At 42.3% G+C, this 210328-nt stretch overlaps 1 protein-coding gene and 2 long non-coding RNA genes across 3 annotated transcripts; 1 reads left to right on the forward strand and 2 right to left on the reverse strand.

Annotated features, from left to right (window-relative positions):
• Positions 1 to 26338: 26338 nt before the first annotated feature.
• Positions 26339 to 157115, reverse strand: MICU1 (mitochondrial calcium uptake 1). Its single transcript, XM_083503116.1, has 12 exons — positions 156929 to 157115; positions 136414 to 136575; positions 120064 to 120250; positions 113837 to 113999; positions 105947 to 105990; positions 89841 to 89955; positions 75077 to 75159; positions 72412 to 72609; positions 58021 to 58158; positions 50773 to 50881; positions 33885 to 33974; positions 26339 to 27557 (listed from the first exon to the last, which is right to left on the reverse strand). The coding sequence occupies exons 2-12, from the start codon at positions 136572 to 136574 to the stop codon at positions 27397 to 27399; spliced, it is 1449 nt and encodes a 482-aa protein (XP_083359242.1). The 5' UTR covers position 136575; positions 156929 to 157115; the 3' UTR covers positions 26339 to 27396.
• Positions 42151 to 44995, reverse strand: LOC310706901. The gene is made up of 2 exons (XR_014526237.1): positions 42704 to 44995; positions 42151 to 42608 (listed from the first exon to the last, which is right to left on the reverse strand). It is a non-coding gene; the product is annotated as an uncharacterized lncRNA (long non-coding RNA).
• LOC310706887 lies at positions 89955 to 98264 on the forward strand. Its single transcript, XR_014526222.1, has 3 exons — positions 89955 to 90315; positions 90487 to 96131; positions 96185 to 98264. It is a non-coding gene; the product is annotated as an uncharacterized lncRNA (long non-coding RNA).
• Positions 157116 to 210328: the final 53213 nt, after the last annotated feature.

Here is a 210328-nt window from a genome sequence, read left to right on the forward strand (position 1 = left end):
CTGGTTCCATTATTTGTCAACATGCTGCATGTCCATTATTAAATTTATAACATATTCAAATCACTATTATCCATTCATTGTAAAATTACAAGTACTTTTAAAACCCTGCTAATGTGTACAATGCTTCTGTATACATACTGTGTACAATGCTTCTGTGTACATGCAATAAACATCTTCCATTCTTCCTTAAATTCATTGTTGTCTCTGCTTCTTAATTTCATTGTCACAAAGCCATCCCATTCCCAGCACAAACACCCTTGACAAAATTGACAACTACACCACCAAGCAGTTGTAGTTAATTTCCACCCCAACAGAAACAAATGGGATTGATCTTGTTTTTATTTTTCCAACGGGGCTTTGGAAGTAGTTCTTCCTCTACCACGGACTCCGTCTCCTCTCCAATGGCTGTAGGATTGCTCTGTTAGTTGCCTGGAAACTAGGTTTGTTGCACACCTACAACCATTTACTTTTAAAAGCCTGCCTTTTATCTAAAATTAAGGCCCAGTTCTGATGGTCAGGGTCAAGCCTTATTAAGTGTGCCTGTGGTGAAAGGGGAAAAGAAGCGGAAAGAAGAGGCAGACAACATAAGGGAGGTCTGCCAAATGTTCTATGCACATTCATCGCTGAGTTTACAACAGTGGCGAAACATGATGACCCACTCCAGCCCTACACATTGCAGAACTCAGCAGATGGCGTCCGACTGATTTAGTGTTTGCATATGAACTCAGGCCTGTGAGGAGCTCCAAATGCATGTGCTCAAGAATGTGTGTATTCTAGGCAAATATGGTAATAAATATTTCAAAAATCATATTATTTGCCAATATTGGCCCAGATTATATTGGGGCGGAGTAGAGTTCAGATTCTGTGCCCTGCTGCAGTTTTGCAACTCTGCGTCCTTTTGCTTATTTTGAATAATGTATTCCATTTCTGGTCATCATGGAAAGAGTGCTACTGTATAAGTTACACTCTATGCATTGGCAGCTAAGAAGGTCAGGAGGAAAGAACTTAATAAAATAGCAGTCAACTGCAAAGGGGATTCGGATATTTAATTTGGCACATTTTACTAGAGAACCTTCTGCTATTCTATTTTATGCAACAAGCAATCTTAGTAGTTGTGACCGTGTTTTATATTGTATGTGTGGTGCCCGATGATTTTTATGGTTATTGCTGTTTTTCCTTTTGTTATTTTTCTGAATGATGCCATGGCTTATGGCTAGCGCAATAAAAGTCTATGATGATGATGATGGAAAGAGGCAAGGAGATATGCAGATTACTGCATATCATCCATTTCTTACTGGATTCTGCCTTGTATTTTATTGTATTGGTTTTATATTTTTAGTGATGTAAATCAATAAGCTGTGAAGGGGTGGTCTATAACTGATAACCAAATAAATTCAAATTAATCCATATAAAGATTACATTTACGAAGTGGGAAATGTTACACTAGCAAATAAATAAAAAGTATTTACCGTAAGCTCCCAACTCCTTGCATTTATTTTGTTCCCATGATGCAACAGATAATATTGGCTCAGCCTGTCTAATATGCCAAAAATAGTAATACCCAGTTTTGTTTTCCAAAACCTAAGAAGGGTGTGGGTTTCAATTTGTCCCTTCTTGCTGAGTGGAGGTTTGTTTACTTCAGGCATAGGCAAACTCGGCCTTCCAGATGTTTTGGGACTACAATTCCCATCATCCCTGACCACTGGTTCTGTTAGCTAGGGATCATGGGAGTTGTAGTCCCAAAACATCTGGAGGGCCAACTTTGCCTATGCCTGGTTTACTTCTGTCCATAAGCTTGAACAGCCTTTGAAAGGGGAGATCACCTGAATCTATCTGGCCTGCCAAGCAGATGGGGCGGTATGTGAGAGTCACTCACTCTCATCAGGTTTAGGTTTTTTGGGTTTTCCCCTCTGCTGAAAGGTCACCCATTAGACATGCTGAATCAACTGCCCAAGACATTCCTGTTTGCAACAGGCCAAAATTTAATTATGCACCTGCATTCTGTAGCTATTGTATCAGAGAGGTTAATTAATTCCAAAGCTGACGAAGCTTGGAACCTATTAGACTGAATTCAATAGAGGCCAAATGGCAAATGAGAAGGGAGAGAGTGTGAGGCCCTTGTGTCCTAGAGATTAATTAGGACTTGGCCACTCTTAATGCAATGAGGCAATAAGCTGGATTTTTGCCGGCTCATCTTGTAGCCAGGATAACACAAGGTTGTTGCCCCAGAACAACTCACAAGAGTTTCCAGAGGGGCAAGAGATCTGTAAAAGAAATTATTATTTGAACCAGGAGCGGGGGAAATCCACCCATGAATGTTTCCAAGGCAAATTGCAGAAGTCTAGAACACTAGATCTCAAGGTCACCCAACAAAATATATTGGTAACTGATTCAGGACAGGCACAACATGATAGTTTATATAACACACCATTAGCTTGTGAAACTTATAGCCCCAAGACGTGGTGATGGGCACTAGTTTAAGTGGCTTTAAATATAATTAAACAAGTTCATGATGAACAGGTTTATCAGGGCTATTAACCATGATAGCTAAAATTGGAAATATGCCTCTGAGGAAATATGCCTCTGAGGAAATATGCCTCTGAGGACCGGTTGTGGAACGCAAACTGGGGGAGATTTTGCAGTCAAGCCTAACAATGTATATCTATGCTGGTTAGTAAATGGAGGGGTTAAGGATCACAGAGCTATAAATTGCTAGAGAAGTCTCGGCTAGGTCATGCCTCACTTGAGGGAGGGAGGACGTAAGTTTCCTGTTCCCTTCTCTCTCTCTCTCTCTCTCTCTCTCTCTCTCTCTCTCTCTCTCTCTCTCGTCTTTGAACCATGTAACTAACCAGACATCTGAGGCTGGGACTCGGGACTCAGACTACATGTCTGAGACTAACATCTGTATTTTGTAACCAAGACTACCTTGCCTGTATTGTTTCTCCTATAGCATTTAATGATGTATGAATGAGACATCCAGTTACTGTAAGTAAAGCATTTAAACTTACTTAAGAGTGTGTTCTATTCAATCCGAGAGGGGTAGGGTAGGGGTGCGCAATTGCGAACCCTTAATACCAGGACATTTAAAGGACTAACAACACATATTTCCCATGCTTTGCAAACATTGCATGTATTTCTGTTTTAAACTCTACCAGGGCCTCTTTTGACTAGAAAGTGAGTCAAGCCCCGGGCTTTTTGATTTTCTTCTGTAGTTTCACACACACACACAGAACTTCAGGATTAATTGTTATCAGGGCTATTTTTCTAGAAAAAAAAATGTGCCAGAACTAACCATGAACGCCTCCCTTGTTCTCTTAGAATGGCAATGGCGCCCACCAGAGAGGTTATGGAACTGAGTTCTGGCGAGTTCCTGCTGAAAGAAAACTCTGATTGGTATTCCCCAGTTATTTCCCAACACAAACAATAACAGAACACTATTGCTTGTATGTCCTTTTCAGGCTGGCCTGTCAGATAGAGCATCACCAAAATGGATTATAGGGATTGCAGTAATTTAGAAACATTAAAAAAAGAAACAAGAAACATGGAGATGGGAGTTTAGAGATGACCTCTGGAGAATTGTGTGTGGAGCCTGACTGGCTGAAGAAGCTTGAGCAGAAACTACAGTGGTGCCTCGGGTTACATACACTTCAGGTTACAGACGCTTCTGGTTACAGACTCCGCTAACCCAGAAATAGTACCTCAGGTTAAGAACTTTGCTTCAGGATGAGAACAGAAATCGCGCGGTGGCAGCAGTGGGATGCCCCATTAGCTAAAGTGGTGCTTCAGGTTAAGAACAGTTTCAGGTTAATAACGGACCTCCGGAACGAATTAAGTACGTAAGCAGAGGTACCACTGTAATTGCTGCAGTGCTTAATGTTTTTAAATTGTTGGAAGTCGCCCAGAGTGGCTGGGGCAACCCATATACAACATATACAACAACAACAACAATTACTACTATTACTACTACTGCTAATTAATATAACCACTATGTTAACTCTCGTGTGAATACAGTGGTACCTTGGTTCTCAAACAACTTGGAACCCAAACACTGCAAACCTGGAAGTAATATTCCAGTTTGTGAACTTTTTTTGGAAGCTGAACATGCTCCATTTTGAGTGTTACGCTTCCATTTTGAGTGCCACACTTCCGTTTTGAGTGTTACGCTGGCGACTTGAGTGCCACACTGAGGTCTGTCTGTTTTTGCTATTTATTTTGCGTTTTTGTTTTTGCATCTGTTTTTGTTTTTGCGACTGTGTGGAACCCAGTTCAGCTACTGATTGATTGATTGATTGTGTGACTGCAGTACATTGTTTATTGCTTTCATTTTTATGGATCAATGGTCTCATTAGATAGTAAAATTCATGTTTAAATTGCTGTTTTAGGGGTTTGCTTTTAAAAGTCTGGAACGGATTAATCCATTTTGCATTACTTTCTATGGGAAAGTGTGCCTTGGTTTTGGAACACTTTGGTTTTGGAATGGACTTCTGTAACGGATTAAGTTTGAGAACCAAGGTACCATATTGAACCCAAACTTATTACATGGATGTATTTTTCCAATAAAGCCCCATCATGCTGATTGAGGAGGATCACAAGAACTGGTGTGGCCAAGCAGATAACTTATAGTCCAACCAGAACAGGTCACTTCCAAGAACAGAGGAAAGAGAACAGTTTGTTAATGGCACTACAAGCACTTAGCAGCAGATTTTTCAAGCTTTGATGGATTTGTTAGCTTTATCATCTGTAATAAGGAAATAATCAGCTGCCCCACCACCTTGCCAGCACAGACCTTGCCCTGAAGTGCTGATTACCAAACGCCTCTGACAAGACACACAGCTCTGATGAGCCTATCTGGAGTCATGTCTGAGTGAGAGCCACTTAAAAAGCCATCAAGGATACAGAGTGGGCATGCCATATTAATAATAGACAAAGCCCAAAAGGAAATTAATGTTGGAAATTATTAAGACGGGAATTAAATAATAATATGTAACATCTGTATAGCGGTTTCAAGTGTTCAAAGCACTTCACATGCATTTTTCAGCTGTAACACTTTCTACACTCTTGTAAGGCAGGGTTAGCCAAGGTGGAAAATGTTCTTGGACTCCCAACTCCCAGCCAGCATGGTCATTGGTCAGGGAGGATACTCCAACATCTGTGGGGAATCACATTGCCCTTAAGTCAGCATTATTATCTTCCATACTGCAGGTGGGCAAGTATATGAGGACATTGTTCTAAACCTGTCAGAAGACTGTACATTTCTCAGATGGTGCCGTCCCAAAAAGGATATTGGTGGGAAATGAAAACGATTCAAAGAGTTGGAGCATCCATCATATGAGAAATGTTCAGAGCTTTATAGTTTGAGGGGGAAAGATGACTAAGGGAGGCCATGAAAGAGATTTATAACATTATCAACTATGTGGAGAGAGGAAGAGAGAGAAATTGATTTTCAAGTAGTTGTGGGACTAACAAAAAAAGAAAGTACATCTTCACACAAGTTATGGAGTCAGTTACAGAATTCACAAATATATTGTTGCATATATTGGCATCCGTCTGTCTCATGAGACAATGGTGGAGAGCACCTTTGGGGGTGAAGTCAAACTGTTGGAAGGTTACAGTGCCTGCTGCGGCTGTGAAGACAGATACAGGAGAGACATGTTTTGTTGCAGCTGGGGCAGATGAAGGCTGTAGTGCTCCAAAAGGGGAAAGCTCCTGTCTCATAACATCTTTCTATGTGAATCTTGGAAGACATTTTTCCCTCCTACTGTAAAACTGCAACCCTACACAGAGTTATCAGGAAACGCACCTCACTCAACACAGTGGATTTATTTTCAAATAAACATGGATAGGATTGTGCTGCATTTAACCTTACTGGTAGGATTCTTCTTCCCATTGCTCACCTCTTCTTTTCTACTTCCTTTCAGCATCACTTTGGGTTGGAGAGGCAGGTCTCTCTAATACAGGGGTTGCCAATGGGGCAGCCATGGGAAATTAGGCTTGACATAAGCATTACGTTGTAGCCCATAAAATACTTGGTTGTGGGGTGTATGGAGTGCTCACAACAGTTTCTCTGGTTTGCAAATGTGCCCCAAAAAAGGTTGGCAAGCCCTGCTTTAAAGATATTGGGGAGAGGGGGCAAATCTCTGAAAGATGTGCCATGGTTCACAGGATGCTCCTAAAGTGAAAAAAGGATATCCTTTCTAGACTAAAGTCTAGATTAAAGTCTAGAAACCACCTATATGCTGGGGTATGGGGTATGAGGTAAAGAGAACAAAATATAGCAGCCGTGAGATCACACACAAAGCTGTTTAGTGTTTTTTTAAGATGGTCAGTGTCCTGGTCAAATCATGACAAAGAGTGATTTTATGGAGAAAATGGCAGACTTGTCGTTGTCAGAGTTTCTCTTCATTGCCATTATTGTGGAGGAAATATGGAAGCATGGCTATTTTAGTGTTTTCCACAGTGGAAGAAATTAACAATTTGTTTTGGAATTCCCTGCCGGGCCATCTCTGCTAATGAACACATGTGATAGCAGTGATGAGTGCCGTGACAGAACACTGATAAGATGAGGCAATTTCACACAGTAATGAGATAAGCTCTTAAAGTCACCTTATAGTTACTATGGCTTTTTTTTATTATCCAGCATTCTGTGGAGGAAATAGGAAATTTCCAAAGCAGTTAATTTGTGTAAGAATTCAGCTGCAGGGCTTGGTGCCAGGGGCTGAAGTATGGGTTTTCATAAGCCACTTAAATAATTTCAGGGTGAAGTGAAGCTCTTAAGTCTGCGAGAGACCAACACTGTTGGAGGAATATACTTAACAGAAGTGTGAGGCGAATGCTGAGAAGAAGAAAGGAGGGAGGGGCAAAACAGGGATAATCTGTATTCAAGCATGCCAGCTTATTCTAAAAAAAGTGTGCTTTGCAACACAATGTTGAGAGATAACACTTTGTGAAAGGAACTGTTACCCTCAACACCGCTTCTGACATGAAAGACAACATGGGGAAAATATGTCAGTCAGAGGGAACAAACTATAGACATTGTCTTCCTGCAAAAGCCAAATGAACTTTTTGTTCCAATTTTACCTCAGGTTTGCCACTTCATACACTTGCATGCCTCTCCCTGCAAGATTCCTGGGAACTGTAGTTTGTTAAGAATGCTGGGATTGCTGCTATATGGAGGATAAATGACAGTTTCCAGGGTTCTTTGGGGGAGAGGTTGTGCTGTAAATGTATGGTGTATATGCTCAACCTAAATTTTCAATTGGGAGGGGAAAACAAAATGGTTTGCATCCAGCAAAGTTGTCCTGTCAGTGCAAGGACTTCTCCCTGCACAATAGGACTTTATCTTTTCACTTTGTCCTCCCAACCCAATCTGCTCCAGAGGGTTAGAGGAAAACCCATTACAGTTTGGGGAGAACACAGGGGACAGGAAGTCCTGTTGTTCAGGTGAAAGTCCTTTGTGTCAACAGGACAACTTATCTGGATCCAACCCAATAGGGCCCCAAGTCAATGACCTCCAAGAAGTCACTCTTGCAGTTCCTTTTCCCACACCACAAACCCACCTATTAAAAAATAACAATAACATAGGAGAGAAAAATAACTTCTGTTCTCTGTTAAAAAGCTTCCCGATTCTGCAAGTGACTGCTGTTTATCGGATATGTACAGAAGCACATTGTCCTCCTGACTCTCAGTCGTTCCTTATCAGGCACAAAACTGTTTGACAGCTTAAAATATCAAGTTACATTTGCATTTGGACAGAGAATGTACAAAAAACTGAGACAGCGAGGCACTGAATTGCCTCATTTAGATTACCCTTGAAATCATCCAGGCACCTTCAATCGGATGCTTTTTTTGGTCTACATAACTATTGACCATATATAATAAGGAGTAACTGAGCGATGTGGAGCTCAGTGGAGTGTAAACAGCTTCTCCTGCTCATTGCTGGAGCTATGGGGAAAGTTACACTCATCATCTCCATGATGTATGTGGGGTTGCTACCCTATTTACCCAGTCGTCAGCTCTGAATGTTCAAAATGCTCGAGGCATTTTCTGTGTTGACATTCATACCTACTGTACACATGGATTTATGCCTCAGAAAATGCTTGTGCCTTCTGCGTTGGGAAAAAAAACATGAGCTCTGTCACATGCTAGATTCTGTAAATGAGTCCTTATATCAAATGTCATAGCATTTATTGTAAGAAAACTGGTTTTCCCAGCATGAAGCCTTGGCTTGAATTCATCCTCTGCTCCAGTTATTCAGTCTACCATAACTAACACGGCAGAATTGGACTCCCCACTCTCTTATCTCCTTGGTCAAAATCCTGGTCCATACTCTGATTGACCTCTGTGGCCTTGGCAAATGCAGTTGCCGTTTCTCGCTGCTTTCTCCCTTATACCCAAACACTCCACTGCCAAAATCATGTGCCTTTATTCCTGCCCCTTCTCAAACCCATAAACTGGCTCTCCTTCCCTTCCCCTAACACTAACACATTCTCTCTCTCTCTCTCTCTCTCTCTCTCTCTCTCTCTCTCTCACACACACACACACACACACACACACTGCTCTTTGTGACTCTCTCCAGCTTGCTGCTTTTCTTCTCAGTCACACCACTGCCATGCCCTACTCAAAATTCTAGCTTTGTCTTCTAACCAGCCATGAGGTGGGGCCCATTTTCCATCTCACACAGAAGCTCCTGTCCTTTGTTTCCCTTAATGGCCCGTCGCCCAGGCTATTACCTCAACACAGGAAGCTAGACTAGCTTATATTTCAACACTTGCTGGATCCAAGGGTTAGAAGGGTCTCTTATACAGCCAACTTCCTCCCCTCCAACTCATAAACAATATAATAATAATAATAATAATAATAATAATAATAATAATAATAATAATAATTTATTATTTATACCCCGCCCATCTGGCTGGGTTTCCCCAGCCACTCTGGGCGGCTTCCAACTGAATATTAAAAACAGTACAGCATCAAACATTAAAAACTTCCCTAAAGAGGGCTGCCTTCAGATGACTTTTAAAAGTAAAATAGTTGTTTATTGCTTTGACATCTGCTGGGAGGGCGTTTCACAGGGCAGGTGCCACTACCGAGAAGGCCCTCTGCCTGGTTCCCTGTAACCTTACTTCTCGCAATGAGGGAACCGCCAGAAGGCCCTCGGTGCTGGATCTCAGTGTCCGGGCTGAACGATGGGGATGGAGACGCTCCTTCAGGTATACTGGACCGAGGCCATTTAGGGCTTTAAAGGTCAGCACCAACACTTTGAATTGTGCTCGGAAATTAATCCAGAATGCGGCAGCTAGACTGGTGACTGGGAGCCAATGCAGATCTCTCAGAACCGGTGTTATGTGGTCCCGGCGGCCACTCCCAGTCACCAGTCTAGCTGCCGCATTCTGGATTAATTGCAGTTTCCGGGTCACCTTCTAAGGTAGCCCCATGTAGAGCGCGTTGCAGAAGTCCAAGCGGGAGATAACTAGAGCATGCACCACTCTGGCAAGACAGTCCTTGCCACCTTCAGCTACCAGAATGATCAACCTCCCTCAGATTACTGCCCCCCTTTTACTACACCGTCCCCTTATTCCTGGGAACTTTTCCCCAAAAGTCCTTCATTTTGTTACTGCCAATCTTCCTTCACGTGGCTCCTCAAAATCTGCAAACCTTTACGTCATAAGCACTTTGGCCTACTCTTTAGTCCTGATGTCCAATTAAAATGAAGTCTAAATACATGTAAAATGTAAATCTGGATGGCTAACCTTTTGGGCTCCAACTCCCATGAGCCTCAGCTGTTGCTTGCTCTCTATACCTCCTCAAACTGCAGTCCTCTTAGGTGAGGTTCTTTAAATAGCATCAAGACAAAGGGAGCTTTTGTGTCTACAATCCATGGTTCTGACAATGGCATCTGAGCTCAGCCAGGCCCTTTCAGAGGTGTAGGTCACTTCCAGCTTTTGACACACAAAAACAAGGTAAGGCACCAAAAAAGAAAAAAGTGAGTGATTTATTTCTATAATAAGCTGATCTGAGTTCATCAAGATCTACAGGTATACCTGTATACCTGAAGGTCCTGTATACCTGAAAGAGCATCTCCACCCTCATCGTTCAGCCTGGACACTGAGATCCAGCACTGAGGGCCTTCTGGAGGTTCCCTCATTGCAAAAAGTGAGGCTACAGGGAACCAGACAGAGGGCCTTCTCGGTAGTGGCGCCCGCCCTGTGGAACACCCTCCCATCAGATGTCAAAGAGATAAACAACTACCTGACATTCAGAAGACATCTTAAGGGAAGTTTTTAATATTTAACGCTGTACTGTTTTTAACACTTGATTGGGAGTGGCCCAGAGTGGCTGGGGAAACTCAGCCAGATGGGCGGGGTATAAATAATAAATTATTATTATTATTATTATTATTATTATTATTATTATTATTATTATTATTCCATCAGAACTGGCATTTTTAAAATTAATATTTATAAATATTTTTAACCATTAAAAATGATAAAATGCATATCAGTTAACGGGGGGGGGGGGGTATTTTACCAAAACACATTTCTCAGTTTTGCAGCTCTAAGCTGAGAGTGTGTGCATGTCACATTTTGGTCTGATGCACATAAAACCAGTTGCGAGACTTATCAAGTGCCACAATAAAAATGATCAAGTGTCTAAATCAGACACCATTTGAGCCTGAGGCTCAGGTCACATGGCCTTCCTGGCCCCACCTCTGACCCCCCCCCCACAAGGAAAGGTGCTTGCACCTCCCAGCAAAGCAAGCGGTATGATGAGCCCTGTAGAAATGCGTCCCAGGGACTCAGCCGCTGCCTCATTACAATTACACCTATATCACCTTCACACACAGCCATACATCAGCCTGCTTGTCAAGAGCTCCCTTCTCTGTAGGAAATAAAGCCCTTCATTGGAATGATGAATTACCATATATTTCCCATCATCCAAGCTTTATCTGTACAGGTCCCATTACTATGATGCACGTCACAGAGGCACTGGTATTATGGAAGCAAAATTGGTTTCCTTTCTTTGGGATTTGGATAACCTTTATATCCTGATAACGAGGGAGCAGCAGCCCATTAACCTGCAATATGCCACTGAAATCATAACCCTTCCCCTGGCTTTTGTCTCTGCTGCTATCAGATGCCTGTCATTTGTGGATAATACGGCATTCTCTTAAAACCTGGGGGCTTGGTATGCAGAGGAGGTTTCCAGACATTTGGAAGGGGGACATACCATCAGACTGTTTAGCCCTGTCTTGTCTACTCGGACTGGAAGCAGCTCCTCAGGGTCTCAAGCCAATCTTTCTCCTTACCTGCCACCATGAGGTACCAAGAGCTTGAATCTGGGACCTTCTTCATACCTGTGCTCTGCCACAGCCCCTCCTTAGAGGCCTCTGCTGACAGAATGGGAACATGATGTGCTGACATCCGTATTGCTTTATTTCTTTATCTGAAATATTACTAAGCCACTCTTCACCCAGCAGTTTTGTTTTAATTCCTTTCCTAGGTGGCGCTGTGGGTTAAACCACAGAGGCTACGACTTGCCGATCAGAAGGTCGGCGGTTCGAATCCCCGCGACGGGGTGAGCTCCTGTTGCTCGGTCCCTGCTCCTGCCAACCTAGCAGTTCGAAAGCACAGCAAAGTACAAGTAGATAAATAGGTACCACTCCGGTGGGAAGGTAAACGGCGTCTCTGTGTGCTGCTCTGGTTCTCCAGAAGCGGCTTAGTCATGCTGGCCACATGACCCAGAAGCTGTATGCCGGCTTCCTCAGCCAATAAAGCGAGATGAGCGCTGCAACCTCAAGAGTCGATCACGACTGGACCTAATGGTCAGGGGTCCCTTTACAGACCCCTAGCAGGGAATCTTGTTTTTCCACAGCTGCCACACCCTGGGTCGGCATCTTCATTGATCTATTATGAACCCAAGGTCTTGTTCCTGGTCTGTCACCGCCAGGGCTTTTTTTCCAGCCGGAACTTGCCGGAACTCAGTTCCGTCCCCTCTCAGGTGGGCACCATTGCCATCTAAGAACAAGAAAAGAGAACATTCTAAGAGATTCTAGAAAAATAGCACCGGTCACTGACAGTTCAGAGAACTGGCCCCACGCTGACATGAGCCCAGTATAATCCAGCCATGCTCCCATCTAGGCACCAATCAGGCCAAGGTGGCTGCAGCATGTGCATTCTTTTATGTTCACACCGTGTTCCTTGTGCCTGAGTGACAAAGAGTCTTGGATCTCCAAAGCAGGCTTTTTGTTTTAGATATTCTTTCAGCTTGCAGCACTACTGGCTCTCTTTTGACCCATTTACCTGCCCAGATATTTTTTATTTCCACAATGCCTGACCTATAAAGCTATAAAGCTGTATACCTCTTCCCATATTCACACCCCTGTGCCCTAAGATCCTTAATGGAGGCTCTTCTCTGAGTGCCACCTCAGTATGAAGGCTATAAAGGAAGAGGCCTCTCATGGGGATTATCTGGCACCCACATTAATAACCTTATTGTGTCAGGTAAAATGTCTTCTATTCTCCCAGGCCATTGAACATCACTGAATATCATTTTAACATTAGTCTCTGCTGATTGATGGTGGTTGGCTGGCTTTAGCTCCTATAAAAGGTGGCATTTAGCTCTTTTCTGATGTGTTAAACATTTCTGTTGCTGTGGCTGGCCTTTGTTCTATTCTTTTCATTCTGGGCTTAGATTCACTGCTGAACTGACTGCACTTCTGTTGCGTTCTGTTTTCGATCTGATGCATTGTATGTCGCTTAGAGGAAATTGTTTTATGAGGTAATTAATAAATAGAATAGAATAGAATAGAATATGAATAGAATAGAAATATGAATAGATAAATGGATGATGATGTAGGAGGTACAGGAAGGGGCCTGCAGCACCCACCATTTTAAAAATACTGAGCTCCTTTCTCATTGGACTCAAACCTTATTTTAAACTGCCACACAGTTCTATCTCACACCCTGCTCACTACTCACACCTCTGCCATGGCTCAAATTCACACTTTTCTCATTTCCTTTATCCAAGCCTCTGCCTTATTCTAACCTCTAAAAGGTAAAGGTAAAGGACCCCTGACAGTTAAGTCTAGTCGCGAACGACTCTGGGGTTGCAGCGCTCATCTCACTTTACTGGCCGAGGGAGCCAACATTTGTCCGCAGACAGTTTTTCCAGGTCATATAGCCAGCATGACTAAGCCACTTCTGGCGAAACCAGAGCAGCACACGGAAACACCGTTTACCTTCCCACCAGAGCGGTACCTATTTATCTACTTGCACTTTGATGTGCTTTCAAACTGCTAGGTTGGGAGGAGCAGGGACTGAGTAACGGGAGCTCACCCCATTGCAGGGATTCGAACTGCCGACCTTCTGATCGGCAAGCCCTAGGCTCAGTGGTTTAGACCACAGCGCCACCCATGTCCCATTCTAACCTCTGCTGTTGTCTTAAACCGCCATTCAAGAGCCAGCCTTCTGCGTTGCTCTCTTCCCTGACCTGACTTCATGCAAATCCTGCAACCAAGTGTGTGTGATGACAGCCTTACATGTTTATGTCTATAGGATATGTATATGTCCTATATTTAGCAGCTGGCTTAGGTTTTATGGAAAGTTATCCTAAGTTCCAAAGGTTTGTGAAGCTCTGGGCTCCTCCACACTTCTGCTCGTCCCACTGTTTTACCCCAGGGAAAATCTGCTCTTTGCCGCTGAATCGGGCTCTCCCTAAATTAATATTTGCTCTGATTCAGTAGTAAAGAGTATGTTTTCCTGGGGAAAGCAGTGAGGCAAACAGAAAACTGCTTGGACCCATGCCTTAGAAATCACAGGGCAAGCAGAAATCCCATCAGACCTGTGCTTTCTAGGCACAGGACTAGCAGAAGTGTGGATGAGCCCTCTCATTCTACAATGCATTCTGGTTTTGCCAGAGCTATCCCTTCTGGGGCTTTCTCTTCAGCAACACCAGTGTAATTACTAAATACATGAGCATGCAACAGATTAAGCTGAGGTGGTGGTGGGAGGAAGAGAAGTAGGCAAGACTGGGGCGAGAGACAAGTTTACATCTTGAGGCACCTTACACCTGCTTCAGCTCATTCCAATTTATTGGCAATATCCTCTTTTTCAGAGCTAACTGTGTTTAATCAACAATCTTAAATTGCCTTTTCACATCCAAGGGAGACTTTGGGGAGCACTGCTTGTAAAAACAATAACATGCGAAGAATGTTGGATGAAGAAAAAGGCCCGTGTCTGTTTACGGATGTAGGCCAGAATCCTGCTTTGAAGAGAGCCTAGGGAAGCAAGCAAGTTACAGAACTGAATCCGTGTGAGGGAGATTTATGCCCTGCTATACAGTCTAGAGTATTTCACAATTACCTAAACAATCAAGTTCTGGCCTCCAGTATTTCAGAAGTACAGCACATTAGATGAGCCTGCAGCCAGCCTGGATGGTTTTCCATGTAGATGCAGTGTAATTTCTTGCAGTCTTCCGGGCCTGATTCTGTACCTCAGCACTTTGCTACTGGAGAATGAATGGGACAAATATTTCAACATCCATATTCTGAACTAGGGATGTGAATAGTACCCTGGCCCAGGAGCCTGGCTCCTACTATCAGTTTTGCTGTGCCACTGTGTCCCCACCCCAAAACATAGCACCTGGTCTGTGGTAGATGCCATTTACTGTTGCCAGAAAAGCAAAGAGTAAACCCAGTTCCCCCTCCTCCCTCCATTGGTTCTCTTTAAAACAAATAAATTTAATTGTTTCATATCCTGCCCTTCTTCCCAAAGGAGTCCAGGGCAGCAAACCACAAGTGATAAAACAACAGAACCATCATAAGAGCAATTCCAATGCAGATGCAGACTAGGAAAGGTCTCAGCTTAAAAGGCTTGTTGAACAAGGAAGGAGTGCTGAAAAGACAGCAGAGATGGTGCCTGACTAATTATTCAAGGGGAAGGGATTCCAAAGGGTAGGTGCTTCCGTACTAAAGCCCCAATTCCTACATTGTGCAGAAAAAAGCTCCTGGTAAGAGGGCATTCTTGGTAGTGGCAACTCCCTCCCATCAGATGTCAAGGAAATGAATAACTATCTTTTAGAAGACACCTGAAGGCAACTCTGTATGGGGAAATTTCTAATGTCTAATGTTTTACCATTTTTTATGTTATGTAAGCTCCTCAGAGTGGCTGGGGAACCCAGCCAGATGGACGGGGTATAAATAAAACTACAACTACAACTACAACTACAACTACAACTACAACTACAACTACAACTACAACTACAACTACAACTACAACTACAACTACAACAATAAATGCTGGCTATCTTTGCCTGCAAAGCCCACAGGTCAACTGGGTATATAAGGGGTGAGATGATATTTCAGGTATACTGGTCCCAAACTGCATGGGGCTATAGAAACCAAACCAAAACCAGCACAGCACCAGATTTGGGGAGGGGAGGGCCAAGCCAAGGAGGCTAAAATTCAGAAGATCCCTTTGAGGGTGCCAAATTTCGGCCTTGCTTGGGGCGCCATATTACCAAAGATGACCAACGTCTGCCCCGACCAGCACCTCAAACTTAGCCCAGTAACTAAAGATTTACATATTATATTGATAAATAAACCTTCTGTGCTGGTTCTGCCCAGCCACTAGATTTTTCAAGAGTTGACAAGTCAAGCTTCACAACAAAACAAGGTTATTAGCTTCATGAAAGCCATTACAAATCCATGTGTGGATTTCTGTAAAAATAAAGGGAAAGTGGGGGGAGGAGGAGGGAGTTCCTTGACTGAAGGCTGCTGTGTTAGAGCTCTGAGTGTTTGTGAGGTATCAGTTTAGTTGTGGAAGCAAGCATTCAAGGGAAGTAATAGTGCCACTGTATTCTGCTCTGGTCAGACCTCACCTGGAGTACTGTGTCCAGTTCTGGGCACCACAATTCAAGAAGGACACTGACAAACTGGAACGTGTCCAGAGGAGGGCACCCAAAATGGTCAAAGGCCTGGAAACGATGCCTTATGAGGAACGGCTAAGGGAGCTGGGCATGTTTAGCCTGGAGAAGAGGAGGTTAAGGGGTGATATGATAGCCATGTTCAAATATATAAAAGGATGTCATATAGAGGAGGGAGAAAGGTTGTTTTCTGCTGCTCCAGAGAAGCGGACACGGAGCAATGGATCCAAACTACAAGAAAGAAGATTCCACCTAAACATTAGGAAGAACTTCCTGACAGTAAGAGCTGTTCGACAGTGTAATTTGCTACCAAGGAGTGTGGTGGAGTCTCCTTCTTTGGAGGTCTTTAAGCAGAGGCTTGACAACCATATGTCAGGAGTGCTCTGATGGTGTTTCCTGCTTGGCAGGGGGTTGGACTCGATGGCCCTTGTGGTCTATTCCAACTCTATGATTCTATGATTCTATGATTTGTGTTGCCATAGCTAAGACCGATGAGGTTCTGATGTCGTTGGGCTTTAACTTCCACGAACTTGATCCCTGACCATGTTGCTGCAGCCGGTAGGAGTTTGAGATTCTCTTAACATCTAGAGGGCACCACCTGGCTTAAATTTGGATCAGATCACTCGCCTTTAAATAGCAATGTGTAGATTTCAAAATAAAAATGGTGGACTATCTGAAACATATCTATATAGTTTGTTCCAGATAGAACACACTTGCTCCAGAAGGATCTTGTGCTACCTTCATGGTGACTTGAGGGATTTTTCCTTCTCTTACTGTATGGGCCATAGACCCTGGCATAGAGGGCCCAGCTTTTGGATCTCAGCAAAGCTATAATTTATACCTGTATGACATTTCCACTGCTAAATATGAATGTATTGACAATTTAAAAATCGCTTGAGGCCTTCTTCTTCAGTTCAGTGTTAAAGCGTTGCTTCTGCTTTGGGAGTAGTGGCATTAAACAGTTGCCAAGTTGCCTGCAACTTCTTTTCCCCCCTCACATTGTCTCATAGCGTGACTCCATTCCAACAGCCACAAATTCCCATCCTCTCAGAAATCTCAGAAATGAGCTGCAAGCTCATTTGGCCGGCAGATGGCAGAGTTGTTCCTTCAGCTTGGAGAGCTTTGATCATTCCAGCCGCTGTATTGTCCTGGCAGCCTCAGGGAGGAAGAAGGTCTTTAGCTGCAGTGCAGGCAACTCCACTATGAAAATATCCTTCTTATTTATTTGTTGTTCGGACTTTGTCTTCTTATGTAATGCGCTCCTGGCACTGCACACACCATTTGTCACAGCAGCTGGGGCTTATGGTCAAGGAAGTGTGTTGACGTAAAGTGAAGCTGCTCAGTCTGCAAAATGTGCAGGTGTCTAGAGGGAATCACATATACATGCTACATGGGGGCACACGGCAGAAGACAAATTTGCATACAAAAATTTGCTGCAATCAGCAGGGCAGCAAAACACTGCAGTGTGGAGTGCTTCTGTTTAACATCCTAGTCATTCCACCCCATCCTTAAAACCTGTTTTCCAGTTGCTCTCGTGCTGTCAGTGTTCCATTACCACTGAGCATGCCTTTTAAAAAATAGTAATTTTTTATTAATTTTCCAATATTTACCCAGTATTCCCACAGTTTTGCCAATTATACAGATTCCAATTAACAACAAAATAATTCCAATTATTTCCAATTTTATACAATTTAATCAAAGCGGTTTCCTGTGCTCCTTGATCATTGTTTTTTGTCCAGTTCTTATATTGCTGTGGGTCATATTTTTTATTAACATCTAATTACATTTCAGTTGGTATATTAATCATTAAGATAACAGCTGCATTTTTAGCAATTACTATTCATGTTAATACCTTATCTAACTCTCCATAGGATTTCAAATGAGGTGCTCTAATTATTTTCCTTTTCTCTGCATGTGTCAGTCAGGGAGCAGGTGGCGCTGTGGTCTAAACCACCGAGCCTCTTCAGCTTGCTGATTAGAAGGTTGGCGGTTATGGAGTGAGCTCCCATTGCTCTGTCCCAGCTTCTGCCAACCTAGCAGTTCGAAAGCATGCCAGTGCAAGAAGATAAACAGGTAAATGGTGTTTTCATGTGCTCGTTTCCGTCACGGTGTTCTGTTGTGCCAGAAGTGGTTTAGTCATGCTGGCCACATGACCCGGAAAGCTGTATGTGGACAAACACCTGTGGAGGAGCCTGTTGAGGTCTTCTTGGGTTTGGGTGATGCTTTTTGGGGTTCCCTAAGCCATAGCACTCAACAGTCTTAGTATGAGTAACAGAGGGAATGATAATGTATTTTTAATCTCTGTTGGAAGCTGCCCAGAGTGGCTTGGGAAACCCAGCCAGATGGGTAGGGTACAAATAATAAATGATGATGATGATGAAAAGGAACCCCCAAGACCCTTGGAAACTCTCTCTTCAAACTTGTTTGAAAACTATTTTGTTGGCTGCAACCTCTCTCTCAAGGAAAGCAATCAGCCTTGGACCAGCGCTGAACACCATTAAGTTTCAGCTCACTTATTCTGAGCAGTTGCTCTTTCATGCCAAATAACGGTTTCAGGACAAATCTATATATACAGATAATCATGCAGTTGCCAGCTCCTAGGAATGTATCATTTTAGATGGCAGGTGCGGGAACCAAATGTTCATGTTCCCTCGCCTCAAAATCTCTCTGCTCTTCCTCCTTATCAAATGCTATTTTTCCATCACAAATAGTGTCTTCTTGTCTTAAGGTGGGGAGACTTTAAACATATGATGCCCAGTCTTCTGGAACCTAATGAGACTGGCTCTTGTCAAGTTCATTCACAGTTCTTGACATTACTGCAGGGGTGATTTAGCAGAATTGAACCTTTTCCTTTTTATCTTTAACCAACAGAATTCCAACAGTCCAGTGATGCGTTGAATCTATAAAGGAAGAGTGTTTTTGTGGGTTTGGAAAACACATTTGAGATTTCCCCAATTTTGCATATAGTTTCACTGTGTTTGTAGAATTAAAGATTGCTTCTCTGTTTAGGGCATCATATTCTGAATGCTATATCTGTTCCTTTTGGGGTAATGAAAAGTAGTATTCCTGATACTTGTAAGTTGGGGCTAAGGAAGAGCATATCCTTGCCCCTCCCCCTTAACCCAATTTTCATAACCATCTATAACTATCTCTGAATATAAAAGGAGCTAACTATATTTCATTGCTTTGACTGGGGGAAAAGAAATTGTCAATTTTATAATGGGATGGCATTTTTTTGCTAAATGTTTTCATATCCACAGATGGGCCTGTAACAGCCACTTCCCTAAGCAGTTAATGTCTGCAGATCCAAACAGCTCTGTGCTCATTACAATGAAACTAATGAGGGTGTATTTTTCACAGAAAAACATCTATTCACATCTGGCATATTTCATGGTGATATTGTTGAACAGGTCCAATCATAGTTATCTTTGGGCAATTTTTTCAACACAGGGCAGCTGGGAAAGAACACTTTAGCTTTTAGGCTGAAAGATGAGTAATTTGTCCAGAATATTATCTGATTTTGGAGATGCAGCCGATGAAATGTGTGCTTTCTATCAGTGAAACCCAAATTATATTCTTGAATACAATATGGGGCCCCATCTGCACCACACATTTAAAGCATGTGTGTCATTTTAGACACCATGGCTCCCCTCACTAAACCCTTGGAGCTGTGAGAACTCAGCTCCTCTCACAAAGCTACAATTCCCAGATCTCTCTGGTAAGAGGGATTAAGGCACTCTGGGAATTGTAGTTCTGTGAGGCGTCTCCACACCTCTCTCAGCACCCTTAACAAACTACAGTCCCCATGATTCCTTGGAGGAAGCCATGACTGTTCAAAGTGGCATGATAATGCTTTAAATGTCTAGCGCAGTTAGGGGCCTGGGTCTTAAATATGGGGAGCACAACAGCACTTGTAATCTGGAATTCAAAACCTAGTACAGAAAACTGTTTTGGATCATCTGAAAGTACTTCCCTGCCAACCTATGCTGGAAGTAGTAACACAAGCACATTTGCATACTTTAAATTCCTGCCTCATGATCCAGGCTATCAGGGAGGATATATTGCCCAAGTTGTGCATTAACGAACATATTTCAGATGTGGTAGTGAAAAGGAGGGTCACAAAATAGAACAGAGGAAGGCAAAAGTAACATGAGTTGCGTGTTTCTGAGTTTACTACCTTGATGGAACAGACCAGGGCTTCCCAAACTTGGGTCTTCAGCTGTTTTGGGAACTACAATTCCCATCAACCCTGACCACTGGTCCTGCTAGCTTGGGATGATGGGAGTTGTAGTCCAAAAACAGCTGGAGACCCAAGTTTGGGAAGCCCTGGATCAGACCAAGGATACACAATTTCACTTCAGCACTGAGTCACCCGTATATCACAAGCTCTAATATACTCAAAACAAAAGTTGCTTTGGCAGAAGTTTGGGGTGGAAAGCATCCGTGAAAGAGAGAGGACGTAGCTGGATACCTAGCCTCATTACTGGCATGCAGTGTTTTTGTATGACAATTCAAGCAGAGCAACTGTCACCAGTCCTAGCTGAATCCCAGCCCATCGGGGGCTGCACAGCAAGAAACAGAATTATTCCTAGGAGAGTAAGCTGTCTTTGCAACAGTGACAATCAAGACTTGCAAGGAATGTTACTTGCTCATGATAAAAACGTTGTTTCTTGCAGAGGGGGCATTAACTATAATTCTGCTGTGATGTTTTCATATTGCAGATTTCCCCCTGCACCCGAAACACTGTTGTTTCAGTCACCAATGGCTGAAATGATAGAATGTATCAGTTTGTGGATTGTCGCAAACTGTAGAAGTGAGAATTCCCCATGGAGGCACAAACTGTTGCTAGAGAAAGCTGGTTCCGTGCATAAGCGTTGTTTGGTACTTTGTTTTTCTATATAAGAAAATAACTTCACATTTATGAAAATGTAATAAAGAAGTACAGTTCCCAATACAAAAGCAGGATCAACCATATCAAAAACTTAAAATGATTCAATTTAGTAAGAATTCATAAGTTGTACCCTAGCAGAAGACAAGCAATCTGCAAGAGTGCTCTGCAAACTTTTAAGTCTTCAGCAAACTCTTTCCACAGTTAATTTGTCGGCCAAGCCAGTACTATGTAGCAGTCCTTGAAACCCTGGGCACTGCAGATTCTTGGAAGAGGAATGGTCTTGGGCACACACTTAATTCACAAGAAGGGTGACGTCTCTTGTGCCTCATTGTCTTTATATGTATACTGAAATTGTGCCCCATAGCAGGGGTGTGCAAAAGGTAGATCTGGATCTTTGGGAGATCTGTGGGGACTTCACAGTATATCAGCCAAGGATTCCGACATCCAATTGCATAACAAAAGCTGCAAAAAAAATGACCCTCCCCATAAATTGTACTATTGAAATGGAAAACCATGGGGCCACCAGGAATTCTATTTCATGTGGAAGGACTGTGTGAGCTCCCTGCTCTGGAACACAGTTCGCCAATCTCCTAGGGCTGCACTTGGCAGAAGATGGGTGCTGGTGAACAAGCCATCTTTCATCTCAGATGCTGGCTTGCCATTTCTAATCTTCTAAGACTGAGAGCCTTCTCTCGTGTTTGACCACTGTTCCTTTGTTTTGCTTGCAGTATCTTCCAATGGAACCATGTCCCATCCTTGGAAGTTGAACGGAATCCGTTCTGGAAGTCCGTTCAGCTTGCAAAACGTTCAAAAACCAGTGTGGCTTGTGATTGGCTGCAGGAAGCTACGGAAGCCCTGCGAGATGTTTGGCTTCCAAAAAATGGTTCAAAAATTGGAACACCCACTTCCGGGTTTCAATCATTCAGGAGCCAATTTGTTCAGGATCCAAGGCATTCGAGATCCAAGGTACAACTGTATATAATTGCTAGAATGACACTCCCCTGTTGCACCTTCTCCCGTTTTTTTCCCCTAAGGAGTTAACACACACAGTTAATACACCAGCCTCCACAATCCTGTGGCAAGCCTCTCCAGCTCAGAAGAAATGGAATCAATTAGCTGTATAAGGATCTCATTAGAGACGAGCTTTTTTGAAACAGGGACACAAAAGCTACGGTCTGTGTCAACTGTAGTAAGACTGCCATCAAAGCACAGACAAAACAAGCGTTATCAAAAGAGTTTCAGCACCCTGTTGGCTCAAAGAGACATTTGGCTGCAGAATATCTGTCTGCTTTTCCAGAGGGTTTGGCTGCAAAGGTCAGCTCTGCTGGGTGGATAGCTGCCAACAATTTGCTGTAGGCAAATCAACTCACCTTGCAGGAATGCGTGGGCCATCTTTGTAACCACGGAGAAAATTAAAAAAACACGCACCATGTTTAAAGACACACAGCAGTTTATTTCTTGCATCTGCTCCAAGTTTCTATCTTGGGGTGGAAATACTGCCAGAGGAAGAATGCTTAGATGTCTCACTGACCTGATTCACTAAAGGCTGTTGCCATGTTCCAATGCAGTGGCAACTCCAGCAGCTGATAAGGTTACACCTGCGTGATTGGAGTCTCCTATCTTTCTCAGCCAGTGTGAGATTTCAATGCATACCAAAAGGGAAGCCTGAAAACCAGAGATACTCTGACCTGCGGAAGCAGGATTACTGCTAGCACATATGGAGCTATTTAGAAACAAGTCGGTCTAAAAGATCATTGTTGAGAAGTAAGCAAATTAAAATGCAACCCTCTGCATGAGGGATGGGGGACATTTTCCAGCACAAGGTCTAATGCATTTCCTTCTAGGCAGCCTTTCAGGAGCCACAACTTTGTGGAGCAACTCATATAAATGCTACTTTCGCACAGCAGGCTTGTTTCTATATGCAAAGGCACACTTCCATCTCGAGCTTCTAGCCACCCGGGGAAGCAGGAGGCATTAGCAGACCTCAAGGACACGTTTCAGCCAAGGAAAAACATTCGAGGAGGGTGTGAAGCCAGGAGGGAGTATGGTTGGGGAGTCCCAGGGGCTTGGAGTATCACATCCAGACCCCCCCAACCTGAGGTTCTCCACCCTGCCTCCACAGTAGCACGACCCACTGCTTTGGACTGAAGCCTGAATCCATTAATTTGAAGGTCCATTTGCACCGGAATGAAATAAGCCAGCAAAAGTATATCCAGGATTATTATGAGCCCGGCTTCGGCTGGGGAGGGCGGGATATAAATAAAATTTATTATTATTATTTATTAAATTTGTATATGGCCCTATACCCGCAGGTCTCAGGGCAGTTCATGGCATAAAACCACAACATAAAAACTCATAGCTGAATGTGCTCCAGACACCAGAGGCAGTCAGCGGAGATGGACTCTCCACCTCAAAGGATCCTGTGGTAGACCCAAACCAAGATGTAGCCTAAGGAAGAATTATTTGCAGACCACCCAAATAAATGGTGCAAGAGACTCCGATTTTTGAGAGTGACCTGGGCAAAGGGCCCTTTTGGTGGTGCCAGTGGGCCTGGCTGAACATACCTGCCAAGGGTGGTAGCACTCTGAGCAGTGCTAGGTGGCTGGGTCTAGTCACTCCTCCACATTTCCAACAATCCTCAGGAGTAATGCCAGATTGGGGCATTGTGGGATATTAAAATGGTGGCTAGATCTGGCAGTCTGTCACTGCTTAGAATTCTGGGCCAGAAAAAACAACAGGGAAGTCCTAGACATGGGTCATCAGCAGTGGTCCCTGCAGATGTCTGATGCTGACGCCAGCCTTTGAAACCTGGCTGTTTCTCTGAGGTTGGGAGTTTCAATGAGGAACCAGAATCCATAGCGTCATCATATCTCCAATCATCCAAGTCTCTTCAGTCCTATGTCAGTTCTCAGCAGAAGAGGCAAAGGAGCAGGTGGGGGCTAATCAGTGATGCTACAGTTCCAGACAGAGTGTTGCCTCTTCAAATTCTTGGATTTGTGACATGAAAAGCCCCAATACTGTGGCAAAGTCTCCTGGACAGGGAGAGCTACATCTGTATACCAACATGGTGGATATCCTTCCAAAACAGCTCAACCAAACAACTGCTTGTTGACCTACCTGGGTAGCCGCTGCTGGACTTGTGCTATAGATCAGCCTCTTCCACTTTGCAAAGTCACTTTGCTGCAACAGGAGAGGGTGGAGGGATCCTGCTACAGAACCATCACCCAACGGCTAGGGGATTTCTCTTGGTTACTGCCATCCTCTCGGCATGTTAGTGACGTCACCACTGCCTTAGTTACAAACGAATAAGTGTGCCTGAGGAGGATGTGTGCATGAGAGAGAACGTGAGGACAGAAACAGACAGAATCTCTCTGAATTCTAGAGTTGTAAGCCCAGACCCATGGCATCTGTTTTGTTTTGTTTTGCAATGGGATACAGAACAGTTTTCCACCTTTTACCTTCTTTTATCTCTCCCGCCCTCCGCCTTTCTCACCCTATCACAGCAGATGCGGCAAACAGCTTCTTCTGTTTCCATGGGGCTTCCCAATGCAATTCGTGGAAAAGCACACGTCCTGAATATAGGGAGTTACCTTTGTAGGAGACCCATTGCAGGTCCTCTGCTCAAACCAGAAACCTCTGAAGTGTTGGTGATGGCAGCAGTCCAACTTGTGCAGAAGAGGTTCAGAGGGTGGTTCCTTAAGCTTGGCCTCCATGGAGCCAGCTGCCAACACAGCCACTCTGTGCTAAAATTGAGCAGCAGTCAGCTTGAGTGGCGGGGCTACTATAGGTCATGTAAGCAGAGAAGACATGCCCCTCCCAAGCCTTGTCCCACTTCCCTTAAACTGTAAGTGGCCTTTTACTCTCACAGTTTATATGATCTAATGTGGAGAGATGAGATCATGGAGGGACGTGTGTCTGAGGAGGCACATACTCAGGGAGACTCATCCCATCCCTGCTTGAAACTGAAGGAAAGCAGGCAGCAGATCTGAAGTTTCCTTCCTTCCAGCCTAATTCTCAAGCCCAGCTGGTGAAGGAGTTCGGAGATGCACAGTTCCCTAGTCTCTGCTGCCAACATCCAGAGGCAAGAAGCACACACAACCCTCATTCCCCATCATATTTCATTTGCGGGGAGAGGTGTTTATATTTTGGGGCTTTAAAAAAAAGTATTTTGAGTTCTCTCTCTCTGCACCCTGTCTCCATGCCTGCGACACACTCAATTTTCAGAATGCAGTGAACGATGGAGAACACTGAAGCAGGGGAAGCAAGGATTTCCCAACACCAATCTAAGCCACGGAGGATGTTGAGAGCAGCCGTGCCAGATTAAGAAACAGGCGCCACCGGCCTGTCAGCTTGCTCAGCTGAACTGGAAATCAGGCCACTATAGAGCATTGCACGGCAGGTTTCCTCCCTCAGTCATGGACTGTGCAGCGTGTGGTAAGGGTCAGATCCAAATGGCTGTGCATCTGCTTTGCATGCAGAAGCTCCTGGGTTCAATCCTTGGCATCTCCAGGGAGGGCTGAGAGAGAGCTATGTCTGAAAGCCTGATGACTTAAGTTTTACCACTAGCCCCATTGAAATCTATGAGCATGACTAAGTGAGGTCCATTCCTTTCAGTTGCTCTGTCCTGAGTGCCACCCTACTGTATGTTCTCGCTGACTATGTGCTACTATGAGTGACACAGCTAGGGGGCTGGCTTTACTCTTGAGATATCTCTACAATCAACAAGGGTGTCCGAATTTAAACAAACAGCAAAAATAATACAGGCAATTTCCTCCAGTAATGAAACTGAAGACCCCACCTGCCCGGCTTTTAGACAAATGGGCTATTTTCTCAAGGACAGCTTTCATGCAGCACTTACCAGTGCCCTGGCAATGGGGTCCAAGAGCTTCTTAGCAAAGCTTGATAGCAACGTGTGAGTTTATACAGGCTGAAACACATTTTTTCACACAGCTAAAGAGGCAATCATGGAGCAGGCCTTTGAGCCTTGCCAGCCTTTCAAATAAGTGGAAGAGTGACAGACAAGTTAATACAGTGGGCAGGAAGGCGTAGATCACAAAGACGAATGAAAGCCTTGAGATCACCGACTGGTATTCAATGTTAAATTGATAGTATGAACTGCTGCTTTAAATTAAGGAGACAAGTTGTGCCTATAAAGGAAGAAACCAACTCAGAAACGGCTTCTGAGCTTTTAAGGCCATTCCACTAGCAATTCTGGCTGGATCTTCAGTTTTGCAAATTTTTGATGAGTGGCGATACAAAGGCTAAATGCGGAAACAGGAGGCAAGGCTTTTAGTATTCCAGGGTTCCTCACATAGGAAAGCTCATCATCTTCCATCTTGCTCATGAAAATAGGGCTGTTGGCTGATGAGCCCAGAGAGCCGCCAGCTGCCTTAAATAGCCCGCCTCTCTTTTTGCATCTGGCAGCAAAGCAACTGTATTTTATAGATTGGCTGCTGATGGAAAGTCAAACCCGGTTAAATTCACAAAGCTTCCCGGAAAGAGAAAGATGACACAGGAAAGCCTGGCTGTTTGTTGGGAACCATTATAATTAAAGTAATATTTTACAAGCGCTCGAGAACTCTGTAAAAAAGCAGCTTTAAAACTATAGGGGGGGGGGACAACAATTCACGATGAGCAAACACTCTCATTTAAAGGGGGGGGCAGATTATAAAGTGGGGCATATACATTGGAGTGCATAAACAAGTCTGGACGAAAGGATTGTGCAGAAAAGCCATAAATGCTTAGCCAAGCCTTTGAGCATTTAAAAGAAAATTAAACAAGGGCTGTCCTACTCTTGAGCTTCCATACTCTTCTCCTGTAGAGGATGCTGACAAAAGGCAAATATGGATGCAGAAACAGGCCTACCGTAGCAATCCCTCCCCTTCTCCACCCTTCCCTGGGCATATTTTGCCTTGGAACTCATGGGCACCAAAAAGAATAGTACCAGCTTTGACATTTATCATATATGTCAGGTTATAGTCCCCTTCCTCCACGTTCTCTTTAATAAAAAGCCCCACAATTTCAAAACAGCTTCAGGATCAGGACAAGATGAAGTGTCGAGTCAATCTGATGGGCATTTCTTGCCCCAGCAGTACTTAAAATTCTAGCCGCTGCTGATGCAAGCAGTATTGTTGCTGCTGCTTTGAAGCATCCTTGCTAAGCTGTTTTGCTGGAATGCAGGAGTTTGTTTGGGAGAGAGAGAAAGAAGCTGCAGTATCCAAAGCTAATTTTTCCGGTGGTCTGCTTAGTTTCCGTCCTGAGAGATTAAAACGAAAAGGAAAATATGGAAACTGTGCGGATGCATGGCGGGAGAGGGGGCAAAGCGGTCGAGATAAACGCTGAAGGCAGAGTGCGCTCGCATTTCTGCTTCGGTCTTTTTAAAGGAAAAGTTGCCGTTGTTAACAGTCTTTGCCAGAGTTTGTTTTTCAGTGCAGCAACGGAAGGAATGCTGTCATTCCATGGGAGGAGGCCTTTGTCCACAGAACACCGAATGTGACGACGCCACTTATCCGGCAGAGGCAGCACAGCAGCATTCGTGATCCTCACATCTGTGTTGCGTCTGGACCATTTCTCCTGGCCCGTGGCTACTGCTTGGGCATGGCGAAATCCCACGCCGTCTCCTGAGCACATTTCCACATGGCCCTCATGAGACGTGTAAACCCCATGTCTTTGGGCTTCTCCAAGCCCCTCATAAGTCTCTGCTTCATAATGGCAACAAACTCCTTGTTGCTTAGCTCTCCGTTCCCTGTTAGAAGAGGGGTGGGGAAAATCAGTTAAGACAATTTTAGAAAATGCTCCAAAAACCTCAGAAGGCATCAGGCAAAGAGCTCTGAGAGTAGAATTACTTTACGGCTCACCTACATTGGTTGGCTCCAGACTGTGAGAGGGATTCAAGCACACATACTGGAAAATTTAGGTTTGCAGAACTGAAGTGGATTAAAGCGCTCTCTCACCTTAGTGCAATAAATCCACTTTAAGAATAACAACAACATGAATTTATTTATTTGTTTGTTTATTTATTTTGGAGTTAGGAAAGCGAGAGGCAAATGCATGATTAGCAGGAGAAGTATAAACACAGCACAAACAAATGAGGACAAATGGTCATATGGTCTCCCTGCAACTGAATCAGAATGAATACTCTTGTTGGATTCAACTGTGATGCAACTCAGCTTGCTTTATGGCTGATGGGGTTTGCATGGAGAAAAGGTAGACGGAGAGAGGGGAACCTCCAAGCTTCCTAGACTCTCTTTGACCTAACCTGTGATGAACTTCCTTCTGATGTTGATGCCTCTTAGGTTTGCTGACCTCACTTCCTGCTCCTCTCCTCTCCTTCTTCTTCATCCCACCATGAGAAAGGAGACACCTTGTGTCTCTCTGCTGAGATCAATGACCAAGCACGGTTGCTTTGCACCTCCAACTTAGTTAAACAGAACTAGGAACTCTTTTACTTGTATATCCCGTAATTAACTTAGCTTTCCTATTTTCCATGCTAAAAGTCTCAATGTGATTGTTTTGAAAGGTTAAGCATGCTCCTCCAAGGCATTCCAGATTTCTGCTGATGCATATAGTGTATGTTTTCAGGTTTTAGGCCCAGGGTGTAAGCAGCTTCCCTAAGCATTGCACAAACGAGATGAGGATAGGAAAAGATAAGAAAGGCAGAACAAGTGCTTGACAGAGAATGGACATGATATTCTCTGTGTGTGCTTTGTTTAAGGAAATCAGGATGAATGCTCAATAAAGAGGTTGTCTGAAGGAGCCCGCTGACACTCATTAGTACCAGCCATTTATCACACTTTAACATGAATTTAATTGCACATCTTATTTGTGATGTTTGAACAAGCCACAGGGTGGGTGTAGCCCGTTCAAGCCTTCCTGGATTACAATGGAGGTTAAATGTGCACTGAAAGATTTGAACACTAGCAGAAATTTCATTTTGACTCAGGAAAGCTGCCTGTGCTGTCTTCACCTTGTTGCCTTGACCTTCTGGGCTAAAAAGATGGATTTTCCTGTTAGTTTGTGTCTTTATTCTCTTATGAAGATGACACTTTTTGGCTGTTGTGCAAATGTGCTGTTCTTGTAAACCACAGGCGAAAGAGAGAGAAAAAGGAGGGAATGTCTATTTAGAAGAGCGACAGAAGAAAACTCCAATTCTCTTATCTCAAGCCGTAGCCCAGAGACCATGATATAGGTAGACGTATGAGATACAGGTGTCACAAGGTGATTCAAGGAGACTCCAACCCTTTAAAAACTACAAAGAATTCAGATTTCACAGGCACTTTAATCAAGGCAATTCCCTATAGACATGGAAAAGATGTTATTCCACACAGCAGTTAAGGTGGAGCGAAGTTTTTGAAAGCTTATATAGCTCACTGCCCCTACTGCAGGTAATTAAGCAGGTAATTACTGCATCAGAAGCCATGGCCAATTTACTCCCCTCTTCCTCATTTTCTAACTCCATTCAGAAGTGAAGATGCCATTTCTGACTAGGCTGAACTTGCCAGTAACTTAACTCACCTATGTCTCCATCTTAACTCTCCACAGAGCAAGGGATTACCCCCAAACACACACAACATAAGCCTTTTTCACGTATTATGAAAATGAGTTGCCACATGAAAGGTGCGGGGAAATGGGAATGAGTTTGTGCTAGCTCTGTGCTCCTCCCTCTGTGTGTCCAATAACAAGTTTGAAAATAACTTCTACTCTTGTACGAGTATGATTCAGTTTATGGCTTTTCAAAAGACAGCATGCTGGGCCACACATTGGCACATCTATTGTAGCATTTACTGCCCACCAGAAGTTAACAGTTTCTGCAGCCTTTTTGGACAAGTCCAGTTATTTGTTTTTACGGACAGACCTGGTTCACTGAGCCTGTAACTTAGTGCTGCTCTGCTATCTTAGCCAGATATAAACTCTGTTAGCAGTGCAGATCAATGTATATCCTCAGGTAAGCATCTTTCCATTGCCAGTCTGATGCTTATGTCCTTTTAAATGTGTTTGTGGAAGGTTTGTTATTGTTTTTATTATATATTGCGTATTCTCATTTTGTATTTTTTTGTTGAGAGCTGCCCTGTGATCTTTGGATGCATTTAATAAATAATAATAAAGTAACAATGATAATTTCAGCAGAATGAATCAGTAAACCAAATCCCACACACCTTGATTGGAGGGTTTGGCAGACCTGCTATCGAGACCATTGGGCCATGCTCTGACAGTTTCCCCAAGACGTGTGTACTCACAGTACAAAGGAAAAAGTACACCTTATTTCGGGTGCAGCATGGGAGCAGAAAAACTTTTCCTATGGTTATTATGGCCAAGGTGGGTTTCTACACAGCCAGTGTCAGGCAAGTTTTTATATCTGAAATTCCTTTTCTGTAAGCAGGTGGCACTGTGGTCTAAATCACAGAGCCTAGGGCTTACAGATCAGGAGGTCGGCGGTTTGAATCCCTGTGACGGGGTGAGCTTCCGTTGCTCGGTCCCTGCTCCTGCCAACCTAGCAGTTCGAAAGCACAAAGTGCAAGTAGATAAATAGGTACCGCTCCGGCAGGAAGGTAAACTGTGTTTCCATGTGCTGCTCTGGTTTGCCAGAAGCGGCTTAGTCATGCTGGCCCCATGACCCGGAAGCTGTATGCCGTCTCCCTCGGCCAATAAAGCGAGATGAGCGCTGCAACCCCAGAGTTGGTCACGACTGGACCTAATGGTCAGGGGTGCCTTTACCTTTCAGTTCTTCGTAGGCTTTTATTTGAACACTGGAATGGCTGGAAATAACGTTCTTCCACCTTAAGACCAAAATGTGACTGGGAAGGCAGTCTAAAATTAAGTTAAGGGATGTTATTTCCAAAGCTTGGGGAAGAGGAGAGAAAGATGAAAGAAGAGTGAGAGAAGATGATCTTTGAGTTCTTTAGCCTTCCAAACATTGCAAGCAGAAATACAGAAAAGGATGCTAAGCCAAGGAAAGGTGTTGGAGGTGATTAAACCAGGCACAGTAATACGAGGAAGCATCATCTTGCATGTATATTACATTACACTTGACCTGTTTGAACAAGGCTAGAATTCTTGTCTTGGACAGAGTTCCACAGATTGTTAATGCCTTGTTTGTAAGTTGATTGCCTGCTTAGATCTAGGCAGCATTTCCCTAGTCCTCAACCACAATGGGAACGCTGCCTGCTTCAGAACAGGGCAAGGCTAATATACAAGGGTATTTTGGGAGGGAATGATAATTCTTAACATACAAAACAGGTATCCCTATTGCCATTCCTTTCTGAAAATCCCTGCCTCTATAGAACTCCTTAAAGCTGAACTTTCTAAACAAAAATAATTCTTTAGTTCAGTGCAAGCAGTCCTTTTCATAACTGAGATAAAACCTTTAAAAAGCAATTACTGGGAGTTGGGATTAAAGGCAACACACACACAATGAAACCATGGGCTCTTTATGAAATTGTAATTTTCTTCTTCCTACAGCACCTATGTAAATGCATGCTATGCAGCGCTGCCTCTTGGACATGCAAGAACAAACAAGTTGAAAACAGGAGTCTGCAGGAGAGCTTTCAAATGAAAAGTGCCAACACAACAATGGTGACAGTTTATTAAAATGGAAGATGGGAAAGTGCAGAAGCTTTAGCAGGAGGGATACAACGGGCAGCATGTGTTAATTTCAGTCATCTCCAGGGCTGGGAATTTAAGGTTTACTTGCTGAAGATTGTAATGGGGAAGAGTCAATATTTCTCATTCTGAGAAGGGAATGTCACCAACAAGACAAGACACATTATGCATTGCCTTTGACTGCTCCACTGCCTTTGAAATCCCACTCCAATTTCCTATCACTTTTGCAGGCATGTTTGCTTCCCCCAGATCTCTTGACAAGGAAAGAAGAGACAATTTGTGCCAGCTCTAATCCTGGTGCCTTTTGCTTATCACCTGGAGTCTCACCTAAGAGAGTTTCTGTCTCTTCCAAATTATTTCTTAGCAGCAAACGGTCCCCTTGCTCACTCTGCACATAAGTCAAGGAAGGCATGATGGAAAGGAGCATTTCGGAGACCATTCGAAGAAGCTCAGCCCTTTAGAATCAACTTTCAAATCACCTTCTGCAGCATCTCTTAAAACCTTTACTGCTCACTCAGTCCTCCTCTCAAGGTAGCTTCAACATAATCCGTTTATTCTATTTGTACTGGGAATCCCAGACCTTTCTTGAAGATTTCAGCTTCTGTCACAGGGAAGCTAAGGCTACATCTCTCTTTCAAAGGATGATCCTCTCAAAAGGATCTTCCACCCCCTTGCCCTCAGCATACCTTCTCCGGCTTACAAACAGAAGTAAGAAATAGCTCCGGATTCAGAAGCCAAAGAAAAATATAAAAACTGTCATTGCTGGATCAGGTTAAAGGTCAGACGAGTGATCCCTGGCAAACTCTCAAACTAAGCAGGATGGCTGCAGCCACCTCATTTGTCCCGGTCCATAGTATACTACCTTTTGGCATTGTCAACTATTATGCCTAATGGACACTGATGGACCTACGCAAACATATGTCCCAACTTCTAATAAGCTATAGGAAATTGCCCAGAACCTCCTGGATATCTTCCTGGAAGGTCCCATAAGCCTCCTTTTTAGTAATGGCTAGTGCATACAGGGACTGATGGAGAAGGCAGAGGGACCAACAGTAGCCAGCTCCTTCTAGTTTTGCTCCCATTCTCCTCCCTGCTGAGTTTTACAAGGATGTCAGGGACTGGCAGGACATTGATGAGTGCGCACCGGGGGAAGGGAGTCTGGAGTCTGACTTGGGAGAGGGGGCCAGTGATTTGTGGGGAACTGTACCAGCCAGGAGGCAAGAGTCGGAGGCAGGGGAAGCTTCAAAGCTGGAGGAAGAGGCAAGCCACGGAAGTGAAGGCCAGATGCTTCCCCGTTCTCCCATGCACCACTGTCTTCCTGAAGTAGGAAGAACAGAGGCAAGCTTCCATGCAGCTGCAGCTTCCAGCTACGTGTGCGCAGCCTGTTGGGGGAAGGTACATAAACTGGTGGAGGGGGAGTGGCCCCCAGCTGCTGCAGCTGCTCCATAGAGAGTGCACTGGGAAGAGCTGCCTAGATGCTAGATTAGTGAGTGTAGGTCTCCAGAGCTGTAGAAACAGACTGTGTTATTTTGGACAATAGAGAGTTAGCTCCCTGCTGTGTGCATTCCTTGGAAGGAAAGCACCCCTGACAAAGGGCAACATGGAGACTGAGAAACCTGACAGCCAGTGTCACCCTCTGGACTAATTGTAAGGAAGGAAGGAAGGAAGGAAGGAAGGAAGGAAGGAAGGAAGGAAGGAAGCAGGCAGGTGGGGGTTGGCTGAGGGCAGGATAAGGTTGGTGGGGCAGAGTCCCATTCGCCCTAATGAAGAAGCCTCTATGGCTCCTTTGTGAGTGAGCATCCATTGCTTAAGAATGCACATACTGTAGGAGTGAAACACCTGGTGGGACCTGGGGCACCACTCAGCCACGAAGTTTACTGGGTGACCTTGGACCAGTCACAGCAACTCAGCCTAACCTGCCTCACAGGGATGCTGTGAGGACAAAATGGGAGGGGGGGGGAGTGCGGATGTCACCTTGAGCTCCTTGGAGGTAAGGTAGGATATAAACATGATAAATAAATAAATATTAAGTGAATAAAGAGTAAAACTTAGTCTTGCCTGTTAATTTTTATAGGTCAACTATGAGCAAATCATAGAGTTGGAAGGGACTCCAAGAGGCCAACACCCTGCAATGAAGGAATTTCAACCAAAGCATCCATGACTGCCCCCTGTGTTTTTACAATTGAAAACAAAAGCTACCAAAATATTACTATTTATTATAATTCTATCCCATCTTTCCCCTCAGGGAGCTCAAGGCAGCATACATGGCTCTCTCCTGTCACACCCATTTTCTCTTCCCGACCTCCTTGTGACACCTTTCAGAAGAGGGTGAAAGATGACGACTGCCCTTAAGCCACCTGCCTGTGAGCTTTATGGCTGAGCTTGGGTCTTAGACCAAGAGGACTCACTGCTAGCCCCCAACGTGAAAGAAAGAGAAGGGGAAGGGCTGCGTTTAAAAGGCAAAAGCACTCACCGTCACAGTCAAAGAGGGCAAACACCACATCGCACACGTGGTCTGACAGCTCCACTTTCGCCACAGTCTTGGCTACCTGCTGCATAGTGTCTGAAAGATTAATGAGAACAAAATGAAAATCAGATGGCAATAAGGCAGAGGCGATGGGAGGAACGCCACCTGACCCTATTGATGTCTCTAGTTGTCTTACTGCTAATGACAGCGGACAGGATTTTCTGTCCCCCAACCCCGACTTTGCCCAGAAGGGACGAGTCCTCTTCATACCCAATACAATTGGTAGTTGGAAAATGTGCTGAAACCAGCATGTAATTTCTCATCTAACTGCAGTGCTGAAGTCAATCACAGCAGATGCAGCCTGCCTGTCCTGCTGATGGGCATTTCATTACAATCCATTGGACACGGCAGTGGAGAAATCAGAAGAGCGCTAGGAGGGTCCAGCAAAGGCAATGCATAGAGCTTCGAAATCTCAGAAATATGCAGGCAATCCACTCCCCGGCCGCCAACATGTTCAGCAGAGCATTGACAGCTTGCTCCCAGAAGCACAAAGCTCGCTGGGAATCTTTGCCCTGTCAGGTAGCCTAACTGAATGGGTGGGAATGGTCCCCAAACAGCTCCCACTTGTCAGAATGGGGGCTGCACAAGAGGAAATCTTGGTGGGCTGCACCCTGTGTTAACACATTCACAGCCCAGACCCTGCCCCTAACAACTTTTTAAACATGTAGCGACCATAGGTAAAGGTAAAGGGACCCCTGACCATTAGGTCCAGTCGTGACCAACTCTGGGGTTGCGGCGCTCATTTCGCTTTATTGGCCGAGGGAGCCAGCGTACAGCTTCCAGGTCATGTGGCCAGCAGGACTAAGCCGCTTCTGGCGAACCAGAGCAGCGCACGGAAATGCCGTTTACCTTCCTGCCAGAGCGGTACCTATTTATCTACTTGCACTTTGATGTGCTTTCGAACTGCTAGGTTGGCAGGAGCAGGGACCAAGCAACGGGAGCTCACCCCATCGCGGGGATTCGAACTGCCGACCTTCTGATCGACAAGTCCTAGGTTCAGTGGTTTAACCCACAGCGCCACCCGTGCCCGTAGTGACCATAGATTAAGCAATATACCATAATCAAGACAAGCTAGATGAAACTATGGGTCAAGGAGAGGGAGAAAATGAAAAATCCTAATTAATGATCAGTGAATATATGCCTCTCCAAGGGTTTTGTCCAATGTTACTTCTACTCAGAGTAGACCTACTGAAATCACATTCATTTCAACAGGCTTGAGTTGAACTTAGTCGTACTCTAGTATTTATTGTTCACACACACACACAAACCCATCTGAAGTTGGGTTGCCTGGCTTCCTTTTTTGAAATTCTAGCAGAGAGAATTCTGCCCCAAAACTTCCATGGGATGTTAAAGAAAACGAGAAATGAGAAGTGAAGCCCACTCAGTTCTTACTGGACCCCATTCAGGGAAAACAGAAGTGATCCCCAAGGAAATGAGAGCACGCAACAAACAGGTTTCATAATGTTTGCTATGTGAAGCATTAGTGATAACTGGAGAGCCAAGATGCCCAAAGACATGTTGACAAACAAATTTGCCCGCAATAAATGGAATGCATTTATGACAAATATTGAGATTCATTAAAGATTTCACATGTCACTGATTAAAAACAGGCATCCAAAAAAGCAAGATAGCATATCTAGGATGAAACTTGCATCTTCAACCACTCCGGCAGCTACTTGTTATCCACACTGCTGTCATCTATATGGCCCTATTCAGGCATTATTCTCTCATATGATTAATATCAAGTGAGGAGCCTGCAGCTGTTGGCCCCAGCCCTGCTGTCACATCTCTTTACCCTTGTTGCCCAGGGGAAGGAATGGAGAGGGGAGACTGAGCCAGGCATATTTAAAATCCTGGGCAGTGATGACTGATGAAGATTGGGACTGGTAAGGCAGAAAAAGCAGGGAGACCTGCAGTAGGCACAGCCAGAACTAATGAAAGGCAGAGCCAACTAAGTATATTTTTGTTCCCGTCCTCATCCCTGTTGATTTCTACAAGGAGGCCATGGAGAGGGAGGAGGAGGAGGAGGAAGTGCCACGCCATGGACTGGCTGTATATGGGGCAGCTCAGTTGGAAAGCTCAACCCCAAGTTGATTTCAGAAACTAAAACTAGTTTCTTATAACAATGGAAAAGATCCACTGTCACATAATCTCTAGGACAATCTCTTCAGAAATGCCAATTCTCTCCCTTTGCCCTTTTCTACCCACCTTCTCCTTTTGCTCTCCTATCTATGATTGCTCTCATTAGTTTCCTTCGACCCACACCTGTGCTAAGGAGGACGTGAGGCCAACAGCAGAAATGCTGTTTCTCAGCAGATTTCATCACGACGAAAAGGAAAAACCCTGCAGTGCCAGCCATGACCTAGCCCCCTTTGGTTTCTTCATCTTCAGTGGAGGAAAGCAGGCCAATTTCTTCCATGAGCTTAATAACCTTAAGAAGGGCTCCCTTGGTTGGCAACTTGCTGATTAGCATAATGGAAACTCCAGAGCTGCCAAGAGCATCAATACTCATGCTTAAAAGCACAGCCGCCGAAGAAAAATAACCAGTCTCACAGGCACATTGGTGGTTTTATCTGTGTCCCGTTTTCAGGGTCAATGAGCTACAGTAATTCATTTGCAATTCCTCTCCTGCTGCGTCCTCCAGGTAAGCCACTCAGCATCGCAGGGTTTCTAACTTTTATTGCAGGGTTGGGAAATCTGTGGTCCTCCAAATGTTCGTAGGACTACAACTCCCATGACCACTGGCCATGCTGAATGGGGATGATGGGAGTTGTAGTCCACCAGTATCTGGAGCCCCAAAGGTTAGCCATTCCTGCTTGTTTGTTTACATCTGGTCTAGATTCACATTCACTGGAATCATATACATAGCGAGACCAGACATGTACCATTGACAAAATTATACAACCATTGCCAACTGAAGATATAGAGTCTGGTCTCATCTACATATAGACGAACCCTCACTCAAATTGCAACAAAACATGCAGAGTGAGCGTACTGAATTGCAACTTCCTTTTAAAATGTTTAATAGCATTTTTACCTTTCTCAACAAAAGCAATTAAAACACAGACACATGAAAAAACTGAACATCATGCTTTACCACCACAGCCACCCAACCCTTTGGTCCGTTTCAAAACCAAGGCAGTTGCATAACCAGTGTGTGTGACCCTGGTGGTCTGTGCCCCTCTTTTACACCCACAAATGTACCACCATTACATCACAGCCTTGTTTAAAGGCAAAACAAGATGCAACCTCTATGGCACACCTTTTCTACTTTGTACAGGAAAGAGATGGAGGGACACAAAACTCTGGAGGTTGCAGCTTCTTCTTCAACATGTGCTGCACACTTAACACACTACTTTCTCAAACATCTTTAGGCGCAGTAACTGCTGGGCACGTGTCTGCGTATTTCAAAGACAAGGCAAGATGCAGTCCTGATTAAAAAAACAACTTTACACGATCCTCTGAACATTGACGTGACTCAGAAAATGGCAAGCCAGGTGGCACTTCTGTTGGGAGCAATGAAAGGAAAAACAACTTGGTGGCAGATCACACCCTTTGTGTAATAAAGGTCTCAGGTTCAAGCCCTGTTATCCTCTAGCTGTGAAAAGGCCTGTGCATCAAATGATGGGAAAGACTTCTGCCACTCCTAATGGGAAAATTAGACTAGATGCGTTGCCGCCTGCCTGGGCATGGCCCACAGCCAATGCCCAGTCAGGCGGCAAGGTACTGCCCCTGCAGTGGGGCCTCTGATTGGTCCATTTAATTTTGACTTTCTGGTGGGGAATCCCACCCCATATTTCTGCTCCCCAAATGGCTGGCAAACATGTAGGCTTTTGCTGGTGAGGACGGTGGAGAGGGCCAAGGTCAGCAACCGGGGCTCACCTGAGAAGGGTGAGCGGCCATTCTGGGATAAAAACAGCTTCCTATGGTTTTTATTCCCTACATAAAAAGCAATAAAACCCAAGAGGCATTCATAACTGTGCTTTACTTGCTGCACTGTGATCTGTTTGTTTTTGACCTTCAGAGAAATAAGAGTGTTCCTGCTTTAAATCTTCCACCCCTTAGGCCCCTTTATGTACAATTGCAGACGAATAGGAAACTCCATTGGGTGCTTCTTGCATTTTACAGGCTCTGTAGCATGCACTGATGTATTTGTGAATGCTCAGGAGTGGGCAGGGTGTATGACAAAACATATTCTGTGAAGGAGGAAGGGGGGGGGGAAGCTTAATTTCCAAGCAATTTCTGCAGAAATTCTAGCTCAATTGGGCCAAACAATTCTGAATCAGTCTTTTGCCAAGTGAACAGCAGGGAAACCTCATTATGTGTAACCAACGCTCACATGGAGACACATGGTAAATTATGCTGCATCACTCGAGCTTTCAAGGCAAAAACAAGTATAGATACGTCAAGAGGAAACGCCAAGTCCATTTACAGCTTGCCAGTGTTTTAAGCTATTAAAAATTATAAAGCATGCACACTTGACCTATCTGAAAACATGTCTTTCATTCCAATGCTCCCTTAGGCACAAACCACACTTGGGTAGATGCAAGGCATTTGACTTTATAATGAACTGTAATTCAAGCTAATGGATGCACCGGATGAAGGCAATTCAGCCCTAGAAAGAGGGCTCCGCAATTGCCTATTGTGACACAGAACATTTGTACGCACCTTAAACACCCATGAATCATAATTAAATTAGGGCAGCCAAGTTGGTTTCTCCTCCCTATATTTATAAGGTAGTCAGAGCAGATTAATCCCAGGGTTTTTGCATATATTGCCTCATAGTCCTGAGTGTTAGTCAGGTTTCACCTTCCCATTTAAGTTGATAAGGACATGCCAACAACAGACAGAAACAGTGAAGGTGTTGGTGTTCTTTATGCTCCGATCCTCCTTTCCAAAGTGCCTCTGGAGTAATGAACAAAAGCAGCTTGTTACTGTCCTGAAGCCTAATGAATCTGAGACCCAAGATGACACAAAACAGATGGGGCAAGCACACCTCTGCATAATGTTGTTGATGATCCTCTATTCACAGATACCGTATTTTTTGCACCATAACACTCACTTTTTTCCTCCTAAAAAGTAAGGGGAAATGTCTGTGCGTGTTATGGAGGGAATGCCTATGGGTGGCATGCCTACGGATTTTCCTCCTCTAAAAACTACGTGCGTGTTATGGTCGGGTGCGTGTTATAGAGCGAAAAATACGGTAATCACTTTGCCAGAGACTTGTGACCACTCCTCTTGGGATGGCTTTCAAACTCCACATTTTGCAAGTATCCTCTGTACCAGCTAGCGATGTCTAGGACATGCATTTTGGGTTACTGATGTGTTATTTAAAGCAGCCCATATGCATACCAGTCAATTTGTGATCTAGCGTCAGGAAGCAATAAATTAACTGGTACATTTTGGCCATGATCTAAAGAGCGATGGGCTTTTACTGCCATATAGGACTGACCTTTTTCTTTGAGCAGCTGACTTCGATGTCACGAAAACAAAGATCACCACAGCCAATCACAAACAAACAACCACACTCTAGGCCAGCCCCAACCTCTCTCACCACCAAAGGAACACAAGTGAACAGCACAAGCAACGCTGACACCAAACCCTACATAAATGAAGCATAATAGAAACATCGCCACCCAACCCCACTCCCCCCCAACTTCCCTCCCTCCCCCCTTTTCTTCTTCTTCTTCTCCCCCTAATGTCTCAACTAATGAAACGGATTTGTAAAAATGTTACATGGAAAAAATACGAGGCATTACACTTACTTCTGTAAAACAAGAAAATCTTTAATAAAAATTTAAAAAACCAAACTGTACTCAAAACTCCTCAGTTTTGAAGCGGTTTGTCATGTAGCATAAATAAGGCAGAAAAACAAGCCTGAACCCTGCTGGGCTCATAGAATGAAACTCGTGGTTTTGGGGATCCTATCAAATCTACAATATAGCTCAATCTATAAAATGCAATGTGCATTTATACCCATGTACACAACAGTGCTAGTGCGGTGTAGTAGCTAAGAGTGCCAGACTAGGGGCAGGAAGAAGATCAAGGTTCAAATTCCACTTAGCCATGAGGCTCACTAGGTGACCCTGGACCAGCCCCTCACTCTCAGCCTACTCCACAAGGTAGTTGCTAGCCTAAAATCGATGAAGGGCAACTGGCGATTACACTGCCTTTACCTCCTTAAAGGAAAGGTAGGATATAAATGGAGTAAATAAACAAGTAGGCCTTACCCATCACCTAAAGCACTTCACAATCCTTCCTCAGCTATTGTAAACTTTTCCTTTGAAACTAGGGCTGGGCGATATCTGGTTTTCAACATTGTGATATATCAGTAGCTAAATACAGCAATATGCTGCTATATCACAACTTCTGACTCTGGAATGTATCTTGGCTGCTGCTTATTTCCCCCCTTAGGGGAGGAAGAAGCATCACCCAACCCTACAAACCCAATACACACAAGCCGGAGGGACACTGGGGCGTCGTTCAACTGCTCAGCTGGGGGTGGGGGGTGGGAAACCTTCTGCCCCTCATCTGAGCAAGCTCCCATACCCTTCTGGCTCATTCAAGCTGGAGGAGCATGGGGCTTCCTCAAAGGTGCAGGCAGGCATCTGAAGGCAATTTGAGCTTGTGCAATTTATAGCCAGCTAAAATGGTCTGAAACCGGTATCACAATCTGAACGTCATACTGGTTTCAGATATTTTATCAATATATCGCCCAGTTCTATTTAGCACAGCATTTGGTTCTGTCTGCATAACTACAAACAAAAAGCAGCAGAAGTGGGCTTTTCCTCTTGGCCTGGGAGGTCAGCCTTGCTCCTGCTGATCCTTCCTTCCTCGTCCTTTCCCACACTCTTCCAAAGTGATTTAAATTCACACTCCTGCGGAGTTACAACCAGGTCAGCAGCAAATGGAAAAACCGTATGTGCTCTGGCTACTGCAGATTTTGCAGAAGGTTAATAAAAATTACGAGAGAGTCCTGCAAACTGGGTCACTGTGTTCGCTGAACGCTCTTGCTAGGCTGCCCTGGGAAGAGCTATTAAGCTTTTGTTCACATGAAGGCTTTTATAATTAATTAAAAGCTAACATGTTTTCAACTAACCCATGCTAATGAGCTTTCTTCGAGATGTTCAAACAGAAGCCAGCATTCCAGGTGAGCCAATCTGGGACACGTCCTCAAAGGCATTAACAAGCATGGAGCTTGCTGTTCGCTAGGCCAAGTGTTCGCAGTTTACAGCTTTCCTTTGCTTGTGGCAAAGGCAGCATCAGCATTGATATGGCTACAGTAACTGCAGAACGTTTTCAGATCTGCCGACTGCAAAACGCCAAAGCAGGAGACTTGGGGCTAAATTGGGCACATGCAATTTTGCCTACAAAGAGATTCTGGTACCATCTATCACACAATGATCTAAGGACCTCACTGCCCTGGCTACACTGACCATATTTCATGTAGACATCAATTTTGCCTGGATACCTACAGTGGTGCCTCGCAAGACGAAAATAATTCGTTCCGCGAGTCTTTTCGTCTTGCGATGTTTTTCGTCTTGCGAAGCACGGTCCGTCGCAACTGCGCCTCTTCAAGCGGCTTTAAGAAAAAAGCGCAAGACGTTCTCGTCTTGCGAAGCAAGCCCATAGGGAAATTCGTCTAGCGAAGCAACGCAAAACCGAAAAACCCTTTCGTCTAGCGAGTTTTTCGTCTTGCGAGGCATTCGTCTTGCGGGGCACCACTGTATTTGGACATTTGGAGGGCTTATATGAACATATGCTTAACTTAAGATATATGGATGGTTACTGCATCCTTAACGTGAGCTGGTGGCAGTAACTTCTGATCTATCTAGGTATTTCTTGCGGAGCTTGTAAAAAAAGAAAAGATGGCCAGGATCTGTTGGAAAGGATATAGATATCTGTGGGAAAATTCAGAACCAAGCTTAGGTTTAGCAAAATTATCCTAGCTGCAAATGAACACAGGCGTTGCAAGGGTTGCAGAGGACCTATACTGATATATTATATTACCAGACCCTCAAAGTGTCCCTCTTTTCCATGGACGTCCCTGATTTAGAGAAGCCATCCCGGTTTCTGATTTGATATTGGAATGTCCCATTTTTCCTTATAATGTCCCCATTTTCATTGCAAAAACATTGGAGGGTATGGAGTCATCCAACCCCCGAGCCATCTGAAGGCAATCCTGTATAAGGAAGTTGTTTTTTTTAAAAAAAAAGTTTGATGTTTTAATATATGTTGGAAGCTGCCCAGAGTGGCTGGGGCATCCCAGAAAGATGTGTGGGGTATCCAATCCTTTGCCAATTAAGTGTGTTCCATTATGAGGGTGGGGAGGTGTGGTGGAGAGAGATGGAAATGAGAAACCATCTGCAAAAGCACCCAGGGCCTGAGGAATTATGAAGGATGTTTTAGTAGGCCCAGTTTTCCGCTGGTCAAAAAACAAACACATTCTAAGGTCTCTAGTGGACAAACAAAACCAGCAATGAAATTTAATGTTGAAATAAAGAGTGGAGGCAGCAGCCCTTGGAGCATTTCCATGTTATTGCTTTTGAAGCAAAACCTTTTCTAGTTATGTCAAGGGTGATATATTCTGGACCGTTTTTCTTTACAGACAGACACACACCCAAAGGGAGGAGGTGTGTGTTGAAACTGATTGAAATAACTCCAAAAAGCCTTAGTTGGTCTTTAAGGTGCTACTGGAAGGAATTTTTTTATTTTGACTATGGCAGACCTACACGGCTACCTATCTGTAACTGGATCCAAAAAGCCTGAATGATGATTTCAGCCTACTCTAAAAAGAGGTTAATGAATCTCCTGGCCACAAAAAGCTATTTGGGTGGTTAAAAGGGACATTTGTATAACAGAAAACAATCAGTTACCCAATGCATTTCGTGCAGTTCTGTATAACATTTCTGAATGCTTGAACAGAATTTCATATCCTCTCCCCCGTCCCCTGAGACTGCTCACTTTATTCAAACATTTTACGAAGCATGACTTACATACAGAGGGAAGAGATTAGCCCAGATATTCTGGGTGCAAACATCTTTAATCAAATATTCTGTCTGAACTCTTATTATCAAGTAAGATACAAAACAAAGCTCAACTAAGCAAGTGGCGGTGGGACATATCAGTGCCTACAATACCTGAGAAAGGCCTCAACAAAAGTATGTTCAGACTTCATTCAGAAACAGATTATACTTCAAACAACCCAAAGATCAACAGAGTGAAAATTCAGATGTTAAACTGTATACTTCTGTCAACATATGTGATATAATATACCACATTAAAATCACTTTTGGATAACTTTAGGTCAGGAGTTAGGTAAATTGTGGGCCTTCAGATGTTGTTGGATTCCCATGAGCCCCAGCCAGCCTTAGCTAATGGTGAGGGATGGTGGGAGTTGTAGGCCAACAACATTTGGAGGAGTACAGCTTTCCCACTGCCACTTTAGCTCTTCTCCATCACCAGACGCAGGATGGTTCATAAAACTTAGGAGTCAACCACCTCAGCTCAGCAGGACTTCAGCCCAAGAAGTCCTGGAGGACAGAACAATGGCTCTTGCTATATAATATACGTTTTCCTTTGACCCATCGCTTGCTGCTTATTCCCCAGTGTAGTTGCCTGAGTTAAGACACCAACTTAGTGAAAAGCAAGTGCAAACTTATCTCTAATTTGGTCGTCCTTCATAGCCTCTCCCCCATTAATATGACCGGCTCCGTCCTCTGCCTGAGGAGCCAAGCCTGTGTTGCTGAGCTGGAGCATCAGCATTAGGGCTGCTCTGCCAATATTCAGGGAGTACAATTATACAGGACAAGAGTTTTTGAAGGGCACAGAGGGAGAACCCAATGGGCCACATCCTAAGACATCAAAGTGCCACGGCTGCCTCAGTGCTCGTGCAATGCTGAGACAGCAAAACACTTCTATTCAGAGGTCAGGAGAACTTTTAGGACTCTCAACCATTCTTTCCCAATTCCCAAGGACAGAAGGTCACTTGGGCTACCATGACTTGCCCACATTTGTGCCATGCAATGTTAAGTTAACTCAACACCGTACAATCAAGCTGTACATTATTTGGTATAGAAGAATGAAAGCATAAAATTTCAGTAATTATTACCCACACTTGTTCTGCTGCGGTTTCATTTTCCCTCCTCAAATGTTGTATATGCTGCCTGATTTATCCTTGCCTTTAGCCAATGTGAGCCTATTTGCTTTTCACGGTCATAGTTTTTATAGCTTTAATTAGAACTCTTACCTTAGTCAATTATAACTGCCTGTCTTCCTAATCCAACAACAGAGTATTACCTTTGCTTGCTTTTGATATTTATTAATTGATGCACTTCTCGGCTTAGCTCTAAGGCTCATATAAATCCTTCCAGCCTTTCCCAAGTTTCATTCAAATGCAGATATATATATTTTTTGCCCATTTTCTTACCCAGTCTATTTATGCTCTTCTGAAAGATTTGTTATTTTATTTTTTCCTGAACAGCAATAATGAATCCCTCAGCAATTTGATTCTTCTCTTTGTGCATGCTCACTAAATCATGCAACGTTCTTGATGGCAAAGATAACATTCAAGGGAGACAGACAGCTGGGCTTTCAGGATTTATGAAACAAAATCAAGTTTCTCTAGAGGAGGTTCCCTCATAAAACAAACATGTTCACATTCAAGGTTTCCTAAGTACAGCATCGATCTTTTCATATCAAAGCCAGCTTGAATCTTAAGCTATTTCTAAAGCCTGTATTTTTAGAACTTACCTTCCATCACTGACTACAACATTTGTCAACATGTGTAGCAGCTTATTTTACATCAGCAAGCGCTGAGAACCGACACACACTGCCTTCAAATTCTTATTGTCTCTTTGAAGCTAGTGCTTCAAATCCACTGTATGCACAATTCTCCACATATCAAAGGGCCCTAGAAGATTCTAGTTAGATCTTATGCTTTTATCATCAAAAACTGCAAAATGTAAAAGCTGCTGATCACAATAAGGCTTTATCGCTCAGGGTCAGGGAGTAGTAGTGCAATGCCCTGGGAATGAATTGGCAATGCTATTACTTTCTCTAGCCCAGTAACATATAGTCATCCTTCCTGTGTGACATTTTCAGATCTAAGTGTGGCTTACAGTACCATTCCCACCAGTGAGGCTTGCTTGTCACCTTGCAAGCAGAGAGACTAAGGAGGCAGAGAAACTGCTTTAGCCATGATTTGCAAACCTGCTCCAAACTATGGGTTAACATTCTGGTTTGCAACCCATCCCTGACAATGGTTTAGGAATTCAAAATATTGCATAAAAAACCCTATTGTTAAGTAATGCATCTATATAGGTCCTAGACAGCCTTGGGCAAATAATACCTTCTTACACTAACAAAGATATTTGTTATGAGGATAAAAAGTCATCGAGTCGGATTTATGTTCAATTTTGTGCAATTTCCATATCAAATGCTGCTTTTTTTGATAAGGCAGGACTGAAAATATTATCTGCCAAAAAGAAGCAAAAAACCAGGAACACCTTACTTTCACCCTATGCCAAAAGTGGTTCCAGTAGTTTTGGCTGAGCCATAGCATGTGATTGTGCAAAGTTAACATAAATGTATTCCGCCCTGTGGAATACCCTCCCATCAGATGTCAAGGTAATAATCAACTATCTGACTTTTAGAAGACATCTGAAGATAGCACTGTTTCAGGAAGTTTTTAATGTTTGATGTTTTGTTGCATTATTATTATTATTATTTTGGGAGCCACCCAGAGTGGCTGGGAAAACCCAACCAGATGGGCAGGGTATAAATAAATTATTATTATTATTATTATTATTATTATTATTATTATTATTATTAAGTTACAGCTGATCTTTTTTCAAAAGACCTGAGGTAAATATAGCTTTGTCCTCCTCTTTTTCAACCATGGCAATTGACTCCAGGGTGGGGAACAAAATGAGGAATTCTTACCAGCAGAGATAATTTTCAGTTTCCGAAGAAAAAAATTAATTAGCAAGAAGCTCCTTCAAGGTCACTGATTAGTATGTTAAACGCATTACTGACAAGTAATCAATCTCTCCATATCGCCAGCATTCCTTGATTTCCCCCCGAAGCTTCAATCCAAACCTTACATTTTCCTCTCTAAAAGAACTGTGAGAACATGAGTTATGACTAGAATTGCATTAATGTTTTCCAGCAGACTTGTTAAATTGTCCTGTCAGCTCTTGATGGGTCATGACTATAATTCTATGTTCACTAGAGCTAAAGACAAAAGAGATCTCACCATGCGCTGCCTGTATCCTGCAATTGTGGCAAAAATATTCCTCCACAGGGTGCCGCCAGCCTCCCCCCAAGAAGAAAAGCATCAATCAATGCCAATTATGAGAAGGGCTTCTCAAAAGAGCTAAGCACAACAAGATAGATGGCAACAATAATTGGTCTCCACTGAGCGCTGCATTTATGAACAGAGACAACAGTGGGCTATGTTCTAGAATACATTTGTGCACACCGTGTGCAGTCGTGGACTTGGAGGAACCCTAATTTCAGTTACCGCCCCCCCCCAATTCTGGTCAAGAGGGACAGAAACAGCAGGACTGTGACATTGAACCCAGGGTGCTTCTCCTTGTGGCTTGGAGTATAATGGCTGCACAGAGCCCAAAGAGCTCCGTAACTGACTGAACACTTAATTAGATATTGTGCTTCTGAATGCAGCCGTCTTCCCAAGAGTCAAAGCTCTGCAGTGCTTTGGCCAGCTGGTTCTCATCACATATTTCTCTTCCTCAGACTTTGCTTACTGTTGGGTCAAATGGCTGCTGGAGACTATTGCAGGGTCTGCTGGAAACTAAAGGACCTTCAAGGCTTCTCCTGACATATCCATGCAGATCAACAATCCCACAAAGAACAGAGACATCTCCATTTAAAGGTCCTGGAGCTGGATTAGAAAAGGCTAAGAAAGGAGACTTCCGAGAGCTACTGCTAGTTCTGGATTAGATGGGTCTAGTCCAGAGATGGGGAACAGCCACTACAACCCTATCCCTTCTGCCCAGAGGCCATGATGGCTGGGGCTGATGGGGATTGGAGTACCACAACACCCAGAGGGCTGCAGGTCCCACACCTCCACCCTAACCTGATTCAATACAATGCACTTTCATATAATTTGCCAGGGACAAAAAAACAGCAGCAGTGAACGTTACGATTTCCAGGTTCCCCTTCCCTTGCTGAGTTCATTCCTAATAGCCCTTCCTTGAAATAGCAGCCTTCCCAGTTGGAACTATTTCTCAACTTCCACATAGGAGGCTGCACTTTAGCACAACGGAATCAAATCTCAGTGGGTCTTGGGTGCAATGAATCAATGCAGCATCATTAAAAACGCAAAGCATAATACCGACACAGAATGGGAAACTGGCTGGATACCTGCTTTCCTCAGACTTGTGCACCATAGCATTTGTTTTCAAAACACAGAGACAGGAAATAGGGCAGAGTCACAATTTCCCATCACATCCACGTTGGTTCATCATGCAATATATTTTTTTGGGGGGGGGATTGCTTACTAACAATGCTCATATTACAATTCTAACGCACAAAACATTTTTTTAAAGGGCTAAATCAAGCTAGAGGAGTAGATCCCAGCAACCAACACTTTAAAAAAACAATTCTGAGGATCGTTCATCCAGCTTGTTGGGTGTTCTCTCAAATAAAGTGGGGTGGATAGCTTAATGTAAGAAAAAGAGAAATAGATTGCAAGGCATAATTGAAATTTTTTTTTAATGTGCATATATTTTACATAAAAATGGGTTGCATTTAAGATGGGCCCTCCCATAAAGCATATCATAGCAAAAAGAAAAAGAAAAAAGAAAAAAAGGCTACAGGCAAGCAGCAGCATTTGAATTTTGCTGGGAAGCTCAGCACCTGAGTTTCATTCTGGACAGCTGCTTCCATAGAAACCCCATGCTGCTTCTTAAACAAAAAACAAAAACAGGGAAAATCTGTTCTGTATGGGTAGTTAGAGGGGAGGAAAAAAAGCATATATGTTGGCAGCCTTCCCCCTTTATACAAACCCGTGCTTTTGCTGAAAGGAGGTGGGTGGTAGAATTTAACAAGCAGTTTGGTGGTTTTGCAATAGGAAAGAATCTCTCAAAATAATTTAGGTATGTTTCACCCTTCAACATGTGACCCTTCTATTCAGAACTGTAGGTCTTGGAAGAAAAGGTCGTTTCATAGATTTAGTACTGTACTTGCCAAACCCCATGGATTACCAAAAGTATTTTGATGGATGAAGCTTTCTGAATGGTTGCTATTCCGCTGATAGAAATTATACCTTGAAGGTTTAAAAAACTAGACTCACACATCATCCCATTCCTACAGTCTCCCCCCCCCCCAATGGTGGTGGCAAATGTCAGTTATGGTTCAAGGACGGAAATGGGGAGCAGGCATTAGCACTTTATACTACTCACTTCCCACCCACGCATTTCGATTTATAACATTTCTACATCATTACAGAGTATGCTACCTTAGGGGCTGGGTGGGAGAATGATTTATATGACACACATAGATTGTGTTTAATGATAACATAAAAGGTACTGTTTCAATAATCAGAAAATCTATTTCTAATTGAGCACATTACTGGGGGGTGGGATATTAGCTCCTTTTGTTATTTAGGTATTTGTGCAAGAAACAGCAAGCATAGCCGTTCCTTAATTTAATGGAACTGCTGACTTGTTTGGGAGATCCCATTTACAACCTTAGGTAAATGTACCATGTCATCAAACTGAGAAGATCTTGCCTGTATAATGATATTATTAATCACCATCAGAGGTTAACTGTCCCGAATCCTGAATATCAAACATTAATATTGCCTTTGCAAAATTGCACCCAAATCCAACTTCCTTCTTCACAAGCTTCAGTTTTTCTCTGTTACACCCACATCCACTGACAATATGGAACACTCACACAGAATTGGGACAGTGTAAAATATTGATGTTTTACATCAGCATGAAGTATGCAAATACTGTTGTTTTTTTATATTATTTATATCCACTCCGTTTCTAGTTCTCTCTCTCTCACAGTCTGAAAATCTTGTAGCAACTTTTGGAAAGTTTAGGACAATCCGCTGCAGCATAATTTAGCGCAGAGAACAAAATTGTGCAGTGAAATTTAAGTTGATCTGCTGCAAATGAAATCACTTATTCATGAACTCCGTTGCAGACATTGTCTGTATTTGCTATGCTAATATGTTCTGGATGGGAAATCGGGACGCTCTACGTTTTGTAACCAGTGCTGCAACAAAAATGGCACCTCCTCTGCAAATGGGAATCCAGCAAATCCAAGTGATGACCACACAGAGCACTGGGAGAGAAGCATGTGAGCAAGGGACTCCCCAAGTCATAACATGCTCATAACCTCCAGGTATAGGGTGGTATATAAGCTAGTCACAAATATTTAAAAGGTAAAGGTACCCCTGCCCGTATGGGCCAGTCGTGTCCGACTCTAGGGTTGTGTGCCCATCTCACTTAAGAGGCCGGGGGCCAGCGCTGTCTGGAGACACTTCCGGGTCACGTGGCCAGCGTAACGAAGCTGCTCTGGTGAGCCAGCACCAGCGCAGCACACGGAAACGCCGTTTACCTTCCCGCTAGAAAGCGGTACCTATTTATCTACTTGCACTTAAGGGTGTTTTCGAACTGCTAGGTGGGCAGGAGCTGGGACCGAAGACGGGAGCTCACCCCACCGCGGGGATTCGAACCGCCGACCATGCGATCGACAAGCCCTAGGCGCTGAGGTTTTACCCACAGCGCCACCCGCGTCCCTTACAAATATTTAAGAGGTTACAAATTACGGTGAGTGTCAACATGCTTTGTCAAAACATCCCTAACTTGGACTGCAATATAACAAACTGTGCAAACATGCAGCTCACTACACAATTCATGTGGTACAGACCTTCCTAGAGTGTACCACTTTCGACTGCAGTGGCTGTCTCCAACATCCTCTGTCCATGAACAAAGCTTAGAGAGGGGAGTTTCAATTAATGCTGCACAACAGAGGAATCCAATACAGTCACACCTTGGATCTCGAATGACTTGCAAGACTTTTTGGGTCCCAAACGCTGCAAACCCAGAAGTGATTGTTCTGGTTTGTGAACGTTCTTTGGAACCCGAATGTCCGTTGTGACTTCCGGAGCTTCCAATTGGCTGCAGGAGCTTCCTGCAGCCAATCGGAAGTTGCGCCTTGGTTTCCGAACCGTTTTGGAAATCAAACAGGCTTCTGGAACAGATTCCATTCGACTTCCAAGGTACCACTATTCTGCCGTTGTGCTAGTTGAATCTCATTGTGCAACACACTCTTGCACAGCAACATCCTGCTGGTACAAAACATTATGTCAGCAGAATAAGTAACTTTAGTGCTACACTGGATGCAACCCAATCCGGGAAAACCTTTTTAAAAATCAGCATTTTGTACTGGTACAATAAAATACCTTGAATTCCAAAAGAAGAGCTCATTTTTCACCCCAATTCTTCTTTGAATGTTACCCTGCCTAAAAGAGAGCTCCTGGCATGTACAAACTAGCACAGCAACAAGATGGTTTGCATATAAACTCTTTACCTGATGTGAGGTTTTTCTACAAGCAAGGAACATCAGTGCTATGTCACCTCCAGTTGGCAGAGCTGGTAGATCAGATTAGGTGGCCTGCAAGGGCTAATGTTCCGCCAGCCCTTGAAAAATATGTATCTAATAATGATTTCATGAGTTTTCCGTACACTAAATATCCCAAACATTGTAATTTAAGGAAGGTGCGGTGATGTGAACATGCATACCTGGCCTACCTCTTAAAGAAAATACAACATCAGGGGCCTAAAATGTTCCATACCTTTATCAAGAGATGCTCCAGCCATGTGATAAAAGCTTAAAGCTGTATCCACATCATTTATGTTTTTCAGGAAAGTGAAGAAGCTCTCGACCTCCTCAAACGTCAGGCCCTGCAATGGGAATGAATTTGCTTTCAGTCTAGGACTTGAACAAAGAGGAAAAGGATAGTGAAAATGCAAGGTGTTTTAATTATCACCATACCCCCTCTTTTTTTGGGGGGGCCCAGGGGCCTGTGAGAACCTTGAGAAAACATGGAGGCTCAATGCAATGCGTACTTACTTGTAAATCAGTCCTGCTTCCTTTAATGGCTTGTACCTTAAAAATTGCAGATCGGAAGATGGGACTTGTGAACACCAAAAGCAGCAGAAATATGAGATGATTGGACCCTTACTGAACTCGAAGCATCGGAACCCCCAACAAAAATTTAAAATTTGGCAAAATATCTGGACTTAATGATATGTATTGGTATAATTTGGAATAATTAATATGATATGATTGGATTGTTAAATGGAAAATGTAATAAAAAATATTTTTTTAAAAAAATTGCAGCCTTAAATATGCGTGGAATGATGATTCCTGTGGAAAATTTCATCACAACCAGCACAAAACAACCAGGCTAAATGCCGTGTTTAGGCTCCCCCCAAACCTTGCCTGCTCCAAAGGAGGAAAAAATAAGGCATTCTCTAGCAGCACAAAATGAAAACAACTTTGATTACTTTTGCTTCTCTTAAGATGAAGTGTTGCTGTAACCTTCCTCATGTGGAAAGCAAGGCTTCCCTGACAGAGGTACGTAGGCTTATAGCTCCACAAGAACTCAATGGGATACTTCTATTGCCCTTTTGACAAAGTGTGGCCTCAATTGCACAGGCTCCCTCTGCGAGGGCAGTGAAGAGGATGGTTTTCTCTTAGCATTTGATGGCGGGGAAGACTAGATGGGTCCTTCCAGCTCCACGATTCTAGCAGGCGTAACTGAATTAGAGGGAATAAATGGCTTGGATGACAGGAGGTGCGACCATAAAAATAAATCTAGTGAGCCGTGGAAGGGAGAGGATGAACTTCCAACATTTCTCCCAAAATGTTCTCACTGTCACTTTCTCTCGCAGGTAACACAAAATTCAGTCACATCAATTGGCTGGAATATACGAGGTGAGATGGATGAGTGGTTTTGGCAGCGTTTCCTGGGACCCAGGAGATCAACAGAAGGGAGGGCTGGCCCATCTTTGCTGCTTTAAACTGTAACACTGGGTCTTGAATCAAGTTTAGAAAGGCAGCTTTTTTATTCTCTCCTTCAAACGTGTTCAGATACAGAGCAAGAACAGGATGCTACAGGGCAAGTTTAGGGAACCAATGAGGAGAGAAAAGGCTTTTGCCAGGAACTTTACTCCTGCCTCCATGCCTGATACCAAAGCGTGAAGCCTGAAAAGCAGCATAATGCTGCTAAGGGATCATAAATAGAACTCGGCCAACTGATGAACTTGTCTGAAATGCTATTTAACTGAATAGAATGCCAATGAGAATTGTAAAGGACACCACAGGTTTAAATGTGTTTTCCTAGTAAAACCTTTTTACTGTAAGGTATCATGCACCTTCTACTTTTGAACTCTTCAATATTGATTTTAGCAGTGTCAATTGCTTCGCCCATTTATGACATTTAATTTTTGTTTTTACTTCGTTGTAAAGAGCTTTGATAGGGGTGATAAATAATTTCGTAATTTCCTAGACGTGGGCCTCAGAAACAGAAGCAATAAATGCTTTTTTCAAGCTGGTCCCACCGCTACCATATTACTTCAGAAGAGTGAATTTGATGGTCTAAAACAGCAAACACAAAAAACATAATTAAGATACAAACTGGTAGGAGGAGGAAAGGCTTCCAACCACAACTGGCCTAAGGAGAACTAAATAAAAAACAGATGCTTAATAGTAAAGTGGCTTTCTCAACAGGACTTCCCATGGGAACCAAAATCTGCTCAGGAGGTTTCCCCAACCATTTCAAGCAATTTTGAAGGTTGGGGGTAGCAGGGGAAAGGAGAAGAGTGGAGGAATTATGGTGCATGAGTGGAGCTACAACATGGGATACAACTAGTATCAGAAATTTATGTTTGCCACCAACTGTCTAGTTCTGTCCATGGGTAGCTTTCAGGACTGAAACAACACAGCCCCAGCCAATGGAGTGTATTCTGCCTGTACCTTTTAGTACCTCAACAACACAGTGGAGAAATCTTCTTGCACAAAATAATAAAAAAGCCACAATTCCCAATCATCTGATGGATGTACCGGCTTCCATGCTGGTAAACAAACTCTCCAATTCATGGCACCAATGTGCCTGGCGTCCATGGCTGCCATTTTATGCTGATGACACATCACTGTGCAATTGCTCTTGTGAGATAAAAGAAAGGTAAAGCGGTCTTTATTGACATTTTTTTTCTTAAATGAAGGATCTGAACCAAAGATGACTTATCCTGGCTACAAACAAGATTTTGTACACACGGACATCCAAGGCAGGCAGATAACAAAAGTAATTTTTTGCAAGGGCAACCAAATCCAGACAATGAGCTGGAAAGACAAGAACTGAATGTGAGCAAGCACTATCTGTGATGGATGGCAGCTCTAATTTAATTAGTTACTGCATAACTCTGCAAAAAAGCTGTCAAAAGTTTGCTGTGTGGTGGTAAACACAACTGGCTACACTTGCAACTCCTGTATCCGCTCTAAAGTCCTTCCTAAAGAACAATTTGCTCCAGGGGTTACTAATAAAGTGGCCTTCCAAGGTACAGCTTTGAGCATTTAATATCTGTTCTTCAGTCTCAGATGCTATGCAATTTATAAAGAGCTTTATTGTTAAAACAGCACATTTTGATCATTGCACAACCGACGCTTGGGGACAACAAAGAAGTTGTGGTGGACCTGTGCATTAAGATCAATTGTGCTAAACGCATGGATAGCGCGGCCATCTCTCCGGTGCCAAGTGAAAAAAAATGTTTTTCTTCTTCTTAAAGTCATGTTGCTTTTCTCGCTCCTTTAATGAGAAAAGGGACTTGACCACTTACCAGAGGTCATACACTTACTTCCCCAGCCCCACACCTTCACCTGTCAATTCCACCTATTCCTCACATACACAATACAGTGTTACCGTACTTTTCCGTCTATAAGACGCTCCCTATTTTGGGGGGCTCAAACTTAAGAAAATGGGGGAGGGCTGCCCAGAGTTGTTGAGCAATTTTTGGGGGGGAATGCCAAACAAAATATCACTCACCCAACTTGCAAATGCTAACCATCGCAAGCGATGCAAGCCAAAATACCAAAGCGGCAGCCAATCCCAAACAGCCCTTGCCGCATCCACTAATAACCCACCCATTTCACAAAGCAGCGGCCAATGCAAAGCAGCCCTTGCAGCAGACACCATTCACCCACCCAATTGCTAGATCCTGCTCGTGAATGGAACCAATCACCCGTCCCCCCCCTGCACTACCCATGTATAAGACGACCCCCCCTTACTTTATTTTGGAGTAAAAACCCCTCGTCTAATTCACGAGAAAGTACGGTATATCAACATTAATCAAACATACCTTGAAACCCAGGGACACGGAAAGCAAGCCATGGTTAACATCAGTCAGATGTCAATACCTAACCATCATAAAGAGGTAGAAGAAATGTAGATTCAAGAAGGGAGAGGTCCTCTTAGCTAGGGTTGGAAAACCTGTGGTCCTCCAAATATTATCCCGGGCTATTGATCATGCCAGCTGGGGCTCTTGGGCATCCTTACTCTTAATGGCCAAAGTAGCATCATGACTGCAATGGTCCTGCAGGCACTAACATAGTCACATATGTTACAAATATTTCCCATAAGAAAGAAGCAGGGGGGAAACTAAAAAATGGGAAGAAAGTGAGAAATGTATTTCCAACTTTGCAAACTAGGCACGCAATTGCCCCAATGACTGAAGCATTATTTAGGGAGAAGAAGAGTTATATACAAAGAGAGGAGAGCATTTCCTGACACAAAGCAAGCAAAGGAAAAGACACGTAAAGTGACTTTAAGGCTCTGGCTAATCCAGAGAGGGAAACATTAATAGCAGGGATGACTTCCAGATATTAGCTGATAATGAATGAAATGACACATGCCTTCATTGTTAAAAGCAGATGGGACCTCTTGACAGTCCTGAAAAAAACATGCAATAGTTGCTCAAAAGGACACAGTCCTTCCTACAAACTATTAATGAACCACTGTTCCAGACAAGTGCCCGGAATTGGAGTATTACTGGAGCAATATTTTATTGACGCTATAAAGCTAAATGGACCTTCTGAAGAACTGAAGTCATCACTGACACTGAGACTCTACCAAACAGTCAGGATGGTTAGCCCCAGTTTAGAGAGGCACATTTTGTCTTGGAGGCTCCCTTGCAAAAACCATTCAGGCTTAGAGATGCTGGGAAGAATATATTTCAGGCATCATTAGCCTCCACTAGTTTTACAGGATGATCCCCAGGCGACTTTGCTAGTATCTGACTCAGTTTAGTAAAATGCAGCTTGCACTGGCAGAATCTTTTAGGCAACAGAGTCATGGCCCAAGTTATTTTAACGAGGCCCCAATAAAAGCCTCTTTTGCAAAAGGCTTTGGCATGCTTGCTTATGTCATGTTTTCCCACAAACAACTTTGATGTGAAACTCTGTATGTAGTGATTAGAAGATGTAGGTTAATCTACAGGGGAGTGCATTAATGTGCAGAGTAGGTGTGCCTTTGTGTGCAGTTAGCTAACACATGTCCTGCTGAACAGCCAGGGGTTTCCAATCTGTGATCCAGAGGTCCCACACTGCAGGAGGAGGAGACTTTGCAATGCTAGAATAGCTTCCCTGAAAAGTCTTGCCTAACATTGCAGGGGAGACTTGGGTATATTCTGAGTTCTCTCAGTGGATGATAATAAGACCCAATACAGTGGACGCTTGGGTTGTGAACGTAATCCATACGGGAGGCACGTTCGCAACCCGCAGCTTTCGCAACCCACAGCGCTGCGTCTGCGCATGCGCGGGTTGCGATTCAGCACTTCTGCACATGCACAAAGTGCGATTTAGCACTTCTGTGCATGTGCGAGCACCGAAAACCGGAAGTAACCCTTTCCGGTACTTCTGGGTTTGGCGCGGTGCGCAACCCGAAAACGCACAATCTGAAGCGTCTGTAACCCAAGGTATGACTATATAAACTTGAGTTGGTATCTTAGACTTAGACTATACCCCGATTCCTTTGCAGCATGCAAAAATTCCTTGGAATAAACTCTGGGTATCCTCAGCAGACATGCTGATGTAGAAAGGATAGCCTGGAGCAAAGAAGTTCAAAAACCTTTGTCTTGGACTAAATCCCAACCTTCTGTTTCTCTTATAGGCTGCAGGTTTTTTTGCTTTTTTTCTGGGAGTGAGCCCCACTGAAAACAGGGTTATTTACTCTTGAATGAACGGGAATAGATTTGCTCTGTTAACAAATTAAGTATTTATGTCGATGACTTCATTGACTCAGCTGCTTTCGAGCTTCTCTCCCTGATCTCTTTGGTTTGAAACCTGTACCTAGTCTCTCGCTCCCTGCCGTGGTTATTCTCTTCATCTTGTCTCCAGGAACTGCTCAGACTTTCCACTAAAGAAATTCCTCTTATTGGCCATTAGTTTGTCACTTTCAGTACTGCACACTCTCCGTCTTCCCCTCACACCAACTCTACCTTTTGCTCCTTCTATGACCTGCAGTCTATCATTGCAATGGCTTTCTTTGAAACACTGTTCCTTTTCTAATGGCCATTTTCAACTATGTATTCTCAACACTGATTTGTTTGCCCCACAGTCCCATGCAACTGTTTGCTCCATAATCTCCAGCCCCAGCTTCCCTCTGAACTCACTATCTCTGTTCACACTCTTGAGTTGCTGAGCCCCTTCGGAGGAAGTAAACATATCAGTGAAACTTCATTCCATTTAAAAAGTCCATTATCTCTTCTCCTCTGGCCAAGCACCATCACTATACCTCCTCCTAGGCCAACCCATTCATTCCAATAATCCTCAGAGCCTTTTCTCTACCTTTTATACCCTACCAAAGCCTATTCCTTCCACTCCCACATCCTTGGACCAAGACCTCATCACTCCTCCAATTCAAAAAAATGAAAGCTCTCCATATTTCTCTTGCCTCTGCCACAATTTTTTGAGGTGCCTTAGGGTAAACCTACTATTGCCAGGCCTCAAACCTGACCCCTTGAATCTTCAACATGGGAATAATTTTGATTTGATTTGAAGGCACACTAAGCCAAACCATGGCATGTTGTTGCCATGCCAGGTTTAACTACTCTAGGATTGTCAGTCATCCAAATCCAGTCTCATGGTTCAACTCTCTCCAGACTACTCATGAGATGTAAATAAGGTTTGTTCTTCGTTTATGGGTTGCGGTTTGTTTGGGAGAAGCTAAGCTAGGTTCAAACGAGGAGACCTCAGTGTGGCACAGCAGAAAAACCACTGGGGAGCAGCGCAGCAGCTACAATCTGCTCCCTCGGGGGGATGGTTGCACTGGCCAGCTCTGGACCCCACCATCTTGATATATTCTCTACTTGGAATTGGATTACAGCAATGGAAAAACAAGAAATGGCTTTTCAATGCAGAAACAGAGGTTCTTAATCAGTTCTCATTTTGGTTTAATTGTTACGTGCAGATAATAGTTAATCAGAAAAGGAGCGCTACAGGTCTCCTAAGGAACTGTCAAGCTATTCTTGTGCTGCCATAACTGAGTACTTTCATTAGCAGATTAAAATATGTCCTTTCACTTTTAAGTGTTTTTATTCAAGGTCTCTCAGCGTGCATTTAACTTCCGCAACAGCTCCAACCTCGTTCCCCCCTCAAAATTATGAGCCTACTTTCCATAATTTATTTTCCCCACATAAGTTCATAATATATAAATGACAAATTACCCAGTCAAAATGGATAATTAATTCAAGGTCATGCCAGTGGTTATGCATCTTTCCCCAGTTAACTCGGGGGGGGGGGGAGAACACAGGGGCCTAGTGCTATGCAGAAGTGTGAGCTTTGAAAGCCAACATGTTTGTAACCCCTCCGTATATTCCCCCCCTCAACTGTATGGCCACATTTTCTTCTTGCCATGTATGACCAAACGGTGGTGATCCATATGATTATCCCTGTCAGACATGCCAGCCCACAATCCAGCCAAACATTATTTGCGTTCACAGTAAGTCGCAGCCTATCTCCTTTCCACTGCCCAAAGGCTACTCACTTCTCCATCCTGGAATTGCTTCTTGAGTTGTTTCAGCATGAGAGTGAGCTTCTTCGATTGCACTCCGCTATAAGCCAGAAGCATGCTGCCAAACTGGCGCTCCGTGATCCGGCCATTTACTGGATCGTGCCTTTCAAACTGGAACAGAAAAGGAACAACACCGATTTGCCAGTTTCATGCATCAATAAACCACAACTTTTTGTGTCCTTTCATGATTAAAAAAAAGGCATTAATTTTTGCTGCAGCAGTAGCGGGGATAAATCTTGGCCTTTCACTACATTTCTCAATTATCCCTGGAAAGGAATAATTCCCTTCACAATTCCCAGTAGCCATGTTAAAATGCTGATTTCCATTTTATAGCCAGGTTTTCCTAACGGGGGGGTCCTCCATTAGGTCTCGATTAGCCTGGCATATACAAGTAATTGTTTTCTTCTAGCGTCTTGTATTTTTCAGGACGTAAGGCATTATCTTATTAGATACCACCACAATGGTCTTCAAAGACGGTTTGCTTGCCTTCTAATGGATATACATGGTTTTATAATAGGTTTTCGTTTCTAAATGAATCCAATATTTTCATTCATGCTAAAAATGTGAAGAGTATTTTTCCTTCGCCATTAAATACATTATGCATAACAAGCCTGAAAAACATGGCATTCTACACATTGATGTGTACGGGGTAGTCAGACTGCTTTGAACTAGAAGTGCTAGGATAAAGAGATGGCAGTTCCTTCAAGGCATCTTTCTTCAGAAGGAATAAGTCAGAATTTCTGACGAAGACTTGGTCACATTTTTCAGATGTCACAGCCAAACATGCTGTGAGCTCCTCGGTATTCCATTCTGAGTATTCAACCAGCACACTGATTCCCTTTTTGACTTCCTAGCCTGTGGCAAGCATAGTTTGCTGTGAGATCTGAAGCAGGTAAACAATGGGTGTTATTAACCACAATTTCTTTCCAAACCGGAATTTTGGGGGTGTGTTCTTTTTTGTATATTCTGTTGTTGTAAATCACCTTGTGTATAGTAATATAGAAAGGCGGTATACATAGTAAAAGTGAAATGAAATGAAGACTCTAAAACCTATTTAAAACTGGCTTCCCAAGTATTGTTAATATAGTATAATATGGTATAGTTTGCCTGATCTGGATGTCCTATTTGCTGCAGCTCAGGAAGTGGAGAAGGGAACGTGCACTTGTTCAATGCTTCCAATATTCAAATATTTTGGCTATGACACCTGAACATGAACCTCAGGATAAATAGAGGCATTTACTTCTAAACACTCTATTGCAGGGACAAGTGTTTCACATTGATTCAAATAAGTGCAATGATAGGTGCATGTTTTTGTGGGAATGCTGGAGGAAGAATGCAAGGAATGTATAGAGGACAAAGCTCCCATCTGTTCAAGCTGTTTTCTACCACATGCATCAGGTGAATGAGCCCCAGGCTCACATGTATTCTCAATCCCAGGCTAATAAATTTGTATTTACTTGGACAGCTCACTGAACACACATACTTCGACTGAAAGTGGAATACAGAAAGCAGACCTTGGGAAATCCTAAGTACAGGTGAACTGGGCACTGTGTGATTTCCAGTCATATGGAGACAGACACGTAAGAATTCCTATTAGGCCAAGACTTGTTTCCCTCCAAAGCTGGGTCAGGGCTAGTGCAAGTGCAAGACATTTTGCTGCCTGAGGCAGAACAGCAAATCCCCAGGTCAGGCTGCATAGTACAGTACTCATGGCTGCCCAGATTATTTCGGCACTTGAAACAGAAAAGTCCTCAGGTGCCTCTCCATGGGAGCTAAAATAGAACTACAGTGGTGCCCTGCAAGACGAATGCCTCGCAAGATGGAAAACTCGCTAGACGAAAGGGTTTTCCGTTTTGGAGGTGCTTCGCAAAACGAATTTCCTATGGGCTTGCTTCGCAAGACGACAATGACTTGCGAGTTCCTGCGGGTTTTTTCCCCTCCCCCCTTTTTCTAAGCCGCTAAGCCGCTTATCAGCTGATCCGATCAGCAGGCAAGCCGCTAAAAGTCGCTAAAAGCGCTAATAGCGCTAATCCGTCAATGGGCTTGCTTCGCAAGACGAAAAAACCGCTAGACGAAGAGAATCACAGAACGGATTCTTTTCGTCTTGCGAGGCACCACTGTATCATAAATTAAGGAACTTGTTAAGAAATAATTTGTTGCCCTTTTTATGACATCCTAAATCAACTGCCTCACTCTGTTAAATGGTAGGAAGGCAGAAACAGGAGTGGGTACAGTCTCCTTGCACTGTAATGTCTAGAGTTACCCTAGATATTTCTCTAATCCATTGTCATTAAGGAACAAATATATACAATGAGTGGCTGTGTGGTATGTTAGGGTTGCCATATTTCAAAATGTGAAAATCTGGACACAAAAGTCATTAAGCTTCCTTTTTTTGCAAAGTTGTTGCTGTTATTATTAACCAAAAAAGAAGAAGTTTTTGAGCTTTTTTTAAAAGGAAAATTACCAAAATCTACACTTCTGACATTGGTTGCCATATATCCGGATTTTCCCAGACTTTTCAGCCATTTCTGCCCGGACACTGTTTCTGACGACCAAATCCCGGCTATGTCTAGGAAACTCTGGATGTATGGCAACCCTATTGTATGTTGACATTTTCACACAAATTATGAAATAACCTGTTACTATCCAGCACCTTTCCCCAATAACAAGAGCACCTTGCTCAGAGGTTACCTGTTTTCATGTACTTGACACAGAAACTCATTCTGTCTTAAGTATCCAGTGCCATTCATTTTAAAGTGCAGCTCTTGAATGCTATACAGATGAAAGATTAAGAGATACTCGAGGACTGCTTCCTCCCATGCCATCCTGCCCGCTCTCTAAGATTAGGAGAAGAAGCCCTTCTGAAAAGGATGCTTGACAATGGTAACAAGAGATAGGGCCTTCTCAGTGGTTGTGCATCAATACTATGAAATATCTTGCCTCTCAAAGTGACCATGGCACTCTCTCTGGCTGTCCCCCCCCCCCCCCGGCTGCCTGGTAAAGACACTTTTATTCCAGAAGGCTTATCTGTGAAGATTATTACTATCTGTAGTCTCTGCCACTGTTGCTCTGAAATGCATTTTTAATGTGCATTTTCTGTACCCTTGTTCACACACTTTTTTGTTTTCTTAAATCATATTTGTTGTATGCTACCCTGAGTGCATGCATGGGCGCTAGAAGGGTGGAATAGAAATTTTTACATAAATATTTTCAAAGCAATCTGTTGGGGCCACTCACCCTCCCCAATTTACAATATGAACAGACCTAGTGCATATCCGCTTATTCCCCTTAACATTGAGGCAGCAAAACATCTATCAGAACTCATAAATTTACACAAAGTAACACAGCCTTTTAAATCATTTTCATAGGTGTATTTAAACACAAACACCAAGCGTTGGTTTATTACGTTTAAATCACACAGCCACATGGGAGCAATTAAACAAAAACTGCTCCCAGAGTTGTTGTTTTTTAAAAAATAACTTTTTAAAAAAGAGAGAAGGACATCCATCACAACCATCTGCAGTCACAATAAGCTGCAAGATAATGTGACCATTAGTGCCTGAAGAGCAATAACTGTGTCCTAGACTAGCCTATAAAAGAAGTCACAATAACTCTAAGTAAGTCTTAAAGTAAACTATAAAACGAAATAATATAATCCAAAGCATAAAGTTTTCGCCATTGGTATTCACACAGTCCCTTCAGAAACTCGCCAATGGAGACACAAGCCACCGAAATATAACAAGCCCAGTGCTAACCTGACAAACTGCTCTTCAAAAAGATCCCTGCCTTCATGCTGTTACAACCTCTCTGGAATACTGCTGTATCATTTAGACAGAACTGCGTAATAACCCAAACTCGCTCAAGCAGATGCCATTTGTCACTCGAATCTGACAGCATTTAAGGTTTTCCCAGTTTCACAGAGGTTCAAGTGCCCGCTGTGCTCATCAAAACAGAAGAAGGCTGCAGTAAGCATGCTACATTTATGGCTTACGTAACCGGCAACCCCAATGCACTCTGTTTTGGCATAAAAATACATCAACTGTTCCCTATACTTGACAGGAGAAAGCCAGAAAATCCCTTGGCGGTCGCCATGGATCGGAATTCTCTGGATGTGTAAAAAGATGGCTCTTTTTTTTACACATGCCTACAGCTTGATAGGGCAGGTTAAGTATTGATGTTTCAAGAGAGAAATCTGGGATTTAAGAGCTCACCTGAGCCTTCTTGTGCTGCTGCATGAAGAAAGGAAATGCTCTGGAGTTACCCCCAAGTGAATAAAGAGGCCTGACTTCTAAAATAAATAAATAAAACAGTATTCCCCAGCACTCCTAACTGAGCTCTGTTGCAGGGGCAAAAGAACCGCCTCAGGCTGTGTCTGCCTGAACTCTCCACTCCTGCCATTCTGCTCCAGCACAGAGAGGTCCTTCAGAAGATGTGTTTATTCAACATCCATCCAGATCTGCTTGCACAAAGCTTACAAAGCACTGCCTATGTAGAATGTTGTTCAGAACAGTTTATACTGCAATAAGCCTGCATTCTGATTTGCTAGCAGTTGTGTTCACACATCTTCCCATTAATCATTTGTTCATCCCACACTTTTCAACGTAGTTCCCCATCACTTCCCAAGCCTCAAAATGCCTGATTTTTTTAAGTGCTAGGGCAAAATAGCAATTAAATTTGATTTATTTATAAAAGTATCTCTATGCCATCATAACATAAAATATCAGAGTAGTGGCGTACAACCAATACATACATACATACATATATATATATATATATATATATAATCTATATATATATACTGTATATATATATATCCCCATTAATCCACTTTAAATCTTCAAACTTAAAAGTTTTTTTGGGGGTTTAATCCCTTCTGCAAAATACTGAGTCTTAGATTCACACTGTGTGAGGCATGACTCTGGTGTGAAGCGGTCCCTAAGGTTGCAATCTTAAGCTTACTAGGGATGGAGATCTATTGGACTCAGCGGAGGGGATCTACTTCTGAGAAAATAGGCTTAGGATCATGGTGCAAACAGACCACTAGAAATTTGCGCCAAGGAGAAGCCATGAAACAAAGAGGAGCAGCCCATAACCGGTTTCACACACATAAACATTTTTAAAATACAGATTGAAAGGAGAGCTATTTGAAGTTCAAAATTAATCTAGCAGAACACAATGCTTCAATACGCTGAATGCAAATACTTCATAAAAGCACTTAAATATGTAATAAAAATGGCTAGTTATATAGTTTCCCCAAGGAAAGCACTCCTCTGTGAATAATCAAACCCAATTTATTTTCTGAGGTAGTATTTCTTTTTTCAGTTATCTTCTTTCTTTTTAGAAGTGCCCTTGTAGGCAGTTAAAACACACACATACTTGCCCTGAGATCAAACCTCCATTGAGACTTTAAAGAATAAAATGTAGAGACCAGGGACAATCTCTTTTCACTAAAAGTCTCCCCACCACTACTGAATAAGAAACATTAAGGAGCTTTCCAATTTTGCACAAGATAATGGTGATGAGCCAAGGCTACATATAGTAAAACAATATCGTAATAAAATAATGATTTTTCAATGTAGCTTTTGTCCTTTTCTCAAATGCTTATCAGCCAATGGGCAAGGACACTTAAGAAAAGAGGTGGGAAATGACAAGCTGGAACTCAATGTCTCCTCTTTTTATACACCAACATACTTTCTCTCAAACTTCTGATTAGTGAGGAAACTTTCCCTGAATTAAATCTGAAAGCACACTGAACTGTAAGAGTCATTGCTTAGACTGGAAGGAGGCAACCCCACAGAATCAACTCATGCACAGACACAACAGGCAGCTTTCTCCAAAGACAGGACATTCCATTTTAATCACTCCTGGTGAAGAAATGTGTGACCCAACCATACCCAACACAGGGGTGCAATGGAATGTCACAACCTCAACAGGAAGCTGATTGCAAGGAGGCAAGGTCGGAAGAATGAATCAATTAAGTAGGCATGGCTTGCAAGAGATATAAAATGGCGGCTCCATCACCTACTGCACTCCATGAACCATACTGCTGGAGATGACCTGCATATACACAAGTACAAACATGCCTCAAAGTTACTATAGGTCAGAGATTCTGGTTGCCTAAATGTGTGTGTATGTGTGGCTTTTTGCTGTTGCTTTAGTTGAACAACTGGGAATCCCTTGCAGATTTACCAGAATACACTGTTCAACACAACCTTGAAAATATTAGATCTGAGGGTATGTGATGGTTTATTTTTTATTTTTATTTTTTTTTTAAAAAAAACCTGTATTACTTTGTTGTTTGACACATTAGGATCCCTTGGGAGGGCAAAATAGATATCAAACAACACTGAAAACCACTCACCAATCTGTCTTCTGCCCCCCACCTGCTGAAAAGGTACAGCAAGTTGCCCGGGAGCCAGCAATTATTTAAATTTCTTGCAACATTCTTCCAATGCCAGCACCTATCTGGGGAATGGCTGAACCAGGCCTGCAAAACCCCACAAAGACTGTCATCAAACCCAAGAAAAAAGATTTATTATTTGTCCTTTGCTCCTGTCGTCTATCTCCAAGGAACTGAGACTGGCATCCATTTAGAGCCCCGCTTGCAAACACATGTTGCTTAAGAAAACATAAGCTATTTCACTGTAAAGACATGTTCAAAATAATAATCCTGGAAGCTTGCTGGTGTCAGAGGAAGTGGGCCTTGAAGAGGTGGAAAAACATTACAGGCAAAAACACTGAGGATGATGGATTCGATTTAGATGTACGGGCATCAGCATTTCTGAACATCTCCTGCCTGCTCTAATCATTATAAAACAGCAAAATCAGGGAAAGCTCTTCATAGCTGGGACCAGAACTACCCTATAAAGCAAAACAGTTCTGCCCCAATAGCTCCTGTTTCAATTGAGAACAACAGAATTTCCAGGAGACTGGCTGCAGTGAGAAGATGAAACCCAGCATAGCACTGTGGGAATGACATTTAATTTACTTTATACTCCATAATGTCAATAAAAAGCAAGGGGGAGAAGTGGGGGTGGGCAAGACACCATCTTGAGCAAAGCAACACAGCCTGGAAAGGCATTAAGCTGGCAGTTGCAATTCTGGGCTTTGCAGAGTTCAAAAAGCAGATGAAAATTCTGGAGCCAGGCAATGCAAAGCAACAAGATGTCCCAAGGGTACTCGTGGCAGGCATTGCAAAGCAATCAGTTTGCCCCTTCTTACGCTGTGCTACGGTGGCAGAAGGGGAAAGCCTCAAAGCGATTGTCTAAGACAGACAGGTGAAAAAAATGTTTTCATTATTTCTAGCTGGACAGTGATGCCAGAGAGCAAAGATTAAGAAAGAATTTCCTGATAAAGCCACCGCTTGGTATTTCACAGGCATTCATGGCTATAGGAAAAGGTTGCATTGGACGTGACAGGAGATGGGAACAATAAATCAATGTTTGTTGCATGAAGACAAAGAGCCGGAAATGCAAAAGGTTGCATCCAACCAACTTTTCCTGTTTGTGCTTCTGCAATGGAACTTCCCCTCCCTCCCCTGGGTGTCCTCTTAACCCTCTGGAGCAGATTTGCTGCTGGGGTGAGGGGAGAGGAGAGGAGAGGGGAATCAGTTGTGCAAGCCCTTGCACACATGGAACATCTTGGTTGGGTGGAACGCAAACAGGTTTGCAGCTTTTCATCTGGGGAAGTGATAATATGAGTGTGATGTGAACCCCTTGAGAGGGACTGTTGTGGCCCAGAACGGAAGCATAGCATTACTTAACTAAATATAAAACAAAAGTTCCACTATGCTCCCTATGTGCTATTTTGTACACCTCTCCCACTTCCCCATACTCCAAGAACCTTTCACAGCATAGGCAAATTCATTGCCACCCATCCCTCTCTCCCTCTCAAACCAATGTCATTGGCCTGAAGCATGAGATGCCGGGATCCGTAGTGCCTTCGAACAGTGCAGCCACCTGCCCCCCAGCCCCACTTTCCGATCAGGAAGTTGCAGAAGCCCCCAAATGAACATAGGAACTTTCCCTATCTAAACCCAGTCACAACATTGCTCTATTTTAGTCCTGTTTCCTCTGATTGACAGCAACTCAAGCCTTGTGAAAAGGTATGTTCATGCCCTGCTACCCAAGATTCTTTAACGGAACACTGCAGAATGAACAAGGGGTGTTGAGTTCTTGTGCTGAGGGCAGGCTTCCAGTGGCAAACTGGGTGCTGAACCAATTGGACCCTTGGTCTGATCCAGCAAGGCTCTTAACATGGGACGTTATGCCTACAAAGCATGCAGTTTACCACTAAGCTACAGCACCTGGCCAACATTTTCTAACTTGCAGACCTGCTGTGCTCAACTCCTGCTGCTGCCAATTGCATGTGCTTTTGGACAGCTCCCAGTTTTGATTGCATCGGAAGGGGAATGGCTTTTGACAGTAGAAGACTGTTTAGATGCTTTCGAAAAGTAAAAGATGTCAGTGCAAAGCATTAACAAATCTGCGTAGAGACACAGATTTCTCTTTTTAAAGAAGCTAATATTTACGTTTATTCAATAAACATATACAGTGGTACCTCGGGTTACATACGCTTCAGGTTACATACGCTTCAGGTTACAGACTCAGAAATAGTACCTCATGTTAAAAACTTTGCTTCAGGATGAGAACAGAAATCGTGCTCCGGCGACGCAGCGGCAGCAGGAGGCTCCATTAGCTAAAGTGTTGCTTCAGGTTAAGAACAGTTTCAGGTTAAGAACGGACCTCCGGAACGAATTAAGTACTTAACCCGAGGTACCACTGTAATTATTTAAAATTTAATTTAAATATTTTTATTTTAGTAAAATTTAAATAAAAATAAAAATAGTTATTTAACATCCATTTTGCTTCAATCATGTGCAATTTACCATACAGAACATCTACAAGGTGTAAAAACAGAACTATGAGCTGAATGAGAAGCAGTGAGGACAAGAAAAGAGAGCTAACTTGGTAGCAAAGGTGGTGAAGCTGGGTGGAGATCCAGTGAAGGGTTTGCTCAAAAAGAAAAGAAAAAAAGTTTTGAAGAGGGCAAGGGAAATAACTTGTCATAAATCCTTGGGCTACCGCCAACGTTTCCATCTCTTTTCCTAACTCCTAAAGACCCCTTTAAAAATAATAGTGGGCAGTAATAGGGTTAGAAAGTATGTCTCCTGAAGATAGCAAGATCTTCATGGATGCCAGGTGTTTGAGGGATATTTCTGACCTGCTACTGACCTTGCAAATATGCTGCAGTCTGGAACGGAATGATAGAATTAATAGCAGCCTCTGGCAGTTTCTAGCACCTTAATGAGCAATTAAAAAGGTTATGTAAAGAAGCACTGCACCTTTAGCTTTCAAGTCATGCATGAAAGTAACTTAGTCTGCAAGAAGTAATCTGGGGCCGCCACCCCCCTTTTTTATCTGCAGGCTTCTTCTCCTGCAACCCTGGTTAGAGAAGGAGGGCAAGAGGTTTATGGGAATGGGAAGTAGCAGTAAGTGAAGATTATAAAGAAAGATGAGACAGAAAACAGAGTACTTCTGAAACTGCAATTCATAAACTTAGCAGCACATATGAGACCATCAGAAACAAGATCTAGAAGTGATTCATGACTTAACCTTACTTTCTATTACTGCTACACAGGGATAAGTGACCAGAAGCCTTATAGGTATTCCTTCAGCTGCCCAATTGGATATAAGAAAAGTTTGTTAAGGGAATTGTGGCTGTGGCAACTGTTGGTTTTGGAGATGGGTTTAAGCTGTGATCATCCAAATTGAACAAATGTATCTCTGCTTATTAAGCCAAGATATGAAAGGGTATTTTGCTCAAATACACAGCTTCTTCATTCCTTCTTTAGTGGCACAAGCAATCAAACCAGGAAGTCTCTAATCAACCATAGTTTCCTGTGTCCTCCGAACCAGGAAGTGATGGTTACCAGTTTCAGACCAGGTAAGGATACTAAACCAATTTAAAACTGTGGATTAATATGCTGTCTTTTTCTGAAACTGGTAACCATGGTTTTCTGTTTCAGGGAAAACTATGACATGCCAGCTTAACTGCTTGTGCTACAAAAGGAGTGAAAGGGCTATGTACATGAGCAAAAGACTCTTTCATATATTGGCTTAATAAGTAAAGAATCAGGCCAATGTATCTTAATTCTTTCTCCCCATCACACATTATTCATTGCCAAAAAATATGCCAATATACACCAAATTGATGGTTTTAAGAAATGCATCTACAGAAGGAAAATGTCACATGGGAACAGACTGCATCTTTGTTTCTTAGAATATATGTGTCTGGTAAAACCAGAGAGGATGCTCAGAACACCTGTCTGCTGTGATCTACTGTGAAATGACCATCAAAAATGGAAATCGGCTACTTAGCTCTACTTGTCTACATAAATTTCTGCTTTTTTTAACCTACAGAACAACTGTAAAATGCAACATGGTCATTATTATTTAAATTTGTATCCTTCCTTTCATCCTAAGATCCTAGGGCCGTTCACAACAGAAATATTCACAACTGCCTGGCAGTTCAAGTGATCAATAAAAGTTGTTGGCTCTACATGAATCCACTTGGACAGCTAGCATGATGGAGGCACACTGAGAAACAATCACCATCCAGCCTAAACCCACCTTGGGTTTAGACTTTTCCATTTTGCAGAGCAGAAAGATGTATGTTGGCTCAACAAAAAAAGAAAAGAAAAGAAAAGAATCAATGAATCTGCATGCATCATATCACTGCAGGTACATTCCTCCGTTATCTTTTCTTTCAGTTGCAAACACTAAGCTCTTTTGTGAGGATAGAAATTGAATGAATAAATAAAAAAAATAAAAAATGGCATCCAAGGTCAGTTTTCTAACATATTCACTGAATTGTTATTCACTGAAACAAAGCCACACACACATTAAATGCTGTTCATGTGTATAGTAACTTGAGATTTATTGTGGCTTTCATTGCAACACTTGGTCCATTTCACTATTCTCTCATTTCTCTTGTGATGGCGGACACGGTCAAGATTTATACGCTTTAATTATTGATGCATCCAGGCATCTCATCCAACAACAAGTTCAACTTTCCAGGCTCAAAGCTTGCATAGTTCAATTATGATTTGCTCAAACATCAATCCATACTAATTGATAATGACACATAAACAGAGGGCAGCTCCAGTTTCATGCAGCCCAAGACTTCCTAGAGTGAAATAAAACATAAATTCACCTGGCAGAGAGAGATAAAGACTTTGGTCAACAGGTGTGTCTGTATTTATACCTATGGGGAGAATGCAAACAAACCAATGCAGCTTTAAAGCCAATCTAAATCACTTAGAGGAGACCGAATTAGTTGACACAAACACTTTCAAATGGACTGGGCTTAGTCAGCAATCTGCTTGCCTGCAGTGGGGACCGACACACCCTATGCAACCAAATGGCATTCTGGCATACTGACCTAAAGTTTGAGGAATGCTAAGTTTCAGTTTCCTGGTCTGCATCTTGTAACTTGGTTATCAGAAAGTTGCATTCGCTAGATTGTTGCTATGCTTTACTCAGACTTTATACCCTGTTTTAGATTTGGAAAACCTGTACCTTCTCTTAAAAAAAACTCCCCCAAACCTGTACCTTCTCTTAAAAAAACCTCCCCCAAACACATCCCTTCCTGACTTGCTTGGTTGGGTCTACATTTTTAAAAGCCTTGTGCCCCAAATATGGATGGGGGGCTCTTAAAATGAAGAGAAAGATACACTGAGGGTGACTGGATTATCCATATTTCTTACACAGGCCGTTACTCACACATTCTCCTCCTCATCCCCAGTTGTGGCCTCTTTGCGAGACTCCTGATACCATTCCAGCCACAACTGGGTTTTTTAAAAATTTCTCCACGAGAAGCAAAACCTGAACACAGGGCTCCAATGAAAACCCACTAAGGACAGCATAATTACTCCATCAAACCATTTGGATAACTTCTGGTAGCATATGGGTACAATGTATGGCAACATAATCTTCTTTACACATCATCTAGAGCTGAGCTAGTATATACTTGATTACATTTCTCGAAGAAGCAGGATTAATTTCAGACAATTATGAGCTAAGTTGTTCATGAAAACGCATTCTAATTAACAAATGTAGTACTAAATCACAACGATCATATATAGCTCGAAATCTGATTAGCATATGCTTTTTTGGCCCTGTGAGACTTATGTGAATATTGATTTAGACATAAACCAGACACCACACATAATATAGATTTCTGTAAAAACCCGCTCAGCCACGTTCAACTTGATACATCCCTTTCTTCATAACACCGAGCAAAAGAAATCCATGCAGCTTTTGAGATCACAAGCAAAAAAAAAAAAAAAAAAAGAACTATTGTCAGACACCACTGAGATTGGGGGTCAGGTGGGGCAACTAAAAAAAAACCAAGACAATCCAGAACAAGACCTCATTAATACAAATACAATATTCATATCTTATGATGCAACTCCACCCTACTTTGTTTGAATTCATCCCATGCCATCACCCCCCCCCCCCAAATCTACGGCCTTGGTCCAGTATATCTGAAGGAGCGTCTCCACCCCCATCGCTCTACCCGGACACTGAGGTCCAGCACCGAGGGCCTTCTGGAGGTTCCCTCACTGCGAGAAGCCAAGTTACAGGGAACCAGGCAGAGGGCCTTCTCGGTAGTGGCGCCTTCCCTGTGGAACACCCTCCCACCAGATGTCAAAGAGAACAACAACTACCAGGCTTTTAGAAGACATCTGAAGGCAGCCCTGTTTCGGGAAGCTTTTAATGTTTGATGTATTATAGTATTTTAATATTCTTTTGGAAGCCGCCCAGAGTGGCTGGGGAGGCCCAGCCAGATGGGTGCGGTATAAATAATAAATTATTATTATTATTATTATTATTATTATTATTATTATTATTATTATTACCACTCAAACTATAGGCATTTCCAACACTTGGCCCATAACAGAATGGGTGGAGGGAAAAAGAGGAAATATATGAAAGATATGCAAAAGCTAACTTGTCAGGCATTTAAAAATGAAACAGATGGCGGGGAATGCTAGGAATGCACCTGTCACTGATGTCACGAACGCTACCCAATAGGTGCTGACTGGCTAGATCCAATCCCCCCTCAGCTCTGCTCTACAGCCTGTTTAGAAGGTGCTGTCCAGAAAGAAACTCTGAGTACAACATAATAGAATATTGTTGTAATACATGCAAAATAAGCACATGCAAAACATTGCCCCATTCCATCTAAGCACTTATGTCACTATGTCATAATACAAAGAAAGAGGTGAGCTTATTAATCCATTAAACTGATGGCTTTAACGAAAGTAAGCTTTGTGTATGTGGGGAGCAGGAGAGTTAGTGTTCACAGATTGTGTTTCAAGTTGAAGCCAGAGCTCAGAGCTAGTTTGACCAATGCAAGGCTTTGGCCGTGGGACATGTGCAGTAATAATAATGTCTGTGCATGTGCACAATATCCCTCCTTAGTGAATAAATCAGTCAGCTACACACATTGTTGCTTTTTTGTTTTGTTTTTAAATTTATATCCCGCCCATCAGGCTGGGTTTCCCCAGCCACCCTGGGTCGCTTACATATAAAAAAGCAACAAAACATCAAACATTAAAAAACAAAATATCCTATAATAGGATATCCTATAATAGCAACAAATAAACCAATAAATCAATAGAAATCAATAATAACTAAAATGACAACAATAATAAACAGTTTAGAGTTATACCCAAATTAAAATAGCTGCCAGCTCCAACTAAACATTTAACCAACACCAACCCAACAAAAACAAAATAGAGGAACCAAAATGAGAACCATTTAAAACATTTTAGCCTGTTGCCGCAAACTAAGAGTTGTTCCAGCAATGTCCCAGTGGCCTCCCAGGAGCCTCTTTTAGCTGTTCAGGGTGAGTCTGGGCTCCATCCCCTAAGCCAGGTGGAAATGGGCCTTGTAGCAGGGAGCGGTCTTCCTCTTGGCAGAAGCAATGTCCCACATGTGGGACTGAGGTTTCCTGATTATAGGGCATGATTAAACAGGGCTGGTGCCAGTAGTTTACCTGGTGGTAGCCACAGTTTCAGAGTTTTGAAGCCACCATTTTTCTTTCTCCACATAGCCCCTGATGTAGCATCACTCTGGGGAATTATGGGAAATGTAAATGGCAACTCCAGGACTCTGTCACTTTTTGAAAAGGGGACACCATTGATGTGCTCTGCTGGGGTACTGGGGACATTGCAGCTGCCTGAAGATGACGTGTGCTGACACTGGCCAGCAACTAAAGAACTATAGCTTCTTTTCCAAAGCAAACTCTAACAGTATAGTAAGTGAACAGAATTATGTGTGCAGATCAGACACTAACCTCAAGCTTCAGAATGTCATGCTGAAGTTTGCGCTGGAAGTCCAAGAAGTGAGAGATGGTCAGTTTCCCCTTCAAATCAGCCCCAAAGAAGTAGGTGGTCAATGCAGAGTTGAAGCCCGTCTTCAAGGTGTTCCCTGTAGTTGAGCGGTCTCTATGACGCATGCCCATGCTAGTTTGGGAGCGAATGATGCTCTGAACCTAAGGGGTTTCCAAAGTTAAACACACAGCTATAACAAGGCAGGCTGCATCACATTTCCCTAAAATCTAGGTCTTCCACAGATACACACCTTTGAATTCCATACAACAATATGTGTAGTTACATTATTAAACACATGGTAGTTTTCAAAACCCAGAAGTTTTCAGAAGTATGGAGTATCCCCCATTATGCTTCCGAGCACAATTCAAAGTGTTGGTGCTGACCTTTAAAGCCCTAAATGGCCTCGGCCCAGTATACCTGAAGGGGCGTCTCCACCACCATCGTTCTGCCCGGACACTGAGGTCCACCTCTGAGGGCCTTCTGACAGTTCCTTCACAGGGAGAAGCCAAGTTACAGCAAACCAGGCAGAGGTCCTTCTCAGTAGTGGCGCCCGCCCTGTGGATCGCCCTCCCACCAGATGTCAAAGAGAAGAACAACTACCAGACTTTTAGAAGACATCTGAAGGCAGCCCTGTTTAGGGAAGTTTTTAATGTTTAACAGACCACTGTATTTTAATATTTTGTTGGAAGCCACCCAGAGTGGCTGGGGAAACCCAGCCAGATGGGCGGGGTATAAATAATAAATAATCATCATCATCACCTACAATTTGAAAGCATTGTGAGTGAGATGGTGGGCCATACTTTTTACTATGCCTTCATTAAAATTTGGAAGGGTTAGTAAGGGCCAGATGGCCACCCGCTGCTCCAATGCTGGAGGGCTGAAAATTTATCCCAGGAACCCCACCTCAAAGGGGGAAACCTGTCCAGAGTTAAAGATGACAAAGTAAAAATAGTTCAACACTCAAACCTGTCTGCTGTGTGACCTGAGCAGATTTCAGAAGGACAAAAAAGGACGGAAATGCACAAGATCACACCAGTGTGCAATATGCCTTCATGAGGAAGGGCCGTGGAGAACCTAAAACCTTGTTAAAATACACACACACAAAATGAAGCATGTCCCTCTGGCTCAGAGCAGTGGTTAACACATAGTGGGCTCAAGGACTATTCAAGGCATATAGAAAACCTGGACAGGCAAACTGGAGTTTGAAAAGGAAGGGTTCCTTTCTCCCACAGCAAGTGTGTGCAGCTTCCTTAAGAGCTCTCTTATAAGGAAATCAGAGCATATAGGAATATAAAATCACACACAGAAGCAATGGCTAAGAGAGTGCATAGAATTCTATGATTGTCAGCAACACAAAGGCAGGGAAATGAGCAAGCAAATGCTTAAAATTATTCTTCTCCTCGGATTGCAGATTTCAAAACAGATAATAGGTCCAAGAAGACATGAATTGCCAGTTCACTGTCAATCTTTAGATTACTTTCAGACAACCAAAAAGCTAGAGTCAAATCCTGGCATCTGGAAAACTGTAGACTCTTTTGACACCAGCAGCAATAATGTTCAATCCTCAGGATTAGGAAATGCAGCCTGACAACAGCAAGCCTCTGTGCCTCCACATATGCAGTGACTGGTTATTCGGCACTTCAGATGTAGAGAAAAGGGGGATAAACAGGTGGGCTGAAAATCAACCAAAGTAATCAACACAAAGACATAGCAGAGATAAGGCAGCAGAGTTCTGGTAGCATTCCTGGCCAGGTTTATTAAGGGATTCAATGGTGAATTATTTTTGTGATGTGCTGCATCTTTATTCTGTGACACACAAATGCTACCTACCCTGTAGCAAAAAGGAAAGGCTACAACTCCAAGATAGAAACATATCTGCTGCTGCACTGACTGCTGTCTCGGTGCACCAGGGAGAAGACAACTTTCCATACCGATCAGAGGTCCATCAATTTTTAAATGCTCAAATGCCATGGAGATCATAGGTAGCTGCAGTATGCTACATTTCCCCCGTGAGGCAGGCAGGAGAGATGATGCACCTCTGAAGGGCATATTGTTACAGCTAATGTCACTAAATCATCTGAGTAGGAGGACTGGGATAATGTGCAGAAGATGGGGCCAATAAAAGCACAGGCCTGCCTCCTGGTTTTCAGACACAAGCTGCCTTATTTGCATTTTTCATCTCTTTTTTAAAAAATCACCTCTAGAAAGGACAGCTGAACTTCTCCCCACTCAAGGGCAGAAATTAAGAATGAATTAAACACATGCACACATGCAAACCATACTGACATCATCAACAAGATAAGCCCCATCTACAACTGTACAGCTGTGAAACAGCTGTGCATTAGAGAATGGAGGAAGTCTTGTTTTTCAGGCAAATTATGAACAAAGGCTGCATCAAAAAGGACAAGTATAAGAGTGAGCAGCACACAAGTCCCCAGCTATAGGACACCTCACCAAAGTGTGAGGCATGCGTCTTGAGGACACTTTGCAGAGAGTCCATGGTTTTGCAGGTGATATATGTGCTCTTAGAGAACGAAAGAGAGCCACACATACCAACAGAAGAGGAGAAAGTGAGATTATTTGCATAATAATTTACATAGTAATGTTTTGGAGGTGGAGAGAACTTGCCTGTTCGAATTCTTCCATATCCACTTCCCCGTCACCGTTCAGATCAAACATCTTGAAGGCAATTTCAAAGTTCCTTTGAGGAGCTGGGGGGTGGGGAGAAATACATTATATTTCAAGTGTTATAAAGAAACAAGGCTGCAGGGAAAAAAATGATGTAAGAGTTGTATGTGTTCTAACAGTACATCCCAGGAACAATCTTCCCAAACACGCTTCCCCTCTGAAATTATGATCTCTCTCTCTCTCTCTCTCTCTCTCTCTCTCTCTATATATATATATATATATTCTCCTCCTAAACTGAAGTCTTTTTGCATTTGCACAACTACTTATTTATCCATGCACAAAACATTTGATGCAATCTCCTCCCAATAAGGAAGCAGATAAAGGGGGGGGGGAGAGATGTGACGAAGCTTCTGTACCTGAACAAAATGAATTGAATGGGAGAATGATCAAAAATTGCAAATGGGCAACAGGCACAATGACATATATATATATATAAAAGGAGGATTTTTAAATATGATACAAGCTCACAGGTTAAAAAACAACAACCAACAGCTTAAATCTAGAAATAAATACTTTATTGTCAGTGCACCACTTGTTTACAGTGAGATTAAACGAGCCCCCCTAACCCCACAATCTCTCAGTCCTTGTTACACTCTGTGTGCTGTTCTACGATCACCAACACTGAATGTCAGCTGCAATGTTGCTGTCTTCCATTTAGCAGCCTCACGGCCCAGGGGTAGAAACTGTTCTTTAACCTGTTGGTGTGGCTTATCATGCTTCTATAGCTCCTGCATGAGGGCAGGAGATTAAAAAGGTGCTGGCCAGGGTGTGAATCATCCCTGAGAATGTTCCTCGCTCTTCTGAGTCAATGGTCTCCTGTGATGACATCTAGCGGATTCAGGGGACAGCCCATGATATCGTGTGCTGTCTTCACCACCCTCTGTAGGGACTTTCTGTCCATGGCTGTCAAACCAGCGTACCACACCGTAATACAGTATGAGAGAACACTTTCTATCGTGGACCGATAGAAGGAAATCATCGAGTGCTGTCTAACATTGTTCTTTTGCAAGACCCTAAGGAAATGAAGTCTCTCTTGGGCCTTCCTAACCACCTGGGCTGTACTGACCTTCCAAATAAGGTCTTCACTAAATGGACTCCCAGGAATTTAAAGGAAGAGACTCTCTCCACACAGCCCTCCCTGATACACAATGGGGCTAGCTCCCCTCTCTTCCTCCGAAAGTCCAACACCATCTCCTTTGTCTTGCCAATGTTTAGGTGCAGATTGTTCTCTGAACACCATGTGGATACCTTTTGAACCTCCCCCCTGTACACAGATTTGTCTCTGCCTGTAATTAAACCCATTATGGTGGTGTCATCAGCAAACTTAATAATTGCAGTAGATGGGTCAGATGAAATGCAATCATATGTATACAACGAATACAGGTATGGACTTAGCACGCATCCCTGTGAAGTGCCAGTGCTGAGCTTCAGGGAGGTAGATGTAACAGGCCCAATCCTCACTATTTGTGTCTAATCTCTCAGCAAGTCTTTAATCCAATCACAGATGTTAGAAGAAAGGTCCAGGTCCCTTAACTTTCCGATGACAATGTCTGGAAGGATGGTATTGAAAGCCGAGCTATAATCCATAAACAGCATTCTGACATAATTCCCTGGTCTCTCCAGATGACTCGCTGCAAGGTGAAAAGCTGTAGCAATGGCATCATCTGTTGACCTATTTCTCCTATAGGCAAACTGGTGTTTATCAAAGTCCGGTGGAAAACATGTTCTAAGATGTTGAAGGACCAATCTCTCGAAGCATTTCATCACTACAGATGTTAATGCAATGGGTTTATAGTCACTTAGGCAGTTAATTGCTGTATTCTTTGGGACTGAGATAATGGTGGCCGCTTTCAAACATGATGGAACACAAGTGGTTTGCAGAGAGACGTTAAAAATCCTCGTCAAAATCCCTGCTAATTGATTGGTGCAATTTTTTACCACTATTCCCAGCACCCCATCTGGACCAGCAGCTTTGCTGGGATTCACTGCGCGCAATGTAGCTTTCACTTGATGGTCATATAGAACAAGTGGCTGTGAGTTTGTAGGCGGGCAGACAGGAGCCAAGATATCTGCTCTTTTTGCCTCATAGTGGGCAAAGTAGAGGTTCAGCTCCTCTGCCAACATATCATTGGCCGTGACCATGTTTGCCATATTGCCTTTATAGTTGGTTAGGTGCTGCAATCCTTGCCACACTTGTTTCGTATTGTTCTCAGCTAAGCAGTTCTCAACCTTGAGCTCATATTGTTGCTTTGCTGCCTTGATGCCTTTCCTAAGCTTTATTCTTGCCTCTCTATATGTCTTCATGCTCCCTGCCTTAAAGGCAGTATCCCGGGCTTTCAAGAGTGACCTAAATTCAGCAGTCATCCTGGGTTTGCTGTTCGCATCTAAGTACTGAAAGTTAAGTCCTACTGAGTACACTGGGACTTACCCACAGCTAAGTACTGTAAGGCTGATCACCGAAGAATTGATGCTTTCGAATTATGGTGCTGGAGGAGACTCTTGAGAGTCCCATGGACTGCAAGAAGATCAAACCTATCCATTCTTAAGGAAATCAGCCCTGAGTGCTCACTGGAAGGACAGATACTGAAGCTGAGGCTCCAATACTTTGGCCACCTCATGAGAAGAGAAGACTCCCTAGAAAAGACCCTGATGTTGGGAAAGATGGAGGGCACAAGGAGAAGCGGACGACAGAGGACAAGATGGTTGGACAGTGTTCTCGAAGCCACCAGCATGAGTTTGACCAAAGTGCAGGAGGCAGTGGAAGACAGAAGTGCCTGGCGTGCTCTGGTCCATGGGGTCACAAAGAGTCGGACACGACTAAATGACTAAATAACAACAACAAGTACTGTAACTTACGACACCACTGAAAAGTGACAAATGAGATGCAGCACAGACTAGGTCACTCCTTCCACTCACATCTTTAGTGTACCAACAAAAACCCTGCCAGTTTTGTACCTACAAGAACATAAAGGCCCTTTCTCAAGTTGTCTATATATCTATGCAACACTCCAAAGGAGGAAAATATGGGGAATTCCCTGAAGTGACAAGTCCATTATAGAAGGCTGCTACATTATTATTATTATTATTATTATTATTAGTAGTAGTAGTAGTAGTAGTAGTATTTTATGGAGGCAAAGTCTCCCTACCACCTGCACCATGATTCTCCTTGGCAATGAATTTCTTGGAGGAAGAAGTGATGCCCACTAACATTCTGCTGACTGAAAAATCTTGCAGAGATGCTGTTATTTGTAATCCTACACTGATCATATTTCACAGTCCCAGAGAAGAATCTTTGCCTTAGGGTTACCATCTGGATGCTTTCGAACCAGCTCAATGTGGGAGTTTCTCAGTTCCCACTCTTGTTTATAACCAGGCATTTTTTGAGCCTGTTCAAGTCTGTCCACCCACCGCTTCTAGAAAAAATGGCAAGCCTAGTTTGCCTCCAGCACCATCGGCTTTGCTGGAGAAAGTAATTCATGTTGTTCATTTGCCAAGCGAGAATTCCTGATCCTGTCAGTTGGTCTCTCTCAAACAAATCACACATTATTGAATTACAGTAATATAGAGTTATGCAATCAAATACAGCTTATAAGCACTGAAACACACATACACTAAAAAGCCCATGTGGTCTGTCTACCACTTTATTTTCTATTTCCCTTGTTCAACTTGGCAGTTTTAAGCAACAGTACTTCCAAGTCCCCTGTGCAGTGTTAAAATTTATTCCTACTTTTAAATGAAACGTGAAAGCAGCCAAAAGAGCAAGTATAATACACTTCTGAAGTCAACAACCATCCGTGACTATTAGCAATAGCAATATTGTGTTATTTCCCCCTTTGAGATTAAATGCCCTCCGTTTCAGCAAGTACTTCAAATTCTCTGCATTATGAGAACTGTCTAGATGGTAGAGTCTAGACACATTGCCCCTGAGCCACATTACATTTTCCAATGTTAATTGGAAAAAGGCTAAGCAGAATTTGATCAAGTATGCACAGTTCTGAAATGGAGAATTAAAGGAATGTTGATTCTTCAGTTTAAATGGCTTCATAGACATCACAACAACATTCTCCTGTGCAATACAGAAAAAACTCATTCAGAATGCCAAATCCTAACGGAGAGTGAAAGGGGATGTTTTGCTTAAATATTCTGCACTATACTATTAAGGCTGGTATTTTTTTGGCAGGCAGCTTCCAACAAAAATAGTCATTTAATTATTTGGAAACCCAAGCAACCTATCTCAGCTAAATTTTTTTGCACTCCAAGTTACACTACTAAGTTCCCACAATGGAAATACAAAGTACATGTGCAGATCTGAAATCCAATAGAAGGTAAAATAGAAGTTACTGCACATCTTGGCGTTTCCTTCCTCATGGCTATGAAACAGCAGGATATATGCCAGCCTCAGAATCAAACTGCTTCTTATAAATAAGATACAGCAGAGTGTTCTTTCACACACAGTGGGAGGAAATAAGCGAGATACAGAAACTGTACTTGTCTTCTGTGCGACTCTGTCTATAAAACCATGCTAGATGTCTCTGTTATATAAACTTACACCAGTGTTTGTAACGACCATGGATTCCCCCGAAGAATCCTGGGAATTGCAGTGTGAGACCTCGCTGCAAATTCTCTGAGAACTCTACTGCTCACAAAACTAGTTTCCAGGGTTTGGTTGGGCAGCCAACCAAGTTGAGAGGTGTGAACAGGACCCAAGAGAGAAGTACCGTATTTTTTTGTGTATAAGACAATCCCCCCCCAAGAACTAATAGGCAGAAATTGTGGGTCGCCTTATACACAGAAAGCAGAGGGGTGACCGGCGATTGGTGGCAGCAGGAGATTGGCAGTGGCGATTTGGCATGTGTTTGGTTGGATGTGCAATCTGCTGTGGTTGCATCGAATGGGCAGGTGGGCTTTTGGTGACCATGGTGATGTGTTCAGTTTTTAGTTGTGGGCAGCCTGTAGAGCACTTGGAAAGCTCAACAACTCTGGGCAATCTCCCCCCCCCCCAGCTAAAAAAACAGGGGTCGTTTTATACATGGGGGCATGTTATACACGGAAAAGTATGGTACTCTTGGTTGCCTAAAACCCAAACTGTCTCCCCCTTCCCCCCTTCTTTCCGGCCTGCATGAAAACACCCCCACCAGAAAAGTGGTTTTCCTGTTCTGTAAGACTATATAAATCAAAGAACATAACCCATTAGAAGTGAATAGTTTTGACAATACAGGTTACTGTATGTCTATATACTGTATGTTAAGAGACTCTTAAGAGGGGTTGTGTATAGAAGAAACAGAAGACACTTACAATTGGTGTTACCACCTGCTTATTTAGACATCTGATATCGAGGAAGAGGCTGAACAACAAAATACAATGGAATCTGAGTTGTTTCACATGCTTTACAGTAACACCAAAATGGCTGAACATGATGCATGAAATACCTATTTAAAAAGGTAGCTTGAGATATAATAGTAATGTTTTTGAAACCTGAGCTGGGTGAAAAAAGGGGAGATGCGATGATATAGGTTACTGTAACTCTGGACTTCTCAGTTCCAACTTGCAACCCTAGGTTCACAAAATGATTCCATAATTACTATTTATCTTATATTTTTAATAATATTAATAACCTTCACAGTGTGCCTGTTCTAGAAATCCTGTGAAATGCATCACTGTCATTCTTCTGTTAAAGATGGGAAGCTGATGTTCAAAAAGTTCAGAATATAGTCTGGAACCTGTTTATGGTAGCCACTGGGAGAAGTAAAGTACTATGCAGGGAAGCAAAACCAAACCTTCTGTCCAATAAGAAACCTATTTGGGGACTGGTGGTGGGTTGTTGTTAATTAACTTGTCTAAAAACATTTTAGAGTTGGGGAACCATTATTATTTGTTCTAGGGACACAAAATAAGTCCATTACAGAGACAGAACCTGATCCAACAATCCATCAATTGGATTGTTGGTATTGGAGGTCAATATTAACACTTACCTGCAGAGCAGGTAGTACATTATCATTCCAGTGTTCAAGGGAAATCTATATTATTTGAGATTTATGCAACAGGCAGCTGCAGGAAAGTATGTTCTCAAAGGGAGTTAACAAGTTACCTTAGAATAAAGCAGAGGTGTATTCTGTGCCCTTTCAACAACTGAAGAACAGTAAACAGCTGCTCTTCCATCTGGTGATACTACTAACAGGCTAATGGTATTTCCACTACAAAACAAAGGACACAGCCATGATCAAAGCCACCAGCAAGCATCTCAGGAAGAAGCAGGACATCAGAACAAGAAATATCCAAAGAGGATTTCGTTCCAAGCAGAGTTAATATTATTCTACAACACTCCTCATAGTGAAGGTAAAGGGACGGTTTTCTTATTATGCCAGTACAATATTAAGCCATGAAATTTCTTGCTTGAACAGGATTAGCTGCATACCTTTATGGCAGAGCTAGGTTAATGCTCAAAAGAATGCATTCATTTTCAGTGGAAATTCATAGTGCTGAAGATTTATCCTTTCCTCAAATGTTTGCATAACATGAAGATTAGCTGAATAAATGTGTGAATATTTCTCCCCTGGGACCTCCACAAGGACACATCTAAAATGTATGCTACTAAAAGGGAAAAGGTGGCTTGACATCTTGCCAACAGGGTGAACCACGCATCCAATATTCCATCTTGTAATTTGGCCATGTGTTAGGAACCTAGTTGGATTTTAAAGACAGCATAATAGCATTTCCAACACCAACTAAGAAGGCAGGTTAAAGATCATCTCACAGAGAACATATAATCACCCAGATAATATGTTATTTGGCAATTAATAAATAAAATATAAATCTACAAATAAGGCGGCATTCATACAGAAAACCTGCCTCTAAGGGGGTAAGCGGGGTAATATGTACACTGCCACTGGTTCAGTGCAAGTGCTTATTGTAAGCAATTACAAGGGCTGGGAAAAACAAACGGGGAAAATAATCAAAAACCCATGGTGCCTCTAGAGTTTGCAGTGAAGACAAGAGAAGTTTACAGTTTGTCTGAAGCAGAGGGGCTGTACTCCAAGCTTTACGTATTTGGTGCCATTTACACACCTTAGCTGTTTTTACAACAGACTTGTAAATTGGCTTGGGATAAAAGCAGGAGGAGATTCATAAAACAACAGCACCATTGCAGGGGCATGGTTGCCACTCCCTGGTGGGTTGAGTGAACTGGGTTGGAAATGCGTAAGAAGAGGTCATCACAATGTGGGTTGCCTGGTCAAGTGGGCAATTCTCAACCCAGCCCTTCCCCTCTATCAGGGCTGCTACAATTTCTGTGGGAAGAACTGCCTTCTCAGTGGGGAACCCCAAACAGCGTGGAAAAAAGTCAGGGCTGATGGGAGCCATGGTACATGGTGCAACACATTCTAGAAGGCCACAGCTTCCAAGCTTTGCTATAAATCTTCAAAATGAATATATTTGACGGGGTAATTAATTTCCAAATATTTAATGTCCAAATATGCAGATTATGTGTGGATTTTATGTTATTCAAAATGATACTGATCTTTGGGAGAATGAGATTCAGATAAGACTATAAAGTCCTAGATGCCTGCATGCTATTCCTTGCTCCTTCTAAAATTTAACAGAGGGTAGCAATACGTTACTAGTGAACATTACTACTGGATTTACAAAGCAATCCTGTCCATGTTTACTCAGAAGCAAGTCCCATCAAATTTGAGGAGGGAGACTCTCCACCACTAAGTGTGTTTAGGACTGCAATCTAAGTCAAGATTTTCCAGCAGAGGCTCAGCACTTCAACAAAACATTAACTCCAGTCAGCAAAATTAAATCAACACTCGGCTGGCACTAAAAATCGGAAGACTACAAACAATTTATACCCGTGCATAATGTTGCATTGTAATTTAAGCAGACAAAAAGGGGAAAAGGGAAAGGACAAAATTGTTTCTTTACAACTCATCTTTACAACTTAATGAGATGGAAAAATTCCATTAAAATGAACTTTAAACATATTATACTCCCCATCTCCGTATTCAGAAAATAAAATGTCATATCCTAGCTAATATGAATTGAATGGTATTATCCGTCTGATTTGGGTTTATATGAAAAATGTCCTTTATGGGAAAGGGAAGAACAAAGCACCTTGAATTATCACACTGAAATTTGAGAAGAGAATATGGCTTAACTTGGTAGTAGCAAGGGGGGAGGGGAACACTGCTAGGACTCTTTATAGTCCAAGGCACAGGCATGTGCCACAGTTTGCAAAAATTATATAGTGCCCACTGTCGGTGCACATGCATTCAATGTGCCTCATTTGTTTTGCCTTAAGTTTGCAAAAATGCTGGATTTTCTAACATGGTAAGCAGATGCCAGGAGCTGCCCTGACGGTCTAATAAATTCACCCAAAAACCCAGACTATGTGAGAAATTCTGCTTTAGAACTGAATGCAGTTTGGCCTATAATCCACTGAAGCATTTATGGTTAGCTGAAGTGGACTCCTCGATCCAAACTAGATCCAAACTAGGTCCAAACTAGATCCAATGCCATTCATGCAACTGGAACAAGTGGGAGATTTAGATCAGGTCCACAGTGTGAGGCAAAGTGCAAAATCCCCCCTAGCCTGCACATCAAAGCCTCTGTCCATATCAGGGTGCCCACAACTGCAATTTATTTTCTAGAAAGCCACTGCTAATTGCATGAATAACGTCATATACCTGGTAAAGTCCTCAGAAGAATCTCCAGTGGCTACCAGCCAGCTATGGGGTTGCCATCTCCTGGCAACCATGTTGGCCATTTCACACTTGACCAAAGCCAAAACTCTATATGGACGCAACATAAAACACACATTTAGTGGCAAATGACTTTCTTTTAAGGCTTCTTTTAGGGTTGTTTTTTTTAAAAAGTTTTAGTATACAAATATATTAAATAAATTGCAATATGTGATTTTTTTAAAGCACCAATGATGAATACAGTTTAACTTATCTCTCCTTTGCAGTTTGAAGAGATAAGACACAATGTTTAGATGAGAGTACAAGCCTTATCTTTCAGCAACATTACATCAGTTATTGGCTGACCTTCAAAGGACAAAAACAAATGCAAAGACAAAGCCTTCCATAGTAAATTCATGCCCAAGTCCTGGCCCAATGCTATATAAATGGCTATTCTAAACCTGCCTTGCTAGGAGGCTAGAATCCATCAGGTTGGCATGATGAAAATTGCATTATAAAGGGTTCACCTTATATAGAATCATTGCCACTAACCCACAATTACTTTCTGTCCTGGATCTACAACTACCATTGCCAGTGATCTGGGAGACCACAACTTCTGCAGCACAAAGCATTCCGCTCATTGGTGGTAACCAGCATATGGACCAAAATTCTCAACAGGGATGTCTTTGAGATATTGAAATAGTGAGAGTGAGCGTCCAATTTAGCAAAAGCTACTGTTCCCCTTAGAAGAACGAATACAACATTTTAGTGTTTTCTTTTTCGTTCTCCACTGCAGAGTCCTCTAAGGCAGGGTGCTGGGGGAGTGCAGGTTAACCCTTTCCTTCTGCAGTACAAATCCCCAAAGCTGCTATTTGTTTCAATATAGAGCTCTGTATGTCTCCTTACAGAATTAAAAATTGGGGTTGGAAAATTGGCTTTGATGGGTCACATATCCAACAAGTGCGCTCTCCCTTGCAGCTACTCCAAGAAACTCCAGCAGATTACCAGTGAATCAGGTTAAAACTTACAAGTTGTTTTTTTTTTTTTTTTTCATTTCTCTGGTTACAAATAGAAGTTGTAGCTATAGGGCCAGAATCCTAAATATCCTTCCTTATGAGCTATTTTGAATTAGATAAGTGGGATTTACATCTGTGCAAATATAGCCTATTAAAAAATTGTTTATTAAAAATACAGTTATTTCACATGGGAGCTCACAACATTTTAACATAATTCAAAACCATTAGGATTGGGCTGAAAAAGCACTAGACTTTTCTCCTGCTGGTCTTGTTATCTTTTATCTATCTTTTCTCCTGCTGGTCTTGTTAGCGTCACATTTTCATTATCATTGTCCTATAACTGCTGTACCAGAAAGTACATCCACCAGTCCAAATGTCTTTTCACCCAATTCAGTTCTAAAGAAGATAAAAAGGAAGTTCCACCTCTTTTTGTGTAAGCAGAGACATCACCTTGCCAACAAAGGTCTGTATAGTAAAAGCTATGGTTTTCCCAGTAGTGATGTATGCAAGTGAGAGTTGGACCATAAAGAAGGCTGATCGCCGAAGAATTGATGCTTTTGAATTATGGTGCTGGAGGAGACTCTTGAGAGTCCTATGGACTGCAAGAAGATCAAACCTATCCATTCTTAAGGAAATCAGCCCTGAGTGCTCACTGGAAGGACAGATCCTGAAGCTGAGGCTCCAATACTTTGGCCACCTCATGAGAAGAGAAGACTCCCTGGAAAAGACCCTGATGCTGGGAAAGATGGAGGGCACAAGGAGAAGGGGACGACAGAGGACAAGATGGTTGGACAGTGTTCTGGAAGCTACCAACATGAGTTTGACCAAACTGCGGGAGGCAGCGGAAGACAGGAGTGCCTGGCGTGCTCTGGTCCATGGGGACACGAAGAGTCGGACACAACTAAACGACTAAACAACAACAACAAGTATCTCATAACTAAGGAAATTTGAACGGTGCTAATAAAAATTAAAACTGGAGAGTAGCTAAAGCAATGAAACTGGTGCAGTATCCTCCATGCTTTTTTTTTTTTTGCTATAGCATTCATTTAACAGAAGACCAGAAGTTATCAGCACATTTCTAAATGTTATTTTATTATCTTTTGGGGGAATGGGGGGGGGGGATCATACAGCAGACTAGGAAACAGACTGCATGAGAGCAGTAAATTACTTATAAATAAAATATGGTGACAGACTTCATCTTCTATGCAGTAGGAAAACAGCTCTCTGCTTGTAAAATGCAAATGAGTTGTATTTAAGGTCTGGCCAGCTGATGAGCACTGCGGTAAGAAAAAAACCAACCCCCAAAATGAGACCCATTTTCTAGGGCTTAATGGATTAATGCTTCCTAACTTTATTCATTGGATTGCTAGGGATATCCACTTAAGAGAGGACCCATATGATTTTTGTAAAAAGTCATCACAATGGGTCGACAAAAGAAGGAGATCGACTAATATTTTGAAACAGAAAGGAGGGTAACTGGCAGAATAAAAACTGCAGATACCATCAAATCTCTTAATTTTGGCATTTAATTTTCCCTGCTTGTAATTAGGCTTTCAAAGGCTAGCACAGATGCGCTGAGTGGTGCCAAAATCAATGCCACATCGCTGATTAAATCTGAATTAAAATAAACCCGAGATAAGCCCAATTTTTCACACCATCTATGTAGAAGTTTATGATGCTGTTCCACTAGTTAGGATTACATATATTATCACTCTACAGAGGTTTCTATTAGATAACTTCAAATAAGCCATTTATGGTGCAAGCTTATTCATGTTTACTCAAAAGAAAGCTTCACTGACCTAAGTGGATCTTACTCCCAGGTAAGTGCACAAAGAATTACAGCCATCTTCCAAGCATATTCTTTTCTATCTTACCTTAAAACATTTATAGGCCACCTTTAAGAGTAAAACCTCTCCCAAGGCTGCTTCCACCATAAAATATTAAATACAATCAACATTATCACGCACTAATAAAACCAGCAGAAAAGCAAATACATCTCACCCAGAACACAGCTGAAGCCAAAGTCAATCATAGCTACAGCCAGAGACTATTTGTTTTTGAACTAATTTGTGCTCTTTAAGAACAACGAAGCATCCTGCAATTATAATTACACATAAGTAGTTTGTTAACATTCTGTTACTTAATAATGTATTAACATTCCGTTTTCCTCCTTCTTAATGGTTTGTTTTATTTACACGCATTAACTAATTATTTTATTAGAGGCGTAAACTAATTAGGTTTAAAACAAATTAAAAGGAGCTATGGAACAAAGGGAATGGCTCGATTCGGAATCAAGGCAAACCACAGTGAAGGAAGCTTAAGGAATCAGTCATGATTGCGCCAGCCCCAGATCAAGAGCCAAACATGTTAAATGCAACAGGGTGACTTAGCGTTGCTGAAGCAATCACCACAGATGACAGCGACATGAAAGGGCAGACCAAAGCTGAATGCAGAAAGGGCAGTAAAAGGATACGAAGTTCCTCAAGTTTAGAAGGTAATTCAGTAGCATCACAGAACTCAAATCAGGATGAGAACGACATCTGAGTTAATGGAAAATAAAACTTCCTGGGTTGGATCTAACTAACACAGAAACTAAAAAAAACGAACAGGGTATGGACAGTGCAAATTACACCCAATAAAGAAGAATGGATTAAGCAAAGTGATGGAATATGCTGAATCAGCAAAGTTAACAGCTAAAATAAGATAACTTAATGACGATTGCTTTATTGAAGAATGGAAGCCTTTTCCGGATTACGTAAAGAAATATTATAACGTGATGAAACCGTGAGCAGGATTTGAACTATAAACAACAGAGAGAATTAGGGATTACTGTGTTAGGGTGCAGCAAAGGGATAGAAAAGAAGAACATCATGGGAAATGGGATGGGAAGTTGATAATATGAAAGGAAAATTCATTATGTATTGGAACTTTATGTGCAATATGTGGAAATTTAAAAAAGAAACAAATTAAACCCTTGACTTGAACAGAAGAAAACATGTTCTCTTGCAGTTCCATCTGCCCTGACTGGGGTATCTTAAGGTTAGAAGCCGAGGGTGCCGCCAATAACAGTATTTCTCCTTAGGTGCAATTTAGAGAGACTGGTTGCCTTAGGTCACTTCTATGTACTGTTTATTCACATTATTTTGTACGTTTGAGTTACATCCAAGAGATCACGGAGGGCAACTGAAACATCTGGTGGATCATCATGGAGCATCAAAAAAAGTATCCAGGGGGAAAAAACACAATATGAAAAAGATAAAATAGCCCTTCCTAGGGTATAAAGCAGCTATATATAAAAGAAATGTGTGTGTTGTAATCCAAAAACTCATTTTCATTGAATTTTGCAGGAAGTCCTTGCTCATTTCGCTGGACAAACAACATTTTTTCCTCTCTGCACTTTTCTGGGCAAGAATAAAGCTAATGTGGAGTTGCTATTTTGATGCCTCAGCACTTCTCAGTGCTACTCTGAAAGTACGAACGACTAATATATGTGCACAATGCGCACCAGAGAACAGGAACAAATATTCATATTTATGATTTGGCTTTTTCTTGCCAACAGGCTGTAAGCTTGGTTGCTTTGAAACGAGAGAAATTTCCTAACACACATTATTAGTGCAAACTGTATTTGTGTGCAGGTGGGGAGATTCAGGCAAACCTCTGCCAACTACTTATGCATTGCTCTTCTACTGTGAACATCCCAGTGGAAAGTGGAAAGGCAAGCATATAGGTAAGCATTTTCATAAGAACCTCTATAGCACAGTGAAAGCCAGGTGCTGGTGTCCCATAGCTCTGTGGCAGAGCACATGTCTGTAGGTAGGCAGTCCTGTGTTCCATCCTTGCTATCTCTAGATAAAACTCAGAAAGAGTCCTGTCTGAAACTTTGTAGTCACTGCCAGCAAGTGTTGTTGCAGGAAACAACCCCCCCAATCATTCAGTTTGTACAAACACGACACATACACACTCACACACGACATATGCGACGCTTCATTTAATGAAACGTCCCTGAACGTACCAACACACCAACACGTCCGCAGTGAGCCCTACCCAGTTGGCATGCCAACCTTGATGGTCCTAGACAGAAGATCATTACACTCACAAAGGACCTGCATATGGAAGTGGATTCAATATGGACTGAAACAAAGGACAGTGACCAGCCCTTCCCTCTGGGGGCAGGAAACAGTGAACTCCTCTTTATCTTCGGGAATGTAATCATGGGGAGGGGAGAAGGAGGAACCCGACAGATGACAAGACGCTCAGGTTACCACCACAACTCCTCCCCGAACCCTTTCTCTTTGTGATGTGTCCATGATGTAGTCATGATGTAGTCTTAGGGATGTAGCATGGGGGATTAGTAGCTAATAAAAGTTGGGGTCTTCTTTTGTTCAGGGCTTCCATCTTGTTTCACCTGGTGGCAGGTGGGAGTCCTGTCGCGACAGTCTTCAATAAAGACCAAGCCTACTGGCTGCTGTTTTGCTCTGGTATTCCTGGCTGGTGTTCTTGTTTTTTGTCCAAGGGAGCCCTCAGATTTCTCCGTTAACAGTGTAAACACTACTGATCTAGATGTTCCAATGGTCTGACTAGGTATACGACAACTATGGTAATTACATTCCTAGAAGGGCTCTAAAGATGCTTTGCTATCTCTACTGTAGAACCATAGAGTTGGAAGGGACCACAAGGGTCACCTAGTTCAACCCCTTGCAATGCAGGAATCTTTTTGCCCAACGTGGGGCTCAAACTCATGACTCTTGAGATTAAGAGTCACATGCTCTACTGGCTGAGCTATCCTGCAGGGCTTGGTAGAGTATAGAGCTGCTCTTTTAATATAAAGAAACTTACTAAAATGCCCTTATCAAATAGTTTTGATGCAAAATAAGCTAAGCACCTCTAGTTTAAAGATAGGCAAACTGTAAGGAAAAAAACACCCCATATTGCCATCATTTAAGGATTTATTATTATTTTTTTAAACACCCTCAGTGTTAATAAAATGATAAGGACAAAACATGTACTTACTGGAAAGAACCGTAGTGAGGAAGATATAGTCGGAAAAGGAGATCAAACCGCATTCTCCAAGTGCATAAAAGATGCTGTCTTCATCTGCAAACTTTTCACGTTCCTGGGAGATTCTCTGTTTTAAGCAATCAAAAGCACGGTGTTCCCAAGAGAAGAAAAATAAACTCAGTTTAAAAAGCCAGGAGTTAAAACAAGACCACATCTTTTACACTTTTAATATTGTTGCCTCTACCCATCCCTTTCCCTCAATAAACCCCCTCCTATTGTCATTCTAGATAACTTTTCCAGCCTTTAAATTTGTCAGTTGTTTCTTGAAGATTAAGATAAGAATCAAGCTTTATTCTCTATCTTACAACACACATTTCAACCCAGAAGAGTCAACTCAAAAGGCGCCTCACTGTTCCCTCCCACCAGCCTAATTGTTTGCAAAATGCCAAGGTATTCTATGGGCTCTTTATTGCCATTTTTATATACCGTATTTTCCACCCTATAGGACGCACCCGACCATAGGACGCACCTTGTTTTAGAGGGGGAGAACAACAAGAAGAAAAAAAATCTCCCCCTCTCTGCTCATAGGACGCACACACATTTCCCCTTAATTTTTGGAGGGGGAAAAGTACATCCTATAGAACGAAAAATACGGTAGTAGGCACAAGGAGTTTCACTGTCAGTTTCATGTTTCTGTTTGTTTGTTTTTTAAAGTAACATATTAGTACTTGGGATTGAGGGTCCCTGCTTTGAATAAGCAAAACAACAACCCTTTCAGCAAAGTTTCTTACAGCAACTACTTCAGTTGCAGTGCAGGTCTGATACAGACCCAAGGATGCCCCTCTCTGAACCATGGTAATGAAATTGGGAGCAGGCTACAGGAGTTATGGTAAACAATGGTTTGGGGTACATGTACACTGATGCAAGCCATGGTTAATGCTAACCATGGTTCCCCTGAAACTAGAAATTGTAACGATGGCTTGAAGTAGGTTTGCAGAACATAGCTTCATGAGTTAGTCTCAACTGTTGTTTGCATCATTGCACATTCAATGCAAAACCCTTGTTAACCCTAGAAATGGAAAGGAGAGGAAAAGTTGCTACAAGGAGAGAAAGAAGTAGGATACACCTATGCTTCACTCCTGATCTCCGCACCATGGTTAAGATATCAACAACATCACATCTGAACTGCACTTTGGTGAAATAAAGCACACTTATGGTCATTGTACTGCAGACCACACAAGTGTTCTCCCTTTGCCCTACCACACACACAAGATAAATTGCTGAAGTCAAGAGCGCTAAACCATTTTGACAACTGAAGATTTAAAGGCTGAAAAGTATGCACAAAGTGGGTTAGAGGTTGGGTTCTAAATTTACTAGTTCAGAAGTATTAAAAGACATCTCATACACACACACACACACACACACACGCACGCACAGAGAGAGAGGAAAGAAAAATATTAAAGGACGGAGTGGAGTTGTGGTTAATGTGTATGAAAACATGCAGGCACAGAAGCACCGAAATAGCAAGCTTAAGTTTAGGAACAATACTAGGGAACAAAGAGAGACACCACCAACAGCACACCAGGGGGCAGTTATACAACTGTCCCTTATCTGTTACCTCTGTCTAGCGAGGATCCCATCATATACAAGATAAAGGAAAGACAATTTGTTAAGCAATGACACTTAAAGCACATCGAAAGCACATCAAAAACATTGCAGCATCTTTTGATCTGTTACTTTTGAAGACCTAAGGAAAATTTGGAGCAATTAACCAGTCCTGGTTACTGTATGTTCTTAATTAAGAAATGTAGACAAGAGCCCCAAGAGACACCGTCTCTTGAGGTTCAGATGCCTATGAAGGTTTTCATCCCAGTTCTGTCTTGCAAAGCTCATTGTATTTAAATTGGAAACAGTCCATTGAATTTAGATAAAAGTTAGGCATTATCTGGTCCGCAAAGTTACAGCGGAAAACAGTAATCACACTGATTAAAAACTGCAAGTTCTAATTAAAGCCAAAATCTACTAAGCTTACACAAATGTGCACACAGTTCTTATTTTGTCAATGAGAGACTGCAAAAATGTCAAATGAGAAATCATTAACAATAATCTGAAACATTTAACAGTGCAAACACTTTTGGGGAATATCAGAATGCATCCTAATGCTAAGGGTACATTTTCAATAAACAAATGGTTTTTGCCTTACCAATACCATTTTGATACTGCTTTGAAAACAAGTAACATTGCGGAAAAAGTTTTACACGGGCTCATACTTAATTTATTAATTATGTTAATACTGTATATTTACCTCTTTACCTGAGATAGTTTGCAGATTTTGCATCTTTTATAGCATGTATTTAAGTAACCAATGCAGTATTTATGATCCAAGTAACTCCCTTTTTAACACCAAACGTTAGATGAAGACTATGTGCTATCAATGATATATGGGAATATAATCACAGTACCACACATTTGGACTACGAGAATTTCAGGACCCTGATGTTTATTTTAAGATTAAAGTTCTGGATACATGCATTTATGAACAAATTCCATAGTTCTATTTTTTTGGGGGGGGGGGTCTGGGATCTATTTAGATAAACACAAATGCATGGGCATATCAAGAAATCGCTGACGTCCCCCCCCCCCCGGATGGCAGACCCCGTGCCATTTCACAAATGCAGAATGGAAGGCTGAAATTCAAGAAACTCTTGTAAGGCCCCTTGGACACATGGAACTAGTCCCAAGGTTCCTAGGATCCAAGCCAATAATTTGACCCATCTATATTGATTAGCCATTGCTACTGCAATTCACTTTAAAGAAGGATCACGGCTGTGATTGGTTGGACCTCACATTCTTAGATGAGGCTCTGGGCAGATTTCCCACAATGCAATTAGCTTAGCATTCCTCCTCTATTTTATTATGTATCTTAAAGACTTAAGGATTTAGACAGTTATGATCCTAAATAGACTTGACTTACCAGTCTCCTTACCAAAAGGATTTTCCCATAAAGTGTATTTGCTGATTTAGCAATACCATTGTGTTGTTATTGTTTTTAAAGGGGGTGTAGCTTGAAAATTAAAGCATTCGAAACACTTTCAACTTCCATGTTGCACTTCTAGAAAGTTTACATGTGAATGAAACTTAAGGGGAAACCACCTCAATAATTATACTACACTTTCCTGTTCTGGATAACTTTTAAAATATACATAGTGAATGGGGGGGGGCTTGGTTACAATGGGTTAAATCTATTTTACGAAACCATTAAGACTAGGAAAGGAACCATATTAACCCAAAACTATTGAGAATTTTTTTAATGTCAGACTTCCACTGGAATTCATTATAGAATTTTCCCCTGTACTGAGAGCAATAGCTATTGATAGATAATTAGTATTTAAACATGGTCAGAATGAAAGATGCACATTTGTGTTATAGTCCTGAATACCACGGAGTGAGCTTCCTATTCCCTCTGCAATTCTGTATATTAATTCTACAGGCATAAAATCAATCGCTCAAGCGCACTCCATTAAAATGCATTTTCTCTTGTGTATAAAACTGAGTTCTATGAAGCTCAACACCGTCCTCCCCCAATGATATTTGCTGCTGCTCTTTCTTGCTGCACAATGCGTTATTACATTTGAAGGAATCCAATGCAAGGTATTTAAAAAGCAAACTCAACATGCAAATGGAGATAGGGGGAAAAGCAGTAAGTGGTATCTTGTTAGTGTTAATATACCAGCCTCCTCTCCTTATCACCAGTATGAATAATATTAAAATAACTTCAGCACAACCCTCACATTGCATGCCCTTTTTGCAACTGGATGCTAAATTAATTTCCAGCATCCAAAGCTAATTTAGTTTATTTGTCAAAATTAAGAAAGGAGTAAACACTTTATTATATGAAGCTCCCACTTGCTTTGGATATATTGCTCCAAAAGACCCTGGGCTAGGAAAGGCAGTTTAGCCTACTGAAAAATGATGAATTAATCAAATCAATAGGGCTTGTTCAGAGTGTTGATCGAAGTTCACAACACAGATAAGGTGGGGAAAATGCACAATTCATTAGGACAGAGATTATTTACAATAACATTTCTGGAGTTGAGACATCCTGTTAGCCACAAGCATACAAGGCAAACATACAGACTTAGGCATACTTCAGTTAAATATATATATATCACCACAAGCAAGAATATGCATATACAGAAGAAGTGAACAATTCAGTTTCCACCAAATAGATTTAGACCATCGGCTAAGTGAACAATCAAAGCAATGCTTCTTGCAGATGTTGCTGTACATGAACCATGCAGGAGAAGTGAATAACTATGACAAAACAGAACAGCCCATCTGTCAAAAGGACAGCAAGGAAGATTGTGAATACCCATTTTGCCCAATGGGTTGAATCATGGAAGGCAATACTTCTACGTATTTATCTTCCGGAGTACTATGATAATGTTGCATCTAATAAAACAGAAAAGAAATCCACATGTAGGCTATTGAATTCATTTCAGAAAGTCATGATATGAGGGGAAATGTTGCTAGGACTGGCCCTCTTTGAGAAATGAGGTAGGACAAATGTTTTTCTTTCCATCCCTAAGAACTTGGAAGTACAGGAGTTCCTCTAGCTTCCTGCTGATGTTGGAAGAAAGAAATAGCAAATGCATTGTCACAATAGCAGAAACCTGAGGGTAGTTCTACACTGGGCATATTTCACAATCATAGGATCAGGCTTACTGTCTGGACCAGGGGTAGGCAAACTAAGGCCCGGGGGCCAGATGTGGCCCAATCGCCTTCTCAATCCGGCCCGCGGATGGTCCAGTAATCAGTGTGTTTTTACATGAGTAGAAAGTGTCCTTTTATTTAAAATGCATCTCTGGGTTATTTGTGGGGCATAGGAATTCATTCATTCCCCCCCCCCCAAAAAAATATAGTCCAGCCCACCACATGGTCTGAGGGATGGTGGACTGGCCCCCACTGAAAAAGTTTGCTGACCCCTGGTCTGGCCCATTCAAGTCAAAAGGAGTTAAGGTGTTTACAGAAGGGGAAATGGATCCACCCACTCACGTACTGTATATTTGGGATATTCTGTTTTACTTCCTGTATCCCTATAAATAGGATTAAGGGGCATTAGACCATGTCAAACCATGAGTCCATCTTGCCCTGTCTTGTCTAGCGATACAGACTAGCAGGGGCAACCCAGGGTTTCACTACTTATATATTCACTGGCCAAACAGGAGTTGGTAGAGATGCTTTATTGTTCTATTCATGTGGCTGTTGAAAGGCAAGACAGATAGATGTATTCACTTGAACAAAGAAATATTTGCAGAGACAGTGTCCTCTGTATTGAGGAAGAAAATGCCTGACCTAGTTTAAAGTAGGATTGCCACTTTTAACTCAACCAAATAAATGACAGCCGGGTCCACCACCACATGAATGGAGCAACATGAGGACGACACCTGAAGGCCTTATTGTAAAGCACAGTCAGGTGGTTTGACTTCTTAGGATTACTGAACACCGGCTAAAAAACAACAGCCCACCAATGTCTTAATGGGATCTTCCTACCCAGCAATTTCAATTGTCAGAACAGATATAACATGGTGTTATGGGCTGGATTCAACTAAACAGTGGTGCTAGTGAGAGCAAGTGCAAGTCCTGTTAGTGCAACAGGGCTTCACCCCCACACTGTGCGCCCCCCAATCAGCTTGACAAGGGCTGTGGGGGGTGGGGTGGGGGATACCTCCAGAAATTGTTCCTTCTGAAAAGCAAAAAATGTTTGCACTGATAGAACACATGAATCTCCACAGCACTGTCCAATCAATAATGTACTCTGATTTATTAGTTTGTTTTTAACACATACTTGGCAGAACACGTATTTGAAGTGGAAGGCAAGACAGGCAATAGTTCTGGGGTGGGGATATTTGGCCTTCTGAGAAAACGTGAGTCAAACTCTGCCCTTAATATGCTTTCAACTCATAGTTCCCCAACTATGAACACACTAAAATTATGAGCAGGTGGCAATCTTAGTTCAAAAGTCACTAGCATGAATTTCAAAGAGCTTGGCTAAACCCAGAATAGTACTTTGCTCAGTAGCATTTGTGCACCCCAGTTAGACAATTATTTCTCTGTTAAGTCATGTAAAACTGACCATTGGTATTGCGACATGAAAGAAGGGGGTGAATGTTCAGTGATGCTATCCATGCCACTAATGCTTATGCTTCAATACCATTTTTCTGTGTGTGAAAATATGTGATAATCTTAAGCAATCATTGCATAGCTTCCTTCTCCAAATTTAAACAATATATGCTACATATAGTTAAGAGGTACAATTATATGCTGGTGTTTCGATTAATTTAATAGAACAGAAGTTTCCCCTCAGTCCTTAATAATTTGGATCTTATTGTGCATTCTTTCAGATTAAAGAAGCTGTATAATTCCCCCCCCCCCCGGGAGATGAATGCTTAAGATTCTGTGTGTTTTGAGTTTGCTGTAATGCCATTCTCTTTCAGTCCCCGTTGACCACATCCAGTTTTGCTACACAATACTACAGAATTCGATGTTCTTTCCATTTCATTGGCAGCTCAGGCAGCTAAGCACATATTTGGGAATAGTTTGCATTAAACTTAATGTGAATTGTTCCTGAGTAAATATGCATAGGAGTAGTCTGAAAAGATCTGGGAGAAAATAACGTATTTTAAAACCTTAGGTCTTCACTAGTTCAGTTCAGCGAAGACTTGCCAGGAAAGAAGGACCCCAAGTTTCCATAAGCGTGTTTAAGAAGAGACTGCATCTTTACCTGTAACGTCTTAATAAAGTGTGAACATCCATTTCTGCTTGCTACTTGACTAAACACTAAATCCAGGCAAGGAAAGCAGTTATCCTTTCCCAAGAAGATGCATAACACCTTTTCAATTAATACCCTGTATCATTTAGTAATTCATACAGAGAGACACCTTAAATGTTCCTCTGGCTCCTTAGTTCTGTGATGTGATGTTTTAATGGGTGTTAATTAAAATGTGTTAGCTAAATATTTTTTTAAAAAATATCACCTTTTTTTGGACTAGACTTTGCCTGTGCAAGTACACTTCATGGCCACAATAACTATGTTTATTGTGAAAGGAATGAGTCCAAGCCCCCCAGTGTGGCCAAAGGGACACGACTGGAAAACTTTGTTTCCAGTTTCATTTAATCATGGTTTAGTGCATATGCTTTGAGCCTCCATTTCCACCAGCCAGCATGGCCAATGTTCAGGAAAGATAGGAGATGTAGTCCAAAACATCTGAAAGACATTATATCTTATTGATCTTATTGCAAAAAAACAAAAAAAAAAAACAAAACAAAAAAACACAACCAAGTTTCAAAACCCAGTTTGGACCTGGTTTGTTTGGACCTAGGTTTGTCCTTATCACAGTTTGCAGCCATTACATATCATGGTCTGCTTGGGTGGTTTTAACTCTTTTAATTTAAATTAAAGAGTTTTTAATTAATTTAACTCATTTAATTAGACAAACTTATGTTTAGACAATGGTATGTTAAGATAATCATATCAGTTTAACAAGTCAAGATGCAAGCAAACATTTTTGCCCATGTGGCACAAACAATCGCAACCAACAAGAATAATAATAATAATAATTCATTATTTGTACCCCTCCCATTTGACTGGGTTTCCCCAGCCACTCTGGGCAGCTTCCAGCATATGTAAAAACACAGCAAAACATTAAACCTTCAAAAGCTTCTCTATACAGGGCTGCCCTAAATGTTATATAATGACTCATCTCCTTAACATCTGATGGGAGGGCGTTCCACAGGGCAGGTGCCACTACTGAGATGGCCCTCTGCCTGGCTCCCTGTAGCTTCACGTCTCGCAGTGAGGGAACCCCCAGAAGGCCCTCAGTGCTTGCTCTCAGTGTTCAATTTATCTCCTTCTCATTTTGTCAGAAACAGGAAACTACAGTTCAGAACAAGTCAGGCAATTAAGGCAACTTAATCTGAACAGGGAAATTCTCTATTCATAGTCATCTATGTGTATTTAAAGTTGTTTCAAATGTGTTAAAAACAGCTGGAGGGACAAGCAGGCCCCAGGGTTATTTTAAGAAGTTACTTAAGGAGCTTGTTGGTTTTTCAAAAATGCAAGCAGACACTGCATATTCTGGTAGCATTTGGGTTTAGCTTAATGTATACATGCTTCTTTTGTAGAAGTTTTTAATTCTAAAAGAGAACTTGTATCAGATTGTTGCTGTTATTTTTCTAAGATTGCATTTGCTGTTTTATGGTGTAATTTTGAGGTTTTAATTAGTGAACTCAGCCTTGATGTTTTTTGGACAAGCAGGATTAAAAAAGTAGACCAAATAAGTAAATTCACACTCATTTTAAAATACTACTCAGATATAGGACAGCTCTTACTAAAAGCAGCTCTTAAGGAATTCCTATGTAATTACACAACATTTTTTTTAAAAGAAAGAATTCCAATGATCCGTGACCAAGATATTTAATTTGGAGAGATCCACAGCAGACTCACCACATCAGGCAATGAATCCTTGCATCTAATTTTAAGAAATAAGAAATCCCAAGGCAGAGTCTCTGCTGCTAAATACAGCTAGAGGAGCATGAGGCAGTAACTGAATCTCTAGTGAATCTCAGATGCCAAGGTCAGATGACATCTTCCCTATCCCAAATTTCTACCCATAGCAACAATAAGTCCAAACTAAAAAAATATTGAGCAGGGTGGGAGCACATGGTATTTGGATCAAGTTGTGCTTTACTTTAGCTGTAAAATTATTTAGGAGAGACAAACCTTCATATGAAGTATCACAGCTTTTGAAGCCCTTTCTTCACTGATAAAAATTACTAGTAAAGCAACGGCCCAGTGCAAGTCAAAAAACTGGAACAATCCCCCCAAAATGTGAATATTGATCATTTTAAGCCAGAGGGATTTGCTTATCCCACTGGAACAACAAAACTATTTCTAAAGGTATCAGAACCCTAATCTACCTTTCCCTTTAACAATTGAGTTCATTAAAGGGTTAAAGCAGAACTTTAACTGGTGGTCTTCAGAGGCTAGAAAGAGAAATGGACATGTACCCACCCTTACAGCAACAGAATAAATATCCATCACCATTATTCTTATTTTTTAAAAAGCTGCACCTGAAATGCAAGACTAGCATTCTACAGTCAAGAGGAAAAACAAAACAAGACACCAATGTCCCAAGACCCCTTTCACAGGCAGCAGGAACCGAGCATGCAAGGGCAGAACCCTTGCAAAGAAAGCGAGAAGAGCCTCTTTAAAAAGGACAGAATCTATTTTGCATTCCCCATTACCGGTCTCTCTGAGCATTCGCAAATGGTTCTTGCACTTCCGTTCAAACAAACTATTTCTCACACCATCATATAGTTCATTCTTTCATAATATATCTGCTCACAATGCTGGATACAGTTGTAAATCTAAAGTGCTTGTAAAACAAAAATCCATGCGGAAAAAAGACATTTGGTTTCTTAATGTATTTTTACGTGTCAGAGACTGGAAGGTGAATGGCAGAATTGTCACTGAGCTTTGAGCATTCTCAGCAAAATTATAATTTAATCAATACAGTAATACCTTGGTAAGTGCGTGTCCTGGTTTGCAGCCTTTTTTTGGATTACAACCCTTCTTCTTCTTCTTCTTCTTTTTTTTTTTTGGATTACGAAAAAAAAAATTTTGAGGCCCCATTGACAAAAGCGCGCCTTGGGTTACAACCTGTTTTGGTTTACAAACGGACCTCCGGAATGGATTATGGTTGTAAACCAAGGTACCACTGAATAGGTAAGCAAACTAGCCGCCTTCAGTGCTTCATTCCAACGTGGAAGATAGCCCTGTACCATTTCACTGGAGAGGCTACCAAATTTATCATGCCAGGCTGCCACAGCTGCTGTGCTTTGGTGTGCATTCTCTATTTGCCTAGGGGGCCATGGGTGGACCAGATCGCCAGCAAACTGAGTGCAGTGTGATAGAACTCACCCTTGCAGAAGTCAAACTGGTTCTACTTCAACAAGACTTGTTCTTCTAGACACTTGGTACTCCACTCTTTAATAATGTTTTTCCTAAACTTCCCTGGTACAGATGCTACGCTAACCAGCCTGTAATCTCCTGGGTGCCTATTTAAAAATCGATATTACATTGACTAGTTTACAGTCTTCAGGGACTGATCTTAGGGGGATGTGACATAGTTTTGTTAGAGGACTGGCCATTTCACACTTGAAGAACTCTTTTAAGAACTCTTGAGTAGAATCCACTCAGACCCAGATTTGCCAGCTTTTTATTTTGTCAGTAAGGCAAGCTTAGTTCCTTGTCATCACTATTTGCCTCAGTTCCTCAGAAGCCCTTCCTGGGGAAGTTAGTTTAGACACAGAGATATGCCTTATATCTTCCACTGTGAAGAAAGATGCAGATAATTCATTCAGCTTCTCTGCTATCTCCTCATCTTCCTTTAGCACACCTTTGACTCCCTTATCATCCAAACACCCAATTACCTTCTTAGCTGGTCTCCTGCTAATAACGCATATTAAAATAAATGTTGTTGGCCTTTATGTTTTTAGCAAGGTGCATAGCCTTACAGCCTTTCTGTCAAAGTTTGCGTTCCTTTTTGTTCTCATTTGGACAAAACTTTCACTTTCTGATTGCATTTCTAATTGCAATTCAGCGCTTGTCAGTACAGATGTTCAGATGTCAGTGAGCGAAAGAGCCTCTCATAACAGACTTCCAAAAGTCTTCAAGTGCTGCGGAGGTAATGCCCTATTTGCTTAGAGCATAATCCTTCATATTAAAGAAAGAAGTTCCTCAGGGGAATGTTCTGTCACAGCTTCCTCAAGAATACACATGCTTGTCAAGAGAGGCAACTCAACACAGTTCTGCTTCAATTTGAATCTGTGCAGCCTTATTTAAGAGAATTCATCAGCATGCCGGACACTTCTCACTTGAAAAATCCCCCAAGGCATTAGAAGTGCATTCCAGGCATAAACATCAGCAAATGTAAGAGTTGGAAAGCTTTATAAAATGATCACTGCATTTAACTAGAAGCATATTTTTGTCATTATCCTGCTTTTTCCTCAGTTCCCTCAGTACCTTTCAGTTAAAATCATGAGGTGAGAAGCACAGGGAATGCATTTTAATAAGCTGAAGTATTAACTGCAGTCAGACAGGCTTTAACACTCTATTTACCTAAGGGAGACCCGTCCTTGAAAAGTTTCTACACTATTGATTACACGGAATAAGTTATACAAAATAGGTAAATCAATATATCTGATTAGCTCACTCCTCATTCATGCAGTGCGCTACCTTTCAGAATGCACATAGCTCAGTCTCTCTTGATCACCACCTACCCAGGTGGGAAAGGGCCCCACTATCAGCCTCATCCATGTGATTCCACGGCTGCTAACGTTAGAGAAATTGTGTGGATGTGACTCCTGAGATGATGTGGGAACACAGGACTTTGGGATCCTACCATGGGATAAGAGAAGAGCAAATTTAGGGTTATACTGAATGCATCCTTGCATTTATTTGCAGGTGTTTTTTTAAAAAATGCAACATTGTATAAATTGGGAGGGCTGGTTGTTTTTGAGATCACAGGCAAACAGAATTTATCTGCAATGGGAGAAAGTCCCCCATTGGCACTAGTTCAATACCAGCTTCAGAAGGGATTTTCTGCAGGACCACAGCAGAGGAAGAAAGCATGAAATTCCCCTTCCCAATTGCTCTGCATTATGACACACATAATTTTGTGGTTTTTTTAAACAAAAAACTGCCCATTAAATTTCTAAGATGTATTTGACACTTTTGCATGTAACATTGACCACAAATTAGCCTTCCTCAAACATCAATTTTGGACTATCATTAGCCCCAGCTAATGACCATGCTGACTGGGGTGGATGGTAGTTGTAATCCTACACAACCGGAGAGCACTAGATTGGTAAAGCCTGGTATAAACCAATATGCAATATGTGGGTTTGCGAGAAATGTGAATCCCTTCCCTGCCCTAGGAGGAGAGGAACAAAATGGGAGAGTGCTTGAACTGTGTACTTCTCATACAGAAGCTAATTTTCCTAATCATAGTTATGGCTACTGATGCATGCTAACAAAGTGATTATCATGTCTAGCTCAGCCCAAACACACCTCGTTTTGGAAGGCATGGTTGACTCTTTCGTGACACAAATCAGAGGTAGCTATCTCAAGGAAACTGATAATGTAAGCTGATTCTCTATAACTCAGTTATGTTGAAAGGAATTCAGCCACCTGTTCCATCTTCAAGTAGTTTGTGGCAGATAGATTAAGATAGCTTCAAAGTACAGGGATATGTAGTGAGAATTAGTTTACGCATAAAATTTAGAATTTTAATGTAAATATGCCCATAGGCCAATAGCTCCCATTCACACAAAATATAAATTAAGTATTTGTGGAAAAACAGATTTGCCTCACTCTCTTATGAATAGAAAGATAATTGTTTGATTTTATTAAACCAAAATGGAAAAATCAACCATTGCTGCTCAGTAAAAAATGATCACAAAAAGGAGAAGAAATTTAATGAAGCATCTAGTTGGTTTAACAAACGTTAAGTAATTCTGCGTTGAAATGACTTAATACTGAACTCTTGCGACAACTTTTTTGTTGGGAAAAGTTAAGTCTCCACATTTAAAAAAACAAAGCCTTTTTAGATTTCAAATTATGAAAGCCAAGAGTCTTTTTAAGGTAATGGGGGAAATAAGAAATATATACTGTCCCTTTTAAAAGGAGGTGCACATATGAGATCTGAAGCACAAATTGGTTGAAGCACATGCTGACAAGTCAGTACCTGCCAAAAATCCTGATGAGAGGGGGAAAGGTTAGGAAGAAAGGGAAGAAAATGAGCAAAGGTTTGGTTACAGAAACAAAAACAAAAAACAAAAACAAAATAATTACAAACTGTACATCGTTAGAGGAACCACAGAATAAAACAAATAAAGAAAAAAACCCAATTCATGTCTCAGGAACAAGATACTGCTGCACACCTTAGAACCAAGAAATAAAAGGAGGCACAAAAGGTCAGTGAGATTTAGGAGTTACCTGCCAAAACATAATAAAAATTAAAATTAGTAGTTACTAAAATAAAGGGAAAGAGAAAGAAGGACTTCCATAATTCCATCAGTTTATGCCAACAAAAGTAATATGCCACAAAGCTTTGACAAGAGCTGGGAAGTGGTAGAAGGGAGGCTGCTCACAGATATAAAACAATGTTTGGAAGAGCCCACAGCATCCTCATATTGCAAGCACAAACCCTTAACAATATATTTTCTTATGCTTAAAAAGAGATGAGTCTTCCCTGATGGGTAACATCTGTATTAGGCCGGAGGCACAAACCAATTAACCGCTGCAGTTAAAAATTAATGGCTAACCCCAGGTTAAAATCTGAGATCCAAATATATCACAGGCAGCTGTCCAAGTCCTCCTGTAGGAATGAGCGCTAACAGCTGAACTTGAAGTGGACTGTAAAGGGCACAGGCACATTTTTTGTCAATCGATACTTCTTCCTGGAAGATAGAATGGCCTAGTTCACATATAAGCCAAACCATGAGCGTGCAGGGTTCCCGGACAGATTGCAGGCGCTTTGCTCCTCCTCAATCCTGGCGCTCCACTGAAGTGAGCTAAGCCATGGTGTGCCTCAGTGTGTTGTCCATGCTTGAGGTTCATCTCCTTCTAAACAAGCCACCAACTGTAAGCACGGTTTATTCTTGGGTTACAGCTGGTGCCTTGTTTGGAGTAAGGCAAACCATAAGTCTGGGTTTAGGAGACATGCTGAAGTCAAACCATGCCTTAGCTCACAAAAGCAGCAGCAAGAACTGAGAAGGAATGAAGTGCCCACGATCTCCTCTCTAAGAGCCAGCACACTCATGCTCAGCGTTTCATGTACACTGAGCTATGGAAGCAGTATGTTGACTGCTGGTCCTTTTCAAGCTGCTGTATATTGTAAAGGCAAAAGCAGCAGTTTCGTACATATTGACATGCACGGCTCACAACTAATGCATTCCGGATTTGGGTTTTCCATGCCCAAGAAGCCACCCTAAATCAATCAGGACAATTTGCTGAAGCAAACAGCAAACAAAGACGTCTGGAACTTGACTTAGAGAGGGAGAGCAAATGCCCACTGTATATTCCAATATGGAAAAATATGTTCTTTTAAGCAGCCCAATGGAATTTCTCACAGGTTACGTCCTTAACAGTTCAAATTTTCTGTCAACGGTGTGGTAAATAAATATGCAAAGAACCACCTGACAGAGCACACCTGTCACAAAAAAGGTCATCAAAAAGAGCTGAAACAATTACGCAGCACAAATTCAGATTATCTGGATAGATTCAGTAGGATTGGCGGCATTATATATATGCACATAAATAAAAACAGATCTGTAGCAAGATCTGAAATTTCAGAACAGCCAGTCCACAGGGGCAAGAAAATATGCTTAGTGTATATTATTGCAATGTCAATTAGCCAACTTGCCTTCAGGCATATCCTTGTCCGCAACACTATAAGCAGCAGGGTAGACTATTGCATTCAAGATTATATTCAAAACAGTCATAAACAAAGTCTTGATCACATTCCAGGACAACCAAGAAATAGAAGGCTATACAAATTAAGGTGTGTGGCCATGCAGAGAGGATTAATGCCCTATTCTCCAGGCCCACCCATATTCCTGCCATCACTGCTGTGCCCGACAGCAGCTTAAACTGAGAGCAGCTCAGTCCAAGCCACAGTTACTATTGCCAAGTCAAAAAGAGTCCATCCTCCCCTTCAGCTGGCCAGGAGCAGAGGCAGATGGTGACACCATCCCATGTGTGCAATGAGCAGAGTGGGACAGGAAGGAAGAGACCAGTTCCACACCCTACGGCTGCACAGCTTGGCAGAGAAAGATGGTTCCCCTCCCCTCCTGAGGCAGGCTGGTGGGAATGGCACTCCACCTCCAGACTGAGCAGAGCGGCCCTGCCTCCGAAGAAAGGAGGGGGGGGAGCAGCCAAAGCTGTATTCTGGATGTCAGCTCTTATAAGCACAGCAGCAACTGTGCACTTCATTATAGGTCAGCCCAGGAATGAGACAAAGCAGGAAAGCAGTAAGCAAATTTGTTTTTGCCCGAGAGTGCTGCTCAATGAAATAAAGGGCAGGAGGAACAAGGAGGCAAATGCAGCTTTGGAATTCTGCATCTCTTTCTTATATATACAGTGAAAGAAGTTAAAAAGAACTCGGGGAGGGGAATTCCACCTTCCCATTGATGGTATTTGGAGTTTAAAAGTTCAATTTAACACGGAATCACTGTGGGAGGAACATGTTTTACCCTAGATATAACATTGCGAACAAAGCTATGTTTCCTGCAGGAAATACATGATTTGAGAGGAAAGATCCTAGTTCTAACGAAGATGGAGAATGCAACAAGCTGTGCTTGCTCTTGTGTGTCAGCAGTGGAGACACAAAGGATGTCTGCTCTCCCAAGGTGAGGAGGAAGGGGGAAATGAGGTCAGCAACTGCAAGAGTATCCGTCTAGCCTGAAGGAAGGGCAGCACAGGTAAAAGGGAGGTCTAAGAAGCTGGGAGGTTCCTTTCTCTTTCCCCATGTAGATGCATCAACCTCCAGCGCAAGCTGACTTGCACCCAACACCCATTTTGATTTTTATGAGACATAAGGATTTCACACACTGAATTTCTATCACAGGTGAAAAGAACACCACTCAGGTGAAATTATCCCGAATGAGAAAGGAAAGGCCACAACTATACTTTGGAAGCTGCAGCTAAGTATTAAAATTAACCGTGCTAAATCAGATCAAAGATCCACCTAGACCAGCGTTTTGTTCCCACAGCAGCCAGCTAGATGCTTATGGGAAGAGCTCTGTTTTTTATTATTAGATATGGTTCTGCATTCTTGGTGCTGCGCAAGCCGGGCCAAGAGAGGCTGTTTAGAATCTCAAATTTAGTCCCCTTCTCCATGGTGGCCCATAAAAATTCCCTGCTATAATCACCTCCAAAATCAACACAGCTTTGCTTACTGCTAGACAGTTTCACAGGCAGAGAGGAGAAAACAAACATTTCCTTAGTAGCTAAAATGGTAATTAGCATGCACCCACAGGTTTAAGAATCTCACCTTCCCATCATAGCGTTTCACCACATACTGATCAAGTCCGAGGTCTAAAAGAAACAAGAGAAAAGCAAAGGTTTTATGTAGCGTGGATTGAATGTTATGAAATATATTCACATGGTTCAAACATATTAAGCTCTAACCCAGTGTTTCCCAACCACTGTTCCGCGGCACACTAGTGTTCCGCGAGATGTTGCCTAGTGTGCCGCGGGAAAAATTTAAAAATTCGAAAGATTTTTTTTTTTTAAAGTCAAATTTTCGATTGGGGCGCCGTCACTAGATGACCCCTGGGGTTCCCTCCCTCCCTCCCACTCTGCGCCTCCCTCCTCCTCCGGGGAGGCCCTTCCTGGCTCTCGGCCAAGGCTTGGCGGCTGCCACTCACTCGCTCGCTCGCCCACCCGTCCCTCCATCCCTGCACCCGGCCTCTCCCCCTCCGTCCCTGGCGCGGGGGCTGCCGGGATCCGTAGTCCCCTCGCCCTTGGGCTCCGTGCCCGCGCGGGGTGCGCGAACTACGTTTCCCAGCGTGGCCTGGCGGGCCGGGCGTTTTGTTTGAAGCGCTCTTCTCCCGGCCATGGAATGAGCGCAGTGGCGGCGGGCGGGCGGGCAGGGGCTCTTCCGCGCAGACCCCGCGCAGCCTGCCTGCGCCCCCGCGGAGATCGGGCGGCAGGATGGAGCCCGGGGATCCCCGCGGAGGCGGAGCGGCGGAGGCTGCCCCCCAGGTAGGGCTGCATCGGGGGGGGTTTATTTTTGCAATGCTGCATCCGCGCCGGAGGGGACGCATCGGACCGCGGGGAGACCCCTTGGCGGGCGTGCAAGGCAATGCATGCGTGCAGGCGTTGCATGGAGTGCAGTGCAATGCAATGGCAACGCGGCGCCCTGCATGCATGCATGCAACTTCCACCGGCGCTCCGGACTTGGCAGGTGAGGGGGGTCCCCAGTGGGCGGCAGAGAGAGCCGGGAGGGCGAAGGGGAGCCGGGGGGAGCAGTGTTGCTCCCCGAGCCAAGCCCGGGGGGAAACTTCGGCGTCGTTGCGCTGGGTGTTGGAAGCGGAGGCTGGCGGGGGCCCCTCACCTGCAAAACCTGGTCGCCTCTCATATATTTCGTGCATTGCATTCATCGCCCGCTTTCTCCTCCAAGGAGCTCCCGGGGGCGCGCGTGGTTCTCCCCGTGTTATCCTCGCAACAACAGCCCTGCGAGGTGGGTCAGGCGAGTGGCCCAAGGGAGCACCCAGGGATTGTCCTGGCCAGGTGGGGTGATTTGAACCCTGCTCTCTGCCCGGTCTTCGTCCTCATTTAGCCCCCACATGTGCATGACTGTGCATGACTGAGGTTTGCCCCCCTCGTCTTGGCTATGGTGTGAGTCTGTGCTGTTAATTAATGGGGTTCTGCCTTCGGAGAAGATGAGCCAGCCCTCAAGGAGGTGATTATGTAATTTGCTAGCAATTCATGTCCCTCCCGGCGTGACGCTGCGCGCTGATGTCACGGGGCTGTAATGGTGGTGTGCCTCGAGATTTTTTTCATGAAACAAGTGTGCCTTTGCCCAAAAAAGGTTGGGAAACACTGCTCTAACCAACCAAAACATAGAAAGTACAGGAAAGCTCAGCTTAATAGTAGCTTCATTTTATATCTTATGAAATGTGTACAGATCTGGGGAATAGTAGCTATAGCTATATCAAGACATAATGGTGGTGCCACACCTTGCTTCTCTTAGAACAGAATACACAAGTTATTTCTCTACCCTTCCCTACGACCTTATACATTAACCTCTGTCCTTCAATATTTATACTGCCTTAAGCAACAGATGCCATTAACAGATTTCAAAATTGCCATCAAACTTTAAGTAACATTCATTTCATACAAGCTGAAAGCAAACGATGGTCTATGAGCTCCAAACTAAGTGGGTAGAAAAGGTAAATTTGAAAGATGCTGAAGGGAGAAGACAGTAATCAATAGTTAATCTTACAGAAGGAGATGAAACTAAGGAGCAGGTGCAGCAGTAGATAAAGGTACTAGAAATGTTGCAGTAACCTGCCATTTGCCTCCATGAAATACAGCGCACACAAAATGGTGTGCTGTGGGGGCGCAAGACCAAATGGGTTATAGTCACCATTTGCAGCTTTGAAGCTTCCAGCACGGACTCAATCCATTATACCAGCGTTCTACTTGCGGTAGCTAAATTGAGGAAGAAGCCAGGCACGCCATTTCCTCCATCACTGCAATCAAGATGCAATGAACTGGAACCTCAAAACCAGGAAGACAAATAGCAGCCGGAACTATTCTGTAAATGCTGGCAAAAGAGCTTTTGCATGTGTTTAAACAGTGCTGTAATATGTAGGTAATATAAGCCACACTCGTGCTTTTGCTTGAAGCTGTTCTGCTTGTGCAAGAGGGTCCACATCATCTTAGGATGTAATTTTACCTTTTCCAATCAACAGTCGAGCGTCAGATGTAAAAGAGCCTTCCATAAGCAGAGTAAACTCTGCAATGGATTGTCAGTGGTTCCAGGTGTTTTGTTACGCAAAAGGGTGGGCAAATGACTTTATCCGTCAGATTTAAGGGTGAAAAACTTGCTTAAACACATACAAAATTCAGCTGAATCCCAGAATGAATCAATTGTTTCTATTACGGTTCAACCCTAATTAAAGCTAGAAGCCAGGACAGAAAGCTTTGAACAACAAAATATGATGAGGTATACTAGAAAATCACAGGTACAGTGGTGCCCCGCAAGACGAAATTAATTCGTTCCACAACTTTTGCCGTCTAGCGAATTTTTCTTCTTGCGAAGCACGGTTTAAATGGTTTAACAAAGTCGCAAGACGTTTTCGTCTTGCGAAGCAAGACCATAGGGGAATTCGTCTTGCGAGGCAAATCGCGAATGAAAAAACCTTTCGTCTAGCGAGTTTTTTGTCTTGCGAGGCATTCGTCTTGCGGGGCACCACTGTAGTTATTAACATTGAATTATGAACCAGTAATCAGAGGAAGAGAGATGAAAGACTTTAAATGATTGGAAAGTTTGACATTGCCTTTGTTTGTTTGTTTGTTTGTTTGTTTGTTTGTTTGTTGAAATTTATACACTGCTTGATTGGGGGAAAATGCCTCAAAGCAGTTTACAAAAAGATAAAACTATACAAAAGTTAAAATATTAAAATAGATTAAAATTATTTCAACTTTCTAAGCATCTGCGTAGGCTTGTCTAAACAAAAATGTTTTTAGCAGGTGCTGAAAAGAATACAGTGAAGGCACCTGCTGGATCTCAATAGGCAGGGAGTTCCAAAGTGCACAGAGCACTGTTAAGAAACTGACGGCTCCTAAATTGCTGTTCCTCTTTACTATATTACATCGTGTTTAGTACAACCTTAAATGTTAGCAGATTTTGTATGGGAGGAAGAAGCAGCAAGGATTGATTCTGAGATACTGTGGAAGAAGTAGTTTATGAATAAGTTATATTACTATAAACTTAACTCACATAAATAGTTATTGACTGATTTAAGACTTGATATGGTATAAACAGCATGGGACCTCTGCAACATTGGAAACTTTAATAAGGTCCAGGAAGGGAAGACAGAAAACAATTCAGTGAGGATAAACTAATCCACTGAGCAAATACACTCCAACTGAGAAAAACAGAATGTAGAACCAGCTATGTTTGAGACAAAAATGCATGTTAAGAATTTCAGTTTAAACCAACAACCTGGTCTGTTTGTTATGTGGGAAGAATATGATCTGTATACTTAGAATAATTTGATTCACAGCATATGAGAAGATAGATTACCACCCTGCATATTTTGTTCTGTGTTATCACCATTGCCTACAAAATCAGACATTTCATTATTCATAGCTAAGAGAGAAGATAGGACTCATATGGAACAGCCATATTTGGGAAGATGCTTGCTAATGCCCAATTAAGCACTAAAATGTCTAAAATGCAATCTACTACACTATTAGAAAGACAAGGGATGCCAATTAAGTTTTTTGATGGCCAACTTTTACACATTTAAACACAAAAATGGGAATATATTCTTGAAATATAAAATGATTTTCATGAAGTTTAAATTCAAACACATGGCAGTATAAGATGATTAATCATAGCCATTAAATCATAAAAAAGACCTCAGAATGATACCTACAGAATGGCTATGGAGGACTCTTACATTCTTGGTGGATATGTCTTCCAGTTGAAAGATCTTGGTAGATGTTTTAGAAATAATACACCAGATCTTAAGGCAGCAGAACCCAGTGGTAGTTTTGCTGAAATGGTTGAACCCAAATAACGGCTGGGGGAAACCCAGCCAGGTGGGTGGGGTATAATTATTATTATTATTATTATTATGCTCCACCACCATGCATGAGCCATGTGTGTATGCAGCACCAATTCGGTGCTAACTCAATCATTTCTCCATTACGTGTTTAGCTTCCAAACTGGCATATTATGGTAACATTTAGGGCTGCAATCTTAACACCTGGGAGTAAGCACTATTGGATTCAATTGGACTACTTTTGAATAGACATGGTGAGGATTACCACCCAAGCCAGAACTGGTAACCAACCACAGGCATGCATATTCAGTCTATTTGTATTTTATTTCTTTTATTTCTATATACACATATACAAAAAGAATTCCAGATGAAATTTTAAATAATGACATTGTCACCTTATTACTCAAGACTGGCAAGATGTGGGGAACAGGGAGAGAAGGGGAAACCAGCAGCCGTTGATCAGCAAGGCAGATATATATCACTGCCACATGTTTATGAGTAAACATGATAAAATGCTTCCCATATATTCTGAAGTTCATGATGGTCATAGTGCAGGAAACAGAGTTATTAATCAACTCAGAAGATCTCTGAGACTCTCCTAAGCCAAGGCAATAAAATCTCCACTGTCATCAGCTTCATAAGCTGAGGAAAAAAGTTATAAGACTGTCAAGCAGTGCATTCGATTTGTGGATGCTGTGCTGAAGAACGATCCCAAAGCACATGCTTTTAATGGTAATTTAAGTTGAATGGGAGAGTTAAGCACCTGCTTGAATCTCTCCCACTGAAATCAATGGGTTCTGGCTTGATAGGGTCTAAAGAATTTGTGCTAGGTTTATTGCTATTTTATACAATGCCCTCTATGCATTTTGCAAAGAAGAACAAGTTTCTATCCCAAGCAGCTTATAATTAAAAAACCCCAGACAAAATGGAGACAAAAGAAGGAGAGGGAAACTGAGAAGAATTTGTGGTTATTTCAGTCACACATGCTTAGGCTTAGTAGGATATTGGAATTTGGGGTTTGTTCCAAAAGCATCATGGAAAATAAGGTTTGTTTGATGATGCTCTTGTGAGCACATGAGTCACCGATAAACTAGGCCCACGTAGTCCTGAATTTTGTTTTAACAGTGGTCCACCTCACGTGGTACTCACGTGGTATGGCAAAAGACTTTCCCAGATGTCATGTTCCCAGCATCTGGTATTCATAAATATATTCCCTCTGTACAGCAAAATGCCATTTACCTATTATGAATAATTGCTGCTGATAGTCCTGCCCTACCACTAGATTTGTCTAAATCTTTTAACAGAAAAACAAATTTTAATATGGAATGCTTTTTATAGCACATGAGGGACAAAAAGTGCCCTCTTGTCATTTTAAGCAGCAATGCCATTTCTTAAAATCCTTAGCTTGGCTTCATGTATGTGCCCGGAACCTACATGAACTTCTTCTCCTTACCTTCAACCCCTTCCATGGCCTCATAACTCACCACCTAGGGACCAAGACACCCCTAAATTTGACTTTTGCTTGTCCAGTCCACATTTGTGCAAAGGTCTCTTGCGCCCTCAAATGATTTATCTGCCGCTTTTAAAATTATATTTATATCCCAGTTTCTTTGAGGTGGTACACATGGTTCACCCCATGTTCTATTTTAACTTTCCAACAACTCTGTCAGGTAGGTTTGGCTGAGAGACGGTAACTTGCCCAAGGTCACCCCAGTCAGCTGCAATACCGAGTAGGATTTGAACCTTGGTCTCCCAGGTTCAACACTCTAGCCGCTATACCAAACTGGCTTCATATCTACGTGGGACTGCCTCTGCACAAGGCCACGGGTCTTGCTTTACTCATGAAACCCACCTTTACAGCACAATCCTACACATATCTACATGGAAGACAGATCCATTATGTCTCATAAGCCTTCCTTCCAGGTAAGAGTGGATAGCACTGCAGCCTAAATGCATTTGTTTGGATATTGTAGGGTCTTTGATATGACACTTAACCAACAGGGTAATTAGAAGGATGAATAACTGAGTATCATAAAATACTTCATATACCTAGTACCACGGAAATTAAATGTCTGTATTCTGCCATCAAACAAGTTCTAAAGAATGTTTATTTTTAAAACAGCTACTTCTGCCCAAGATATATAGTCTTTAGGGAATGTGCATAGCTCACATAAAGCATACTAAACAAAACTACTGTAGTCTAAAGTGAATCAAAATGCATTACTAACACACTGCACTTTCATAAGCTTAAAAAAATATGACAGCAGTTGGGTCAGATATTTCAATTTACTGGCTTCTCCTTAGAAATGCTTAAGTAGAGATCAAGAGGTATACAGGAGGTTTCAGAGAAACTACTTGGCAATGATCCTTTCACAAGAGTTATTCAAAATCCATCAGACAGTAACCCCAGGTCACTAACAACCTGTGTTTTACATAGTAAAGAGCCCCTCTCAGATCTTAATTACTTCCCGTAAGCATCCCTTCCCTCCTAATACCTGCTCCCTCACATTTTCTCTCAGTAAAGCCTGTCGTTATTCTGTAATAACTTAACTCTAACCATATGTCTGGAGCAATTGCACTGTCTCGAGACAAAACGGCTAATGTCTGTACGTTTCAATATGGGTTGCACCAGCAAAGTATTTCAAGGACCAATTAGCTCCACACAAGCAAAGCCAAGAATCTCACAAACCTCATTTAACCATCCTGATTTGGGAGAGAGAGAGAACTTCTCAGCTGAGAGAAATTGTCAGCACTTGAAGTCTGAGCAAAATGTAGACGGGGGGAAGTTATCCATGTGGAGCAGATATAATGTAGTGGCTAAGGGACTTGAACTATACTGTATAGAAGTTCCTGAGTGCAACCTCCAGTTGGTCTTATGTAAGTCCACCCCTTTCAGCCTCTGCTCTCTACCCATCTGCCATTTGAGGATAACATTCCTGGCCTAGCTTACAGGGATGCTGGTATGTGTTTTAAAACCCCCCCGATAAAATATGTGAAGCTCTTTGAAGCTTTGCATCTTTTAGGTCTACATAAATCTGTATGAAGAGTCTCAAAATACTTTTCTCTTTGCAACACGAACTTGTTCTATAATAGCCACTGTTTCTGGAAGGGCATATTCTAATATGTTTTTGTCACCTGAGCAGCCTAGAGATTAGTGATGTGCCACAGTTTTCATAAATTTAGATTCCCCCCTCCCAACAACTTCCTCTATGACAGGGAAGCATCCACTTATATTTCATGGTAGCCTTAAGCTAAAAGCAAAATTATGAGTTGAAAGGCTGCATAATTAGCTTCTATTTCCATCTACTCCAAGCTCTGTCTTCAGGGGAGAAATTTGTTTCTGCTACTGCAACTTTTCAGTATTCCCTGCAATTAAGTTGCCCCCTCAACGGCCCCCAACACTGGGGGGAGGCCCTACAGTACCTAAGAGGCAACCAAAGAAGTTGAAAATTAAATCATCATCCCTGAGCCTCATTTCAGGAAGAAATAGCCAGAGCCAATATCTCTACATAGGAATTTATAGCTATTGATAGTTGACAAATTAAATAAGCCAATCAACCTTTTAAACAGATTACAATAACAAAGAATTCACTTCTGCATAATCACATATACTTGCTATCATAATATACAAGGTCACTTACTTTCTGGTTGCTTTTCATTTGGAGTTATAGATCTCACAAAATCTTGTGGGGTCATAAATACTTCTGATTCTCCATGTTCACTTATTACTTTCAAGGTTGCAAAATATCGAAAGATTTTATCTGGAGTTGAGTACGCTCGGATCCTGTTTTCATACTCCATTACCTAAAAATATCGAGAAAGAGAACATCAGATCCCCCCCATTCAAACAGCACAAATATTTGCTTTGACAAGTGTAGGTAATTCCATGTACAACCCCTGCAAAATGCTAACTAATAAAACAACTTACTGTGCTACATATAGAAAAGGGAATGATTTCGTGATGGGCAGAGTTATTGTTAAATATCGACCCAACCAAACACTTTGGTTCTTCACTTTTCTTTGGGTCCTTTATCACTATAGTCTATTCTAAGCCCTCAAGCATGATAATTTCAACAAGTCTTTATTAGTCCGTGACCAAAATCATTCATTCAACAAGTCCATATAGTGTACATCAGTAAAAAGTATTTGCAGCCGTTCCAGTAGTGTGGCATTTAATAATAACTAGCAAAACTGCCATTGTGACAGGCAGGGGGTGTTGAGAAGGCTGTGCATGTCTAAATAATGGGGACACATGGCACATATACATGATATGGAAATCATCCACTTATATGGGAAACATATTGGGGGCTAAACTTGCTCCCTCTTCCTGATGACCACAATGTCTAGGACAGGTTGCAGGTTCACACCCATGCTAGAGTGTGACTGAACGGTCAGAACTAGTTATTAAAATGTTGCATTTCGAACAGTAAATGTTGTGGTCCTTGCACACACACACCCTTTATAACTCATTTAATTCCATTTATGAATGGCTTCCCAGCAAATATTCTGAATCAATATAATAATAAAAATCACCAGCAATATAAGAAACAATGTCAAATATTTTTTAAAAAATCAAATCCAATTCAGGTACACAGCCTGGGATAAAAACTTTATTTATAACTATTGTTGGAAAAAAATTTAAAAGGTGACTGTGTCTGATATATAACAGAACAGATTTTGTTACCCAGTTCCTATACTGAGTCAAACAGCTTTCCCTAAGGCCATTTATCAAATTCATGGCATATGTGAAAGGGGTACATCCCCCACGCAGACACATGATTACTTTGCCACATTAGGCCTTTAATCAACCAAATGGCCATTTTTCAAAATGCTCTCACTTTCAAATGTCCACCTCCACCAGGATTTGCGCATTAGCTTTAAGAACTCTGGTTAGGAGCAGAGTGAAAGTGCTTGACTGTTTCATAGAAAGTGGGGAGGAGGGGAGTGACTATGCAAACAGGTCATCAGAAAACTACCTTCAATCAATACTCTACAGTATATTTTAAAGAAATTCAATTCAAGGCACATAGCAGCAGAGCAAAACCACCTGAAGTTCAGCTTACATCAGCTTCCCATCTTTTGCATTCTTAATAAACTGCAGCTTAAGGTCAGACAAATCAACTGAAAAAGGAAGCAAGTGCTAACAACTCTTCCAGCTGTTTATCTTAATTTAGCATGGATCTAAGCCTGGCTAAATTTTGAAAAATAGGACAGGGAAAAGCTGACACAGCAATTTCATGACCAATTGCAGTATCTGAAGTCCTCTGTAGCCTGGTTGTGCTTTCTCACTGCTGTTAAAATCCAAATCATTCCACGTTACGGACATAGCTGTCAACTTGCAGATTTGAAAATAAGGGACCAGCAGCCAAAATAAGGGACCTGCAGCCTCACCTGTTCCGGGCACTCCAGTCTTCCTGTCCTTCTGCAGTCTGGTCAAACTCATGCTGGTAGCTTCGAGAACACTGTCCAACCAACTTTGTAACCAGAGGTTCAACTGAATAGAATCTGAATCACATGCACCACAAGCCCTATGCAGCCTCAACTTAAGATGGCTCCCCGGCCTGGCTTTGCACTGCAAAGTTTGCAGCAGCACGTGCAACAAAATGGTGTCCAGCATTCAAAAAACCCCTCAGCTTGCATTAACTAGCCACACACAAGGCATGCAAGCTCCACCCCCCAGTCGTTCTTAGACTTCTTATTGGGTGAGCAACACAGCCAAGCAACACAGTTGGAGCCTCCCTCCTCCCTGGCTGGCAGGGAGGGAGGGAGAAGAGCTGCTTCCTTTGAAATTTAAGGGACATAATTTAAGGGACATCTATCAATAAGGGACAGCAGCGGGACATGGCGCTGGAATAAGGGACTGTCCCTTCAAATAAGGGACACTTGACAGCTATGCGTTGCGGATTGTACACACCTTATGCAACAATTTGATTCAAAACTTTGCAGGAACATGAGTAAGAATCTGTCTGCTGTTGTCAGTTACTGCAGTCATACCCTACCTCTCCTTCAAATAACTCAGGACACTGTACATGGGACATTCTCTATTTTCTGCTCACAACACCCAGTGAGGTAGAGTTAGGCAGAGAGGTCTTGGCTGGTGCAAGGTCATCCTGTGAACATCGTGGCAGAGCAAGACCTTCATCCCAGATCCTTGCAGTCTAAGTGTGACACACTATTGTCTACAATGGCTTCTTGTATACCTGAAGGAGTGTCTCCACCTCCATCGTTCAGCCTGGACACTGAGATCCAGCTCCAAGGGCCTTCTGGTGGTTTCCTCACAGCAAGAAGTGAAGCTACAGGGAACCAGGCAGAGGGCCTTCTTGGTAGTGGCACCTACCCTGTGGAACACACTCCCATCAGATGTCAAGGAGATTATATAACCTTTAGAAGACACCTGAAGGCAGCCCTGTATAGAGATGCTTCCTATTTTTTTATTGGTTTAATGTTTTATTATGTTTTTATATACAGTGGTACCTCGGGTTACATATGCTTCAGGTTACATACGCTTCAGGTTACAGACTCTGCTAACCCAGAAATATTACCTTGGGTTAAGAACTTTGCTTCAGGATGAAAACAGAAATTGTGCTCTGGTGGCACGGCAGCAGCAGGAGGCCCCATTAGCTAAAGTGGTGCTTCAGGTTAAGAACAGTTTCAGGTTAAGAACGGACCTCCAGAACGAATTAGGTTCTTAACCTGAGGTACCACTGTATGTTGGAGGCTGCCCAGAGTGGCAGTCAGAAGGGTGGGGTACAAGCAATAAATTATAATAATCATCATAAATATGAAAAATACCGAGCGCTAAGAGGACAGAAGAAACCCATCCACTGTGTTTCCTGAATATTACTTAACTGATATCTTTGTCAGTTACCTAAATGAGAAGGAAAGCAATGAGTATGCAGCATACATTTTACTGGAAAAGCAACCATAGATGTTGCTGAACTAAAACTCCCGTCAGTTCTAGCAAGCATGGCCAGGGATGATGAAAGTCATAGTTTACCAATATCTAGAGAACCAACGGTTCGCCACATCTGCCTTACTGCAACTGTGTGCCCTAGAATCCACTGGAGTTCCATAGCAGACCATGCAGAAAAGGCTTCTGAAAGGCTGAGGAGCTTGAAGAGAAAAATGGCTGCTAACTTAAAACCCACACAGCTTGTCCCATTTAAAAATGTTTCATTTGGCTCACAGAATCTTTAGGAAGACAATGCGCAAAGCCAAGAGAGGGGTGCCAGCAATCTGAAGTTCCATGCTGCACGGTAATGGCAGAGATAAGTTGACATTTATTTTCATTTGGCAGCTTCCTGCAGCGCTCTAATGGGTAACGGGGTTAAAGAAAGATGCTCTAACATCTCACCTTTTGGCAGTGCTCTGAGAGCACAACTGTTACTTCAAAATAAAGGGACCGTGGGCTACTCCGCTGGACCACGGAGGGCAACAGAAGGGGCACAATGCACAGCCACCATCTGTTGTGCTATTTTAACACTTGAAAAATAAACCTGAAACAAGATCAAACTCATAAGGGATATTTCAGCCTACAAAAAGGGACAGAAACTTGGCTTTGGGTATTTGTACCTTCCGCATCTGCAGCTCTTTCAGACAATCCAAAAAGGTTAACGTACAATCAGTTGCTTAATCAACAGAAGCCACCAGAGGCACAAGCAGACCTTGTAAAAATATATTCATGCTACAATTTTAATATCAAAACAAGAGTAACAGTTTATCACAGGATCAGAGAGAAGGAATGGTAGCTTAAAAAATAAGCACGATCAAGAGAAAAACATGACAGACTATAGACTCCTTGACTTCCAACATCAATGGAACAGTTAGATCAGCACCATTTGTACCACCCAGACCAGAAATATTCCTCATTTTCAGACTCAAGGCTTACTTTAATCCTAACTTACAACACTGGAACCATTTTATTTATTTGACTGTATATACTGCTCTTTCTCTGACTGTCAGTTGATACTGGTAAAATGAATATTATGCGATGTACTGCTCCCATTTAGTATATATAATGGATCAAGACAGCTGTCTGCATTTTTGAGCTCTCCTTTTGTTGTGGCTACGGATTATTTGGGGGTGTTCCCTATAAGACTGCCATGATGAACTCCTCCACTTCAAAATTTACTACAGCCTCACCAGCTACAAGTTTATTAGTTCCTTTTACCATATTAATGATTTTAGTAATATGTTGTAGACAGCTCCATGGTCATTCAGGGCAGTCCAACTAAAGAAAAACTTTATCCCTCCCTACTACAGTTTTATTGACTTTATCCTGGGAATTGTGGAGAGAGAGGGAGAAAGAGAGATATGTTTAACATATCAAACCAATTTGGTATAGTTTCTTGAGATTTCCTTTCTTCATGCAGAATTTTTAACCAAAATGCAGTCATTCCAAAAAATCAGGTATCAACAATTCACCTCCAAAATTTATTAAGAGAGAAGACTCCCCCAGCTAATTCTAGCTACTCAGATTTAGTGGCTAGGAAGGTTGCTCTTCTGGCAAATAAAAACAGAGAAACATGGATGTTTCAAAAGTGTTTTTGATTTTTAAGTATTTGTAAAAACCCAGCCATTTCTGATCACTGCATTTCAGCAAAATGGAAATCAAAAGTCCAGCAACTGTCAAAACAGAATAAAATAAAGGATTCCTCAGAGACAAATTCCCTTAACTAAAAAAGAGAAGTCTCATCATATTAACACCCATAGGGCAGTAACACTTGGAGGAGCTAATAACTTTTCCCAGACATTACAGAAAAGTCCTACTGCTGTATAGAACTATTTCCCCCCAAATGAATTACTACCTCTCACACCATTCATATTTCTTTTTACTGGTCATTAACCCTCAGTCACATCTGCACCTTTCCCTTCTCCTGGTGTTCCGAAGACTCAAAAAACGTGGTTCACAACAAGTTGTCAGTCCCTGAGTTATTCGTACATGAGCAAGTCGCAAGGATTTATTAGACAAAAGAACTATTATATTCTCACTTCCTTCACTACCGAGTCGCACTCCAACATGCCTTGCGTGTCAGCCTTGATTTACTCAGCCATTTTTAATTGCCTTCTTTAATGGTATCAAGACAGAAATGTTTCCAAGTCCTAAAGCTTAAAACAGATTTCATCTCCCCGCAACCCTCCTTTTTAGGTATATCACAATCATAAAACAGTTTGCTGTCGATTGCGCCACATATAAATTCATTAGCCTACCAAGAATGCCAGGACACCCGAGAAGCTCTTCTGCATAGATAAAAGCACACATCCAAAGCACACATTCTCCCCTAGGATGAAATGAAAGAGCAAAGAGCCTTTGGATGTGTCTCTCAAACAGCAACACACCACACAGTACCCAACTGCAGTTTATTTGCAATTGGGCAGAAGTACGTTCCGTTCAAAGACAAACACATCCATTAGTTCTTGGCCAATGGAACACCAGCTCACACCCGAGCTAAACTAATTAGAATTACACCCAAACAAGGTCCGAAAGAAGCTCTTTGAATCCCAGTCATCATTTTCTATTGATCCAGAATTGTATAAACCACCAACAAATTGGTAGTGAGACAAATGGGACATAAAGCTTTCTATTAATGACTGCCTAAGAATGTCGCAAGAAGAGACATGCAGAACAGATGGAGACCCGTGTCATTCCAGATGTGGTTGGTTTCTAACCTGCAATCAGTCCCAGCCAGTATGACCAGCGTGAAATGAGCTGTGGTGTACCCTATCTGTAGGGCCACAGATCTCCTATCCCTGCTTTACATTTCTACACACACCTCAGCAACTGAAGGCCACAACAATTTCACACCTCTTGATGGTATAACTGACTGCAGTTTAATGCAGAATATTCCAGTGCAACAAGAATACATACCTTACGGTCCCGAAATCCAGACCTCTGCTTCTTCTTCTTCTCTTCGACTGGAGCATCTTCATCGCTTGACTCAACAGCTTTCCCATCATCACTTCCTTCATTCACTACTTCTTCTCTGTTCTTCATCTTCTCACCAGGCTCTGCCCTTATGTCATGTTTCACAGATGATGGTGCTTCTGCATGGGCTCTGAGAGAAAACAAGAAGGAAATGTGAAGCAGGAACGTCTGATCTTTTAAAATGCCTGTCAGATTGTATTTTTGAAAAGCTACAAATTCAACATGAACTTTGCAATTAGATCCTTCTGCAGAGAAAACCTTGTTCTAGGTACCCAACAAACATCTTCTGCATTTAAGGATTATTAGCCCGACATGCAACCCTTAAATAGGATTTCTTAGTGCAAGGTGGACCTAAAAGATCATAACCTGATCAGTGCCAGTACTAAAGGAGAAGATGTTGATTGCATTCAGACAATAGTCTATGGCTTCAAAAACCATGATTTTTAAAGCTAAAGCTAAGTATTACAGCTATGCGCTCCTCAGACCTCCACTCTTCCCATGCCAGCTTTGGCCTAGATCTCCATGCCAAAGTAGGTACACGGTGGGAGAACGGAGAAGCATGGCATTCAACTAAGGCTTTACAAATCATGGCTTATGAAGCAGTGGCTCAGCATCCAATGTAGTGACTGAACAAAATCACTGCTTCTTAACGAGCAACCTAATGATTTCCCCCCAAAACAACAGCACCCAATGCCAAGATTTTACACCCAATATCCACTCACCACGTATACCTTAAATGGCAGATACAAAACTTCCAAGGTCAGAAGCAATAAATAAACCTCACTATAGGTTTAAAACTCCCTGGCACGATGATTGAAAAAACACAATTCTACTGACCCCAGTGAATGGGGACTACTATACTGGTGCATAATCTCAACAGCATCCAACAGTCTCACTGAATGTCTTCAAAAGTGGTGGAGTAAGTTTCAGAGCAGTTCTTTCATTCAACTGAAACAATATTTTATAACTGCCTACACAATGGGCATTTTCCGGACTGTGACTTCCATGGGAATGATGGAATTAGGTTGCTAGATGTAATAAACTTTCTCTTGCCTCCTTTTCTTGGAGTTTCCAAATACCATACCCTTTGCTAGGGGAAAAGCAGACAGTGTATATTGTACAATAAATAGATGAATGCTGTATATTGTACAAGTCAAGATTTTTAAAAAAAACATTTTTTAAAGGGAAATGCAGCGCAGTGTCTCTCTTTCTCGACTCCACCGAACCCAAGTAACTAAACTGTACTAAAATTACTTTATTCTGTTTTTTCCAGAATATTGACAGAGTCCACATTGTTAAGTGAATTTCATACTTCCTCATCTGCTCTACTATATGATGAAAGGGAGAGGGCACTAGTGCTTTCTCCCCAGAAAAATATTGATCAGAAAATGCTTCTCACACAAGCCCGAAAATTCTTTTAACTTCTCTGCCCCAAAATAAACAAGCAGTTAAAGCAATAAAGGAAGGATCATAAAAATTGGTTTTGCCTTCAGAACTGCAGCGTTCACAACAAACAACCTGCTCAGCCTCCGCTCTGTTGATTTATTTTTGATCCCCAACAAGTGATGAACTGGGCTGCATTCCTTTCCTTTATGAAGCTGCAGAACTTGTAGTGCAAAGGATTGATCATAATGGTAACTGAAGCTCCTTGGCCATAAGCTATGAGACTGGAACCCAGATGCATGGCACAGGGAGTCTCTGCTTTGCAAACGCAGTTCCTGATACCATCAGGAGGAGGAAAGTTAAGTGCTCAAAGTTATTTCGCAGCACAACCCTATGGATGTCTATGCTGAAGAGTTTGCCTGTGAAACTCCAACTTTCTATATTTTGGGGGAGCAAACAAGGACATTTATTACATTAAATAAACATGGCACTTTGTAGAGTAAGATGAGCAAGAAAGAAGGTCCCTGTCCAGAAGCGCTTGCAATCTAAATTTCAACAGAAAGTAGGATGGGGCGGAGAAGAGGAGAAGAAAAAATAAAGGAGCAAAAATTTGTGAATTCAAGTTTAGTTTTGGGGAGAGGGGGCTTAAAGCCTTAAAGCCAAACCTTCATGGGAAGAGCGAGTCTTTTGGTACCACACTGGTGTTCTCGAAGGAAGCTCTATAGACAACCAATAGCAAGGGAATACAGTCATACCTCGGGTTAAAGTAGCTTTGGGTTGAGCGTTTTCGGGTTGCGCTCCGCAGCGACCCAGAAGTAACGGAACATGTTACTTCCGGGTTTCATAGCTCGCGCATGTGTAGACGCTCAAAATGACGTCATGTGCATGCGCAGATGCGGCGAATTGCAACCCGTGAAAGTGCAGACGCGGGTTGCGTTCGCTTCAGGATGCGAACGGGGCTCCGGAACGGATCCCGTTCACATCCAGAGGCACCACTGTATGGGTAGAGTCATTTATGGGTGCAGAATACAGGGCTAGGTAAGAAATGGGCATAGGGATTTTAAATAGGAGAGGCATTCCTCAATATACTGTGCTATTTTCACAAATATTTGCGAGTTGCTAGATTTTCAAGTCTGACCTAGAATCAACTCCGATTTTTAGGGTATAGATGTACACATATCCACACACACACACAGTTTCCATTAAAATGCAACAGAGGGATCATGCGCTCTCAGTCTGAGAAATCACAAGGAAGCCATGAAGAACAAGACTGTCTCCCAGGAGTGATGGCCTCTCAAGTCCAGCTCTTCACACATATTTCCTCATTGCAAATATATGAATTTTAAACAGATTTAAGACTGGGGGGAAACTAGGACATCTGCTTCAGGAGAGGAAAAACCCATACACTCATTTCTCTTCATGCTAGCTGCTGATCAACCTCTGACACGTAGTGTATGTGACAGACTTGAAAGCACTAATAAATTAAAGCACTCTGCAGAACACTAGGGAAGTATTAAATCGTAGAGAAATGCTGCCAGCGTCCTTTAAACAAAGTCACCATTATGAATGCAAATTAACATACGCCTAGGTTATAATGATAAAACAGCAAAGCATCTACAATAATGTAAATCATAAAAATTTATGAAGCTTCTGCTGAGAAGTAGTGTTATTGGCTCATAAGGTGCTGGGCAAAGCGATATAGGAAAACCAGATTTACAGTGAAATCCTATTCATATCTCCTTGGAAGTACATTCCAACATGTTCCGAATGTGCAGCCTAAGTCTGCAATCCCATACCCAGTTTCCTGGGAGTAAGACCTACTGAATAGGACCTCAGTGCAAACATATGCAGCATAATGCAGTCAATCGCCTGCATGAATTTGTCCACACATCTGTTAGTACCAAAAAGAGAGAACCTTTATTTTAAGAAAATTAATTATTTAGGAATCTAGGCAATCATATGAGTGTCGGGGATGGGGAGGGAAGCTTATCTGAATGAGTTTGTTAAAAGAGTAATTCCACATATGTGGCTATCTCTACATTTTTAATACTCTTATAAAACCAACAAACTTGTAATTGAAAACATTGGGAACATTATGCAGTTAATAATCAATCTTCGATCTGCTTTACAATACATCTCACATTATTGACTACCTACAAAATATGATTTATGCAGCCATATTGTCACTTCAGCAAACATGACCCAGAGCACTTGTTCTGGACTCCAACTTCACTACTGGGCATCGTTAAGAATGACATGAAGACTTGCTATTGAACAGTTTTGGTCAGGGTATTCCAGAGTTTGGCTCGTTATCACATCAGCAGAAACACAGAGAGACTCTATAATAGTACTTTCTACAGTCTCTATTTTTATCAGTCTTTTCCACTGGTGACAATAATAATGGAAGGTAAAGTACTGCAACCAGATCATAAAGCTTATGCATCAGAAATTATGGCAATTATTGTCCCTGTATTGAAGTGGGAGGCCAAGAGATATTTGCTTATCTAAGGACAATTTCACTCAGGCTCAGGCAGAGGTGAGATGCAAATGGGGGCCTATCTGGTTCGCAACCAACTCTCTTAACCACATCTTCCTATCAGCCGCAAGGTAAGTTCATTAATAGGTATCCCCATAAAACGGGACAAGAACAATGAGCATTCAATCACCAGCCAGGCCTCTGTACTCTTTTTTAATGAGGCTTTAATTTAATTTAATTTTCAAAAAGATCTACAGAAAAGGGTGAAGTGATCATGGAGGCTCATAGGAACCGTGCCAGGAGTTTTAAATAGGAATACGGTGCAGTTTCTGACTGATAGAGGATGTAAATTCTTCCTTGCACCAAAGTGATAAAAGCCCATTAGTGCATTAAAACATGAAAACTCTGTGTCCAAGAGGAAAGTGCTCATTCTTCAAATCCAAACAGAGCTGCACTTGCCAGGACAGTTTCAAAAAGCCGCACAAGGGGCCCAATTGCCTTGCAAATAGGCAAAACACAAGGGAAACTCACTGCTTGTCAATTGGGCTCATAAAAAGGACAAGTTGCTATTCAATTGTGTTTTGTCTTCTGCAGAATGCTGTACTCAGGCTGGCATGGAGGAAAAAAATCTATATGTATTCTTGGGAGATATTCCACATGTCAAATCCACAACTGGGCAATATCTGTTTTAGCACTAAAGTGTCACAGTATTGTGAGAATCTACAATTCGCTCTGAGAAATGAGAGCTGGCTGTGTAGCTCCTCTGGAGAACATTTACCACCACTGGGGAATGCTTTAAAATACAAATAGTATATAGTGTGCACCATGATTTCCTCTCCAGGCTTACTCTGTAGGACAACTTTTTCCACCCAGTGATATGTGTTTTTAGTTTAGCTCCTAAGTCCAATAGGAGAATGAGAAAACAGTATTTTGAATCTGGAAATTGAAAAAGAGGGCAACCCACTACCACAATCTGTTTTCCTATCTTTTATTGCCTTTGAAAATAGTTGGATCAGCCATCAGCAAGCCCTCTGCATACTGACTTCTCTGATGATGTACAAATCTAGGAACCTCTGAATATCAGCTTGATGGGAAAGAACAGTTGCTGGGCTATTGTGCTCTTGAGGTTCCCAGAGGCATCTGGCTGGTCACTGCAGGAAACAGAATCTGGACTACACAAACCTTTGTTCTAATCTAGCAGATCTCTGATGTTCTTGTACGACAGAAACCCTGCAAGATGCCATATATGCAAGGGCATATCAGAATTTCTATGCACATACAATCTCACCTAGTTCATTTGGGACACTGTGGGGCTCCTATTTGATCTTTCTCTTGCCCCACAATAACTAAAAGGGAAGTTCAAACCATTACTACAATCATTTTGGGGATCTAATTTGGTCCAGATCCACTCATTGCTTCATACTCTGCCTGAGGTTCTACTATTCTACTTCTCTCAGTATGTTGCTTTGCGAGGATTTGGTCCCGAAAAGAGATCAATAAGAAACAGGAATGAATTGATCTCCTTACTGATGCTTCCAAGAGACCACAGAGTTTCCCTGAACACAAAAGTCTACAGTATTAAATAAGACCCTTGAATTCTGAAACTCTCTTCCCAAGAGCACTTTCCAAATAGAGACCACAGGCATTCCTTAGCATTCATCTTTCCACCACCAGTCCCTTGTCCAGGCCCACTCACTGGTGTCAAGAGATTCGGAGGACATCTCTGAGTAGCCCCCACCTGCTCCTCACTGGGATTGCCCATTCACTTGAGGTGGGAACTGGAATATATTTCTAATCTACTCCTAGTAGAGACAACTATGTAGGGGATAGGGATGAAGTAATTGAATTCCTGCCTGTGTGCATAGAAGATGACTGAAACATGATTTATATGAAATGGGGATGGCAAGGCCACTTTGCCAAGTATGCTGGATTTTCAGAGATATATGCTCAGACTAAGGCATTTCCCAAAAGATTAGTATCTGTATCATATTACTGTACACTGTACCATATAAAACGGTCAAATGTGCAGTAGCCCTTCTGCTCATTAGGCATTTTTAAACTGTTTCCTGCTGACGAAGACATGCTAATACAGAGCTAGCTGATGATGGGTCTAAAGTACATATACCAGGAAGTTAAAAGCTTAGCTAGTTAATTTGAGCAATAAAATCATCCTTTACTCACTTTGAACCACAATATTATCCCCAGAAAACAGTCATTATGCTATTACCTCTGCTCTGCTGTCCCCAGTTTGCAAACATACATTTTTCAAAGCTCATCAGCTACCATTGGTATTGACTTTTTATGAGGTACACGTTTGGACCATGAGCACTAACATAGCATTACAGAATTATATAGAACAGATTTCATTAGCAATTGTGGAATTAGAATTGCAAACTAGTGTGCCACCTAGTAACTTTAAAACCTGTACTTTGAGGGTGAAGATGAGAACCACCTATTCTCCATTAATATTTTTATGTTGTTTTTAGTTTGTGGATTTAAGTTCTTATACAGCAACTAACTACTTTAAATTATGAGTTTCAGTCCCTAATTTCTTCTGTGAGGTACCAAAAACTTGCTGTGCAAATTTTTCCATCCAAGGGATATCACAGCGTACCTTCCTATGAGATCTGGAGCTGATAGAGAATTCTATTATAAGGACTCTTTTCCATGCGCAAAGCAAACAAGTGGAAATTGGGGCAGTATTCTTGCTCCATCAGCACAAGGACTTATGCTTGTACAAGAAAACTCCCCCCTCCTCCCCTCTGCACCCCCTAAACATGTTCTAGGGTTCCAACAACCCTCCAGAGCAGTTTTAGGAAGAGCTCAGGCCCGCACAGCGAGAGGAGGAAAAGAAAAGTTCTGTTGTGCAAGTGGAAATCCTTGTGGTGACAGAACAGGTTAGCTGGTTAAGTCCTGTCCTTCTAAGCAACTTTAACCTATGTTGCCCAGAATCAAAACTTATCATACAGGATTAAAACATGTTCTGAACCTGAAAACCTGTCTTACCCACCTGCCTGTATAACTGGGTTGGTACACATACATGGCAAACCAAGGTTTACTCTTACCTGAGTAAGCCTTTGGCTTGTATGCTCTGTTGTTCCCTAAATGCTGCACCTATCCTGCTCAAGCCAAAAGGTGACACTACATCTGGCAAAATCTGGTTTGCTCTTGTCCACCCAAAACAGAATAGGAAACCACATTCAAATCATGGTTTCCAAGTCTGGCTCGGAAGGCAAGTGCAAGCCATTGTTTGCTCACTAAGATGTAGCACAAACAAACAAAAATAAAAGAATAAGAGCACAGGAGGAATGGGACCACATGCGCCCAAGGTCCACACAAGTAACACCAAATTCACAGTGAACCAGTTATATATATGTGGCAGCTCTGACCAGTGAATCAATCTGCAGGATTTCAAAGCAAAGGAGTTAAAACTTAGGACAGTAAACAAGAAGAGGAAGAGTGTGCCTTGCCTATAGGAACACACTTCCTAAAGTAAGGCAGAAACAGCAGAACCCCAGTTGACTTTCAAGTACTATAGCAGGATTTTCTGTTTCTTCCCAATCTAGATTCATCTCCTACTTGCAAATGTACAACAGTGCCACACAGCTCATTAGTCACCACCTGGATGCACAAAAACAACCTTGCTTTTAACACGGCATGTTAAATTATGCAATTATGCCACTGCCTTAAATGCCTCTGCAGTTGCACTGAAGAGCCTTGCTCACACACCTACACAATAATTAGTGATGTCAGAGCAAGACCGTAAACAAATTTGCCCAAGTCTGCTTGACTGAAAGCCACAGGCAGCCTAGGGATTTCCTCCTTGCCTCTCTCAAAGTACATTCGGATTTTCAAGGGGAGAGCCTAGGTCACAAGAGTACCCAACAGTGTGTTGGGAAAGACACACACATTTTTCTGTAATGGGCCACATTCCCCTAAGGGTAATCTGTTGGGAACCCCATGTTTCTTTCTATCACTTCCTTCTCTCCCTCCTTCCCTCCTTCTCTCTTCCTTCTCACCCAGTTGCAGGAGAGGTGGCTCAGTATGAACTGATCCCTGTTGAAATTAGGCAGAGGGTTGCATATGTGCCTAGGGCCATATTTTGCCCAACTCTACAATAGTGGGATTAATGCAATGTAACAGTGTGATTACTATAATGAAGGTGTGGGGAACTTTTTCCTGCCCGAGGTCTTCACTCTCTTGCGGGCAACTTTCCAGGAGCTGTGTGTCAGTGATGGGCAGGGCTCTAATGAGCAAAACAACTGCTGGGACTCCTACCTTTGTATGCTTAGCTACATTCCAGTCGCACCAAAGCCGGAGGCCACACACACCAGGCACACCCTCTTCTATCCAGGAAAGTAAGACACATGTCAGGCAGGCAAAACATGTGAGGAGGGTGAAGAAAAATATATATATAAAGGGCTAAACAGGAAGGCTTGGAAAGCTGCATTTCACCTCTGGAGCAGTGGTTCCTCATCAGTCCACTTTCTGTATATAAAAGAGAGTAAGTCCTAGCTAAGATGGAGATTCTGAAACACAGAACAATATCTAATAATAATAAAAAGATCTGAGCTTGTGGGGTGAAGGAGAAAGAATAGCAGAGTTCATCACCTGGTCGTAAGAGGAACAACAGATCAGTAGTAGAGCAATTATGTGCAGGCAGAAGATTTCAGGTTCAATCCATGACATTGCCAATGAAAAGGATCCCTGGTAGCAAGGCAGGGTAAGACTTCCACTGATATCTTATAAAACTTCTACCAGTTGGAATATACAGTACTCCATCCACAAGGAAGGGCTAAATTTCAGTAACAGAGCATCTGCTTTTGATACAGCCTTCTGGGTCAATAACCAGCAACTCCAGGTATGACTGGGTGGAAATCCTGTATGAAATCTGGGAGAGCTGCTGCCAGACAATACTCAGTTTGGACCACTAGACAGACCCAGGGTCTCAAGTAATCATGCAACAACTTCACAGAATGCCATGCAAAATTTATATAAATATTAGCCAAGCATTTCAACATGCACACAAAACTGCCATCCTGTAAGAACTCTATAAAAGTGAAAATTTGGGGGAGCAAATTTTCACAAATCCTGGAGAACTGAAGTATGTAAACTACCCAAGTATAATAATAATAATAATAATAATAATAATAATAATAATAAAAAATTGTATTTATATCCCGCCCTCCCCAGCCGAAGCCGGGCTCAGGGCGGCTAACAACAATAAAACAGTACAACAGTACAACACAACACAACACTCTAAAATCATTCATTATAAAATTAATTCAAATCAAACCAATGGCAATGGCAACCATTGGGCCAGCATAACAACATATTTACTTTGACAAAGACAGAAAGAGGAACAGTCCTGCAATGAATGGTAAGCAAAGCATTATCTAATATCATGTTATTCAAATCAGCAGCTTCTCCCAGCAATAGTAAATGGTAGAGAATTGTAGGAACTGCTTGCTCACCCCTCACACTCACTCAAATTGTGACATATACCAACACAGAAGGACTGGATTTAAACATCTACACTATGCAAATCATAAGACTTTAAAATATGATGGTGACGGAACCTTTCCCTGCCTCCCAAACAGGAAAAAAATGCAAGAAATATTGTGGGGAGGAAAACCCATCTGCCATAAATCTGGCATAAACTGATGGGCTCTTTGTAGCAGAAACTGAGATGGAAAATGCCTCAGTTAAAGAGGAAGGACAGTGGTATTTTCTAGGAGGAGGAATGGAGGTGGAGAAGAGTCAGATTTTCCAAACAGAGAGAATATTTACTAAACCTTCTGCTCTACTATGAAAATCATTCAGACCAAGACCCAGTCAGATGTAACAGTCACCATCTCTTAACCAGAACCAGGAGAGAGTTCCTTTCTTTCCTCCAACAGATAGATTATCTTCTTCTTTTACTCCCCTCAACATAGGAATTTTCTTCCTGTCTCCCTTTTGACACTAAATCATAGTATATATGTACTGATGTTAATTCTACTCATAGGAAACCACAGTTTGAAGGAGGTTTTCACATTTTGGTTAGTGCAGGTGCCCCCTTAAAACCAAAAACAAAAAAGGAGGGGAGAAGAGGGGGAGAATCTCATAATCCCCTGTTCTCCTAGCTACACAGTTCAAAGAGCAGGTGCATTGCACCCACACCAAACCAATGTCATTGATAACTTTTCACTACAGGTTTATCACTGGCCTCACTGTACATTATCCTCACACACAGCCAGGCAAGGAAAGTGTCTGCAAAAGCTGTGCAGTTACTCATGATATAGTTATAGGTTATTTCCTGGATTATTCTGGACAAATACAATTAACCTCACATGGCCAGATACACAAGCCACAGGACAACACAATTAAATGCAGGCAGCGGTAGATAGCCAATTGTTTTGGAAAAACAGATGCTACTGATGCCCGCTAGTGGACCAGATGTAAATCATGCTATGCTTGCGCATGTGTTGCAAGCAGACGTTATAATTTTAAGAACTGGACAGATAAGAGCAATATAGGGATCCTTACTTTGAAAAAGCCTATAAATTCAACTCCCCAGTTGCGTAATAAAAATCTAATAAAGCCACCAAAGAAACAAATTAGCCAGTTTCCTGGAGGCTGCATGCAGATGTTCGGAGGCAACGCAGCTGAGATAGATGCCAGCCATCTGCAGAATGCACAACGATTGGATGCCAATGCTAAAATGAGTTGCAAATACTCAAGATTTACTGAAATCAATGCATCGTAGGGGTGTGCAACTGTTTGATTGCAGCTCTCGCATATTTGTTATGCTTTGATCAATCTGGAGTTTTTGTTTACGAGCCTTTCAATCACTCTGCTTCCAGCTTCCCTTGGCAACTGGCAGCAGCATACTGTTTACTTTTAATAGGCAGAAGTATTTGCCACACAGGCTTCAAAGGGACACAGTGCCAGCCGATTCATAGTGGAATGTCTTTAGCAAGCCAAGATCATAAGCATATTTTCTGACAGGTCAGAGTGCAACAAGCTTGATTTTATCCTCACAATTCACAACAGCAAAAGCAGCAGGCTGAATTGAGGCAAGAGGAAAACTCCTCTGGTTTGGAAGATACAGGTAAGGAAGGAGGTCAAAAAGGAAAATAGGGATTAATTGATTTCATGAGCAAATCTTCAGGTTTGATGCATTATGTAGCATTAAGCCTTCTGGAGGGATCAGCATTTAGTACCACTGAGTTTCTTAGCATGATTGTGGTTCCCTAAACAGGATTTACCAACAGCCACCAGTTTAGAAGTTGTTTCCCATGTTATCCACCAGAGGGTGCCCATGCTGCTCTAGAAAAACCAACCGACAGAATTAAAAACGATGTTTAAGTTCCTGAGTTTGTAGTTCAAAGAAAATTCATTTGCCACTAATACATGGGGCATGGACATTTTCATCTTAGAATTACTTGCAGCAGTTTCCTTGCTTCAGGTGAAGAAACTGGCGTGGCACAATTACTACACCTCAAAGCATACTTCATTCTAATAATAAAACACCAATTATGCTACTGATATCCGAATGAGTCATTAAAGCATGCACAGCCATAAATATTCAAATGTGCCTAATAAAATCCCTCCGCCTGACAAGCAATTCCTATCTGTTGAGTCGGATGTAATTGTGCCACACGGTGAGAGGACTTTTTATTTTCCTGTGGCAATGTATGAGTCTTGCCCTCAGCTATTCAACAGAAATAAGGGAAGCTAAGTTACTAACATGACTTTAGGACTTTAGACTTTAGGATGTTCTCCAATCCTCTTTGAACCCAGAGCTCCAGGAAGAACCTATACACCAACACTTGAACCACCTATACAGATTCTTTAGTCTTATCAGCTTTCTATTTAATTTGGGGGAAGAGAAAGAATATTTACTCAAAGTTTACACTTGCAGCAACTCTGAGGAAGCTCCACATTACTAGCTCAGGGCAAGTAAATTGGACAGGATTCTGCAGGCGCAGAATAATATTACTAAACTAGGGAAAACCATCAACTGTATCTGGAAAATAACCATACGAGGGACCAGCTCACACACATCAGCTTTTGAAGGGAAGATAAGTGCCTATGACCCAGGCTTGCAAATAGCCACTGGCCTGGGTCACTTGTGATGAGCAGGACTCACTTCCAGGGTGCTCTCAGGTCATCTACACACCCCAAGTGTACACATGGCTGGGAAAGTCAGAAGTGTTTGTGGGCTATTGAAAATGGCTTTAAAAGGCTGCTAATAAAGTGTATGGTGGACATATTCTGAGCAGTAACGATCAACTACAACATCCAACTATATGTCCACCAAATGCCTCCCTATGCCTCCCCCATGCTGTTCACTAAGAAGAACACAACTGTCAGGCAGATGCCTACCAGGCATGCAACATATGCATTAATATATCAAAACAAGGCTTGGAGGAGTGAATGAGTGTGTTACAGAAAATCTAGCCCAGAGAGAACAGAGAACAAGCCTTCCTTAGTCACTGCTTGAAAATCTCAAGAAGCCCTAACAATGAAGCCTTCTTCCAGCCCAGTAGTATTGGAGATGGGGAGAGGCTAGGGAATTGAAGAAAAACTGCAGCCGTAGACATGGAACTGGGGCAAGGATAAATGCCTTCTAGCAATGAACAAGCTAGATGCAAGATTAGTATGCCTGTCAATGTTCAAGAGCCTTAATTTCCATTTATAGAAAAAATTGCCCTCCACTGTAAAGTTTAACTGCTCTCACCTCAGCCTCATATAGCAGAGATAATAACCAGCTTTCATTCTTATAAAAGTAGATCTCTCAATATCCATGTTCCTAGGTTACCTCTATTGCCATTATGAAACCTTAAGGGTGGGTGGGGGGAGTCCGCTCTGAAACTGCATCATGTAACCTCTACAGATGTATTTCCATTCGTGAAAGACAACTCGCATTTCAGCCAACCAGAATGCTAGAAATGTTTTCCCTAGATGGGTTAAGAACTGCAAGTGTCATTTTGTCAGCAACTTCTATTGCCCATCAACAGACTCTGTATTTGCAGCTAGTAATGACTGGGCACCTTTACCACAGATATGACAATTGTCTAGGCAGAAAGCTGTCTGGGAAGAACTTCTAAAAGCATCACATCTTAACTTTAACCTTGCCAAGCTCCTGTCCCACAGCTTCCCCTCCTAGAAAACCTTGTTAAACTACAACTGGGAAAACATTATTGTTTAGCCTGGTGCAGAAAAGACTTTTGACTCAAGCACTGCATAGAAAACCATGCCCAATCTTTCTATGCCAGGGGAGAGGAATGTTTTTCAGCCGCAGGGCTACATTTCTTTCTGGGCAACCTTCCAAGGGCCACATGCCAGGAGTGGGTGAGGCTAAAAGCAAAAATGGGGCAACAATTGTAAGTTTTACCTTTGTATAGTAGGCTTGTTTTAATGTGTGTGCGCGCGTGTGTGCGCGCGCACACACACACACACACACATACACAGAGCTTTCCACCCTCCAACCAGACAAAAAAAGGCATTATCTGACTCCAAGGACACAGTCCACCCAGGAGAAAGCATTCACTGTGTGAAGCAGGGCCAATGAAGGATGCAGCCTAGGAAGAGTTCTAGGAAGATAGACAGAGAGGCATTCGACCCCCAGGCCTGAAGTTCCCCATCACTGCTCTGTGTGATCTGGACACAGAGTCAGGGGCTGCAGAGGCCCCAGGTGGGGAGCTGGGTCTGGGTCAGAGCAAAGAGCTGACTGTGGAAGATAGCGGGACCATTGCACCTGAGGCAGTTGGATAGGAACCTACCAGACCACCTGGGCTCATAGGGCCAGAACCTGGATTCTCACAGGTCAGAAGGGCCAGATAACTCCCAAAACGCACCACCACTCTGGCAGCACTGGAAGCTGTGGAAAAAAGGAGGAGTGCCCATCTTCAGGGCCAGAGGGCTGGCCCTTTGAGGCTCTGAAGTTCTCTCAACGGGAAGCAGGCTGGAGACAGAGGTATAAAAGGCCTCAGCCCGTCTCAACCTTTGTTGCAGCCAGCTGCTCACTCGGAGCTGTCCGTGGTCCAGCACCCTTCCTGCTTTCTCCTATGGGTTCCAGCACAGGACCAGAATCCAACATTGCCTTTGGTCTTCCAGCTGGAAGATCACGGCCTGATCTAAGGTGAATTGCAACAGTAACACTACAACCAGCATACAGTAGCAAAGAGACTGTGTTCCACCTTGGAGAAAGTCCCTGGCTCAAGTCTCACTTGTGCTATGTGCTTACGGAAGACCACTGCACTCTAAGCCTCAGCCTGCGTGCCCCACCATAAGAACACAGAGCTCATAATAGTGGCCTGCCTTATAAGGTAGCAGTAAAGACTATTGAGAATGATTGGGTAGCATGTTGAGGATTTGGGGGAAAGGACTAGATGTAGTATTTCTTGAGCTGCCATGCAGTCAGCTCATGCAGATTTTAAAAGCTGAATCCATGTATCTTTAGAGCAGATCCATGGCACAGTTAATTTGCAAAAGGGTGTTTGGCAACAAGTTTTGAAATCACAAAGTCAGGCACCTATACTGTGCTTTATCCTCGGGATTAGTTAGAGAGCACAAATGTTGATGCGTGAGGATGCCCATGCAGCTGAAGTTAATTTCTATTGTGAACACACTTTCTGATCCAGATTCACAAGCAATACTAATCCCTGGGAAACCAAGAGGAAGGAAGAAATACACACCACACCAAGGTAGTTAAAAGAAGTGTTTTCCCCAAGAAGCCATTAGAGTTGCTGTAGAAAAGCCCACAGAGCCAATTCATCTTTAGGCACAAACGGAGGGCCCCCCTGCAGTGGACAAGGATTACTATAATGGGCCTTCTCATTGGACTCTTGATTAAGTGCCACAGCTCTAGAAATAGACTACTCAAGGTTAACTGGAATATTGGAAGCCACACACTCCTTATTAGTGTCACATATCATCACAGTCTGTGCAATGCAAGGGATGTTTTGGGGGGGAAAGAAGCAAAACTACTATCCTCCCACCCCTGAGGAGGTTGCAGTTTTGCAGCACAGCAAGGATTCATATACCAATGAAAGCATATTTGCTTAACTAATTGAAGGAAAACAAGCACTGTGTTATATTGCCTCTGCAGCGGGTGAACCTCCCTGATAGAATATTTATACAAAGCCTCACTTTGAATTAGTTACTGTTCCCAATTAGAAGGATCCCCCTCCGGAAGTTTACATAACCTTGAGAGGCTTCTGACTTTACCTTCAGGTGTTTAAACAAGTGCTTGAGAATTCCTTTTCTTTATTCCCATTTCTATTAGATCTGCCTCTGTCCTATCATGACCCCTAACATAGACAAGGAAGGTCCTCTTAATGTTAACATGAATCAGGACCACAAGAGATTTCGTATAGGCTGCTCAACTGTGGAATTCCCTTCCCTTAGAGTCAAAATCCAAGGTCCCTGAGGCTGCAATCCTAAGCATAGTTAGGAAATCCCAGTGAACCGAGCAAAGCTTGCTTCTGTGTATACAGTAGTACCTCGGGTTACAGACGCTTCAGGTTACAAACTCCGCTAACCCAGAAATAGTACCTTGGGTTAAGAACTTTGCTTCAGGATGAGAACAGAAATTGTGCAGCGGTGGCAAAGTGGCAGCGGGAGGCCCCATTAGCTAAAGTGGTATCTCAGGTTAAGAACAGTTTCAGGTTAAGAACGGACCTCCAGAACGAATTAAGTTCTTAACCAGAGGTACCACTGTACGTGCTTAGGATTGAACCCAGAGTCTTCCAAAAGAATGAAATGAAACTGGCTTTTTTGACCAGGGTAAGAGGTGTGTTTAAATATGATAAATATGATAAATTCCAAGTGGATTACAGCAAAGAGAAAGTGAGGGGCAGTGAAAAAGCACCTTAGTCCTTTCCAAACCTCAAATAAAGGGCCGCATCTTCCCCTACCACTGCCAGAAACATCATTTTCTCCACAACTCTTCTCTAAGTTGGAAACTGGGACTAGGTAGCATCTCTGCAGGCAGGGAAGCATATTTGGCTTGAAGATGTCTCTGTGGCATTAACAATAAGCAAATTGTTTCCCAGTCAAGTTGCAGAAGGAGCTATTTCCAAGAAAAACCAGCAACTGTACTTAGTCACTATGCAGGTCAGAGCCAACATGCTGCTTCAAGTGGTTTCAGAATACTATACAACAGGATAAGAAAATGCCCTTAAAACCATTCAAGCATATTTGACGAGAGCTTCCTTTGGCTTGCCCAACTCATTGACGAAAATACACTGGACATAAAGAAGTGGTTGAAAGATTAGCACTTCAGGTATGTAGCCCGTATTATCAGTGCCGTTCTGCACATGGGACAAGATTTGTTCAAAATCAGCTTAATGGCCACTACAAACAGTAATTTGTTATCAAAGCAACAGCCTGAAGTTTAGTTTTGAAAGTCAAAGAGAGCTGCAATGGCAGTTCAAAGCACTTACCTTTTCCAAAGAAGTCCAGCGCTTGCCGTTACAGCTGTTGTCCCTACAAAAGCCACCATCATGAGCCTACGCCGGCCATGGAGGGAATGCGCTGTTCCATAGTGACGTCTAGAAATGGCAGCTAAACCTGCTGCAGCAGGGAGAAGGCGGAAGCGCAACATCCTGGGGAGAAAAGCAAAGAGTGCGATGAGGAGGGCACCACGGTGAGAGCGGAATATTTGCATTATAACTGTCCAATCGGGTGTCCTTCAGGGGACAGGGAACCACATGCACGTGCAGCCACTAAGTTCAGGAGTGGGTAACCTGTAATCCTCTAGATATTTCTTCGTTTCAACTTCCATCAGCCCAGCCAGCATGGCCAAATGTCAGGGATGATGGGTGTTGTAGTCCAACAGCATGTGGCGGGCCACCACCTGCACTAGGTTGTAAACAGGCCAAAATGTGGAAGCTGAACTGCAAGTCATAACAGCAGGGTTGGATGGAAAACTGGGGGAGATCCAGAAGAGGAGGGAATCCTGCAGCAAAACCAGTCAGAGACTGAGGTCTGGGACACAGACCCCATCTAAAAGATGGGGGCTCGATTGAGGATGTAGGCAATGCTGCTCCAAAGGATAATGCTGACAAGCAAGGAGAGGAAGAGTAGGAAGGTAGACTGACAAGCATCTCTACATGGGGCAAGGCCAAGAAGCCACAGAAAGGCTAGATCCTACTAACACAGAACCTGGACCTGGAAGCATGAATGGGCAGGCAGGACAGCACGGCTTCTATAGCCTCTATAGCCTCAGAGAGGGGAAGCCAGTGGTTCACAGCCTAAGAGGATCCCAGCTTGAATCCTAGCATTATGAATTCTTAGCCTACATTGCACAGGTGCTGGCTGCAGCCTCTGCTATTTAGTCAGAAAGTCTGACCCTAATCTAGTGGCACACATTTCTGTCTAGCACTCGTGTCAGGACCTTGCTATTACAATGGTGAATCATCAAGCACTTCACAAGGCAGGCAGAGGTACTATTCAAACAGTTCTATCTCCCAAGATGGAGAGACAAGACCCCAGTGTGCAATTATCAAGTCTTTGTTAAGCCTCCAGGCCTCAGGAGCTCACAGCCTCAACAAATGATGACTTTTGAAAATTCCACGGTGGATGTTTTGACTCTCAAAGCACACTTATTTTCATTTTGCGTATTACATCTTTTCAAAGCATAAAAGCAGATCATTTTGCCTAAGTTTCAGTTCTAGGTAAGGTGTGTGGGGGAGAGAACAGCAGTTCAGTTGAGGCGGCCTGTCTAAAGAGTGTAAAAAACTAAATTTGGCTACTACTCTCTATTGGGATTCAACTGTAATTAAGACTTTCCTTTTAGAAAAGCTCATCTTTTATAACCAACAAAAATTAACCCAATGGCCAGATGCACTGGAAAGCTGGCTATTGACCTAAGTGGTATTTAAACATGAAATCTTTAAAGTGGAAACATCGTGTCCAAGCACAATCAACAATCTATTTAAGAGGCACCTGTGGGAACTGCAAAAATGGAAACAGTTGAAATAATAATGACTCCGGTATGTAAGTACCTTTACTATGAGGCATGGTGTTTCCATCTTGCTGAATACCCATAGGTGCCAGACTTTTAAATAGCAAAGCCACCATCCTAATGGACATGGTTTACTGAAATTCTTTATGTGGGAAATACACAAGTGAATTTGCTGCCTTTTCCGAAATACGCCTCTTTTTACTGAACAGAAACTTTGCCAATATTTCCAATATAAAAAGGAAGCCACTGTCACACCCTCAGGCCCAAGGTACACAAAAAGTTTACTAGCATCTTAACCATGGTTAGGACTGTAACTGTGAGTGTGCAACAAAGCACTGCCTTCTTGTCCAAATTCCCTCCTCTCTCCTGGAGAGCCAGTGTGCTGTTGTGGTTAAAAGCGGTAGACTCGTAATCTGGTGAATGGGGTTCGCATCCCTGCTCCTCCACATGCAGCTGCTGGGTGACCTTCGGCTAGTCACACTTCTCTGAAGTCTCTCAGCCTCATTCACCTCACAGAGTGTTTGTTGTGGGGGAGGAAGGGAAAGGAGATTGTTAGCCACTTTGAGACTCCTTTGATAAAGCGGGATATCAAATCCAAACTCTTCTTCTTCTTCTTTTCATCATCACTAACCATAATGAGTATTAGCATCACCAGCATCAAAGTCAACACTGCCTTCATCCCAATTTCACAGGCCAGTTTACAATATAAAAACACAAAAATACGTATCATAATGACGAACATAAACAATAGCCCCACAGGCAGTTGAAAGGCCATAGACTTAATTAGCCAAAAGCTTGGTTAAAGAAGAAGGTTTTTGCCTGGTGATTAAAGATATATAATGAAAGCATCTAGTGAACCTTCCTGGAAAGAGCATTCTACAAATGGAGAACCACTGCAGAAAAGGCCTGTTCCCCTGTTGCCACCCTCTGGACCTCTCACAGAGAAAGCACACAATTAAGGGCCTTGGATCGGTGTACTTTGTGTCTGTGACATGCAGAACTAAAAGACTATTATCCAGTAGTTAAACAGATTACTTCAATTGCATCTGTCCTGAAAGCACTGGTGCAAACTAGACGGACCACTTTAACTATGTCTCCACTACTCAACCACCTATGGAGAAAGTCAAGGAAGAGTTATGATCAAGGAAATTACCCGACTAAAATGGAGACATACAGCTGTCTCCCATCATAAAAGGCCTTGAGAATGAGAGAAATTGTGAGAGCTACGCGAAGGTACTTCAAGCAAAGGGAAAAGCCACACAATTCCACAAGCTAAATGGACACCTGGCAGAAGAAAACAAGTTGCTAGATGAGAGAAAAGAGGAGGCGAAAGTGAAAAAACACAGCTGCTCACAGCTCTCAAATTGTTCATGTTTCCATCTGGAACATGAAACGTCCCCTTTATTCACCAAATGTCTCCTTCATTCTGTCCCCTCAAACCTCAATGTTTGCTCCTAACATGTGTGTTTCAAGGGACTGCAAAGTACTGGAGGAGACCTACATTGTTGAACTCCCATCAGCCCCAGCCAGCATGGCCAATGGCCAGGAATGAGCAAGATTCAGAGGGTCACGGGTTCCCTCTTCCTGCAGCAGACCCTTGAAGATCAAGCTCTTGTGTTGAATGAAACCTATGCCAGATGAATTTTAATTATGATATGAAGGAAACAGAATTTAAAAGGCTCCACCGTTTTGCGAGGGATATATATATATATATTTTTTAAGGCAAGCGTCTTAATCAGACAGTGAGCTGAGTCAGTAGCATGCTATTTTTAAAATCAGTTTTATGCACAAAATTTTATTCACATGCAGCATTTTTCAGTAGGCTTCTGTCTCTCTCTAATTTGTTCATTCTTCATCATAGGCCTGACAATATATTATGCACTCTTGGCCTCTTTAGCACAGCTACTTGGCAGGCAGATCTGCACTTTATAAGATTACTTTTTAAGACTTACAATGATACCAAAGCCCCTATTGCCTTTGAAGTCAACACTGGCAAGCTAAGTTAACACAAGACCATTGCCCACGTCTGCTTTTTATCTGACAGCTGCAGACTCGATTTCCCTTCTTTAAAAATATGCTTGTAATATGCTTGTATACGCTTGTGCTCATGCATGTACGCAAGGGAGTAATAAGGTAAGCATTGCTGACAATTGTCCAAAATGTTCATAGTACATAATGTCTGGGGAGTGTTAGCAGTCTTCCCCAACCTGGTGCTCTCCAGATTTCTTTTCAAACCACTCCCTTCATCCCTCACCACTGGCTACCACTCGATCACAGCGCTAAAAACTCAGATATATAAGCTAGGCGCCATAGGGCTCCTTAAACCAGGGTTACAGTCGCCAAAATAGAATGTCTAGTTGCCATTTTCGGGCCAGAGAGCTCGAAAGCTGTATTTTTCAGTGTGACTTTTGGGTGCCTGAAATTCATTCTGATTGTGCAGATAAAATACAACAGAAAGAATTTTACAGGCTGTGTTGCTAGTGTGTGAAAACAGTCAAGATCCAAGGATCCCTAGACACACACCTCCAGATGGTGAAGATATCACACGCCATCCTGGGACCTGAGCATCTTCACTTGGTTGCAAGTGGCCAATAGCCAAGTGCAAAATGTGCTGGGCGCCTGGCAAATTTTGAATGCTTATGGGTCACAAGATGTAGCCAGCTCGCCAAAGCTATGGTGGATCTGGGTCTAGTCAGTGCCTGGATGGGAAATGACACAGGAATTCTATGTCTGCCACCTTGAATTCCATGCTGGAAGAAAAGAGGGATGCAAATGTCCTAAACATAGCAATAAAAAATCTTGCCAATCTGCTTAGCCAGGGTGAAAAAGCAGAAGCAGAAGCCGGCTGCAGGATTGCTTGATCCTTCTCCCCCTTTGGCAGAACTCATTTACTCTTGCAGAGTCTGACCATGCTTAGATAGAGCTGGGTTCTCTCTTAAGCTAGCACCTGAAACCAACCGTGGTGTCAGATCATCGGATAAGCAGAACTCTGGTTAATTAACTACAGTTCACACCGATGTCATGTAACAGCTAGTCAGTAATGGCCTGAAGGGGGAATTTGCACTCCAGATGATGTAAGGAAGGAGCATGTTATCTTGCAGCCTGCACCCAATTACCGGTACTTAACCATGATTAAGCAATTGGGCAGCATTACATCTGAACTGGCCCAGACAGTTTATTGCCAGAGATACAGATACCCTAGGAAGTCATAACGAACACCCACCACAAGTAAAATGATAAGTAGACCATGAAAAAACTGAACAAGCTTAGCGCAAGTGATCTTCCCCATGCAGGAAGGCAGGAAAGAAAGAACACAGCAGCAGAAAGGGCTAACTGTGGGGAAAGTCAAGAATTTGTGAATGGAACAGCCCCCAGAGATGCTGCGTTAGGCCCATTACTAAACTAGGTCCTTTGAATCGAAAAATGCAAGAGCCCCTGAGCAGCAGCTGGCACGCTGTTTTCTAAAGAGGCAAAGCTCGTCCCTGCCCATAGAGAAGCTGTTGCATTCTTTTCTAGCAAGGCTCATGCCCCTGCACTGCAGTTTTTGCAGGCAGCCTTGTTTGGTCAGCATCAGAGATCAGAATCGAAAAACGCATTACAGCGGAGCAAATCAAAGCAGCTTCTCTGAAGGGAGGGAAGGGCAGGTACAAAATAAAGGGGGATAGCATTCTCGTCTTCAGCAGCCTCCTCAAACCTGGTGTGTACAGGGTGCCTTCAGGAGCAGCTTCCAATGGAAAAGAGGTGGGGACAACTACAGAAAGGATGTAACTTTTGCATGGGGCTTAATTCTTGAAGAAGTAGAGACGCAGGACTCAGGACATACCTGCTGACCAACTGGGAGGGGGTATCTTTCTCTGGGACCATTGTAGCAAGGTATACCCACAGAAACCCTATAAAGTAGATAATGCAGAAATGGAATGTCAACCAGTGAGTTTAGTGTCTGAATGAGGACCTGAACTCACGTCTCTCCAGTCCAAGCACAACACTCCATTTATTTACTGCTATTCAAATTTTTATATCCCTTCTTTCTAATGTGTTTGTATTAGTGTAACTTATAAGCATCAAAATGCTAAAATCCAAAGCACACACAAACACAATATAACAACCAAACCACATTAAAACCAAGCTTAGCAAATTAAAAGCCCTGAACAAGGTTCACCACATAAAACTGACCAGCATGCCAAAAGCTGGTTGACCAAGAACATTTCCAGCAAACAGTGGAAAGTGGTGAGGAAAAAGTTAAGTATCCTCTAAACTGTACATTTCTAAGTACTAGGAACACAGCAGTGATGGTGGATAGCAGCAGAGAGAAACCAACAAGGCTGGTTAAGAATCAATATAAAGAGCCAATTTTAAAAAGTCAAGGAATACTTGTGCTTTCCAAGCAGTATTTAGCCTCAGTGTATAAACTGGCTGAGATCAATAGTCAACTTCTAGGCAGCTCAAAACAGGTCAAGAGAGGCATGCCCTTCGTTCTTTCTTCCACCTGTGCTTCACCCCTGCTGAGATTTGGGGATTTGCAGAGCAGGGAGAAGAAGTTAGTTTTAGTCAGAATAACTGGGCTAAAAAATCCAGGTTTTTAAGAACAGAAACAAAAATTAAAATCAAACTTGTCCTCTTCTAGGATTTCAAGAAATGGTAGCATTTGAATGGCTTCTGCTTGTAAAAGAAAGAGCAGGTGGTTTAGAGAAGGCTCTAAGCATGCAAGCCTACATGCAGTGGGGGATAGAATCACATTCAACACACCCGCTCTTCCTTGCCCCATCTCTGGACCCACTAGATGTCCAATGCATTATTTATTTTTATAAATATTTATTGGCTTTTCACAAATTTTAACAAACACACAAAATACACAATACACAAATACACACACAAAGACAAACATGCATAATTTCAAAACCTTTTTTTCTTAAAACTTACTTCTCCGACTTCCCCATACCTCCCCTTTCTGCATCCCAATTCACAAATTTATTTCAGCAAATCCTCCCCCTTAATTTTAGCTACTTTTTCCTCATTCTTTTCTTTTACATAATATTTTACTTCTATAATCCCCTATTCTCTATATCCACAACATTTTAGCATTCATTAATTTTGCAATATTTCTTAAGATAGATTTTAAATTTCCTCCAATCTTCTTCCGCTGTCTCTTTCCCCTAGTCCCGGATTCTGCCAGTCATTTCGGCCAGTCCCATATAGTCTATTACTTTCGTCTGCCATTCTTCCATGGTGGGTAGATCTTGTGTCTTCCAATACTTTGCGATGAGTATTCTTGCAGCTGTTGTCGCATACATAAAAAAAGTTCTGTCTTTCTTTGACACCAATTGGCCGACTATGCCCAGGAGAAAAGCCTCTGGTTTCTTAGGGAAGGTACATTTAAGTACCTTTTTCATTTCATTATATATCATCTCCCAGAAGGCCTTAATCTTTGGGCACGTCCACCAAAGGTGAAAAAATGTACCTTCAGTTTCTTTACATTTCCAACATTTATTATCGGGCAGGTGATAAATTTTTGCAAGCTTGACTGGGGTCATGTACCACCTGTATATCATTTTCATAATATTCTCTCTTAAGGCATTACATGCCGTGAATTTTATCCCGGTGGTCCACAACCGTTCCCAGTCAGCAAACATAATATTATGACCAATGTCTTGTGCCCATTTTATCATAGCTGATTTCACTGTTTCATCTTGTGTGTTCCATTTCAGCAGCAAGTTATACATTCTTGATAAATTCTTAGTATTAGATTCTAACAGTTCTGTTTCTAATTTTGATTTCTCCACCTGGAAGCCAAATTTCCTGTCGATGTCCAATGCATTAGATAAAATATTTGCATAGGACCTATGCAACAGATTGTTCCTTGGGAATTATTTTCATTAATGACCACATAATCCAGTATCTTAACAATTTCATCCAAGTCCAGATCCACCTCCACAGCCTGGAGCTGCAAGTGGGAGGATGACCACAGCACCACTCCCAAATGTTTTTGAATTAAGTGTGTGATTTGGCTATGTGGTCCATCACTCTGTTCTGGTTCCAGGGGGTGGGATGTAACAGAGATGCCTTGGTACCATACTCCCTAGGTGCCCCAAGTAGCCAACAAACACAAAACCAAGGCAAACCCAGCTTTCCCTTCCTGCTTCTGAGCTTGGAGTTGTAGATGGCAGCAGGGAAATGTCACTGACATCACATTGTGTTTCACAGGTGCACCGTCAAGGAGAGCATGTCCACTGCTTGGTGGTCCACAAAGTTTGGCTTGCTCTTCACTTTTAATTTCACTCTTAATCACTCTTGATAATACTATACTATACTTTGTTGTTGTTTAGTCGTGTCCGACTCTTCGTGACCCCATGGACCAGAGCACGCCAGGCACTTCTGTCTTCCACTGCCTCCCGCAGTTTGGTCAGACTCATGTTTGTAGCTTCGAAGACACTATCCAACCATCTCGTCCTCTGTCGTCCCCTTCTCCTTGTGCCCTCCATCTTTCCCAACATCAGGGTCTTTTCCAGGGAGTCTTCTCTTCTCATGAGGTAGCCAAAGTATTGGAGCCTATACTATACTATACTATACTATACTAATCTATCAACTATGAAAAATGTTGGATTGAAGTGAAAAAGGATTTAGAAGTATGGACATATTTGAAGTTATCATTGTTAGGCCGAATTGCTGTAATAAAAATGAATGTGTTGCCAAGGATGCTGTTTTTGTTTCAAACATTGCAAATTTTGGATAAGATGGATTGTTTCAAGAAGTGGCAGAAAGATATTTCCAGATTTGTTTGGCAGGGCAAAAAGCCTCGAATAAAATTTAAGATATTAACTGATGCCAAAGAAAGAGGTGGATTTGCCCTGTCAGACCTTAAACTTTACTATGAATCAGCTGCTTTTTGCTGGCTGAGAGAATGGCTGCTTCTTGAAAACACTGAAGTGTTGGATCTAGAAGGCTTTAATAATGCATTTGGTTGGCATGCATATTTGTGGTATGATAAGGTAAAAGCACATAAAGCGTTTAAAAATCATATTGTTAGAAAAGCATTGTTTAATGTTTGGATAAGATATAAGGATTTGTTAGAAAAGAAAACCCCAAGATGGTTGTCACCAATGGAAGCGAAGGCACAGAAAAAACTCAATATGGAGGCCAAATGGCCGAAATATTGGGAAATTCTGGAACAAGATGGAGACAGAATAAAATTGCAGAGCTTTGAAAAATTGAAAAACAAAGTGCGAGATTGGCTCCATTATTACCAAATAATGGAGGCATACAATTTGGACAAAAAAGTTGGCTTCCAGGTGGAAAAATCAAAATTGGAAACAGAATTGTTAGACCCAAAAATCAAGAATTTGTCAAGAATGTATAACGTGCTGTTGAAATGGAACACTCAGGATGAAACGGTGAAATCAGCTATGATTAAATGGGCACAAGATGTTGGACATAACATAATGATGGCTGAGTGGGAACAGTTATGGACCACAGGTATGAAATTCACGGCATGTAATGCCCTAAGAGAAAATTTAATGAAAATGATTTATAGGTGGTACATGACACCAGTCAAGCTTGAAAAAATTTACCATTTGCCCGACAACAAATGTTGGAAATGTAATGAGACTGAAGATACATTCTTTCACCTTTGGTGGACATGCCCAAGGATTAAGACATTCTGGGAGATGATTTATAATGAAATGAAAAAGGTATATAAATATACCTTCTTGAAGAAACCAGAGGCCTTTCTCCTGGGCATGGTCGGCCAATTGGTGTTAAAGAAGGATAGAACTTTCTTTATGTATGCAACAACAGCAGCAAGAATACTCATTGCGAAGTATTGGAAGACACAAGATTTACCCACCCGGGAAGAATGGCAGATGAAGTTGATGGACTATATGGAACTGGCGGAAATGACTGGCAGAATCCGAGACCAGGGAGAAGAGTCGGTGGAAGAAGACTGGAAAAGGTTTAAAGATTATTTACTGAAATACTGTAAAATTAATGAATGTTAGAAGAATGTTGGAATGAAGTTACATGGCTTTAGTAGAAATGCTATAAGGAATTAAGTATAAACAGATTAATAGAATATTAAAGGAAAAAATAAGGTTAGAATGTGTCAAGATAATTATAGGATAGAAAACAGAGGAAGATGGAAAGGAATTGCTGAAACAATTAACAGAAGTGGAATACAAAAAGGGAGGTGTGAGGAAGTCGTTGAAATAAGTGAATGAAAGATAAGATATTGAAATTGTTTGATGTGTTTTAAACTGTTTTTGTTTTGTTTTGTTAGTTTAATGTGTTAGTGTTATGTAGTGTTTTTATATTGTATTGTATTGTATTGTTCTTTTTTCCCCTTTCTTCTTTTGTTCTTTTTTGTAGTGTTTAAATTGTTGGAAAAGTAATAAATATTATTTAAAAAAAATACTATACTATACTATACTATACTATACTATACTATACTATACACATGGATATTCAAGTTGCAAAATATAGGTGGCTATTGTGAAGTTTGGGGAAAGACAAATAGAGAGGAATGAACTTGCTCAGTGTCCCACAAAAAGCTCAATATTTTTTGTCCTGGTATTGCACGGCACCAACAGTCCATCTAGCCCAGTATTATCAGGCACAGGTTTTCCCCATCCCTACTTCCAGGGATCTCAACACTACATCTCTCTTTTAATCTATTCAAAATTCAGAAGAGCATTGCCCGCTAGCTTTAATAAAGCATTAAATATTCTCCTCATTTTAAAGCTCATAACCAGTGACAGATCAGAGAAGATGATCATTGTACGATAGGTGCCCCCAGGGAGCTAATCAGCAATACTAGACACTGTGTGGAATATACACTTTCGGAAAACCACATTCTCATCCCAGTTAGAATTCACAAGCCAATTAGTGTCAGCAGGGAGAAAAAGCAAAATGCATGCAATGCTGTTAAAAAGAATGTTAACGCCATTAAAAAACAACAACCCAAATACTGCATTTAACAAAATGTTCTGTGTTTCTCACCAATTTTAATTGCTTTGCAGTCATATGCAAGTTTCCTTCTGAAATGCAAGCTTACAAAGTTTCTAGCCCTCACAGCTAGGGAAAACTGGGCAAGCGCGACGGCGGTCTGAAAAAGTAATCAGAGGATAAGAAGAAGATCTATACTGTATAGTTTAAGTTCCAGTCAGGTCTCTTCGTTAGACCTCACATGCATCTTTGAGGCCTTAGGCAAGAGCTTTCTAAACTTTTCATGTTGGTGACACTTTTTAGACATGCATCATTTTGCAACACAGTAATTCAGTTTAACTAGCAAACCGGAGGTTAAACTAACCCCTTTCCAGCCATGGGAGGAGTGTGGTGATCATCCGTGTGACACATTTACACTCTGCAGCTGGCAACACTAACAGGTCGTGACAGACAGTTTGGAAAGCTCTGCCTTGTGCACTTCCAGACTGTTATTTTGTGGACAGAATTTAGCTGCATACCAGCAAATGCAAGCTGTGCATTTAAAGTGCATTTGATGATCTTGCCCAAGAAACTTGCTTCCAAAAACAGCCTCTGGACTTTTTGAGATAAGGAAAGTGATGGGAAAATGTGCTGGAAACTGTGGGGTAACAATGCAATGTCTTTAAACATCTCCGCAAATCAGGATGAACGCTCAATAAACAGGTAATCTGGAAGCGACCTTCATACGGCAGGATATGCACAATTTATTTTATTGTGAGTGCTGAAAATAGTGTGTTTGTGTCTTCCCAGGTTTCTGGTTCTAACCTTGTGTAGAGGTTCTAATCTCTACCTATTTCTGCCAGGCAAAATAGCCTGTCCCCAAACAATACAAGGGTGGAATAGTTGAAAAAGAGCACAACTTTGTGGATTCTTCTGCCCTGCTCTTATGCCAGTTGCACAATCTACCATTCTGCCTGCTAGAAAGACACAACTCCACCAACCCCAAAGCAAATGGGGTAGGATCAGGGTAGGAAAATCCATGGTTGTGTTAACTTTCATAGCTGACCTAGATGGCACAAAGCTGGAGTAGCTGCAAATGAGACAACATGACTCTCAAACAAAGGAAACAGAACCTGTGACCCAACTGAAGACAGGTGATCATGCACAGGTGCATAGCCTTTTGATTTATGGTGGAGTATTTTCAAAGAAAAGGCAGGGGAGGGGGAAAGCAGGATAACAGGCAAGGAAAGCAAACAACACAGCATCTGCTGTATCCTGTTCAACCACCACAATGGTCAAGCCTTTCAAGATTTACATGTGGCGTTTCCGTGAAGCAATCCAAGTTTTAATATTTTTTCAGTATTGGTCAGTTTCAAGTGGAGCAAGTCAGGTACCACAAATGAGAATTAACTGCACATTCACATGAAATGGGGCAGCAGCATAGAGGCGCTGATATAATGTATTTGTAGAAGGCAGCAGCAACAACAGAAACCAACTGCAGGAGAGCTAATTTAGCTATGATGTGGACATCCAGCACTTGCAACTCACAGATCTCAACCTTCAGCACAGCAATTCATGTGTCTGAGTGGGCAGCAGTGGGCAAGACAGATTGTCGCTGCTGGTTAAGTTGCCCAGAGCTGTCTTTCCCAGGACTGCTTCACTGCCGCCTTCACTCACCTTGACATTCTTTTCCAGCATCACTAGGTAAAAGATTGCCCACAGTGCTTGCATTATTAATCTGAATTACATTTCTGAAGATGATGAAATTTTGTACCAGCATAATTTCTTTGATGGTGCTCAAGCTAATATTTCATCATACTAATTCCAACCAAGGGGGAAAGCCTGAAAGACGTCACTCCATCTAAGTCACTGCCTGATCCCCATCAGAAACCCACGCTGCTACCACCCCACAACTGATTCCCCCCCCCCAGCTATTATATGCATAGCCTTGCCTCCTGTCATCAGCCTCTGCCCCAGGCATGAGATCTAAAATGACAGGTGCCAAGATTTTATTCATCCTTTCACCTAGGACAACTTATTATCTCCTTGGGTCCAGCAGATTCTGCTATGGCCTTGAGGGGACACCTTTCCTAGAGAACACCTGCTCTGAAAACCAGCAGCTCCAAATGCATAATGCAATTAAACCTAAAATTACATAAGAAGACAAACAGGCTCAAGATCCCTAGTGCTATTTCCATCTCTCTCAGTTAAGCATTGCATCAGTCAGCCAACAAAACTCGGATTGATTGACATAAGTGAGAACACAAGTATGCTACCCACTTTTTTTGGGCTAAAACGTATTAAGGATCAGGTTATCTAAACTCAAGTCACATGGATGTAGCACCAATTAGAAAGGCAAGACCTTCAAGGCACTATGTAATTAACATTGCTGATAACCATTCAAATCAAAGTAGTATGCAGCTACTTCTTACAATGCCCACCTGAAATTTATTAGATGTAATTAGGGATGCTAGAGGATTCTGACAAAAACAAAAACAGAAGCGAAAATTGCTGGCATTTGCTAATTCATCCTATGCCTGAAATGGAAATTGATCAAGCAAATACCAAATGGAAATTGCTGTTGTTTTCAGTCCACAAACAATATGTAATTCATGACTCCCCATCTCCATTTGAATCATGTTTCCTTTGCATTGAAAAGAATGCTATGGAAACAATTGCATCATTAATATCTTTAAATTTTAACTTACATAAATAATAACAAGGTACATTAAATAGAGGACAGTGAGACAAAAAATGTAGCATTTGGGGGGAAACGAACTGCAGCAGAACAGAAACAGCACTGATTTTGACAAAGACCAGTCAGATTGGAAACTGTTGCATTCTTACACCCACAGCTTATTTCCCACAGTCCACCACTCTATTTAAAACACAGTCACAGAGACCATTACTGCCAATAAGGTTGCAGCCACATTGGTGTACTCTAAGTTAAGTCCATCATTGCCTACTCAAACAGTCCACTCTTCAAATGCTCCCCAATATGGGGGATAATAAATGTTGCTGATCTGGCCAGGTTGCTAGGGATTACAACTAGACAATGCATGTGAACTGAACACTTGAAAGCACTATACTAATGTTAAGTAGCATTGCATTATTATGATGATTAAGATTAATCACAGAGCTAAATCCAACTCTCAATAAAAATAAAAATGCATTTCCATGTACCTGCCTTACAGCTCAACCTTCCTTTTCCATGTTAAAGAACAGAGGCGCAGAAGAAGAGTAAATGTGTTCCATGTTTAAAAACAAGTTTGAGTTCCACAACTGCTTCAGTATTTACCAGTATTACTGTTAATCAGGATATGACAATGGGCCAAGTCTTCACTGCAAGCCCCAACTCTGTTCACTGCCTCAGAACCCTGTTGAACCCAAGTGTCATTTCCATGCAGCACTTTAAGCTGAGGTTGTTCATCCTTGCTGGAGGTGCAATTCAAGCATACAACAGTTTTCCAGCATAGCTAAAATCACTTCCAAATTAAACAGCCTAATCTCATACACATTTCTACTGAGAAGCAGAGTCATACTGAGTTTTATGGGACTTATTCCCAAGTTTAGAGGCTACAGGATTGCAGCCTAAACCTCAATTTCTTTCATTTTGCAGAGCCAGGCATAAGACAGGATTAGTTTTGTATTATACCTTGTGATCCTTTGCTTCTGTGAGAAAAGCTAAGTCAACAAGAGATGTCTGCCTTACCACTAACTTTTTTTTTGTATTTAAGGAGTGTCCCCAGAGAGATTGCGGGGCTGGCAACGGGGAGAAGCGATCTTCTCCCCGCCGCTCCTTGCTTCAAAAGAGGTCCGGGGTGCAGGGGCAAGCTTCGTTTTGCAAAGCAAGCCCATAGGGAAATTCATCTTGCGAAGCAACTCGAAAACGAAAAAACCTTTCGTCTTGCGAGTTTTTCATCTCGCGAGGCGTTCGTCTTGCAGGGCACCACTGTATGTTTAATGTATGTAGAGTTTGGTGTCAGTGTTGCTTGTGTTGTTCACTTGTGTTCCTTTGGTGGTGAGAGAGGTTGGGGTTGGCCTAGGGTGTGATTGTTTGCTTGTGATTGGCTGCGGTGATCTTTGTTTTCGTGTATGGGTGAGGTGGGTGGGTGTTTCGGATCAGGTTAGCCATATTGATTTGTATGCTGTTGGTGGATTATTGTCACTGTCCTGTTGGGCTGTGTATGTGATAAAGGGGAGCCATACCGGGGTGAAGGCGTCTTCTTCTGTTTGTCCCCGTGTCAGTTTCAGTTTATTAGTTAATTTTTCTAGTAGGGCTGTTTCCCATACTATTTGGCACCACTGGTCCATGCTTACTCCTGACAGGTCTCTCCAAGGTCTGGTTATGGTGTTTCTGGCTGCTGAGAGCAGGTGGGTTATGAGTTCTTTGTGGTGTAAATGGGCATTGTTGTCTTGGAAGATGTTTAGTAGGGCCAATTCTGGGGTGATGTCTATTACTTGCTTAGTTATTTTACATATTTCTTGTATGGCTGTTGTCCAGAATAGTTGGATTTTGGGGCACTCCCACCACATGTGGAGATATGTGCCTGTGGAGGTGCACCCTCTCCAGCATTTTGGTGAGGTTCCTGGGTGTATTAGCGCTAGTTTCCTTGGTGTTAGGTACCACCTGTAGGTGAGTTTCAGTGTGAGTTCTTTTCTTTTCATTGATATGGATTTAAAGGGGGGTTTAGACCACATTCTGGTCCATTGAGTGGGGTTAATCTCATAGCCTATGTCATTCTCCCATTGTTTTTTTATTGCGTCTAGGGGATTTGCGGGATTTTGGAGTAGTATTTTGTATATTGCGGATACCGTCCCTTTACCGTTTCCCTTTGTTGTTAGGAGGAGGTTTTCGAAGGTTGTCAGGGGCCTAGTTGCTGCTGATTTTACTGTTGTGTGCAAATTCTACTATTGAAGGAGCTAATTTACTATTAAACTGAGCCATGTGGCACCAAGACAATTAGCAGGACTATAGAGTGGCAATGCTATATTAAAGACAAAACAGTAAAGAATATCTGAATAAACCTTTGCATATGCTTTCTTCCATAAGTAACAGGTGTTTTATTATTTCTAATTAAACCTTTTACGCTTATACGATTTTTAAAATGATGAATTTTTACACATGACTCATTCTTCTAATCCAAACAGCTAAGCACTTATTTATAATTTCTTGAAGACAAACCCAGCCAACATGATGAAAATCAAATTATCGATCAAGAAAAAAAGTAATTAATGTACAAAATCTATATCCCATTTTCTGACTAAGCCTCGCAAATAATGGATTCAAGCTCACTCAGTAAATCTTATCCACAAAGCAATTTTCAACCCAGAGCAAGCAAGGTTTCCTCTGCAATCCTAAGCACAGACCAAAAAGCAGGCAATGTCCAATGATCTCTACCTCTGTAAAATGATGCCGAATTGAATTGGAAGCTGGAATCGTGCAAAAAAACCCCAAAAACCTTCATTAGCAATGCAACCACTTCAGACACTCTTGTGAACAATGGGCATGCTGTTAAGAGTTAAATACAGATCAAAGAAGCAGAATTTATGTCTTTAAATTGCTGTCTTGAGTAGGCTTGAAAAGTTGCTGTAGCTAGCAAGTGCTATGAGTGTATGTCTGAGTTGGAAAGAAAGAGAAGAGGAAAAATGAAAGACGTTTAATATACCATTGATTTCATGAAGAGTGAATGTATTGATGGTGCTGTGAATAGATGTGTGTCGATCTGAACTTTTTCTATGATTTATTACTGTAGGTCATGGCATGAGTAAAAAGGTTGGCATAACTTAATATGACAAGAGAACCTTCGTTATTAACTTTATTGACCCTGGTACTACCAGTCTGACCTCAAAACGTGTCCTGGAAGGCATTCAGAAGACAATCATCATATGTAAAGATCATCATATGTAAACCTAGCTCCCATTAAAACCTACTTAACATCTGAATGGATGTCATTATTCTTATTTATTAAATTAATATACCACCCTTTATCTGCAGATCTCAAGATAATGTCAGGACCTAATTCTGGGTAAATTAGGACAGCAACTACCACTACTGTATTTCTCTTATTATTAATGGCAGCAATATTTTCTTTAATCAAAACAAAACAGCTCCAGCAGGCCTCCTGTGTCCCAGCATGCCAGATAATGGGCAATCTACAAAAGCGTGCCATCATAAGGCTTACATTTGCTTGACACATGAAGGAGACTGAGGTGATAGTCTCCTGGACCATACTACTTCAGACTGCAAGTGGGGGTGAATGATTTCTGAAAGTCCTTCACATGCAACCATTTTCCTGCAAGGAGCAACTCAGAACCTGCCTGGCCCACTTCCTTCTCTGCTAGTTCTCCATTTCTAGCAATGTGATGTTTGTCTTTTAAACGTAGGGAGATATTTATAGAAAATTATTGTGGTGCTTGTACTCTGAAGCAGGACACCCCAGAACTCCATTATAGTCTCACGACTTGGTCGCCTCATTTCACATGTATAGCCCAGGCCTTAATGCTTGCTTCAAAGACAGAGCTGCACTGTGTCACGTCTTAATGATGGAGAGCTACGCCAAGCACAAATCTGTTACAGTGGTACCTCGGGTTAAGAACTTAATTCGTTCTGGAGGTCTGTTCTTAACCTGAAACTGTTCTTAACCTGAGGTACCACTTTAGCTAACGGGGCCTCCTGCTGCTACCGCGCCACAATTTCTGTTCTCATCCTGAAGCAAAGTTCTTAACCCGAGGTACTATTTCTGGGTTAGCGGAGTCTGAAACATGAAGAGTCTGTAACCCGAGGTACCACTGTTTTTTTCATTTTAAAATATCTAAGGATCCTCCCCTGTAAAAATTTAGCCAATCCATCCCAAAATAACCCTTACAAGTTCACTGCTATTGATGCCCCCCATAAAATTCTCTCTCTCTCTCTCTCTCTGCAAATCACAGAAGGAAGAAGCAGGAGCTGCAGGAAAGCCACAAGGGACTTTCTTACTAAACCTGGCAAATAATACATTCCATTTTTTTAATCTTTGGTCAGGAAGAAGGAGGACCTTCATTCTCTCTACAAAATATTGATAGCGATGGATTCTGGTCTGGGGAAGAATCTGCCCACTTGTCTCCCCAAGGAGCTGAAGAAGAAATGTATTAGTCTACATTTATTTATTTCTCTGAGTCACTTACTACAAAAGGCCTGGAAGCAACTATTGTTTTAATATTGTGTTACCTACCTTGCATTTATTTATTTTATTTCTATAGCGCCCTTCATAAGGATCACGAGGTGGTTTACAATATAAAAACCACAAAAATATGTAACATAGTAACAAACAAAAACAATACAGTTTAAAAGGTCGTAAACTGTTTAATTAGCCAAAGGCCTGAGAGAAGAAGAATGTTTTTGCCTGGCGCCTAAATATATGTAAATGTTTAATAAAAAGTTACAGATGTTAACTATTTATAGTAGTTAAAAGTTAACTATAAAATATTAAAATAAGTAATAGCATATGGCCTTCTTGCTAAATTGAAGGGCCTTCTTGATTTAAGGTGGTTCTAACAACACACACACACACACACACACACACACACACAGAGTTTTCTAATAGAACAGAGCAGCCAGTCTGAGTGGGTACCACATGTGGCTGAGGGCAATGACTTTGGCATCAGGCTCATGCACTGCCCTGTGCAGATGTACCAGCCGTAAGTTCTCTTTCAAAGGGCTGTGGAATCGCCTCCTAACCAGATGCGCTACTTGTATTAAGCCAGCATTGGCGTCAGGAGCAAGGTGGGAGAGAGTGGTTGCCACTGAGGAAGGGGCAGTGCTGCTGCCCGTGGAAGCTGACCACTGTAGAAGAGGAGGAGGAGAGAGCCTGGGGTTTCTTTTTCAGAAAAAATGGTGTCGGTACTGCACATACCGCCAGAATAAAGCCCTGGTTAAAAGTGAGAGTGCATGAGTGCAGAGACCTACATTCAAACCCACACATAGCCAGGAAACTCCCTAGATTACCTTGGGCTATTCACTATCTCTTTAATTTGCTACATGGCATTGTAAGTACTGTATAAAAGTAAGAAATGATGCACACCACCCTGAGCTACTTGGAGAAAAAGTGGAACCTGAACATGATGTAAGGTGATAGTTGCTTGTATGCTACTATTAACCTGGTCTATCAAGGGTTAAGATAACAACAACAACAACAACAACAACAACAACAACAACAACAACAACAACTTATTTATTTATTTATACCCTGCCCATCTGGCTGGGCTTCCCCAGCCACTCTGGGCGGCTTCCAAAAAAAATTAAAATACTGTAATACATCAAACATTAAAAGCTTCCCTAAACAGGGCTGCCTTCAGATGTCTTCTAAAAATCTGGTAGTTGTTGTTCTCTTTGACATCTGGTGGGAGGGCGTTCCACAGGGAGGGTGCCACTACCAAGAAGGCCCTCTGCCTGGTTCCCTGTCTTCTCAGTCCATTTTCATTTACCTATGGAAACTCATCCCACTATGGTCCATACCTCCCTTGCTGTTACAAACTGTTCAATCTCCCTTGCATATTTTATAGAAAGATGGGGTATAAAGATCGAAGACTGTGGAGTGTGGAACTAGGGGAAACCTGAGTTCAAATCCCCATTCACTTACAAGGCTTACTGGGTGATCTTGGTCTAATAGCCAGCTCCGCACGTAAACACACAAGGGTTTTTGTGAGGATAAAGTGCAGATGTAGGTTACTGTAAAATCCTTGGGGAAAGTGAGGTATAAAAAATAAATGTGAAATAAAATAAATACTGTGGCATTTGCAATCCTGATTTAATATACAATATTACAGGAGCATAAGCTGGAAAGCATTGTCTCTTAGCAGCAGGCTTCCCAAACCAGGTGCCTTCTAGACGTTCTGCAATACATTTCCCATCATCTCCAGCCAGCATGGCCAATGGTCAGGGATTATGGGAGTTGTGGTTTAAAAAAACTGGAGGGCACCAGGTCAGGGAAGGCTCACTGGAGCTCATCTGAAGTAAACACAAATGGAACCAGGCAGTAAGCATTTTTCTTTAAGCCATAAGAACAGATGATTGGTTTAAATGGGCTTTCTAGGATGCAGGGGGGTGTGGCGACTTCACCACACTAAAGTAGTTCTGGGTCAATTGAGAATAGATCATTCAGTCTCTTTCTGAGGAAGCAAGAATATACAGTTTCTAGGCAGAGTTGCATTGCTAAGTTAAACGTGCACAGCCACTACGAAATAACCCCAACTTTTAAATATGTTGTAATACAACCAAAGGGGAGGGGGATAATATGAATAAAGAAACCACCTTCTGCTTATGTGATTCTTGTTTTCCTCATGTCACTTAAACCCACTTACATAATATACAACAGATGATATAGATCCAGGAAGCAGGATAAGGGACACTATGCTACCAGGCAGGTAATTTCATGGATGCACCACATAAAACATGTTCCTGCATCATACTCATAGCTCAGTACTTCTATAGAACCCAGAGTGCAAGTTGCTTTACGGAGCTGTTCTTTTTATTCCGAATTAGGCACTTATCACCTACCATAGGTTCCACACACACAGGCATCAGCAGCCGTCCATAAAATATGTCAAACAACAAGGGGGTGGGGTCAGGGTACCAAAATCACGAAAAAAGGGGTTTCTTAACCAAAAGAACCTCCCCTCCGCCCGCCACTTCTCTCCTTATAAATGTGATATAAAGAGAAAGCTTGAGGGGAAATCCCTTAATACATTAGAAGATGAAAAAACCTAGCCTGTCCCTGAATATGCAGCGGGGAGGGACAGCGCCAGGGGGAGCAAACATGGTTGTTCAAGGCTTGACAAGCTTGGGATTGAAACCACTTCCCGTGCTAGGACGCAAACAAGGCAGAGAAATCTTCCTGAGCATGTGCAGAGTGGCTTGCGTTTCTCAACACCGAACAGCTCCTAAACACCCGGGGGGCGGGGCTTCCAGACGAGACTTCCAGCCCCGTTTGAGACTCGCCGCCAGCATCTGCTGCCGTGAATACGGTGCCAGCCCGGAGCTCCCTCCCTCCCTCCCTCCCGCCGCTGTCTCCATCGGTTTCTTGCCGCCCGAGCCTTACCTGGGCAGCAGCAGCAGCCTCTGGGCTGAGGGGTCGCGGCTAAGGCGACTCCGCGTCGAGCGCGACCAAGACACACAGGCAGCAGCGGAGCAATAAGAGGCCAGCTCCGCTCTGCCAGGCAAGGATGGGAAGCCAGGCCAAGGCGACCTCGACCACGCCCCCGTCTCCAGGCCCCGCCTCCGACCCCGCCTTTTTGCCAGCGGGCGCGGCGCGATGGCATCACCAAGGCCCGCCCCGCCCGCGCGCTTTGCCCCGCCCACTCCCTCCCTCCCTCTGGAAGGGTTTCTTCTTGTCGTGTTGGCGACGCTGCGGCGTCTCGATTGTTCTGCGTCGCCTTAAAGGCTGCTCAATATGTTGTGGGCATGAGGTCTCATGGGCTTCATTGCAATGGGAGTAAGCCCCATTGAATCCAAGAGGGCTAACTTCTGAGTAGACATGGCTAGGCTTGCGCTGTTAGCCATTATTTATGTATTTGTGTTATTTATTTATTTCATGGAATTTGTATGTCACTTGATTGTAGGGGTGAAAAAACCTCAAAGCTGATTACAAATATATATACACACACCCACGTACTGTATATATAAACAATAAAATCATCACTAATGACAACCATGAATTAAAACGTACAGACAGTTAAAAGCACAATAAAGGTAAAGGTACCCCTGACCATTAGGTCCAGTTGCGGACAGCTCTGGGGTTGTGGCACTCATCTCACTTTACTGGCCAAGGGAGCTGGCGTTTGTCTGCAGACAGCTTCCAGGTCATGGGACCAGCATGACTAAGCCGCTTCTGGCGAACCAGAGCAGCGCACAGAAACGCCGTTTACCTTCCTGCCGGAGCAGTACCTATTTATCTACTTGCACTTTGACGTGCTTTTGAACTGCTAGGTGGGCAGGAGCAGGGACCGAGCAATGGGAGCTCACCCCGTCACGGGGATTCGAACCGCCAACCTTCTGATTGGCAAGTCCTAGGCTCTGTGATTTAACCCACAGCGCCACCCACGTCCCTAAAAGTATGCATACTTTTCAGCAAATTTTTTTTGTTTCTGCTGAAATAAATAGAAATCAAACTAAAACAATAAAACAAAATTAATTAGGGGAGGTGTTAAGTATTATCCTAAGGTGACAGGTAGGTAGATGATACATCCATATATATGGATATATATGCACCTGCCAACTTATCCAGGCACCTGATGAAATAGATGGTTAGGCCACAAAAGGTTATGCCATAACAGATGTGATAGTGTTCAAGATTTATTGGTTTTGTCCTAAGGTATTTTGTAAATGCCCGCCTTGTAGCCTTTGTGTATTGTAGTCTAAAGCGCAAGATGATGTACAGGTTGTTTAGTTTTTTCATAGGCTGAAGCTGCAGTTTTAAAGAAACATTCTGAGGAAGAAGGAATGCCTTTCAAATCAACAGATCCAGTCAAAGCCGTAATAACAAGACCTGGATTTAACAAAGAAACCAAGCCCTTTCCTTTTCCTTTTCTTTTATAACACTCGGCAATCAGTTGTTTTCACAAGAGATATCGTGAGATTGCTCTCAGCCGAGATTGTGTATCTTTGCTCTAAATAAAGTGCAACCATGGAATGTTTTCCCATGTGCATGTGATTGCAGTATGGTTTTTTTAAATAACCTTCCTCCCCATGATCTTCACTGTGGGACAGAAAGTATAAGAGCAACTTCAAAGTCAGATTTTAGCTTATTGGTATTCAATTAATTTAATGGGTAGCCTCAATGGTTTCAGAACCTTATATGCAGTGGCTGCATTAATGTCCAGTTTTGGAGAGATTAAAAAGAGGGGAGGAGAAAGCTGAGGGAAAACTAGAGAGGGTGACACAAGAGGAGAGAGAAAGAGACGAAAGAGTAGATACATTTTAAAGTGGATTCCACTTTTGGAACCTGGGGTAAAAGGTGGTTCAGTTCAGGTATGGAAATGATGAAGGGCCCTGTTATTGTCTGTCTAGGTTTGCCTTCACATTTCAGACTCTGTCAATGCAAACAGAGCTTTTTGAGCAATGTGAACATATCCTTCCTGTTTAGCAATCTCCACAGTCAAACCTCAACATACGGTACTTAATGGTTGCTAGCACCCCCCTCACGCACGCACACACAGAGCTAACTTCTGAAACATTCCCATTACCGCCTCTTTTATCAGTGATTGAATCATCAGCAATTGGCAGAGGATAACAACCTCACCTGCTGATTTCTATAGACCAGTCCTCTCTTAAAAGCACAGAAGCTGGCCAGTTTGGTGATGATTTTCCTGGTCAGTGGACAACCCAGAATTGAACTGTTCTTAAAATATAGTAATTGTTCTGTCTCATTTTAATATTATTAGTTGCCTTGGAGGACTTTTGACACATTGGGGGGAAATAAAAAATAAAAGTCCTAGCCTTGGCAGAACTCCTTTGCCTTAAACTGCTTATCAGCCAGAAACTGTACATTAAACTTTTCCATTACTGCTATACCCATGCCAAAAAACAGCAACTGGTTTTATGTCTGGCATACAGGTGTTTTATATTTTTGTAAACCGCTTAGATGGTTTCTTACAACAGGTGGTATATACTTTTTGATAGATAAGAACAGAAGAACCAAAAAAGTACCCCAAAATTTGGCACAAAATACTCTTGAAATGTTAATTTTTTGGGTGCAGTGAAAATTTTATGCTATAACTTTAACATCTCCATGTAGTGAGTAAACAGATATATTTTCAGCACTGCCACAAATTAATAATCCCCATGACACCTAGGAGATGGAAAGCCATGACAGTGAGATAGATTTCAAACTTGTACTGTATATCATTATAATATGCATGTGCTTTTAATGTTCCTACCTAAAAAAGTATTAAATTGAGCTTTAGAATGTTTTCAAATCTTTCACATAATGTGGTGTTTCAGTTTTGAACTCTTCACAATAATTTGATCCAAAACACACTTAACTAAAGGAAATAAAGGTCACATTGATATAACTGGAAATTATAAATAAACTAAGAATCATGGCCAAAATCTGCCTAACCCAAAATGTTTCTCTCTTCTACATAGCAGGCTGCTCAGTCCATACCAGTCCAAAGTCCCCATTTTCTAGATAGGAATGCTATTTGTTAAAACAAAATGAATCAATTATTTTAAGCAGATATTGAATCATGATGGCAGCCTTCAAAATGCCATTATAAATAGTATAGATTGTGGACTAATCTCTCCAGGGAAATCCAGAATCCTCCTCTGCTTACAGTTTCATGCAGCTAAGAACTTTCTGTTCCAGCAGACTTTTCATTTCTGATGTCTGCTCTGTCATATTTGTATTGCTTGTGTGATCTGTTTATATTTTGCTTTTATAGTTTTAATGCTCTATTTTTATTGATTTAAATCTGTTAATAACTTGGTATATAACATAGAAAGCTGTGCTATAAATACAGAAAACTGGAATTATTGTTAAAAGGATAGACCTTGAATACATCACATTGAAAAAGGAAATGGGAATTTTAATGAAGTTAACAAAGTCTTTAATCCAGTGTACATGGAATCACATATAACCAGACAGACAAGGCAAAAAAAATATTAATGGGGTGAGAATTCTATCATTTGTTTTCCACCGGAGCATGAAATTAACATTGCTTACCTTTCATTGTTGTTGTTTATAGAAAGACTAATGATCACCATACAAAGACTTTTGTAACCAAATGGTTCATTTAGAAAGCAAGCAACAAGAAAATATAAGGGAAATGAATTTGCGTAGATATTTAGAATATTGCTTTATATGTCATTTGAAAAATATGTTGAAGGAATGACATGAGGATACTTGAAGAAAAAAATAAGGTAGCATTAGTTAAAGTGCATTTTGCTTCAACCCAGTTAAAATGACCCCATCCACTATTTCTCCCCTCTTCCAAAAAGCAAATCTGCTCTAAAAATCCACAAAAGAACATTTTACTGAAAGTCATATTTGGAGAAGCTCAATGAAGGTTATTTTCTTCTTTTATTTTTTAGCCATAGCCAACAGCTGGTGTTTCTGCTACAATGCCATTTTATCTAAGAATTAGTATACTAGCTCGTTCTTCCACATATTTGGGAATGGGAGGCGAGATGGGCAAAAAGGTGAGTTGGTTTGTTTGTTGTTGCATTTTTTAATAAAAGCATCTAAGATTATAAACCCAGGTAGGAGATCTGGTTTACTTTACGGCAAAAATGTTTGTACTGTCACCACATTTTATAATTAGGTTATATAAGGTTATGTTATATTAGGTTATGTAAAAGTCTTTTCATAGCAACTATTCGGAGATAAAATGATATAACACAGTCACTGAAAGCTATCCCACTAGTCAGCTTTGAAAGCGAAGTGTAAACTTCATTGTGCAGGGCCAACCCCTACACTGGATCAGAGGACATTTGGCAGTGGGGGCTGTTAAAATAGACTTCTAATGAAAATCCCTCCCTTCCTTCAGCAACTATCCTTGTATGCTTTAGCTATGAAGCATTCTACTCTGCAGCAGAATACATGAGGTAATAAATTATACATAAACACAGCTTCTTCCTGGTACATATGGCTCAGAGAGACCACCTGTCCCTGTGTGTTACTGCAAAAAGCACAGGTGCTGGAGCTTATAATAACAGGAAGCTAAAAATAGTGCATTTTCCCCACCCTAATTTTTGTCTATAATAAGCCTAACTTTCTCTCTTACTAGCTAGGGCATAAAACCAGATTAAGGGTTTGATGAAGTAGACTTCTTCTTTGGAGTAAATGGTTTGCTTTCAAGTACGCGTTTCATGACTTTGCAATTGCAAAGTATTAATTTTTCTTAAGCACTTTACTCTTCAGTTCACTGTAACATGAAATAAGGTACAATTTACATATTTCACCAGTTTTAGTGTAAATAGATGCAGGGGGTTTGCCTTCATCAGGGTGAGAAACCTCAAGCCCTAAGGGGCTAAATGCAACCCTGAAGACCTTTCTGTGTGATCCTAGCCAAACTCAGGCCATAGCTAGCTCTGCTTCAGATCATCCCACGGTACTTTTGCCTGGCAAAAATGGGTCCTTGAACTATGATCTTGCCTCCTCTTTACCTGGATGTGGGGTGGAGGAATGTGGGTAGAGGATGGAGAAACCTTTCCCTTAGGTAAGACTCTTAGGCTATAATTTCCTAAGCACTATGGGTAGAGTTTTTACAGTTCAATCACCCCACTGCTATCAGTCCACTTCCAGTATACCCAGTGGGCTTACTCCTCAGGAAGTGGGTGTTTGACTCCATCCTCAGGTTGTGATTTTAAAGACTGTGACTTAAAAGTCCCAATGATTTTTAAGTGGATCTCCCAGCATTCCAATAGACCTTCTAGGCAATAGTTCTTAGAACTGGGATGTTAGTAAACCACCCAAACCCATGGATTCAAGTTACAAGAAAGGAGATTTCTTGGAGGTTTTTGAGCAGAGGTTGGATGGTCATCTGCCATGGATGCTTTAGTTGAGATTCCTGCTTTGCAGGGGGTTGAACTAGATCCCTTGCGGTCTCTTCCGGCTCCTCAATTCTATTATTGATGGCCCAAGTCATTTCAAGTCTGATCAGCGTTCCTCTGGCGAGCCCCTGTTCCTTTAGCAGGGATTTGATATGTAAATATAAGCAGTTGAAGCTTTTCATGACATCAGGTCTATAACATGAATAAGGAACATGTGACCCTCCATATGTTGTTGGACTATAACTCCTATCAGCCCCAAGCCAGCATGGCCAGGGATGATGGGAGTTGTAGTCCAACAACTTCTGGAAGGTCACAGATTCCCCATACCTTATTTTCACAGGACTGCAGTGTGAGTTATTATGAGAGCAAGAGCACAGACCTGCACATGTGTGCTCAGATGTAAATACCACTAAGTTCAATGTGACTTACACTGAGGTAAGCAGCTAAAGGATCACAGCTTGATAGTGCAATCAGATGCATGCTTACTCATAAGTAAGGCCTGTTGAGCTTAATGGTACTTTTGTTATTTAGTCGTTTAGTCGTGTCCGACTCTTCATGACCCCATGGACCAGAGCACGCCAGGCACTCCTGTCTTCCACTGCCTCCCACAGTTTGGTCAAACTCATGCTGGTAGCTTTGAGAACACTATCCAACCATCTCGTACTCTGTTGTCCCCAACTCCCGTGTAAATGTGCATATAATTTAATGTGGTGGCTGGTGCCTTCTTTCACCAAATAAGTGGGAAGCACATTTCCTCTACATGTGACTGAAAGGAATCTGGGATACAGGTAGAAGCAGCTACAGAAGCAGATGCAATGGCAGCAAAGGTAAACAGGTGAGACTGTGGTGTCCCTGTGGCATCAGCAGCAAGAGCAAGCAAAGGATGTCTTTTGTGCACCAACTTTATGCCTGGAGCTTGGGACAGTTGTTTCGTATGCCCAAGGGCAGAGAACCCCTACCAGCACTGCTGTATTATTTTCAAAACCATGAAACATAATTAGCCCAAGATGCTGTGTTAGTTCTTGTTTTTTTTATTTTAATGGTTGTTTCCTTTTGTTTGAGACAATAAGACTATTATTTTATGCTCTGGGATACATTTTGATACAGCCTTTCAGTATTGAGTATACATACTACTCCCTTGGATACAATTGTCGCACAAAAGCCGCTCTTTAAAAGTCCTTTGAACTGTTGTATGAATTTATGAATTTAGAACAAAGGTAATGGTACCTAAGAAGAATTTCAAAAGAATATTGAGTGACTAAAGAACTGTAGGACAAATCTGACTATACTGCCTCCCAGGGAGTGATTCAGATGTAGAAGAAAACAAATAGGGCAAACTGACATGCTTCCTTGTGCTAAATATTTAGGTAACACTGTGGGCCTATTGCAGGCATAGCCAACGTGGTGCCCTCTATATGTGTTTGGACTACAGCTTCCATCAGTCCTAAACCATCACATCCAACTATCATGGATGATGGTAGCTGCAGTTTAGCAACATCTGGCAGGCACAGTGTTGTCTATCCCAGGCCTACACCTTCATTTATTTCAACAATTTATAATTCTCACAGTATGGTGAATTACCTTGGAGGCAAGATTTGGAATTGATTTTTCTCACCTTGTACAACTATACAGCTGAGACACATTCCTGAGAATATTTATGTAACCACTAAAGTTCTGCTAGATTCCGTTCCTAAATAGTATCACACATATATCATCCCAATTTTGATTGCACTTTTTGAGTAGGTCCAAGCCACATTTTATTGTTAGCCTGTGCTGCTGTCTGAAATCCGGATAGGTGTAATCATAGGACCAATTTAGGGAGGGGACTTTTGCTTGCTTGGATGGAAATCCTATCTGCCGGTCTGGAAGTCCTTTTCCCTAATTCCAAGTTTTTGGTAGGTGGGGTATAGTCAGTTCAGTAACAGGCTTCGCTCTTTTCCTTATTGGTTCACATATTCATACCTGGGCTGGTGCTCCCATTAGGCAAAGTGAGAAGGGCCACTTCAGGAAGCAAGCTGTGATCATCATAAAAGAACAGATTATTGCTATATACCAAATGAAATCATATCTTTCCCTGCAGCCCAGGACCTGCTGTCTTTTTGGGAGTCTGCTGTGGTGTTCAGAAGCTGATGCCATGATTTGCTAGCAGTTCTAGCAAGTTGATCCAACCCAGATTTTATTTAGTACTCAAGCTCTCTCTTTATTTAGTACTCAAACTTTCTCTCTCCTCCCACCCTCCTGCTTCAGCTTCTGCCTCGGATTCTGGACTTCTCTCTGCCACAGACTCTCCCAGCTCACTAAGCCCTGTTACCCTTCAGCTTCTGACACCTCCCTCCTCTTCTCCCTCTGACAGCGCACCACCAATCTCTGGGCCCTGAGCCTTCTTCCCTTGGGGTTTCCCCAGCTGGTCCCCCCCCCACCATTCCTCTGCATCCAGCCAGTCCATAGACATCTTTGGGCTAAACATATCCCTCAGCAGCAATGAGTGGGAATGGTCTGTATCCTCTAAGGAAGTGTCCTAACAAAGCGATGCTAACAAGGGCATCTGGCAAGTTTAACTGGATATTTATCTAAGAAAGGCTCAGAAGCCCCATATTTCAGCCCACCTGTGGGATGCAGCCTACGGAGGCTTGGTCATCATTGCCTTTCGTGAGATAAAGATTGATGCATGTAACCATGTTTAAGAGCCTGAAAGGCATGGAGCGGCTGGGAGCATTGTGACACTTTTGTTTGCCTGTGTAGATATTATGCGGCTCATCAGTTTATATGGTGAACAACTGTTTACGGTCTCGTTTTATGCATGGCATGCATTATTTTACTTTTCAACATCCCTGGCCTCATAAACAAGGCCTGCTCTTTCCTCTCTCCGAAGTCTTACCTATTTGACTGATCAGTTATCAACAATCCTCTATCAGCCTTCCCTTGATTTTTAGCTCAATATTTGATGTACCCTGTCATTTCTGGGGGGTTTTAAATTCTTTTCTCCCTTGGATTTCTGTATTATTCTCCATTTTAAGGCTCTATTTCTGAACATTGGAACTCTCTGCAATCAACTCTGTTCACTGTACTCTGTTTGGTGCCTGCTAAAAACATTCTTGTTTAGACAAGCCTACTCAGATGCTTAGAAAGCTGAGGTAATTTCAATCTGCTTTAGTATGTTAACTTTAGTACGTTTTAAAGTAGGGTCGATTGCTTTTCTTGCTTTTCTCATTTTATCTTTGTGTAAACCGTTTTTGAGGTTTCTTTTGCAATAAAACAGTGCATAAATTTTATGAAATAAATAAAACAAAGTCATCCTGGAGTGATGACTTCCTGGGGATACTTATCCGCCCCCCCCCCCCGAGGTTTCCTCTGGTCTGGACAGGGGTGGGGGAGTTTGAAGCCAGAAGACATTCTAGCCTTCGTTTCCAAGCACAATTCAAAGTGTTGTCCTAAACCCTAAATGGCCTTGGCCCAGTATACCTGAAGGAGCGTCTCCATCCCTATCATTCAACCCGGACACTGAGGTCCAGCTCCCAGGGCCTTCTGGCAGTTCTCTCACTTTGAAAAGCGAAGTTACAAGGAACCAGGCAGAGGGCCTTTTCGGTAGTGGCGCCCGCCCTGTAAAACAACCTCCCATCAGATGTCAATGAGATAAACAACTACCTGACTTTTAGAAGACATCTGAAGGCAGCCCTGTTTAGGGAAGTTTTTAATGACTGATGTTTTAATGTATTTTTAATCTTTTGTTGGAAGCCACCCAGAGTGGCTGGGGAAACCCAGCCAGATGGGCAGGGTAGAAATAAATAATTATTTATTAAATTAAATTATTTATTATTTATTATATTTATAAAATTATAAATAAAATATTATAATTTTTTTATAAAATATTATAAAATTATTTATTAAATTAAATTATTAAATAAATAATTATTATTTAAAAGGAGCCTAACAAGTGTCTTGCCAAATGCAAGGTGGTTCTTTTAATGAGATTCAGAAGCAATACAAACACGAGTGAGTGAGATTAAAGATTTTATTCTAAACAGCAAGGACTTCGATTTGCCACTGGGAAGCCCTCAAGAAGCAGTGAAGTGACACCCCCAGGCAGTCTTCATATTTTGCACGACCTTCTGGCCATCAGTTTGTGCATGAGCTTCTACGAACTATACCACCAAAACCATCTGATTTATAGATAGCTAACTTGTATGGTTTGCCTGACTGCCTGCGTGCTACTAGCTACATAGAGATTATTCATTAGCCACTCTGTTCTACACCAAAGAAGGTGAGAAGGTACCCATCACTATCGCTTCTTCCTTCCACCAGGTTATACATTAAAGGCTGCTCTCAGTCATCAAAGCACTTTAACAAGAGAGAGAGATGGGAAGTAAACAGAGGCAGGATGAGGGCAACTGAGTGAGATCACTAAACTCCTCGAAATACAAGTATCTTCTGGATAGATTGCCCATACAACAAGCCAGAGCTTGAAGAACCAAAGCCAGGACCTGCTGCAAGGAATTTCTCCTAAGGAACTGAGTGCCTCTCACACTACCATGCCTGCCCAGTGCTTCAGGGAGCATGCCAGGCAGAAAATAGGAAGCATGTGTTTGCAAACCAGGGGATGGACCAGTGGCGTAGCGTGGGGGGTGCAGGGGGGGCCGGCCGCACCGGGCGCAACATCTGGGGGTTAGGGTTAGGGGGCGCAAATCCACGGGTTAGGGGGCTCTAATTACTTGCCTTGCCCCGGGTGCTGACAACCCACTCTATGCCCCTGGGATGGACCATTAAGAATTTCCGTCCTTTAAGCAAGGGGGCAGAGGCTCAAAAGTCCACTATTTAAGGTCAGTCTTTATCTAAGGAGGTTGCTCACTAGGAGATGACTTATGGGTACCAGACAGATCGGTACAGCAGGTTCCCGGCAATGATCATCCTTGGTTCTCAGTGCTGCTGATGCAGCAGTTCCATAGAATGCCACCAGGGAGACTCAGGTTCAAATTCCTTTTCAACCATGTGATCTTGGACTAGTTACTCTCAGACCAAAACTACCTTATATGGTTTATTTATTTTTATTTATTTCATAATTTTTATATAACGCTTGCTTGTAGATTGAGGGTTCAAAGCAGTTATTTTGAGCACCACCTGATAGGGTGTTCTGCATTTACTCAGGAGTAATCCCCGCTAAATTCAGTGAACGTCCCTTCCTAATGCTTGTTTTTCGTATGTTGCCTCACTTAAGCTAAAATCCTACCCAAACTTGCTTGGGAGTAACTGCTATTGAACTCAGTGGGATTTACTTCTGAGCAAATGCGCATACAATAAGGTTGTCACAGTGATTTTCAATTTCTTTCCCCCTCTGTTTTTTTTTAATTTCACTCCCGCCAGTTTCATTTAATTTTCTTGATCTATATTTAGGAAGGGAATTTGAGATTACAAAAGACTTTTCATCTGAGCTCCTTTTCCGTAATAAAATCTGATTGGAAGTGCTTTTGATAATGCTGAATAAGGCTTTTAAAAATATATAATCTTCAAAACCATGGAATAAATGCTTTGTAGTTGAGCCCAAAACCCAGTTATGATATAATGCTTGTGTTAAAGCCAATTTAATTTTCATGACTCCAGTGTCACTAAATAGGTTTAAATTTAAGCTTTCGTTGAGAACAGATCTTTCCAAATTGTGCAGTGCACCAAAAATGATGATTATGATGATAATAATTATAATAATATAACAAAATGTTAAAAGGTTTAAACATAATGTTAATGCCAACTAGAGTGAGTTTAGATTGGTACAATATTTCCATTTAAATCCTCCACAAGTTATTTTACCCCACAGGGCAAAGCATACAAATACGACATGATTACCTGTATATTTTGCACTATAGAGCACAAAGCCTTAGGAGATATTCCCACAAATGTTTATTTGTATTTTCGAAAGTAGGAAACAATAAAACTGAATGTTACAAGGTGAAATAAAGCAAGGTTAGGCACAACATAGAGAATTCCCCCCTTGAGAGGTAGTGGCCTTTCCTGAAGGTGAATAAGAAGGTCCTGACATATTGCCATCATCATAGAAACACAAGTCTTTATACCAACTTAGAATCATAGAGTTGGAAGGGGACCCTCAGGGTCATCTAGTCCACCCCCTGCAATGCAGGAATCTCAACTAAAAGCATCAATGAATGGTGGTCATCCAACCTCTGCTTTAAAACCTCCAACAAAGGATAGTTCACCACCTCTCGTGGGAGTCTGTTTCACTGTTGAATAGCTCTTACTGTCAGAAAGTCCCCCCCCCCCCATATGTTTAGTCAAAATCTCCTTTCTTGTAACTTGAAGCCATTGGTTCGAGTCCTACCCTCCAGAGCTGGGTATCCTTCTATATCCTTCCAAGATGAGTCCTGCTGTGTAGCAGGACAAATGCCCTGCACAGCCATGTTTACAAAAGATATGAATGGGAACCAAACAGAGTCAAATGCATCAGGATTGGCTTTGTCCTCAGTATATACAGTGGTACCTCGGGTTACAGACGCTTCAGGTTACATACGCTTCAGGTTACAGACTCCGCTAACCCAGAAATAGTGCTTTAGGTTAAAAACTTTGCTTCAGGATGAGAACAGAAATCATGCTCCAGCGGTGTGGCGGCAGCAGGAGGCCCCATTAGCTAAAGTGGTGCTTCAGGTTAAGAACAGTTTCAGGTTAAGAACGGACCTCCGGAACGAATTAAGTACTTAACCTGAGGTACCACTGTATATATATTATGTGTTAGTTTTCCAGCCAATGTAATGCACCATACTTGAGAATAGCAGCTGGAAATCTCCATTCTGAATGGGGAATTACTGTATAAATTCCTTGTACAGTTTCCCCTCCCAACACATCTGAAAATATAGATGCCAGTAAAGGTTTTTTTAGCTTGACCCATGATCATTGCTATTCCCCCCTCAAAAAAAACTTGATTCCAGAACCCCGCAACCAAAGGACAGAACCAAAAGTGTATGTCACAAGCCACAGCACCTCCAGCAGGTAGAATTCAATGTGTTGTGTATACCACTCAATTTGACAGGTGTCATATGCCACCAATATGCTAACGTGCATGCACAATTCTTTATGGAAACAAGCAGCATTCACCCCCATATTCTCTCCCGCTCTGAATCATCTATCGCAACACCTAGACCCACCTCCCAGGCTGCTTTCATTCCTTGACAGGTGCCATGGTACATTTCAATTTCGGTGCTGCAAATCAGTCCTTCAGTCGGCTTGCTGTAGGCATTCAGGCTCAGAAAGCAAGAGAAACACAAATTCCAGATATGCCGTGCAGAGCCCCTGACAGACTTTGAACTTGAAGCACCTGGTTCCAATTTACTCTATGCAGTAAAGGGTAGCTATCTTTTCATCTGTGAGTGGCTTGCTTATTCTTCAAACTCCCATCTTCTTCCCATTCCCTCAATTTTACAAAGTCCTTTCCCCCTTCAAATTCTTGGTCATCCAGGAAAGGACCATCACCTCCTGCTGAGCATCGTATGAAATGAAGATCCAAAAGACAAAGTCCCAGGTGAGATTAAACCCCATCTCCTAATGCCACATTACTGATCTACCTGTTACCACCACCTCTCCATACAACTGCTATTAACCCTGGGAAGCTGCATTATACTGAGTCAGACCAGCTAGCTCATGAGCTGAACCTGTGTCTTCTGAATGCAGGCAACATGCCCAACGACTGAGCTACAGCCTTTCTTCTAAGCTACAACACACAAGAAGTCCCACTCACCCATATCTCATGTCATGTTGACTTTGCTCCTTAGATGCTCTTGTAAACACTGATATCTGACGCAACAAGATTAGGAACATTGTGACACGAAACAGCAATAAAATCAAATATTTATTTGAAAAAAGAGCCTGACCCCAGGATATTATTTCACAGCAGGCGTTCAGCCCAAGAACATATATGACATAATACCAACAAAAGCAATCTGTGTGCAGAATAATATCCTTCTCCACTAAAGAATGCTGCTTCTTCTTCTTTATTAAATTTATAACCCACCCCCCTTCACCTGAAGATCACAGGATGGTTTACAGTGGCAGAAGAATTTGGACATTTAGAGTTCAAATAATTGTCCAGTCACTAATCTTTTCAGTGGAAGTAGATCTCATGAACACCTTGACCCAAAACTCTGTGAAATCGAACAATGGGATATTTCCCACCAGCTTGGGCAGTTTTAAAAGGGGTTAGACAAATCCATGGATGAGAACACTATCAATGGCTGCTAGTCATTCAGGATCAAAGGCAATATGGCCTCTGAACACCAGCTACCGGGGAGGCAACTGTTGCACTCATGCCCTGTTTATGAGTTCCCCATGGGCATTTGGTTAGCCACAGTGATGACAGGATGCTGGATTAGATGGGCCTTTGGCCTGATCCAGCAGGACTCCTCTTATGTTCCCAGAATGCTCCTTAATTTATGCAGAACATTTTATGTCACTGGAATGATGGGGGGGTGGAATCTTCTTGAATCTGGAGTTCTATGTGCACTCTGCACATTTACAGTTGCAAGATCTATGTCAAACATTTTTATCTGGGCCATACTTTCAGAATAAAAATTGGCCAGATATTTTATTGATAAGAAATGCATTGGAAAACAAAAAGAAACAACTCCCATATGATCCTGGGATATCAAGAAAGTTTAAAACAATGCAGCTACATTATAACATGAATCGTTCCCACAATATAATTATAAACAAGCCTCTTACATACATCCTTTAAGTATATATACAAACTCAATGAGAGGGGTGAGCTTGCTTTTGCCGGGTAATCTCATTTATATTAGGTCAAATTTGAGACAAACAAACTTTCATGTCCTCATCAACACAAAGAAACCTTTCTCTTTTCTGACCTTCCATATTTCTGAAAAGAGTTGAAAATCCCTGTTCATCACACAATACTGTATGTTATGGAAAATGGTAGAAGAGTAATCAATGCTCTTGGAGATTATTTTGGTACTCAATGTGGCTTAATGATCAATCCCTCTTCCCAGGGAACTCTGGAAATGGTAGCTCTGGGAGGCGAATAGAGATTTCCTAACACCTCTCAGCATCCTTAATAAACCACAGTCCTTTAAAATATAGCGCAGGTGGGACCATTTGCTGAGGCCATCAAAATATTTTTTTAAAACAACCTGTATAACTATTAGTACAGCATCCATTAATTGGGAGGTGTTGGGTGAACCTTTTTTTCATGGTTAGCAACTGTTTTTCTGATTGTTTCGTGATTGTGATTTGTGATTGAAATATTCCACAGTACGCTGTTAAAAAAGCATTTGTTTCAAAACAAAGTGCAGTATATGTTTTATTGCTGTAGAAAAAGAGGGTGAGCAGCCTTCAAGAAAGTATCATAAGTAGAATACACACACAACATTCCACTTCCAAAGCTGCTATACCTTATTTTGTCTCTCTGCTACCTACTTTCTCTCCAGCCTCATTTCCCTTTTGATACATTTTTAAAAATTGCAAGCCTGTGGAAGGACGTAGAATTTTTTGATTTATTCAGTTTTTTAAAAAAATCTTTAGTGCACCTGATACATATTAGGCGTTTTATAATTGTGATAAATATTGTACATTAAGAAAAGATCAGTGGGGAGTCAGCTAGGGTGAAAGCAATTTGAAGCAGGGAAATGGCAGGCAGCAAAGGGTTAACCACCCTCCCTTACTTCTCTGCACCAGGTTGCCGCTTCCGAAGCTGCTTTTCCCTGTGAAAAGCAGCCTTTTGGAGCATCTGCATGCAATGTGTTGTTCCGCACTCTCATTGATCTCTGTTGAGTGTGTATAATTACGCACTGGATTGTGGCCAATGTCTTGTCAATCTTCCTGCAAATGGCAGTGCCAATTAACAACTGTAACTCTATGATCCTGAAGCAATAAATCAAAAGCTGCAACAATCCATTGAGGTGTTTTGCTGTTAAGTCATCCCACCCCCGCCCCCACCCCCGGCAGGAAAGCTAAAGTAAAGGAAGTGTTTGTGTCTTGGCTGAGGTCACATAAGAAGGCAGAGATGGGGAATGGAGTGAAATGTAGGACTTCTTAGATGCCAGGCATCTGCTCTAACCATAAGTCAAGCACAAGACCTGGGCACTGAAAGCAGGCAGCCGCTGGAATAGAAAGAATGCTTATTAAAGGAGGCAGCGCACACATTTTCTGCTCCAGTGCTGCTTTGACAGCCCATCTCTCATTACAGTTATCACAGGCCTTCTCTCAATTTCTCCCCCTCCTCTTAAAGTCCCTGAATATGCTCCAGTTAAAAAGGAGAGCAGTCTAGAGGTGGAGAAATCAGTTGATTTCAAGAGCTCTTATATGCACTACCAGAATCATGATCCGTATACGCTCAGAGTCGTTCCTGTGCAGTGAGCTCAATAGAATAATTAGCAGAGTTCTCTGCAGTTTCACTGACAGCCTGGGACACTCATAAGGCAAGAAGGCTATGGCGTTAAAATGGTAGCATTTTAATTCCGCCTGGCATGTTTAATCCTCACACAAGGTGCATCTGCAAGATTTTAGGGAGTTTCAACTGAGTGCAACAAGTAGGCACACAGACAGGAGTGGGACAGATACCACTTCAGCAAAGCAGGGCTGAGCAGCCTGCAGCCTAACTGAGGAGTGAGGAATCTGTGGCCCTCTTGATGCTGCAAGATACACAATCCCAGACCATTACATACCCACCAACTGCTCCGTTTTAAGTGGAAGAAGAAGAAGAAGAAGAAGAAGAAGAAGAAGAAGAAGAAGAAGAAGAGGAGGAGGAGGAGGAGGAGGAGGAGGAGGAGGAGGAGGAGGAGGAGGAGGAGGAGGAGGAGGAGGAGGAGTTTGGATTTGATATCCAGCTTTATCACTACCTGAAGGAGTCTCAAAGCGGCTAAAATTCTCCTTTCCCTTCCTCCCCCACAACAAACACTCTGTGTGGTGAGTGAGGCTGAGAGACTTCAGAGAAGTGTGACTGGCCCAAGGTCACCCAGCAGCTGCATGTGGAGGAGCGGAGACATGAACCCGGTTCACCAGATTACGAGTCTACCGCTCTTAACCACTACACCACACTGGCTCTCACAATCCCAGCTTCTATTTAATTCCCAGGTGGCCTGTTTTTTGGTCTGGCACTCTGGCACGACCCTCTGACTAGCCAAACATGCAAGTGCCATGCTCTCTCGCCCCTGCTCTTGCCACGCTTTGGGGGAGAAGAGAGCGCCACAGACAAGTGACTTGCCTAAGAGTGACACATGTCCCAATTTCAGGTTAGAAAAAGTTGGATGGTATGCCATTAATCATTCAAACTGGGGCTGATGAGATATTTTGAGTCCCCACCCCAAAATAGGGCCTAATTTCTAGGGACAGCCTAAGACATTTGGGCACCTGACGCAAACCTTCTTCTTTCCCTTGGTATTAAAAAAAGGATGCAGCTAGAGACTTTTTAACTTCAACTCTCCATGTAAGTAATGGTCAGGCGTCCTATCAAAGCCATCCAGGAGAAAGGAAGACCAAGGTGAGAAATGGGGTTCCTATAGTTCACAGGATCTCAGGTAGTTCCTAGGCCTGTTTTCACATTTTACACTCAACACTATCACTTTGGCTGCATATACACCTGACATTTAAAGCACCTTCCCACCCAAAGAATCCCGAGAACTGTACTTTTTAAAAGGTGTTGGGAATTCTAGCTCTTTGAGGAGTGAACTACAGTTCCCACCTGCCTTTGGGGTAAAGCCATGTTGTTGGACCTGTTCCATATCTGCTATTTGGTCCCCGGAGCACAGATTCACACAAAGTGGCAAACGTCCTTGCAGGTTATAACAGGGTTTATTTGAAATGCATATGCAAAGCAAAGTTGCAGCACAATAAGCTTGCAATCTGTACACCCAATTCTGAGCGTGCCAGCTTTTTATACATTTGCAGAATACAATACCACCTGATTTCTTCTAAGCCACCTGATTTCTGGGAAATCGAAAGTTATAGTAAGTTTCTATGGGCATACCCCTGTAATGGCCCCACCACACCACAGCAGCGTGTATTCCTGAGTCTGCTTATCTCTTTACAACCTTGAATAATAAACATTTGAGAAGCCCATCAATGCCAGCCTTGTTCTCCTGACGGACCTCTCAAAAAAGGCCGGGGTGTTTTTTTTTTGGGTGGGGTGCTTATGGCCCTACAATGTGCATTAATGTATGGTGTGCATTCAATGAGCTTGAAAGGCAGCCTTTTCACAATGAGACTTTCACCCAAAGCAGAGCCTCAAAATGGCTAGCTTCCTAGTCTGTAGCTTGCACAATGTGCTTTATTAATATAGTTCTTGGTTTGCTAGTAATACTTCCACATCATTGGTTTATCTATACATATTTTTACCATATGGTTATCTAGTAATACTTGCCTCAGTTGTTGTTTTTTTAAATCTGCAAACTGTAGTTTCTTCTACTACCTAACAGCTTGATAGAGACACTCCTGAGGGGAAAGTGTGATTTATATGTACACAACCCCCGATAGATTGAAAAGTGTTTCCAGAACATGTGTGGAAATATCAAAATTATAAACAATACAATTGTCTGCTAAATGAAGGAGACACCTGAGTTTAAATATTGCCAAAGAGCAGTGCTGAGGCTCTTTAGAGAATCAAGGCCTCACTAATAAAATGTTATTTTCAATGTAGTGAGATTAATGGAGTTGGCATTTTTAGACAATTTGAAACATAATAACTTGTCATGAAATCTAGACTTTGTATCTATAAAATTACAAGTGGTTAAATATCTCTCTGTTTGCTTCAGCAGTTATTGGATTACTGCACTAATATGCTTGACTTTGCAATAAAAGTTTTATATACCCAGCAACCAGTGCAATCCTAATGTTGAAGTGGTGGAAGCAGAATGCACGTCCGATCTGCATGCATTAGGAAAGCCCTTCAACATGCAACTTAATATGTCTTGGACCAGCAGCCATAGGTAACGCAGGCTGTTCTTTCCAAGTACACTTTAGAAGGCCACATAGGGACAATTATCCAGCAGGCCTCTTTCTTCACCCCACATTCTCTCACACAAAACAACTATGTGTAAGGGATAGAAATGTACCGGGTCCCATAGCCAACATAGGCCCAGATGGTCAGCTTTCATTAAAAAAAGAGACAAGTCTATAGTACTCCAAGAAAGAAAGTTACAAAGTAAAATGTGAGGCCCCCCCCCCCGAATTTTTTGTGAGATGAATCAACCCAGCTGTTCCCTCCTTTCAGTGTTTTAGCCAATGAGTGAAGTCAGAGCTGGGATGAATGAGTGAGTCCCCTCCAGTACACTTTGCTTTTCTGGCTCATGGTTCCTGCTCCTTGCAATCTCTGTTTCAGTTATTTTCCGCGTATTCTACTACATAGCAAGGTAGGCTGGGTGTTAAAGACTCTCATGGTATACTTGTCTATTCACAAGTAAGCCTCTTTGTGTTCAGTGGACATCTGAAGGCAGCCCTGTTTAGGGAAGCTTTTAATGTTTGATGTATTAGAGTATTTTAATATTTTTCTTTGGAAGCCACCCAGAGTGGCTGGGGAAGCCCAGCCAGGTGGGCGGGGTACAAATAATAAATTATTATTATTATTATTATTTCTCCCAGGGTAAATGGGCACAGGATTGAACCAGAGGTGTTCTTGTGAGGAAGTGTTCACGGTGAAGAGAGGCCATTGTACACTTGGTAGTAAGTTGACTAGAATACCACTGGCACCTAATTGCACAATAATCATACCAGATGAAGATTGGTTGAAGCCTTGGAGGTGTACTAATTTGGGTTTCCTGAGACAGAGCACAAAACATGCCCCTTTACAAACACTTGGGTTAATGGAAGCAAAATCTCCTGCTTATAATACAAGCAATAAGTCCTCTTCTGCAGCCATTTTATCCCTCTTTCTGTATCTTCACAATAGCTGTGTGAGGTAGGTTCAGGTGACATTTTGTCACTTGCCCAAGGCAGGAAGTAAGCGAAATATTGATGAGTTATGTGAGTTCAAAATGTGAAAAGCGTACATTTTCAGAGTACCTCTTTGTATAAAGGTTGGCAAACTGGTTTTTGTTTGCTATAACAAATGGAATGCAGCAATTATAGGATGGAGGATGGGGAGGTGGAAATGTCTGCTTTCCTGGCTGTCTTATTTCTAGTGTCTTACCACCTCTTTCTGCTAATATAGATTATACTATATGTATTAATTTTTTAATATATATCAAGTTGCCCATTGTTGCTGCTCTTTTTATGGCATGGAGTAGTGGAATGGTGGACTGGAGAGGAAAATTCATTCTGTGCTTCAAAACTGGAGTGTTGCTTCTTTGAATGTTGTCCCCTCCCCTAATAATAATAATAATAATAATAATAATAATAATAATAATAATTTATTTACATCCCGCACTCCCCAGCCAAAGCCGGGCTCAGAGCGGCTAACAACAATAAAAATAGAACAGTTTACATAAAATCACAGTCAATTAATTGAGTGTGAAATACAGTGAAATACAGCAGTGGTTGGGTGGTTCATTGTAGCAGCAATATTCAGAGAGGGGTGATTTGTTGCTTTCCCAGCCATGGGGGGAATGTGGGGTTATTTGGGGTGGGATGTTGCTGCTGGTGTAAACATTTAAATGGGTTGTTGTTATTTAAAGACCTCAAAGTGGAGTACAAGGGTCTCTCCCCATTTCCATTTCATCCTCACAACAGGCTGGTGAGTGATGTAGCTTAGGCTAAGACACAGAGACTGGCCTAAGGTCATCAAGCCAGCTTCAGGGCTGAAGGGGAATTTAAAACCTTTTTTTTCTCAATAATGGAAAAAAAAGCTGAGGTTATTAAAGTATTAATAAATAACAAATCAATACAGTGCTTGCATCTTAATTATTAAAATCTTGAATTTATCCAAGCCTGGGCATCTGAACAGAACTGCTGTAAGTCTGTCCAAAATACTGCACGTGTCCAAAACAAAATACTGAATTAGGGCCGCCATGTTTCTAGAATTAAAATTCAGGACACAAAAGTTGTTGAGCTTTTTCTGAGGAAATTAAACACTTAGTTGTTTAGCTTTAGGACATGAAACTCAAAGCTTTTTTTAGGCAATCAACATCAATTTTTCGAACCCCCCCCCCCCGGCACTATTTTTGCCGGATAAATCCAGGACATATCCAGGAAATCCTGTTGACACCCCATAGGCTGCTGCAGAATTGCTCAGAGACTATTATTTGACCGGGTCAACCAGAAAAACAGGCAGCCAATGTTTTCAAGCCTGAAAAAGTAGTAAATGCTCAAAGTTAGCTAGGGTCACTGTATCCCGAATGTGCAACAGGTTCTGCTTCTGACCTTCCATGGCTTTCTCTTCAGGAGAAACAGGCAGCGGTGCAGCTAGAAACAGCACCTTCTTTGTATGCACATAGTCCCACAGCATCTCCAGGTGGAGCTGGGAATATCCCTTGTCTGAAATGTTGGGGAGCTACCACCAGTGTCTATGGTCCTGTGCTAGATAGTCTGAAGGAAGACTGAAGGAAGACTTACAAGGAGCCTCCTTTAGATATGTGTATCAATTGAGTTGTGAAGCACACAAATGAAGTATCTATTCTCCCCACTCACGCTTTATATGTAACTGCACCTCCATTCCTGACATGTTAGAACAAACAAACCAAAAACAGCTTACCAACCTAACTAAACTAAACTAACTATATACATTTATGTTCACACCAAAATTATAAAGGAGAAAGGTAAGGATTTGGCTGTTTCTTCAGAGCAGAGGCAGCGAACTCTTACAAGCAGTAGGAACTATGCTAATTGTTGTGAATAAAGCCCCCAATTTGAAGGTTCCTGGATTTCCAACACCTGAAGGCATTTCAGTATTTTGTTGCTCCTTTTTAGGAATAGAGGGGCTTTTAAGGTTTACCTTAGCTTTGTTGCTCTTCCTGTATTTTAAAGCAAAATGTTTTCCCGTACTTTGGTTTTGTGGGTAGAGGTCAAGGAAATCTCTCTTGCAGTTTGGACAGCTAAGCAACCAGGAAGAAAAAAACACCAGCTTGGCTAATTTATTTGCTTTTGAGTTAGCTGCCAGAAAACCAGAGGGTGAGGCTTTTCATTTACCCTTGGCTGTATTTTTTTTATCTGTGTACATTAAATGAATACATGGCTTTGTGTTGACTTCCACACCCAGCTCTGACCAGACTGGGTTGCTGGGTTGGGGTTTCTGGCACTGCCATTCTAGCCCCAGAAGTCCCTCCCCACCAGCTGCCAAGGTTTTTTTTTACATCTTCAGTTGGAAACACTATTGGCTCCTGGTCTGACAAAGCCTGAATTTCTTTTGGAAGGACTATACACTCTACAAAATATCAGTCACAATAATCAAACCCAAAAGCTACCAATAGCTTTTTAATATAAGCCCTATTTGTATGTTCAAGAGAATATGGAGTAGGGCTTAAATTGTGTTGTGCATAAGGGGAATGGATATGTAAGTATTACCCTGAATATTCCCATCCCTGTCCAATCCAGTTCTGACCTTCCTATACTGAGTTAGTAGATTTGAAGGAGGCTTCTAAATTAAGATTGCCAGATTTTTTTCAATAAATCCAGGGAACCCTTTTCAACTTCAATGGATTTTGTATGGGGACTGATTTGTAAATCTAGGGACTGTCCCTGGGAAACGGGGATGTCTGGTAACCTTATTCTAAGTGGATTCAACTAAAGAAGCCTCCTTGTGGATTGGGACTTTAAAGCGCACTCAACCTCACGAAGAGAGATTCATGATTAATCCCCACTATTGCTGCTTTTGAGAAGCTTTGTTTGAAATCTGAGCCAGAGAAGAATTTGGGGAGTAATGGAACTCAAACAGTAATGCAACTGAGAATAATGACTTTGACATATTCACGATCCAAGCCAGTCAAGAAAATAATTTTAGTAATAAATTGTGCATTAAAATACAATGAATGCATACTGAGTTATCTTGAATATGTATTTTTGAAGGTCCCCAAAACTATTGTGTGTTAATTTTTGTGTGTCTCCCCAAACGACAGTATTGCCTCTTTGCTGACCACGTTTAGGCTTTAATGTCCCCTATTACTTTCAGTAAAATATCAGAATCCACAATGGGTTGAGGATAAGAGGAAAATGCTTCATCAACAGAAACTGTCTAAATCCGAATGATGGGGTTATCTGGTGGCAAGCTCACAGTATTATGTATTTATAATGCACCGTTTAGTTTTTAGACACCTTGGAATCGGGATGGGGGGATAGTTAAATATTCATTAAACAATGAATTCTGAAATCCTATTACTGAGTGAAGCTTGTGTGCCTATTTTCAGATTTAACACCACACTCTTACCTCCATCTCAATTGACTTTTGTGTGGGCTGCCTACGAAGAAAGGGCATGCAGTGTTAAAGCAGATAAAATGGGAACATCGTGGAAGAGTTTGCAGATAAACCAGTCCCTTTGAGAATAAATCCAAAGCACATACCCACAGCTCGTAACACCACTAGAATAATATTTATATTTAATTTTATTTCTTGTTTGCTCTTCAGCAGATTCCTCTCCCCTTTGACTCATGTGAATTTTAGCCTACATTTCTAAAAGCTGTTATTTAGGTTGTTGTTGGCAATGGAGGAGTGCACCTTTGGGGGTGAAGTCCAGCTGCTAGAAGGTTGCAGAGCCTATTGTGGCTGCAGACTGATGCGGAAGAGATGGGTTTTGTTGCAGCCGGGGCAGATGAAGGTGTCTGGTTGTGCTGCTGCAGATGCACCACAGTGTTTCTTCTCTTTGCACTCCTCCCAGTGGTCTTGCACCTTATTTAGGTACAAGAAATCATTCATTCATTTTATTCATAAATTTAAAAATTCAAGAATATGCGGCCGTTTAGAAAATGAGCATGTGTACAGGCTTTCATACGACACTTGCATATGTATACAGACATCCCTTATGAGTGTTCAGTGTAACACATGAATAGCCCCTTTATGAAATAGTAAGATACTCAATACTTTTCCATTCCCCCCCGGTTCACTGATTTCCTTAAATCAGCTAACAGATGTTTGATTTAATCAGAAATGAGCCCAGCTGGGTTCAATGGCATTTTCTCAGAAATAAGTTATCTTAGAGCAGGTATCCCCAAACTCGGCCCTCCAGCTGTTTTGGGACTACAACTCCCATGATCCCTAGCTAACAGGACCAGTTGTCAGGGATGATGCGAATTGTAGTCCCAAAACAGCTGGAGGGCCAAGTTTAGGGATGCCTGTCTTAGAGCAAGAGTTTTAGTTCAGTTAGTGATTGTCTGAAATCCCATACCACGTACCTGGGAGTAGGCCCTGCTAAACTCAGTGGACCTTACTTTCAAGCAGGCATGTCTATGAAGCACTTTTCAGTCCAGTCATGTGTATGCTTACTTGGGGCCAAACTAGAGGACGGAACACGTTGAAATGTATGAATACATTTCCCATATGTGGTTTGTTTTAAAAAGGTGGGAAGGGGTGTGCAGAACATGTGGAGAGGGATTTAACTCCCCCCCCAAAAAAAACACACCCATAGCGCTGTCCTGATGAAAATGCCCCCTCCAGTACCCAAAGCTCTATTATCCCAGGAAAGAAGCTGCCATTGGTACTAATAATTAATTGTTTCCTAAATATGAATAATAAAACGAGGAACAACAAATATAATCTTTCTCTTCAGAATGACAGTGTCTCTAAAGGTCAATCAGCTGGTGCTTCTTTTGTTCCCTTAATAAACCTTTTTTTCTGAACTGACACTATAGAATAGGGATTATCTAACTAAGCATTTCAAACTCCATTAAAATCACCTCCAAGGACAATTTCACCCTGACAAAACAATCCTATGCATGTCCTCTCGGAAGGAAGCCCCACTGAGTTCAATGGGTGTTATTCCCAGGTAAATGTGTATAGATTGCAGCTAAGTGTAACAATTCCGCCCCCCCCCAGCAAAGACTTCAGGTTTCCTGTGTCCTTGACCCTATTGTTTTACTTTACTATTTAAAAGTAAGTTATTCGTAAGAAAAAGTAGTAGTTCAAATTATTTATGAATTGGAACATAATATGGCAGAGATATTACAAAATGTCCAGGAGTGGGGTTTTTAGGTGTGGTAGTGGGGTATTCATATAGGGCGATAGCCAAAGTTAGTCATACGCTGAAATCAGTGTGCTTAAGTAACAAGTTCATTCACTTTAGCAGGTATACTCTGATTATGAATTACTTGGGTAACACCTATAGATAAGACTGCTTCCATGCATTAAGGTCAATTGTTTTAAGTAATTAGTCATTGGTAGCAGATATATGTGGCAAAGTTTTAACTTTAGGCAACTTTTTATACAGGCAAGTCCACTTGTACTGGCATCTGTTGTCCCAGGGCCACCAGGACTCACCAGTCTTTTGCTGGCACCCGGTCCTTTTGAGAAGCCTTAACCCACACCAGGAGGCTCCAATCAGGCTGGCCTCAGATGCTTTCAAGGGGAACGCAAGACTGATAAGAGGTTGCCTGCAGAGTTCTGTTTCATGCAACAGATGGACCACATGAGGGTACAAATTCCTGAAATCAAGTAGATGGGGGAGCTATGAGTAGCTGTCCTTGGCTCAATTCTTTGGGCACGTGCAGTGGGCCTGTTGTATTGTTCTTCAGTGGTGAAGGAAAAGAACATGTTACCAAGAAGGGTCAATAAGTCACCAAGAAGTGAAGATACCATGGTGACAGCTTTGGCATAAAAATCAAAATAGAACAGAACAGCATGTCCTTGGAAAAGCATCCCTGGTGATAATTAGAAGATATGCTGGGGAAAGATTTGGGTTCATTGCGCTGCCCTCTGCTGCGAAATCCTAGGTGGGAAATATCTACCAGATCTGCAATATCAAGGGTATTTTTAGTACCGTGTGAATGTTTGAGCAAACAGGGTCTTTAGTACAAAACTGTGAGGAGAGCTGAGACCGTCCATCAAATGGGAACATAAGCTCAGCATTTGAGTCTAAGCATGCACATTTCTAAATGTTACCAAGTGACTTAGCTGGGGGAAAAACAAGGTGGGGGAGTGGAACTGGAAAATATAGCTTGAAATGCTCAACAAGTAACAATTTTGTCTGGCTGCATGGAACATAACACAGCCTGAAAAGATAGGGCTTTCCGAGAGAACAAGGGAGTGTTTGTATTTTTCAATAATAGCTGCAATAGATCGAAGAGGCAACATGCAAGAGATGTTTATAAAATTAAGCAAAACATGGAAAAAGTGGGTGGAGAAAAGGTTTTCTCCCTCTCTTATAGCACTAGAACTCATGGACTTTCAATGAAGCTGAATGTTGGAAGATTCAGGCCAGGTAGAAGAAAACATTTCTTCGCAGAATTCACTCCCACAGGATGCAGGCAACTTGGGTGTCTTTCAAAGACGATTGGACAAATTCATGGAGGAGAGGGCTGTTGATGGCTACTAACCATGATGCCTATGCTGGGCCTACATAGTAATGCTTTTGATTACTAGCTACTGGAAGCCACAGGATGGGAGAGTGCTCTTGAGCTTGGGGGTTTCCCGCGGTGATCTGGTTAGTCACTGTAGGAACGGGATTCTGGACCAGATGGACCAACAGACTCTTCTTATGTTCTTAAACTTAGAGAACCAAAACCAATAGTTTTCCACTCCTAGTGCCTGCACACAGAAAAGCAGAGCAACAAGGACTTTCTGGCTTATGGGGTACCTTGATGACTCAGTGTTTATCAGCATTGCACTTTGGCTGGGAGAGGGAGGAGAGACCTCAAAATCACCCTGATTTACCTCTTTATTTGGCCCACACGCAGAGCTGATACATGCCTCCAATACACACTGACGTTTTTGAATCCACATTAAGGATAGGGTATATTCTGGCTCTCCTATGATCTACCTCCATAGTCAGCAAGGATGTTGGACTAGATGGGCTATTGGCCAGACCCAGCATTTCTCATCTTATGTTCGTTCCTATAAAAAAGAGGAAAATAAAATAAAAGCTAAATTGGCCTTGCCAAGGACAGTGCAGATAGTTCTGCAGTTGCAAGAAATGGCGGTTGGTGGTGAAAAGTGAAGAACGCCTTGGATTCTGGCAGCACAGGAGGAAACATGACATTCACTGACAAAAAGACACATTTTAAAAAAAATCTTTTTAGCTTCCAACTGAACTTCCAGAATTTGGAAAATGATAGAATGGATGGTTCAATATGCTTGGAAGCACTGTGCTCAGTCATTATTAATTAGGGTCCTAATTGCTGAGCTGTTGGTGTCTTTCACACAATTGGAGTCATCTATCTTTTCACAGCAGTCAGAAGGCAGATTAAAGCTGATGCCCTGATTTACTATTATTATTATGGTTTTTTAGAAAGAAAAGACAAGAAAAGAAAATCCTTGTAAAGTTGTAAGTGCTTTGTGTGGGAGGGAACCTAATGGTAGTTCTATAATCTGTGCTGTGATATATTACTCTTACAATATTTAGGGCATGTAAAGACATGGATATTATGAAAAGAAGTTTCTGGGAGGCAGGGGAAATAAGATTTTGTGGGGTTTTTTGGATGGGGTTGGGAAAACGAAAGACATCTATAATGTCATGACATATCTGTTGGAATACACAGATACCCATACATACATTCCTCTTCATTTTTGGAGGGGGAAAAGTGCGTCCTATAGAGCGAAAAATACGGTACATACATACACTGCAGCAGAGTGCAGAAATACATTGTCTGTCAAACAGAAGCCATTGGCGAGTACATGCTTACATGGGGGACACGCAGGGGTACGCATACCCCTAGACATTTTGTGAATCTTTGTACTTTTGTCCATTTGCTGTATTTATTTTTCCCAGTTTGAACTATAAAATGGTGGTTTTCTTGAGTCAAAATGAGATTACCCCTAAACATATTTTTTTTTTTAGAAAAAAAGCACTGGATATAAATATCTAGTATCCCTTCAAATATCATATATCCCCCACCCAGTACTTTTACTAACGCCTGTTACTATAGAAATCTGCTCTGAAGTTATTTTAACTGCCTAGGAAACAGGCACCATTGAAGCCTCTGAGAAGAGCAATCCAGCTGCTTCATTTAGCAGTAGCCCTCCTCTTTTCACTGTGCATGTGTCTTGTTGCCATGCATGAGATGCTTGAATTAGAGGTTTTTAGCCCCCTGCCATTTCCTCTCTTAGCGCCTTTGGTGGGGTTTTTTTGCATTGGAAACGGGTGGTGAGCACGAGGAAGGATTAGAGCTCTAAGTAATCTCTGGCGGCTTGTGCTTTATGTCCTTACATAGTTCCTGCTAGTTGCCATTGTAATTCATTTTTCCACAGAATTTTAATGAAAAGATAACGATCCTATAAGCAGCTGGCTTTCCCGCCTTCCTCCCGAGTCATTTTTTTGCACACTGTGTTGAATACAAACCCTCCCACGGATACTCTTCTGTTGCTATTCGGGTTGCTAATAAACACTGGTCTGTTCCTTCTCTTCAAGCCTGGCCATTCTTGGGCGGGAGCAACAATTCTCTCACTGTCGTTTCAAAATGGCAGCAGCGGTGTCACTTACGACCTGCCGAAGTTAAAAGCAGCTCCTGGCTCAGTGAATCAGCAGGAGCTGCCTCCTGCACTAGCAGGTTTTTGATACCTGTTTACAGGGTGTGTGTTTAAAAGGAGTAGAAAGAATGGAGCAAAAACATCCGGCGTGTTCTCCACAGGCCAGAAAGGATAAACTGGTTTAACTAGAAGACTACATTCACTGTCAAACTATTTGGTTTGGTAGGGCAGTAAAGTAATTGGAACTCCTCTCAAATAAAAGTCTATAAGAGAGGTGAGGAATCCATGACCTTTCTGATGTTGCCAGGCTACAGATTCTATCATCCTTGGCAATTAGTCATGCTGGCTGAGGAGAGCTGGTATTCAACATTGTCTGGAGGGCCACAGTCTCTCCACCTCTTCTGTAAGCCCTTGGCAGGTGTTCCATGCTTGTACACAGATATGGTCACTTCCGACATCAAAATGAACGTGATTTGGAGAGGGTTGAGTCCCATTGTACTAGTGGAATACAGCACAAGGCTTCCCACTGGTATGAGACTCTCCTCACACACCCTCCCCAGATCTGTCTGGAGGGTTGAGAGAACGCCCCAAACAGCACACGGAGCAGGTTGGGGAGATTGTTCCATTTGGACATCAGCATTTCAGCTGGCCTGATGAAACAGTCTCTTTTAGCGCTACCACGAATAAGTTGTCAACTGAGCAGAGGAGGAAATTACCTGTCCTGTTTTTCATAATCCGTACTAGTAGCTGCCAGGACTTTTGTAAAGTTGCTTCCAGACAACCTTGCTATTTATTGAGCGTTCATCGTGATTTGTTTGCGAGATTAGGCAACCTAGGCCATGGGTAGGCAAACTAAGGCCTAGGGGCCGGATCCAGCCCAATCGCCTTCTCAATCCGGCCCATGGATGGTCTGGGAATCAGCGTGTTTTTACATGAGTAGAATGTATGCTTTTATTTCAAATGCATCTCTGGGTTATTTGTGGGGCATAGGAATTCATTCATTTCCCCCCCAAAATATAGTCTGCCTCCCCAAGGTCTGAGGGACAGTAGACCGGCCCCCTCCTGAAAATGTTTGCTGACCCCTGACCTAGGCTATTTATTGGGCATTCATTTTGATTTGTTTGCCAGGAGTTTAGATGATACATCAAGCAAATGTTACCCCGTATTTTCCAGTGCACTTCCTACCAGCATTTGTGAAACCAAGAGGGAACAATCCTGCAAGTCTGTGTGATATGCATAAGGAAAAAAACCACTTGCTTTACAAAGAATATTGTGAAAAGAGGGTCAAGCATGACTTTGAGCAGGAAATAGTCTAGAAATGTATGGGCCCCAGGATAAGATGTGTTACAGTCCATTCTCTTGACCATTACATCCATTTATGTGCTGCAATTAATTTTTTTTTACACAGAAGCATTAAATACAGACTCTTTCTCATTGCAGTGACTCTTGGCTGCACTCCAGGAACACAGATATAAACGGCTTCTTGACAAATGTTTGCTTCAGGTTTACAACCATGTTTTCCCTAGTAACGTCCACGCAACAGAACAGAAGGGTGTGATTCCACTTTGTGTGAACACACCCACCTCCCTGTTTAGACAGTTGCTGTGGAAAGAGAGAAAGGGCTGTGTGCTGCTTTGGGCCTGAGCTACCAAGGTTGCTGCTCACTTTTGTAGTTGGCAGCTGCTGTTTTGCAGAGACAGACAGAGGAACTAGCCTTATACGGAGTCAGTCCATTGGTCAATCTAGCTAACTATCATCTACACTGACTGGCAGCACTCTCCAGGGTTTCAGGCAGGGAACAGTCCCGGCTCTTCCTGAAAATGCCAAAAGTGGAACCTGTGTCCTTCTACTACCACGGCTTCTCTGAGTAGAAAGGACCAATATGCTATTGAAAAGAGAAGAAGTCTCATTTCTGTGCCAGGTTTATAAGGGTAATTTGAAGCCTGTTGGCAACAATGAATATAAAGGCCACAGAAAAGCCTAGCCAGGAAGTAAATTTGGTGTGATTGACCAGGTATAAGGGAGAGAAGGAGGTGGCCAGGCAAGGACAGACCCTCCAAGTGTCCGTATTTTCCAGGGATGTCCCTCATTTGGAGAAGCCATCCTGGTTTCTGATTTCATCCTGGAATGTCCTACTTTTCCTTAAAGGTAAAGGGACCCCTGACCATTAGGTCCAGTCGTGGCCCACTCTGGGGTTGCGGCGCTCGTCTCACTTTATTGGCCAAGGGAGCCGGCGTACAGCTTCCAGGTCATGTGGCCAGCATGACTAAGCCACTTCTGGAGAACCAGAGGAGCGCACGGAAACGCCGTTTACCTTCCCACCGGAGCAGTACCTATTTCCTCCAACCTGCCCTACCAACTGGTCTCCCACCCTCATAAAGGTTCCTAGTGGCAACAGAAACATTAGCCTGGAAACTTTATGTGGGGCAAAAGTGGTTGTTTGGGTTGGAGTGAGGTGGATGAGGAAAGCAGTGGGCCCAGAAAAGATGACGGGTCTTCCAGCGATCACCTCTAATCATGTCTCCCTGGCCACCCATTGCTAAGGAGGAATAATAATCATATAATAATCATGGCTCTGAAAACACGCCGTGAAGCAGAGTTGCTTTCTGCCCTGGGCAGCTTGTAAGGATTATGCAAAGGTTTGGGTGGAATATCATATTACACACTAGAGTCACGAGCCGATCTGCATCTGTGATCCAGACTGATAATTCGTGGCTGATAAGTCTAATTTTAGCTTCGCTCTCCATAACAAAATCGCTGTAAGACATTCTTTGTGCTTGCTTCAGTCTCTTTCCCCACCCCAAGACATGATTAAATTATGTGTTGACAATTTCACCACTTGAAACCAAAGTTTGATGTGACTGCTTCTTTTTAAAAGAAGCGGCTGTCACATTCTTTTGATACAATTTGCTTAAAAGACTTATGAAGACATGGTTCGCTTCCTAGGGTCCCAGGCCTTAAACATACAGAACTTAAGTTTGTACTGTCCTTATGACAAACCCGACGTGCAGAGATGGTTAATAAAAGGCAGGTAACACCCAGAAACATCTGGGGATATGCCCATGAATTCGTAATAGATGTTAAGGAATGATTTTGTGCAGAAATGCCCACCCCGTTGAGATCCAGTTTTTAGATACTTTTGAGAGTAACCCAGACGTAGAACTAAGTGTGTGACTACAGGGCATTCTTCCCCATTTTATCTATAGGGAATTTCAGATTTCCTTCTGCAGCTACTTGCAGAACTCGGAGAATGAGGTGGCATGTAACAATATGTTAATTTAAATTTCTTTCAGTTTCTCATTTTTCTACTCTTAAGTTCTGTTCTCCTCATTTCCACATCTATTTGCAATTTTTTGGAAGGTGGGGGGGTCAACATTTTTAGTGTGTATGTTTGTATGCAATTCTGCCTTGTACACACATTTCACAAAGCAATTTCCCGTAATATAGTGCACTTGTGCGTCACTAACATATGCATTTACCATAGTAGTGTACTTTTCTGTGTATAAGACTAGGTTTTTTTACTTTAAAATAGGCATCTTATACACGGATAGTGCATATACCCAGTTTCTAAATTTGGTGTCCCCAAAAGTAGGGGGCGACTTATACATGGGGGCATCTTATACATTGAAAAATACGGTATTTTGCACACATTACTTTGCAAGAGAACTGCATTCCAAAATTTGCAGAAGTGCAACTTTCGAAAGACGACTGTGTTTCAGTTCACATTTTGTTTCTGAAAGTGCAAATTAGGTAGCAAAGTGCAAAGTTCATAGAAATTCTCCTCCCCAACCTTATCCTTGGGCTGAGCCTGCACTGGTTAGAGTGATTGTTCCATTGACATAGCTGTGACATGTCACCAGCTGCAGTGCAATGTGAGGATAAGATTACTCTGCCCAGAAGTTGTTTTAAACAATGGTAGAAATTCTATCCTAACAGAGACATGAAGTCTGAGATAGATAAATACTGAGATCACCATAGGTCGCAGTCACGCATCTGAAAAGCTCCCAGTGGGTCTTTGTCTTTCCCTTACGAATTACGAATGTGTAGAGAGGGCCCAATTATCCACAGATCACACCACTCATACTTGCTCATGCATATGAATGTCTCCATAGAGGCAGGATACTGAAAGTATCTGTCAGTACTCGGAGATCAGCTTCAAAACTCACTCACACAGCATGAGCCCTTAGTCCTCAGCAAACAGAGGTCAGCTATTAACTCCAGCCCTCACTTCCATTTGAAAGCTCTGCACTCTCAGTTCCTTCCTTCAGATAGAACTTCAGACAAACCCAGGATAGCACAATGGCAGATTTCAGGGCCCGGAAGTTTATCTATTTAATTTTTTTAAAAAAATTCCTACTAGTCTACCTAATCAGGCATCCAAGGCAGCTGACACTGAGACCTAATAAACATAAGGCTATTGCTAAAAAGCATAGGTGACTTTTGAAGGTTTGAGGGGCAGGGTGGTAGTTGAAAATGTCTGCTCCTCTCCCTCTCCCTCAGGCTTTAGATGCTGCTGCTGCGGTTTCAGTGCCTAGCCTTTGTAACTTGAAAATGTTTGCCCTAGAGTGGGCAAATGCCAAAGGGAAAAGGCCTTCTGTACCTTTAATAGTTGTGTAGAAGAGGAAATTTTAGCAGGTGCAGTTTGAGGGATAGTCAGTGCCGGATTTACAACTAAACAAGCTAAAACAACGGGTGGCACTGTGGTCTAAACCACTGAGCCTCTTGGGCTTGCCGATTAGAAGGTCGGTGGTTCAAATCCCCGTGATGGGGTGAGCTCCCGTTGCTCGGTCCCTGCTCCTGTCAACCTAGCAGTTCAAAAGCACGTCAAAGTGCAAGTAGATAAATAGGTACCGCTCTGGCGGAAAGGTAAACGGTGTTTCTATGCGCTGCTCTGGTTCGCCAGAAATGGCTTAGTCATGCTGGCCACATGACCTAGAAGCTGTATGCTGGCTCCCTCAGCCAGTAAAGTGAGATGAGCGCCGCAACCCCAGAGTTGTCCGTGACTGGACCTAACAGTCAGGGATCCCTTTATCTTTACCTTTACCATTACTTGAATAATAACTTATATTATCTGCTTTGTACTATGAGAACAAACAGTGCTATTGGATAATTAAAGAGTTTTGTTTCACTGCTGATTGCCACAAATAGTGAAGTAAATGGCTTGTCGTCCGTACCCCCGCCACCAAATGAACTGCATACTTAAGAACTCTGTTCTGGAAGGCAATACTTTGATTTATTTGTCCCATCGTAGCACATGTTGAATGGGAGGCGTAGATGTGAATGCAAAGAGCACGGAAACAGCAGAAAGGTGTATGTCAATGAAAAAGGAAACCTCCTTAGGTGTGGGATGAGGAGAGAGAAAGGGGGATGGGGAAGGAAAAAGGAAAGAAAATGAGATTCTCCAACCAAGCCTGCAATGTCTTCTTTGTAGGAGTGGGCATTTGGAGAGGATCCCTAACTGGACCTAGAGAGAGTAAGCATGCGGTTGTGTGTGTGTTTGTGTTTGTGTGTGTGTGTTGCACATTGTGCGGGAAGCAGAAGCAGCAAAGGATGACAGCATACCCTCCAACATTTCTCCAATGAAAATAGGGACGTCCTATTCCATATTGAAATATACTCGGAGTCGAGAGTGGATTTCATGCTCTTTATTCAGCTCATAGTGGTGAGGAGGAATGGAAGTTCCCCCACAATATCTGCTTTATATACATTATTTACAAAATGGGCTGCATGTGATTGGCTAATTCCGGGATTCTCCTGTAGGCCAATCAGGTTGTGGATTCACTTCCACCTGGAGCTGGATTGGGTGGCTCCTGCGGACCAATCATACTGCTGCATTGTTCTAGGACCAATCAGACTGCTGCATTCTGAATCCTATTGTTCTAGGACCAATCAGACTGCTGCATTTTGGATCCTATAATAATAATAATAATAATAATAATAATAATAATAATAATAATAATTTATTATTTATACCCCGCCCATCTGGCTGAGTTTCCCCAGCCACTCTGGGCGGCTCCCAATCAGTGTTAAAAACAGTACAGCATTACAGTTCCTATTCAACTCAGTACATAACACATGTCCACCAACCTTTCTCCAGAGAAAATAGGGACATCCTAAGGAAAAGCAGGACATTCCGGGATCAAGTCAGAAACCAGGACGGCTTCCGTAAATCTGGGACTGTCCCGGGAAAATAGAGACACTTGGAGGGTCTGTGACAGAAAAGGGGGAAAGGTAAAAAAAAGCACAGCAAAACTTCACTAATCTGCCCGGCAGCTGCACTCTCTATTCCTCTCTCTTTCCCACCCTACTGAAAGCCAGGAAGACCTCCCTTGCTTTCTCCCTCTCTCTTCCCTTTCCTGCCTGGAGTCCTGCCTGCATCCAGCAACTCCCAACTCCGTATTAAATCTATATTGCAAACATGGCTCCAACAAAGAGCAGGTCCCCCTGTCCTCCTGCCAATAACCCAAGGGTTCTTTCAGGGGTAATGATGCATATCTAAAGCCATGCTATGCTCAAATGGCCCATGTTTCTTTTAGAAAAATCCTTTAGGGGATGCTGCATCTAGATGGCTGCGGCCAATGGAGCAAACACGGAGCTTGCATTGTTGCTGTCGAGGCAATAAGGGAAGGCGGCAGAGCGGGGTGGTGAACAGTATGTTGAGGTAGTGAAAAGTGTGTTATTAAATAGATAGATAGATAGACAAACAAACAAATACCGTATTGGCCTGAATATAAGCCGCACCCTAATATAAGCTGCACCTTTAAAATTGGAGGGGGGGAGAGAAAAAAAGAAAAAATACCCGAATATAAGCCGCTCCCTTCCTCGCTGCTTCTGGCTGCATACTGGGGGGGGGGGGGCATGCTGCGTTGCCTGCGGCTTTTCCCATTCCTCGCTCTCTCCCTTCCCGGCCTTGGGAGAGAGGATGGGAAGCTGCCCAGAGTGGCTGGGGAAGCCCAGCCAGATGGGCGGGGTATAAATAATAAATTATTATTATTATTATTATACACACGTGGTGGGCAACACTTTGCCATGCTCCTGCCGCTGTTTGCCCTGTGCCCCTGGCTGCATACCACAAGGTCGCGAATATAAGCCACACTTTAACTTTTCACAGTTGGAATTTGGGGGGAAAGTGAGGCCTTATGTTCAGGCCAATACGGTATCTTGTTTGAATCAGGCCAGAGAACAGATTTGGACTGCATCCCAAGTATCAACAACTTGTTACAATATCAACTTGGTGACCATAGATACATTTTGTGACAATATATCATTGACTTGTGTTGAAAGATAAGGTTGTGTTATCTTGCAGGATACAGTGAAATAATCCCTGTTCGATGGAGATTGATGTTTGTGGGGATGTGGAAGGAACTTGATTAGGATTAGAACCTTCCAAAATACCATTAGAACTTGAACTTGTTGAGTGATTTGTTGCCAATAATATTTGTTGCAAATTATGTCAATTTTTTACTGTCCTAATGATCTGCAAATACGCTTTCCCCTAGGATTCTGCCAGCTCTAATTATAACTACATTGGTTAAGACTCATTAGGTACATGACTGTTATTTTTATTAAGTGTTTTAAAAATATATATATAGACATTTCTGTAGTCTCTGGGAATGGGATTCTTGCAGATGTTTTGCATTTGAATCCTCCCTTCAGTGTACTGATAGTTAGATTTCAAATGCATCCATGTATTTTATGGTGCATCTGCTATTTCCTCATTATTCTTTTTTCCTGAGCAATCATTGCAGAGCCACAAACAAACAACTCTACACTTTGGCAGAGGGGTATTTGCAGAACAATAAAAGCAGAAAGGGATAACACCATCTGTTTCTGTAGAGATGTATGAGCATTTATACTTTGAGAGAGGAAAAGCAAATTGTGGCATCATTTATGTGCTTTGATTTATTCCACAAGAGAAGGACAAAAGTGTTAAGGTTGGTCCATTAAGAGATGGGGGTGGGCAGAACACTCATTTGTATGCACCCCAAAAGCACTGAATCAAATTTTTCAATGAAATTATTTTATACATTTTTTTGATAGCATCATATGAATTTTTTATATCTTGTGTGTCTGTATATAGATATAATGTAAGAATGTCGTCACCCAGTCCCCCCTGGAGGATTTGTAGTGCTTCATCACAATCCTGGGTTTGCATGGTTGGGGCAAAAGTGAAGACAGGTTGCATAGCAGCAGAGGCTATGGCATGGGAATGAGAAGTGGGGGGGGGGGGAGTTGTGGTTTGAAACAATGCCATAAGTTTGAATACAGCAATGATGGAGGAAACTGACATGAGTTTTAAATGACAGCAGAGCTTTGATTAAAGCAAGAATGTAGGCATAATGAAAGGAAAAAGTGGCAATTTAAAACAATGGGACAGGTTTGGAAAGGCTCTGTTGTGTTAGCTTTTTGGTGTTACCTTATTTATTGTACCCATCTCTGCTATTTCTGCTTGTTAAAATGGTGATATTTTTTTTAAAAAACAACAACAACAACAACAACCCAGCAACGCCTCAGTGTTTCTCCACTTACTCAAACCTCTGCTATTGTTTAAAAACCACATTTTCCCTCTCAGCATCACAGTATTACTCCACGCCCATTTTATTGAAACTTCTAAGGTACCCCTGACTGTTAGGTGCAGTCGCAGACGACTCTGGGGTTGCAGCGCTCATCTCACTCTATAGGCCGAGGGAGCTGGCGTACAGCTTCCGGGTCATGTGGCTGTTAGATTTCTGTTGTGCCACTGTACAGTTTTTGGAGTCACAAGACTCTGTTGATGTTCCAGACTGCTGGAAGTCTCACGGGAGACGGATGTTGATGTTACTGGTTTCCAGTTGTTCCAGTTGTTCACTGACTCTCACAGAGAGCAGATGCATATTCATTTCTGTCCCTCATAGTTAGCAATAAACGGAGCAATGTAGCACACATTTCTCAGCTTCTTCTGCTGTTTGGATACTCTGCGGAATGGGGAAACGTGCCTAAAGCCTCATCAAAGGCTTAGGTCATTAATCACCGTTGAGAGCCTGATGGATTCCAAAGATATGATGGGGAGGAGAGCTATTTCAGCTCGGTCGTACGGAACCTCCAACAGTGGCCAGCATGACTAAGCCACTTCTGGCGAACCAGAGCAGTGCACAGAAATGCCATTTACCTTCCCGGAGGAGCGGTACCTATTTATCTACTTGCACTTTGACGTGCTTTCGAACTGCTAGGTTGGCAGGAGCAGGGACTGAGCAATGCGGGGATTCGAACCACTGACCTTCTGAGCGGCAAGCCCTAGGCTCTGTGGTTTAGACCACAGCGCCACCCGCGTCAACACCAGCCATTGACACAGCAACCAATAACACACCCAATAGCTGCTGACAGCCGCGGCAGCAACCAATCAAACGTCCACCTTATGCACTATCTCTGTATAAGATGACCCCCACTTTTTAGAATTATTTTTGAAGAAAAAAACCTACTCTTATACACGGAAAAGTATGGTAGATCCCTTAAGCCGGCCTATAGTTGCTCTAGGGGTTTTTTGCAAGAAAGTGAGGGAACAGAAATGGGGAAAGTGATGTTGCACTCATGTGATGGCTTTGCATAGGCATCTGGGTGGCCACCACGAGAGAAGAACAGTGGACCAGATAGGCATTTTGCCTGATCCTGAAAGGCTCTTCTTATATGGTCTCATGATCTTGGGAAGCCAGTGTAACAGCTCATCTGAATGGTAAGGATGATTGGCTTTGAGGTCAGAGTTTGACATCAAGGACTACGGCTGCCAGAGCTTTTTCCTGCTCCCCTGCTCTGGCTCTCTGCTTGCAAGCCTTTAACAGCAGACCGACGCATACGAGGCTTGTCCAACCGCTTATCAACACACCGGGGGGAAATGTCACTTGCTAATCTTCTGTATGTCAGGCACGTTGTTTAAGGCATTGAAACTGGGTCATAAGAGAAAGGACGGTCGCTGGCTATTCTCATTCAGACCAGAAGCAGCTCAAGACATTTGCTGGCTGAGGTGGAGATATCTTCACCACCTGCCCCTCATTCCATGTAGAAAAGTGAACTAGACCAGAAGCTTACTCCAACACTGGCAATGGGAGAGACTCCATGACACCTGGTGCATGTCAGTGTGTCCTCTAGCTAGGGGAGGGGAAGGTTTTTGACTGAGTTTGCATTTAAAGGTGAACCTACCTAATTCACATGGGACGCGGGTGGCACTGTGGGTTAAACCACAGAGCCTAGGACTTGCCGATCAGAAGGTTGGTGGTTCGAATCCCCGCAATGGGGTGAGCTCCCGTTGCTCGGTCCCTGCTCCTGCCAACCTAGCAGTTCAAAAACACATCAAAGTCCAAGTAGATAAATAGGTACCGCTCCGGCAGGAAGGTAAACGGTGTTTCTGTGCGCTGCTCTGGTTTGCCAGAAGTGGCTTTGTCATGCTGGCCACATGACCCAGAAGCTGTACACCAGTTCCCTTGGCCAATAAAGCGAGATGAGCGCCGCAACTCCAGAGTCGGCCATGACTGGACCTAATGGTCAGGGGTCCCTTTACCTTTTACCTAATTCACATTTTCCAAAATGATGTGCAAACCAAAAACCAGCTGCCATTTGAAATTTGCACTTCTCTTAATTTTGCAGTGCAGTTCTCCAGCCAATAAATGTGTACAAAATGCCTATGCTAGGGTAAATTGTGCATTAAAAATGCACTTACGGGTGTAAATGACATAGAAAAATGCATCATATTAGGCAAAAATGAATACAAAAATGTATACACTAGGAGAAAGACAAACTAAAATGTTGATGAATATTCATGATGACATTTTTTTAAAATGAAAAACTGATGTTGGAAATAAGACTGGAAAAAATGAGAAACTAAGAGGAACCAAAATGGACAGATTTGCCCAAATCCTACTTCCAGTACCTTGCCATTACTCCCTGCTGCTTCCACCAGTCCACCAACACACACTACCAGAGGTAGAAGCCTGAGGTAGCAGTTTGGGGAATGAGGGACCTTCAAACTTTCATCTTCTTGGCCTTATTTTTTATAATCTGAAGTCATTCTTTGGGGCTAAGGGTCATAGCATGATTACCCTAGAAACATGAAATCATAGCAATACAAGGCAGTACTTCTTTTGTGGTTCTAAAACTTGGTTTGAGACTGCTGTATATGTTGTCTCTAAGCCTGAAAGCAGGGAAGCCAGAAGTCTGACTGATGGATTTAGAGAAGGCAAAAAAGATCGTGGTGGTGGTATATGACTCATCAAATTGGCCTCGTTCTTATCCCCTTTCTCCAGCAGGGAGCCATAGAACAGATGGCAAAGGCAGAGGAAGTGAATAAAAGCAGATAGTGATTAAGCTTTTTTAAAAATGCAATAAATAAATACTTTCCATATTAACAGCAGCTAAATGTGTCACAAACTCTTCCTGCAACTGGGGGGCAATCTGGGGCCATGAACATCCATGGGATGTAGCTCCTTTCTTCTGTTGTTTTTGCAAGTACAAATGTGGCATTAAACATTTCTTGAAACAGTACATAATCACATTTGGACGGAGGTGATGGTTGTGTACATCCATTAGGGAAAGAGTAGGCTTTTACAGCTAATGACAGCAATCCACCACACCTCTCATGATGAACATGCCCATTCATGTTTCTTCCTGACCTTTCCATGAATGACTCTTAAGGTGTCTCACCATAACATGTGAAACAGTCGGCGAGTTGGAAATAAATAAAAAGCGTGGAATAGTCAGCATAAGAACAAACTCATCAGCGACCAAAAAACCTTGACAAAATACAATTAAGTCATCCCAAAGCCAAGTTCTGGCCATGCACCAGAAAGAGGAGGGGTCGGCAAACCTTTTCGGCAGGGGGCCAGTCCACTGTCCCTCAAACCTTATGGGGGGCCAGACAATATTTTGAAGAAAAAAATGAATGAATTCCTATGCCCCACAAATAACCCAGAGATACATTTTAAATAAAAGGACACATTCTACACGCTGATTCCCGGACCATCTGTGGGCCAGATTTAGAAGGCGATTGGGCCGCATCCGGCCCCCAGCCCTTAGTTTGCCTACCCATGAGAAAGAGCATGTGACACAATTTGCGCTTTTATGCAATCTCACTTTATTTCTTTTTAAATATCATTTTTATTTATTTTTCCTTCCTTGTTTCATAACCAAGAAAAATACAGTGGTACCTCGGGTTAAGTACTTAATTCGTTCCGGAGGTCTGTACTTAACCTGAAACTGTTCTTAACCTGAAGCATCACTTTAGCTAATGGGGCCTCCTGCCGCACCGGCGGAGCACAATTTCTGTTCTCATCCTGAAGCAAAGTTCTTAACCTGAAGCACTATTTCTGGGTTAGCGGAGTCTGTAACCTGAAGCATATGTAACCTGAAGCGTATGTAACCCGAGGTACCACTGTAATACAAAAAACAATACCTGAAAAGGTACAACTTAAGAGGGGAAGGAAAAAGAAAAAGAAATAAAGCTTACACAATCTGTTATTAAGATAAAAAGTATGACATAAATTTGTGATTGCAATTTCATGTTACAATAAAAATAAAAACTCATTATTTTTTATACCCGACCTCCCATTTATTCCTTAATTCTTTTTACATATCTTTACTGCCATAGCAAAATACTATTTCTTTGTGTTAATATTTTCACAATTTATAAATATTTATGTTTATATAAGCAATTGCTAAAAACTGCTGGGATCACTCAAAACCTCACCTCACTTTCAATACTATTTGTGCTAGCACATACTGCTTCCTTACCATTTGGTGCATGTCCTGTAACTTCCTCATGGAATCCTGCAACTTTTTATGCAACAGGTATTCCAGGTGTTGTTGGTTTTTTTTAAACAACAACAACCTTATTTCGTTGAGCTGTGGTGCAGCACTTCCCCTCCAGCCAGTGCTAACACCGAGGAAGCATTTGCAGAACACCTAATCCCTGCGACGGGGTGAGCTCCCGTTGCTCGGTCCCAGCTCCTGCCAACCTAGCAGTTCGAAAGCACGTCAAAGTGCAAGTAGATAAATAGGTACTGCTCCGGCGGGAAGGCAAACGGCGTTTCCGTGCGCTGCTCTGGCTTGCCAGAAGTGGCTTAGTCATGCTGGCCACATGACCCGGAAGCTGTACACCGGCTCCCTCGGCCAATAAAGCGAGATGAGCACCGCAACCCCAGAGTCGTCCGCGACTGGACCTAATGGTCAGGGGTCCCTTTACCTTTTAATAAATAGGAAGGATGTGTGGACAGCCCAGTATGAATCTACCACCAATGCACTATTATTGCATTAGGGACATGGTGCGGAATACACCTCCACCTGTCTGGAGACAGAGGGGTGAGGAACTGATAAATCAAAAGGATTTTCCTTGTTGAACCAAGTTCACCTGCATTCCAAATTCAAATGCAGTGCTGAAAGTGGGAGTATTGAATGAACGGGATGGTTTGGTTGGGAGAACGAAGGGTGCAGGAAAGTTTACTTCCAGCTAGGCCAAACAACACCTGTTGAAAGAATTCAGGTTGCTTTAGGCCTGCCTGAAAAGAAGTGGGGTGGCTTTCAGCACAGTTCAGCTGACGGGCATGCACACATCCTGACCCCATTTGCTATGTAATGTCTCCTTAGAACCATCACAAAAGACAGATTCAGACTACAGCTGACCTTGTGATCCCAAGCCTTGTATTCCATCGACAGGGTTCCAGATCATTCACCACTCCATTGTTACCCTAATAAACCTTTCAGCCCCCACTGCTGTATTAGAAAATCTCCCTTAATGGAACGTGTTACTGGTGTCAGTTTTGGCAGCTTAATTTCCCATGATGTGCTCACGCAGTTGTCCTAATGCATTGAGTACAGTCGTAAAGAAACGGTTCGGCTCTTTATTCACGTCGTACTTTTCCCGCATGGGACTCTACGGATGTATATTTGTCTCCCAGTTCTGTTGCTGCTGTCAAATCCATCCTTCTGGGTGCTCTTCTGAGCCCTGGATTCCCTAACAATTGGTGAATCAGCTTACATTTTGTTGTGAGGAAAATAAGACATCATTTAAAGTTTTGGTTTTCTGTGAATTTGGCTGCGCCCTGCAGGAACTGATACCACAGGAGTCCACAGACGGAGCTGGAGGCAAAATAACCAGTTCCTGCACCACAGGGCTCTGCTTTTGAGTGACTCTAACAAGGTATTAGGAAGCAGAACTAAACTCCAGTTTGCAGATGCTTTTGGTTTTGTTTTAAACTGAAGCAAGTATTGTAATAATAATAATAGTAATAATAATAATAATAATAATAATAATAATAATAATAATAATAATGTGAAAGTATGTGCTGAGAAGATAACATGTTTTGTAAGCTACACACAAGTAGGCTTGCTATTCTGAGGCTGTCTTTGTGATAATGTTTCCCATCAGGGGTTCCAACTTGAATAAATTAGGGGGGGCAGGTAAGCCCTGCCCCACATCATTGATTACATGATGGGGTGCACCCACACTATTTTAATAGCAATCACTTGGTCCCCTCAAATATTTTATTTCAAGGCAACAGCCCCTAGGAGTTGACTCCTATGTCTCCCATTGTGAAAAGTGTGCCCACTGAGCTTGATTTTACCATGGAAAAGGGATCAGTGGCAATCCTGTCTATGGATAAAGAAATTCAATAAAAAAAAACCTTTCTATGCTGCAAAAGTGTTAACGACACTGCTGAGAGTGCCCTGCTCTGCTCCTTCTAGATGATCGCTGCACTTCAAATGGAGTGGGAATGGAGATATCCAGCAAGGCGCGAGACTTAATTATTGAAGCGAAGCCTCAATGTCACTGGCACTTCAAAACGAGAAGAGAGAGAAAAAAAATACTGGTAGGAAGAGACTTCTAAATATTCCGCAAACCACAACAGACTTTAAATACTGTGTGGGGTGCGAGAGTTTCAAATGAATTGCTGAATCTCTGTTTAACCTTTGTCTTTCTCCGCTGAGGCAAAGATGAAAGGGAATCAGCAATTTTTGCCTTCACTTAAAATAATGCTGCAAATCATTTTAATTCTGATCTTCACTTTACCACCTTTCCGTTCACCTGGATGCCTACTGAGAATAGGATTTTAATAGTCCTGTCCTTCTATAAATTAGATAGATGTCATACTAGATTTACATACCAGACTGCTGATCAGCGTCTGCATAGCAGAGTTAAGAGAACTTGATCTCGGACTCTTACTTTTTGTAGGAGTGTAACGCTATGGCTATACTGTTCACGTTGGGGAACATGGCAGGGATCCAGAATGACAAGTTGTTCTGTTCCCCCGACTCACACACGTACTCATTATTAAAGAGTATAACCTGGTGCATATCAGTGTACCTCCTGATCCAGCAAGAGTGATCTCTTAAGCAGACCCAGGCATGGGCCACCCTTTTGGATCCAGTGCTCACATTTATTTCTCCTCCTCCTGAATGGCATCCTGTACAGATAACCTCCCCTCCCTTGGCCTAATGTGCATGTTCAGAAACACACAAGAATGGACAGGACCATGATCAGTTATCTAGTCATCAACAAGTCACAGTGAAGTCTAAGCCAGAGAGCTGCATTACTAGCCATTGTTGGTGGGTTTGAAAATAAATAAATACAACTGTCATTCTGCCAAATGTGTAGATGAAACTCAAGGTGCCCAACCAGACTAATACGAAATTAAACTTATGTGAAGAGTGATTTTATGTCCACAATAACATTAGGCTGTGTTCCTACAGCAAGAGAGAAACCCAGCAGAAATATAAAATAAAAACCAATTCTGCAGTAATAGTGTTGTTGTTTTTTAGTGGTCTAAATGTTTTCACAGCTGGTTCCTTATTTCTGATGGGGATTTGGGATGTATCGTGTGTTCTTATCATCAAGGTTTATGGATTTGACCCTGTTTAGGGGTCACTTGTTTTTGAACTGTTCACAAGATTGCAGGCTATTCCTTCAAGCTCTCTCTCTTGACTTTCCCAAAGGAAGGATATAAGAGCACTTTAGCCTTGATTCAATTTACTCCCTCCTGTGCCTGTAGGAACAGTTTGCTGCACCAAAGGACATAGTTGCTGGCACCAGAATGCCAGCTGCTGCTTTTGGCCTAAATTCTATCCCTGAAAGACACAACTCTTGAAGGTGTCCATCATTACACTATTAACAGCTAGATTGACTAACCTTTGTTATCTGTTGGTTAGATTAACCAAGGCTTCAGTTCCAAGTACCTTGATCTCAACACATTTATTTGGTAGCAAATCCTCTTCATTTCCTAGAGGAAGCAAGCTTCCACTAAAAGAGTTGGAAGTAAATTACAAGTACAACTGAAATAAATAGGACTTGTTTCTATACAAGGAGCCCTGTTGGATCAGACCCGAACTCCCTCTCGCCCAGTATTCCTGCGGCAGCCAATCGCACGCATCAAAGAAGGCCATGAATGGTATGGTACATAACTCCTTTATATTAACAATAGTTACCTGTCAGACTTGGTATCTGTCCGTCTTTCAGGTGCCCAAAGACTTGTTGCTTTTGCTGGCTCACCTTTGGACGATGAAAGAAAGAAAGAAAAACAAGTATTTCTTAGGCATACTTATTTGTCCTGAGCACACCCAGCCTAAGGAGGACAAATGGTGGGCCGTTTAATTCTTTATTGACAAAGCAAGAACTCACAGTAGTTCCTGAGGTGCACTAAACACACACACACTTCTGGTAGCTAAGTAGCTGGCACCCCCTCAAGCTGGAGCAAGGGTGTGGCTACACCAAAACTTAAGTCCATGCTCTGATGGCAAGAGCACAAGCAACCTGCAACTTCTCCTACATGTAGATTGTTGCTGTGCCTGCCTCTTCAAACCCCTCCTGGTCCTAGAAGGCAGTGGGGATGGACGGAGGCTGCCACCTGCCTCCCTCCTGTACCACCTTTCCCTCCACTCTTGGGGTGCATCCTGTCCTTCCTTCCATCCTCCATCTCTTCCCTGTGTCCTGTACCTCCTCCCCCTTAGAGGACAGTAGGTGACTGATGGCCTTGTACTATCTGGGCTGGCCAGGTAGAAAGGGCATGATGAGTGGCACTTGCTGAAATTTCCCCTTCTCTCCACAAATATTCAAGGTACAGGATCCTGGGCATCCTAATGATGTCTGATGGTGTCTTCACCTGTCTCCCTCCTCCTGCTGCTTCTTAAAAGAGATTTACAGACTTTCGCAAGTCATTCTCCAATTGAAAGCCACGGCAATCAAGAAATGGTTTAGGTATGTGTTTCTATGTCTGAAAATAAAGCCAGTGTACTAAGCTTTGCTGCCCCACTGGAAAGTACAGAGATACCTCGGGTTACAGACGCTTCAGGTTACAGACTCCGCTAACCCAGAAATAGTTCCTTGGGTTAAGAACTTTGCTTCAGGATGAGAACAGAAATTGCGTGGCAGCGGTGCGTCGGCAGTGGGAGGCCCCATTAGCTAAAGTGGTGCTTCAGGTTAAGAACAGGTTCAGGTTAAGAACGGACCTCCAGAACAAATTAAGTTCTTAACCCGAGGTACCACTGTAATGTTGAGTCAGTCTTTTCAAGAGGCAAAGACTGTTCAGAGACAGACATGTAATAATCCCTTTCATATTTTTTTTTAGCCACAGGGATGATCGTAGGTAGGTGCACTCCTTTTGCTTGAAAGTACAATATGAGAAGGAGCGATGATGCTGTTTCAGGAATAGTTTACCTAGACACTGCTTGCTAGAAAAGCTTGATAAAGATATATAGGAATGCCAGCAATAATTCAGGAGACAATAAACACTTTGGAAGCCAAATAACATTCAGGCGGCACTCGTTAATCAGAGCCTGATGCAAAGCAAAAGAAGAAGAATAGTTTATATTCTTTTTGCACTCCTATAGCAGTTACAGCTCTCTTTATCTTAATCAAGATGATTGTATGATACAATCAAGATGACAAATGTTTATGTGATTGTTCTATACGATCTTTATCATTATTTCCATTTATTGGTTACTACAAAAGTTAAAAAGACACTTCCTGGCTCGGTCTTTTTTCAATGCTGTAGCAAATTTTGTTGGGTGAACACAAGAGCTAGAACTGGTGGCCACTGGGAGTGGTAGAGCAGAAGGCAAATAAGAGCAGCAATGGGTGGATACAGAGCCAGTGACAAGCAGAGTCACCTGCCGACATGTTGTGATCATAAGGGAAGTGAAGCACTGCCTGAGGGGTGGGGCTGTGGCCCATTTGCCCAAATGGGTTTGATGATGCTATTGCTCCCTATAAAAGCTTGCTCATTGGTCTGATCCACAGAACTTGATTTGTTGTTGCTAACTATGGACCACCTTCAGGTTGCTCCCTCTCTGGGTTTTCCCCCCAACTTCCCATCAGCTTCATTCCTGGGCTTGTCAGCCAGAGACACTGAAGCGATCTCAGGTAGACATTACACTGCACCAACCATCCAATATATATGCCAGTGTTTTTTGATAGCATGCTTGCCAGTGCTTTTAGGTAAGAAAGCCTTCTATGGTGCAAAGTATCTTACCAAGTGGATGGAAGCACAGAGAGGGATTACGGTATATTGTGAACCGCCCTAAGACCTGCGGGTAAAGGGTGGTATATAAATTTATATAAATAATAATAATAATAATGCTTTCCAGAACACATGACCAACTCCAAAACATACTAGCAAATTCTCCCTGAAGCAGAGATGGCTGAGGTCCTACCTTTTGTGTCCCGCAAAAGCAGGAGGTGAGTATTTCCTCCATTTTACAAGAAACCCTCCATGCAAAATGAACACTGCAATTCATCCTCATCAGGAAACCAGTCATCTGGACTTCTCATTAAAAGCAGGGGGGAGGCATAAACCCAGCTGCTTCTCAGCCAAATATTTTATTTCATTCACAGCCATATTAGTACATGTGGGAACTGCTTGTACGTACACTGTTATGTACTGAGTTGGATTTCATACACGTTTCCTTTTCCTTTTTTTAAAAATTAATTACTTTAATGTATCAACTCTGGGGTGAATTCCAAAAATAAAACGGATGTTCATGTTTCCAGATTGCATCGTTTTTTTTGTTTTTTAAAAACTGCTGCAACCTAAAACGAGGAAGAATACCCTTCTAAGAAAAGTCAGCCAAATGAAAAGCCTTTCAAGGAATTGTTATGCGCTTCAGATCACCCACCTAGCCTGCACACAGGGAGTGCTATACAAATATGGCACTGGTAAGGAAACTGAGGCCCTCCAAGCCTCTCTCTCTCTCTGTCAGCCCAGGAGGCTTTTCTGAATGGCTCTGCATTCAGCAGAGAATGGGACAGATCAAAGAGGATAAAAGTGCTGTAAATCCTCTTGGCTCCATATCTGAGGCCTATGGGGAGACAGGACTACTGCAGAGAAGACCCAAGATCCTGAAGATGCATTTAAATAAAATAATAATAATTTTTTATAAGGATTGCAATCTTAGTGATCGTGCTACGTTTAAGGCATGGTCTTTTTTTTTTTAAAATAAGAGGTTCTTTAAAAAACAGCTAGCATGCTTTGCTTACTGCTCCTATAACCTGCTTGATTTTACAAACGATTGCCTAATTTTAGGTAGCAGTGGGTAGGATAGAGAAATGAATGCACTAAAGTGCTCTTAAATTTTCACGAGGACTTTTTGAAAAAATGGCAAACTGATGTGGAAATGTTTAGAACTGAAGATTTGAAAAATAATAAAAAGAGAAACAGAAAGTGCCTATTTCACTCATCCCTAACTGCCTATCACATGCTGTTTTGTGATAATGACAACCTTATAAAAATGTCCCCAAAAATTGAGGGTTGGCGGGGAGATAACTGCTTTGCAGTGTGTTTGGTTGTTTCGACAGTCAAGTGGTATATACATTTTAATTAAATAAATCAATGAATGAAATAAATGAATTGTAATGACTCAACCTGGAAAATACCTCTCTGCTTACACATTGCAGTTGCTTGTCAAGCCCATACTGTGCTTGCGTACAGTAACTTATTCCTGCGAAACTTGAGTACAGGTATAATTTTGAAACTTCCCCTGAGCGCTTGCTTATTTATTGCACTTCCTCTTCCTTGGAATGAACTTCTACTTCTGCAAATTCCACCTTCTACCCAACAAACCGCCTGGTTGCTGGAGGGCTTTTCATTGCGACTCTTGGTTTTCCGCTCATACCGCTGGTGACCCCATGCTCACACCCTTAGGCTTTGCAGTGCATTTATCTATTTCCTCTGTGCTGCAACCGCTTCCCAGCATGAGGTGCAACCGAGTCACTAAATTTGCTGCAAAAAGGAAGAAGTGACCCACCCCGCCCAGAATGTACCTCCGGCAGTGCAGCAGGAACAGCTTATAACAAAATTATGCTTCTTTAAGAGAGTTGCAATTACTGCAATTCTTGCACAGATGTTCCCCCCAAGTGGTCCCTGCAGCTGTTTGTGCAAAGGACAGTCTTCCTCCACCAGGTGTTTTGGACTACAACTCCCATCAGCCCCAGTCAGTATGGGGGAAAGAAATAGCATAAAGATGTGAGGGGCATGAGGTTTGTGCAAACCGCCTGCACACAACCTCTCTGTTGCTTTCCCTTAATACACAGTTTCAGTCCCCTCATACAGTGGTTCTCAAAAAGTGCAGTAGGCTTCTCTTGAAGTCCACTGTAGATTTCATATGTAGTTGCAAGCTAACTGGGTGCAAGGATCTCAGTATGCTTTGATGAGTTTGGCAGAACGGGTGGCAAAGTTTAAAACATTGGTTTAAAAGAAATGTATTAATGGGAAGACCCCATTAGCAGCGGTTAACATTCCATGACCAGGTCTTTAGCAGTTCCTGAATTACCTTTGGGGAATGAAATCCTAACCCAGCACCCCAGAAGGGATGTCCCATTAACACAAGGGGCCTGAGGGGAGGAAGAAAGCACTCAAATTTCTTCATCTCAGGTAGAAAGCTGGAGAAGCAAGGACATCCCAAGTGCCAGAAAGCCTCAGCCTTTGAAGTTAGGATCTACTCTTATGATGCTAAGAAGGTAACTGCTGCTTCCACAGGGGAAACTTTTTACCCATTCTCCTTCTCCCAGAAAACCGAAGCACAAGCTATTTTCCTGATCCTTGTTTCTTTCGCAGGCTACAGAATAGTAACCAGCGGATGGAAAGCTGAATGCGCCCATAAGGCACAGCAGGATTTCTTACAGACATTCTAGGGTTTGTGTGGCTTTTAAAGGGCTGAATTACTCTAGCACAGGGGTAGTCAACGTAAGGCCCATGGTCCGAATGCAGCCCAATCGCCTTCTCAGTCCGACCCACGGATGGTCCAGGAATCAGCGTGTTTTTGCATGAGTAGAATGTGTGCTTTTATTTAAAATGCATCTCTGGGTTATTTGTGGGGCATAGGGATTGGTTAATCCCCCCCCAATATAGTCTGGCCCCCCACAGGGTCTGAGGGATGGTGGACTGGCCCACACTGAAAAAGGTTGCTGACTCCTGCTCTAACAGAAAGCTATTAGGGGCCACATTCCAGTAGGGGGTTGGGTTAGACGGTTTCCTATCAGAACAAATGCAAATATTTAATTCTTATAAACACCACTAAAATTTTATATTCCATTTTCTCCATTGATTCTTTCTCCATCTTCTTTTGTGTGTGGTCTAAACCAGTGTTTCCCAACCTTTTTTGGGCAAAGGCACACTTGTTTCATGAAAAAAATCTCGAGGCACACCACCATGCCAGATGGGGAAAGGTCACTTTTTACTTATGTAAAAAAAAATAAAAAAATAGTAACAGCATAGAAGGTAATGGTTAGGCTAGCATCCCTCTTCCAAATATGCTAGGTTTTTATTTGCAGGGACTGTTCTACATGGGAAAGCATTCAGCACTGTCATTCTCCCATCTGCCATCTGAATTGGTACTATTCTGGGTCAACTTACTCTGCTGCATGTGTAGATGAAAATGGCACCAAGTGTGGGGGAGGGGGCAGAACAGGTTTCAGATACAGGATATTAAGCATACACGTACTTCAGATTGAACTGGTTGCTTGCTTTGCAAGTTTTCATTTCCCAAATGACTGCCTTGGCAAGTGCAATACCTACCAGGCTCAACGCCGGTCTCGCGCTGCCGCTTCCCGCGCTCTCAAGGACCCAGGAGGAGGAAGGCGTGAAGGGAATCCCGAAGGCGCGAAAACCTTGCGCATGCGCAGGCCTTCCGCCTGCGACAGCCCAGTAGGCTGGCCGAAGCGAGCGGCGATGGGATGTGGGAGGGAGCTCGCTCGCCGCCCCGCGTGTACCTATGTGGGGCACGTTACAGCCCCCCGTGACGTAAGCGCCACGCAGGCAGCCAGGCAGGCAGACGGCGAGAGCCCCGCGCTGGGCGGCCTCTCCTCGCCGCCGCCGCCCCGCCTCTCGCCGCCCGCCTCGCCCGTCTCCCTCCCACGGCACACCAGGCAACGTCTCGCGGCACACTAGTGTGCCGCGGAACACCGGTTGGGAAACACTGGTCTAAACCACTGAGCCTCTTGGGCTTGTCAATTGGAAGGTCAGCGGTTAAAATCCCTGCGACAGAGTGAGCTCCTGTTGTTCTGTCCCAGCTCCCAGCAACCTAGCAGTTCAAAAGCATGCTAGTGCAAGCAGATAAATAGGTACCACTGGGGCAGGAAGGTAAACGGCATTTCCATGTGCTCTGGCTTCCATCACGGTGTTCCTTTGTGCCACAAACGGTTTAGTAATGCTGGCCACATGACTCAGAAAGCCGTCTGTGGACAAATGCCGGCTCCCTTGGCCTGAAAGCGAGATGAGCGCCGCAACCCCATAATCACTTTTGACTGGACTTTACCGTCCAGGGGTCCTTTACCTTTTTATCCCTCCCAGCTGCGCAAGAGGTGAAAAGAACTCAGTAATCCCAGCAGAAGGAATTTTTAAAAGGTAAATGTAGGTAAGCCTTGGCTTGCAGCTTGTTAAAGCCCCAAACTTCAAAATAAGCAACTGTTTCTGTAAAACTGCAAGTATACAGTTGCAAAATTCATCCCCATTCATTGTTACATATTTGCAAGGAACACATATCTGTTGATACACAGTTACCCCTCTGCTTTGATTTTCTTGCACAAGGTACAAAAAGACCGGGAATGAGAATTTTAAATAAATAAATACTTTATTCATATCCATTGCTATTATGGATTTTAAATTATTTTTTTATGCAGGGTTTTTATTTTTAATTGATGTTATTGCATGCTTATGACTGGGTTTTATGTTTACTCCTATATCTGTCTGCGTGGAGGTAAGTCATATTGAGCTAAATAGAGCTTAGGCCCACATAAGTGGATAGAGGATCACAGTTAAATTGTTGTTTGCCACATATTTTTAAAAGCCTCCAGGGTGGGGCTGACTATAAATTGAAATCAAAAGTTCAAAAAGAACTGAGAATAAACAGAGGATCTTCCTAGTGTTTTCCCCCAATGTCAATCAATCAATCAATCAATCAATGTTATAAAACCAGTGTTATAGAAATATTGCTGGAAGTATTCCCTTATGTGAGATAATTTTAGTAATAATGATAACAACAACAATTTTTACCCTGCTCATGTGGCTGGGTTGCCCCAGATACTCAGGGCAGCTTCCAACAGGTATAAAAACATAATAAAACAGCAAACATAAAAAACTTTCGGATACAGAGCTGTCTTCAGGTATCTATGCAAAGTTGTATAGTTGTTTATCTCTTTGTTTATCTTTTTGACATCTGATGGGAAGGTGTTCTACAGGGCGGGTGCAACTACAGAAAAGGCCCTCTTGTCTGGTTCCCTGTAGCTTCACTTCTTGCAGTGAGGAACCTAGGGTTGCCATATTTAAAAAAGTAAAAACCAGGACACCCTGAAAGGTTCCCCCCCTTACAAAAATGCCAAAAAACCCACAATTTTTTGATTGACTTGCTTAAGATCCAGGACAAAGTGCCACCTTTCAGAAATTTTCCCCAGACGTCAATTCTGCCTTTGAAATCCCAGTAATGTTTGGACGTATGTCAGCACTTGGAAACTGCCAGAAGGCCTTTGGAGTTGGATTTCAATGTCCAGGTTGAAAAATGAGGGTGGAAATGTTCACTCAAGTAGACTTGTATTATCCAAAGGCTTAGGGCACAAAGCAACATCTCCAGGTGTCATTTTTTTATTTTATATAATATTTCCTCCAAGTTGCTCAAAGTGGAGCACACAATTTTCTCCCACTCCATTTTACCTTCACAACCACCCTGTGAGGTAGGTTAGGCTGAAAGGTTACCCAGTGAACATAACACAGCTGAGCAGGGATTTGTACTCTGGTACTCCTAGGCCCTAGTCTGACCTTCTCCCCATTACACCACACTGGTTCTCAGCATCAGGAACAGTGTTTTGAGTAGGGATAGTCTGCATGATGCCTGAGTCCCTTTTACTTTCTGGGGTCCTGGATCCAGCTAGGGTTAAAATCTAATGCGGGATTCCATTGTTGTACTGGTCAGGCAAGCTTATTTGTGAAATGTTGGCCATAGTTACTTCCATCAGTATAAGATAAGTAGCGCTCTGGGTGAGAGCTGAGCCAAAGGCAGGCAGCAACTAGAGAGACAGAGTCATGCTTGATTCCAAGGCTGTGACTCTGGGGGAAGCAAGTGCTAATGCTAAGAGCCTCTCAATTTTAGGCTCTTTAGGTTGCACATATGTGTGAGTAAGTAAACAAACAAACCATATGTCATAAAGACATCACAGTCTCTGCCATCCCACATTCCAAGGAAACCAGACCCTGGGCACATGCCTGGAATCCCTCACCTCTCAGAATTTGGAATGGCACGCAGCAATATTTACATTTACGATCCTGGCCAAGTCAGTGGTGGCTAAGTCAATTGCCCTATGGCTGACTCAGTAAACAGTGACTTGCGCAGCAGGCCTGTTCTGTGAACTGACAAATGGACTAACGTTCTTATTCACCACACTTCTTGTCTACTTCTTCTAGAAGCCAAATTCCACAATGGCAGCCGCAAATTCTATTGCCACGAGGGGGTCAGTCCCATTGAACTCAATGGCCGGCAGTAAAATTGCACACTTTGATTAGAACCCATCTCTTAATCTGAAATTGAACAGGCATCACCCCAGCTCCTCCCTGCCAGATTCTAGATATTCTTAAGAGCTGCACTGTGTTAGGCTTCCCTTTTCTTGATTTTGCAGCTCATATGCAGAATTCTGGGAGACTGTAGACTTCAACTCCGTGGCGGCTCCTTTATATCTCTCACGATGGGAGGTCCCCTCGGGGCAGAGCAACGCCTTTTCATTCTGCCGCCTGCCAACAAGCCTTCCTGCCTCCACAACCTCCAGGGATGGACGTGGCTCCCCTGCTCCTCCCGCCCTTGGCTGCTCTGAACTCTTCCGAGGAGAAAAGCGTGGGCGACACCTTCGAGGGAGCCAGGGAGCGGATCCGGCAAAACGAGGCATCTCGCGCATTCTGCACCAAAAGGGCGAGACCGAAATGCCTTCATAAGCAACCTGACGTCGTTTGGGACAAAGTACAATCTCAGACG

This window comes from Podarcis liolepis, assembly GCF_965112155.1.
Source record: "Podarcis liolepis genome assembly, chromosome: 5".
NCBI lineage: Eukaryota > Metazoa > Chordata > Lepidosauria > Squamata > Lacertidae > Podarcis > Podarcis liolepis.

What these genes read in the sequence shown, in the direction of transcription:
- MICU1 (XM_083503116.1), bottom strand. Translation starts at nt 136,574, where the DNA reads ATGTTGCGCTTCCGCCTTCTCCCTGCTGCAGCAGGTTTAGCTGCCATT. An exon ending in AAATGAAAAGCAACCAGAAA is followed by an intron (nt 105,991 to 113,836) that starts GTAAGTGACCTT and finishes TGTTTCTTTTAG; the next exon opens with ACCTCGGACTTGATCAGTAT. An exon ending in TGGAGCATCTCTTGATAAAG is followed by an intron (nt 33,975 to 50,772) that starts GTATGGAACATT and finishes TTAATCTTTCAG; the next exon opens with ACACTATGCAGCAGGTAGCC.